Below are 288,358 nucleotides of genomic sequence, written 5' to 3' on the forward strand. Positions count from 1 at the left end.
TGTCTCTTTCTCGCTCACGATAGTTGAATCATGCCGTTTCACTGTGACGTCTAATCGTGTGTGTGTTAGTGTGCCGTGTGAAAATCAAATGTTGTGTGGGCAACCTATCTACACCTTTTTACGTATAATTATACTTAATGCCAGTGATAGGTATGTCATTTCAATCGATGTAATTTTTATATCCTTTGATTTTTAAAACCGGTGCCTTTTCGTCACATAATCCTTATAAAATTATATTATCTGTGACGTGTTGCATAAACTGCCTTTGACAGCATAAAACAAGTATTAAATAACAAATATGTACTTAACTATATATTTAATTTTTTTTCGTATATTTTTTAAAATATAGCCATAGATATATCTAAAAAGATAACAAATATACATATATACAGGGTGTAATCGTTAAGTGTGCACAGGCGATTATTCCGTAACTAATACAGATATCAAAAAACTTTAAACTGACATCGAAAGTACTTAACCTAATGAGTAAAATTGCCTGGAAGAAATGGCTTATAGCCATAAGGCCGCCCACTGTATGCCGATTGTATCTTTTATTTTGTGTCGTCTTAATCTTGTATTTCCTATACAGTGAAGAATAAATAAATAAAATAAATAAATAAAAAATAAAATGGCCATAATAAATTTTTAAAAATAAAACGAGAAATATCTAAAAAAATAGCTTTAAACCCTCCCATACATTTAGTATGAGATATGAACATCCCATGTACATTTAATATGAAAGATTTTAGCTTTTTCTTTCTTTTTTTGGTTTTCTGCTTTAATTACTTCGCAAATTTGAAGGGAAGTTCATTTAGAAACTGTAAATAGAGCTCCTCATTGTATTGCACAATGAGGACGTCACTTCGAAAATCTACTATGAATACAAAATGTATGGTTAATTGTAACATTTTTGGATATTTCTCGTTTTATTTTTTAAAATTTATTACGGCCATTTTACTCATTAGGTTAAGTACTTTCGATATCAGTTTAAAGTTTTTTGATATCTGCAATAGTTACGGAATAATCGCCTGTGCACACTTAACGATTACACCCTGTATACTTAAGATGGTAAAGCTCCCATTCAAGGAGGTATATATAAACAATTATATAAGATATTATTATATATTTATTTATGATTGTACATGTACGAATCTATTTGTATGTTTGTCTATGTAAATATAACTTATATATAAGCTAATTATATGAAAACAAGAACACCAAAATAGATGTAACATTTTTAGGTTAATTTTTTAAATTATAATATTTATAATATCTACTTATAAAAATAATTGTATAAATGTTTTTAGATGTAATAAACGTTCGGAATCATTGTATCAATCTGTTGTTTTATTTATACAACCTTTTACCTTTTTCTTATTATGTACTAGCAGTCCGCCCCGGCTTCGCCCGTGGTACATTTACGTTTTCTCTACGTAAGAACCATCCTCGTATTTCAAGGAATATAATAAAAAAAGAATTAACGAAAGTTCAGCCGTTCTCAAGTTATGCGCTTACCAACACATTTTGGGATTCATTTTTATATTATAAGATTACCTGGTAACTATAGTATTGCATATTATATCACTAGCGGTCCGCCCCGGCTTCGCCCGTGGTACCTACATGTTTAAACTATCCTATCTCTCAAGTTGGATAGAACTGCACATGGTGTGCGAATTTTATTAAAATCGGTTAAGTGGTTTAGGAGTCCATTGAGGACAAACATTGTGACACGAGATCTATATATATTATATGTACCTAATAAGATATGTGCTATTACTAAAACTACGAAAGTAAAACTGTAGATCTGTTTATCGCGCTATCACGCAAAAACTACTGAACCGATTTACCTAAATGGAATTTGCTAAACAGATACATAGAATTAGAAAGCCTAATAAAGGATACTAGCTTACCGCCCGCGGCTTCGCCCGCATTGTCTAAAATCTAATAAATTATATATGTACTAACATCTTCCTTTTCAATCACTCGTTCTATTAAAAAAAACGCATCAAAATCCGTTGCGTAGTTTTAAAGATTTAAGCATACATAGGGACATAGGGATAGAGAAAGCGACTTTGTTTTATACTATGTAGTGATAGGAAACCTGAAAACTACTTGGTCATTCAATTGTATCGTACCTACATTTGATTAGAAATCTACGACTAGCGGTCCGCCCCGGCTTCGCCCGTGGTACATATTTCGCAATAAAAGGTAGCCTATGTTCTTTCTCAGGGTCTAAAGATTGTCTGTGCCAAATTTCATCAAAATCGGTAGAGAGGATTAAGCGGGAAAGTGTAACAGACAGACAGACAGAGTTACTTTAGCATTTATAATATATAATCTATACATACAAATATTATAAAGAGGAAAGGTTTGATTTTTTGTTTGTTTGTTTGTATGAATTGAATAGGCTCCGAAACTACTTAGCAGATTTGAAAAATTCTTTCACTGTTGGAAAGCTTTTTTTTTTTTTTTTTTTTTATGTCAGAGCAAGCAAAGGAGCAGATGGGCCACCTGATGTTACCTAAGTGGTCACCACCGCCCATAAACACTCGTAACACTAGGAGTGTTACAGGTGCTTTGCCGTTCATCATCATTTCTGAGGGACATAGGCTAGGTTTTATCCCGGAAATCCCACGGGAACGGGAACTATGCGGGTTTTTTTTTGAAAACGCGGGCGAAGCCGCAGGCGGAATGCTAGTATAATAATATAGTAGGGATTATAGTACCTACCTAATCGATTTTTGACCGCCTCCTTGGTACAGTGGTTGACGCGTGAGCGTAGCACCGAGGGGTCCTGGGTTCGATTCCCGGTGGAGACGAAGAAAAAAAAAATGTCTCGGTCTGGTAGAACACAGAAGGCTGATCACCTACTTGTCCCTAAAGAAAATCGATCAGTGAAACAGATGTATAATGCATCTGCCCCTTACCCCACTAGGGGGCATGGGACTTTACACTTTTAATCGATTTTTAGCATGAAATAAGGAAAAACCATGATAAATTCATTAATCATTTTAGATTCTTAGAAATGTATCTAACTACCCGTGAACTATCCTTATATCAAGTACATACTAGCTTTCCGCCGGCGGCTCCGCCCGCGGTTTCAAAGAAAAACTCGCATAGTTTCCGTGAATTTCCCGGATTCCTATCCTATATTACTCGTGGATAATGTAGCTTTCGAATGGTGAAAGAATTTTTAAAATCAGTCCAGTAGTTTATGAGCCTATTCATTACAAACAAACAAACAAAGTTTTCCTCTTTATGATATTAGTGTAGATTAACTCATTTCTCATTTAATTGGAAAATATGCATATTCGTTTTTTTTTCCTGAAACAAATGAAGGATAGTTGAAATGTTTTATAACCACATTTATAACATAATAAGTACATATTTACTTCGTAAAGGCAACATTGTATCAAATATGATTATCTAATACTAGCTGTGCCCCGCGGTTTTACCCGCATTGCTCGGTTCCTGTTGGTCTTAGCGTGATGATATATTTATAGCCTATATCTTCCTCGATAAGTGGACTAACACCGAAATAATTTTTTAAATCGGACCAGTAGTTTCTGAGATTAGCGCATTCAAACAAACAAACTCTTCCGCTTTACACCAAAAAAAAAGTATTAGCATGGATTATTTAAAAAAATTACTAGCTTTGTAACTTTGCTCGTAATATTAAGGGCCGATTTTTCAATGCTTGGATCATGGACGTATAAAAAAAGACGGACGGTATATCGCCTAAACATTGAGTGAAGCCTAGTAATGGCGGCGAAACATCCATGTGTGTGTGCCATGTTGCCATGGCAACAGCTGTGTTGATGACAATGGCGGCTGTATTTTTTTCTATAAATTTTTCCGTAATAATTTTGTCATTAAAACATAAAAGGAATAACTTGCTTCCCAGTGGAATGTAATCCCTTGTGTTTTGTTATTTAAAATTGTACTGTTGCGACACCATTTACCACGCAAGACGGCATTTTAAATATTTTTTGTGAAACAGTGACGCAGTTAATCAGTCGGTAGTTCACGACGTAATGGCGGCCGACTAGCTTACTATGGTGAGAGTGTGTGCGTGTTTATTGTCTTTACACGATCGCTAGCTTACTATGGTGGCTTCACGTTGTTTGTTCGTAATACGGTGTCCGTCTTTTTTTATACGTCCATGGCTTGGATAAAACTTATCCGTCCAATAAAGTATTACACGATAATATTAAAATATCACGTAAACTGTCAAATACGGGCAATTAGAATACGTGTTTAAAATGGTAGTTTTATACATTATTCGACGAATAAATTTTATCCAAGGATTGAAAAATCAGCCCTAAAGAGAATAAGCAATAGAATTCCTCATAATATTAAAGAGTTTAGTGGTTCTAAATTTAAAACTTATATAAAAAATGTACTAAGTAGTTCAGAGAGCGTACTACAGTATTCAGGAATATATGGACGAAAAAAACCCATGGAGGGTTGTCGCGTAAAAACCACAGGACAGTTCTTTGGCTTATTATTATAATATATGATGTTACATAATATGTATTTTGTAAAATTAAATTGTAAAACTGACATGATTTAAAAGAGCAACTATGGAGTTTCTTGCCGGTTCTTCTCCGTAGATACTGCTTTCCGAATCGGTGGTAAATTTTGAAAATATATAATGACGTTTCAAAAGTGCTTCTATAAGAAGTCTAATTGAATCAATAAATGTTTGAGTTTGAGTTTGAGCTTTGTAATATTTCGGTAGTATTATAATTTTTTGAAGCTTTAAAAATGTCAGTAACATCTCTTGAAAGTCCTGTCTTTCCCAAGATTACAAACAGAAAAGGAGATAAACAGATAAAGAAATTAAAAAAGGAATCATGTATTTTAATTTTATTTATACCAAGATAATCGCAACACTAAGATCTCAACATATCAGTTTTATTTATCAAAACAATGCGCCACAGACTACATAATGTTATTGTACTATATTTAATCTGTGATCGATTTGCCAAGGCGGGAATCCCGTTCATTGTCATTTGAATGGTGAATGAATTGTCGATGGACGTTAAATTTGAATATTTTTAGGAAGGTTAGTATCGAGCGTTTAGCGTGAAAACATTCACTGTCTTACCACAAAAAGAACTTTAGACAGGGTTTTACTTTAAGCGCAGGTTCTCTTTAATCTGGTTTTGTCGTATTTCACATGGACAGCTATTAAAGTGACACATCACTGGTTTAAAGTTAGAATGGTTTTAAATAAAATTGTTTTGTGGTGAGACAGAGTTTGTGCATACATTTCATATCACGGTGCATTAACATCAAACGAGCGAATGGTCAATCTAACCTCACTACGTCAAATTATATTGTGTAACAGGCGTAGAGCATTCTTTCGTTGTTCTTAGTGCGTTCGAAACTATTTTATGCAATGTTATAATACTGAACAACACTGAATACGAGTGTTCGTTTACATTGAAAGATCACGAAAGAATGCTCTTGCTCTAGTTTTATGTTCGTTTGATGTAAATGCACTGTGATATGAAAACTAGTAAAAAATGTGCAGTATCTTGTATAAACTGCAAATAAAATGTATGTATTTGATGAATTTATGCAATAATTCTTCTCTTTTAGATTTTTCGGCGGTGCAGCGCTGCTCCAGGAATCAATCATATATCTACATACTAATTATAAGACGCGGCACGTAAGTCTAGCCGTGACCTTCAATGTTGTACGGCAAGTTCGCCTTTATTTCGTTCAAATAGATTCCGTCCACTTTAAGGTGAGCGCTAAACTTACGTGCATACCTTTTTTTATTTTTTTTTTTTACAGTACAATAGGGGAGCGCTTGGCCACGATCTCGCCTGATGGTAAGCTGAGATGTGGCCTAAGATGGAGCGCGCTGCCCTAGAATGTACCTGTTCACTCTCCTCTTGAAGACCTCCATATTGTACTCATCGGGGATCACAGATGCAGGAAGCATGCAAGCAAGCATATACCTAGTATAAAACAACGCTTTCTCGATTTAAATAAATATTTAAAGTACAATGTGTGTTTTATTTATTTACGTATTATGATGAAGACTTTGAAGTTGAGTAGTTTTTGTCTCTAAACCTATCCTACTAATATTATAAATGCGAAAGTTTGTGAGGATGGATATGTATGTGTATGTATATGTATGTTTGTAACTCTGTCACGCAAATACTACTGAACCGATTTCAATCAATTTTAACACACATATTATATATAGGGTAACTTGGATTAACACATAGGATAGGTTTTATCCCGAAAATCGAACGGAAACGGGAACTATGCGGGTTTTTCTTTGAAATTGCGGGTTTTTTTAGTGAAAATGCGTTTTTTTTTTGAAATGCGGGTTTTTCTTTGAAAGCCGCGGGCGGAAAGCTATAGTCATTTATAAAAAAACAAGAAATTAAGTTGTTATTTTAAATGAAATTATTTGTAACATTAGATACTTGAGATTTTATAAATGTCTGCGTTAGAACGTCTCGTTTGTAAAAATCCTTATAAAATTAAATTAAAAGGCGCTATATTTAGTGAAGAATAGCATTTATAGATTAAACAATAGCATTCATACTTTTTAACTTTCGATATTTATAACTAGGTTTCCGCCCGCGGCTTCGCCCGCGCAGTCAAAGAAAAACCCGCATAGTTCCCGATCCCGTGGGATTTCCGGGATTGCGTCATTTTCCCGGGATAAAAAGTAGCCTATGTCCTTTCTCGGGTATCAAAATATCTCCATACCAAATTTCATGAAAATCGGTTCATTAGTTCAGGCGTGATTGAGTAACAGACAGACAGACAGAGTTACTTTCGCATTTATAATATTAGTATGGATTATAAGTAGGTTCTAACTTCTTGCTCTTTACCGACTCAAGAGTCAGAACCTATGGTACCTATCTTGGTTTTAACCACATAACCTACCATTAAAAATTATAATCTATACTAATATCTATCATAAATTTAGCTGAAGAGTTTGTTTGTTTGATTGTTTGTTTGAACGAGCTAATCTTAGGAACTACTGGTCCGATTTGAAAAATTCTTTCGGTGTTAGATAGCTCATTTATCGTGGAAGGCTATAGGTAGGCTATATATTATCACGCTAAGACCAAGAGGTGCGGAGCAACCCGGGTGAAACCGCGGGGTGCAGCTAGTACACAGATACTAGTAATACAAGAAGGTACAAGTCATAGACGGAAAATTCATAACTTAACCATATAATAAAAATAATCATAATCTTAGGCAAGTACCTATAATGATCGGGAATGATTCCCAAAACTTCTTTTTCGTATAGAAATTATGTACTCGACGTTCATTTTTTTTCTACACTAATATTATAAAGAGGAAAACTTTGTTTGTTTGTTTGTTTGTTTGTTTGATTGTAATGAATAGGCTCATAAACTACTGGACCGATTTTAAAAATTCTTTCACCATTCGAAAGCTACATTATCCACGAGTAACATAGGCTAGGTTTTATCCCGGAAATCCCACGGGAACGGGAACTATGCGGGTTTTTCTTTGAAAACGCGGGCGAAGCCGCAGGCGGAAAGCTAGTTCTATAATATTCCTTGAAGTACGAGGATGGGTCTTGTGGAGAGAAAACGTAACCATGTACCACGGGCGAAGCCGGGGCAGACCGCTAGTTTATTATTTAACTCATAGTTCTAAAAATAAAGCTGATTACATTTTTCGCAAACATAAATTGCATCGTAACGTAGGTAAATAATATGTGATGCAAAGTATTTTTTTTCCAAAAAGGGCATTCACGAATTTATAATGTTTAACCCGCGACGGCCTTGGTTTTAAATAAATAAATTATATTTAACCTAAGTTCTTGAAAGTTGAATCTAATTTTAATTTTAATCTATTATTTTTAAAAATGCAATTTATACTATTAAGTACTAGCGGTCCGCCCCGGCTTCGCCCGTGGTACATATTTACGTTTTCTCTCTACATAAAAACCATCCTCGTACTTCAAGGAATATAATAAAAAAAGAATTATCGAAATCGGTTCAGCCGCTCTCGAGTTATGCGCTTACCAACACATTTTGCGATTCATTTTTATATATAAGATTACTAGGTAAGTACCTAACTATGCATAAAATAATAAAAAGAAACAAAAATCAGAGTACCTAGGATGAATCATGAAACTCAATAGAGGGGAATGTGATAAAAAATGAAAGGATTTAAATAAATTACGGTCGATCCGAATTCCGAGTTCGTTATATATAATTACTAGCCGCTCCGCGCGGTTTCACCCCCGTGGCTCCTCTCCTGTTGGTCGTAGCGTGATGATTTATAGCCTATAGCCTTCCTCGATAAATGAGCTATCTAACACCGAAAGAATTTTTCAAATCGGACCAGTAGTTCTCGAGATTAGCGCGTTCAAACAAACAAACAAACTCTTCAGCTTTATAATATTAGTATAGAATAGATTCTTCTCAGTAGAAACAGCTTTACGAGCTTGTAAATGGTAAACATATGTAATGACGATTCAAAAGTGCTTCTAGAAGAAGTCGAATTGAATAAATAAATGTTTGAGTTGGAATGAAATATGGGAATTAATTAAGTGATCTTATAAAAACCTTAAAAATATGCAAAATTTGTAAAAAATTACTTAGTTACTAAGAAAAATTTTATTTTTTATTTTTTTAGGAATTTAAAAATAAATTCATAATTCGAAATATGTGGATAAAAAGTTTATTTAATGGGGTAGTTATATTATTAATTCATCAATTTATTTAAAAATTACTTTTCTTGAACTGATTAAATTACATTCGAAGTCGCGCATGCTTCGTAGTTCGTACCTACATAGTATAAAACAAAGTCGCTTTCTTTTTCAGCGGATTTTGATGCGGTCTTTTTTAATAGACCGAGTGATTCAAGAGGAAGGTTTTAGTATATAATTTATTAGGTTTTAGACAAAGCGGGCGAAGCCGCGGGCGGTAAGCTAGTTAATTTATAAACTGATTCAGACATAAATTGTAAAAAATACTATTTTGTTATATGTATACGGTGTATACATGCATACATGCATTTTAAAAAGCGATTTTTTTTTAATATTACAAACAGACACTCCAATTTTATTATTGGTGTAGATTTTAAGCTTACCGCCCGCGGCATCGCCCGCGTAGTTAGAAGTAATTCTCATAAAATGACATACATATTTTATTTATTCTTGCAAATGGGAAAAAATAAAAGTCTTATCAATGATCAACAATATTTTATTTTCAATTTATTGAATATGTTGGATATTTCATCGAAGGTAGACAATTTCTGGTTTAAAATCTTCTAATGATGACCTAGTGTTGCCTGGCGGGTTTGCTCGCCGTCGACACCGCCTGGGATCTACCTAAAAAAAATATTATTTTTATTATATTAGGAAGACAATTTGAAGTTATAATATCAATAGAGTAGAGAAATTGGTAAAAATATGGATTCGAATCCCGCCTCGTAGTTGCATTTTTTATATTCTTTAAAATTTTCTCATATTATAACAAGCGACCCCGCGGGTTTTAAGTTGTATAGCAATGAAATGCTTAGAATTATAAGTACCTATATTAATATTTTGAAATAATTTAATGATGATCAAGCATTTGAACCTGCGTCATGCGACTAGTTACTTAATCGAATTTTTATTTTTCTAAATTTTCAAAATAATGTTTTTAATTTTGTCAATTCCCCATCAAAAAGCTAAACAAATCGTATGTCGATATCAAGCTAGTCTGATAAAATGTCGTTTGTTTATATTTCTTAACACTTAGACTACAGGCCCATGTTGAAAAAGTTGTGGGTCATTTGAACCACCAGGTGACCTATCTAGAACGATTATTCCGCAACGCCGTACAAAAATCATGGAGACAAGGGGAAAAAATCTCTACCTGTACTTTCGAATTCTCATCTGCACTCAGGTGGACAGCTTACAAGTGACGGCATAGTGCTGAATCTTATTATTTTATGCTCTTATATCGTTCTAGATAGGTCACCTGGTGGTTCAAATGATCAATAACTTTTTCAACATGGGCCTGTAGTCTAACTTACACTTATTAAAACTTTCGGCAAATCCCACATCATTAAAACTATAAGAAATGTTACATCAGAACGAACCGGACTACAAGTCAAGGACCATTTCATAATATTATAGCCCTTAAAAGTTAAATATCGTAATAATCTTTCCCAGTTTTTTTAAAACACTAGTTTATTTCAAAAAAGCGCGTGTGTGCACACATGTCAGAAGTGAAACTTTTTTGGCAAGATTCAAATATACCAAAATCGTATTACTCCAAGACGTGACGGTATTGCCATGATGCGACTTGAAATTTTACAACGCGCCTAAAGAAGTTTCACTGCAAAAACACATTTTTATTTAAAATCAAATATTTCTATAGCTCATGTGTTATTCTGAAGTCCTATATTCGTACTGTAAAGTTTCATCGAAATCCGTCCAGTAGTTTTTTATTGAAAGAGAAATAAATATACATTTACTTAGACAAATTTTCGCATTTACAATATTCTTATATATAAAAATGAATCGCAAAATGTGTTGGTAAGCGCATAACTCGAGAACGGCTGAACCGATTTGGATAATTCTTTTTTTACTATATTCCTTGAAGTACGAGGATGGTTTTTATGTAGAGAAAACGTAAATATATACCACGGGCGAAGCCGGGGCGGACCGCTAGTTAATAATAAAATCAGGTACATATTATAGAAATATCTGTGTCAAGTTCATGTATTATTCTGATGCATAAACTATATTACTGTAAAGTTTTATCCAAATACATCCAGTAGTTTTGCTCGAAAGAGTAACAAATAATATGTAACACACATCCTCACCACCTTTCGCATTTATAATATTCATTTTAATAAATTAAGTTTGCGCTTTGCTCATTTCATTTCACATCAAAAAATTATTAATTATAATAATATAGATTTACTAGGTTTCCGCCCGCGACTTCGTTCACGCGGAGTAGGTATATATTTTTGCATTTTGTGGATTTTCGAAGGAGTAGCCATATGAATTTTTTACATGCACGCACACACTATAATATTATCTCGTTAAAAAAATAACGTAGATACCTACCTACCTACCTAGATACCTACCTTTATTTCAGTTTTAAAGGCCTATCCGCATTTAATTATTTTTCTTGATGTCCCGGTTGGCCGGTTTCATATTTATTTTAATAAAATGTCGCCTTAAAGGTGAACTTAACATTGATCTATCAACATTTACAATTTTGTCAGAATCTGCTCAGTGGTTTTACGTAAATGATGTACATACAAACAGACAAGCACTAATGGCCATTAGATATTTTGGGGGCTTTAAAATAATAAATATTATCTATATTAATAAATCAGCATTTATTAGGTATTTCAAAAAATAAGAAAAGCTTTGGTTACTGTATGGATTATGATTGAAACTTTTTAATTTATTTATGCAAAATATACATAACTAAATTATTTTGTAAAAATTAACATATTTATAATGCAAGCGTGTACGTCACAGTTAGGTTGTTTTAGTATAATAATTTAAAAAAAAAATTAGTACTACTTACTACTTACTTACTGTTGTTGTTGTTGTTGTTGCCCGCATCTTCGCCTGCGTAGAAAAGATAAATTTTCATTGAACAAACTTTCATCCCCTATTTTATCCCCTTCGGGATAGAATTGATCAAAATCCTTTCTTAGCGGATGCCTATGTCATAACATCTACCTGCATGCCAAACAGCCCCATCCTACTGTGCATTGATAGATCACTATGTCAGTCCGTCAGTCACCTTTGAGTTTTATTTATTTAAGATTATTATATTGCTAGCTACCCCGCGGTTTTGTTGTTCCGCTGCTTTTGGTCTTAGCGTGATGATGAAGCCTATAGTCTTCCTCGATAAATGGTCTATATAACACTGAAAATATAATGTTTCAAAATGGATGTGTTCCTGAGATTAGCGCGTTCAAGCTAACAAAATCTTCAGTTTTATGATTTGAGCATAGATATATTATAATAGATACTATTCTAGACTAGCTTTTCGGCTGCAGCTTCGTCCGCGTAGTCAAAGGAAAACCCGCATAGTTCCCGTTCCCGTAGATAAAAACTATCCTATGTGTTAATCCAAGTTACCCTCTATGTGCGTGTCAAATTTCATGAAAATTGGTTGAGCAGTTTTTGCGTGAAGGAGTAACAAACACACACACACACATCCTCACAAACTTTCGCATTTATGATATTAGTAGATGCCGATTTCTGGATTATTCTATCGAACCTACATGAATAAACGAATTTAGTGATGTGATATTAATTGTGTTATTTCCTCACAATCAAACGAGCGAATGCTCATTCCAACCCCACTATGTCAAATTATTTCAGCGTAAACAGGCGTAGAGCATTCTTTCGTTGTTCTTAGTGCGTTCGAAAAGATTCTATGCAATGTTCTAATACTGCACAACACTGAATACGAGTTCTCGTTTACACTAAAAGATCACGAAAGAATGCTCTTGCTCTAGCTCTATGTTCGTTTGGTCCAAATGCACCGTTTACGAATTTCGCATTGTAGAATCTATTAGAGTTAAGTAATATTATGTATTATGTGGTATTTATGCTTTTTTTGCATTGGGGGATTTTTGGTCTTCGAGCGTGACATGTGTAATAAATACATATAACAGGTAAAACATGCGTTTTTATGTGTGAATTTACGCAAAAAAATCGCGATTAAAATGCGTTAAAAAGTAGAGCTTTAATAAAATTTTAATGCTACTAGCTTACCGCCCGCGGCTTCGCCCGCTTTGCCTAAAACCTAATCTATACTAATACATATTATAAAGCTGAAGAGATTGTTTGTTTGTTTGAACGCGCTAATCTCAGGAACTACTGGTCTGATTTGAAAAATTATTTCGGTGTTAGATAGCTCATTTATTGAGGAAGGCTATAGGCTCTATATCGTCACGCTACGATCGACAGGAGTGGAGCCACGGGGGTGAAACCGCGCGGAGCAGCTAGTAAATTATATGTATACTAAAAGTCTAAAACCTTCCTCTTGAATCACTCTATCTATTACAAAACCGCATCAAAATCCGTTGTGTAGTTTTATTGATAAGATATGATTTAAGCATACAAAGGGACATAGGGACAGAGAAAGCGACTTTGTTTTATACTATGTAGTGAAGTTGGTACTACTAGAGGCTACGTAATAACATATGAAAAGTTCGGTAAATTTATTTCATATCAGCTAGTACTGTCGAAATTATGCATTACTTTTAAATTATAAGTTATTTCCCACTACTGGGGCCTGGGACACGGGCCTCCTATGAGAGTACAGGCCATAATCGACCTCGCTGGCCAAGTGTGGGCAGATGTCACATGTCGTCGAACTTTTAATTTCGTGGGTTTTTGAGCAAATGTTTTCCTTAAAATCTTGAGGCAGTGGCGATATGGATTATTTGTAGATATACTGTATACATATGTATTATAAAATGTAAACAATTTTTGCATGCCATGTAGTTTGCACCTAAATTTTTATTGAAGTCGTGATCCGACATGAGTACAGCTTTTATAAATGATGTAAAAAAATATATTATTATGTTCAATTTCAACCGACTTCAAAAAAAGGAGATCCTCAAACTCACTATGCGAACTAATTTAGATTTTTTGAAGTGAAACTTTTTTAGGCGCGTTGAGTGTAAAATTTCAAGATCACGTCATGGAGTAAGGCGATGATTTTGGTATCTTTGAATCTTTCCAAAGAAATTTCACTTCTGACACGTGTGCTCGGCACACACGCTCTTTTATATTTCAAAGCTGGTGCCTTCCGTTGGCTCATTTCCACTCTATTTTTGACGATTTGAACGTGGTTTAGTTTTTTATTAAAATAATTAATTATGTATTCTAAAACATACCAAAGGTTTACGATCGTAGCTACAAGTAAATTGCGCGCGAAATCAGTCACATTATTGTGAAAAAGGCGGGAGCGTTCAGTTGACAAGTTACCGTTGTAGGAGTCACATGTGTCTTGTGTTGTGAAAAAGTTATGATATTTAGTTGTTTCGAGTAATTGAATAAAGGTAAGTTTTTAGTTCTGATTAGTGCAATTTTTGGTAATTATAAAATTAGGAAGTTTGTAGTACTAATTTGGAAATTTAGTGCTTTTTTAGTAATCTATACTAATATTATAAAGCTGAAGAGTTTGTTTGTTTGAACGCGCTTTAATCTGTAGAACTACTGGTCCGATTTGAGAAATTCTTTCGGTGTTAGATAGCCCATTTATCGAGAAAAGCTATACGCTTCACGCTAAGACCACCAGGAGTGGAGCACTGCCGGTAAAACCGCAGTGCACAGCTAGTTATTAATAAAAATAAGGTAAAAATAAAAATAAAATTAATTCTATGTAGAATTTGTCGTATAATAGTTAAGTAAGTTTTTAATTATGTATAATTTAGGATGATATTTAGTGTTTTTTTTTGGTAATAATAAAATTATTAAAATTAAAATAAAATTAATCTCTATCTATGTAGAGTTTAAAGTTTAAACTCTACGTGACATTTTGTCTGTACGTTATTATTTTTCTCTTGTGTATCTCAATTTTAATTATTATTTTTGTTATCAAAATTAAAAACAGTGATTAATTTAATTTTTTGTGAGAATATTAATTTAAATAAATATTATTTTGAGTATTTTCTAAGCAAAAATAATATACTTATTTTTGCGTTTTAGCTTGCGGTTGCGTTTTATTACCCCGCAAATAATAACTTCGACGCTATAGAATGTTTTGTAGTATTTTTAAGTAGTTTTTATTTTTATTAATTCTAATTAAATCTTATATATAAAAATGAATCGCAAAATGTGTTGGTAAGCGCATAACTCGAGAACGGCTGAACCGATTTCGATAATTCTTTTTTTATTATATTCCTTGAAGTACGAGGATGGTTCTTATGTAGAGAAAACGTAAACATGTACCACGGGCGAAGCCGGGGCGGACCGCTAGTTTATTATAAATTAAATGTTTTTATTGAAGGCAAAAATTATTTAAAACATGTTAAAGATGTATTAAGTAAATGTAATAAGTTAATTGATTTTCTATCGCGTACATCTTTGATCATCTAAGGCGTACATAATATGACGTATTAACTATATATTTTTTTAATATTTAGTTTTTCCTTTTTTGTTTGTTTCTGATGAAAATATTAGCAAATAGATTTAGGGGTTTTTAGTACAAAAGTGGCAATAATTATAATTTTGAAAGAGTTATTTTAAATAACTTATGAAAATGATATTTATTAATTGCTCTACCAAGCCTAATTATATTTTTAATGATAAATTGAAAATATAAAATATATTTAACAAAAATTAAACAAAATCGTAGGTAATAATAATATTAATTATATATATATAAGTATTTTATTCATTTGAAAATATAGATAAATATATCTTTAATCTATTTTTTTATTATTTATATCTTCAGGACAATCTTTCGGGATAGCGGTTTTTTTTTCACTAAATATGGGAAAACAATCCATTACTAATATGTAGACATCGGATTATATGCACTAACAAAATGCCAAAATATGCATGCAAATATGCACTAAAAAAGTCCGAAATATGCACTAAAAACGACTGATATGCCTAAAATATGCACAATACAAAATCAAAAAACCTTTATTATTTTATATATTTAAATCAAAGATTGTACAAATACAGTGAAATTTTCATGAAATTTAGTATAGTTTTTGTGCCAATATACAATTAGGCATTTTTACCTAATTTTTGAGCGCAAATTTGTGACGTTTGTCACCCGCGAGCCCAGTGTTGCCACCTTAGACCTTTCCGGGCTAAATCTAGCCCTTTTTTGGAATTCAACCCATGTTTTAAGTTTTAGGGTAATCTAGCCCTTTTTTGAATAGCTCAAAATTTACTTAAAATGGAGCCCATTTTGTAATTTTTCGCCATTTTACCATGCCAAAATAGGGTTTGTTTACTCGCTGAGCGTTCTGATTGGCTAATAAAGGTTAGTCGACCAATCAAAACTCCCGTTACTTAACGAAATATGCACTATTGGGGAAAAAGGCTAAAATATGCACTAACGCCGTAATTAGCGAGTTTTATGCATTTGCATATGCAAATATGCAAATGCATATAATCCGATGTCTACTAATATGTATTTATGACAGAATTAATTAATAGACTAGATTTCCGCCCGCGGTTTCGCCCGCGTACAAAGAAAACCCCGCATAGTTCTCTTTCCTGTGGGATTTCCGGGATAAAAAGTAGCCTATGTCTTATTCTGGGTCTTCACGAATGTTTGTCATTCTTTCACGTAAAAACTACTGATTAGAATAAAAATTTGGTATATAGGTAGGTGAAGACACTTTTTATCCTGGAAACCCCAAAGGAACGGGAACTATGCGGGTTTATCTTTGTCTACGCGGGCGAAGCCGCGGGCGGAAAGCTAGTCATCATCATCATCATCAATCATCATCATCAATCAATACATATAATAAAATTCTAGAAAAGTGGTGTCTGTACAATGAAAATATGTAAAAAAAAATTAGCAGGGGTTATTATTAAATCGATCCCAAACCCAAAACTGTAGTTAAAAAATTTTTTGTCTGTTTGTCTGTTTGTCTGTATGTTTGAACACGCTAATCTCAGAAACGGCTAATCCGATTTCGATGCGATTTTCACTAATATATTGTGGTAATCTTCATTTAACATTTAGTGTTTATTTCATGTCAATCGGTTCATAAATAAAAAAGTTATGACCATTTAAGTACTCACGGCGAACATTTGCTAAGGCATTCTATGGTACACATACAGTGTACGATAAAACGTAAGTTATCTGTTATACGCTACAGTTATGTCCAAGTGATCATATCGAAAGTCCCTAAGGATGGGGGGGTAAGCTGAGGAAGTAGGGGGAGGGGTATTTCTAGATAAATTTTATACATAAAATGTCCTTTAAATTATGTCGTATTATATTATATTTTTAACCCCCGATGCAAAAATATGGGTGATAAGTGTTTGACCGCTGTGTGTGTGTGTGTGTTTGTGCCACCGTAGCTCGCTAGCAGGTAATCCGAATTAGAAAGAAAGAAAGAAAGAAAGAAAGAAAGAAAATGCCTGGGAAATGCGTGGAAAATTCCCGGAAAATGCCAGGGAAATGTCCGGAAAATGCCTGGGCTACATCCGGAAAATCCCCGGGATATGCTCGGAAAATACCCGGAAAATGCCTGGGAAATTCCCGGAAAATGTCTGGAAAATCTCGGAAAATAACCAGAAAATGCCAGGGAAATGTCTGGAAAATATCCGGAAAATGCGTGGAAATGTCCGGAAAAAGCGTGGAAAATGCCTGGAAAATGCCCGGAAAATGCTCGGAAAATCCCCGGAAAATATCCGGAAAATGCGTGAAAATGTCCGGAAAAAGCGTGGAAAATGAATGCCACGTCAAATTTGCGAAGTAATTAAAGCAGAAAACCAAAAAAGAAAAAGAAAGCTAAAAATTTTCCATATTAAATGTATACGGGATATTCAAATTTCATACTTAATGTATGGGTTTAAAGATAATTTTTTTGATATTTCTCGATTTATTTTTAAAAATTTATCACGGCCATTAACTCATTAGGTTAAGTACTTTCGATATCAGTTTAAAGTTTTTTGTTATCTGTAATACTTACGGAAAAATCGCGTGTGCACACTTAACGATTACACCCTGTATATAGGTATAGTAAATGGATGAACCGATTTTGATTAAATATGTCTAATTATACTTTACACGTCATGCCCTTTCATTTCATATGTCACTTGAGTCAAAATTCACTTTTTTTATTATCTACCACTTTTATACCTTCTATATCAAATAAATGGATGAACCGATTTTGATAAAATTTGACTATTTTTTTTACTTTACTGTATAGGTATAAGTGGGAATGAAAGAAACGAATGTTGTCAAATATTGTGATAGTACCTACCTAAGTGATATATCAAATGAATGTGCATAACGGGTGAATTACAATTAGTAATGTTTTATCGAAATCGGTTCATCCGTTTATTACATATAGGGCACTTTAGGGGTGACAGTGGTTAGATAAATAAACCAAATGGAGCATCAAACGATAGGATATGACGTGTACATATAGGTACAATTAGATAATATTATTTACATCAAAATCGGTTCTGCCATTCACTAGGGATGGAAAGGGAAGGGTTGAAAGGCTGTGAAAAAAGAGGGGGACATGGGAGCGAGAGGATAGCCACACCCTGGAAATTTTGAACTCTTCTGTAACAAAGTTTTATAGCTCAGTTTAGTTTTAATTTTACTAACAGTTATTTTGTGTTATTATTTTTTTTATTTCTTAACTGTAAAATAATCTGTAAGTACTTATAATTTAGTTGTTTATGGTAGTACGTGTTTCAAGACGTGTTTACTCAATAATTGTGTGTTAAGTAGTAACTACTATGCAGTCACTATTCCACGCGGACGAAGTCGCGGGCACAGCTAGTATTGTAATATAATGGCCAAGTGCGTGACTGATGTCACATGTCGTCGAACTGCTCAGTTCGCGGTCATGACGGTTATATCACGATGTTTTCCTTCTGATTCGAGTTGTGGTCATGTGGATAATACGTAGATAATTTTTTTAATAAAAATTTCGTCGATTTAAAGGTATTGCAGGAAAATGTGACGGTTAATCTAAATCTACCTATTTAGGTTTTGGAACAAGAACTTTCGAAGTTTAATAAAAAGCTTTTACAAGTTCTTTTTACAACTTTTACCTTTTTTTTACTTTTACAAGAATCTTTTCAAATTTATTATTTCATTTCATTTCACTTTTTTATAGTTAATAAGTATAAGTACAGATGTTGTTACACTAATAATACACGTAAATAGGTATCCAATTAGTCCGGCTACTCACGTACCTGCCGCAATAAATAAAGGGGCAATATTGGAACAATCTCGGTTACACGGCGGTCGGAGCAATTTCAGTTGTTCTCTAAATTGCCCAGGCTCCTTAATTGTGATGTGTATAAGCAAATACACGGAGCCAATTTCAAAATTGCCCCTGCTGCAGGAAAGTGAGTAACCGGTTTTAATTGTGAATAATAAATAAACATACATAGGTATATTAGCAACACGTTTATCAATTATAAATATAACTACATTACGTCAAACAATATTTAATAGAAAATGTTTTCATCGATCATGATCATTATACAGGGTGTCCCTCTGTTGGTATACTAAGCTCAAAGGAGGTTATAGTTTTGCATACGCTGAGTACGTAAAAAATACTTATAAAATTCCAGACGCAGTTTTTTTTTCAAATACATAGATGAATTCTTAAAACTCTATATGTACACCCATAACAAGCTACCCGCCCAGCTTTGCTACCAGCACGTGACCTATCGTTTAAGATTATGTTTTCATAGACAAATGCTCAGTGAAGCGGTATATGCCGTCTGCGCGAAGCTGGAGAAGAAAACATGGATTTTCAGAAAAAAAATAACAACAATTTTTTTGATGTAATTTTGTTGTTTAAGTATTTTTTACGTGATCAGTGTATGCAAAACTACAAGTCCCTTCGCGCTTAGTATACCAATAGTGGGACACCCTGTATATATTAGATTCCTACCTATTATAATAAATATTAAGTAGTAGGTATTGCCCCGCGGCACCCCTCGTGGTTTACAAACTCAAACTCAAACATTTATTTATTCAACTAGACTTCATTTTTAAGTTTTTTTGAATCGTCAAAATACAGAAAAATAATAATTTACCACCGGTTCGGAACCGAAAAAAAGAATAATTAAAATCGACTCAAAAGTCGAAAGTTCTAAGTTCTAACAAAGCCAAAAAAATTACGTCGAATTGAAAAAGCTCTCCTTTTTTGAAGTCGTTTGAAAACATATTTTTGAAGTTTCTTTATAGGCGCGTTGAGAGTAAAATTTCAAGGTCGCGTCATGGCAATACCGTCACGTCATTGAGTAAGGCGACGATTTTGGTATCTTTGAATCTTGCCAAAGAATTTCACTTCTGACACGTGTGCACACACGCTCTTTTTTAGCAATCCATTATAACGTTTGCTGTCAGCTAATACATATATTCTAGTATTGATTAGATTCAAACCCACATCTCATTCGAGTTATAGTTACTAACCATTGCGCCAAAAGGGCAAAACAACAAATTGCCGTAAGTTTGCGAATTCAATGCATAATTTAAAAGTTCAATACCAACTTCAGTAGGGCACGGCTAACTAGTATGTTGTAATTTCTGTTTGTGTGTATAGTATAATTATGTATATAGCGAAGGTATGCAATTCGTTGCATTTCATATTTTAGCTTACAAATTACAATCGTAATAATTTTCGGATGTATCATAATTAAATAAATTTAGAAAGTGCTACTTTTTGAAACCGCGGGACGCAGCTATTTTTTAATATAATATAATTTATGATTAAGGCGTTACCCGGCAATTTCGACTATGTTCAAGCTCTATAAAGTCTGGTACAACATAAAGCACAATATCGAAAAAAATATATAAAATAGGATGGTCTTTGATCTTTAATTGCTCGCGAGGACTTTTTTCCAAAGTTAATAGATTTCTAGAAAAAAAAAAATGTGCCGTGGTCATCGATTTTTCCGCAAATACTCTATAAACTTCGTAACCTGCTGACTTAGAGTTCTGAAAATTTTATGTTTAATAAATTATCAGTTACACAACAGTCCCTGACGAGGATTTTTTGTTTCACTGATTAGTATCTTTTTAAATACAAAATGCGAGGAAAAAAGAAGGTGCAGGGGGAGAGGTTTGAGATCCGTCAAGTATCCTCAAGGTTATTAGCGCATGTAAAAGCCTTAAATAAAGCTTCACCCGCAACTTCCTTCTGCGCACGGTGAAACTTTGGAAAGATTTGCCACCTACGGTGTTCCCGAACAACTACGACATTAGGGCCTTCAAGAAAAGAGCTTATTGATTGTTCATAAAAAGCCGACAAAGCACTTCTAGTGTTACAAGTTTTTTTTGTGTGTGGTATCTCTCAATGTTAGCCAGAAGGGCTTCTACATTTTAACGCGGACGCGTGGGTGAACTGTAGGTTCACCCTGGTAGCGACATGCACAAGGGCGTCCCCCCTTGACGGGGATCTCGAACCTCGGCTTGGGCTGTCGCTTGAGTGGAGGCCGGAAGGGCCCTAGTCCACCTGCCCCTTTGCTTGCTCTGACATAAAAAAATAAAAATAAACTGTACTTTATATTTAATATATTACAAATTTATTTTCGGTATTTGAACTCTAAATACCTACTTACTATCAGCTTATAGTACTTAGTGCCCTTGCTTATTGCGAAGTTTTCCATACAAGCATCCGTATTTATGTTTGAATATTGTCATTTGTGAAAAACCTTCTCAAGATTTGCTCAGCAAATAGAGATATCACGACCTCTTAGTGCTAAACAAAATTTGATAACGGTTAACATCTTTAAGATAATATCATTAAAGATAACAGTATTATTTATTTATATCTACTTAATTAAATGCTTATTGTTTTAACACTGTGAATAATTTTTGAGACTAGTTTTTTCTCGTATTATGAAATATTATAATTTATAATCCTATACTAGATTTCCGCCCGCGGTTTTACCCGCGTTTTCAAAGAAAAATCCGCATAGTTCCCGTTCCTGTAGAATTTACGAGATAAAAATGTCTACGTCCTAATCTGGGTCTTCAGCTACCTACATACCTGTCATTAAATTTCATTGTAATCGGTTAAGTAGTTTTAACGTGATAGAATAATCCAGTAGGTATAGGACTAGCTGTACCCCGCAGTTTTACCCGCATTGCTCAGCTCCTATTGGTCTTAGCGTGATGATATAATACAAGCAGATAGCCAATAACCTTCCTGGATAAATGGAATATATAACAGTAAAATAATTTTAATTTTATTTTAAATTTTGGACTCTTGGTTCCTGAGATTAGCACCTTCAAGTAAACAAACAAACAAACTCTTCAGCTTTACAAAGTCGCTTCCTCTGCGAAATAGAGTCATTCTCGAGGAAGGTTTTAGTCATGTTTTAGTATATAATTTATTAGGTTTTATACAAAGCGGGTGAAGCCGCGGGCTGAAAGCTAGTATTAGTATGTATATAATATAATTACTGTAGTGTTGAATAAACTTGAATATGATATTTTTGGTTTTATTCAAATGCTTTATAACTATAAATTTATAAAGAATAGAAAAAAATCGATCACGAGGGCTCGAAACCGCATCCTTTCGCGCCATTCCGGGGCGGATGCCTGACCAACTTGGCCACTCGTGACCCGCGTTTCTATTCTTTATAAATTTAAAGTTGAATAAACTTTATTATTTAATAATCAAATGTTGTAACCATAGGTTGTAACATTGTTATTTTAATTGTCACTAAAACACCTGCAAATATTATACCGTCAAAATATATTTTCCCAAGCTAACAATTCTGAATTTTACGCTACGCTACATAACGTGGAAAATATATTAAAAAACAATGACATTTACGTAAATTCGATACGATCAGTAAAAAAATAATAATTTTGTGTGTAGACTAGTTAGTCGACATGGGTTTACGCGGGATAAAAAATATGGTTTATAGTCACTGTTTGAATCATAATACGAATTTTTTAAATTTGTGTGTGTCTGGTAGGTATAGATAACTTTTGCAGTGGAACTTCGCGCGTTTGATAATATACTAGCTTTCCGCCCGCGGCTTCGCCCGCTTTGCCAAAAACGTAATAAATTATATACTACCCCCTCCCTTTGAATCACTCTTAGCCTTACATGGAACGCCTCAGAGTGAGGTAACGCCGCATGAGTCATGTTTTTCGTGCGTGCAGCCGGCTCTATCGAATTATAAGACGTTGTCACGTCAAAAAACCGCATCAAAATCCGTTGCGTAGTTTTAAAGATTTAAGCATACATAGGGGCATAGGGACAGAGAAAGCGACTTTCTTTTATACTAGGTATGTAGTGATCATACGCTAAGACCTAGAATCGGAGCAATGCGTGTAAAACCGCGGGGCACGGCTAGTAATACATACTAACAATAATACTGCGCAAATATACAATACCTACATTTAAAATGTATTTGTATGAACAAATCCATTTAAACTTCATTATTAATTATTATTACTAGCTAAGTGTTAATTGTTATTACATAGTACATCTTGACAAAGATGGATGATACTTATAACTAGCATATAGCCCGTGGTTTTACTCGCATAGTACACGTTTCAATAAATAATAAAATAAATGTAAAGAACAATTACATATAATACTAGCGGTCCGCCCCGGCTTCGCCCGTGGTTTATATTTCGCAATAAAAGGTAGCCTATGTTCTTTCTCAGGGTCTAAAGATTATCAGTGCCAAATTTCATCAAAATCGGTCCAGTAGTTTATGCGTGAAAACCATACATACATACATACATACAAACCTTTCCTCTTTATAATCTTAAGTATAGAAGTATAGATTATAAACATATCCCAACAAAAACATAAATGTAAAAATTGGAGCCAAGTTCAACCGTCGACTTGCCGAAAAAAGAATTGAGATCTAAATGTGTGCCAAGTTCTGTAGACAGTCCAGAAATTTATTTACTAAGATGTATAAAATTCTTAGGTGAACTGAAAACTCAATTGTTTTATTTTCCCTTATAGAACAATGTTTATTCAAAATATGATTTTTTTTTTAATTTTAATAAAAGAATTATTTACACATAGCAAACAACTAATGACCTACTGAACCTCATAATTTAACCAGGCTAGTTTTTAGGTACTGTTTATCTATATAATATCTTCTCAAATTGCTGATATTGAACGTTATTATTTTAGAAACTTGTAAAAACTAGCCAAGTCAAATTATGAGGTTCAGTAGGTCATTAGTTGTTTGCTATGTGTAAATAATTCTCTTATTAAAATTAAAAAAAAAATCATATTTTGAATAAACATTGTTCTATAAGGGAAAATAAAACAATTGAGTTTTCAGTTCACCTAAGAATTTTATACATCTTAGTAAATAAATTTCTGGACTGTCTACAGAACTTGGCACACATTTAGATCTCAATTCTTTTTTCGGCAAGTCGACGGTTGAACTTGGCTCCAATTTTTACATTTATGTTTTTGTTGGGATATCATTACTTTTTGTACAGAAAATTACTTTGCAAATTTGATTTAATTTATGTATTTAATGCTTTTATAAACGATTTTTTTTATTTTTTCTTGCGTTTTCGCTGTATGGTTTTTTTAACATTATTTTCTATATTTTCCTGTACGTTTGAAATGTCAGCGCGCATTGCCCATTCATTATCTGCTTTTTTTCTAACTCGTTTTCTGCTTATGCTAAGTCTAGCTAAGTCAGGACGATACATCGTCCGCAAGCGATTGTACTCCACTATAGCGCTCTCTTGTGCTTTAATTTGACTGGGATCTAAATTAAGAATATGTACCCCATCTAGAGTTTTAACTCTAGATAGTGCAACATAAGCCTGCCCTTTGCAAAATACTGAACAGCCGATATCAAGAAGAGCACTGTCAAGACTAAGGCCTTGTGATTTGTGAATGGTAAGCATATGCTAAGCAAATAGGGAATTGTTCTCGGTGAACATATGCATTACTTAATATCTGGAACTTAGTCTACTTCTTTAAGCCGCGAGTGCCGCGTAACTAGGTACGCGGCGAGCGGCGAGTTCCATATTTAAAATTTAAAATGTGTGTAAATCAAAGCGCGTCAAAATCTATCCCATGGTCCGGGAGCCAGCAGCAGATTTTATGACCAAGTTCCTCTCAAGCGGTAATTAGTAAAATGCATCAAAGTATAGTATTATGAAGCCTCGTGAACGTCAGCTGGAGCTCGGTTGGGGGGAAGAGCGGTTGTAGCCTCCCGTATCAGCTGACGGTTTTTCCACCAAGATACAGCCAGCTGACATATATATTTATCCACAGTTACATATAAGCTATCATCAGGTAAATTTTTGTTTGAGAGGAAATAACGGAAAATAAATTTTTCTTTAAATTTAACTTTCATGTTCGAGACACCAGCTGACGTATAATACACTATGTTGTAACCAGCTGACTATTTTTTTTCGTTGAGATATTGGGTTAGCTACAATTTGACAAATTTTTAGCTGAGAGGAAATGAATGAATGAATGTATTTTTTTTCCTATGTGCGTGGGAGGCTCACCCCCCCAACCGAGCGCCAGCTGACGTTCACGAGGCTTTATAATACTATACTCTCATGCGTCTGACGAATTATCTCTTGAGAGGAAATAGTTAACCAAATTTGCACCTGGCTCCCTAACCACCAGGAGTTAAGAGAAACAAAGATGTTTTTTTGTGAATTATTTATTAAAAATCCACAAACATAAGCAATCAATAAACATTTATTAATTAGTAATAATATATTAATAATAATACACTAATTGTTAATAATTATATTGCATTAATTAATCTTACACACGTCAAGATGAAGAATAGGTATTAATTAACAATAAAAATATATTATTTAAAAACTTTTGTATAGGTAACTGTTCAGGCTATTGCCTAAGTTTAGTATCTAGATTCTTACTTGGTTACATCTACTATCTTTCAGTGCAAGTCCTATCAAAATCGGTCCAGCCGTTCCAGATAAAAAGGGCAAAGTTTGAAAAAAGCGTGTGTGCCGAGCACACGTGTCAGAAGTAAAACTTCTTTGGCAAGATGCAAAGATCGTCGTAGAAGAATCGTCGCCTTACTCCATGACGTGACGGAAGAAATCATGCAATCGAAGTAATCTGCCCTAGCGATACTAGCGCGAGTGAGTGTGATGTCAGAGGCGTATCGAATCCACAGATGTTTCGCGCTAAAATATGTAAACTTCAATAATCTATATCTCAGTCATTTATTGATGGATTTCAATTTTTTTTTCTGCCACTGATTAGTTTTGATCTATATTTTAACACTATTATGGTGAATATAATATTTTCTATTTTTATAAACTTTTCCATTTTTCCATACAAACAAAATTAATGTCATTGAAAAAAAAATTAAATACAGATAAATTCAGTATTTTCTGATTTTTTCCTTTGTACACTCACTATAACCTAGTTGATTACAAAATTTGAACTTTCTAGGTCATCTGGAAGTGGGTTAGGTTTTGTATATGTCTATAAGTCAGTCAGTCTTAAAAATTGCGATTTTTGGACATTAATATCTACGCAACTGTTTAATCTATATTTATGAAATTTAAGGTTCTTGTTTATCTCGAGGTCCTCTTGATATGTACCAAATTTGGTTTATTTAACTTAAATAGTTTTCGAGTTGTAAGGGGGTGAAAAGTGGCTCGAAATGGTTCGTGTAAATATACACACGGCCGCTGCTCGCCAGTTCTCTTCGTTTGAACTTGGCTTGACACGCTGCCGCGTGTCTAGATTTTTAACCATGAATAACAATTAAAATAATGCCATCTTTTTGTAGGTAACTAGCTAAGGTAACTAGGTACGAAGAACTAATACCGAAATAATTATTCAAGTTGGACCACTAGTTCCTGAGATTAGCGCGTTCAAACAAACAAACAAAGAAACAAACTCATCAGGTTTATAATATTAGTATAGATAGGTACAAAATAGATATAAGTATTGCTAATGAAATCATTAAGAAGATCGCGCGTAAAATTAGCAAAATTAGCTTGTCTGTACGTAATAAAAACATCTGACGCAGCCGGAGTAAAGAGAAAATATTGTTTTGTAAAAATCGGTCCAACTGTTAGAGTCCAGAGACTCCTTAATTCGAAATCCTCAGTGCCGAGGGTCTTGATCATTTAGGAGTTGTGATTTCCTAGTTATTAAGCTATTGCATAGCTTCTATCGCGGGCCTTGAGCGCGGGGCCGAATCCAGAAATTCCGTAACGAAAAAACCTCACGCTCCCCACTCCGACGGGCACGGAGGTGTGGCTTGAAGGCATAGCATGCAATTGCTTTACCGCGGCAGTCCCCGAGTGCCACACGTCTTTTTTACGCCATTTGTCTCGATCTTCTGCGATGTAGATAGCTTCAGGTACGGTAGTTTCTACGGTCGTTATAATTTGGTCCGACCAGTGCATTGGACTGGGGCCTCGGGGCCTTTTTCCTTCTACCCTGCCAGTGAGAACGAATTTCTCCAGGTTGTCTCCCCTCTTTCTTGCAGGCTGCTTTCAAGCAGGTGGAGGACAGTCTTTTGGTAATACCCAAGCTCCTTAGGAATTGATTTATTCGTTCTACATTCCAGAGGTTTAAGCTAGAACAATTAGACATATAGAAAACAAAATTAAAGTTACTAGGTACATTGGTATATGCTATATATTATGTACCGTGTATATGTATATCCGTTTGCAATAAGTAAAAAGCGGTTATTTTAATTTTTCAAGCAGACGCTCCAATTTCATATTTGGTAAGTATACAGGGTGTCCCACTGCTGGTATACTAAGCTCAAAGGAGGTTATAGTTTTGCATACGCTGAGTACGTAAAAAATACTTATAAAATTCCTGACGCAGTTTTTTTTCAAATAGATGACTTCTTAAAACTCTATGCGTACACCCATAACAATCAACCCGCTCCATTTTGCCACCAGCACTTGAGCTAGCGTTTAAGATCACTTTAAGATTATGTTTTCATAGACAAAATGCTCACATTAGCGAAGCGGTATACGCCGTCTGCGCGAAGCTAGAGAAGAAAACATGGATTTGCAGGAAAAATTTAGCAAAAAAATTTAGGCGTAATTTTGTTGTTTAAGTATTTTTTACGTGATCAGTGTATGCAAAACTACAAGTTTCTTCGCGCTTAGTATAGCAATAGTGGGACATCCTGTATATTTTTTTGATTTGAGTTAAACCCTGGTAAAGCCAGGTACACTTAGTATATAAATAAAACAGTGAAGAGGATATATTTTGTAATATATTTCAACCTTCACTTGCACATAAATATACTTGTGACATTGTCCACAGATGTTCCTCCGTGTTCGGACTACGAATTATTTTCTTTTATTTATAGGGGAAAAAACAGATAAATATAGATGAATGTCGATACATATTAGCAATATCTGTTGTTTTTTTTATAGGAAAAGCGTTGAATGTAATGATAATAATCTATAGTGTGTGCCCCGCGGTTTTACCCGCAATGCTCCGCTCCTGTTGGTTTTAGCGTGATGATTATATAATATAGCTTATAGCCTTCCTTGATAAATGGGCTATTGAACACCTAAATAATTTTTCAAATCGAACCAGTAGGTGCCAGTAGTTCCTGAGATTAGCGCGTTCAAACAAACAAACAACAAACTCTTCAGCTTTATCTTAATATGTATAATTAATCTCGTGTCACAATGTTTGTCCTCAATGGACTCCTAAACCACTTAACCGATTATAATAAAATTCGCACACCATGTGCAGTTCGATCCAACTTGAGAGATAGGATAGTTTAAACATGTAGATACCACGGGCGAAGCCGGGGCGGACCACTAGTATGTATATAGATGTATCCTGTTAACATATCGAAACAAGGAAATATAATAAATGAATAGAAATAAATGCGTAAATTATAGCTAACATGTGAAATACATACAGTTTTAATATTTGTTTATATTATTTTGTATTTGCGTATAGGCATTTGTAAATTAGCATGTATATATTATAATACTGTTAAGTGTGTACTGTTCTAGTCGCTGACCCTGGTTCCGGTATCTATACTAATATTATAAAGCTGAAGAGTTTGTTTGTTTGAACTCGCTTATCACAGGAACTACTGGTCCGATTCGGAAAATTATTTCGGTGTTAGATAGCCCATTTATCGAGGAAGGCTATACGCTATATATCATCACGCTAAGACCAACAGGAGCCGAGCAATGCGGGTAAAACCGCGGGGCACAGCTAGTCTAATAATAAATAAATAAATAAATAATAAATATTATAGGACATTATTACACAAATCGACCTAGTCCCAAAGTAAACTCAATTAAGGCTTGTGTTGTGGGTACTAGGCGACGATAAATATAATATTTAATAAATACATATATAGATAATAACACCCAGACCCAAGAACAAATAATTGAGTTCATCACACAAATATTTGCCCTGACCGGGGATCGAACCCGGGACCGTCGGCTCAGTAGGCAGTTACTTTACCACTGCGCCAACCGCGTCGTCAAATATAACAATATGATTAATGTCACGGCCATCTAGTATCCGTTTTACTCATCTCAGTAACGCATGTACGTATGTTTCCTTATTTACACAAACGAACATGCAAATTGTTGTAATAATTAACAGTTTCTGCGCACCTACGTTTCTCTAATGTTTATTTTGTATTTAGCGTTCATGGTTTAATTGCTAATGTAGGAATTTTTGTACACAGTAATCGATTTGCGATTTTAACAAGGTATTTAATGTGTATAATTTTGATAGGGAAGTAAATAAGTAAAGGTTATATAGAGTTACTAGGATTCCGCCCGCGGCTTCGCCCGCTTTGTCTAAAACCTAATAAACTCTATCTATTAAAAAACCGCATTAACATCCGTTGCGTAGTTTTAAAGATTTAAGCATACATAGGGACAGAGAAAGCGACTTTGTTTTATACTAAGTATGTAGTGATGTAGTGATAGGGGAAACTAAATACGTAATTGAAAAATACCAACAGTAGAATGTTCATGAATTGGATTTAGAGATTGAGAAGTTTATTGAGACTTATTACGTAACTTTATGCAAAGACGAAATACCTACTGGTTTGTATTTTACCTACAACTACTGGTTTTACCCGCAGTGCTCCTGTTGGTATCAGCGAGATGATATATGTATAGCCTATAAGCCTTCCTCGATAAATGGGCTAACTAACACCGAAAGAATTTTTCAAATCGGACCAGTAGTTCCCGAGATTAGCGCGTTCAAACAAACAAACTCTTCAGCTTTATAATATGTATTAGTATAGTTAATAAAATTCAAAAACTGTTACTGGGTTATTTTACTATAAGGTACGAAACAATATCTTTATCGGGTTATTAACTTGACAGATAAATGTAAACTTCATACTGTATTATACAGGGTGTCCCACTATTGGTATACTAAGCGCGAAGGGACTTGTAGTTTGGCATACACTGAACACGTAAAAAATACTTAAACAATAAAATTACGTCAAAAATTTTTGCTAAATTTTTCCTGAAAATCCATGTAATGTTTTCTTCTCTAGCTTCGCGCAGCCGGCATAATATACCGCTTCACTAATGTGAGCATTTTGTCTATGAAACATATTATATATCTTAAACGATAGCTCACGTGCTGGTGGCAAAGTTAGGCGGGCTGCTTGTTATGGGTGTACACATAGAGTTTTAAGAATTCATCTATTTGAAAAAAAATGCGTCTAGAATTTAATAAGTATCTTTTACGAACTCAGCGTATGTAAAACTATAACCTCCTTAGAGCTTAGTATACCAACAGTGGGACACCCTGTATATCTACGAAGTAGAATCATAACTTAGCTAATCTAAATCTAAATACAGCTCTAATGAAAATCCATACACTTTAGCCATAGTCAATAACCCTCCTTTTGTCAGTCGGTTAGCCTTGCATGCAATAATACATACGTCATATACTTTCGCACATGATCGCCAAATCGATTGGTAATAAAAACGATCAAATAAGAAATAGGTAACAAAATATTTGATCGTTATTTAAATTAGCAAGGATATACGAATATTGTTTAAATTTGATGAGCTGCATATTAAAGTAAACAGTATATCATTAAGAGCAAACAAAAGAGCCGTTTTTCATTGCATTGTGCCACTAGAGCAATATATTTTTTAATCCATACTTAATATTATAAATGCGAAAGTAACTCTGTCTGTCTGTCTGTTACTCAATCACGCCTTAACTACTGAACCAATTTGCATGAAATTTGGTATAGAGATATTTTGATACCCGAGAAAGGACATAGGATAGGTTTTATCCCGGAAATCCTACGGGAACGGGTTTTTCTTTGAAAACGCGGGCGAAGCCGCGGGCGGAAAGCTAGTATTAATCTATGGTAACTTTAGCCATGTTTCTACGTTTTCCTTTTTGTCATATCTTAATTATTAAATATCTTTCAAAACGTAAGAAATTGGACAGATTTTCCGTTATGTTCCGTCATCCATAAAACTAATTTTTGAACATTATATAAAAAAAGCAAAACGTAGGAACATAGCCTATAATTGTCTCTACTAAATTATGAAAAAAGTAATTAAATCGGTCCAGTATTGGAGGAGGAAACAGGGGACCACGGAACGTCGAATTTGCGTTATTTTCCTAGGTATTTTCAGCCCGAGCTGCAGATGCCCCTGTTGCGCTCTGCGGGGGAGTCCTGAGGCATAGCGCGACAGCAATAGAAAAGACGTGTGGCACTCGGGGACTGCCGCGGTAAAGCTATTGTATAAATGCATAGCATGCCTTCAAGCCACACCTCCGAGCCCGTCGGGGTGGGGAGCGTGAGGTTTTTTCGTTACGGAATTTCTAGATTCGGTCCCCGCGCTCAAGGCCCGCGATAGAAGCTATGCAATAGCTTAAAATAGCTTAGCTCTCACTCGATTTGTTGGCTCTTAACTATTAAAAAAACGGGAGGTTTATTCACTAAACTCTGACGTCATAATCTCAACCGTGCTTTGACTACAGGATTTGTCCACAAAAACCAACAAACAAAAGAGGTTTAACATAATGTCAACATAATCTAATTAATATGTACAGTACGACTGCAATTATAATTTCTCCGACATATTGTTACATCAGTGACCCTGAATAGTTACAAAATAATAATGAGCGGTCTGCATTACAATTCAATTATTCTTTGATTAGATGGGTAAGATCACTACATAGTATAAAACAAAGTCGCTTTCTCTGTCGCTATGTCCCTGTATTCTTAAATCTTTAAAATTACGCAACGGATTTTTGATGCGGTTTTTTAATAGATAGAGTGATTCAAGAGCAAGGTTTTATTATATCATTTATTACTATTAGGTTTTAGACAAATTAGTAATAAATATATGTAGTTCGAAAAATACCTTTTTATAACTCACTAGCTGTGCCCCGCGGTTCTACCCGCATTGTTCTGCTCCTATTGGTATTAGCGTGATGATATATTATCTACACTGGTCATCAAAAAAATCGACCCACCTGCATTTTTACGGAAAATTGCGGTTTTCTCACAAACTAAAGAAATAAATTGTTTGGAAACTGAACCGATTAATTAAACATGCATATTTACACGAATATAAACACATAAAATCATTAACATAATAAAAAAAAATGTCAATTTCGAATAAAGTTCAAAATCCTCAATTTTCAGCTTTTTCTTTATTTAATTTCAAATGCAGTTTATTTTGTAATCATGAAACTTATGATCACGTTTCCTTCGAATTTATACTCAGTACTTTCTCTTCTTTCTGGAATGATAGCCTACGTTCACCATTTTAAAGAAATAATCAAGATTTTGATGGTCTCTAGAGGAATTCGTTATCATTCTTCCCTCATGGCGGTTTCCAGGTCTCCTATTGTTGTAGGGGCTGAATTACGAGCTCTAAGCTTTATTTTTTAATTGTCCCACATGTGCTCTGTAGGTTTCAAATCAAGACTTTTTGCTAACCAGAGTGTAACTGTAATGCGGACCTCTTCTAAATACTGGATCACGATTCGCTCTACGTGTTTCCGAGCATTATCATGCATAGACTCAAAGTTTTTGCAGATACAGCCGGCATATTACACCACATGATAGTCCAAAACCTTGGTAATGTATTGAACAGCATTTAATGAGCATCTTTTTATCGTCAAGCTCCGTGCGTCTTGTCAAAGAAATGCCACTCTAGAACTTTACAGAGCCTCCATCATAATGGACCGTTTCTCCTACCTAGCACTGAACAAATCGTTCATCTGGTCATCGCATGACATAAAGACGTCTATCAGCACCATATAAAGTCATTTGCATCTTGTCACTCAAAAGTACTGACTCCCATTGGCCTATAGTCCAGTTTACGTGATTTCGAGTCAATTGAAGTCTGGTTTGTCGATGAGCTGTGGCTGATTGTGGCCATGTTTCTGGCTTGTGTGGTCTTAGGTTCTACTCCTTAAGTCTTCTTCTAACAGTTCTGTCATTTATACCCACCTCCTTATCTTCACGCAGGCGTCAATAGAGATCTACACCAGACAGATGTCGATTTTGTAGAGTTGATTTCATTATCTAGGGGTCGTCCCTTTGAGGTGCCGCCCTATTTCTTGCAGATCAATATTTTCATCGATACTGCCCAGTCTCTAGAAACCTTTGGTAAACTCATCGAACTGCAAAACAGCTCAGATTTTAGTTTTTAGCCACAGCAAGTTGACATAACCCCTGTTTTAGTAGAACCACAGTTTGGGCCCCCTCAGCTACAGTAGTATCCATTATTTTGAGACAAAATTTATCAAAACTACAGCATCAATTATTAAACTTAACGTTATGAATAAGAGATCCCGAAAAAAGTCATTTTTGAACTGGGAACACGGGCATAATTTGTCCCGCCGTAAACCGTCAAATCAACACTGTACAGTATTTCTGTATAAAAATTTGTTAAGAATCATTAAGTGCAGTAAATTTTACGACAAACATAATGATTAGCATGTTATCAGACCCTTACAACAAAATACAACAATATAAGACGACTTATTTGTGAAATAATCGATAAATAGCAAACATAGTGTAGGTGGGTCGATTTTTTTGATGACCAGTGTATATACCTAGCCTATGCTCTATAACCTTTCTCGATAAATGGGCTATCTATCTATCACCGAAATAATTTTTCAAATCGACCAATAATGCTTGAGATTAGCGCGTTCAAACAAACACACTCTTCAGTCTTATAATATTACTATATACTATAGATGAAATTATATTGTATTGTCACCGATCCTTGATAAGTGAACAGTTTTAATTAAATCTGTCCGTTTAAAGTGGGTCAAAATAGAGTCTAAAAGAGACGACAAACTTACAGGTGAAGCTAATAAAAGCGTGTTAATTATAAAAAAAAATATTCATTTGCATTTATGCAAATATACGTAAGTACAATATGTTGCAAAACTTAAATGCTTTTTAATATATTTGTAATAGGCTTTATTATCTTCAACTTTGCATATTGAGTAATAAATTATTATAATCAACAAGGTTTTATAATAAAAAAAACATATTTTAGGGGAATTTATTGTGAAATTGTTCAAGTAGGTATAGGATTACGAAATATTTGTCCATTTTTCACTAATTAAATGTAATTTGAATTTTGAATGTATTACGATTAGAACAAAGTTAATCGAAACTAAGTCTACAACTAGGTACCTATTTTGAACTATTTTTTTATGTTTTTCGAATGCGGTTATGATTTCTATAAATAACATTGAGAGAAAAATTACTTACTGTCGTTTTACTTCAAATCTAAACGAAACTCCCGATTTTTCGTAAAAATAAATATTATATTACATAATATTATTAACAACAACTTCAATCTTCAATTATGTAGGTACATTAATTAAATTTCGAATATAATTTGTGTTGCCATTAAAAAAAAAAGTTTATTTTTGTCTATGACATTTATCGTATGCTTAAATCTTTAAAACTACGCAACGGATTTTGATGCGGTTTTTTTAATAGATAGAGTGATTCAAGAGGAAGGTTTTAATATATAATTTATTAGGTTTTGGACAAAGCGGGCGAAGCCGCGGGAGGTAAGCTAGTAATTTTATAAATTTTTTGTTAATTTAAAAATGTTATTTTTTTATAAATTTCATTTATGCCTTGGTCCTAACAATAGGCACAGATAATAAAGTACCACCACAGGTACCACAGTCCAGCTGATATATCATAATAGCACAGATAATATTATACTAGTAATAGATAATAATAGCATTTTTATCATGCGGAAAATATTTCGTCACATAATAACACAATGATCAAACCATTTATGACAGCAAACAGATGTTTTGACACTTAGGTGTTGATGACGTCACGCACGTGATGCTAAAATTGTTGTTTTGGGGCTTGTCATACTTTAAGGATGTACCCACAGTATTACCATTATTTCCTACAGTAGTGCGACGAATGTACTTGTGCAGAGAAACGGAGGGGAACTGGCGGGGGTCGGGCGACGCGGGCCGCGTAAAGCAAACACGCTTAGTTCGCTTTACCTAGCGCGAAAGGATGACGCAGTCGTATTTTTTGTGTAATAATTTTATTATACATAGGTACTTACATATTCTATTATGGCGCGCACAAACTGTTCGGTTTACGGATGTAAATCTACATTGAAATCCCAGAAGGAAACAATATTTCAGAAAGATCTGTTGAATTAAAATCAAAGCTGTATATGTTGTCCTCATTATTTTCTAATCAGATTGTACATCCCAATGCGAATGCATTACTTAGTTAAATGTTATAATATACAATTAAGAACATCCAAAAATAAAGTGTCCACGTAAATAATATTTAGCAGTGCAATATCTGTAATTATATATTTATGAACAAATAATTACATCAGATATTTTAATAATCGCAATTATTTTGAATGTACATATGAATAAAGATTTTATCATAATAGTAATAATCACAATTGTTTTATTTCCCATTTGTTGCAACCCTAGCGTATTTTCGTGTGGCAGCGTAATTACCTACGCTGGCGGCGGCATCGCGCGACATCAAAGGCGATTCCTTACTGTAGGAAATAATGGTAATACTGTGGATGTACCTATGGAACATAGAAAGGATTGTGAAATTCTTTTTACTTTAATAATTAATAATATAGCCGAATTCATATCAATTAATAAACCCATAATAATAAGTAGTAGTAAATATTGTAGTTAAAAAAATTAAAAAATGTTGTATGGTTTTATGAAACCACGGTAAAAGTGAAACTGTTCGAACGGTTCCGAACACTGCTTTGTGTAGCGCATGTCGCGTGACGGTCGGCTGCCGAGTAGGTATACCTACTCGGCAGCCGCGATACAGCCGATTCACCGAGCCTTGATAAGTGTACAAAGTTTGAATTAAATCTGTCCGTTTAAAGCTTAAAGCACGGTATTAAATCGCGCCTAAATAATTCAAACATACAAGCGCAGTAGGTAATCAAGTAACAAAAAGCGAATCTCAATTTAATATTCCATAGATTTTTAATATTTATATTTTTTATAATACCCCATGAATGGAGTCTTTATCGTGAATGGCATTGCATAAAATAACTTTTTAATATCTCAAATTAACACGCGGTATAACAAAATTCGAAATTGGAATTTGGAATTCTGCCGCCGTATTATTGTAACTCTTTTTTTTATTATTACTTACGTTGTTTTAATAATAATATCCTTTTGTAATATAATGTAGTTAAATCAAAGAAAATAAAAAACACAGTGCATTATTGATGAGTGTGTGTTTTATAGAACGCTGAACGAATGAAATAATTTTAGTGTTTTTGTGTGTTTGTGGAAATAAAATGAAAATGAAAATATCATCTGCAGCGTGCTCCAGTATTGCAGATAAGATTTTATGTTTAACTGGTTAGTACATTACAATATATTTTTAATTACATAATATATATAAATCACATTTTAATAGTTTTGATTTAGTTTAGATTGTGCGAGTGCTTATCTGTTGTGCTAGTAAATTTTAAGACATATATAAATCCGAAGAAATATGGTGTTTTTTTACAATTACGCGTTCATTTTAATTATTTTACGATTTTCTCACTTATAATATCTCGCAATTTCTAATTTTACACACTTTTCATTCTAAGCATTTCATAGACGAAATAATGCTTGTCTTAAATTTTTTTATTTCTTATTTTATACATATTTTATGATTTAAACTAAAAAAATCAACAAAAACTATTAAAAAAAAGACGGGTTGCACTCCGGGAGTGCCGGCAGAAGTGAAAACTTGATTATTAACGTTCAGCATGTTTGATATTTTGGAATGGTATCCGTCTTACGCTTTGTCGATCAGGTCACGTGTCCTGACCGATTTTATACCCATTACAGAAAAAGTGCTCAACGCCGTTAAAGAAGTTTTCACTTCAAATAGCATTTAACGAAAGTGTTATACAATTAATAAACACACGCCGTTCGAACAAGGCTGTCCGCCTTGTGTCCGCCATTGTAATTCAGAGCACAGCTATTATTATGACATTGCTATTTGAATAATTGCAAAGTCTACACCTTATTTGGTGAGAATTTTAATATAGATTAGATATTGGGTTGCAAAAATGTTGGTGTATAATTTAGAATGGGAGTGATTGGTGTATTAAAATTTAAAACTTCGCTACATTGTATAAAACAGTCTCGTTCTCTGTCCCTATTGTGGTCCCTATGTACCTACCTATGCTTAAATCTTTGAATTAACGCAACGGATTTTGATGCAGTTTTTTTAACAGATAGAGTGATTCAAGAGGACGGTTTTAGTAAAGAATTTATTAGGTTTTAGTCAAAGCGGGCGAAGTCGCGAGCAGGAAGCTAGTTTTATTATAATTAGCTAGCTTTCCACCCGCGGCTTCGGTTGCGTAGTCAAGGAAAATCAACACAAGACTGAATTGTTTCACCCAATGATCAGATTATCAGACGATAATACCCATTAGGCAGTATATTATACGGTACTAGTGGTCCGCCCCGGCTTCGCCCGTGGTACATATTTCGCAATAAAAGGTAGCCTATGTTCTTTCTCGGGTATCATAATAAATCCATACCAAATTTCATGCAAATTGGTTCTGTAGTTTAGGCGTGATTGAGTAACAGACAGACAGACAGAGTTACTTTCGCATTTATAATATTAGTATGGATATTAGACGGTATTAGACGGTATTGGGACGGTATATTACCCAACCTTTAAATTTTTGTTGTTCCTGGAAGTTAAATATTTCTAATATAAGAAGGATAATAATAAGCATGTAAGTATAAAACATCACTAACACACTCATCAGCCAATCAGGATCCAGGGATATGACGACATACATTTTCCTGCATTTGATAAACAAGACTCAGTATTTAAGTTTACTTTAAAATTACTTACAATGCACTTAAATAGATACTGTTGATATAAGTTTAGTAAATGTTTGTTAAATGCTACCGTGACCTTGGATAAATGTTTAGGTTCTATCGGTTTTTTAATCGGTTCAGTAGTTCATGAGATCAGCGTATTCAAAGAAACAAACTCTTCAACTATAAACTTATGGAAAACAAAAAAATATTTATATCAAGTATTTTGCATAGGTTTGAACTAGGTAAGTACTGTATCGATTGAAATAGTAAACGTTAAAAAAATTATGATTATTTACGTTGTTCAAACTCTTTTTATTGAAGTCGGTTAAAAAATATTGCATAAAATAATCGATGACTCGCATTTTAATTATTAAGGCCAAGGTTGCATAATGCATTTCTTTTTATATACGTAAAAAGATTTGTGAACGAAATTATTATTTACTTAAAAACATCTGACGCTCTAAAAAAAGGGCGTGTGTTTCAAGCACACGTGTCAGAAGTGAAACTTCTTTGCAAGATTCAAAGATACCAAAATCGTAGCCTGACGTGACGGTATTGCCATGACGCGACCTTGAAATTTTACTCTCAACGCGCCTAAAGAAGTTTCACTTCAATAATAAAAAGAAGATATATAAATAATACATAAGTTATTTTTAAGACAGACTGGTAAATAGGTATAGTTTTTACTTTTTATCCTTGTTTTATCAATATAAATAGCGCATGGAATTTTAACTAGCAAACGCGCTCGTTTTTACGTGCTATTATGAAATAAAATATCACTATATTTTAAAGCTCTATGTACTCTATATCTACTAACTAATTTATCATATAGTTAAGTCCCATTAAAACCTGTTCAGTCGTTCCAAAGATATATTCCCATGGAAAAAAGGAGCCTATATCACTGTCTGGCCAAGCGCGGATCCAGGGGGGGGGTCACGGGGTCATGACCCCCCCCTGGGCTAGGTCCACGACCTAAGTGGACCACTAATTTAATATTAACTTTTTTAAATTAACAAATTAAAACTGTTCAATATGATGTTTTTATTGAATTTTGAGACATAAAAGTAATATAGAACAATGAAATCAATTACAAACGGTAACGGAAGAGAATATAACAAAAATTATAGAAAAAGTTTATTAGGGTCGACCTGTGGTCGTAATTAAAGGACAAAAAACAGGTTTTTCGATTTTTTAAAAAATCTATATCTGCGGATTAAAGTGTAATGGTAAAGTTGTATGTAATTAATTTTTTTTCTACAACTTTTGCTGTTACACTTTTCACACAAAACCTCAAATATCGAAACATCCCAGTTCGTGGATAAGACATAAAATAGCAAATTTTTTTTTTAATGAACAACAGAAAATACAGTCAAATTACAACAAAAAATCGGCCAAATGCGCGTCGGACTCGCGCACCGAGGACTCCGAGCAAACATATTTTTTCATTATGTTGTATCTTACAATTTTGTTTAAAGGATTTTTTTCTTTATCTGTGCTTGTAAGTGCTTAAGTCGTTGCTTTTAACCAAATTTCAAGACTGTGTTCACGGGAAGTATACCTTGTAGGTTTTGATTGATGATTCCCTTGCAAGTATAGTTGCAAATTACAGAATATGCGGCTCTAATTGCTTTTTCTTCAGATTGCGTTGACTTAGAATTTGAATTAAATAACAGATTTAAGTTATTATAGACCTGAGTTCTGATGTGAATATCAATTAAATACATGTATATTTTTATTTAATTTAATTAAATAATTAGGATTTTCGCAGTTATTACAACATCTGTGCTATAACACGATACTTTTAACTCAATTTCAAGACTGTGTTTACGGGACAGGGTATTGATTCCCTTGCTAATGTCGAAATCCTACGGTCTACGGTCCCTTGATGCTGTGAAAAATTCAAACGTTTTAGCCAACGCAATCAAAAGATGCAGCTGTAAATGCTGAAATTTTTCGCAAAATTCGACACTCCCTAAGAAATCAAAACCTACAGGGTAGTTCCCGAGTACACAGAGTCATGAAATTTAGTACAATCAAACGTCTTATAACGCAGACTAGCTTACCACCCGCTGCTTCGCCCGCTTTCTCTAAATCCTTATAAATTATATAACAACTATTCCCCTTGAATCACTCTATCTTTAAAAAAAACTGCATCGAAATTCGTTGCGTAGTTTTAAAGATTTAATCATACATAGGGACATATGCACAGAGACAACGACTTTGTTTACTAATTGCGAAAAGCATGAATCTTTCCTTAGATTATAATATAAAAAAATATTTTTAAAATTTTTAAAGTGAAACTTTTATTACATCGTCTCAAACTTTTTGGTCTGTGTAGCGCATGTCGCGTGTATCGCGGCTGCCGAGTAGGTATACCTACTCGGCAGCAGACCGTCACGCGACATGCGCTACACAAAGCATTGTTCGGAACCGTTCGAACAGTTTCACTTTTACCGTGGTTTCATAAAACCACACAACATTTTTTATTTAACTATAGTACAGATACAGGAATAATTGCAAAAAATATATTTTTTTCAAGTTTGTCACCCTGTCAAGACCCTTTTTCTCAGGAACGCGTGGAGGTATCAATCTGAAATTCATACCGAATACTCAAATCTACGGTTAAAGCTGTGAAAAAATCAAACTTATAAGCCAACGCAATCAAAAGATACAGACGTTTATGCTGTAAATTATCGCAAATTTCGACATTATCGCAAGGAAATCAAAATCTATAGGTATTGTACTACTTCCCGTGAACACAGAGTTCTGAAATTTGGTTAAAAGCAATGTCAGCACAGATGGAGGAAAAAATGCTAAAACATACATTTCATGCTTATCAACATTCGCAAGTGTTGCCAGGAATCAAAACCTAGAGGGTACTTCCCGTGAACACAGAATCTTGATATTTAATCTTTATTTAATAGAAACTTACGTCTTATTGCACAGATAAAGAAAAAATTGCAAAGAGCATAAATTTAATATTAAAACATATAAAAATGTTTGTACGGAACTCTTGGTTCGCGAATCCGACTCGCACTTGACCAATTTTTTTTTAAATCTACGTATCAATCAGTTATAATAATGTACTCTGTGGTATCAATTAAATTACCAAAATATAGCTTTTGAAAATTGCCCACGTCTATGTGACCCCCCCTGGCACTAAGGCTGGATCCGCCCTTGTGTCTGGCTTCCTGACTATTACTAGACACAAAACTCATACAATAAAATCGCTTCATTGTCACGTGGAAGAAGAACAAAGTTCATATTATATAACTAGCTGTGCCCCGCGGTTTTACCCGCATTGCTCCGCCCCTATAGTTCTTGGCGTTATGACATATTGCGATATGATAAAATGTCGATAAATAGGCTATCCGACACTGAAATAATTTCAAATAGGACCCGTAATTCCTGAGATTAGCTCATTAAACGCAACCAAACAGACAACTATTCAGCTTTATAATATACTAGCTTCCGCCCGCGACTCCGTCCGCGCGGAAAAATTAAGATTTATTTATTTCTACGTATTTTTCCGGGATAAAAAGAATCCTATTTTATGCCCAGGATAATAAGGTATAATTATACCAAGTTTCATCGAAATCGAACCGTTAGTTTTTACGTGATGCCTTCACATACAGACAGACAGACAGACAGACAAAAATTTTTTTAATCACATATTTGGGTTTGGTATCGATCCAGTAACACCCTCTGCTATTTATTTTTTACAATATTTTCAATGTACAGAATTGACCCTTCTACAGATTTATTATATGTATAGACTAGCAGAGTACATATACGTATATAATATACTGTAATATTATATACTCTAAGAATACTAGCTATCCGCCCGCGGCTTCGCCCACTTTGTCTGAAATTTAAGCATGTCAGTACATAGGGACGTAGGGACAGGGGAGTATAGTATGTAGTTAGATAATTGTAAAAATAATTGTAATTTCTTGAGAAACGAAAAAGTAATATCGAAATATTAATATTTGTACACCGTACTAGACCTTTTAAAGTCTTAACTTACCCAACATTATGTTGAGATCTTAAATACATCTAGATTTGTGCGAGGTCAAATGAAAGTAATAAGGGTCAAGTGTGTGTCGGTTGTAATGGTTCCGTAGAATTTGTAATTATTATTATTACAATTCGTAATCGATTTTTCTCAAGTAGACAGACTATATACTTATACAATATTTTTCAATGGATATTTCTTACAACTGTCGAGGGACATACTTTAAGTAATATTTAATAGCTTATTTGTCCATAAAAGGCCAAAGCATCTGTAACACTTCTAATGTTAATTTAAAATTATAAAGCATTTGAATACCATAAAACCAAAAATATCAATTTCAACTTCTAAAATGTTACAGTGTTACAGTTGTCTGTTACAGGTGTTTATGGGCGGTGGTGACCACTTAACATCAGATGGCCCACCTGGGGCCTTAGACAAAGTAACAATTAAAAAACGATAACGAAGTTAGAAAAGGCAAAAATGTATGGGATTGACATACGCCGCGTTAGATCACGTGGTCTATCTAATGTCAATCCCATACATTTTTCCTTTTCTAACTTCGTTATCGTTTTTTAATTGTTACTTTGTCTAAGGCAACTGCTCCTTTGCTTGCTCTGACATAAAAAAAATATATTTATCAACCAATAATATTATTTTTAGAGTTACTCGGCAAAATCTATATTTATTAATAATATAAAGCTGAAAAGTTTGTTTGTTTGCTTGCTAGAACGTGCTAATCTCCACCACGAGTCTGGTTAGAAAAATTGTTTCAGTATTAGACACTATACATATATCGACGAAGGCTATATTAATTACTAGAGGTCCGCCCCGGCTTCGCCCGTGGTACATATTTCGCAATAAAAGGTAGCCTATGTCCTTTCTCGGGTATCAAAATATCTCCATACCAAATTTCATGCAAATTGGTTCAGTAGTTTAGGCGTGATTGAGTAACAGACAGACAGACAGAGTTACTTTCGCATTTATAATATTAGTATACGTAGTATATTATTATTAGTCTGTGATATTAGTATGGATTATATCATCGCGCTAAGACCAACAGGAGCGGAGCAAAGCGGGTAAAACCGACGGACACAGCTAGTTGCAAAATATAAGGGGACCGTTCACCGTATGTCCGGCACTGAATTGCCTTTGTGCATTTGGGGCAATAATTCGACAAATTTTATACAATCTTCTCCCATTACATTTTTCTACTAGCTTTTCGCCCGCGTTTTCAAAGGAAAACCTGCATAGTTCCCGTTCCCGTAGGATTTCCGGGATAAAACCTATCCTATGTGTTAATCCAAGTTACCCTCTATATGTGTGCTAAATTTCATTATAATCGGTTCCGTAGTTTATACGTGAAAACCATACATACATACAAACCTTTCCTCTTTATAATATTAGTATAAAAGTATAGATAAATAAAAAATAACTCCTTATAACACTGGTTGTAGTTGATTTACAAACTCTTGGCACATAAATACGAAGTTTATTCCGCAACATGCAATTTACTGGAATATTTTGCGGTACTTCTACGCTTATTAAACTTATTAAGCTTTTTATTTGAAACTAATGTAAAACGATTCGAAGATTTTATTAAATTTCATATTATAACTATGCTATTAATATAAAAGTGCCACTTTAAGTGGAAGCACAGAATACATAATAGTAGCTAAACGCTACAGAACGGACACTCTCCGCCTCCCGCCAAAATTAAACTTACCTCACCCCCGCGCGATCAGACATAAAATGGGCCATATTTTTCTGCAAGGACGATACGCAACGAAGATTGACAACATTAATCAAATTGACTTAAAGTAATTTTATTATTTTGGATTTGTGATTATCGTTTTTCGTAGAAAATGGTTAGATATTGTGCTGTTTACGGATGTATTTCATCAGAAAAACGCGAAATTTTTTTTTACGCTAGTCACAAATGTGCCAACCACAAATGTGCTAACATATAAAAATTAAAACAGTAGGTTTTTTTATCATATTCCTTTAAGTAACATGTTTATCGATGACGAGTTTGAACAAATACCTAAGTAGGTACAAGTAGTTTATTAAGAACAAACTTTCCGAGGAATTCTAAGCAAATATAATAATATAAATATCATAAAGATATTACGCAACTGACATTACGTAATTATTTTAGCAGAAACCATTTCCACGTCTTACTGAAGCCAGAGACGAGACATGAGTGATTTTAAAGCGTTAGTATGAACAACCACAGAGAGAACGTTTAAAAAGCGCCAACGCCGGGTTTTAACGCAACGCTTTTTTAACTCTCGTGCGAATGAGGTCTAAAGCGTTAACACACACATTTGCAGTCTCTACGGTGTGACTGTCAAAACGATCATTTTGTATGGAGTGTCCGGGGTGTGGTGGAAGATAGTGAAGTTTAACATAAATAAAAATCTATACTAATGTTATAAAGGTGACGAGTTTGTTTGTTTGAACGCGCTGATATCGGGAACTACTGGACCAATTTGAAAAGTTTTTTCAGTGTTAGATGGCCCATTTATCGAGGAAGGTTATAGCTTATATACATAGAAATCTAAATAACATGACAATCATCACGCTAAGACCAACAGGAGCGGAGCACTGCGGGTAAAACCGCAGGGCACAGATACATAGTTACTTACTAGCGGTCCGCCCCGGCTTCGCCCGTGGTACATATTTACGTTTTCTCTACATAAGAACCATCCTCGTACTTCAAGGAATATAATAGAAAAAAATTATCGAAATCGGTTCAGCCGTTCACACGTGATGCCGTGACAACGCGAAACGGGTGCGGACCCGCCGCCTTTTTATAGCTCCCGCCCGCGCCGCGAAGCGCGTCGAACGCCTCAACTGATACACAAAAATAATCCTTATGGCATGTAATTCACGCGCGATGACTTATAGCGTATTTCATGTATAACTTTGGTGTTTCTACACCGATTTACATGATTCTTTTACTATAACCTGCCCAGGAGTATGAAGAATAATTGTGCCAAATTTCGTTAAAATCCGTCGTGTAGTTTTTGTTTCTATAACGAATATACAGACAGACAGACAGACAGACAGACAGACAGACAAAAATTTTACTGATTGCATTTTTGGCATCAGTAGCGATCCCTTATCACCCCTTCATAGTTTTTTTTAAATATATTTCATGTACAGAATTGGCCTCTCTACAGATTTATTATAAGTATAGATAAAGGCCTGCTCAAACGGCGGTATCCCCTACCGCCGTAGGTAGTGGTATCCCGATGGCACGCGATTAAATCTCTCACTTTATACGTAATCTATACTAATATCTACACTAATATTATAAAGAGGAAAACTTTGTTTGTTTGTTTGTTTGTTTGTTTGTTTGATTGTAATGAATAGGCTCATAAACTACTGGACCGATTTTAAAAATTCTTTCACCATTCGAAAGCTACATTATCCACGAGTAACATAGGCTAGGTTTTATCCCGGAGATCCCACGGGAACGGGAACTATGCGGGTTTTTCTTTGAAAACGCGGGCGAAGCCGCAGGCGGAAAGCTAGTATGTTATAAAGACTAATCGCGTACCTACGCGACCTGATCGGTTTGCTACCGTACTCGGTAGCAATGTAGTTCGAACAGGCCTTAAGGCGTTACCCGGCAATTTCGACTATGTTCAACCTCTATAAAGTCTGGTACAACATAAAGCACAATACCGAAAAAAATATATAAAATAGGATGGTCTTTGATCTTTAATTGCTCGCGAGGACTTTTTTCCAAAGTTAATAGATTTCTAGAAAAAAAATGTGCCGTGGTCATCGATTTTTCCGCAAATACTCTATAAACTTCGTAACCTGCTGACTTAGAGCTCTGAAAATTTTATGTTTAATAAATTATCAGTTACACAACAGTCCCTGACGAGGATTTTTTGTTTCACTGATTAGTATCTTTTTAAATACAAAATGCGAGGAAAAAAGAAGGTGCAGCGGGAGAGGTTTGAGATTCGTCAAGTATGGTCAAGGTTATTAGCGCATGTATAAGCCTTAATAACTTAAAACACGATTGAAATAATAATAATAATAATAATAAGGGCGTAGGGATGTGACGACCCCATCGCCCACGGTTGGAATATCTATTGTCTACGTGACAATAGATATTCCACCCGTGCAATCAGTCAACCCGCAGGACACCTTGTGGCGGGGTGTCGGGGAGTAGCGACCCCGCGGGAACCGAGTGCTCCCGGGGGAGGCCCCTGTCTTCATCTCCGGCTCGCCTTCACCGGCCGGTCGGAGTGAAGCCTGACGAGGACAGGACCCCCACCTCTGGCTTGCCTTAACCGGCCGGCCAGAGTGGAGTCGCGAGAGCTTTTAGCTCGAAGGGTGGATGCGAAGCGTAAGTGGCGAGTGGGCACGTGATGCTGGACCCTCAGGGAGCGCGTGATCGTAGTTTAAAGTCCAGGGACGCCTCTCCACCCTTAGCTGCTCACAATATGTTGCCCCCTTGTCGCACTATTGCAGCGACTTATTTCGGGGGCCCATACAGTGAGAGGGCGAGTCACCACCTGCCAACATATTTTTACTTTCTTTTAGTAGAAAGGCAGGTGCCATAGTTTCCCATAGTCCTCAGTACCAGTCCATTTAGCATCCCAATCCATAGCCCAATCATTAAATTTCCATACCCTGCAATAGTTCTACATCGGCCGCGGACTGCCCAGGGCTGTATCTCTATAGTGCAGTCATGGGCAGGCTGCGGCTGGTGTCCCACAACACATTAAAATTCTCGAAAGGGCCTCTGCGTGTTGGATCCGTGTCCCCACGTAAGCCTTCCAAAGATCCGGGTACTGTCCTTCTGGTGGTACCCGAGTATTATGGAAATGAGAAACATAATAATAATAATAAAAACATTTATTGACAACAAAACACACCACACAGATACAAAAAACAAACATATTTAAAAAAGAAAGCAAAAAACCAATAAAACTTAAAAACTAATAAAACTTACAGACTTAAAACAGCTACAAACTACAACTAATAAAACTTACAGACATAACAAATAAAATAAAATAATATAAAAAACCTTATAACTAAACTTAAAAAAATATATAACTAAAAACAACAACAAAGAACTGTGTGGTAATGTCCATCATCAAAAGGGACTACTCAGCTATAAGCTGTAGTGCCCCCATAGGAACACTACCAGCACTGATTTTCAGGAGCCCCTATCGGTTGCGACGGTTGGAGTTACAGCTTTAGATTTTTTTTTTTTTTTTTTTTAATAGATAATATTAATAGATAATATATAACTATATATGATGAAATAGTGATAAGTGTGATATATTATATTTATAAAATATTTGTACTTACTACTTATATAATATAAGAAATATATGTGTAATAAAAATATATGTATAGAAAAAAATAATAAATTAAGAATAATAAATAACTACATTAAGAAGTATGATATTATATACGAAGAGAATAGAGATACCCATACACATACAGCGGGACACACCAACGGCACTAAGGCTGGTACAGCGTATTTAATAAATGTTTTTTATATTTAAATCGAAAGTTTGTAATACTTTTTACTTCAGACAGGGGTGGTGGAAGGTTGTTCCAGCACTTAGTGGCGCTGTATGTGAAACCGCCTCTAAATGATGCAGTGTAGTGCATGGGTATTGATAGCTTTATGCTGGCAAATCTAGTTTTGTATTTTAGGTCGCTTCGTTGACCTAACCAGGCTAATTTTTTATATAGATATAATGGTATTTTTTTGTTCATTAAACCAAATACCAAAGTAGCAAAATGCAATTTCCTACGTCCATCCATATTTAAAATATTGGCGTCTTTAAGATAGGGACTGATGTGGCTTCTAGGTGGAACGTTCCAGCAATATCGTGCACAGGCATTCTGGACGCGTTGTATTGCTGTTCTAGTACGGCTAAGCAGTCTAGGGCCATATACAGTATCCGAAAAGTTAAATTTCGACAATACAAGAGAATCACATAGACGGATACGTAAATTTAAATTTATATATTTTCTTATTTTATACAAAATTTTTAACCTATAAAAAGAATTAGAAATGGTATTATTAATATGTTTTTCGAATCTCAAATTCTCGTCAAATAATAAGCCTAAATTCCTTGCCTCGTGTACACGCTCGATTAAATTATTATCAACTACTATTTTGGGATCAAATTGCTCAATCGCTTTTACCATCTTAGGGCTTCCTAGAAGCATAAATTTGGTTTTCGATAAATTTAAAAATAAAGAATTACCTACGGACCATGTAAATACACTATTTAAATCAGAATTAATTTGGTTTATGGCATTTTGTGTCTCATTAGGATAGCAAGATATGTACAGTTGCATATCGTCAGCGTACATCTGGTAATTGCAATGTTTTATGCGTGATACTACATCGGCACTGTACAGGATAAATAATAGAGGTCCCAATATTGATCCCTGGGGAACACCCCTCGATATACTTTTGCAGTCCGAAAAGCGTTTACTGCCATCTTCCTTTGCGACCGAAACCTTTTGAGTTCTACCACTGAGGTAACTGTTAAACCATTTCACAGCATTTGTACTTAATCCATAGTATGCTAGTTTTGACAGCAATAAATCGGTATTTATAGTATCAAATGCGCGAGTGTAATCGAGAAGCAAAAGAACCGTAGCCATTCCTCTATCTTGTGCTCCCAAAATGTCATCAACAACGTCCATCAATGCAGTTGAAGTGCTTCTGTGTTTTCGGAAACCAGACTGTCGGTCAGGAAGGATGTTATTTGACTCCAAGAACTCCATGAGCTGGTTGTGCACAATTTTTTCTAGGATTTTGGACATGCAGGGAAGTATACTGATGGGGCGTAGATCTTTGAAATCATCCGGGTTTTCTTTCTTTGGGATTGGGCATACTATGGCATGGCGCCATAGATCAGGAAAGATGTGTGTACGGATCGATGTATTAACGATGTGTGTTAGTATGGGCAATGTTTTTGAAATTGTAAGGAGAAGCATGTCAAGGGAGATGCCGTCAATACCAACCGCCTGGGATTTTAATTCGTTAATCGCCTTCAGTACCGTTGTCTCATTGACAGTCCGCAGTTCAAAAGTGCTATCACTGTAACGGTGAAACTCGTAGAATGAAAGAGTAGATAAAGATAGTTGATTAATCCCGGGAATATTAAGGAAGTGCGCGTTTATCTTATCAGGATCGCTTAAATGAGGTGATAGTAAGCCATCTTTTCTTGACGTCAGCTGAACTTGACTTTTAATGTTCTTCCACATCTCTCGAGGTCTTTTAATATTGGAATTTATAAAGGTATTAAAGTACGCGCTCTTTTCGGACTCTAGAGCAGTTTCAACGTATTTTTTTAACTCTTTATAATACTCCTTATGTGAATCAAGTTTAGTCTTGCGAGCTCTTATATGCGCTTCGTTGCGGCGTTTCATAATTAGCTTCATGTTATACGTTATCCACGGGTATTGTCTATCTTTGATAATTTGCGTTTTCATAGGTGCGTAAAAGTCGAATAATGATATTATATAATGTGTTAAAGTGGTCACCATGTCATTAACGTCACTCATACCTATTATATTGTCCCAGTTAATATTGTTTAAAGAATTTTTAAAAGCATCTGTATCTATATCTTTTAGTGGTCTGCACATAAATTTCCGCAGTTTAGGCTTATCTTTCTTTATATTTAAAACACAAGATATAAAAGCATGGCTGCTGAGTGTAACTATATAATCCACTTTTATTTGCGAGATAGAAGTATTTGCACAAATAACATCGATGAGAGTTTCGGAGTTAGAAGTAAAGTGAGTAGGCTCAGCTACGAGTTGCTTTAAACTATGCACACTTAGAAAGTTGTTAAATTTATTAGAATTGGGATGATTCCTATTTAGCAAATTAATATTAAAGTCACCCAATAAAACAATATGATCACTCCATAAAAGAGAGCCCAACGAGTCTGCCAAAGCACCAAAGAATATATCAGTATCCATCCAGGGAGGGCGATATGCCGTTCCGATTACCAACACCTTACCTCGGACCGTGACTTTAAGCCACATTTGTTCAACAGCTGACGCCGGATGGGTCAAAGTACGTACAGTTAGGCCACTCTTTATGTAAAAGCCAACCCCGCCACCACGGGAGCGGACACAGCTCGGGCGAGGCACGTGACGTAGCTTGTATCCAGGGACAGTCGGTGCGCGTCCTTCTTCCCCCGGACGCAGCCACGTCTCATTGATAGCCATTATATCGACACAGTGGTTTTCCATAGCAATAATAAATTCGTCGTGCTTGTTCCCTAGCGAGCCAGGATTGAGAAAACCAAGTTTTAATTTATTTTTGCAACAACCCATCATTTGTAAAGTGATAAATATAAATCATAACATAAAGAAAATAAACTATACACTATATAAAAAAATAATAACAGCAAATAACATGTAATACATATATTAAAATGAAAGTAAGTAAAACAGAAAAACCCAGCATCTAAGATTTCAATCAAATTATTAATTAATAACTCTAGTAGAAAATCAACAAAAATCATATGGAAGTAAAAGAAGTAAATACTTATTAAATTATACGATAATAGCAACAGATTATTATTAGGATAGTCCATTTTGATGCAGCTGCAATATTTAAATAACAGTGTTTGATAAGCAGACATTTTTACTATTAAATTACCACACAGTATCTTTGAGTGAAAAAATACACAGAATGATTTTAGTTGATAACACGATAAATTAACATTAAACAAAAAACTTTCAATTTGGTTTAGCTTCTTAGTGTTTTCAAAGATATAAATACAAATACAATTTAATATCCGCGAGAATACATGATTATAAACAAAAAATGTATAACTTAATATTGACAGGCGTATATCTATGATGAATTTATTAATGTGAATATTTTTTACATATACAATTAAATAAGATACGCAATGATCAAATATGTTTATGAGGAAAAAACCTTATCCAGGTCCTCCTGTGAGCGTATACTTATGAGCCTAGAGGTTTGATTTAGCCTAGCAAAAATTCGTCCTCCGCGCGTCCAAACAAATCGCCATTGCTTTGTGCGCCCTAATAGCTCGCGCGTTGCGTAAAACAAGTTACGGTTTGCATGAGTGAGGTGTTCATTAATATAAAATCTCCGCGGCTCCCCTCCCACCCCCGTGCCGCTGGTGTCTGCGCCGCGCCGCACGCGCGCCGCGTGCAGCAGCTCGTCGCGCAGATGTCGCCGCGTGAGGCGCACGACTATGGGCCGCGGCGGAAATGTGGGAAATATCGCTGTTATAACTGTAATTAATTTAATGATAATAAGCTGTTTTATGAATTGTACATGTTTTTTAAGATAAAAAAAAGAAAATTATGTTTTATATACATTTTCCCAGGCAGATGTCTACTTGAATGTATCATTTTTAAATAATAAGGTTCATAAAAAACAGTTAGATATAAAAAGATAAGCAACCGTACTTACTATGTAATTAATATCGTTGAGAGTTTATACATTCAACGTTATTTTTGTTGCATCTCATTTCGTATATTTATTAAATTGTGTATGTAATATAATATAAACCACATATAGGTACTAGACAATATTTCAAAAAATAAATAAAGAAAACAAGACTTTTGATGTATTTTGAATTATTAAGCTATTGCATAGCTTTTATCTCAGCGGCGATCAAATGTTAATATTCCGTAACGAAAAACCTAACATTCCAACCGGCACAGCGATGCGATGCTATGCAATAGCTTTACCGCGGCAGTCCTCGAGTGACACACGTATTTATTAAGCTATTGCATGGCTTCTATCGTGGGCCTTGAGCACGGGGTCCGAATACAGAAATTCCGTAACGAAAAAACCTCACGCTCCGCACTCCGACGTACACGTAGGTGTGGCTTGAAGGCAACCTATTAATATGCAATAGCTTTACCGCGGCAGTCCTCGAGTGACACACGTATTTTTTTTTAATTAAGTAATAATATTACTTCATCCTAAATTCTATTTTCACTTCTGGCCAAATTGACTTCGGAACCATTATTTTTTTCACTTTGTATCGCGATCGGTACTCATATTTTCTGCTATTGATATACAGTTTGGCCTTAAAGAAAATAAATAACTTGAATTTTGTTTAAGATAACATTACATTTTAAGGAACACTTGATTTTATTATAATTCAATTATTTTTTTCTATTTTTGACAGATAATTCAAAATGGTTGCCCGGCCGAGATCGCCCCACGGTGCGTTGATACCACAGTTCTACGCGGGACGATCACTTTTTATTACTGGAGCCACGGGGTTTATGGGGAAGGTGAGTGAGAATTTTAACGGATTTTAAACGCGATTTCTTAATTTGTCTCGAGGTTACGGGTAGAACGTAATACTTTAAAAAAATAGAGTGTGTGCCGAGCACACGTGACAGAAGTGAAACTTCTCTGGCAAGATTTGACAAAATCGTCGCCTTACTCGATGACTTGAGGATATGTATTGCAATGACGCGACCTACCTAGGACTTCACGGTTCCAAGTGTAAACAACACACACAATTTAATGTACCATCTAAAGTACATAGGTATTTATTATTTTAGTTTTATAGCATTCAAATGCTTTATAATTTATACAATATATAAATGTTTTAAAGAATAGTTCAACGATTCGATCACTCGCTAGCCCGCGTTTTACACCATAACGGTTGTTTAATAATCTCAATAGATGGCGTGGTGGCTTTTAGAACCGAAAGAGTAGAATAAATTCGATTGCTCTGGCGGGATCACAGGTGGCCGAAAGGTCAGGCGTTGCCCCGGTATGGCGAAAAACGCGGGTTCGATAGTTATCGAATTCTTTTATATTCCTTAAAATTTATAAGTACATATTATATTTATTATTATATCAAGCATACAATATTCTCGTTAATACATAGTTATAAAGATACTAGCGGTCCGCCCCGGCTTCGCCCGAGGTACCTACATGTTTAAACTATCCTATCTCTCAAGTTGGATCGAACTGCACATGGTGTGTGAATTTTATTATAATCGGTTAAGTGGTTTAGGAGTCCATTGAGGACAAACATTGTGACACGAGATTTATATATACATATTAAGATTAAGCACATACGTTTTTCAGCAAATTTTTAATTTACTGTTTTATAGGCATAGTTAGCATGTTTAGTTTCTTCTAATAAGAAAATCTAAATATATTATCTACATTCTACAGCTGCCAGACGACATAAAGTCTAGTCTAGACATTGCCAATGTTTATTTTAGTACTAATACGGAAGCTAATTTTCATTGACAGACTAATCGACTATGGCTGTAAAAAGGACAGATTGAAATATGTATATTCAAACATTGTGCACTTGTCAAATATCAGTGACAATAGAATAATTTCATGAGTTTATCTTTTTACACCTTATTTTACACACATTTTTACACGCTTTATATTAGCTTCACCTGTATGTTTGTAACCGACTTCTTTGGGCGCGATTTTGACCCACTTTAAACGGCCAGATTACGTTCAAACTTTGTAGATTTATTGAGGACCGATGACAATACACTAATTTGACAAAATTTTCTATTTTTTAGTTCGGTTTTCTATAAAAAGCGTGTTTTTTAGTTTTTTTAAACTATTATTATTATAGCGTGTTTTTTTAAACTATGTATATTGTATTTCTAGTTTATTTTTTTAACCTATTTTTATTTGTTACAGGTATTAATAGAGCGTCTATTATCTACCTGTCCAGATATAGGCACCCTATATTTACTAATGCGTCATAAAAAGGGGGTAACTCCGGAAAAAAGGCTTCAACAGTTAAAGCAGTCACAGGTAATAAATGTTTGTGAAGTGAAAACTTCTTTAGCGGCGTTGGGTATAAAATCTTAAACTCGCGTCAGGACACGTGACCTGATCGAAAAAGCGTAAGACGGATGTTTTTTTTTTTAGCGTAAGACGGATACCATTCCAAAATATCAAACATGCTCAACGTTAATAATCAAGTTTTCACTTCTGCCGGCACTCCCCCAGTGCAACCCGGCTTTTTTATATATTTGTAAATTAGATTTAATGAAAAATATGCCTAGATATACCTATAGAATTTCAAATCTGTACAGTAGTTCCGGAGATTAGCGTGTACAAACAAACAGACAGATTTTTTTTTTAATTTGTACTCTATTACTGTTTCTAAACCTGTAAAAAACTGTATCTAAATTATTATTTAGATACAGTTTTTTACTGTTTTATTATCCATACTAATATTATAAATGCGAAAGTAACTCTGTCTGTCTGTCTGTTACTCAATCACGCCTTAACTACTGAACCAATTTGCATGAAATTTGGTATAGAGATATTTTGATACCCGAGAAAGGATAGGTTTTATCCCGGAAATACCACGGGAACGGGAACTATGCGGGTTTTTCTTTGACTGCGCGGGCGATGCCGCGGGTGGAAAGCTAGTATACCTATAAAGATGAACCAAAAAATATACAATTGAACAGTAATTAAGCTTCTCTAGAACATTATATTTTAATAAAAAGATTTAAAATACATTTATACTAAAATGAATAAGGTAATTAAAATAAGCAGTTAGGATCTATCACAAAACAAAAAAAAAACATCAGTCAAGCCATTTGCACAAAAAAACATGGGAACTTTATATAAATAATAAATATAATAAGTAACTAATTACATATTATGATGAAGATTAATCTTAAGTAATTTTTACTAATAAAAAATATATTTTCTTTTGTGTTATAACATAATAATTTATCCTGTTTCTCAGGTCGATGACGCACATCTTCAAATTATTTTTTGTTATTTATTTGACGGTATTTTATGGTTTTTAAGGTTTATAAAATTCTTTATATTAATGTTTTTATGACGTAAAAAATGTGTAATCAACCAGCTTTAAATCAATTATTTTCATCCGACTTTAAAGAAAGAAGAAGGTTTTAAATTCGACTGCATTATTATGGGGTTTGTTGCCTCTTTCGACTGGATGAACCGATTTTGATGATTCTGTTTTGACGTGATAACGTTTTTAAAATCGTTTTAGTCGGGTGACATGTTCAGAAACTTGTGTCACACCAAAACCTCACGAGCGCGATCGCAGGTATAACGAGAGAGAGACGGACCGATCTCCCGTCTCATCTCGAGCGCTGCCACCAATAAGACGTTATCACGTAAACATCTCGATCGTAAACCTACTTTACAAACAACCAATTTTTTTTTATTTGAAAGCTTGTCCTGGTCTTCCGTTTGGTCCAATTTAAATTTCGTCAAGTTCTTTAAATAAGGCGATTGGGTTTATTGTTAAAAAATATTTGTATATTTTGGTATTACATATTTTATTTATGTCGTTCTTACCTTCCTGCTCCTTTATATTACAACTAGCTGTGCTCCGCGGTTTCACCCGTATTGCGCCGCTCCTGTTGGTCTTAGCGTGATTATATATTGCCTTCCTCGATAAATGGGCTATCTAACACCGAAATAATTTTTCAAATCGGACCAGTAGTTCCTGAGATTAGTGTGTTCAAACAAACAAACTCTTCAGCTTTATAATATTAAAAGTATAGATTGCAACACAGAAGGTTGTCTCGTTCTTAAATAATAATTTATCTGTGCTGGTAAAAATTATTTTTACAAAATATATAAAAAAAATGTTTTTTTTACAGGTATTCGATATACTTCGACAGACAAATCCAACACAATTGGATAAACTAAGTATCATACCTGGTGATGTTGCTCAACCGAATTTGGGGATTTCCCCGGAAAGTTTGCATTCGTTGCATGAGGTAAGGAAAAATTTAAATGAAAGTGTTTAAAACAGTTATTTAAATAAAATATGTAGTTGAATATTAACAAACAACATTCGGTTAACAATAAAAATAACCAAAAAGAAACATATTTATTATAGACTAGCTTACCACCCGCGGCTTCGCTCGCTTTGTCTAAAACCTAATAAATTATATACTAAAACCTTCCTCTTGAATCACTCTATATATTAAAAAAAACCGCATCAAAATCCGTTGCGTAGTTATAAAGATTTAAGCATACAAAGGGTTATAAGGACATAGGGACAGAGAAAGCGACTTTGTTTTATACTAATATATATATAAGTAGTGATGTGTTTAAATTTAATAAGAAATAATAAACATTTTACTAGTGGTAGGTCTGCTTTGAAACCAGAGGTTCTCAAACCTGCTTGTGTTCTAGACCAATTTCAAAAATTTTGTTTCGTGAAAGCCCAAACGTTATTTTTATATTTCTTTCTATACTGGTAAATTATTCAAAATTTTCGAAACCACAAAGCTTAATTTCATTAATGGAAAAAACTTTTGAAATTAAGAACGTATCGCAGCAGATAATAATTATTTATTCGTTTTTAAACTCAATTCAAGTGTATAGTGTACTTTTTCATATTATTTATTTATTCTAGGTGTCCGTAGTGTTCCATTCAGCGGCAACACTGAAATTTGACGAAGCGCTACACAAAGCGGTTGAACAAAATGTATTATCTGTAATACGGCTGATGGATATTTGTGATACTTTGCCGAATATTGAGGTGAGTGTTGCCAGTTTTTGGGAAAAGGGGAAAATTTTGGGAAATTTTTTCTGCTTTCCGAATCGGTGGTAAATGTTAAAAAATGTTATGACGATTCAAAAGTGCTTTTATAAGAAGTCTAATTGAATATATAAATGTTTGAGTTTGAAGTAGGATAAATGTAAAACTACTAAAACCATTTATTTAATAAAAATACTACGTAGAAAACTTCGTTGAATTTAGTCTGATTTTTAATAGATTTTTGTAATAAATTTGTCAATATTTAAAAGAAATGTTGCCAGATTCAAAATGTGTATTTGCCATGATGTATGAATTCAGGTCTGTTTTTAATAAAATTATAAAGTGTTGCCAGGTTTTAGTGTTGGCAGATGTTTCTTTATTTATTGAGATGTGATTGAGATATACAAGAATTATTAAACTTAATATATTATACATATTTACATATGCAAAATGCGTGCATCTTGTTAGTTTGGTGTCATCAATATTAATTATTCATATACTATGTTATATTATTTCACTAATATAATTAATTACCTTGACCATCTTATAATTTATAAATAATGGAATTTTACAGAATATTTGCATGACTATTATATTCCCTTATAGGGCTACCAAAATTTCATTTATTTAGTTAACTAGCTGTGCTGTGCGGTTTCACCCGCGTGGCTCGACTCCTGTTGTTCTTAGCGTGATGATATATAGCCTAGCCTTCCTCGATAAATGGGCTATCTAACAGTGAACTATTTTTCAAATCCGACCCGTTCCTGATATTCGCGCGTTCAAACAAACTCCTTAGCTTTATAATATTAGCACTTATATATTTTTCTATTAAACAGTGAAAGTCCAATTTCAATAAGTCCTTTTTATTATCACAGCCAAAGAAAATAACAGAATGATAAAAAAAAGGTTATTAATATATTACTACATCTTGAAAATAACAAAGCTCACTTGAGTCTTATTTATTTTGAATTCACAGACACACACTTGAATTTTATTTATATGTACATAGATAATAACACGAGTGTCACGATTTTGAATAAGAAGGACGGATAGAAGTACTTATTTATTTATCAATATTTGTGTATAGGGTAAATAACAGATCTATATTTATAAAGAATAGAAATAATTCGATCAAATGTGGCTGTTCGCTACCGTACTCGGATCGGTACGTGATTTTTGAAGTGAAACTTCTTTATCCGGGTTGGAAAAAAGTTTAGTGTAACATTTTTTCGTTACGCGTGACATTTTTCCGTTACGCGCCATCTTTTTCTTATCCCAAGCGTGATTCGACGTATTTCTGTAAAGTTGCATATAATAGTAAATAATTTTTTGAAAAATAAGGTCATAAAGAAGTTTCACTTCTTACGTGTGTACACTAGTACACGCACACATTTTTTTTAAAGCCAACTGTTTCGTGATTACACAGCCACTCCACCATTACAGGGTGTTCGCGCCACAGCCTTTATTAGACCATCTATTTATTCTACACATATAATAAAATCATAGGAAAGTCAAATCTGTGCATTGAATATTTTTTAAAAGAATACTTGAGGCGTGATCTTGAATAGATACCGAAGCCAAAAATGTAGATTTTAGAATTTTTTCTGTTGGTCTGTATGTATGTCCGGGCTAATCTCAAAAAGTACTGCATGGATTTACTTTAAATTTGGTACAGAGATAGCTTGAGACCTGAGAAAGGACATAAGATAGGATTTATCCCGGAAATCGGTATATATATCGAACTATGCGGGTTTTTCTTTGACAACGCGGGCGAAGCTGCGGGCGGAAAGCTAGTTATTAATATTATAGGACTGACGTAAATAAGATGTTATAATGTAGGTAATATAATTGAATATTTTACGTAGCTATAAATAATTCAGTAAAGGATGTCAATGTTATAAATATTAATTACTTAAATTAAGGATTATGTCTTGACAAAGTATTTGTATTGTTTATGTATTTATTATAAGCACACTAACACAAAATCTAAATGAACTGCTGCATATAACATTGCTGCATATAATACCTTGTAATGTAATTCATTGATACAACTTAGCAGTTAATATTATTTCCTACATACATACGTTTACCTTCGTATATCAGTACTTATTAATTGTAATACATACCTATTTAATATCTAATTTGATAGCATTCAAATACTTAATAAGATTAGAAAAAATACTTAATACGAGGCGAGATCCAAACCCGCGTCTTATTGTCAAACCGGGGCAACTGCAACGCGTAGACTCTCGTCCACCCGTGATCCCGTTAGAGTAATCGAATTTTTTCTACTCTTTCGGTTTTATGAAATAGAATATATAGGTAGAATAAATTCGATTGCTCTGGCGGGATCACGGGTGGCCGAGAGGTCAGGCGTTGCCCCGGTTTGGCAAAAAGACGCGGGTTCGACTCCTGCTCCGTGATTTTTTTCATTATTTAAAAAAATATTTTATAAATATATCGATTGTCTACATGACGATTATTTAATAATAAACAATCAATCAATCAATCGATTGTCCAGGTGTTGGTCCACGTATCAACCGCGTACAGTAACCCAGAGCACTCTTCGATAGAGGAGCGTGTGTACACTCCTCCGTCGCCTTTAAATAGATTGTTGGCACTCGTTGAAGCTGTTCCAGAGAATCTGATGCAGAATATTACTCCACAGTATGTATATTAGCTATATTTTTAGTTTTAGATTTAAATAATATTTTATAACATTCAAATGTTTAGAAATAATTGACGCAGATTCGAATTCCACCTGATTATTAACTTTTTTATCTTACTTTTATTAACTTATCTCAATTTTTTGGGTTCAGTCCGACAAGGAACCCTTATAAGATCGTTAAGTCCGTCCGTCCTAGTCTATCACAGCACAATATCTTCTACGTTTATTAGTTTTATAGCATTCAAATATTTGACCTTTTTAAGTAAGGTAAAAGACGTTCAAACCGCCTCCTTATTGATTTTTTATTTTCATTAAATTGTTACGTCTTATATTACGATATTACTTATTTAACTTGTACATTTATAAGTATACATTTTTTACTGATTATATATCTATTCGAAAGTGTGTTTATTTGTCCTTTTTTACGTCTGAAAATACAGAAAACAAATTCTAAAATCACTCCATTATCGACGTGAAAAAAAAGACACACAAACACACTTTTGCATTACATACACTATAGTTTACCCAATAATTTTTTATCATAAATAACCGAAGTAACAAAATGTTGTGACCAATATCGAAGTATACAGTTTTTATTTAATATAGATATTATACATACTATTATTATATATATAGTTATATATTTCTTTAAAATAAAGAAATTATTATTGAAATATATTTTTACAGGTACATACACCCAAAACCAAACACATACACGTTTACAAAAGCAATGGCTGAAGAAGCAGTTCGCAGTCGAACATCGAGGCAATATCCAGTTGCCATTTTTAGACCTACTATTGGTAAGATACCTATTTAATTATTTTATAAAATATTTGTACCTATTTGAAATAATCAGTATTTTCTTGTTTTTTATTTTACGAGATTTACGTTTTTTATAGTTTACTTTTAAAGCTTAGGTTCCAAAACTTTTAAAATATGTGAATCTAAATAAAAAATTGTACTAGCTTTTCGCCCGCGTCTTCGTCCGCGTTTTCAAAGGAAAACCCGCATAGTTCCCGTTCCCGTGGGCTTTCCGGGATAAAACCTATCCTATGTGTTAATCCAAGTTACCCTCTATATGTGTGCTAAATTTCATTATAATCGGTTCAATAGTTTATGCGTGAAAACCATACATACATACAAACTTTTCCTCTTTATAATATTAGTAATAGTATAGAGTATAGATAACATTTCCAGCACGAAACAAAACCCTGCGGCTCCTAAACTTTCTTTTTTTGCAACATTTGAATTTTTTTTGTAATTTTGTGCACGACTTAGAGCGTATACGCACTATGCGGGTAGCCGCATTGCGGGTAGCCGTCCGGCTGACCGCAAGCACAATTATGTACGTAATACTATTCATTTCTATGCGCACTGCGATGCGGCTACCGCAGACCGCACAGTGTGCATAGAAATGAATATTACGTACATAATTGTGCTTGCGGTCAGCCGGACGGCTACCCGCAATGCGGCTACCCGCATAGTGCGTATACGCTCTTAATGTTGCTTACATAAACTATTTTTTAAAAATATATTTATTATTGAGTGATGAACACAGAAAGTTTTTAATACATTCCTGCCAAATTAAAACAGTTCAATTGAATATTGATGAAGTAGAAAATTACAATTATAGCTCACTTATCTTTTTCCTTTAAACATATAATTAATTTTAATATGATAATGCCATCAATAATTATTTTAAATTACGTTCTAATTGGAATGCATACTTGATATTGTTTATTTTTAGGCATAATTAAGTTCCTACAGTATTTAACTACTGTCCAGTAGAAAACCGACGCGACAATAAAGATTTTTATTAGTAACTAACTGTATAATATTAAATCTTACTATAATATTATAAATGCGAAAGTTTGTGAGGATGTGTGTGTGTATGTTTGTTACTCTTTCACGCAAATTCTACTGAACCGATTACAATGAAATTTATCACACATATAGAGGGTAACTTGGATTAACACATAGGATAGCTTTTATCCCGGAAAACCCACGGGAATGGGATCTATGCGGGTTTTTCTTTGCAAACGCGGGCGAAGCCGCGTGCGGAAAGCTAGTAAATAATATTTGTATGTAACCAACATCTTTAGACTCGATTTTGACCCACTTTAAAGTTTAAACGGACAGATTTAATTCAAACTTTTTACTATTATCGAGGATTAGTGACGATACAATAATTTCATGAAAGCGTGTTTTTTAGTTTGAACCAATGGACATATTAGTTTTTGTCATTTCCCTAATTGAAATTTACCTAATTGATTGAAACTTATTTTCACCAGTTCAAGTTTCAATCATTCATAAATTATGTGTTAATTGTTTAATTGATCAATTCTTTAGTTTTTCATAATAAATCTTTATTATTTTAGTCATTTTCATTGTTGCCAATAGTAGGTATTTTTTTTCTGTTCCTTTGATCATATTCTGAATTCATTATTGTCATATCTCTGTTTTTTATTGTTATTTTTCGTTTCTTTTGATATGTTTGATACTTATTTCTTTTATAACTGTCGGCTTACGCATAACTTTTTGCATTTATTTATCAATTCTAGTGGTATCATCCCTCCGCCACCCATTCCCCGGGTGGGTAGAGAACTTCAACGGCCCCAGCGGGGTAGCCGCTGCGGCCGGCAAGGGGCTGTTACACGTGTTCCGAAGGGGCAACACGATGCGGGCAGATTTGTTGCCCGTTGATATAGCCATCGATACGTTGGTGGCTGTTGCTTGGGAAACTGCTATCGATAAGTGAGTATAGTGACACAAACACACACTCAAACTCAAAAAATTAAAAAAAAATATAAATACAATCAAATTTAGATTTCAACTCATACTCAAACTCAACTCAAACTCAATACATACCCAACACATACCCAACTCAAACTCAATACATACCCAACTCAACACATAAGTTATGAGTCAAGGCAGGGGCTGTTACACGTGTTCCGACGGGGCAACACGATGCGGGCAGATTTGTTGCCCGTTGATATAGCCATCGATACGTTGGTGGCTGTTGCTTGGGAAACTGCCGTTATATATTGAGTATAATGACACAAACACACACTCAAACTCAAAAAATTGAAAAAAAAATATACAATCAAATTAAAATTTAGATTTCAACTCAACTCAAACTCAAGCGCAAATTCAAATTAACACACAGATTAAAATTTACTTACTATATAACTCATACTTAAACCTAACTGAATTTAAACTCAACTGCAACTAAAACTCATGCTCTAAGTGACTGGAGTGTCTGTGAAGAAGACAATATGTTACGCCTGTAGGAATAACATATTGCCTGTAGGCGTAACATAATATTGCCTGTAGACGTAACATATTGCCTGTAGGCGTAACATAATATTGCCTGTAGGCGTAACATATTGCCTGTAGGCGTAACATATTGCCTGTAGGCGTAACATAATATTGCCTGTAGGCGTAACATATTGCCTGTAGGCGTAACATATTGCCTGTAGGCGTAACATAATATTGCCTGTAGGCGTAACATATTGCCTGTAAGCGTAATATAATATTGCCTGTAGGCGTAACATATTGCCTGTAGGCGTAACATAATATTGCCTGTAGGCGTAACATATTACCTGTAAGCGTAATATAATATTGCCTGTAGGCGTAACATATTGCCTGTAGGCGTAACATAATATTGCCTGTAGGCGTAACATATTACCTGTAAGCGTAATATAATATTGCCTGTAGGCGTAACATATTGCCTGTAGGCGTAACATATTGCCTTAACATATTGTCTTTTTCAATTTAAATTGAATTAAAGTTAGACAAAACAGTACAAAAATTCTCATAATTATACAAAAGATGAACAAACAATTTTTTCCACAGACCAAAATCAGTAAAAGTATACAACTGTAGTACATGCGAGAATCCAACAAGATGGTCTGATTTCGAGTTGTCTTTACGTCGCTATTTACCGAAATATCCACTTGATGCTGCTCTGTGGTATCCTTCCGGTGCTGGCGTTGAGAACAGGTAATTTATCTATAACTTTAGCGGTACCTGTATCGGTAGTTACCTCTATCTGTATCGAAAATATGTACCTGTATCTATATCAACACTTAAATCTATATCTGTATTTGTATCTGTATATGAATCTGTAACTGTATAATATGAATATCTAAACCCAACCAAATGGGCAGATTTCAATTTGTCTTTACGTCGCTATTTACTGAAATATCCACTTGATGTGGTATCCTTCTGGTGCTAGCGTTGAGAACAGGTAATTTATATGTATCTATATATTTACATGTATCTGTACCTATACCTGTACCTATATCTATATCCTATGTGTACCTACCTATATCTATATATGTATCAGTATCTGTATACTATATCTTAAACCAACCAGATGCTAATTTCGAGGTGTCTTTTCGTCGCTATTTACCCAAGTATCCATTTATGATTTAATGCTGTGACTGTATCAGTATCTATATCTCTAGCTGTGATTATATCTGTTTCTCTATCTATAATTTAATATTAATTTTTATTGTATTTTGATTTCAGATACATTCACAAATTTCTCGAATTCACTCTACAAACTATTCCATTACATTTAGCGGAATATATTCTCAACACTTTGGGAGTGAAAATGAGGTACCTAAGTTTTTTTAACATTATTTTTAATTTAAATTGATATTATTGACTGGCTTATGTCTTAAATGGCGTTTCATTCATGGCCTAGGCTCTTGATTAAACGCGATTTTATGAAGGGCCTGGATGATATCCAGCCGTATAGTTTAATAGGAAAACGGCAGGTCAGGTCAGGAAAAGTTAATTTTGAGATGCTTGAAAGAGCCTACTTAGGCTTTTAATGAAAATGAAAAAACCATGAAGTGAATTGTCTGCAGATTCAAAATATTTTTTTAATATTAAGTCACATTTAAATCTATTTTTTTAATCTTAATTCGAAATAGAAACACTAAGGGCCGATTTTTCAATGCTTGGATAAAACTTATCCGTCCAATAAAGTATTACACGATAATATTAAAATGTCACGTATACTGTCAAATACGGGCAATTAGAATCTTAGATTAGAATACATTTTTAAAATGGTAATTTTATACATTATTCGACGAATAAGTTTTAACCGAGGATTGAACAATCAGCCCTTAAAGTTTTAATTAATATTAAAAAGTTTAAAAAAAAAATGTTTTCTCAACAGAATAAGTCTAATAACAGCTGAACAGAAAATGCGCGCCATGAACGATGTTTTGACGTTTTTCGCGCTTCGTGAATGGCACTTTCGCACAGATAATGTAAAGAGATTGAGGAATAGACTAACGCCACAAGACAGAGAGATATATAATCTGGATCCACAGACTATAGAGTGAGTAAAGTATATATTTTATATTGGGTTATGATATTGGTATAGCTATTGCATAGCTTCTATCGCGGGCCTTGAGCGCGGGGACCGAATCGAGAAATGCAGTAACGAAAAACCTCACGCTCCCCACGGGGACGGGCGCGGAGGTGTGGCTTGAAGGCATAGCATGTAATAGCTTTACCGCGGCAGTCCCCGAGTGCCACACGTCTTTTCTATTTTATTGGGTTAAAATATTTTTATTGATTTGGGTATTATATTATGTATGTTGATGTAGGTACGGACTATAGAGAGTAATCGAATTTTTTATTGGTTAAATCTGAATTGATGAAATTTGATATATTTTATTTAGAATGAGTAATTTTTGAAATGAAACTTCTTTAGGCGCGTTGAGAGTAAAATTTCAAGGTCGCGTCATGGCAATACCGTCACGTCATGGATGCGACGATTTTGATATCTTTGAATCTTGGCAAGGAAGTTTCACTTCTGACACGTGTGCTTAACGCTCTTTTCAACAATATGTATGAATAATGTTTTACTTGTAATTTACTATTTTTCAGCTGGGATGAACAATACAAAAACTTTATAATAGGTACACGGAAATATTTATTAAAAGAACCAGATGAAAATATGCCAGAAGCTGCTCGCCATATGAACAGGTAAGCATAAAATATTATAAGTATAGGACCTAAAATGGAACCCTTAGGTACACCGTATAGATTTTAAAGTTAATTGTTTCATTTATAATTATATTTCTATAAAAATCAATATGAAATTGAGCTTAATATTGTATTTACATTGTACTTTGTTTTTATGATTCTAAAAATGCATAGATATATTAATAAATCTTTTACAAAATAAGTGGGTTAGGTACTCAAATGCCATAGGTAAATCTAAGTTTAATTTGAAAGGTTTAGTTAATTTTAATAAAATGTGATCTCTATTGTTTCTAATAAGTATTTATAAATATTTACTTTATTTAATTTTATTAATGATATAATGCTATAAAATAATAGTAAATGCATGAGTACATTGTGAAAGAATAGCTTAAATTCTTGACTTCAATCGCGAAAGAAGCCTACTTATCTTTGTTCCAAATTTCATCCAAATCTGATCGTCCGTTTATACTTGATAGAGTAACAAACATCTTATAAAAATATCATCGTATAAAACTTTCGCCATTTATATTCTACTAGCTGTGCTCTGCGGTTTTACCTGCAGTACTCCGCTCCTTTTGGTCTAAGCGAGATGATAGGTATATAGCTTTCCTCGATGAAGTTCCCGAGAGAGTTCCCGAGATTAGCACGTTCAAACAAACAAACAAACTCTTCAGCTTTATAATATTAGTATAGATTAATAATAATATAGATTAAATAATTGTTACAGATTATATTATCTTCACAAAGGAGTGATGGCATTTTCAATCGTATTATTCTTACGATTACTTCTACAAAATAAATTCATAAGGGAATTCGTGTACGCAACACTGCGACTATTGTTGTCTCTTTTCAACGACGCATACACTCATATAATGGGTGTTGAATGAAAGAGACAGATATAAGATATAAGTGTAAGACTTCAAAAAACTTTGTGACTATAAATTTCAAATAAAAAAATAAATACATATTGTTATAGCCTATCTAATCAAAACTGTAGGTTGTTAAAAATTTTCTAGTGAAGTTCAATTGTAAAGGTTATTTGGAACAAACAAACAAAAAATATTTCAATTTTTTGAAGCGAAACTTCTTTAGGCGCGTTGAGCGTAAAATTTCGTCGCGTCATGGTAATACCGTCACGTCATGGATGATGGAGTAAGTCGACGATTTTGGTATCTTTGAATCTGGCTATAGAAGTTTCACTTGTGACACGTGTGCTCGGCGTACATGCTCTTTAGATATTCTGTATAGATATTTTATATGGTAATGCTTGGGTAATGCATTATTAGAATATTGTGCCACAGATGATAAATTTTGTCGCAAAGCTTTTTGAAGAATATTTCTTGTCAAATTAAAATGCTCTTAAATTGGAAACAAGTGGGGGTGTAAATACAAATTTAAAGGTGATTTGTGTAAAAACTTGAGAATAGAAAATATATTTGTCTTAAACTATTATAATTATTAAGTGTAAAAATGTTGCTCAAATATAATCGCATTTTATGGCATATAGATTGTAAAAGGTGCGAAAGGTTATTTTATTGTATATTTTATAAGGTTAAATATATGTTTATTATTATTAAAATATTTTATTACTAATAATATGGGTACTGTACACGGGTGGAGTAAACGGTAGACCAGGGGTTCCCAACCTTTTTCAGCTCGCGGCGCAGTTTCATGTGAAGTTTTTTGTCACTCACCCAACCTAGCTATTTGAAAATAAAACGATATAAGTACCTACAATACAAGAATAGTAATAAACAAAAATTTAAAATATTAACTCAATTTCTTGTAAAAGAATTTAAAGAGAAATCAACAAGTGAGGCTTAAACAAAAGCAAAACACGTCGTAGCTTTAAAATCTTGTATGTCATTTGACGATGTTTCTTACCGATTCGAGCGCTCAAAAAAGGTACTCGCGAATATAAGCAAATCGACTCACAGCGCCCCTCTAACTTTCTACGGCGCACAATTTGGGAACCCCTGCGGTAGAGTGAACTAGAATACTACTATACCAGTTTTAGTCAATGAGGTATTATTACTACGTATAGAGAGGACACCACGAACAAAATCTGTGCAACAAGTGCGGCGGCGCGGGGCGGCTAGTGAGTCATACACTTTGTAGATATTCTGCCTCATAATATGTACTTATAAATTAAAACCAATCAATGTAACAAAAACAAAATGGAGACGATTGACTCTAACTCCTGTTACAAATAGTGTAGTAGCGATGTCCTCTCTAGTACGTAGTACTCAATGGTTTTAGTAAAAATTTTACTAATCCACTCCACCAATAGTGTCTACATTAGTATATTAAGTAGGATAGTTAGTACTCTACTGCTCTACTCTACCGTTTACTCTACTCGTGTACAGCGGCCATTAATTAAAAATGAACATGTAAAAATATCGAATAAGACGAGTAAATAATAATTGTGAAAGCTTTAATAAAAACGTTTTGTAAATTAAACTTGTGTTTTATTTATTACCTTTTCCTGGAATCCTTGAAATATATTGTTTATTTCAACTGCTTATTATTGGGTTATAAACTTATTGATGTCATAATTTTTATTACATCAGTATTTTAGATTGTTGATAAAAAAATATCTTAATTTTATGATATGTTTTGTTAAAATTAGTTCCTTTTACTTCGATATAATATTATAGTGTTATTATCTAAGGTGTTATTTAAAAATAATTAACATAAAATAAAATACATGTCCCTGTGTAATTCAGTATTCTCCTAGGTACTAGATATTTTTAGTAATAGAAGTTATCTTATTGCAACTCATATTCACAAATGACTCAATAATATTAAATCAAAAAGAAATGTATTAGATACCGCAATAATGACATAATGTTTAATCTGTGCTAAGTACCAACTGTCAAGTGTCAAATTACACATGTCATTGTCATTTCCACGGACTAATTTGCGTTGCGAACATTATCACAAAAAAAAATAGAATCAACATTCCAAATTCACAAACAATTAAAGGCCAAAGAGATACTGCGTCGCTTTAACTATACAATGTGAATTGGCTTACAAAATGTTCAACAAAGTGTTTCAACGCGCGCTCAAGTTCCGATTGAAGAAAAGTTATCCAACAAACATCTATGATTTGAATCGAGGTGCCGCGATAGCAGTACGCCGACCATACAGCGATGAAGTTAAAAAAGCGCAGGCTTCGAGCGTTGCGTCGCCTGGTCCTACGATATTCGACAAAATAATTTCAAAGGAAATCAAGGCAGATATTATATACGAGGATGATTTTTGTCTCGCGTTCAACGATGTAGCTCCGCAGGCGCCGATACATTTTTTGGTGATTCCGAAACGCAGAATACCCAGGCTGCAAGACTGTGAATCGACTGATAAAGAGGTATGTACGGTATTTTATGTTCTGTTTAGTTTCTATCACTTTGCTTTAAATATAACCTTACTTGATTTGGTAATGAAATACAGCTAAAATTGAAAAGAATCAAAATACTTAGATGTTTTCATTCTTTGATAATCGCACTAGTATTTACTTATAGTTTAGGATTTGGCGATACATTTAAGGTTATCTGAAATCTTATTTTCTTGTACTATCCACCTAATGATGAGCAATAACTTTGATACAGTTATAGCTATATTACTTAATATATTCCTATCAAAATTTATAATATTATTTCATTCTGTATTTATGTCATATTTATACTCAAATAGTATTAAATCATTTAACAGGAAACGGACTTAGACTTTTTAAATTTTTGTTATATACAAAGGCAAAGACTTCATCAAATGAACATAGAGCTAGAGAATTCATTTGCGATAATTTAGTGTAAACGAAAATTCGTATTCAGTGTGAAGTATTAGAGCTAGCGCGCACGAGCAACTTTGTCTCCGCAACTATTTTGTCTCTCCCATCAATTTGTATGGGGAGTTGCGTCGCTACGTGCGCGCACTTTCATACTAGCCCATGGGTGGAGAGACAAAATAGTTGCGGAGACAAAGTTGCTTGTGCGCGCTAGGCTTTAGAATCTTTTCAAACACACTAAGAACAAGGACAGAATGTTCTATATTCGCTAGTTATGCAAATTCACATTCACAAAATATACTTTTTACGCAAAACCTTTTCAATTAGCCAAACATTAAAAATTAGACCCAGTAAAAGTCAAGAATCAAGTCTCAAGAAAAATAGAAAATAATTAAAAATTATCTACTAATATGTGTTGACATGATATTCGCCTCAAAACATGTCTTATCTATAAAACAGAGATAATTTTGGAATGCTATCCTTGCGTTCATGTTTCGCTTATCACACATACCATATGATTTAGTCACGAGCATGTGACAATAATAATTATATAAATGCAAAATTTGCTTGTCTGTCTGTTAAATTTTGTGGCTAGTCTAAATATGAACACTGATTTGTATGCAATTTTTACTTAAATAGCAAAATTTCGATCAATAATAATTAACCCCTATCTCTTAATCTGTAAATAAAGAATGTTAATTTTTGCCTGTGGGTTTGTCTGCAGTTGTAAATGCAGGTTGTATATATAATATCACTAGCGGTCCGCCCCGGCTTCGCCCGTGGTACCTACATGTTTTAACTATCCTATCTCTCAAGTTGGATCGAACTGCACATGGTGTGCTAATTTTATTATAATCGGTTAAGTGGTTTAGGAGTCCATTGAGGACAAACATTGTGACACGAGATTTATATATTACTAGCGGTCCGCCCCGGCTTCGCCCGTGGTACATGAAAAATAGATGTTAGCCGATTCTCAGACTTACCCGATATGCACAGAAAATTTCATGAGAATCGGCCCACCCGTTTCGGAGGAGTATGCAGACTAACATTGTGACACGAGAATTTTATATACATATAAGATTATATTAAGATTACCTAATACTCCACACAAATATTATAAAGAATGATTTGATTTTCATTGAACCTGAAGCTGTATTTACTACCAGCTGCGCTTCGCGGTTTCACCCCCGTGGTCTTAGCGTTATGATATATAGCCTATAGCCTTCCTCTATTGATGGACTATCTAACACCGAAAGAATTTTTCAAATCGGACCAGTAGTTCCTGAAATTAGCATGTTCAAACAAACAAAATCTTCAGCTTTATAATATTAGTTAAGTTCAAAGCTTAAGTTATTCTGATAATTTAGATTTATCTCTAGTAGTAGTAATGCAAAAGTATGACAAGTTATGTATGGCTGCACAAATTTTTATCTGAGATAATAACAAAAATAAAATGCAGCCTTCACTCATACATAAAGTAATAACTACTATGATCTCTAATGAAATGATTTTCTCTTGTGTCCAAATATTTTGAAATTCCAGAGTGAATAAACAATTAAGTCTATATTACTTAATATTTCGCTCGTGTTAAATATTATATTTTCTTTCCGAAAAATCCATTTTCATACTTGAAGGAATATTAAAAACTAAATTAGCATTTCATTTTTCTACTATAGATTTACACTAATATTATAAAGAGGAAAACTTTGATTGTTTGATTGTAATGAATAGTCTCATAAACTACTGGACCGATTTTAAAAATTATTTCACCATTCGAAAGCTACATTATCCACGAGTAATATAGGCTATATTATATTATCTCGCTAAGACCAACAGGAGCGGAGCCACGCGGGTGAAACCGCGCGGCACAGCTAGTAACTTATAAGTCTACTAAAATCTCTATTCCATTCATTTCAGCTTCTCGGCCATCTCATGGTGGTAGCGAGATCGCTAGGCGCAGAACGAGCCCCCGCAGGCTGGCGTCTAGTTATAAACAACGGTAGACACGGAGCACAGTCTGTCTACCATCTACACTTGCATGTTCTCGGCGGCAGGCAAATGGGCTGGCCGCCGGGGTAATTACCGATTCGTGGATGGCAACACTAAGCTGTCAAAGTGACAGTTGAAAAAAAATTGAATCACTTTGTCTGTGGTAGCTGTCAAACTGTTTTTTTTTTCTAGTTAAAGCAATGAGTAAAGACTTTGTGCCAGTGTCAAGTTTAAAACTGAATTGACAATTGAAAAGCTGAAGTTTGTTTCGGGTAGTTTTAAAATTGTGAAAATTCTGATAAAAAATTCAACTTTGGGTTTGAGGGATGCCATAGACAAAGTAGTTCAGTCTTTTTTTTTGTAATGGCAAGTAAAATAGTTCAGTCTTGTTCATAACGTTGAAATAAAATTGAATCAGATAAATCTGTCATTTCGAATTGATAAATAAAGATTACTTTAAAAATAATCTGTATTCGGAATTTATTTCAGTGTTGCCAAATTTTAAAATTGCAAATTATAAAACGTAAAATTTTTTCGAGATATCGATTAAGAAGTAAATGTTTTACTGTATGCATAAAAAAATTAAAAATGTATTTTCATAAAAAAGTTAAAATGCAGTTTTGGCGCGAATTTTTTAACAATGATAAGGCTTTAGTAAATAAACTCTATGTTCATTGTAAAGATATTTTACAATTTGTCTGTTTGTTATCTGATAGTAACGAATCTTTTGATAAAAAGATTTGATTAACTATGTACATTTCTATTCTTATGTTCTATGTTTGACTTTTATCATTTCACTTAGTTTGTTTTCATCAAAATCCATTCAGCATTTTAAAGACAATATTACAGACAGTTTCAGACAAGTATTGATTTTGGTATGAAATTTATATTATTATGAAACCTAAAAATTAGTGATGTCCTAAAATATACAATTTTGTGTTTTTGAAGTATAGAAATAAAAAATACTTATCAAAATATTGTATATTTACTTTCTTAATCGATAATAAGAAAAAAATACTTCAATCAAAAATGAATTTAAATTCCATGTATTAAGTACGAATTTCGCTCAAACAATATCAAAGCAATACTAAAGATTTTAAATTGTGTCATATTTACGGCCATTTCTTAGTTTTAGTTTTAGATTTAAGTTTTTTCATATTATTATTAATTAATAAATTAGTTCTTAGTGCAATAATTCAGCCAAAGTAGTATTTAGATTTCCATCATTTTGTTGATTTTTCAATGTAATCCTTTATTTTAATAGATATTAGCATTTATAGATATTTTTTTTGGTATTAATGTTGAATATTAATGCATTGATCTAGTGCCTTATATATCTAACCAGAAAAATCTATATGTTACAGCCAAATAGCTTAATCAGCTGTTTAATTAAAAGCCTAGCCTCTTAATTAAACGCTCGAGTAAGCTACTTGGCATATACATTGCTGGCGATGTAACATGTTTTGTTAATAATTTCTTTAGAAAACAATCAATGTAATCGAAACATATTTCTTAAAACCAGGGATGTATTTATACTTTTAGAGGCCCTGGGGCCTTATTCATAAACGACTTTCTATATATAGGAAAACTTTGTATTTTGATATTTTTTTCTATTCTTTAAAAAAATTCTCATTTGTAAACTATTTGTATGGTATAAAACTAAATATCAAATTGAAAATTTCTTAAATTGTAATTGATTTTGATATTTTTGTTCAAAATTGAAAATATTTTACTAATTGAAATATCTGTGTTCGGATTAAGTAGATTTTTTATCTAAAATTTCAATTAGATAGTCGTTTGTGTAATGTTGTATTTGTATCAGAAAAATATGCCTTCAAATTCCATTTCTAAATAAAACGGACGTTTTTAAAAATGATCTGTAAGGTTTAAGAGCGTATACGCACTATGCGGGTAGCCGCATTGCGGGTAGCCGTCCGGCTGACCGCAAGCACAATTATGTACGTAATATTCATTTCTATGCGCACTGCGATGCGGCTACCGCAGACCGCACAGTGCGCATAGAAATGAATATTACGTACATAATTGTGCTTGCGGTCAGCCGGACGGCTACCCGCAATGCGGCTACCCGCATAATGCGTATACGCTCTAAGACTACCTAACCGTAATGTAAAACTAAAGAAATAACTACAGTTTGTGGACCGGCAGTGCATAAGTATGGGTTATTTTAACTAAATAAAAACCACGATTTTAGGAATAATTATAAATTCTGCCTCAGTTTAATAAACTCATTACTTTCTTATTTTGCAACATCTTTAAAAAGTACATAATATAGTATAACATAAATATTGCCTTATGTTTAACTAACAGGCCCTAAGTATTCTTTAAAGTTTAAACTTTAGGTGTTTTTCTTTAAAAATTTTGTCAAAAAGTAATTTTAAACAATTTCAAAATTAAAAAATCTCCTGATTTTTATTATACCATTTGATTTATATAAATTTTAGGTTATTGTTACTAAAGTAACGGGTAGAACTATCTATTTATTGTAAAGTTATAAAAAAGAAACAAAAACTGTGGGTCTGATAGTCAAAAACATGAAATTTTTATTAGAGTTGAATCTCAAAATACAATAGTCAAATCTAGTCACAGTGTAGTCATTATTTTAATGAATGTTACTAATAATTTATACACTTGTTATTTTTATTATTATTTCACATTTTATATAAAAAATCATTTTAAATTACAATAACTAACTATATCTTTTTTATAATAATCCAATAAAAAAAGCAGATAATTATTAGGAATATTCATTAAAATCAATAGAAATTATAAATTTTTCTGCTGACTCTACTTTTGCCACTGTTCGTCGCAAGCTGTGGTTTTTTCATATATGTAGTTAGTATAAATATGGAAAAAGTATTAAAAATAAAATTGAAACCTGTCTTAATATTCATGGCAATAGTTATGTAATATGTAATTTGTTAACATTTTTGTAACTTCAAGATAGTAGAAAAAAAATTGACTTATTAAAGCAAGCAAGCAGTTTAAAAATATTTATAAATGTAAATTTAAAAAAAATACCCGCATAAAAGACAGAAAATTTATTATATAAATCTAGTAATTTTTTAAATTAGTTTAGTTTAAGATTGGTTGTGGGCGTATACGGACGTGATTTGAATGTTTTTGTAAGAAAATGTAAAGAATCGCTTCGTAACTGTTTATCTGTTAAGAATTTAATGTAATGTTAAATTCTGTAACCAAAGGTATTTAATAAAATTGTTATTTGAGATTTGTGTTTTATTTTACTAATAAAATTGTACCTATCTATATCACATGTTTGGACCATCACCACCTCTTCGCCTAACTACCTATAACATCTCTTATTCTCCTAATAAACCATTTTTTTTAACCATTTATGTTGTTACTAGCTGTGCCCTGCGGTTTTAACCCGCATTGCTCCGCTCCTGTTGGTCTTAGCGTGATGATATATAGCCAAAAATCTCCCGCGATAAATGGGCTATCTAACACCGAAAGAATTTTTCGAATCGGACCAGTAGTTCCTGAGATGAGCGCGTTCAAACAAACAAACTCTTCAGCTTTGTAATATTAGTAAAGATATTAAAATTTATGACATTACATTTGAGCACATCTATTTATCTATTAAATGTGACGTTCACATGATGATTCGTTTTTCCTGAACATATTTAATATGGATTTGCTAAAAGCCTTCGTTATCATAAGCAGTTAAATTATATTTTAAAGATAAGTTCTATCATCCCTGAAAAATTCATAAAATATTATAACAGGTACGAGGTTAGTATAGAAATTAATATTATAAATAAAACAAAAACATTTTTTAAAACCATTTATTACCAATTTTAAGTAAACAACACAAACACTTTGAAAACTAACATTTACAATTTCATTGTAAGATTAATTACAATAAAATACCGAAAAGATGAATTAAGTAAACACTCGGTTACCTACTGATAATATAATACTATGTGTCAAAAAGGGCTGAAGGGCTCTAACTTCAGCTAAACAGTATACAAAAATTATGAGTTTATCATTGCACTTTTTCCCACTATTTGCCTAAATTCACAAAATTCTTTAGCTATAAAGATCATAATACCTATTCACACATTAACAACCATAATAATGTGGGGCAGCGTAAACCATGGGGGCAGTCGCACATGGAGGAGGGGGTAAAGCCATACAGGTAGGCGCTGGAGGCAAGGAAACACACGTAGGGGCAGCCGGAGGCAGGGAAACACAGGTAGGGGCAGGTGGGGGTAAGGAAACACATGTAGGAGCAGGTGGTAAAGACACGCAAGGCGTAGTTGGAGGCATAGACAAGTACATAGGCGCGGGGGCAGCTACGCAACTAGGGGCAGGGGGCAAAGACAGACAAGCAGGGGCCTTTCCACACGTTGGTACTGCATTTAACAACGGCGCTGCTGCAGCTAACGCCGATGACAAAACTGAAGGTAAAGCAGCTTCTAACAACGGTGGTAAAGAAGCAGCGATTGAAGCAGATAGTGTAGAGGATAGGAGTGGTGTGAGCGCCGGTAGTTCAGAGGCAAGTGAGGGGCAGGCTGGGGCACACGGAGGGAGTGGGGGCAATAGCAGTTCAACCGGTGGTGGTGACAGGCTGATTGGGGTTGGTGCTGGCCACAGGCATTGCGAGAATGCTTGCTGTGAAAGAAATTAATATATTACGTTACTTTTAATTTAAGATTATTAAATTAAATTAAGATTTAACATACCCGGATACTCAATATTTTGTGATTTTTAAAAAATATTTCGACAGGTAACTAACTAGAAACAATACTTATATTCTCTAACAAAACAATGTTGTGTGTTTATTTTATATACCTAAGTCCTAAAATCGAAGTTGATATGACCGAATTCTTAGTAGTTACAATGGTTATCATAATATGCACAGGTGACAGGATAAAGAAATAAAGTTTCGGTCTAGCGGGATAATAAAAGCTGATTTATAAAGATTTTTCCATCAGTGAACAGTTGAAAGTCGAAATGGCATCTGCCTCATACATATAACATAACCCATAGGGGGATTATCAAGCTATTTATACCAACATTGATTTAAAAGTTTTCACGATTTGAAAATATAGGATTTTATAGGTAATATATTTCTGTAGAATATTAACTAAAAGCAAATGCTGTTTAACTTACCTGCAACAAAGTAAAACACACAAGGGCAAATAAACTCATGTTGACTCATAATTCCACCTTCACACGGTGCCCTATATTGTAGTATTTATCAAAATTGTGAAATTTTAACACAATTACATAAGTTTATTACATATTATTTATTTTTGCGACATCGTTGTCACGTATTACGTGGTAGGCGCATGAGTTTTGAAATATTTAATCTAATAGTACGTGATTTTAGTGTTTTTATTCACTTTTTATATGGATTGTAAATTATTATGGCTACATGCGTTGTAGGTATATTATGTAGGTCATTAATGTGTGTGGGGCATTTAGAAATTTTGATTATCGGTTCCAAATGGTTGGTTACTTTAATTTTTTTCTCATTCCAAACTTTCTACTTAATAAAATGTCCTTAAGAAATCGGTTAGGCTGTTTTATAATTTAACTAGCTTTCCGCCTGCGGCTGCGTCCGCTTTGTCTAAAACCTAATTTTGTATATTCTTAAACATTCCTCTTGAATCACTCTATCTAATAAAAAAACCGCATCAAAATCGGTTGCGTAGTTTTAAAGATCAAAGCATACAAAGATAAAGGACAAGGATAAGGATATAGGGACTTTGTTTTATACTATGTAGTGATAATGTCGTTGTAATTAAATTATTAACGTTAAATTGTAAATATAGAAGTACATACATAATTAGTATTTCCTTATTATACAGTAAATAGAAACATGTAATGTTGAAAATAACAATCAGACAGATTTCATTTAAAGCGCGTCACACACGGTGAAGATACTATAATATGCAGCCATCCTGTTACAAATGACGCGAAATTTTGTGGGTCATTTGTAACAGGATGGCGGTTCTACAGGAGTCTTAGTACGCAATGACAAAAAGAAAAATGATGGTCCGAACGCTGATACCGGATGCGTTAAGATACTGTAATATAAAATATAACAGTATCTTAAGACAAAATATTATAGTATCTTCACCGTGTGTGACGCGCTTAAATGTTGCGTAGTCAAGTTTATCCTCACTCACAATAGGTGCTTTCTGCCAGTTGCAGTCTCATCAAATTCGGTTCAGCAGTTTTCATGATGACATCAGACATGATTATTGATTTGATTGATTTTGATACTTCAATTAAAAATGATATGAGTTCAAGGGACATGCATTAATTTTGTATTATGTAATAGGTTTTTTGTAAACATAAATATATTCAAATATAATAAGGATATAGGTAAGAAATAAAACAACAATAAACGGCATCCGTACAATATTTATTAACTAATTTATTTATAAATTATTATAACGACCGCTCGGGGATGGAGGATACACTTTGAGGATAGGAGGGTGATCCTAATTTGTATCTAGGAGATATCCTAAAGTTGTGCTATTATAGCCTTAATAAAAAATATTCCCTTGTATTCATCGTGCTTAATTAAGCTCAAGTATCATTGCTTTTATTAATTTTCTATACGTAGATTATATTTATATTAATGCTTATACAGGGTGTCCCACTATTGGTATACTAAGCGCGAAGGTACTTGTAGTTTTGCATACATTGATCACGTAAAAAATACTTAAACAACAAAATGACGTCAAAATTTTTTTGCTAAATTTTTCCTGAAAATCCATGTTTTCTTCTCTATCTTCGCGGAGCCGGCATATACCGCTTCTCTAATGTGACTGTGAGCATTTTGTCTATGAAAACATAATCTTAAACGATAGCTCACGTGCTGGTGGCAAAGTTGGGCGGGTTGCTTGTTATGGTTGTACACATAAGAGTTTAAAGAATTCATTTATTTGAAAAAAAAAGGCGTCTAAAATTTTATAAGTATTTTTTACGTACCCAGCGTATGCAAAACTATAACCTCCTTTGAGCTTAGTATACCAGCAGTGGGACACCCTGTACAAAAAATTAAGGCATTCAAAATTAGCTATTTCTATGCACCTAAGGCTGTTTTGCCATAGCCCGGCCAGTAGTCATATCTTAGGCTCGTATTAATAAACCGATCTCAGAATTGAGTATGCTCTTACGCAAAAATTTGAACAGCTACGCTATAAACAAAACTTGAGCTGTCACTTAAGTGAAGTCCCGTGTCCCCGTAGTAGGGTAAGAGGCAGATGCATTATGCATACATCTGTTTCACTGATCGATTTTCTTTAGGGAAAAGTAGGTGATCAGCCTTCTGTATCATACCAGACCGAGACATTTTTTTTTCTTCATCTCCACCGGGAATCCAACCCAGGACCTCTCGGATCTACGCTCACGCGTGCATCTATCAGGGGCCTTGAGCGTGGGCACCGAAATTCCGTAACGAAAAAAACTTCACGCTTCCCCCCCCCCCATGGGGACGGGCGCGGAGGTGTGGCTTGAAGGCATAGCATGCAATAGCTTTACCGCGGCAGTCCCCGAGTGCCACACGTCTTTTTTTGATATGTATTTATTAATCAGCAATGATTTCAAGGTGCTGAACTGAACTTGGGAGTGTATCAACTGATTTCGTACTTGAACGCGAGTATGTGTTCGATTTATTAATATGGGCCTATGCACCTAAGGCTGTTTTGCCATAACCCGGTCATTACTTAGAAATTAATTGTAAAGCGAATTTAAACAGCTTTAAATCCGTTAAAATATTACTCCTACACTAGATGATATTCATGTTCACTACATTGAGGCAGTTATCGTAGTCAATATTCAATAAAAAATTGTGTTTTATAATAATTTAGACATATTTTGTGATTCCTCTCATTCTAACTCATACCATTATTTAATAATTTTCTTTTAAATTCTTATTAATATACAATTTTTGGCGTTACTTAAACTGTTAGTATATAAATTAAATGATTTTATAAGTAAAACTTTGATTATATTATTTTGAAGTGAAACTTCTTTAAGCGCGTTGAGAGTAAAATTTCAAAGTCGTGTCATTGCAAAACCGTCACGTTAGTATCTTTGAATCTTGCCAAAGAAGTTTCACTTCTGACACGTGTGCTTGGCACACACGCAGTTTTTTTATAAGCATAACAGAATCTTGTAAAAATGAAAACCGCTTAATTGTGATTTAACTATATTTCTGGTATTTTTTTATATTTTACAAAAGTTACAAAATACTTATACACTAAATACTAACTCCATCCTGAAACCAATCATCCTATCCTCGAATACATCACTCCATCTTCAATATTTTTCTATCCTTTTCCAGTAAATATTTATTTAATTATTATTACAATCATTTTAATAGCAATTTGGAGTTAAAAGTTCAACTTATTCGAGTAAAAACAAGTCATAATAAATTTTGAGTGAAACTTCTATGAGAGTAAAATTTCAAGGAAAATTTCAAAAAGCACGGCGACGATTTTGGTATCTTAGAATCTCGCAACAAGTTTCACTTTTGACACTCGATCTTTTATATTTAATAGACGATATATTTTATAAATTTAAAATCATATATTACACGTTTCTTAAAATAAATAAACCCATCGCTTTTCTACATAATTTGCATTTTTAGAACTAAAATCGGGTTAAACAATCCCTCTACTATCATTAAACAATCCTCATCCTACATCCTGATTGCATCGTTCCATCCCCGATCCCATCATTCCATCCTCCTATCCTCATCCTTGCATCTTTCCATCCCCGATCCCATCCTCCCATCCTCATCCTCAATTCAACTTCTACGCGAGGTAAGAGTAAGTATCCAAGTTTCCAGGCGCCCTTTCCAAGTACTGTTTATCAATTAGGGCTTCGATACATTTCTTTATCATGGCGACTGAAGGGGCGAAGGACCCTCGGGCTTGAGACACGACTTCCTGTATGAGTTCCGTGTGGCGGAGTACCTGTTTAAAAAAAACATACATTTATAGAAATAAAACTGAGTTATGAAATGAGAGAAAGTTTTATCTTTTTAAAGTTAATAAATAAAAGAAGTTGGAATTGAGTAAAAATGACGAATCAGTTCAAATGTTTGAGTTTAAGCTGAAGAGTTTGTTTGAACGCGCTAATCTCAGGAACTACTGGTCCGATTTGAAAAATTCTTTCAGTGTTAGATAGCCCATTTATCGAGGAAGGCTACATATAATCACGTTACGACCAACAGGAGCGGAGCCGCGCGGATGAAACCGGGAAGCACAGCTAGTATATCATAAAATGTTATTTTTAAGCTATTGCATAGCTTCTATCGCGGGCCTTGAGCGCGGGGACCAAATTCCGTAACGAAAAACCTCACGCTCCCCACGGGGACGGGCACGGAGGTGTGGCTTGAAGGCATAGCATGCAATAGCTTTACCGCGGCAGTCCCCGAGTGTTTTAACAATAATTCTTTTAAATAAATACCTTTCTCTGCTTCATAATACGCACTACGGCTGCTTGTAAATACATTTTCCTGTCGTCGTCGCAGTGAGTCGACTCGCTCGAACCACTCGCGCCAGTGCCCGTGCCACCTGGATGAATGAATGAATAATTTGAATAAATTAATGAATGAATAATTTGAATAAATTAATGAATAACAGTTGAATGTTTATAAAAACTTAATTGTTATATTGGCTACATGTTTATAATATAATATTTTTATTATTATTAAATAGGATATAAAATATACTAATTGCCTAAAAGTATATGTCACAACTTACACGAATATTTTCTAGGAAGGAATCATCGTTCATGATTTTGATATTATGTTGTACTCTGTTCTACCCTCAACTTAGATCATTAAGTAATGGATAACACTCGCAGGCGTTTCCCCTTTTGCCGAGGTATAAGATTATTCGAATCGAAAAATCTTATGCTTTCATAAAAACTACTTGCGTAATCGATTACAAACACTCTGCGTATTCGTAAAACATCGAAAGGACGTCTGCGAGTGCTCCGCTAAAAATGCCGTTTTGCACTGTCAAGTCTTGCAGAAGCAATTCAACCATGTCAAATATTAAAAAAGATGGAATAACCTTTAATTTGTGTATATTTTTTTATTTTTTAACGTACATTTCTAATTAAATGCAATTTCTAATAATCGTCGATGTATCGTTTAGCGATATGATCAAGACAAATAATCGAGTCATGTTTCGAGAGAGAAAGAGACGAGACTATCATGGAAAGAAAATATACAAATTTAATCTTTATCTACTAAGAGATAAAGTTGAATTTAAAACGCGATAATGAACCGCATTCCTTACGAGACTATCTTTTAAAGAAATAAAAATTTAATCTTTATGATATAAGTTATAAAGTTGAATTTAGAACGCGATATTGAACCACACTCCCCACGAGACAACTTGGAATGAAATTCAAATTTAATCTTTATGAACTTAGGGATAGAGTTGAATTTAAAAACTCGTCGCTTAAAAGGTCGTAAATTTTTACGACTTTCGTGACACAAATTATTTTTGTGAATGTGTGATTGTGTTTCAATAGTGTGAGTTACCCTCCCCGCACCAAAATCAGCAGAAAGTTTAGTTAGATTATATTTTTTAATTTATTTTTTTAATTTATATTTGCCAGCGTACTCCATCCATTACTTAATGATCTAAGACCCTCAATAAATAAACAATAAGAAATAAATAAAAAATTATTGAGCTTAATATTAAATTTTACTCAACCGTTTTCAAGCAAATTCGATTAATTTGCACATTCACAAGTTAAACACACATATAAGCTAACATACACTTTTAAAACAGAAAAAATAGGATCACGAACTAAACTAAAAAAAAATTGCCTCGCAAAACTAACCTGAAAAAAATCTAATTTATATGCAAATCTAAATTAAAACATAAAAAATATAACAACCAACCTTGTGCAGGCGGCGCGGCAGCACACGTCAATCTAATCTTCGTGCGTTTACAACTGAACGTTAGATTCAACACAAGCTCCTCAGTTTCACTTATTTCACTAACTTCGCTGTTCGCTTCGGTGTTCGCTTCGCTCGCTTCGCTCGTATTTCGCGAGGATATCAGTCCAGCTTCGATTAGAGGCCGTACATGTCGAGTCCAAGCTTCGTCGCTTAGTTGTAAGGCTTCGCGTGCTTCGCGAGCTTTTAGTGTGTCGGTAGTTTCGAACATTAGCAGGAGTGCGCACTGTTGAAATTAATTTTTGTTATATTAATTATTATAGTTATTAAACCAAACACATTTTTATCACCGAAAATTGCTCTAAAGGTGTACGTGACCAAACCCCCCAAGAACACACTTTAGTAGTTCTAAAACTAACTTGGCCAACTGTTTTAGTGACCAAACCCCTCATAATACACAGTTAAATCACCGAAAATCGCTGTAAAAGTGACTTGGCTACCCTTTTGGTTACCGAACCCTGCCAAAAGTGTCCTAAACCTACTTGGCTACCAATTTAAGTGACCAAAATACATTTAAATCACCAAAAATCGCTCTAAAAATGACTTGGCCAAGTGTTTTAGTGACCAAACCCCCCAAGAACACACTTTAGTAGTTCTAAAACTAACTTGGCCAACTGTTTTAGCGACTTTAACACCCACCTGCGGCGTAGTAGCGTTGATATGATACAATCGTTGCGTATATCTCGTCCGCAGTTCACCCGTACACAAGTGATGTAACCAAGCCAACCGTCGTCCCGAGAACGAAGCGCGGTAGAACGTTTCGAACAAACGCGCGGGACGTTCGAGTTGGGGCGGTGGGGCCAAGGGGGCCATGGCCCCGCCAAGTGGCCAAGCGCCCGCTTGGAGCACCTAGAACAAAAAAAAACTTATAATTTTGTTATAAATTGTGTTGCCATGTTCCGAAAACTGTTTAAATGAGTCAATATTCGTTGCCATGTTCCCAAAACTGTGTAAATAAGTCAATATTCGTTGCCATGTTCCCGAAACTGTTTAAACTCAAACTCAAACTCAAACATTTATTTATTCAATTAGACTACTTTTAGTAGCACTTTCGAATCGTCATTACATAAGTATTTTTAACATTTACCACCGATTCGGAAAGCAGTATCTATGGAGAAGAACCGGCAAGAAACTCCATAGTTGCTCTTTTAAAATCATATTGTCAATATTACATAATCTGTAACTTAAATCTAACTACATAATATATCATAATATGCCAAAGAACTGTCCTGTGGTTCTTACGCGACAACCCTCCATGGATTTTCATCTTCCATATATTCCTTAATGCTATAATAGGCTCTCTGAACTAATATATTTTTTACATAAGTTTTAAATTTAGCACTACCAAACTCTTTAATATTAAGAGGAATTCTATTGTAAAAGCGTATACCTTGACCCATAAATGAATTTTTAACTTTAGCTAATCGGAAAAATGGCATTTCAATTCTATTTCTGTTCCTTGTGCCATAACAGTGTCTACCTCCTACTCTTGTGTGTACGTCGGCATTTTTGTGTACATGCAAAATATTATTAAATATATACTGTGATGGTACAGTAAGGATACCAGTATTCTTAAAGAGATCTCTTAGTGAGTCCCGAGCACGTAAATTATATATAGAGCGAATGGCTCTTTTCTGTAAGATAAATATAGTTTCTATATCTGCTGCCCTGCCCCATAGTAGAATTCCATAGGACATAATACTATGAAAGTAGCTGAAATAAACCAATCTAGCTGTATCTTCATCGGTGAGATGCCTTACCTTTCGGACTGCATATGCTGCTGAACTGAGCTTACCTGCAGCGGTGTTGACATGGGCTCCCCACTGTAGTTTCTCGTCCAATGTTAACCCAAGAAATACAGTCGATTCTGTAGGGTGTAATACCTCCCCGTTCAAGGTAATATTTCTGCTCAACTTTTTAACGTTAGGTAGTAAAAATTCAACACAAGTTGTTTTTTTGGCATTTAATAATAAATTATTAGCAGTAAACCAGTCGGATATGTGTAAAAGAGTACTGTTCACTTCGTCAACATTTGGGTCATGCCTATCCACATTGAATATTAATGAGGTATCATCTGCAAACAGAACTATTTCACACCTATCCTGTAAATAATAAGGTAGATCATTGATATATACCAAGAACAAGAAGGGTCCTAAAATAGATCCTTGTGGAACACCAATGTTAATTGACGCACCGCTAGAACGTTCTCCATTAACAACTACAGTTTGTATCCTATCATGCAGGTATGAGGCTATGAGGTTCTGAGCTTGTCCTTTAATCCCATAGTGATTAAGTTTACGCAATAATGTACAATGTTCAACGCAGTCAAATGCCTTGGAGAGGTCACAAAATATCCCCAAAGCATTTTTTGAGTTTTCCCATGCCTTATATATATGTGTTAGTAGTGCAACTCCAGCATCTGTGGTTGAGCGCCCCTTTGTGAAACCAAACTGTTTGGTGTGCAGCAAATTATTAGAAGCAAAGTGACTAGTCAATTGGTTTAATATTAACTTTTCGAATACCTTACTTAATGTTGGTAAAATCGAGATAGGTCTATAGTTGTTACAGTCTTCTTGATCGCCTTTCTTAAATAGAGGTATAACTTTAAATGAGTCAATATTCGTTGCCATGTTCCCAAAACTGTGTAAATAAGTCAATATTCATTGCCATGTTCCCGAAACTGTTTAAATGAGTCAATCTTTGTTGCCAAGTTAACTACCCTGTATAAATAACTTAATATCCATACTAATATTATAAATGCGAAAGTAACTCTGTCTGTCTGTCTGTTACTCAATCACGCCTTAACTACTTAACAAATTTGCAGGAAATTTGGTATAGAGATATTTTGATACCCGAGAAAGGACATAGGCTACTTTTTATCCCGGGAAATAGGATAGGTTTTATCCCGGAAATCCCACGGGAACTATACCTACGGGTTTTTCTTTGACTGCGCGGGCGAAGCTGCGGGTGGAAAGCTAGTTCCCAATATTTGCCATGTTCGCGAAACTTTTTACATAACTCATTATCGTTGCCAAGTTTACCCTGTTTAAATAAGTCAATATCTGTGCAAAGTTAACTATCCTGTTTAATATCCTGTTTAAAAAATCCTACAATTCGTAGCCAAGTTAACATTTCTTATCCAAGGTTTAAGATATATAAGAATACTAACTTACCGCCCGCGGCTTCGCCCGCTTTGTCTAAAACCTAATAAATTATATACCAAAACCTTCCTCTTGAATCACTTTATCTATTAAAAAAAACCGCATCAAAATCCGTTGCGTAGTTTTAAAGATTTAAGCGTACAAAGGGACATAGGGACAGAGAAAGCGACTTTGTTTTATACTATGTAGTGATGATACCGATTAACCGGTTTTTGAATCGACAAATATTACCTGTATAAAGAACCCGGTGTTCGTCGCCAAGTTGTTATCCCTCAAGTACTGTTGGAACTTGGCGTTCAAATCCGCTGAAACGGCAACGTCCGTGAACATTCTGTGCAATTTGTTCGTGAATTCGTAACCGCATGCCGCTTTCAGACGGTTTATCATCGCTTCTTCCTGTGAAATTAAATTTAATGAATTAATGAAAAATATACTTTAATAAGAAAGTGAAGTCCCATGTCCCCTAGTGGGGTAAGGGGCAGATGCATTATGCATCTGTTTCACTGATCGATTTTCTTTAGGGACAAGTAGGTGATCAGCCTTCTGCGTCCTGCCAGACCAAGACATCAATATACAAAAAACGATTTTTTTACAAAAAACGATATTTTCACAAAAAATCGAAAAATATACTTTTACTATATACAGGGTGTCCCACTATTGGTATACTAAGCGCGAAGGGCCTTGTAGTTATGCATACACTGATCACGTAAAAAATACTTAAACAACAAATTTATGTCAAAATTTTTTTGCTAAATTTTTCCTGAAAATCCATGTTTTCTTCTCTAGCTTCGCGCAGCCGGCATATACCGCTTCTCTAATGTGAGCATTTTGTCTATGAAAACATAATCTTAAACGATACCTGACATGCGGTGGCAAAGTTGGGCGGGTTCAGCGGCAGTCTGGAATTTTATTAGTATTTTTTACGTACTCAGCGTATGCAAAACTATAACCTCCTTTGAGCTTAGTATACCAACAGTGGGACACCCTGTATATAATATACTTTACCACATATTTACTGACCATTGAACCTACAAAAAGGCGATTTTTCACAACAAAAAAAAAAAGATGGTGGTGTAGCCTGTATGTATAGCCTGCGTTTTTGTAGTTTTTGACAAGAAACCGGTTTTCACTGCAACACCTCCCGCTACCCTTCCAGCTACTTTCCTACCTATTTACCGATCATTGTCGCAAAAAAAAACGATTTTTCACAAAAAATCGATATTTTCACAAAAAAACCGATTTTTTCAAAAAACCGATTTTTACCGATTCTCACCTGCTCCATACTCGCAGACAGCTGGTGTATCAGCCTACGTGCCAGCGCTCTTGCATAGTGCTTCTGGAACACGTCCTTATCGTCTATATATTTGAACACAACAATGGCGGCCGATAGTTTCTCGTCCGCGTCCCTCTCTGAGCCCTTGCGACGTAATAATGCGTCGCAGTATCGGGATAATAGTTCTGGGGCCCGGGCGCATGGTTCCCCTTCGGCACGGGAGTTTACTACTTCTGAACACGCCTGAAACAGACAAAAAAATATAGGGACATATTTAAATGTACATAATACGGTAGTTTTATAATTGACTAGCTTTCCACCAGCGGCATACATAAGTATTTACCTTCTCGATTTCGTGACTGTTTTAGATTTAGAAAATACTAAATATTTTCATTTATTTTTTGATAAAAATGTGAATGGCGCTTACGAATTTTAATTTTAAACACAAAATTTCATGAGAATCGGCCCAGCCGTTTTGGAGGAGTATGGTAACTAACGAATTTTATATATACGATTACCTTATCCAAAGCGCCGACGAACGCTTGCGCACCTCCAAACACTTCGGCGAACAATTTCTTATATTTACTGTGCAAAGACAGCATTGAATGCACAAAATGCGTGTGCGCCTGCGAAATAAAAAAAAATATTAATATATTTTTTAGTGAAACTTCTTTAGGCGCGTTGTGAGTAAAATTTCAAGGTCGCGTCATGGCAATACCGTCACGTCATGGGGTGAGGCGACGATTTTTGCACCTTTGAATCTAAAGAAGTTTCACTTCTGACACGTGTACTCGACACACATTGTATTCCTTATGTGTATATTATAAGTAACTTAAGTTATGTTCCGATGCTGGTAAAGCTAGTGCGTGTCTCTGGACCTGCGCGTACGCAGATTTTACGAGTTTTCTTCCCTTAAGCACACTTTAAGTGACTTTTAACTTAAGTTATACTTACATCGTCACTATATTCCGAATGGCAATACCGCCACGTCATGTATTAAGGCGACGATTTTGGTATCTTTGGATCTCACCAAAGAAGTTTTTTTTTCTTTATGTGTATAAGTAACTTAAGTTACAATTAAGTTATACTCACATCGTCCTTACTATGTTCCGAACCCAATAAAGCCAGGCCTTCTCTCGCGGCTTGCGCATGCGCAGCTTCTATGAGCGGTCATAATATAAGTGACTTTTAACTTAAGTCAGAGTTAAGTTATACTTACATCGTCCTTACTATATTCCAAAGCTAGTAAATTCATGTTTTCCATCGCGGCTTGCGCAGTTTCTATGAGTTTTTCATTGAAGTATACCTTAAGTGATCTAAGTTATTAAGTGATTTAAGTAACAATTAAGTTATACTCACATCATCCTTACTATGTTCCGAACCCAATAAAGCCAGGCCTTCTCTCGCGGCTTGCGCATGCGCAGCTTCTATGAGCGGTCTCAACGCATTCTGGCCGAGAGGCTTGAGCAAGGCATACATGCGTTTTAGGTCTTCGCGACGCTAAAATATAGGAAAAATATATTTAAATGACGTTCCTTTTGGTCGATATTATTCTATAAGATGAAAAAAAGAAATTAAAATAAATAAATATTATAAGACATTATTACACAAATCGACCTAGCCCCACAGTAAGCTCAATTAAGGCTTGTGTTGTGGGTACTAGGCGACGATAAATATTAAATATAATATTTAATAAATACATGTATAGATAACACCCAGACCCAAGAACAAATAATTGAGTTCATCACACAAATATTTGCCCTGACCGGAGATCGAACCCGGGACCGTCGGCTCAGTAGGCAGTTACTTTACCACTGCGCCAACCGCGTCGTCAAAAGCTTGAAAAATGTGAATAACTTTAATTCTATAGAAATAAATATTAATATTTCTGATAATATGTAAAATAGAATTGACGTGTAACATACAACTAGACTGACAATCGTTTAAAAACTGTCTGAAGCAAAACTGGCAGAGTTTTGAATTAAGCAGAGTTTTCTATTGAGCGATCCAATAGATATTGAACATTACTGCCAGGAAATAAGGTGTTAATTTCAATGAATGTTTCATACGATGCCGCTTAGATATTTTTTTGGCGGTCAATTATTGGGCGATTGTCAGTCTAGTTATTTTTAATACGTCAATGACATAAATATTGTCATTGACCCTGTTTGTGTACGACCACATAAGTATGCGACCTCACACGCTTGTTCGTAATGCACTCATCCCTAACTTGTCCCACATTGGCCTACGTTGGCCCAACATCGACCAACCCACATCACCATCCATCTTCACTAACGTCCTCCAACAGTTCCGTTCCCAATCAATCCCACACTTGCCCACATTTGCCGACATTGGCCCACATTGGCCCAACTCACCTCGCCAGCCATCGGCGAATCTTCACAAGCCTCTCTCAACAGTCTCTCCACTTCAGCATGTAAAGCCGGTAAATGTGCGGCGACACAAGCTTGTTCATAACAAGCTCGCACCGCTTCAGATGAAGATGAGTGTAAGTACTTATTGCCTAGTGCTATTTCGCGTTCCAGACCTGTACACGGACAAACATACATTATTTATTTAATGTAAAATGTAAAAACAATACCTTGGGTTACATTATTGCATTTTTGGTAAGGATCTCTAATTTTTTTGAAAATGCAATATAGTCTATGTTGCTCAGTGAAGATGCAGCTTTCTAATGGTGAAAGAATATTTGAAATCGATCCAGTAGTTTATGCGTGAAAACCATACATACATACATACATAAATATCAATTACAAACCTTTCCTCTTTATAATATTAGTATAAAAGTATAGAAGTATAGATAGTATAGACAACAAAACATAATTTACTGTGGTTCAATTTAGAAAAGGATCGACGCATCGCCATATTGTGACGTCATCACGTTGACGTTCCTATTCTTTCATGGATTGCATTGTATTTATTACTTTTTATTCAAAGCTTAAACTAGAACATTTATTCAACTAGACTTCGTTTAGAAGCGCTTTTGAATCGTCAAAATACAGAAAAATAATAATTAACCATTTATTACACAATGATATCAAGAAATTCATAATTTAAATTTTTGTCCGTCAAAAAAATTTTTTTTTACTGCTTGACAAAATTTGATGAGATTTTCACTTGAAGTTGATACTCACCATCAAGCACATACTTCATGAAGTGGGAAACATCGCCAGAGTTGAGCAATTCCGCGGCACGGCGCGAGTGATGAGCCGCGGCCGCTGACAGAAACGGTTCTACTACGAGCTGCTGGTAGAGCGAGAGGGGGGTACGCACGCGGAACGACTGAAAGAGATAGACTATGTTGTAGTAGTGACACCTCTTATGGAAGTATGAGGTCCTAGTACTTTGAGTGGCCCTTTATTAAAAAAAATGTGTGCGTGTACTAGTGTACACACGTAAGAAGTGAAACTTCTGTATGACCTTATTTTTTAAAAAATAATTTACTTTATGCAACTTTACAGAAATACGTCGAATCACGCGTGGTAGGGATAAGAAAAAGATGGCGCGTAACGGAAAAATGTCACGCGTAACGAAAAAATGTTACACTAATAAAAATAATAATAATAAAATGGTCTTTATTTGTTTCTCACAACATTAGAAAGGTTACAAAAACTTATTAATACTACACAATGTACAGTAGAAGATAAATTTTTTTCCAACCCCGATAAAGAAGTTTCACTTCAAAAAAATGTGTGCGTGTACTAGTATACACACGTAAGAAGTGAAACTTGTTTATGACGTTATTTTTCAAAAAATAATTTACTATATGCAACTATACAGAAATACGTCAATCACGCGTGGTAGGGATAAGGAAAAGATGGCGCCTATCGATAACGGAAAAATGTCACGCGTAACGAAAAAAGTTACACTAAATTTTTTTCCAACCCCGATAAAGAAGTTTACCTTCAATAGTCGTAATTTTTTCGCATCTTTCGTATTTTTTTATGGTAGGGTTTTAAGTCAAAGCTCTCAAATATGTCTTTATTAGAATTTTACGTCAATTTTAACGAGATAACGTTTTTAAAATCGTTTTAGTCGGGTGACATGTTCAGAAACTTGTGTCACACCAAAACCTCACGAGCGCGATCGCAGGTATAACGAGAGAGAGACGGACCGATCTCCCGTTTCATCTCGAGCGCTGCCACCAATAAGACGTTATCACGTAAACATCTCGATCGTAAACCTACTTTACAAACAACCAATTTTTTGATGGATTATAGTGTATCTTTCGCATTTTTTTTGCAATCTTTTGTGAGAAATAGTGTCTTTGCTGTGTTTTCGTATTTTATGTAATTTTTTTCGCAATTTTTTGTCACTTTACACGTACCTGCACATCCACAGTGCTCAACACAGCCGTGCGCAGGGTCCGCGCGTCCGTCGGTTCCGGGTTCGAGTCCCGCGCTGCACTCAATGCACCAACGATGCGTGACGTCAGAGCGTCAGCAAGCGGGCGGACGAGCGCACGCTCCCATATTACTAGACCGAGCTCGCCTACCTACGAAACAACGATAAAATAAGAAAAAAAACATAAAAATCATTATATGCTTAAGAAAAATAACTTGTTACTAGTCGAGTTGGACAAAAAATAAAAAAAAAATGAGAAAAGATCGATATCAATAAACATGAAAATTTTACAGAATAAACGAGTTACTAGAGTAAAAATAATTCTGTAAAGTAATTGTGTAAAAGTGTCGATCCACATATTATTTTAAATTGTATGAAAACAGAAAAACACATAGTCAATTTGTAGAAAAAAGAATCACATTATTTTATCGATAAAACCAAGGAATGAAAAAAATGACAATTGTTGTTTTATTTGTGAACAAATGTACTTAATACTACTGACGAATTATTTTAAAATTGATCGAGTAATTCTGTACTCAAATAATAAAAGAACAAAATCACATCTTTTCCCTTTTTAATTACTTCTACTACAACAAATAATTATTATTAACTAGCGGTCCGCCCCGGCTTCGCCCGTGGTACATATTTACGTTTTCTCTACATAAAAACCATCCTCGTACTTCAAGGAATATAATAAAAAAAAGAATTATCGAAATCACCGCTAAAAAGACCCCATTTGTCGTAGAACCTCGGTTTAAGAGTACTCCCCTTAGTATATCGCCGAAAATCGGAATCCTCGGAGTTGAAATCTCGAGTGACGTTCAATTCCGCAGTCATTTGGAAGCGAAGGCTAAATTAGCCTCGAAAAAGCTTGGTGTGCTCAGTAGATCGAGACAGTACTTCAAGCCGGCCCACCGACTTCAGCTGTACAAGGCTCAGGTGCGACCGCATATGGAGTACTGTTCTCATCTCTGGGCCGGAGCTCCACAGTACCAACTCCTTCCTCTTGACCGCATCCAACGTCGAGCAGCTCGAATTGTCGATGACCGTAGGCTTTCCGATAGGCTCGATCCTCTGTCAGTGCGAAGAGACGTTGCGTCTCTCTGTATACTGTACAGAATCTACTATGGGGAGTGCTCTGAGGAATTGTTCCATCTACTACCAGCCGCACAGTTCCACCACCGGACCACACGCCGTAAAAATCTGTTCCATCCGCACCATCTGGATGGTTGGCGCTCCACCACTGTCCGCTTCACCCGCAACTTCCTTCCGCGTACGGTGAAACTGTGGAACAATTTGCCACCTGCGGTGTTTCCGAACAACTACGACATTGGGGCCTTCAAGAAAAGAGCTTATTTGTCCATAAAAGGCCGGCAAAGCACCTGCAACACTTCTAGTGTTGCAAGTGTTTATGGGCGGTGGTGACCACTTACCATCAGGTGGCCCACCTGCCCCTTTGCTTGCTCTGACATAAAAAAAAAAAAAAAAAAAAAAAATCGGTTCAGCTGTTCTCGAGTTATGCGCTTACCAACACATTTTGCGATTCATTTTTATATACAGGGTGTCCCACTGTTGGTATACTAAGCCCAAAGGAGGTTATAGATTTGCATACGCTAAGTACGTAAAAAATACTTAAAAAATTCCAGACGCATTTTTTTTTCAAGTAGATGAATTCTTAAAACTCTATGTGTACACCCATAACAAGCAACCCGCCCAACTTTGTCACCAGCACATGAGCTATCGTTTAATATTATGTTTTCATAGACAAAATGCTCACATTAGAGAAGCGGTATATGCCGGCTGCGCGAAGCTAGAGAAGAAAACATGGATTTTCAGGAAAAATTTAGAAAAAAATTTTCGCGTTTAAGTATTTTTTACGTGATCAGTGTATGAAAAACTACAAGTCTCTTCGCGCTTAGTATACCAATAGTGTGACACCCTGTATAAGAAGATTGTATAGCAAATTATTAATTACCTCCAACTGTCTCGAATCATGTTCTGGACAACTGACTGTAGCCGCAGATCCGTAAATTATTTCTGCATCCGATACCTGAAATAATAAATAAATAAATAAATAAATATTAAAGGACATTATTACACAAATTAATAATAAATAAAATATAAATTAAATATTTTATTATCAAATATAACATTTATATGTAGCTAGCTTACCGCCCGCGGCTTCGCCCGCTTTGTCTAAAACCTAATAAATTATATGCTAAAACCTTCCTCTTGAATCAACTCTATCTATTAAAAAAACGCATCAAAATCCGTTGCGTAGTTTTAAAGATTTAAGATAGGGACAGAGAAAGCGACTTTGTTTTATACTATGTAGTGATTCATCAAAAATATTAAATAATATTTAATATGTTTTATGTTTCATTGCCAAAATTATTCATCAAAATCATCTGAAAAACACATATTTGATTATTTTTTTTTTAATATTTCAAAAACCCACCTGGAATGTTTTAAAACATTACCCTTTTTATCAAAGTCGGTTAAACACATATAAAAACACTAACCTTCTGCCTTTTAACGTGTTGTAGGTTAAGATATGAATATAGGCTATTTAGATATGCTACGCCTTGACTGTATTCCTTCCACGCGGCGACATATCTGAAAATACGAAAAAAATAATTATAAAATACTAGAGGTCCGCCCCGGCTTCGCCCATGGTACATATTTCGCAATAAAAGGTAGCCTATGTTCTTTCTCAGGGTCTAAAGATTGTCTGTGCCAAATTTCATCAAAATCGGTTGAGAGGTTTAAGCGGGAAAGCGTAACAGACAGACAGAGTTACTTTCGCATTTATAATGTTAGTAGGGATAAAAATTTTGAAATTAGACTGAATTCGCTTGATTCAATAGACATTAAAATAATAAGTAAAGTTTAAAAAATCTGAAAACCATAATTAAAAGACAGTTCTTTGGCATATCTATACTAATACTAGCGGTCCGCCCCGGCTTCGCCCGTGGTACATATTTACGTTTTCTCTACATAAAAACCATCCTCGTACTTCAAGAAATATAATAAAAAAAGAATTATCGAAATCGGTTCAGCCGTTCTCGAGTTATGCGCTTACCAACACATTTTGCGATTCATTTTTATATATAAGACTAGCGGTCCGCCCCGGCTTCGCCCGTGGTACATAATATTTACGTTTTCTCTACATAAGAACCATCCTTGTACTTCAAGGAATATAATAAAAAAAGAATTATCGAAATCGGTTCAGCCGTTCTCGAGTTATGCGCTTACCAACACATTTTGCGATTCATTTTTATATATAAGACTTGCGGTCCGCCCCGGCTTCGCCCGTGGTACATATTTACGTTTTCTCTACATAAGAACCATCCTCGTGCTTCAAGGAATATAATAAAAAAAGAATTATCGAAATCGGTTCAGCCGTTCTCAAGTTATGCGCTTACCAACACATTTTGGGATTCATTTTTATATTATAAGATATATAAGATTATAAGATTATAAAGCTGAAGAGTTTGTTTGTTTGTTTGAACGCGCTAATCTCAGGAACTACTGATCCAATTTGAAAAATTCTTTCGGTGTTAGATAGCCCATTTATCGAGGAAGGCTATAGGCTATATATCATCACGCTAAGACCAACAAGAGCGGAGTACTGCGGGTAAAACCGCAGGAGACAGCTAGTTATGATATATGCAGTCACATATTTTGTAAAATCAAACTGTAATACTGACATGATTCATAGTTTAAATCATCGAGTTTCTTGCCGGTTCTTCTCCATAGATACTGCTTTCCGAATCGGTGGTAAATGTTAAAAATATGTAATGACGATTCAAAAGTGCTTTTATAAGAAGTCTAATTGAATAAATAAATGTTTGTGAAACTTCTTTATCGGGGTTGGACAAAAATTTAGTGTAACATTTTTGCGTTACGCCGTACGCGTGACATTTTTGCGTTACGCCGTACGCGTGACATTTTTGCGTTACGCCATACTCGTGACATTTTTAAGGTCATAAAGAAGTTTCACTTCTTACGGGTGTACTCTAGTACACGCATACATTATTTTTGTTTAAATATTTGCACACCCAGATAGTGAGTAGAATGAATTAGCACTATAAAATTGTAATAACAACACATATATTTGTTTTGTAACTAGGTTTCCGCCCGCGGCTTCGCCCGCGCAGTCAAAGAAAAACCCGCATACTTCCCGTTCCCGTGGGATTTCCGGGATAAAAAGTGTTCTTTCTCAGGTATCAAAATATCTCCATACCAAATTTCATGAAAATCGGTTCAGTAGTTTAGGCGTGATTGAGTAACAGACGGACAGACAGAGTTACTTTCGCATTTATAATATTAGTATGGATTATCTGTGCCAAATTTCATCAAAATCGGTCCAGTAGTTGCGTGAAAACCATACATACATAATTACAAACCTTTCCTCTTTATAATATTAGTATAGATAAAACAACATACCTGGTAAGTAGACCGTCATTATAATCGCTGCTTTCCAAAGGCGATGTACCCTTTACCCTCTCGAGAAGACCAGACACATGTTCTTCGAGGAATTTTCTGAAAATAAATGTAGGATTTATAAGAATACTAGCTTTCCGCCCGCGGCTTCGCCCGCGTTTTCAACGAAAAACCCGCATAGTTCCCGTTCCCGTGGGAAATCCGGGATAAAACCTATCCTATGTGTTAATCCAAGTTACCCTCTATATGTGTGCTTAATTTCATTGTAATCGGTTCAGTAGTTTTTACGTGAAAGAGTAACAAACATCCATACAAACTTTCGCCTTTATAATATATGATCAAACGAACTTCAGAGTGAAGTTCGATCATTATTATATGAATCGCTTCATTCGAAGATATTATTTACTATGTAGTTCCCTTTTTCAATGCTAGCAACCACGCACGCCTTTAGATTTTTTTTTTTTTTTTTATATTGAGGGTATTACGACCTGACAAGTATTTGCTCGCTTTGAACGATATTCATTATTTTTAGAGTCTAATCTTACAAAACTTTGGGTTAGGGTGTGGTGGGTGTTAATATCTTCGAATGAAGCGATTCATATAATAATGATCGAACTTCACTCTGAAGTTCGTTTGATCATATATTATATTTCATCGCTTCATTCTTCAGATATTATTTACTATGTAGATGTTAAGAGATAAAAGTTTTGTAAGAACCATTTTGGGTGCAAGTTTAGAATAAAACGTAAACATCAATATTATTAATTTTGTATTATAAATTAACGAAAATATAATTAAATACTATTTCTGTAAAATCGATTATGCAAATTCGTTCTCATTAAATACATTAAGTTTATGCAAAGGTTTTGGAATGTTTTGTCCAACCAGCAGTTTTACGTATATTATACACCACTAGCAGAGGCAGCAGAAGTTGAAGCGTGTCTTGTGCTATGTGAATTAAATATTGAAATGTTGACACTACTTTTCGATAACACATTTTTGATCCAACAACTTATTGTTGGATCTTGATTGGCAGGTTTATTCGGTTTTGTAAAAGTAAGTAATAATCTATTTTCCTCATCCTTCCTAAAATGTTTTGTGACATAGATATAATCAGACAGTGCAGTAGCGGGGCAAATACTTATATTTTGTTTGAAATATGGAAGTTTAAGAAAAGGTTGATCTCTACCTGGAGCTGAAGTTTTTACGAGGTCTGTAATGAAAAATTTAGCAGGCAGTGATGCCTGAGAAATAAATATTATTAATATTTATAAGAGATAACGTCTGCACTCGCTGTGCTGTACACAGCGCTAATAAAATTACTAATTTTTTATTCAATTGTTCCAATTTTACGTTTCTATTAGGAAACCAGCTTAAGATATGGTTCAAAACTAATTGTGGGTCCCAAGAATAATTGTATTTAGGCATTCATCTGACCCGATATTATTTCCTAATATTAAAGATAGGCAGACGTGTGAGTTTAAAGTACCATACGAAACCCCTTTGTTAAACTCTTCTGTTATAAATGATATGACAGCCGCTACTGTACTCTCAAAATTGGAAAAATTCCAATTTAGACAAAACTGCCACCATAATTGATATGTTACGTTATAATATTGCTTCTTAGTGTTACTCGAAAGCGATGCCAACATTAGTTAGATAGCTTCCCATGGGATGTATCTCCGTAGGAAGGCTTCACGGAGAGCCTCGCTGCAGCCAGCGTTAGATGTGAGTGCAGTGGGCGCTGGACTGGGATGAGAATGCGTTAGATTCGTACCTATCTGTTTTCAAATATATAATTTTTGATGATATTTGCTCTCTGACGAGAGGGAACCATGGCTGCGAAGGCCACCACGGAGAAACTTGTATCCCACACGCTTCGTATCGACTTCGATATCGATTCAACTATTTTTTGTAAACATCTCAAAATAAAAGTAAATGGGGAAATGCGTAAAAATTTATATTATTCTAATTTATGGTGAATGCGTCGACACATGACGCATCAGGGTCGAGATGCCACGACACTTACTTTCTGCATTTAGTATTGTACCTAATGCTCTTCCAAATTTTTTGATATGTTTCATTGCACAAACTCCATTCGATATCCGGATTTATTCTTCTTGGCTGTGTCAGTGTCGACGTTATTTTTACTATTAATACCTATAAGACGCGAACCACCATATGTTTCGATGCTCGCATCATTGCCACAGTTACTTTGTTAGTTTGTTAAGGTGGAGAAATTGTATGCCACCCATTTTATTTATGTTACTAACTGCAGTTTTGTTATCAATTCGTAATAATATTGCACAATTAGAATAGGTGTTTGCGAATGTTTATAAATTTAAAAATGCAGCTCTAAATAATTTATGAGATAGATTTTTTCACATTCTTTCCATGAACCATGCACTCGTTTATTACTTATTGCAAAAAGACCCCAACCTGTCCTTGAGACATTTGAAAAAATACCTAATGTAAATTTTGGAGATTTCATAAAATTTGTTTTATATATTATGTTGTGACCACCAATTTAATTGTTATGTTGATTTAAAAATAAAGACACTAACGACACGAATTCTCGGATTGTGCAAATAGGTAATTTTGAAAATTTATTAATTAAAATATGTGCAATGCTATTACGTTTATCATCAGGCAAAGAAAGTTAGGTTACATGAATCATATATAACCCCAAGGAATTTACATTTTTGACTTGGAACCAATGAAGTTTTTTCAATAGTGATTACCAAGCCTAGACAAGATAATAGTTTTATTGTCTCTTTTAAATTATTTAGGCATTCAGTATAATTTTTACCTGTACATAAAATATCGTCGAGGTAAATGACAGACTTAGAACCTCGGCTTAAGAATGCTTCCTTCATTAATATACCTAGTAAACACTCTTAGCGCAATAGAAAGACCATAGGGCATAGCTTTAAACTCTTTAAGTTATGCTATTACCTTTGTTATTTATGAAAAATTTGTGAAATACCGGCTCAATTGGCATTAAAAGGTAAGCTTCTTTAAGGTCTATTGTAGCCCATGAAACATTTTCGGGAATAAGTTTCGACGCCGTCCTATGATCTTCCATTTTTAAAGTGACATTTTTAATATAAATTTATTAAGATTAAGTATGAATTTTTTACCGCCGTTTGATTTATGTGCTAAAAATATATTTGGGATATATTTGCCCTTTACTGGGTTACAAACATGAATATCTCCCAAGTCTATAAGGTTATTTATTGCCACAGGCATGTCAGCTTTATATTGCCCCGACCAAAATTAAGTACGCACTGAATTTTGAAAAACTTCATTAAAAAATGGTAAATCCACACCGTCTTTAACCCATTTAAGAACGGTTGTATTATTAGTAATTTTACGCCAACAATCGTAAAATAACGTAACTAAATCTTTATTGTTATTTTGGTGCACAATCTTAGCTCGAGCTGGTCATCTTTGGCTACGAAGAGGGGATTGGTCTTTGTATGTCCCTCTTGTAACCTCCTCGCCCCCCCCTGTTTGACTGAAAGCGAGAAGGTGTCTGCCAGTTTCCCTGGAAACTATTGCGAGATGTGTGTGCTGTATGAGCATGTGAACTATAAGGTTTTGGTGTAATAACCTTCGAAGCTTATATTTTATCCGATACATTGTCTCCAAACAATGTATTATCCCTTTCAGAATGATCGACAACTTGCAAAAAAGTTTTGTCTAAACAAGGCCTAGTAAACTTTTTTCTTGATTCCGTTTGTCGATGATGGAGGTCCGAGAATATGCGACATATACACTTATAAACTTATTGGCCTCCATCTTATATTTCTTACTACGAACTAAGAACTTGTTCTTACTACGTAAATAGGGGATTATTATTAACGCCTGTTATAACGTCCCCCAATTATTGCCAATGCAAATTAACCATTTTCTTATCCCAGAATTTACCGGATTCAGGGATCTGCAGCCTGAATCTCCGAAATTTACGTAGGAGCCTGGAGTAATACGCAATTTTCGGGAATCTAATAAGTTTTTAGAAAACTTTCTTAAGGATCGGCAACCATATTTTGGCGAGACTTTCGTGAATTTTTTCACCATATTCTGGAATCACATCATTAGCCTCGCCCAATGCTGCTAAGATATCAGGTTCTAAGTCGACAGGCTCCGATTGAGGGGCCGTGGTATCAACCGTTACTGGTTCATTTGCTTGAAGCGCAGCTGAATCCGTCGTAATGTACATAATTCCCGGCAAAGAATTTGTCGGTGGACCGTTTCTAGGATATCTGGATCCGGTAACAAAAAATTTTGTTATCGAGGGTACTTATAAAATTATGATTTAGGGTTATTTTATTTTTTAACATAAGTTGATATTCAACTAACAAACCATCGTGCTATTATCTCGAATAGCCTCCTGGTAAGCTGGTAATTATTAAACAAGTAATTACTAATTATATATGTACCAATAAAGATTTATAATTTTCCAATAAAAATACCATTGTGATATCATCGCGGATATCCTCCCGGCTTTTATTTTTATTTTTTATTCTATTAAAAATTTTCGATTTTAACCTTCGTGATGCTATCTCGAACATCCTCCCGGTATAAATATGTATATCAATACATTAATGATATTTAAGTATGTACTCGAAAGTAAAAAATTACATAACCTTTGTGATGCCATCGCGGACATCCTCCCGGCATAAATTGAATAATATGTAAATATTATTTCACTTCTAGAAGTCATGAACTATTAAATTACCTTTGTGATGCTATCTCGAACATCCTCCCGGTATAAATATGTATTTCAATACATTAATAATACTTAAGTATGTACTCTAAAGTAAAAATTTACATAACCTTTGTGATGCCATCGCGGACATCCTCCCGGCATAAATTGAATAATATGTAAATATTATTTCACTTCTAGAAGTCATGAACTATTAAATTACCTTTGTGATGCTATCTCGAACATCCTCCCGGTATAAATATGTATTTCAATACATTAATAATACTTAAGTATGTACTCTAAAGTAAAAAATTACATAACCTTTGTGATGCCATCGCGGACATCCTCCCGGCATAAAGTAATATGTAAATACATATTATTTCACTTCTAGAAATCATGAGCTATTAAATTGCCTTTGTGATGCCATCTCGGACAACCTCCCGGTATAAACGAAAAATATTTGAATATTTTTCAACGCTTTAATTTCGTAAGTTACAAGAAACTTTCATTCGTCGTATTACAGATCGAAATAAAGACACTTTAAAACTCCAAAGTAAGTACTTACTTGTGTCGTCTTCGGATTCCGAAGATGATATTATAGGTTTTATGTTTCTTTAACTTCCTAATCTTCATACTATAATCAATTTTCTCCTTCGAATTTCTCTTCAACATGACGAAACTTGCACTTATTTGAGACGTCCGTATGTTGCGGCGCACGAAAAAGGAATGAATATCGTTCAAAGCGAGCAAATACTTGTCAGGTCGTAATACCCTCAATATAAAAAAAAAAAAAAAATCTAAAGGCGTGCGTGGTTGCTAGCATTGAAAAAGGGAACTACATAGTAAATAATATCTGAAGAATGAAGCGATGAAATATAATATTAGTAGGATGATGATAGGAGATTGTTTTCTTAATTTCTTATACCTTAATAAACATACTATTTATGATAATATGAATCGATTGTTAACTTCTTATACATTTAACGAAGAAACGGCGTTAGGTGAAAAAAAATGGTAGTTTGTAAAGTAGGTTTACGATCGAGATGTTTACGTGATAACATAATGCAGTGGCAGCGCTCGAGATGAGACGGGAGATCGGTCCGTCTCTCTCTCGTTATACCTGCGATCGCGCTCGTGAGGTTTTGGTGTGACACAAGTTTCTGAACATGTCACCCGAATAAAACGATTTTTAAAACGTTATCACGTTAAAAACAAATTGCTAAAAAATATTAACTGTCATAAAAATACTAAAAAACACTTGTAAAACATTTGGAAATGTTTTCGTAGTTTTCATACATAGAATAATATTTTTTTTCGGAGGCAGTTTCGTTTCGTAGTACATATAAAATTTCATACATTTACAATGTTTGTCAATTTATAACATTGTTAAATTTATGAGGGTAGTTCTTTTTTTTTTATTGGTCATCGATAATTCCCGGTTTTAATCACCGCCCCAACGATTTTCAGCCAAATCAGTTAAGCCCTTCTTGACTAATAAATAGTGTAACTAACATGACTTTCTTTTATAAAAATGTATAGATAAGCTTATTTTTTTATAATTTCCTCACCTAGTCTCGTCATACAGTTTATCAGCCAACGGTTCGGGGTGCGCCACACAAAGCGCGTAAACGTCGGAGAAACGCGTGTTCCAAACCGCGCGTTCGACCGCCTGCAGTGCTACCACGCCTGCCACCTGTAAGTTACCAAAAACTTTATTTGACAAATTTTTATTTATTTTCTAGCTGTGCTCCGCGGTTTTACCCGCAGTTTCTTGCCGGTTCTTCTACATACTGATACTGCTTTCCGAATCGGTGGTAAATGTTAAAAATATGTATTGACGTTTCAAAAGTGCTTCTCGAAGAAGTCTAATTGAATAAATAAATGTTTGAGTCTGAGTTTGAGTTTAGTGCTGCGCTCCTGTTGGTCTTAGCGTGATGATATTATTATATAGCCTATAGCCTTCCTCGATAAATGGGCTATCTAACACCGAAAGAATTTTTCAAATCGGACCATCAGTTCCTGAGATTAGTGCGTTCAAACAAATCAATTTTTCAGCTTTATAATATTAGTATAGATTTGTCTATGCATAATGCATAATTACCTAGAATATTATATGTATTTAGATTGACCAAGTTTTCTAACAATAGATATGTATAAGATAGGTGGAAATAGGTCATACATCGAAATGCATTACATTTTAATTTGATAGTCTAAATTGTTGTCTATCACAAGCAATAATAATGTTATATTAATACTTAATACATACTATTATTATTAATAGGTTGTTAGCTATTTTGATTTGATTCTTGAAGGGTTGAAAAAAAATATTTTTATCTATACTAATATAAGCTGATGAGTTTGTTTGTTTGAACATGCTTATCTTGGGAACTACTGGTCCGATTTGAAAAATTCTTTCAGTGTTAGATAGCCCATTTATCGAGGAAGGCTATAGGCTATATATCATAACGCTAAGACCAACAGGAGCGGAGCCACGCGGGTGAAACCGCGCGGCACAGCTGCAAATACAAACTCATTCAAGTTTTGTCTCTTCTGTACTTGCTATTGTATGCTGTATTACATATTATACACATATTTATTTTTCTTTCTGTTCAATAAAAAAATTGGTAGTTAGTCTGTAAAGGCGGTTTACTGACAATAGTTGAACGTGACAACGTCCGATTATGCTTCTTTGTCGCTCGTTCCGCACTCTCGCTCGCACTTCAAGCATGGAACGCCTCAGAGCGAGGTAACGCCGCATGAGTCATGTTTTTTCGTGCGAGCACCCGGCTCTATCGAATTATAAGACGTTGTCACGTCAAAGAATGTTATGGAATAAAAACAGAATTGAAACTTACAGTTTCCTTCAGCTTGGCCCAGGTCTCCTGGAAGTTAACATAGCGTGGCTTCAGTGACATCATTGGATGTCCTATTCATGTACCTGGAAACATTATTATAATAGAATTCTTTATAAATAGTTAATTGATTTAATTTATTTGATACTAGTCGTTGAGCCCTGCAGTTTGACAGACTTTGCTTCACTCCTATTAGAGTGATGATGCCTACATGATACTATACTATGCCTTTAACCCTCCTTGATAAACAGGCTACCTAACAGTGAAAGAATTTTTCAAATCGGTCCCGTAGTTCCTGAGATTAGCATGTTCAAACAATAAATAACAATAAAATTGTTACACAATATTTTGTTTATGTTAAGTGAAATAATTGTATATTAAACTAGCAGTCCACCCTGGCTTCGCCTGTGGTGCATGTTTACGTTTTCTCTCCATAAGAACCATCCTTGTACTTCAAGGAATATTATAAAAAAAGAATTAATGAAATCCGTTCAGCCATTCTTGAAGTTTGCACTTACCAACACATTCAGGCAATTCATTTTTATTAGGTATCACAAACATAGTATAAAACAAAGTCGCTTTCTCTGTCCCTATGTCCCTTTGTATGATTAAATCTTTAAAACTACGCAACGGATTTTGATGCGGTTTTTTTAAATATATAGAGTAATTCAAGAGGTAGGTTTTAGTACCTATATAATTTATTAGGTTTTAGACAAAGCGGGCGAAGCCGCGGGCGCAAAGCTAGTATAGAATAACTCACACATGTTGCTAATACATACCTATGTGATTTGTTTTTTTTTTACGAAAACTAAATTGTAGTCTGTCTCAGGAATAATGTGTGCTGGAGAATATTTTTCAATAACAGTTGAGCACTTTTAAGGTCAATACACCACAAACATACAACCTACTTTCTATGAATAATAATTAGTGTTGTGGTAAATATAAAAATATACAGAAATATTTTATTAGATTCCTTAGCTATAGAAAAAATTCAGGTCAAGTAGATTGATCATATATTTGACTAAGAAGTCTATGTATCAAATGAATCTAGTTCAAAACCTGTCGAAAATTATAATATTTATTTAGGTATACTACTTTTGTGGGTTACATAGTTTTACATTTTTGATTTTTCATTTATTACTTTTAAACTTAAGAGAAAGTTGCGCATAATAAATGAACATCATTATTTCGGCGTATATATTCCTTTGTTAGTTAAAATTATTCTAATCTTTGTAATCGCTAAATAAAAACAAAGGGTTGGCTTTAGTTAACTGCCGCACGAATTTGTTGGAAATATTTATATTTTTAGATAGCTAGGTAATGTAAGATTGTAATTCCAAAATATTATCGTTAGGAAACTTGTAGTTTTTTAGTTATTAATTTTTAAAGTTAATAATTTTTTGTGCGAAAAAAGTGCATTTATCCGTTTTGTTGTGCAAAAAAGCGGAAAAGCGGACCAAGACGTTCCATTTCACTGTACTGTGACTTTACGCTGCGGCCGGCGAGTGCCAAAAGCGATTTTAGGGCGATTCCTACTCAAACAAAAAAAAATCTACGTAGGTAGGTTAAAAAACTATTAAACTTTTATTTTTAATATCCAAATAGGTAGCGAGGAGCGAAGCGACGAGCGTGTTAGGTTTACTCTTGAACTGCCGCACGAGCCGAGCGAGCGAAGCGAGCGTGCCGCGGCAGCGGCCGGCGAGTGCCAGAAGCGACTTTAGGGCGATTCCCACTCAAATAAAAAAAACTACGTAGGTTTTCACAACTTGTTTGTATTTTATTTATGTATCGTAAAATTTTTGTTACACCAATTCCATACATTTTGAGGTTAGAATAGGAAAATTGATTTTTCTCCAAAACTATTGGTTTCCTAACTTTCCCCTTTTGGTGGGAGGGTCCCCCCCTCCTCCCCCCCATCCCGCACCCACAAAAAACCTATAATACGTGCGGCAGTTCTCTAAAGAAACCCCAAAACAAACCCTTTCAGAATACCTATTGGAAAAATTACGTTCGCGCATATAACCTTAAATTTTTGAATAAAATGTAATTTACTGTTGTCAGCCGAATCAAATTTGTTATTTCAACAATTTAACGGGAACGGTATTCGGATATATTACGGGTGATCTCCAAATAATTGGCAAAGTGACAACGACGTTGTACAAATTACTCAGCAAAAAATACGCCATAAACGTAAAAATCGCCAATAAGATTTGTGATTTCACTTACCTATTGTTATTTACGAATAAGATCTCCTTCGATTTGTACAAAATTATATTCTATTATCTCATAAACAATCACTAGCGCACTAAAATAAAATCATCAATTCGTAATCCGTAAATGTTTGATTGCAGGCGAATCTGTTTGACATTTGCTTTTTTAATTGACAGATCAAATAAAATATAAGCGGTGTGGGTGTGGATACTTGAATTTTGGGTACAACTTTAGGCGACTTTAGGTAACTTTGGTGTTGAAACACCTTTGAAAATGCATTAAATAGGCTAATGACAAAAAAACTGTGATTTAAATATTTAATCTATTTATTAAATAATTTCTACTTTTAATTGAGATGATAAAAATGATTTACTTTATAATATAAAGATAGTAAATAAAAAAGTCGCACCAAGAGTATTTTTTGTGAACTGTGAAATCTTGTCTGCAATAAATATGAAGTTACTTAATTTCATAATTTCTAGTGAGTTTTAATTATTTTAACAACTTATTTTTGTATAATATTGTTATCTAAGTGCACGTTCTCACTATGTCGTAGCGATCAATCAATCGTTGGACGACTATCGTCTCTAGCTGTTTCCACTATTGACCATACGATTGCTTGTCGTCAAAATATTTTATCTATAGATCTTGTACCCATAGATGTAGGTGCTCCCATTGGATCGCGACAACATTTTATTGTTTCGTGGATTCGATTTGTCCTTTGCGAAAAAACGTGTTGCGACAAGATGATATTAAAAAAACTACACGATTATCTGTCGTTACGACAAAGTGGGAACGCGCCCTTTAGCATTTGGAAAACGGTAGATAGATTTTCTAAGACATGTTAATAAAACTGAGTATTAAAAAAAACAACCATAGTTCAATGAAGGGGATAAAATAAATAAACTTAAAAATTTATATTATATGTATATTTATTATTAATTACTACCTAAGTATTAAATTGTATGGTATATTGTATTACTCTTCCCCTTTCACTATAATTATATTATTGCACTACCCATTTATTTTATATTTATTCCTCTACTGTACCAAAGGTTGTCTGGAAGAAATCGCTCTAAAGCGATAAGACCGCCATTTGTACTTAGTTTAAGCTATCTTTAAGTGTTTGTGTTTCTTCTTTCTTATTCTCTTTAAGTGCAATAAAGGATTGATAAATAAAATAAATAAATAATAAACACAAAAATACTATAACACTTTATTTGTCAAACTATAATACATCTAGGTATTTATGCATCATTCCTAGCCATCTTACATACTAAATAAGTTATTAAATAATTACATAACATTTGAATCCGATAAATTGGTATTGATGGAACTGAAAAATTGCATTACCTACGTACATAATATTTGTTTTTAAAAATAGTTTGAATATCAAAAATTAAAAACAAGTTATGGTCTCATTCAAACTTAAAACTATTTTATATTTTTTTTACAATAAAGTATTTCTAAGCGTAAACTTTAAATATAACTTTATACAGATAATAAATTGAGTAAAAAAGAAATATATAAAGCAGCGTCTTGATCGTGTAGTGCGCAATTTTTAATCTGTAAGCAAAAAATAAAGAAATTAAGTACATAATAAAATTATTTTAAATGTGCAATTTTACTATCTAGCTTATCTAGGTACTAGTTAAAATTGTATATTCAGTCTGTGAAAAATTAGACAACTTTAGTTATAGACAAGGTCATAGAGCATGGTTTTTTCGTACGAACAGATTTTTCCCGCCATAACTATAATGTTTTATTTTTAGTTGTTTTGGTATTTATATAGCGACTAAAAATTGGTCAGATAACTTGATAAAAGCTTGTGTGATTGTATTCCAATTTTAACAATATTTTCGTACAAAACGTTTATGTATTTGTGTTAATTTCATGCTTATAATAATTATTTTGATCACAGTGCACTGTTGTGAAGTACGGCAGGGGACAGTCTGAAGGTAAGTATTTTCAGTTTTCATACACATAATAATTGAGTGATTTTAAATTTTAATGCAATGAAGGGCAATGCAACAGCTTATGTGCTAATATTGAGTTAAAATCATAGTTATAACATAACATACTGTCTACAATAAACAACTACATTATCTAATGAAATGATTTTCACTATAAACGGACAGATTTCATTCAAAATTCAATAATTTCATTAGTTTAAGCGTGTTTTTTTAGTTTAAAGTTTAAACTATAGAGAAAGTTTGTGAGGAAAGACGGATGGATGGGTGTTTTTTATAATAGGTAGGTACCAGACATGACTAGGTTTCTTTTTATCCCAGAATTCCCACAAGATCGGGAACTAGGTAGGTACCTATGCGGGATTTTCTTTAAAACGGCGGCGAAGTCGTGAGCGGTAATCTAGTTACCTATAATATAATTTACGTCAGAAAGAAAGAAAGAAAATACATTTATTATAATTTACGTCAATCATCAACTTACTGATTGTTTAATCTTCTCGCTCTGGGCAGAGTGGACAAGTCGTCCTTCAAGCAGATTTCTCTTGCCCCTAACATGTAATTCTTTAAGTAGTTCGGCCAGTTCATATTCTGTAAAATAATGACAATATTAATATTATCTAAACTTAATACATATTATAAAGAGGAAAAGTTTGTAATTATGGAATTATGTATGTATGTATTGTTTTCACGCATAAACCTCTTAACCGATTTTGATGAAATTTGGCACAGACAATGTTTAGACCCTGAGAAAGAACATAGGCTACCTTTTATTGCGAAATATGTACCACGGGCGAAGCCGGGGCGGACCGCTAGTTAATTAGTAATTATGTAAACATCATAGTTCGTGAAAACAAGAAAAGTAGTTACTTGTTAGGTGGGTTTTAATTTGCGTTTAAAAACGGTAGGTAAGTGTTTGTTTTTATACAATACAATACAAGTGAAAACGTAAACAAAGATTAAAAGTAGAACCAAGGAATTTCAATAATTTATTTAAAAATTTAAATTGAAGGTAGTTGAATATTTGCCTTGAATGAATAAACAACAGCTGGCTTGAAGTCAGTGATCTGTCATACCGGACGCAAGTACCAAAGAGAATACAAATACGACAGTACGTACGGACGGTTAGTCATAATTATATTTTTATCGGAAATAAACAGTTTATTTAGTTGTAGTTAGTAATGCAAAATTATTATATTTTGTTCTTATAACTTAATGAGCTGTCGAATCCTATACAATAACTTTAAAATGTGCGAGTGATATGTTTGTAAAGTACCAATCAATAATCATATAGCTTGATTTAGCGTTTGATGGAAAAACGCCCTAAAACGGGGAGTCGTATCGAATCACTTTTACCTACAGCTGTTGTTACATTTAACTTGTGAAATCTGTCGAATCCACAGAACGAATCCTAAAAAATATCGTACCTATAGCGATTGCGCCCTTACTAGCTCTCGGACGTGAATTATGTGTTTATTGAAGTGAAACTTCTTTATCGGGGTTGGAAAAAAGTTTAGTGTAACATTTTTTCGTTACGCGTGACATTTTTCGTTACGCGCCATCTTTTTCTTATCCCTACCACGCGTGATTCGACGTATTTCTGTAAAGTTACATATAGTAATTTATTTTAAAAAAAATAAGGTCATATGAAGTTTCACTTCTTACGTGTGTACACTAGTACACGCACACATTTTTTTCATTATAAGTTTAGTTTTTGAGCAGGTGTGTAAAATGACAGTACAATCTCACTTCATGGTCACGGTCATGTCTCTGCAACTCGACGTCAAGTGCCTATTTTCCTGGAAAATTTAACCCAGACCCACAATAATTTTAACCCATTGAGCCCCCAGCGGCCCGATCGGTCCACGACTGACGACACAATAGATTTTCTATTGTTTCTGTGATTCCGGGGGCTGAGTTATTAACACTTACATTTATATCCGTAAAGAATATTTCGTCATCTTCCTTAGATATCCTCTGTTTCAAAGATAGAAAGTATCCATTCTTGAAACACCATGTTCTATTCACGTAGTGTTCTAATACTTCAAGGCCGAATGCGATTCTCTTCTGTAGCTTTACTAGGCTAGAATATAAAGATTAGATATGAGAAAAAACAAAAATGTAACATAGAAGAGAATTAAAAAATATGAAAACCTATCTACTAATATTGTAAAGCTGAAGGGTTTGTTTGTTTGAACGAGCTAATCTCAGGAACTACTGGTCCGATTTGAAAAATTCTTTCGGTGTTAGATAGCCCATTCATCGAGGAAGGCTATAGGCTATATATCATCACGCTAAGACCAACAGGAGCGGAGCCACGTGGGTGAAACCGCGGAGCGAAGCTAGTTAATATATAAGATCGGTTAAGCTGCTTTTGAAAAGTTTGTTTACAAACACTGTGATACAAATAAAATTAAACATTTTTCCTATTTAACACGTTCACTGCGGCATGTCCAGTATCGGGCCATCAGCGACTACACCACAGTGCGGCGCCCAAAATCGCAGTTTTCACCGTGGTGCGGCGAGGTTTTTTATATGTTAATCAATGACTAGAAAAGAGACAAATATATTTTTGTGATCACAGTTTGAAGTAGGACTCAATTTCATTTAAAAATCGTATGGCAAAATATTGGACACACGCATAGAAAAGAAACCGTTTCTTTTGTGTGCGGCATGTCAAATATTTTGCCATGGACAAGCACCTCATGCCGCACTGTACTGCGAGCGCGCCGCGTGTCAATCTCGCATAGTGATGTACCAGGACCGCACGCGTCGTTATCAAATTTTTAAATGACAATGATACCTTAGAGGCTTTAGTTTTTTTACTTTCTTTTATTTCGTAGCATAAATGCAAAAATGTGATGACAGTTGTGAAAATAATATGAAACATTAAAACAAAAGTTACTGAACAAATTAAAACAAAAGTTACTGAACAATTTCCTGATAGTACTCTATCAAGTACCTTGTTTTATATGTGTTTTTTTTTTGTATCGACGATCTCGTTATCTGTTAAACAAACAGACTGAAATATACAAAATTGATTTATATCGATATCGATGTTTTATTTTACAGTGTTTCCCATCGCTATTACTGTAAACATGCCGTATCAACGCAGTGCGGGATGGCAAATAATTTTTCACAAAATCAGGGGTTTACATTTTCCCTCATATCTTTTAAACTATTGAGTCAAACTAAAAGCTATTTATGCGGTATATACAAGACTATATATACTATTATCCGAAAAAAAAATTTTTGAAATATCTTGAAATTTCATGAAATTATTAACCTTCAAAGTCAGTAGGTGCGATGTGATAAAAATGGCTCATGACGCACAGTGGTGAACTTGCCGATGTGAAGTATTGAAGACATGCCGCAACAACGGTAAGTTTGGCATTTTAGGTGCCGCAGTGAACGTGTTAAGTGAAAACTATTATGAAAATAACCATATAGATATAACAAAGCCTATAACTAAGAAACATCATTTTAACCTATTTTAACTGTCAGAAAAGATATCAGAAAACATCCATAAATTAAAGCTAATCGTTGTACTGGCTAAAAAATAATATAAATATATGGTATACTCACAAAGGTTTATGCCCTAGTACTCGAAGTATTAAATCAATAAACAACGCTGGTATGAAATGCGTGAAGAAAGATTCGATTTGGAATTGTATTTTCGAGTTCGTCGGTGATCCACCAGGGTACCATAGCATCACTGAGAATGGATATTCGTAGATTATTTTTTGACCTGTAGAACAAAATCATATTATTGTGGCTTCAAACTCAAACATTTATTTACTTAGGTCAATGACACTTTTTATAAAAGCACTTTTCAATCGTCATTACATTTTTTTACATTTACCACCGATTCGGAAAGCAGTATCTATGCAGAAGAACCGGCAAGAAACTCCATAGTTGCTCTTTTAAAATCATGTCAATATTATAATTTAATTTTACATAATATGTAACTTTTATCTAACTACATAATATGCCAAAGAACTGTCCTGTGGTTCTTACGCGACAACCCTCCATGGATTTTCATCTTCCATGTTCCTATATATTTATTAATCAACACTAAACTCAGCTGATAACGCAAGTGACAGCTCAAGTTTTGTTTATAGTATAGCGTAGCTGCTCAAATTTTTACGTAAGAGCTCAATTCTGAGATCGGTTTAGTAATACGGGCCTTGTGCCCTAGCTCTACATAAAGTCTGTATATCCCTTACCATATTCCAACGATTCTCCCCAAGTGAGCGGATCACAATCCGACCGAGTTATATTGCACACTACTATGTCCTTTTTCCTGAAATAAATTATAAATATATTTGTTAAAAGTACCCTTAATATCATCTGGTTTTCTTATAATTGGTTTGCTTTGTTAGTATGGGTTGTGTTCATAATTCAGGGTCTAATAATAATTAAATGAATGAATCAAATTTTTCTATGCGTTTATAGTGGTGGTGTTGATAACAATGAAAATGATGATGAAATGGAGCAACTACGGAGTTTCTTGCCGGTTCTTCTCCATGATACTGCTTTCTGAATCGGTGGTAAATGTTAAAACTGTTGTGAAAATTCAAAAGTGCTTCTAGAAGTCTAATTGAATAAATTAATTCATGATATTCCTGATGTTGATGAATATGCTGTTGCTAAACAATGAACATATTGTTGTCGACAATGAAGATGATAGAGTCTGGCCAGCCAAAGCTGAACCCAGTGTTTTTTGTAGCGGCCACACTATGGAATGTCATCATGGCGTTTCTGCGTAGTTAGTTGTCAGTTTTGTTGAAAACGCTTCAAATCATTTGCTTTAATAATGTTTAAATCCTGCTGTGTTGTGTTCATAGTGTACTTTTATACTATGATCACCTTTGTGAATATCAAAAGTATCAAAATGTTTTATTCCTACTAAAGCCGATGTTACCAGGTCCATCTTTTTTAAATTTGCCGCCCTTTACTGGGTTCAGCTTTGGCTGGCCAGACTCTATTGTTAATCAAGTTGTTGTTGCTGAAGATAAATATGTTGTTTTTGAGGATGATGATGAATATCGTTGTTAATGATAAACTATTGTTGAGGATGAATATGTTGATGATAACATTGTAATTGTATAACGCAAAAGATGCTCATGTGGTGATGAACCTTTTATAATAAACTAGCTGCGCTCCGCGCTTTTACCCGCATTGCTCCGCTTTTGTTGGTCTTAGCGAGATGATATATAGCCTATAGCCTCCCTCGATAAATGGACTATCTAACACCGAAAGAATTTTTCAAATCGGACCATTAGTTCCTGAGATTTGCGCGTTCTAACAAACAAACTCTTCAGCTTTATAATATTAGTATAGATAAAAATAATAATGAAGATATTGCTGTTGTTGATGATAAAGATATTGTCGTTAATCATGAAGGTGAAGATGTTATCCATACTAATATTATAAATGCGAAAGTAACTCTGTCTGTCTGTTACTCAATCACGCCTAAACTACTGAACCAATTTTCATGAAATTTGGTATGGAGATACTTTGATACCCGAGAGAGGACATAGGCTACTTTTTATCGCGGGAAAATGACGCAATCCCGGAAATCCCACGGGAACGCGAACTATGCGTTTTCCTTTGTTTGCGCGGGCGAAGCCGCGGGCGGAAACCTAGTAGATTATAACTTACTGTTCCAAGCCGTTTAAATACGCGAGAAGGATGCATGCGTTTATAGTGACGTCGACTGGGACGGTGTCCGCGCGCCTCGTGGTATCACAGTACATAGTTCGGATTACACCTGGAAAATAAATAAATAAATAAATAAATAAATATTATAGGACATTATTACACAAATCGACCTAGTCCCACAGTAAGCTCAATTAAGGCTTGTGTTGTGGGTACTAGGCGACGATAAATATAATATTTAATAAATACATATATAGATAATAACACCCAGACCCAAGAACAAATAATTGAGTTCATCACACACCTGGAAAATATTATATGTATAAAATAAAATTAGAAAACATGACTGTTATGTAATAAGGATCTACTTGACCACCACCTTTTAGATATCCCCATAAAAACTAGCTGTGTTTGTAGTCGTGAAGCGTATCAGACCTTTATCAGAAGAGAATTTCGAATTCATCTTAATCCCTACTAATATTATAAATGCGAAAGTAACTCTGTCTGTCTGTCTGTTACTCAATCACGCTTAAACTACTGAAACAATTTCCATGAAATTTAGTATGGATATATTTTGATACCCGAGAAAGGACATAGGCTACCTTTTATTGCGAAATATGAACCACGGGCGAAGCCGGGGCGGACCACTAGTACTATTATAAAGGCGAAAGTTTGTAAGTATGGATGTATGGATGTTTGTTACTCTTTCACGTAAAAACTACTGAACCGATTACAATGAAATTTAGCACACATATAGAGGGTAACTTGGATTAACACATAGGATAGGTTTTATCCCGGAAATCCCACGGGAACGGGAACTATGCGGGTTTTCCTTTGAAAGCGCGGGCGAAGCCGCGGGCGGAAATCTAGTAATCCATAATCTCATAGTGCATAAATGTCCCTGCAGTGGAAACCAATTTGGGTTGATGGTGATGATGATAAAGAAAAAGTATATGTTTTAACTAGCTGTTTAACCCGCATTGCTCCGCTCCTGTTGGTCTTAACGTGATGATTTTTAACACATACTAGCCTCCATAAAAAGCTATTAAGAAATAATTTGTTCAATTCGGACCAGTAGGTCATAAGAAACAATCTTAGTATCAGTTCTATAATATAAAAAAAGACGTGTGGCACTCGGGGACTGCCGCGGTAAAGCTATTGCATAGCATGCCTTCAAGCCACACCTCCGTGTCCATCGGAGATTTTTGAGCGTGAGGTTTTTTCGTTACGGAATTTCTGGATTCGGTCCCCGCGCTCAAGGCCCGCGATAGAAGCTATGCAATAGCTTAATAAATTACCTTTTCCTGCTCCTACAATAATGCCTGTAGGACCATTCAAGTTGTCAATCCATCCCGGAAAGGGTTCTTTTAACGATGCTGTCACTGTTGACAAATAAAGTTAATAAATAAATAAAAGTTGATAATTGTCTGGTTTGAAACCTACAAAGTTGTGAAATGATTGAAACATTGAAACAACAGAAACGAGCCCTATCCATACTAATTTATTTTTATTATTTTGGTTATGTATACCTAATATTTGCATTTTACGGAAATAACTTAAGGAACAAATATGACAAGCTTAATGTTTTGGAAGCATAATTGCCTATTTTTTACTTTTTAACCAGAGGCGGCTCGTGACAAAATTTTATGGGTGTACACTTGAAATAAAACACTCAAAATACATGGTGTAAAGCAGTACATTTATCAAATAAATTACTTATAAAGGAAATACAATAAACCACTTTTGGCGCTCTTTTTTTCTCGAGATAAACGTTTGATTTTGTCACGATAAAAGTGGTTTATCGCAGATAAAACCAAAACTAAAAGTAATTACACAAAATGCTCTGACAAATATCTTGCAAATGTTTTAATATAATTGTTTATGAAAAAAAAATCATAATAAGTATTACCATGTCAAGTAGAAAACGTAAAAGTGTGAAAATTAGAGCTAACTTGGTGATTTTTTTTTTATCGAGTAAATTTTAATATTTTATGTTTTTGATTAAACAGAATCGTTGAACATATCATCTAGTTTGATATATATTTTATTTTTTAGATTTGGTCTTGCATATTACACGTATCATCTAATAGAAGATTGGTTATTTTGCTTTATGCGCCCCCTTAATTAGAAAATTCCCGAATTTGCATTCGCGCGCGTGCATTGAAGTTGACTCGAGAGTCGAGTGTTTGTTTATAATATAGAGAGTGGCAACAGGCAACGTTGCGCGCAATCGCTGTCCTGTGTACGGGCGCCCAGGCGCGGCGGTAAAAACGAAACGGCAACGTTTGCGGGAGCGGCGCTCCGAATTTTGCTATTTTTCCATAGAAAATCTTCTGTTTCACGCGCGCAGGGCACTGGCAAACCCTCTCTTTCACTCCTATTGGATTTCGTATTAGGTAAATATTTAGTATAAATGTACTAAATATTTTTTCATTGGAGCGCAATCGTGAGCGCTCCGCTTCGCGCGTTACTGTATAATACAGTATTATTCAGGTGTATGGAATGATGGATATATTCATTGGTATTGACAGTAGTTTTTTACGATTACGATTGATTTTAAATAGTAATAATTAATATTAATAATGAAATTAAGGAGTATGATTTTATTATAATTATTTATGGGAGTTCACTGCACCAGCGCTCCTTAGGGCGAGCCGCCTCTGTTTTTAACAGATACAAAAAAATATATGGTTACAACCCGGTTACAATATCTGTGGACCTGGCTTCGATGACGTCACGTCGCGAACGCAACGAAATTGCTAACCGTAATGACGCGCCGCGGACGAGCGCGGGGAGGTAAAGGGGAACGGGAAGGGGCTCCGCATTCCAGCGAGGTCCACAGATATTGTAACCGAGTTGTACTTCATAAAATTTTACGGGAACTAATTTTGATTCTTTCCATTAATACATATTGTGGTAGGTACCTATATTTTAAGACGTTTAAGAAGAAGAAGTTAAAATACCTTTAATTTTTAATTTATTATTTTGTCTAAGTTATCAATTATTTCAACTATTTAATTATTTTGATACATACCGATAGAAGGCCTCGCCAGCACAATCGGGAACTTGCCATTGTAACCCGCAACCAGTTGTTCAGTTAAACATTTAGTGTAACCGTATGTATTTGGCTCTGGGTATATTAATCTGAAAATATAATTTTATATTTTAAACCCACTTTAAAAGGAGGGTTATATTCAACTATTTTTTAAAGATCAAAAAGAGAAGTATTTTTAATATTATACAGGGTGTAATCGTTAAGTGTGCACAGGCGATTTTTCCTTAAGTATTACAGATAACAAAAAACTTTAAACTGATATCGAAAGTACTTAACCTAATGAGTAAAATGGCCGTAATAAATTTTTTAAAATAAATCGAGAAATATCAAAAAAATTATCTTTAAACCCTCCCATACATTAAGTATGAAATATGAATATCCCGTATACATATTTTAATATGAAAGATTTTTAGCTTTCTTTTTCTTTTTTGGTTTTCTGCTTTAATTACTTCGCAAATTTGAAGTGGCATTTTCCACGCTTTTTCCGGACATTTTCACGCATTTTCCGGATATTTTCCGGGCATTTTCCGGGAATTTTCCACGCATTTCCCAGGCATTTACGGAAATTTCTCAGGCATTTTCCGGGAATTTTCCAGGCATTTTCCGGATATTTTTCCGGGAATTTTCCACGAATTTTCCGGACATTTCCGTGACATAGCCTGTAAATGTTTGGAAAATCCCCGGGAAATGCTCGGAAAATCCCCGGAAAATGTCTGGAAAATCCCCGGAAAATGCCAGGGAAATGTCCAAAAAATGTCTGGAAAACATCCGGAAAATCCCCGGGAAATGCTTGGAAAATCCCCGGAAAAATCCTGGGAAATTCCCGGAAAATGCCTGGGAAATGCTCGGAAAATGCGTGGAAATTTCCGAAAAATCCCTGGAAAATGCCAGGAAAATATCCGGAAAATGCGTGAAAATGTCCGGAAAATATCCGGAAAATGCCTGGAAAATCCCCGGAAAATGCCTGAGAAATGTCCGGAAAATGCATGGGAAATGCGTGGAAAATCCCCGGAAAATGCCAGGGAAATGTCCGGAAAATGTCTGGGGAAACATCCGGAAAATCCCCGGGAAATGCTCGGAAAATCCCCGGAAAATGCCTGGGAAATTCTCGGAAAATGTCTGGAAAATCCCGGAAAATGCCAGGGAAATGTCTGGAAAATGCGTGAAAATGTCCGGAAAATATCCGGAAAATGCCTGGAAAATCCCCGGAAAATGCCTGAGAAATGTCCGGAAAATGCATGGGAAAATGCGTGGAAATGTCCGGAAAAAGCCTGTAAAATGTCCGGAAAATGCTCGGAAAATCCCCAAAAAAATTTCCAGAAAATGCGTGAAAATGTCCGGAAAAAGCGTGGAAAATGCCACTTCAAATTTGCGAAGTAATTAAAGCAGAAAACCAAAAAAGAAAAAGAAAGCTAAAATCTTTCATATTAAATGTATACGGGATATTCATATTTCATACTTAATGTATGGGAGGGTTTAAAGATAATTTTTTTGATATTTCTCGATTTATTTTTAAAAATTTATTACGGCCATTTTACTCATTAGGTTAAGTACTTTCGATATCAGTTTAAAGTTTTTTGTTATCTGTAATACTTACGGAAAAATCGCCTGTGCACACTTAACGATTACACCCTGTATACGTATAATTAATTTTTGATTATCGCACTAGCTGCTTGTCCTGGTTTCATCCTGATTGACTAAGCAACAAAAAATATACCACATGTTACTCGGTAAAAATGGAGCTTCCTTAATAAATAATTAATAATGTTAAAAATAGGTTTCGTAGTTTCGGAGTAAAATCGAAAAAAAAAAAAACAAGAACATTAAATCTCTTTTCGCAGTCAGTCGCTCACTTAGTAATTCTGTTACCCCACATGTTACCCCAATTAATTATTTTTCATAACTAAAACTTTAAATTACAGACACTCGTTTAAATACCACCCCTTTGTTTTATACTATGTAGTGATAAGAAAACTCTGCCTACACGCACAGGCAGAGTTTTACACCGGGAAATTATTGAGCGTGATTGTGACTAGTTGTTTATTATTCATCAATGACTGGACTGTTATAATGTTATCTTCCAAATTACCTATATTATTATTTAATGTTTGAATTGTTAGTTAATTGAAACTAAACAAAAAAATATGTTTCTATGCTGCATATGATCTGAGAATCTTAGTACAAAAAAAATCATCCAAAAAACATTTGTATGAACTTACTTAGGCTGCATATGCATGAGTAGGTCATCATCCATCCACTTCATACATTCCATCAATTTGAGCGGATCGTGCTTGGCCGGATAGAGCTTTTCTTCCAAAATTTCTATATCAGATCGACAGTACGATGTCGATGTATGGAGGAACACCTAAAAACAAAAGTAAATCTATACATCTATACATCCATACTAATATTATAAATGCGAAAGTAACTCTGTCTGTCTGTCTGTTACTCAATCACGCCTAAACTACTGAACCAATTTGCATGAAAATTGGTATGGAGATATTTTGATAGCCGAGAAAGGACATAGGCTACTTTTTATCCCGGGAACATGACGCAATCCCGGAAATCCCACGGGAACGGGAACTATGCGGGTTTTTCTTTGACTGCGCGGGCGAAGCCACGGGCGAAAAGCTAGTATATTATAAAGCTGAAGAGTTTGTTTGTTTGAACGCGCTAATCTCAGCAAATACTGGTCCGATTTGAAAAATTCTTTCGGTGTTAGATAGCCCATTTATCGAGGAAGGCTATAGTCTATATATGATCACGCTAAGACCAACAGGAGCGGAGCAATGCGGGTGAAACCGCGGGGAACAGCTAGTTAAATATGTAATTAAAATATGTTACGAAAATTCTAGAAAAATGATAATTTTACTCGAAATATTTTGGGATTTATTTAATTTCGTTACTTGTAAAAAGGTAAAACGTCCGTATGATATAAAGTAATAAAAAGGATGGATTTTGTGACTTTATGCTGTGTATTTACGTTAGTTATGTCCTATATAGTTATTATTCTTTGGTTATGTGTAAATGTTTAGATCAATAAATATATAGTTTTTCTTTCTTTCTTTCTAAATATTATCGAGTATTTTCTGGGAATACCCAGATTAGAAGATTAGGGGAAGATTAGAAGCTTGAAATTTTGGGACCTTGCTTTTATGTGTTTAAGCTATGAAAATCGACTTAAAGTTCAGTTTTAAAGTGAATCTTCAAATCACGAGCTGCAGGAAATTTAAAATCAGTAAAATAATACCTCTAGTTTTTTCATCCCTTCAGCCAGCTGTAAGGTTCTCTGTGTTCCAGCTATATTTAGATTGACGGCATCTCGTATAAACGAATCAAATCTGAAAAAAAAAGTTACAATATATAGGTCTACCAGAAATAGAGAAAGCTGATCTCCTTAGCTCCCTCTTCGCCGCAAACTCGACTTTAGATGACATGGGGAACTCACCACCTATCATCCCACGGCTTGAGGGCTCTATGCCGGACATCCGATTTACTCAGAGTGCTGTGCGTAAGGCACTGTTCGCTCTAGATGTCCACAAGTCGAGTGGCCCCGACGGTATTCCTCCAATTGTGCTGAAGATGTGTGCACCAGAGTTGGCACCGGTCCTCGTGCGCCTTTTCCGGCACTCCTACTCCACATGCGTTTTCCCGAATTCATGGAAGAAAGCATTAGTGCATCCCATCCCGAAAAAGGGCGATCGCTCGGATCCGTCCAACTATCGACCCATAGCCATCACTTCCTTGCTCTCCAAGATAATGGAAACCGTTATCAATCGCCAGCTGTTGAATTATCTGGAGGAGCACCAGCTGATCAGTGACCGACAGTACGGTTTCCGTCGCGGTCGCTCAGCTGGTGATCTTCTCGTATATTTAACTCATCGATGGGCAACGGCGATCGAGAGCAAGGGTGAAGGCTTAGCAGTCAGCTTGGACATAGCGAAAGCCTTTGACCGGGTATGGCACAAAGCGCTTCTTGCGAAGCTTCCTTCCTATGGGCTTCCTGAGAAACTTTGCCAGTGGGTCGCCAGTTTCCTCACAGAGCGTAGCATGAGTGTCGTAGTCGACGGTTCCTGCTCTGATCCTAAGCTTGTGAATGCTGGTGTCCCACAAGGCTGTGTCTTGTCTCCCACTCTGTTCCTTCTGCATATCAATGATATGCTGCTCAACGGCAGCATTCATTGCTATGCAGATGACAGTACTGGTGATGCAGTATATACCGGCCGCAGCAATATTTCTCAGGAGCGCATCATCGAGTGCCGGAACAACCTCGTGTCTGAGATTGAAACTTCTTTACAAGAGGTTTCAGAATGGGGCCGACTAAACCTAGTCCAATTTAACCCCAAAAAGACACAGGTGTGCGCCTTTACCGCTAAAAAGCTCCCCTTCGTCATAGCTCCTACTTTTCAGGGTACTCCTCTCTCAGCCGCAGCCAGTATCGGAATCCTTGGTCTCGAAATCTCGAGTAACGTACAGTTTTCTTGTCACTTGGAAGGAAAAGCCAAGTTGGCTTCACAAAAACTTGGTGTGCTCTGTAGAGCGGGGCAGTATTTCACGTCGCACCATCGCCTCAAGTTATATAAGGCGCAAGTCAGGCCGCACATGGAATACTGCTCCCACATCTGGGCCGGGGCACCCCAACAATACCTCCTTCCATTTGACCGTATTCAAAGGAGAGCTGTACGACTTGTTAACGAGCCAAGTCTCACCGATCGGCTTGATACTTTGGCGCTGCGAAGAGATGTCGCTTCCTTATGCGTTCTCTATCGCATTTACTATGGGGAGTGCTCTGAAGAGTTGTTTGGAACATTACCCGCCGCTGAGTTCCATCACCGTACAGCACGACATCGTCAACAATACCACCCTCACCACCTTGACTGTTGGCAATCTACAACTGTGCGCTTTAAAAGATCTTTCTTCCCACGCACTACAGACATCTGGAACAAACTCCCTCATGCGGCTTTTCCAAACGGCTATGAACTGGGGACCTTCAAGAAAAGAGCATATTCCTACTTGAAAGGCCGGCAACATACTCACAATGTCTCTGACAATGTGCGTACATATGGGCGACGTGGAGCACTTACCACCAGGTGACGCGTCTGCTCTGTTGCCTCCTATTGCATAAAAAAAAAAAAAAAAAAAAAAAAAAAAAAAAAAAAAAATCTGATGGCATATTTATATTTTAAAAATAAAAGATTTTCATGTGGCAACTTTATTTGACAACTATCAAATTGGTTGTCAAATTATTGTGTTGATGATTAATTTTTAGGATTTTGTCTTCAAAATCTTCGAAATGTCGATAAAACCGCTGCGATCACAAGCAAGAGGTGTTGTTTACAATGTGTATAGAAAAACATTCGATGAAGAAGGGTCAAACACATCACAATTTTCAATTTTAAAGCGCGTGAAAGATTTTATTGCTAAGTTGGACTTACCCGTTTTGATACTTTAAATTAATAATGTTGTTTGTTGATTAAAATATAATTTTATGAAAACTTATTACAGGAGTTTCCATTCTTGGCTATTTGTCAAGTCCAAGGTGTACAAGTCAATTTTATAATGTGTTAATACTTACGAAAATAAACATGATTTTATTTTATTATTGTTTTATTTTATAAAAAATTATAAACAATCGTTAATTAATACATATAGTAAATAAGTTTTGATCTGGATTATCATTACATCCATTTTTTCACATGCCATAATGATATACATATATTCAAATATAGGTATGTGTAAATACATAATATTATGTATTACCTTTAGAAAAGTAATATGTTTAGTATACATGTATTAAGTACCTACATAATATTACGTGGATATCTCATTATTAAATACAGTATTATCATGTATTATCCACTTGTTTAATGTGACTCATTAGTCACATTAAACAAGTGGCGTCGTATTTTTTATTTTGTTCTCAATATCATTATATTGAGAACAAAATAAAAAATACGCAGTATCAAAATCGTTCAGTCCATTTTCCCTAGGGTTGCACACTCAAAATTTTGATTTCCCTAATTGCCATCAGATTCTGGTTTACCTATAATAATTATGTCGGCGCAACGACGTTATACCTACGACTACCGTCAAACTACTAAATAATTATAAGTAGCTAAAGTTTACTTTGATCTTTTTAAATAAATAGTTGATTAATGTAATGAAATAATTAAATTAACGAAATAATTAATGTTTGTTAAAAATGTTAAAAATTCATTGTAAAAATTCGAGTTACAACACTCAAACTAATTCTTGTGCGTCATGGTTTGCTATATATACCTACTGGCGGATTTTTCTAAATCGGATATATTTACAGAGTATTTCTATCCATTATTATAATCTATCGAACCATCATTGAATAATTCTGTGTATAGACATCACTAAGTGGGCGGGGCCTGTCCATGAAGTACAATATTACATTTTTTATTGGACAGAGTATAGTCGTATATGAGCTACCAACGTTGAGAAGAGAGAATTTTAGTATAGTTGGTTCTTTGATATACTGTTTCTCTTCCTATTTCGGTTAGAGTCCGGGATGTCTGGCTGGCCGCAGTGGTTGCGTTTATTAGTGCGCATCTTATTTGCACAGGAAAATATCCGTAATTTAAAGTCATTTATTAACGCGTAATTTCTAAAGTTTTGCCTTTAGATAGATCTATCAGACATCAATTTTTTATTGCAAGACGTTTTTTTCGTTGTTAAATAGGTGCCAGACGCAATTTTTTATCTCAAAATCATTAAAATGTTATCGAAATAAGTGAAATTCCATCAACATGAGTCCCCGTGAAGGATAAGTAATCACTATGTTACTTACAATATCTTATATATAAAATTCAATGTTAGTCTGCATACTCCTCCGAAACGGGTGGACCGATTCTCATGAAATTTTCTGTGCATATCGGGTAAGTCTGAGAATCGGCCAACATCTATTTTTCATATGTACCACGGGCGAAGCCGGGGCGGACCGCTAGTATGTATATAGTATTCATTTTACTATTTACAATTTTTTAGCAACAATCTACCATGGTGCCTCCTTTTCCCAACGAACCTCAAATAGCACGTTAATGTAAACTTGATAAAATCAAATATCATCAAATTCATATTAATACCCAAAAGTGTAATAAATATGAAACCATCTATTAAAAATACAAGTGATAACTGCGTTAAAAACAACCGACTTCAAACTTGCACTTGCAACATTTACAAATACAGACAAAAATGCTCATAAAATAAAAACTACTGGGCCTATCCGAATAAAATTTTTATGGGACCAATTCGACACCATCCCGCATCGAACAAAAAAAGAATCACGTAAATCGGTTCAGAAACCTCGGAGTAATCGGTGTACATACATAAAAAAAAACATACCGGCCGAATTGATAGCCTCCTCCTTTTTTTTGAAGTCGGTTAATTAGTTTACTAATTATTCAATATAAGTATTAAAAAATGATAATATAATAGTTATAAGTAATAAAGTTATTACTTAACTTTTAAGCTGACCCGTGTTGATGTAATTTCACTTATTTCGATGACATTTTAATTTTTTTTAATAAAAAATTGCGTATGGCACCTATTTAACAACGAAAAAAATGTCTTGCAATAAAACATTTATGTCTGATGGATCTATCTAAAGGCAAAAGATTAAAAATTACGCGTTAATAAATGACTTTCAATTACGGATATTTTCCTGTGCAGATAAGATGCGCACTAATAAACGCAACCACTACCGCCAGCCAGACAGCCCGCACTCTAACCGAAATAGCACGAGAAACAGTATATCAAAAACCCAACTATACTAAAATGACTTTTTTTAAAACGTTAGTAGCTCCCGTACGGTAGTCCGTAGGTTTTTTCATTACCAAGAGATTTTTTTAAGAACCGTAACATTATAAATGCATGAGTACGTACATAGAAATATACCTATGTTCTGATTTACAACAAAAAAATTCGAGTCATGGGGCATAAGTAACCGTATAGGCAGATTAAAAAAATATTTTAATTCATAATACAATTATTAATAACTAGCGGTCCACCCCGGCTTCGCCCGTGGTACATGTTTACGTTTTCTCTACATAAGAACCATCATCGTACTTCCAGGAATATAATAAAAAAAGAATTATAGAAATCGGTTCAGCCGTTCTCGAGTTATGCGCTTACCAACACATTTTGCGATTCATTTTTATATATAAGAAGATATAAGAAGATTACATAGGTATAATGCGTTTCTATTTCTTAGTATTGATGATTAATTATCTAGCTCAAATAATGTCTAGACTATTCCAATGCACTTAAAAGGCATGTACATTGTACATGTATAATAATATAATTTAATTTTAAGGGTGTCGGTAGAAAAACCTTTACCGGTACAGTGGTCATGTAAAAAATAGTAACAAGTAACAACGCAAAAAGTGCGGATACACGAAAATTATATACTCCGTTCAAAGTACAATTGTGTTAACAATAAGGTAACATACTTTATATTACTTAAAAATAAATTATGTTTTTTGTCATTTTTTGTCTACTCTATGTAATTTAAAATAAGAAAAATAATTATAACAAACACTACGGACTGTGTTTATCTTCTAAAAATTGAGATTTGATTGTTTTTTGTTTTTTTTTCAACCCTATACGTTACGCTCAAAGACAGAAAGCGCTAGTTGAGCGGAAAAAAGTTTTTGCGTTGCGTTAAAAATGGTGTGTTGAGGTCAAAGTAAAAGAAAACGGGCTAATGAAAACGCGCATGACGCGTTGTAGCAATGAGAAAAGCCCAACCATAGTGAATATTAATTGGTTTATGTCACACGATAGGCAAGATTTAATTATTATCTCCATAATTAGTATTTAGTACCATAGACATAAACAGTTAGACGCGTTTTATAAATACATATATTCATTGAAATTAGCACCTTATCTCATGGTAGTAATGTTCGAAGTCTATTGCATGGTGTACTTGAAAAGTCTGTCATACGTGTAGGTAGAGTTTTGCTTTGGACAATTTTTGAACGTGATTGTGGGTCTAATTGTTCATTGTACAATGCATTACAATGATCACAGATAATATAATACCACACATAACATAAAGCTATGTTAGCACTTTAGCAGTATGGTTAGCCACTCGCTTGTTAACAAACTCTGCCAAATACACGTGTAAGCAGAGTTTTGCTTTGGACAATTTTTGAACGTGTTTGTGAGTAGTATTTTTCGTATATTATAAGTATGCTCACAGATAATAATATAATACGGCTGTGCGGCTGAACCCGCGGGCATAATCAAGTATTTCTATAGCATATATTCATTCAAAATCCGTACATAACGTTAGATTTTTCGTGAAAATATCTAATCTATCACAAACATTTACATTTATAATATCGGTAGGATTACTAGTATAGTAGAGTAAGTATAGTAGAGCTTGTAGTAGAGTCATTTTAATAGGCAACATTTGACAGTTCAACAAAATTCAACAACGTAACCTAGTATAACGACGACATAGAAAAACATGATATTTCGTTTTGTTAGAACTGCACATTTCCTTAACTTTTTTCAATTACAATTATATACATATTTATAATAATAATGGCCGATACAAGTAATTTTAAGATTTGATTTTACTGATTAACCATTCCATAATAATCAATTTCTGATTTTTAAAGAACTGACGTCGCTACAATTTTGTGTCAATAAACCTTTTTTCTTTTTAAATACCAGAGACGTTACTCTAAAAATCGAAATCTGACATCTAGAATCGAATGAATTGATTACTTATTTACTTGTGAATAAAAATCATCAAAATTAATAATTATGCGTTGTGTTTTTTTAATTATGTATTATATACTTATTGCACGCCTCATAAGCGAAGCGTTGAGGTGGGTACTACTGTCACTTCGCGCAAAACATCTGATTTTTCAAACTTAAAATGTCTTTATGTATCATACATTGCACTTGTAAGATAATACATACACACACCTATTAAGAAAAAACACTATTTTTAACGTTCATGATATTTTTGATGTCATTTTTGTTATTTAAACTAGTTAAAAAACAGTTTAAAAAAGTTCTGTCTTGGACGTCCGTGTGTCTGTATGTGCGGATCCTTTTTCTTGTTAACACGATAGCGACCGAAATACTTTACTAATCGAGTCTTTTTTTTTCTCTTACGCTTGAGTATGCTCAGGAATAGAACCCTTTCATTTTTCAGGGTCTGATTCGATGTGGTTTAATTGTTATTAAATAAACAAAAATAATAATTAATAAATATTTATTAAAAAAAATTATGAGGCGTGCACTTTTGGATTTTCCAAATTATTTTATTTTGCACCTTAAATTTACGAAAGAAAGTATATTACTGGGACAGGGATTAATTCACTTTAATCGATGTTTTTAATCAGTTTACCTCTCTTCGAAGATAAAATTGATAGACGTCAAATGTTGCCTATTAAATTGACTCGACTATAGTAGCGTTTAGCTACTATCATGTATTATGTGACTATAGTAAGAACAAATACCTCACACTGGCCGCTACGTGAAACACAATTTGGCATTCCCTATGCAATTCTTCTCTATCGTGTGGTGAAATGCCCAGATCTTGAGATTCTATGTCACCGGCCACTGGACGTAACTTGTCGAACGCTTTTGGGGATACCTCTCGCAGTTTGTCGAAGACCTATAATGTTTTATTTGTTTATATTTGATTCAATACAACAACCAAAAAATAGTAGTATTTCATAAGTATATGAAAATTTTGGCTGGGCTATCGGTGGCTGTAGGTCAGGTCAGCACCGTAAGAAAGACGCATGTTCGAATCCATTCGAGTGATCGAATTTTCTCTATTCTTGAAAAATAATCAAGTTCGAATATTTATAAACACGGTTACAGTTACGAGTATAGAAAATATTGGCTAGAAGGGTTCTCTTTTAAAAAATAGCCTGTGTGATATATACAGGCTTTTTATTAAATAAGAAATTGTTAAAATTGGTTTAATAGTTTTGTTAAGTTTTGTTAATTTGCATACAAACTAAAGCATTAAATTCGGTTCTGTTAAATGCTCTAAAATTTATTGACATTTAACCCGATATAAATCTTGATCTAATTCCTATCGTGAGATATATAAAATAGTTATCATACCTTTCCATTGATATACTCCTGCAATCTACTATTGACGCTCAATCCCCTCTTCGGCCGCATTAGCAGGTATATGACCTTAACATCAGGACAGCACCTCAAAAGCTTCTCCACCAGCACTTTTCCCATAAACCCCGTTCCCCCCGTGACGAATACCGCCTTGCCAGCGTAGTAGTCCGCTACTCTGACTGACGCCATATCTGATAGAAAAATTACGAGGTAAGTGAGTAAAAATTACGAAGTAAGTGAGTAAAAATTACGAATTAAGTGAGTAATAATTACGATATTTCATGGGAAGAGAGTAAAAAATAGGAAATTTGATATTCTGTAAGATCTAAGGGTAAAGAAGTAAAAATTACGAGGCTTAATGGTAAGTAAGTGTAAGTAAGAAATTTGACGGTAAGTTGGTAAAATTACATGGTAAAGGGTAAGTGAGTAAAAAAGTTGATGTTTGTTGGTTGTCAGTTATTTATTTTGAAGTGAAACATCTTTAGGCGTTTTGAGAGTAAAATTTCAAGGTCGCGTCATTGCAATAGCGTCACCTCATGTAGTAAGGCGACGATTTTGGTATCTTTGAATTTTGCCAAAGAAGTTTCACTTCTGACATGCGTTTTTTTATATATATCCTTTATTCCACTCCAATTTTATATTTGGGAAGAAGGTAATATTACAGGGTAAGTTAGTTAAAATTAGAGGTTTGAGGGTAAGTAAGTTACTCATTTGTATATAAGTACATATGTAGTATTTATTTCAAACAGAAACTTTTACAACACGGACATATTAAGTAGCCTAGCTGCGTGACTTTCAGCTCGATCGGTCCAGTAATTAGGGCTGCGCGTTGATAGATAATTGTGTTTATTTATACATACTTGACCGCCTCCTTGGTACAGTGGTTGACGCGTGAGCGTAGAACCGAGGGGTCCTGGGTTCGATTCCCGGTGGAGACGAAGAAAAAAAAATGTCTCGGTCTGGCAGGACACAAAAGGCTGATCACCTACTTGTCCCTAAAGAAAATCGATCAGTGAAACAGATGTATGAATAATGCATATGCCCCTTACCCCACTAGGGGACACGGGACTTCACTTTTATACATACTAGGTACATACAGTGTTCAATGTAGGGGGAGTCCGGGAGACTTGAACCGCTTTTTACTAAAAACTCTATAAAATCTGATCAGTGACCTTGAGAGCTTTAAGATCTACACCATATGGAAGCCTTATTATCTAGCTAAGATTTAGTACTATTCTGAAAATAAAAATTGCAACCAGAACGTAGTAAACTAAGTTGTAATGAAAAATGAGTTTTGATTCAAGTCTCCCCAACCGGCGGGACACTTGCCCATCAGGTGCGGGACACTTGCCCATACCTTTTTAGAGAGGGGAAATGAAGCAAATAAAGCATATTATCCATTAGTTATGTATTATTTAGACACATTTAACAATAACTAGATTATCCATAATCATCTTCTAAACAATTTAGTGAAATAATTAACCAAATGTTTTCAGAACAACTCCTTAACATAACATTCGCTTCTTTTTATTAATTAAATGCTCGTTTTGAGGTATCTACTGCTATATAAATCTACCAAAACTAATTTAAAGACATTCATTCTTACAATTAATTAAGAATAGCTATCAGTCTCAAAGATTGCATATGCAAAATCAACATAGGTTTAGTAATTCAATTTGTTACTCGTTACATTTTATTGCAATTGTGACAAATTAACTCTTCTACGCCATTTTTAGTGAGGCCGACACATACCTCATGGATGTACCTACAACAAGAAACACAAAGACGCATATTATATCCAATATCTCATCAGACTGACAAACAAAGGAAAACCTAGACTCATCCCTATTTTCTTCCCAATCTTCGTCATTAGAACTTTTAAATTAAAGATTTCTTCTTCTGATTCTGTTTCACTCTCAGACTTCTTATATCTTCTTTTCTTCAATATTTGCCTCTTGTATGTTCCTTTCAATTTGGAGGAATTTGGCGTAATCGAATGCTAGTTTTGTCTTGCAAAGGCGTTAACTTTTGTTCACCTAACAGGTAATACCGTAAAGTGGTTCTGTCTATCCCATACGTGATTGCAATTTAACGAATAGATTTGCCACTCTTTATTTCTCTGACTGCGCTTTCCATCTCAGACTTAGTAAACGGTTTCCTGCGACGACTACCTTCCTTAGGCTTATTCTGAAATGGCATTTTCTTTCTGAAACAAAACAAAAGCTAACTTAATTGTACCTATACAAACTGCAAAGGGAGAGTTGAACCACTGTTTAAGTCTCCCGACTGCAGAATGGTTCAACTCTCCCGTACCCGACAGAAGGCCATATCTTGATTTTTTCCAACAAATCCACTATCAACTGGAGAACAACACTGAACATACGACAAAATATGATAATCTAGTAATGCAATAACGTAGGTGTTTGATACATACCGTCATAAATGCGTGCATAGCAATTAAAACAACAAATCCAAAAAAATTCACTCCGCGACGATGAAACCACTTTTTCGGAACTCACGTTCGAACGCGTCTGTTATCACTCAAAATTTTGAGTTGCTTGTGATTGGCGGGTTACGCGCGTTCATTTGTTTGCCACTTGGCGTAATTTGGCACCTAATTTAAAAAGTTATTGAAAGTGGTTCAACTCTCCCACCTGGGCAAGTCTCCCGGTTTCCCCCTAGGTACTAAAGTTTCCATAAAATATTTTAACCAAGTAAATAAATAAGTAGTTAGTACCAGTTTTGGCCTTTGGGCAAAAACATTACTTCAGAACAACAGATAAAGGAAAAAATCACGGAAACCGGCATGTAGTTTTTACTTAGCGTCAATCAAATACCGTATGTAAGACCCATATAACACACTACACAACAAAAAATAACACATTTATGATTCGTAAAAACACAAAAAAGCAATACATTTTTGAATATTACCAAGTTATAACGCAATCGTTTCCTTGCGATGATAATACATTATGGTAATTGGCTTATTAAATTACTTTTTTCAACGATTACACTAATAATTATGAATATATTCGTCATTATTTATTTTTTTTTTTCCTTCTTGGCAGCTCACTATTTTAATTGACATTCACTTATACATTCACCCAAGAAGCTTATATCTAATACACTATATTACACGTGTAGATATAAGCTTCTTGCATTCACCTTAAACCTTAAATGTGTCAAAAAAATCGCGGGAAAAGAAAAAAGTTCTTTTTTTTTCTTCAATTCATTTAAAGTGCCAGGTCGTAATGATAGTGCGGTTTTTTGTATTATGAATAATACTTTTACTATTTAATAGTTTGGGAAATATCCTAAAATAACGAAGTCGTGTAGACCACAGGTGTGTACTATCATAACAAAAATACTTATAATTGGACCGATTAATATAGAGTAAAAAAATACTAAATGCTTTATATCTGTATATTTATAAAATACTAGCGGTCCGCCCCGGCTTCGCCCGTGGTACATATTTACGTTTTCTCTACATAAGAACCATCCTCATTCCTCGTACTTCAAGGAATATAGTAAAAAAAGAATTATCGAAATCGGTCCACCCGTTCACACGTGATACCGTGACAACTGACAACGCGAAACGGGTTTCATTTTTAGGGTTCCGTAGCCAAAATGGCAAAAACGGAACCCTTATAGTTTCGTCATGTCCGTCTGTCCGTCTGTCCGTCTGTCACAGCCGATTTACTCGGAAACTATAAGTACTACAGTGATGAAATTTGATGGGAATATGTGTTGTATGAACCGCTACAAAAATATGACACTAAATAGTAAAAAAAAGAATTGGGGGTGGGGCCCCCCATACATGTAACTGAGGGATGAAATTTTTTTTTTCGATGTACATACCCGTGTGGGGTATCAATGGAAAGGTCTTTTAAAATGATATAAAGTTTTCTAAAAAACATTTTTCTTAAAGTGAACGGTTTTTGAGATATCAGCTCTCAAAGTCGTAAAAAGTATGTCCCCCCCCCTCTATTTTTATAACTACGGGGTATAAAATTCTAAAAAAAATAGAGGTGATGCATGCTAATTAACTCTTTCAACGATTTTTGGTTTGATCAAAGTATCTCTTATAGTTTTTGAGATAGGTTGATTTAACTGTAATTTATTATATTTGCTGCTACGGAACCCTTTGTGCGCGAGCCCGACTCGCACTTGGCCGGTTTTTTATATTATTGACTGCAGAACTAACTATGTGAAATCATTTCGCAGTCAAAGTCAAATTATTCAGTGGAATTAAATTCAAAGCTATTATTATAATTAGCGAAATAATTAACATTACAATTAAGTGTCGAAATGACAATAGTTGTCTAATTTTATGCAACTTTCAAGGTAATTGCTGCATTTTTAGGGTTCTGTAACGAAACCTATCCTATCCTACTTCTTCTTCTTCTTCTTCTTCTTTCTCAGCCCGGTTAACCCAAAGTTGAGTAGGTATAGGCCTCTTCATGGGCACGCCATTCTTTTCTGTTCTTCGCCACCCGCATCCATTTTCTTCCCAATAGGCCTTCACTATATCGTCAGCCCACCTAGCAGGCTGACGTCCAACATTATTATAAGGTATTTCTTCTATGGGTCTGTACAATTTATTGTCTGTTACCTGAAATAAATATAATAAAAAAAAAAAAATTTCTTCTCCCGGTCCAAGGACGCCATTCCAAGATTCTGTTGGTCCACCTATACTACTTAAATAAGTAGGTATAATATTATAAATGCGAAAGTTTGTGAGGATGGATGTGTATAATATGTGTGTTTGTTACTCTTTCACGCAAATACTACTGAGCCGATTAACAGGTTAACATTGATAAATTTTATTAAATACTTATGTCACAGTATTACCATCCTACAGTATGGCGACGAATGTACTTGTGCAGAGAAACGGAGGGGAACTGGCGGGGGGTCGGGCGACGCGGGCCGCTTAATGCAATCACGCTGAGTTTGCATTAACTATCGCGAAAGGACGACGCAGTCGTATTTTTTGTGTAATAATTTTATTATACAAAGGTACTTACATATTCTATTATGACGCGCAAAAACTGTTCCGTTTACGGATGTAAATCTACATTGAAATCCCAGAAGGAAACAATATTTCAGAAAGATTGTATTAATTGTATCTGTTGAATTAAAATCAAAGCTATGTATATGTTGTCCTCATTATTTTCTAATCAGATTGTACATCCCAATGCGAATGCATTACTTAGTTAAATGGTATAATATACAATTAAGAACATCCAAAAATAAAGTGTCCACGTAAATAATATTTAGCAGTGCAATATCTGTAATTATATATTTATGAACAAATAATTACATCAGATTTAATAATCGCAATTATTTTGAATGTACATATGAATAAATGATTTCATCATAATATTAATAATCAAAATTGTTTTATTTCCCATTTGTTGCAACCCTAGCGTATTTTCGTGTGGCAGCGTAAGTACCTACGCTGGCGGCGGCATCGCGCGACATCAAAGGCGATTCCTTACTGTAGGAAATAATATTGTAATACTGTGCTTATGTTATACTAGCTGTGACCCGCGGTTTACCCACATTGCTCAGCTTCTATTGGTCTTTCTCAGCTTCTATTATTTCTATTGGCCTGATAATATAATAGCCAAACAGCATTCCTCGATAAATGGGCTATTTAAACACACAGAATTTTTCAAATTGGACCAGTAGTTCCTGAGATTATAACCATCCATTTTTGACCCCTGGTTAACTGGACTTAATTTGTTGCAAATGACCTCTAGTATAACCCCTTTGAAGGATCATGTCGAATTTCCAGTCACCCTGTATAATGGGCTCTCTTCACAATGGGCAGTGTTGGGCGAGTAGAGCAATCAGTAATCTCGAATCACGATAGTGTAGACGTAGAGGGCATGTCTGTGCTCGGCAGTCATAGTAGAATGCAGATGTTTATTTATTGCAAAATAAATCATTTCATTTCATTTCATTGATTTTAAAGCAGTTTTACTAGATAGAGTGATTCAAGAGGAAGGTTTTAGTAGCGTTTAGCTACTATTATGTATTCTGTGGTTTTAGTATGTTTTTGACGTGACAACGTCTTATAATTCGATAGCGCCGGCTGCACGCACAAAAAAACATGACTCATGCGGCGTTACCTCGCTCTGAGGCGTTCCATGTAAGGCTTGAAGTGCAAGCGAGAGCGCGGAACGAGCGACAAAGAAGCACAATCGGACGTTGTCACGTTCAACCACACGTTCAACTATCGTCAGTAAACCGACTTTACAGACAACCAATTTTTTTATCAGGTCGGATTAATAAGTAAAGCCTAGAAAAAAAGGGCCAAGCACACGTTTTAGAAGTGAAACTTCTTTGGCAAGATTCAAAGATTACTTACTCAATAACGCATATTGCCATGATGCGACTAAAATTTTACTCTCAAGACGCCTCTAGATTCTAGAAGTTTCACTAATTCAAGAAATTAAAATCTAGAAGAAATCGGTTTTCAGAAATCGGCTTTAATTTCCCCAAATATTTAACTCTATTATTTTGAAACTTTTTCAATAAAGATTTTTCTATTTCTATTTCTATTTCTATCGGTAAAAAATAAAAATTGTCAACAATAATTACATATTCAATGTTTAGTTAATTAACAATGATTATAAATCAATTATCTATTGACGCATTTTAGGAATTTTAAAATATTACATTGCCATGACCTTTGTTCATGAATAGGCGTTAAGTAATTTAAATCAAAACTATTATTTGTACACCAAAATATAGAGACTGAATAAGTTTTATTTTATATTTATCGCTAAAGCAGCGATCTCTATCTATACTAATATTATAAAGCTGAAGAGTTTGTTTGTTTGAACGCGCTAATCTCGGGAACTACTGGTCCGATTTGAAAAATTATTTCGGTGTTAGATAGCTCATTTATCGAGGAAGGCTATAGGCTATATATCATTACGCTACGACCAACAGGAGTGGAGCCACGGGGGTGAAACCGCGCGGAGCAGCTAGTATTTTATAAAAAAAAACTAGCTGCTCTGCGCGGTTTCACCCCCGTGGCTCCAAAAAAACAACTTCGTCTGTTCTCAAATGAATTATATTTCATATTTTTTTAATTATTCATGGATGCTCGCTTCCTTCTAATGCGTAATCAAAAATTTTCCATTCCAACCAGTTTATGTCTATATCTTATGGATAACCCACAATCCTAACTTTTTTTTGTCATTTATTTTTTACGACAAATAATGGCTAATTTTCGAAGCGATTTTAACCAATACAGCATGAATCCTTAACCAATTAAATACCTTGAATACATTGTTCATTTAATATAGATCTATATGGCTCTTTACACCGTATGATTTAGGTGAATATTTTCGAAGATATTACAGTTTAAAAAATTGCGGGACGTAGCGTTTGCGGCGGCCGGCCGCGCTATGTTTTTACTTTTTATATACGACGTTCACAGTTTTTCTGTAGGTATTTAGTATCAGCATTGCACCTGTGATTACACCCGTGCGAAGCCGGGGCGGGTCGCTAGTTTGAAATAAAATAAAATAAATAAATATTTCAGGACAATTTTCACACACGGCACGATATCCCATACTAAGCTTTCGCTTGTGGTATGGAAACCAGATGGCTGATAAACATACATATATAAAATTTAAATAAATACTTATATAAATAATTAACACCCAGACACAGAGCAAACGTCTATGTTCATCACACAAATATTTGCCCGGGACCTCTGGCTTTGAAGGCAGGGCCACTACCAACTAAGCCAACGAATAACGAGTGGATGAAAATGATTTATATACATTTTGTGACGAATTATAGTAATAGTCCGGGATCCATCGCCCATTTTTGCAAGTGATTACTATCAAGCTAATTTTTCGTGAGTAGCTTTATTTTGATGAGATGCCCAATAATTTCATGTACGAAACTCTCGATTGTGGTAGCTTACAAAGGTAACAAGGATAAAAATTTTTGATTTGACGGTTCTCAAATATTTATTACACAATTTGTAGGACAATATGTCTGTTGAATTATATAAGTATTAAATAAGTGAAAATAAAAAAAATCAGCTGGTTAGTAATCATTTATGATGACTTCGTTATCGATACACATTGGAAAGGGGGACTCTTTGATCAAACCATAGATTTTGTAGGACAAATATTTTTTCGAATAATTTAGATAATTATCTTGAGATTGAACAAAAAAACAATCAGTTAGTAATTAATATTTGAGAACCATCAAATCAAAACATTTTATCCTTGTTTCCTCTGGTAGCTACCACAATCGAGAGTTTCGTACATGAAATTATTGGGCATCTCATCAAAATAAAGCTACTCACGAAAAATTAGCTTGATAGTAATCACTTGCAAAAATGGGCGATGGATCCTGAACTATAAATAATAGATAATATTATATTCTATTATGTTTTTGTTATAATAGTAACACCTACACTTTTATTTTGCATCAATCTATACTTACATTAAAAACATATAAGTACCTATTATTTATTTAATTTCGCTTTTAATAGCAATACATCCTTTCTCACAAATAATTTCGTGGCCTTATATTTGAAATAGGTTGAAATCTATAGAGGAGTGCACAATAATTCTAATATTGTGCATAAAAAAACGCACACACACTTCCAATTATTTGAATCACACACATACACAAATAAATAAAAATACACTGTTGTGGTAAGTCGAATTTCGTCTGAACTAGCACCGGTACCAGTAAATGAATCCACATGGTTTTCGAACTTAATAAAAATATAATATAAATTACCTGCTAAACACAATCACGTCCGTTAACCACAAACTACAGAACTACTATATTTTTTTTGATACAAAACCTCGTTAGATAATTGTAATATGTTTTATCTAGCGTTACCACCAGTATGTACGTACTGTATATAAGAAATGAGTGTTCCGCGTATAACCCTGCTCTTATATGGAAATCATTGTTTTTTGTATCTAAAATATATTTAAATAAATTATCTATTTTCGTGCTGATTTACGAATTCATGACACCCCTAATTTACTTTTCTAATAATACATATTAGAAAAGTAAATTATACATAGTTACATATGTTATACTTACTTTGAAGTTTTTAATTATATATCTGAATTATTGTTAGGAAAAAAACTTGCTTTCCGCCCGCGGCATCGCCCGCTTTGTCTAAAACCTAATAAATTATATAACCTTGCTCTTGAAACACATTATTTAATAAAAAACCGGATCAAAATCTGTCGCGTAGTTTTAAAGATTTAAGCATACAAAGGGACATAGGGACAGAGTAAGCGACTTTGTTGTATACTATGTAGTGATGACTGATGATGTTGTGTGATACGCAATCTGATAAAATATTTTCCTATAGACCATTCTAATTAATAGATATGACTAGCTGGAATTGGTGGCTTCACTCGTAAGGTAAGTATAAAACCACGTCTTGTAATTACAATTATTAATTAGTCTAAAAATATGTATAATAAAAGGTTTTTTGCCCAAAAAGGAGCCTAGGGCATATAATTGGCTCTAATTTATTTGTCTACCTAAAAAAATTTCTGAGATTAACGTGTTCAAGCAAACAAACAAAATTTTCAACTTTATCTATACTAATATTACTTACTAGCAATGCCCTGCGGTTTCACCCGCATAGATAGCGATATCGTTACAGTGAAAAGTCGGTCGGACTATAGGTTTAATTTTTAATCACATGAAAATCACCTTTACCCCGTCCCGCACTACGGCCTTTTTTTTTGTTTTAGTGGGGAAATCTTTCATAGATATGTTATGGTTATGTCGGATTCCTACCGACCAAAACCCCACTGTGATCCGTCAAGACGCATATTGGTAGAATTCCTCCGTGACCCCCGCACTACGGCCTGCTCGAACAGTATACCTACTATTTTCTGTAGATTGACACTTTTAAAAATTCGTTATATCTTTTGAATGGAATATCCAATTCTTTTCATTTAAAAAGTATTTTGCTGGTATTGAAACAGTCTATAAAATAATAAAAAGCGGCCAAGTGCGAGTCGGGCTCGCGCACAAAGGGTTCCGTAGCAGCAAATATAATAAATTACAGTTAAATCAACCTATCTCAAAAACTATAAGAGATACTTTGATCAAACCAAAAATCGTTGAAAGAGTTAATTAGCATGCATCACCTCTATTTTTTTTAGAATTTTATACCCCGTAGTTATAAAAATAGAGGGGGGGGGACATACTTTTTACGACTTTGAGAGCTGATATCTCAAAAACCGTTCACTTTAAGAAAAATGTTTTTTAGAAAACTTTATATCATTTTAAAAGACCTTTCCATTGATACCCCACACGGGTATGTACATCGAAAAAAAAAATTTCATCCCTCAGTTACATGTATGGGGGGCCCCACCCCCAATTCTTTTTTTTACTATTTAGTGTCATATTTTTGTAGCGGTTCATACAACACATATTCCCATCAAATTTCATCACTGTAGTACTTATAGTTTCCGAGTAAATCGGCTGTGACAGACGGACAGACGGACAGACGGACAGACGGACATGACGAAACTATAAGGGTTCCGTTTTTGCCATTTTGGCTACGGAACCCTAAAAACATCATTTAATGGGATAAGGATTAATATATGTGTATGGATAACATGGTTTGATTACTGTCGGCACTTCTATTTACTTTGAAAACGTAAAAAAGTTGTTGTAGTAACATAACTACTGAAGATGGACATATGGTATCGCGGACTTTCTTGTAGATATTGATCCATTCTATAATACCGTAGAACATTTTTTTGTTCTATCTTCAATAGATTCCGCAGCGCACGCGACGACAGAAGTTTTATTGAGGATTTTTTTACACCTTGGGTTACATTATTGCATTTTTGGTAAGGATCTCTAATTTTTTTGAAAATGCAATATAGCCTATGTTGCTCAGTAAAGATGCAGCTTTCTAATGGTGAAAGAATTTTTGAAATCGGTCCAGTAGTTTATGCGTGAAAATCATACATACATACATACTTACATACATACTTACAAACTTTTCCTCTTTATAATATTAGTATAGATAAAGAGGAAAGGTTTGTATGTATGTGTGTATGTATGGATTTCACCCATAAACTACTGGACCGATTTTGATGAAATTTGGCACAGATAATCTTTAGACCCTGAGAAAGAACATAGGCTACTTTTTATTGCGAAATATGTACCACGGGCGAAGCCGGGGCGGACCGCTAGTAAATTATAATATTTGTAATTTGTATGGATATCCTGGCCTTTTAGTTTACTAGGTAATACAATACTTACCTGATATCCATCTATGCTATCCTAATAGGTATATTATTTTTTCAATATCAACTATTATTAGTAAATAGGATAAGATAAGATTACATTCATAGTTTAAAAGATAACAATATACCTACCTATTAAAAGATAAATTAAAAGTTTTGCCTGTGTGCAAAAACAAGATTACCAATAAAAACAACAATTAGAAGATAATATATATAATAAATGGATACATATTATATCGATTGATAGATACATTTCTTTTATTTTAAAATTTATATAAAATACTTATCTATACTATAGGTACTTAATATTATAAAGCTGAAGAGTTTGTTTGAACGCGCTAATCTCAGGAACTACTGCCCCCCTAGTCAAGTGGCTTTCTGTTAGCGTAGCGTTCAATAGAGACTACGAATGTATGAGATTGACGAAAGCTGTAGATACGTTTATCTACAGCTTACGTCAATCTCATACATTCGTAGTCTATTCTATTGAACGCTACGCTAACAGAAAACCACTTGACTAGGGGGGCTGGTCCGAATTGAAAAATTATTTCAGTGTTAGGGTGCTTAAATTCCACCAATAATGTGCGAGGATGCGTGTTCGTAAATAACCAATAGTATCGCTTCAAACCCTAAACTCTTCAAACTAAATGAAGCGATGATTGGTTTTACAAACATATTCCTCTCTACAAATCCTCGCACATTATTTATGGTTAAGCACCCTTAAATTTCGGTGTTAGATAGCCCATTTATCCAGCCCCCCTAGACAAGTGGCTTTCTATTAGCGTAAAGTTCAATAGAATAAATTATGAATGTATGAGATTGACGTTTGATTACGACGACGACGATTGATTACGTCAATCTCATGACATTCATAATCTATTCTATTGAACTTTACGCTAATAGAAAGCCACTTGTCTATGGGGGCAGGCTACTATAGGCCGGTCACGGAAGAATTCTACCAATACCCGTGGCCCTCTCGTTGATGCGGCTTGACGGAACACAGTGGGGTTTTGGTCGGTAGGAATCCGACATAACCCACGGCCCCTCCCCCGGAGGCCGTGGGTATCTATGATATGGGTAGGATTTCCCCACTATTGAACTTTACGCTAATAGAAAGCCACTTTTCTAGGGGGGCAGATTAATTTAAATAAATATTTCAGGACAATTTTCAATTTCAATTTATAATCGACAAACAGACCTCGACACAAAAGACTAATTTAGAATATTTAAATAAGTGGATATGCTAAAATCTTTTTTCACGAATGACAATTTAAAATTTTCAAGATCGGCGAACGGCTTTTCGCGGATTTTATTATATAACTAGCGATCCGCCCCGGCTTCGCCCGTGGTACATAATATTTACGTTTTCTCTACATAAGAACCATCCTCGTACTTCAAGGAATATAATAAAAAAAGAATTATCGAAATCGGTTCAGCCGTTCTCGAGTTATGCGCTTACCAACACATTTTGCGATTCATTTTTATATATAAGATTATGTTCTTTTTTTTTGGTATATAACCCAGATTTTACACTAAAATAGAAAACTAAGACTATAATATGTATTATAAAACACTAGCCGCTCTTGATATTAATTCAAAAGAAAAAAAAACATGTTTCTTTAAATTGCAGTTGAACTTTGGCCATAATTCATAATTTTTTTCTCATAAAAAACCAAATTATACAATTTATTTTGATTTTTATGCCTTTTTGGAACCATCCAAGGTTGCTTTAGGAAATAATACACATATTTTTTTTAAAATTGAATTTGTGAATACCTATGTCGTGGCCATATCGTAGATTTGCTCATTTTATGAAATGATCGAGCATTTCATGAAATGGTTGAATGTCTATTGGCCACATCATGATGTGGTTTGAGCAGATCAATGATAAGAAATCGTTTCTCGATATGGCCAACTGAACGCGCGGTTTTTTCATGAAATAATCAAAATTATTTGATCATATCGTAAAATACATAGTTACATTAATTATTGGTAGAGGCGCTGCAAGCGCTGTGTTTATGTGATAAGACGGAGGCCGCTGGCGAAAATTTAATTATTCGCAGTTAAAAAATAATTCGTTTAATTACAATATGAAGAAAGTTTTTAGCAAAAGCAAGCAAAAGTTTTTAGCAAAGCAAAGAATTTACGACGAAGAGGTTTGTGTACTATGGAAAATGCGGATGCCTTATATTGAAGAAAAAATGCGTTTAAAATCCTATACATAAATATACATATTTATATATCCTACTATATTATAATAATTGTTTCTTTTTTAAAAAGCGATTCGCTTCTGGCACTCGCCGGCCGCTGCCGCGGCACGCTCGCTTTGCTCGATCGGCTCGTACATTGTTTATTAAAGTCTAACTTAACCTAACTGTTTTCTATTGCAAAAATCATTCGCTTCTGGCATTCGCCGGCCGCTGCCGCGGCACTAACTTAAATGACAATAAACAAGTTCTTAAAATATTCAGAATTTTTCAATGTTTTATGGACTTTCTATATTTTATACGATCTGGCCAAATGTGGATGACCAAATCGTGAAACGTTTACGATTTAACGATCTGATCAAACTGTGTTGGCCATTTCATGAAATGCGACCATTTCGTGAAATGATCAATCATTTCATGAAATAAGCAAATCTACGATATGGCCACGACAAATACACCATCAAATAAACGGAACGAAAATTATTAAAATAACGTTCGGAAATCCGAAAATAAGTACCTAAACATTTAAGAAGCATCGGCTTGATGTAATTACATATAGAATTTTAGTATACAGGGTGTACCAAAAAGTAGTGATGAACGGAAGCTGAGAGGTAGAGGACCTAGAGGGCTATCCGAATCACCCCCATGTATGTAATGCGATTTTTCGTATTTTCGGAGTTATGACGTTTTTTTTCAATTTTTCACATATCGCCGAGTACGGTGATATTTTCACTCATGCTGACGTCAATGATTGCGGAAGATGTTTGATTTTTTTTTTGTGTGCTAAGCTGAAAGATAGGCCAATTCAGTATGGTATCATTTACTATTGTTAGATCTTTAAATGGAATAAAAAAAAGAATTAAATGGCAAGAAAGATAAAATTACCCAGTATGTTCACCACTTCAAGGGCCCGTAAAAAAATAAAATCACATAAAAAGTTTTCCGTTTGACTTTTAAAAACTTGCTCTATCTATCAGATAGCTACCCTGAAAATTGCATTTTATTATTCAGAAGGCTTCAATCGAAAAATTTTAATCTAAATGTGGTAAGTGCAAAAATTGAATTAACATGATGATCATTAAAACCAATGAATAGGTGTTTATTTACCAAAAAAATTTAAAATAACCCCGCTGTTGCTCAATGCAAGTGCGACATCACCGTAAAAAGTTGTCTTTTAAATGTCTGAATGCCCTTTTATCATTTTTAATGGTTTCTTCTGCTACTATGAATTTCCGGGTTATTTCGTCCAAATTGTGGCATTCTCTCAAGTAGCCGAGGTCTTTTTAGTTTTCCCATTGAAACAAATCAATGGGGTTTAGGTCGAGGGACCGTAGAGGCCAGGCTTTAAGGCAGGCGTCACCGGCGCATGCGCAGGCTGCAACGACCAATCCATCTTTCAGGGTTTCTTTGCCCTTTAGCCTGGCCTGCACGGTCTCCGGACATAAACCCTATTGATTTTTTTCCGTGGGGATACTACAAACACGAGAGACTGCCACAATTTGGACGAAATAACCCGGAAATTCATAGTAGCAGAAGAAACCATTAAAAATGATAAAAGGGCATTCAGACATTTAAAAGACAACTTTTTACGGTGATGTCGCACTTGCATTGAGCAACAGCGGGGTTATTTTAAAAAATTCTGGTAAATAAACACCTATTCATTGGTTTTAATGATCATCACGTTAATTCAATTTTTGCACTTACCACATTTAGATTAAAATTTTTCTATTGAAGCCTTCTGAATAATAAAATGAAATTTTCAGGGTAGCTATCTGATAGAGAGAGCAAGTTTTTAAAAGTCAAACGGAAAACTTTTATAATGTGATTTTATTTTTTTACGGGCCCTTGAAGTGGTGAACATACTGGGTAATTTTATCTTTCTTGCCATTTAATTCTTTTTTTTATTCCATTCAAAGATCTAACGATAGTAAATGTTACCATACTGAATTGGCCTATCTTTCAGCTTAGCACACAAAAAAAATCAATCATCTTCCGCAATCATTGACGTCAGCATGAGTGAAAATATCATCGTACTCGGCGATAGGTGAAAAATTGAAAAAAAACGTCATAACTCCGAAAATACGAAAAATCGCATAACATACATGGGGGTGATTCGGATAGCCCTCTAGGTCCTCTACCTCTCAGCTTCCGTTCATCACTACTTTTTGGTACACCCTGTATATGTAAATTCATTTTGTTTATGATGATGATAATATTAATTTTGTTGCATTTGGTTCCGCCTATAAAAATGGGCCAATTAAAAAGGTGTCTTAGAAATTTAAAATTTTCATATAAGTAGGTAGTTAGGTACGCTTAAAAACCTATTCCATATTTTTATTTATTAGGTTAATTTTGGGTTAATTGATCCATACTAATATTATAAATTCGAAAGTAACTCTGTCTGTCTGTCTGTTACTCAATCACGCCTAAACTACTGAACCAATTTGCATGAAATTTGGTATGGAGATATTTTGATACCCGAGAAAGGACATAGGCTACCTTTTATTGCGAAATATGTACCACGGGCGAAGCCGGGGCGGACCTCTAGTAATTAATAATTATATGAAGTTGTGTATTATAAATTATAATTATCTATAGATAATGAAGAGATAATGCATAAATGTTAATATACAGCCTGTTTTAATTCAACGAAACGAAGGTCTTATAATGAAAATAATTGAAACGTGAAATTTTGGATACAGTATCTTTAATAAATATTAATAAAAAAAGTTAGAGCAGTGGTGGCTCAGTGGTGAGACCTCGGACTTCGAATCGATAAGCCCGGGGTTCGAGACCGGGCGAGCGCGCAGGAAATAAATTGATTTTTCAATTTATCTGCGCATGTTGTAACATCACCACTGCTCGAACGGTGAAGGAAAACATCGTGAGGAAACCGACATGTCGAAGAATCAAGAGTTCGACGATATGTGTCATCCGCCAACCCGCACTTGGCCAGCGTGGTGGATTATGGCCTGTACCCTCATAGGAGGCCCGTGTCTCATCAGTGGGAACATATATGGGCTGATGATGATGATGATGAATAAAAAAAAGTAAAAACCTTACATAATTTAATTCCATATTTTTGTCACTAGATGGCGTTGAATTAAATGATAATAAATAATAATAGCTTATTTTATATTTATTATATTGTTGCAAAAATGTTGAAAATCTATTTTTAGTTCACTGTACTACATACATCTATGTATAATTGCACAATTAACTTAATAAGGAAGATATTCAGTATTATCTTTCTTCTTATCTTATCTTATCTTATCTTATAATATATAAAATTCTCGTGTCACAATGTTAGTCTGCATACTCCTCCGAAACGGGTGGACCGATTCTCATGAAATTTTCTGTGCATATCGGGTAAGTCTGAGAATCGGCAAACATCTATTTTTCATATGTACCACGGGCGAAGCCGGGGCGGACCGCTAGTCTTATATATAAAATTCTCGTGTCACAATGTTAGTCTGCATACTCCTCCGAAACTGGTGGACCGATTCTCATGAAATTTTCTGTGCATATCGGGTAAGTCTGAGAATCGGCCAACATCTATTTTTCATATGTACTACGGGCGAAGCCGGGGCGGACCGCTAGTCTTATATATAAAATTCTCGTGTCACAATGTTAGTCTGCATACTCCTCCGAAACTGGTGGACCGATTCTCATGAAATTTTCTGTGCATATCGGGTAAGTCTGAGAATCGGCCAACATCTATTTATCATATGTACCACGGGCGAAGCTGGGGAGGACCGCTAGTCTATATATAAAAACCTCTTTAATTTAACTTTATTTAAAACTAGATTTCTTCTTATGTCATTAAAATCACAAAATATATTTCCCACAATGTAACGTCAATCATTATCAGAAATAATAATTTAAAAATCTTAATAATAAATAAAAACAGTTAAAATGAATAAAATAATACGTGTCCAAAAATTTATAATCTACATACATCTGTTGAAAAATATAATAAATCGAAAGATGTGAACTTATTTCGAAGGAAGTTTTTAAAAGTCACCCATTGCCTGTTCGATATGGATGGTACAGTATTGAGTAAGGGCGTATTCAGAAAGAAAGCTTGAAACTTATAAGCGCTTATCGGCGCTTGTCATGTTCATATATTTTCCTGCGCGGGTTGACAGCACTGACAGGAAAATATATGAACATGACAAGCGCCGATAAGCGCTTATAAGTTTCAAGCTTTCTTTCTGAATACGCCCTAAGAATTTATTTTAATTATTTTTTACTTTATTTATGACTAGCTGTACCCCGCGGTTTTACCCGCAGTGCTGCCGCTGTTGGTCTTAGCGTGATGATATAATATAGCCTATAAGCCTTCCTCGATAAATGGAGTATCCAAGAAGCTTATATCTAATACACTGGAGATTTCAGTATGAACATTAACTTGTAACATGAAAATATGACGTTGAATGACGCCTGTATGTTTTTTTATCCCTTTTACACCTAGGTAGTTAGTTAGGTGTGAAAGGGATAAAAAAACAGTGTATTTATCTCCAGTGTATTAGATATAAGCTTCTTGGGAGTATCTAACACCGAAATAATTTTTGAAATTGGACCAGTAGTTCCTGATATTAGCGCGTTCAAACGAACGAACGGACGAAGTCGGTTGACAAATACAAGTCAACCTATATTCATAAAGAATTTAAGATTGATTGACTATAAATGATTAAAATTATTATAATAATTATAGATTCCGAAGTAATTTACCATAAAATGATCAAGAAAATATGCGACAAATATAACAAGAAATATACAAAAGATTTACAAGTGAAGGTAATGAGAAATTAATTCATTGTAATATAATTAAAAGCCCCGGCTCCGCTTAGGTACGCTTTACGAATGAAAATTCTTTCAAAATCAGTTCATTAGTTGCAGAGATACGCACGCGTTTTCCGGGATAAAAACTATCATGTGTTAATCCAAATTTCCCTTTATGTGTGTGTCAAATTTAATGATAATCGGTTCAGCAGTTTTTGCGGTACGTGACGTGTAACAAACATCCTTACCTACATACATACCCCTGAACTTTCGTATTTATAATATTAAATATTAACTAGCTTTCCGCCCGCGGCTTCACCCGCGTTTTCAAAGAAAAACCCGCATAGATCCCGTTCCAGTGGGATTTCCGGGACAAAACATATCATATGTGTTAATCCAAGTTACCCTCTATATAAATGTACCTACTAAATTTCATTGTAATCGGTTCAGCAGTATTTGCGTGAAAGAGTAACAAACATACATACATAGGTACATCCATCCTCACAAACTTTCGCATTTATAATATTAGTAGGATAGGACTATGTAAATCATTACATAATATCTATACTAATAATATTAGAGGAAAGTCACCAAATATGGAATAGTATCCTAATATGGAATTCCTTCTTTTCTCTAATACTATAAGTATGAATCGCAACATTCGACCATCTTCTGTTTCATTTGGTGTACTAATTATCGTACTAACACCATCGAGTTAGTTGCGTGAACGGTTTCCGTGTGGTAGGGGTGTTTTGTTTTGTTGCCATGCAGAAATTTTTTAAGGTAAGTAATAAATGAGTATTTACCGGCTATTATGTTTGTTTACATAAGTGTTATACTATTTAGTATATCGGTATTATGTTTATTTCACCATCTTGTGATCTTTTGTCTTTAAAATATTGTGAATTGAAAAAATATTTAGAAGAGTTTGAACGAGTATAAAAATCCAAATATGGACAATCGTCGGTGTCTAATTATGGAATACTATAAACTTGCTATTATTTTTTTAAAAACTGTATGTAATGTTTGTTTTTAGAATGTCCGGTTCACAATCAACCTAACGAAAAATCTGGGATGAAGAAAAAACGGCACAATCTATAAAATTCGTCCGAGAAAAGAAAATGGGGTATTTGAAAGCGGCACAGGATCTCCAAGTCCCTAGGACAACTTTATTTCATCATTATATTTCTATTTATTCTTTCAAGAGAAACAAACAATCGAAGAAAAATAAGGATGATAGTGAAGAAGAAAGACTCTGAGGACTAGACGCTATCCAGTTTGATGAAGGTAGTGGAACATGATGAGTTGATAGACCAAGTGCCTTCTGACTCTGCAGATGCAGAATGTAACATACATGCATCAGCAGAGGATCAGGAGGTTCTGTTCAAGACTTTTTTCCATGGATTAAAGTGGAGAAAGTTGAATTAAATGCTTGATGTATGGGCTCTGAACACATTATGATGTGCTGGTCCAGATGGATCTGGATTTGTGACTTTTGCAAGTAATTACGTAACTTCTTCCATTTATCACAATATGTTACATTCATTTAATTGATCTCAAAGATATTCATTACATTTTTGTTATTGTTATGTTGATTTATGCTTATATTCCATATATGGGTACCTATTCCATATTTGGTTACTCATTTGGGATTTTGTTTTTTGTGTAAAATTTTAATTTGATTACTGATATATTTCGTTAAATGCTATTAATTATTACTTATAGATGTATGACTGACCAGTAAAAACAATAAACTGATTTAATTTATGCAAAGTTTTATTTTTATATCCCAAAAACAAAATGGTATTCCATATTTGGTTACTTTCCTCTATAAAGAGGAAAGGTTTGTATGTATGTAGTTATGTATGGTTTTCACGCATAAACTACTGGACCGATTTTGATGAAATTTGGCACATATAATCTTTAGACCCTGAGAAAGAACATAGGCTACCTTTTATTGCGAAATATGACCCACGGGCGAAGCCGGGGCGGACCGCTAGTATTTATATATATAGAAGGTTAGCAAAGGTTAACAAAGGAAACTAAAGGAATAAATAAAACTACAAAATGAGTTTCATCATTTATTGTCCATCATTTCCAGCTATACGGAGAGACGGACAAACAAATATGTGTGACTGTGGTCAAAGAACTTAAGCTGCCGATATCAGCTGACGAATTTGGCAATCAGTTGAACAACATGGCGCAGAAAATGTTGCCCAGTGCGCCATTGCTGCAAGGTAAATGTATTATTTACTTAAAAAAAGGGTATGTGCCGAGCACACGTGTCAGAAGTGAAACTTCTTTGGCAAGATTCAAAGATACCATAATCGTTCGACGTTTTCGTTGCCTAAAGCCATGGACCAATATAATCTCATATTGGACCATGCTAAAACTTAACAAATTGAAACTTCTCAATCGCTCTATCTATTTAAAAAAGGGCGTGTGTGCCCAGCACACGTGTCAGAAGTGAAATCTCTTTGGCAAGATTATTTCTTTCAAAAAAATTTACACTCAACGCGCCTAAAGAAGTTTCACTTCACTAAGCATACATAGGGACATACTTTGTTTTATACTATGTAATGATATAATAAATACTAGCGTTATGCCCGCGGCTTCGCTCGCTTTGTCTAAAACCTAATCAATAATATACTAAAACCGCATCAAAATCCGTTGCATAGTTTTAAAGATTTTAGCATAAGGGACATAGGGACAGAGAAAGCGACTTTGTTTTTGGGTTGTTGAGGAAGTGATTATGAGGAAGAGGAGGAGGAAGAGGAATTTTCACACAAAAATTTAGAGGATGCGGATGAGGAAGAGGATATTTTTTTGAGGAAGAGGATGCGGATGAGGAAGCGGAAGAGGAAGCGGATGAGGATGAGGATGATAGGAAATTATAGTCAAAATTAAAAAACAAAAACTTTTAAAATTAAAAATTAAAACAAAAGCCATTCTCCTGTCTCTACATATTGATGTTTAAGGTTAGGGGAGGTTAGCTCGCCCGATCGCGAATTTACAAAGCCTGTAAGTACTTATACTATTTGAGTCACGAGCAGAGGCGGCTCGTGACAAAATTTTATGGGTGTTCACTTGAAATAAAACACTGAAAATACATGGTGTAAAGCAGTACAGTTATCAAAAAAATTACTTATAAAGGAAATACATACGTCTTTCTTTTTGGTGTGCAAAAATATCTATAACTTAAAGCGACAAGACATTCGTAAATGTCTGTTGTTGCTTTCATCACAACCACATAACCACGGTGTTTTCACATAATATTGTTCGGATTTAAACACACGCGTATATGTTTTCGTTTATGTCGTACATTTTTGCGTAAGGTCAAGTTCAGGCCGTGGCAGTCCCTTAGCTTTCAATTCAAGCCAAATTTGTAACGTTTTAACACACTTTTTAATGAACGCCACAGTATAATTGTTCATTTTCACACTCACAAGTAATACTGATAACTACAGACTATTTCAACACGTATCTTATGATTTTAATTTGAAAATTCCCGAATTTGCATTCGCGCGCGTGCATTGAAGTTGACTCGAGAGTCGAGTATTTGTTTATAATATAGAGATTAGAGAGTGGCAACGTCGCAATCGCTGTCCTGTGTACGGGCGCCCAGGCGCGGCGGTAAAAACGAACCGGCAACGTTTGCGGGAGCGGCGCTCCGAATTTTGCTATTTTTCCATAGAAAATCTTCTGTTTCACGCGCAGGGCACTGGAAAACCCCTCTCTTTCACTCCTATTGGATTTCGTATTAGGAAATGTACTAAATATTTTTTCATTGGAGCGCAATCGTGAGCGCTCCGCTTCGCGCGTTACTGTATAATACAGTATTATACAGGTGTATGGAATGATGGAATGATATGGATATATTCATTGGTATTGACAGTAGTTTTTTACGATTACGATTGATTTTAAATAGTAATAATTAACATTAATAATGAAATTAAGGAGTAAGATTTTATTATAATTATTTATGGGAGTTCACTACACCAGCGCTCCTTAGGGCGAGCCGCCTCTGGTCACGAGCCGGACTCAGATGAGCTTTTGTTTATGCATATTACTCGAAAAAACCCACACAAAAAACCTAATCTATATCAGTGCCATAAGCGACATTAGGCGATTTCAACAAAAAAAAAAAACTAACTGGTAGATATTATTATGTAAGCTTAAAAAACTTGTTTGTTTTTTAATTTAAAATGACTTTTGACAAACATTATTTGGTAAAATATGTTTCTTCTGAGTATGAGAGAAAATGTTATATTATGTTTAGAGATAAGTCTTAGGCGCAGATATAAATATGGCGGTAAGACTCTACCCTTGTTCGTTAGTAGACTCCGACTCGTAACTCAAATACATATAGTTTAAATAGGCTTTGTAAATTCGCCGCCCGATCGGATCAGCATCCTCATAAATTTCCTCTAAATTTTGAGGAAGCGATAGCGGAAGAGGATTTTTTTATTTTCATTTTTGAGGATGCGGTAACGGTAGAGGAACCCAAAATATTGCGGAACTTCCGCATTATGAGGAAGCGGAAGAGGAATCCTCAACAACCCTAGTTTAAATAAATCCAAATAATATTTTCCGCATTAATTTTTTAAATAAAATAAATTTGGCTTATAATCCTACTTAATTAAAGACCATAAAGATAATAATATTATCCTTTATATGATTACATAAGTAATAATAAAACAATATTGTTATATATAATGGAATTCATTATTAATTCAACGGGTGTCTCGATTATTGTTGTTTATAAAACAAAGTTTGTTTTATACTATGTAGTGAAGTTATTATTGTCATTTTACTCATTAGGTAAAGGGCCTTCGCTATCAGTATAAAGTTTTTTTATATCTGCAATAGTTACGGAATAATCGCCTGTGCACACTTAACGATTACACCCTGTATAGGTGCTGAAAGACTCCTAGCCCATCTACATGATCACAAAATACCGATGGCCTTGGCGACCAACTCGACGGAACAAGCGGTGAGGTTACACGCTACAGCAAGACCCAAACTGTTTGGTTTATTCCATCATAAGGTTTGTTTTTAATATAGTAAATGATTTAAATTCGTAGTAACATGTATATTATACACTAGCTGCGCTTCGCGGTTTCACCCGCGTGGCACCGCTCATGTTGGTCTTAGCGTGATGATATATAGCCTATTGCCTTCCTCGATAAAGCTATCTAACACCGAAAGAATTTTTCAAATCGGACCAGTAGTTCCTGAGATTAGCGCGACAAACAATCAAACTCTTCAGCTTTATAATAACCTAACATGCGTATTTAAATATATGATAGTAATATTATTGCTTAAATTTTTAATGAATAGAAAAAATTCGTTCGCAATGTCTTCCGGAGTGACGCCTGACCATTTCTGTGCGCCTGACCAACTCGGCCACTCTTGATCCCGCCAGAGCAATCGAATTTATTCTACTCTTGTATATTGTGTGTATTTTTGAAATACAGTATATGCCATAATTAAAAAAATGTACCTTTTTAATAGACAGTAAATGCTAAAAAATTAAAATATTTTGGTTTGATAAAGGATTCGCTTGTAGCAGCTGCAGTGTCTTTTACATACCTACCTAGTTAGTTACCTAATTTATTTTCCGTACTTATTTGGAACTAGCAGTCCGCCCCGGCTTCGCCCGTGGTACATATTTACGTTTTCTCTACGTAAAAACCATCCTCGTACTTCAAGGAATATAATAAAAAAAGAATTATCGAAATCGGTTCAGCCGTTCTCGAGTTATGCGCTTACCAACACATTTTGCGATTCATTTTTATATATAAGAAAGAAGACTAGCGGTCCGCCCCGGCTTCGCCCGTGGTACATGTTTACGTTTTCTCTACATAAGAACCATCCTCGTACTTCAAGGAATATAATAAAAAAAGAATTATCGAAATCGGTTCAGCCGTTCTCGAGTTATGCGCTTACCAACACATTTTGCGATTCATTTTTATATATAAAAAGATAAAAGTTTTTGCGATAAATAGATTGAAGACTATGAATGAAGGAATATGTCGCAGGTTTTTCAATATTCATATAATTAGGTATTTGATAAAAATCTGGATTATGATGATATTGAGTTTAAAACGTGTCATCTTCCGGCTTTTCATCAAAAACCTAGTTACTTTAATGATAAATCTGAGACAAATATACCTACATTGTAAATGAAATATCTTGTAATTGTTAACGAGCTAAATGTATTTAATAATTTAAATAAATTTTGTCAGTGACATAATAAGTAAAATCTACAAAAACTACCCTTGTTTTACATTTTCATACATATTTTGCTTTATTTATGTATTTTACTCTTTTCTTTTCTTCCCTCAAGGTGAGCGTAACAGACCCACAAATAGTCCGGGGTAAACCACACCCGGATATCTATTTAGTCGCTGCAAATCGGTTCCCGGATAAGCCGAAACCTAAACAGGTGATAACTGATAAGTAATCAAGTCTTTTAGAAGTTAAAATAATTGTTCTCTTTATAATAAACTAGCTTTCCGCCCGCGGCTTCGCCCGCTTTGTCTTAAACATAATAAATTATATACTAAAACCTTCCTCTTGAATCACTCTATCTATTAAAAAAAACCGCATCAAAATCCGTTGCGTAGTTTTAAAGATTTAAGCATACATAGGGACATAGGGACAGAGAAAGCCACTTTGTTTTATACTATGTACTATGTAGTGATAGTGAAGTGGCTACACTCGCGTGGTTACCATGTAAAAACAGCCAAACTATAATCTCTTTAATATATTATTGATTTATTTTGAAGTGAAATTTATTTAGGCGCGTTGAGAGTAAAATTTCAAGGTCGCGTCATGGCAATACCATCACGTCATGGAGTAACGCGACGATTTTGGTACCTTTGAATCTTGCCAAAGAAGTTTCACTTCTGACACGTGTGCTCGGCACACACGAAACATATTTTTATTCATATGAAAAATCTTAATATAAATCTCGTGTCACAATGTTTGTCCTCAATGGACTAATAAACCACTTTACCGATTATAATAAAATTCGCACACCATGTGCAGTTCAATCCAACTTGAGAGATAGGATAGTTTAAACATGTAGGTACCACGGGCGAAGCCGGGGCGGACCACTAGTAAAATATAAATATGTATGTATTATCATAAATTATCATATTATTTCCAACAGTGTCTCGTATTCGAAGATTCAGCCATAGGTGTTTTAGCCGCGAAGGAAGCTGGGATGCAGGTTTGATTTTAAAACCTTTTTTTTAGTAGACATTAATTATAATTTTTTCTAGATTTCATCGACCTTCAGAATCAAAACTACTTATTGAATATGCTTTAAAAATTTCCTTTAAAAAAATCGATATGGGAAAGGGCCTATCTAGTTACTTACGTATTATCCCTTTTAAAATAGATATTTTATAGGATATCGCTCTTCAGCTAATTACCTAATAAATAACATACTAATGAAAAATGTTTATATTTCAGGTAGTAATGATACCGGACGCTCGTCTCGACCGCGAGCAAACCCGCCAGGCGACACTAGTTGTAAAATCTTTATTAGACTTTAAGCCAGAAATGTTTGGTCTTCCACCCTTCGATGAAACTCCAACACGATCTAGTTATCTTGAAAAATAATTAAAATTAAGTTATGATATTGTTATCACGACTTCGCTTCGCTTCGTAGCTTCGCTTCGCTTCTAACTTCGCTTCGCTTCGAACTTCGCTTCGCTTCGAACTTCGCTTCGTTTTCGGAATAGAGGGGTTTAAAGATATGTTAATGACATTAATATAGCAATCCCTAGTTTTAGAATATAATAGTTAAAAAAGAAAACTCTAAATAAATAATTTTTAAACATGTTGTATCATATCTTTGGAATTTTATTTATTTATTTATGTTTGTTTGCATTGGTGTATGTTTGGGAATAAACGTTATTTAATCATGTTTAGAATTTTATTTTAAACCCTTAAGAAGTAATCTGTAATTAAGTCTGTCAAGTGAAACCTGTCTCGACAGCTCCTCTACCCGCTGTGTCAATTTATCCAAGTCTGAAGGTTCAGAATGAGTTGGAGCAGAAGATGTGAAAACCTGTTTCGGGCTAATGACATCTGCTACCTTGTCAGCTAACTGCCAATTTATCCAGAGCAAGTTCCTGTTGCGATGCTAGAATAGCTTGTACCTGTTGAGGTAAGCGGCGCATCCATAATTGGCGCACAATGCCCTCATCTCATCATCACCCAGACGACGCGGTTGGCGCAGTGGTAAAGTAACTGCCTACTGAGCCGACGGTCCCGGGTTCGATCCCCGGTTAGGGCAAATATTTGTGTGATGAACTCAATTATTTGTTCTTGGGTCTGGGTGTTATTATCTATATATGTATTTATTAAATATTATATTTATCGTCGCCTAGTACCTACAACACAAGCCTTAATTGAGCTTACTGTGGGACTAGGTCGATTTGTGTAATAATGTCCTATAATATTTATTTATTTATTTTATTTTATTATCTGTGAGCGCAGTTCCGGCTAAGGAACGCAGATGTCGGAGGAATTGGGAGGGACGACGGTCACCCAGCTCCTCATCTGATATGAGCTGCCTCACTCGCTCTTCTTCTGACATGGATAGTCTTCTGATAAGTTCTCTTTTTACACGCTTTATATTAGCTTCACCTGTATGTTTGTAACCGACTTCTTTGGGCGCGATTTTGACCCACTTTAAACGGCCAGATTTCTTTCAAACTTTGTAGATTTATTGATGACCGATGACAATACACTAATTTGATAAAATTTTCTATTTTTTAGTTCGGTTTTCTATAAAAAGCGTGTTTTTTTAGTTTTTTTAAACTATTATTATTAATATTTCATACCGTTGGCCAACTGGCCAGCCTGGTAATTATGTCCTCCACTTCTTGGGCATACCTTTGGTCGAGGTGACCTACAAGGTAACTATATCTTGTGCTATCCGTCACTATACCAGCTACTTCAAATTGTGTTTCCACTGTAGCGAACCAGACCGCAGGCTTATGAGGCCAAAATGGTGGTATTTTAGCGGAAACTTTATAAATTTGAGACGTTTGAGTTCCCTGAGCAAGTTGTAACTGCAAAGCAGCATTATCAGTTTTAAGCTGCTCAATTTGAGCTTTCTCATCCGCCATGGTAACAGCCAGATAGACAGAGTGAAATTAGGAAATACTTAAAAATTGAAACCGTTGAATGAATGAATGAATGAATGAATGAATGAATGAATGAAAAATACTTTATTGCACACTTAATACAGGATTATAAACTAAGAACCATACAAGTAACAACATGTACAGAGGGCGGTCTTATCGCTGTAAGCGATTTCTGCCAGACAACCCGAAAATTTAGAAGGATTACATATTTTATGGTGGTGGTGCATTACAAACTTAAAATTTTGATTTGAACTAAAAGAAAATGAATGAGGGATGGGTGTAAATATAATCAATTATTTGTAAATATCAAAATACTACCTTAATGTAGTGCTTGTATAAAAACCTAAACAATATTAAAAACTAACATTCATATGCACAAACATCAAATAAAATTGAAAATAAGTTTTTCTATATTTCTAAATTAGCTGCAACAACTTGTGTATAAAATTTTACAATAAACAGTTAAAACATTACACATGCCACATAAGAACAATACAACAACACATATACTCATAGAATTTTTAAAACAAATAATGCACACAATATAATGTAAGTTTTAAAATTATAATAACAAGAAATTATGAAATAATAACAGTTAGTATACAAGCATGTTAACTCTAAATTTAACACAGGTAAGTCTTAACATATTATTATGAAACAAATATTTAACAATGTTCATTTGTTAACACATAAGATTTAAGAAAGAATATGCAATTAGTATCAAACAATGTTAGTTTATTGCACAACTAATTATTCTAAATGTTATAGGTATATGCAATTAATAGTCAATAATGGCAGTTAGATGTAAAATTTAAATTGTTATTTTAAAGTAAGAAGTATAGTAAGTATAATAGAATTAAAAGTCCAAACCCATAAGCTTCATGTATTAGTATGATATAAGTTGTCTCTCACTCATGCTAAGCACCACACAATAACACAACACAACACAACTTGAGACGTGCACCACGTAGGCAGGGGCCAGGACCCGGGACAAGCAGTGGCACCAGGCAGGCAGCAAGCAGGCAAGGCACGCTCAAATATGCGCAGCAATGTGTCGACAGCAGGTCGACAGTTAGCGACGCGGTAAAGATGTGAAGCAGGCATGCATCCCAGGTTGCAATTGCGTAGCGACAGATTCCGTAGACCACCTCTCGGGAGCTCATTAGTGCTCAACTAAAGATAATCCGTGTTTTCCAATTACAGCACTAGAGCGCATTATACGGCATAATGCTTAACGTTGAATGTTCCAACTACAGCAACGCTTCGCACAATCGAGCACTAGAAAAAGTAGTGCGCGTGAATTGATGCGTGCAATTGATTTATCGTAAGTAATTATTAATTGTTGGAAAAAAATTTAAAGCTTTCGTTTCATTGTAGTTTTTTCGAAATAATCAAAGTTAATTCAAATTGTGTTTAAAAAATAATAAAGTATGGATGCAGGTACAAACATTGAAAAAAATGTTAATTTGAAATAATCAAAATCCAAATTACTTAAAATAACCGTAAATAGTTTTCAACCAATTATTATGTATACCACTTTATTTACACATTAATGAGGTTATTGCTAACTCTATGAATATTTTTTTTTCAACACTGAACTTAGCGCAACCTGCTGGTGCGTTTCACGTTCCAATTAAGCATCAGCATAATTCGGCATTGTGCGGCACTGAGTCGCATTATGCTCTGTAATTGGAAAACAGCCATATAACGCCACACCATTATAATATCTTCATGGCTGATAGATTGAATTAACTTTTCACAATTATTTAATATTTCCTGGCTAGTAGCATAGGGTTTCGTTGGGCCAAATACCTCATCCCCGTTTTCCAATTACAGCACTAGAGCGCATTATGCGGCATAATGCTTATCGTTGAATGTTCCAACTACAGCAACGCTTCGCACAATCGAGCACTAGAAAAAGTAATGCGCGTGAATTGATGCGTGCAATCGATTTATCGTTAGTAATTATTAATTGTTGGAAAAAATTCTAAAGCTTTCGTTTCATTGTAGTTTTTTCGAAATAATCAAAGTTAATTCAAATTGGGTTAAAAAAATAAATATAAGTATGGATGAAGGTACAAAAATTGAAAAAAATGTTAATGAAAAAATCAAAATCCAAATTACTTAAAATAACCGTAAATATTTTTCAACCAATTATTATGTATACCAATTTATTTACACATTAATGAGGTTATTGCTAACTCTATGAATATTTTTTTTTCAACACTGAACTTGGCGCAACCTGCTGGTGCGTCTCACGTTCCAATTAAGCATCAGCATAATTCGGAATTGTGCGGCACTGAGTCGCATTATGCTTTGTAATTGGAAAACGGGGAAAATATGTCGTTCCATTTATATCTCCTTTTGTTATGCATATAAGCCCCGCAAGTTGATATTGCGATTGGCGGCCATCTTGGTGACGTAGTCGACGTCGACCCGTCAGTACCGTTTGCAAATTCAGCCCGCGCTAATTATCCTGTTTTATTGTTGAGTTATATTGTTGTCGGTTTTTTTAATACATAGAGTGATTCAATAGGAAGGTTTTAGTGTATAATTATTAGGTTTGAGACGAAGCGGGCGAAGCCGTGGGCGGTAAGCTAGTAATTTATAATTACATATCATTAATTAAAAAATATTTCCATATTTACACATCAACAACATAATTATTAGTTACGTACTTAAGGGTGTAATCATTGTTTTTTTTTATAAGCAGCATACAAAACTAGTTTTTTATGGTTCCGAAGTTTCTTAGAATAAACATATTTACTTTTTATTAAATTTTTTTTTTGCTATCTTTCCCCGTTTTCCAATTACAGCACTAGAGCGCATTATGCGGCATAATGCTTAACGTTGAATGTTCCAACTACAGCAACGCTTCGCACAATCGAGCACTAGAAAAAGTCCCCGTTTTCCAATTACAGAGCATAATGCGACTCAGTGCCGCACAATGCCGAATTATGCTTATGCTTAATTGGAACGTGAAACGCACCAGCAGGTTGCGCTAAGTTCAGTGTTGAAAAAAAAAATATTCATAGAGTTAGCAATAACCTCATTAATGTGTAAATAAAGTGGTATACATAATAATTGGTTGAAAAATATTTACGGTTATTTTAAGTAATTTGGATTTTGATTTTTTCATTAACATTTGTTTCAATGTTTGTACCTTCATCCATACTTATATTTATTTTTTTAACACAATTTGAATTAACTTTGATTATTACGAAAAAACTACAATGAAACGAAAGCTTTAAAATTTTTTCCAACAATTAATAATTACTAACGATAAATCGATTGCACGCATCAATTCACGCGCATTATAACTGATATAAAGTTTACTATACGCGACTATACGTTATCTACTGTATACTAATAAACCTCATGGTAAGCTTTTTAGTTCCGCTACGGCACACTAGGGGCGCTGTACGAAATTTCATACAAACCGCTTACTAGTTACTACAATAGCGAGTATCGTGTGCGTAAACTCATGTGTTGTGATAAGTTTGTTTTCAGTATTATATTTGTTAATGCAGGTAGAACGATTATTATTCATATTATCTTGAATGATCATTTGTGTTGTGTTTATACAGTATTTCATGGTGTTTTCTTTCAGCTGTGCAATTTTTTCTTGAGAAAGTTTTTGTTCTGTGCAAGTAGGTATGTACCTAGTTAAACATAATATTTTTCTTTATTTTTGGATAAGTGTTGTGTATAAAATGGTTGTTGAAACGCTTCAAAGGTGAGTGTCTTGATGTCAATAACTCAGCCCCCGGAATCACAGACACAATAGAAAATCTATTGTGTCGTGGTCCGATCGGGCCGCTCGGGGCTCAATGGGTTAAAACCAAGAAAACTATTATTCAACATTTGTTTTTTTAAAGGCGTTATATTTAATGTATTGCAGGATTTATTCAATTAATTAGAGTTAACTATTAAATTTTTCAAAAAGTCTATATTTTTTTCGTTTTGTCGCAATTTCATTTTTAGGTTATAACATTCTTCTGTAATGGCTGGTTCACACTTTGATTAGTGTGAGTGCAGGTGATTAGTGCGAGTGCAGGTGTGTAGTGCGAGTAGTGTCCAATTCAACTGCGAGTGCAGGTGATTAGTGCGAGTGCAGGACAATGGTGAAATTCGCGACGCTACACACTACGCTAAACACTAAACACTAAACACTCCTGTCCAGACGTGTTTAGGCAGGCACACTGCGAGTGAGGGGGAAGGGAGGGCGCGCGGGACGTGGCTACTCGCAGTCCACTCGCAAAAAAATAGAACACGCTTCTATTCACTTTACTACACAGCCTACTAAACACTCGCACTAAACAGTCGCTGTCCACACGTAGTACTACTCATCACCTGCACTCGCACTAATCAAAGTGTGAACCAGCCAGAAGTGCAAGTGTTTAGTAGGCTGTGTAGTAAAGTGAATAGAAGCGTGTTCTATTTTTTTGCGAGTGGACTGCGAGTAGCCACGTCCCGCGCGCCCTCCCTTCCCCCTCACTCGCAGTGTGCCTGCCTAAACACGTCTGGACAGGAGTGTTTAGTGTTTAGTGTTTAGCGTAGTATGTAGCGTCGCGAATTTCACCATTGACCTGCACTCCCACTAATCACCTGCACTCGCAGTTGAATTGGACACTACTCGCACTACACACCTGCACTCACACTAATCAAAGTGTGAACCAGCCATAAGGCTTATAATTTAATTAGACCGGGAGATATTGACACAAAATTTCGAGTCATTTGTAACAGGATGGCGGTTCTACAGGGGTCTTAGTACGCAATGACAAAAAGAAAAATGATGGTGTATACGCTGGTACCGGCGGCTTAGTTGCGTGAAACTTAAAGCCCGCCATACCCGTCCGCCACACCGGAAAAGTATGGCATGACACTACCGCCTACTTCTTTTTTATGGGCTATCGGTAAATTCTAAAATTTTTGTGTTACAAATCGTTTGAATTTCGCTATTTTTACGAAGAGTACGACTAACGCCCACGCGACTAAGCCGCCGGCCGGTACCAGCGTTCACACTATCATTTTTCTTTTTGTCATTGCGTACTAAGACCCCTGTAGAACCGCCATCCTGTTACAAATGACTCGAAATTTTGTGTCAATATCTCCCGGTCTAAATCTTGCGTTGACGTAAGTTGCGTTTTTAAGTTAAACTTGATATCACGAGCCTTCTTTAGGAGTTGTTTATTCGTTGGTGTGAGAGTGGTTTTTTTGTGTTTTCTCGCGTGTAATATGATGCCTCTGTTTGTCAGCTGGGACGAAGAGGTGTGGGGCATGGCGGAGGGCGTGGCGGCCGACGTGCGGGACGAGCCGCTGCTGCGCATGGCGGCCGGCGTGCTGCACGACTCGCTGCTGCGCGGCTCCGAGCAGTTCCAGCTGGAGCACGTGCACCCCGCCAGTATTTATTTATTTATTACACTTTATTGTAATACAATCATTAAATAATAGGAAACAATAAAAAGAAAATATGGTAATAGAAAGATGTAGTACAATCGGCGGCCTCATCACTAAGCAGTAATCTCTGCCAGGCAACCAAGTATGTGTGTGCGACACGAGACTCGTGCGCGGCCGGCGCGGCGCTGCTGCAACCACAGACATACATTAAGATAGACTACGCGAGTGTATGAACTTCCCTTGTCCAAACTAAGTATACAACACTTACTTGACGCTGGCCTACACTCAGTCCGCGCTTGCAGTTCGCCTAGGAAGGACGTGAAACTGAATAGAGTAAAATGCCGAATTGCGTAGTTATAAACAGTAGAAACTCCACGGCTGTGAGTGGTCGAGTTATCGGAGATGTTTCCTTCCACCGGTAATTAATTTTCTAATCAGAATATGCACTAGTAGTTCATGCCAGAAATAAAGGCCTAATACAAAAATATCGGTGTCAGGGCTTAGAATAATTATCTCTGCACTGTCTTCGTGTTTGACTGAATGAAAAATATGGCAGAAAATTCTTGAATCAGCCTCTGTGTGATTAGATTTGGCATAAACTTGAAAATATACTCGCCATCTTTGGATGCTCCCCCCACTCCCCCATGCAACTATTTCACTGTATCAACTATTGAATCGTAAACAATGGACTATTGTTAATTATTTAAAATAATAATTTAAAAAATATATTCATGAGTTTTCAATCTATAGTGGTTTAAAGTTAACTCAAAAATGGACCATTTTCGTAAATTTTCTAAAAAATCTTAGAGAAAGTGTAAGAAATGTTATAGTATGCTATATATTCGTGATCTACTCAATAAGCTCTTTCATTTGATACCCCACGCGGCATGTTTTGGAAATGTTTATTTTTTTCTTTGTATGCCATATTTAATTACCGGGGTGCGGGGAAGGGGACCACAAAACTGGTTGGCAACATCTGTCTATAGGATGTCTGGGATCTATACAATATATATCAGAAGTCAGATTTAGGTCCACTATTTATGCAAACGAACATCTCCTTGGATGTAGCGAAAGCCTTCGATCGGGTCTGGCACAGGGCACTTCTAGCGAAATTACCATCTTTCGGACTTCCTGCGAGGTTATGCGATTGGGTTGCCAGCTTCCTGGAAGAGAGGAGCATTAAGGTCGTTATCGACGGTTCTTGCTCTAAGCCTCTTCATGTGAATGCTGGTGTTCCACAAGGCTGCGTGCTATCTCCTACACTGTTTCTTCTGCATATCAATGATCTGTTACAAATCAGTAACATTCATTGCTATGCAGACGACAGTACGGGGGATGCTCTTTATCCCGGCCGTGCAAACACCTCAAAGGAAAGCCTCAATGAGAGTCGAAACAAACTTGTGTCTGAAGTCGAGTCTTCTCTCCAAGAAGTCTCGGATTGGGGTGAACTTAATCTTGTCGAGTTCAATCCCCTAAAGACACAGGTTTGCGCGTTCACCGCTAAAAAGACCCCATTTGTCGTAGAACCTCGGTTTAAGAGTACTCCCCTTAGTATATCGCCGAAAATCGGAATCCTCGGAGTTGAAATCTCGAGTGACGTTCAATTCCGCAGTCATTTGGAAGCGAAGGCTAAATTAGCCTCGAAAAAACTTGGTGTGCTCAGTAGATCGAGACAGTACTTCAAGCCGGCCCACCGACTTCAGCTGTACAAGGCTCAGGTGCGACCGCATATGGAGTACTGTTCTCATCGCTGGGCCGGAGCCCCACAGTATCAACTCCTTCCTCTTGACCGCATCCAACGTCGAGCAGCTCGAATTGTCGATGACCGTAGGCTTTCCGATAGGCTCGATCCTCTGTCAGTACGAAGAGACGTTGCGTCTCTTTGTATACTGTACAGAATCTACTATGGGGAGTGCTCTGAGGAATTGTTCCACCTATTACCAGCCGCACAGTTCCACCACCGGACCACACGCCGTAAAAACCAGTTCCATCCGCACCATCTGGATGGTTGGCGCTCCACCACTGTCCGCTTCACCCGCAACTTCCTTCCGCGTACGGTGAAACTGTGGAACGATTTGCCACCTGCGGTGTTCCCGAACAACTACGACATTGGGGCCTTCAAGAAAAGAGCTTATTTGTCCATAAAAGGCCGGCAAAGCACCTGTAACACTTCTAGTGTTACAAGTGTTTATGGGCGGTGGTGACCACTTAACATCAGGTGGCCCACCTGCCCCTTTGCTTGCTCTGTCATAAAAAAAAAAAGCCTGCTCTATTGTTAAATAGGTGCCATACGCAATTTTTTTTTCAAAATAATTAAAATGTCATCGAAGTAAGTGAAATTCCATCAACATGAGCCCCCTGAAGGATAAGTAATCACTGTGTTACTTATACTATATATAATATTCATTTTACTATTTACAATTTTTTTGCAACAATCTACCCCGACAACATTAAGAATAGCTTAACACAATTCAAAACAAAAACCAAAAAGATTTCTTCTCCGTTACAGATCCTTCAGCGATAACGACGAAAAAAGAAAAATCTGCTTTCGAAGATAAAGCTTCCACGAGCAGTGATTTTGCTAGTACCTCGACAACTAGTAGCAAGATTAAAAAAGGAAATAATAGTCAGACGACAAAAGAAAAAGCATCTACGCCATCAGAAGAGGCAACGCCCGATCTCTTACCTCCTGATAAAGATGAAATGCTGGTCAAAAAAATAATGCAAATATTAATCGAGAATAATTTCCATGAAACTATTCTAGCTCAAGAACTGACAAAGCTCATTGTCAATGTAAGACGGCTTGTCAGTTCTCGTATGGGTGACGATGGGCTCCTCAAAGATCCTATTGCAGCCGGTATCGCATCTGTACTGTTGCAAAACGATGCGGACTCAGGATATACTGTTCCCGATGAACAGATAGTTGAAGATACTGCGCCTATTCCTGTTGAAGATACTGCGCATATTCCTGTTGAAGATACTGTGCCTATTCCAGTTGAAGAACCTCAGTTATTAGAGAGAAGAAAACGTTCAAAGGAAATGATAGTTAACGTTGAAAGCGATTCTAGTGAACACACAGATGACGCCGAAAATATTTACGATGACAACGATGTCGAATGGACTTGTGAAAAACCGATTACGGAACCTCCCCCAGTCGTTCCGATTACTAAAAAGCAGATAATAAAAGAAAAAGTGATAGAGAAACAAAACGTTCCAGACAAGAAGGAAGAGAAGAAAGTTGAGGAGGAAAGAGTTCCATTGCACCCTTTGATTCTGTCGAACGATGATTTCATTAAGATTGTAGCGCACACGTATCAGAGAGGTAACTTGATGCTTTCTGATGACGCAGCCAAGATTGCGGCACAGTACAGCACTAACAAAGCGTGCAGTGAATACGAGGCAACCGGCGTCCCAATTGTTAGCGGACCATTATATGAAATTGCTATTGAGGTAGGATATCTCCATACATTTTTATTGTATTTATGAGTTCAACTTAATAATGTTACTATTAAAAATTTTTAAATGTAAATGATTTTATTGTTTTTCTCTCTGTTATATGATATCTTTCCTTTAAAAAATATCCATACCGACTATACAATAAATAATTTATTTTTCATTATTTTCAGAGCTTTGGATTGGAAACACTCAAGGGAGTGCACGAATCCACTAAAACGAAGTTTGACAAGCCACCACAGCCGTCAATAACTATAACGAACAAAAATAATGATGACGTACACGTGGCTGAGGCGGATGTCGAGAAGAAAGAGAAAAAGAAGAAATTTGTTGGACCAAAGTCTAGGAAGAGATTGGTTGAGCCCTCGCCATCCCCTCCACCACTCGTGGAAATAAATCAAGCGATCGTCCCCGAACCACTACCACAAAACGTGTTTCCTGTGGGAATGTGAGTTATAATATTTAATATTATAGTCTGTCCACTATAAGAATTGCTTTTTGACAGCTCGACGGGTGATACCAGAAGTGATGTCCAAAAGATTATCGATTGTGATACCATTTCAATCATAAATTCAAAATATTATCATAAATCGAATTAGGTACGTAAATAATAATTACAACGTAAACGTGTAATAGATATGTGATAATACTAATACATATCTATGCATTTTATGTTATAACTAAACTAAACTAATGTTTTATTATTTATTGGTTTCTATCTTACAATTTGGTTGTCTTTATGTTTAAATTAGGTATATAACTTATTAGAAGAGTTTTTCTGTATCGGATATATTTTACAGAGTATTTCTATCGATTATTATAATCTATCGACCCATCATTGAATAATTCTGTGTAGACATCACTAAGTGGGCGGGGCCTGTCCATGAAGTACAATAATTATTTGTATGACATTTTAACATAGACAATTCAATCCTTCATAGGCGTGGAGCTGTCAAAAAGCAAATAATATAATGGACAGAGCATAAGTCAGTTAACATGTGAGGACTACAAGAGCTAGCTGAACTTGAGTGACTCGCGCACACATTAACACAATCGACTTTTATCGTTTTTTAGTCCTCTTGACGGATTTCGTTTTATTTCCCATACTTAATATTTACAAAAATTTACCAAATTACAAATTTATCTGTTTTAAAGTAAGTAAAATGGATTCTAAAAATAATTTAACAACAAAAAAAAAACAATTCTGGCGGAAAAAAAATCAGTGAAACAAGCGACACATCCGTCTAGCAACAGGCCTCGGCCGGTACTGTCGGTGCACAGGCGTTCACACTTCACGCACACATGCGTACGTTTTTTGGTTTGGAAATAAGAATTTGCGATTAACACGAAATCTATTGATTGGATTAAAAAAATAAAACACTAATAATGGAGTATGTAATTGTACAATTATTTGCCAAAAAACAGAATCATTGCATGTAATTTAGTGTGGTTTTATCATCAAAAGATTTTTTCTAGAGGTACCTTTGTGATTTTTTTCTGTCGAGTAGTAGAGAGCTAACTGTATATCTCCTGAAGAATATCATATTATAAGAAAAACACACGAGCTAGGTAAAATATTAAGTTTGAATGTAATAAGAATGTACTGCGATTCTACACAGCTACCTAATTGATGTAGGTAGTTGATAACAAAACGCAGCAAGTCAGCGACTATTAGCAAAGTGAGGGTAGTTTGGTCGAACGTCGTATAAACAACGTCCGAGCCCCTAGGCACGATTCGTACGAATGCGCCACGAGTCAAAGGAACGCGTCAATTTATAGTATGCGACAGCTAAGCATGTTCGGACAGGAAACAGTGACAACTATATTGACAACTACTCATCCACAAAAATATTAAATCAAAAGTTACGTCTAACAATATATTTATCTGAGATTTTTTACTGCAGTTAATCCACAGAACAGTAAAAACAAATGGAAGTGCTATAATGTCATAATTAGTATGAAAACCAGTGTCGCCAAACCCACACATTTAAGCTGATAGTTATACAGTACACTACAAGTAAACTATGCCTTTGATTGAACAGCTTAATTTGAGTAAAAACTGACTTAGGTTATAAATTCAGCATTTCAATTTGTACCCTAACGCACGATGTTACGGTTTATTTTAGTATAACATCCCTAGGTATATTAGCTGTTTTGTTTCTCTTTGCTCAGAAATTACAAATTCGAAAACATTCAGCTATTCCATAACAGAGGGCGTTAGTTTTCGATAGATATAACTTTGAACCTCAACACATAGAGATAAGATTGAAATTTGTGCCACTCTGCATTAATGACATTAACCCTTAAATTGATTTCGTCAGTTTTAAAGGACATAGTATTTACACACATGCTGGCGCTGTTATAGCAGACCTAAGCTTTGCTAATCGGTATATTGGGAAGGTACTAGCTATGTCCTTCGCGTACATGTAGGTTTTTTTACCAAAGCGAAGTACAGTCGCGAATGGTGACCATTTGAAAATTGCAAAAAACGGATCTCTTGACTCTCCCGATAAAATTGATAATAACTGTAAGTATTTTGGCTATTTTGCTTATAATGTTATATTATTAGTTAGAATACGATTGTAAGTATAGTATTTTGACATAATTTTTACATATTTTACAATATTTGGAATACAAATCTTAGTTTATATACGATGTCCCATAAAACGGACGTTGACAACTTGGAGTATATACTAGGGTATTCTTCACATGTCCTATGTAACGGACGTTGCCAATAAGGCCCTCCATTTTCAACGTCATCATTTTGATATATTTTTCTCTATTTTTAATATGTTTTAGAGGAGCATGACTTGGCAATCAATAAAAAATTCCCTCCCTACCTCTGGCGGAAGCTGAAGAGTCTGGCGTTGAGTTGAGATGACGATTTTGAAGGAAATGTAGACCTACGGGAGTGATTTCACTATGATAACAGTGTCAATCATTTACCCCCAGCACCATACCTTCGGAATTATACGACATATTGATTTGAGACACAATGAAGACCCAAAAAGTCAGTATTTTTACCATCGACAAAATATTATTGCTGCAGAATTACAGCCATTACATGCGGTGCGAGATGAATCTTCCCTACTTCTCAGTAGTTCTTCAGCCACAGCATGATGTTACTACCAGAAATACCACCCAATGTTTGAAAATTTAAATAATAATACCTTACAAATTAAAAAACTGGCAGAAAATGGATATAATATATGCCAAAGAATCCAAAAAAAAGCGATTTAAATTTCCTGTTTGTTTTGGTACCTCAAGCATGGTATACGACTTCTTTGCATACGATGAAGCAAACACATTTCAATCTGTACAATATAAGGAATGGGAAGAGGACTTTCTTGGTGTATTAGATAAGTTCTCAGGCTATGTAATACTATTTATATTCCAATTCTTAGCATATTCTTAGGCTGTGATTTTTGGTAGTGTCGTTTTTTAAAATCCATTATTTTTAACGATATCGTTAAAGTTTTAACCAACATTTTAAGACAGATGTTTGAAAAGCTTATTCTAGATCGTCCATAATTATAATTTGATAATAATTTTGAATTACAGAGTTGAAAATGTGCATTGTATTCATGTACCACGGTTGCAGGAATAATGTGCAATGTCCGTTATATGTGACGGTTCGAACATGTACATATAATTGGCAATGTCCGTTTTATGTGACATAGTGAAAACAATAGAAAAAATTAAAATTTTTAATTTTTTTTTTCATTTTCCTCTTTTCTATCCTAATTCCAACACATCCTCCAAATTTGGACATTATAAACACAAGTTATCTAGGGGTGACAATTTAAGGGTTAACTTGATATTAACCTGATGCTATGCCCTAAGGGATATCAGCCTTGTTATCGATAATTCACAAATAAATATTTTTTTGTGCATTTTTTTTCTTTCTATTATATGCGTATAATTTAATATAATGTGTTACATTTTGGAGTATGTTTATTACTACTAAGTAAGTCTTTTAATATTATAATTATTAAATAAAAAACAGAATAGAATAGTACAAATCTATATTTACAAAATACAAACAGAAAATATGCATTATTTTAAATCTTAGAACAGCCGTAGGTTTGATGTATCGTTGGCCTTTGTAAGACTGCTTAGTGCTGTTCGGCATCCAGTTAACTCGTCACGTTGCATTTATCCATTTCTCTTTTAAATTAGCCACTTTGGGAAATCTATAAATAAATTGAAAAAATGAAAGCTAAGGAAAAATAAAATAAAATTTAATATTTATAATGTTTGTCTTTTCTAAAGTATCGATACTGTCGATATGCGCCACAAGCATCACTAAACCGACATTCGTTTGTTTATTGCAATAATATTCCAGAAAGTCTAGTTTGCTGTTCAATTTATACTAATTTCTTATGGATTAAGGTTCATTTTGACTAGATATTTGTATACAATTTTGACAAATTACGACAAGTGAAGTTATAACATAAAATATATGTAAAATAAATAAAAATAAGACTTACCGATGGTATGGAATACCTCCATTGCTGATATTATTTCGTCTGCTATCATTTTTGTACTCTAATACCGAACAACACGTCCTAATTAATGAATAAATATGGAAAAAAGGTTTGACAGCTGACAACCGACTTGAATATTTTTCTGTGCACAACTGAGAGCAAGTTAGGTGATCTTACCTTACAGGTGACACGTGGGCCCCGCCGACATCACACTTCTATTTATTTTTACTGTTCTGTGAGTTAATCATATACTTTCAACTTCAAGTATTATAAAACTCGCATTTAGCTCTTCTAGTCCCCTTAATAAGTTTGTCACATTTCACCTGGACCTACATTCCTTAGTTATGTTTTCAAATTCAAATTCAAATTCAAATATTTTTATTCATGAATATGGGTACAATTCAGATCTTATACAAACATAAGTCCCGCCATATCCTGCCTGTTAGGCATATGAAATTACAAATACATATTACAGCTAAACAAATAATAATTTTATCTTTAAAGTCCAAAATTATTTTAAATTTAAGTCAAATACATTAATAAAATAAATATACACTAATAAGTCAATAGTTATGTAACAATTATAAGCAAATCATTATTACACATCAGCAAGTGATTTATCATTAATATAGTCCTTAATACAGTAATAACATTTTTTTATTAAAAGGTCTTTTAATTTACATTTGAATTTAATTATACTTTCTATATCTATTATATATTTTATATCTATTATATAGGTTTTTAATATTAAGTGATTAATTAATTGACGCATCAGCTCCATAGTCGTTAATTTATAATTTTTCTGTCAAATAATGTTAAATTAAATTCTGCCTATCGACCAAAATATTAATATTCTAAAACTTTATGTAACAGGTTCAAAGACCCCGTAGAAGTCGCCAAATCTCAGCCACCACAGGTCGTGGAGGAATGTATTCTACCAGACGACGATGAAGAGGACGTCGTCATCATCTCTGTAGTTCACAGACCAGCCAGGATCCTAACTCCGCCAGCAAACAACGAGACAGAATCTCGAGCACTATCTCGAAACTTTATCGACAATACATTACCTAGCCAAACTCTCTCAACTGATACAATACCCAAACAAATTACCCCAAATTTTCCGACGCAGTCAAAAGCTCATAAACAGATCAAGCCAGTTACTAAAAAGCAGACAATAACACCACCTAAACAGATTACGCAAAATGTTGCAACGCCGTCGAAACCACCCCATATACAAATTACTCCAAATCTTGCAACACAGTCTACACCCACCAGTGTCCGAGTTCTAACGATCGACAAAGGTACACCGATCATTCCACAATCGACGGCACCAGCGGCAAATATAACATCACAAGTGACACCTGGAAATGAACAAATATGTCTCTCTGATAGCGACGATGAAATAGTGCCTTATCCAGTTGGAATTAACAATCCATCTAAAAGTTTAGAACCTGTCACTGTAACTCAACCTCCTCCGAAAAACGCAACGAAAAGTGCACCTATAATTGTACAGTCTGCTAGCTTTAAAGGCGGCACACCATTCGTTCTTTCAAATAAAGTCAAAAAGATGTTACATCCTAATAAAAAGTCTCATTTCATACCAGTAAACGGGGTTCCACAATGTCAGAGCAATAGCGAAGTAACCCCTCATGTCATCATTTCTCCTTCCACCCCGACTAAAGACAGCGTGTCCCACGACCAGTATACTAAAAAAGACAATTCCAAAAAATCAGGAAAAATCGAAGTGACAGCCACTGAAGTATTCTCTGCAAATGATTTAAAGAGTCTACCAACACAGACTGCAACTAATAAAATTGTAGCGAATGCCAATAATCAAATGATGAGCCAACCTAGTACTTCGAATATATATAGTAGAAATTCAAGCAAGCCAAACGTGGTTCCACAAGCTAATCATAGAAAGAGATCGTATAAAGAATTACCAAAGGTGCAAATTACGAAAACTGAAGCTAAACCCAACGTTATAAAAATATTGAAAGATGATTTGCCCAAGCCCAAAAGTGTCGCAAATACGAGCAGAGATCGCCCCGTGATGATATCCAACCCATCATCCACAATCCAGACAAAAGGTTCGCCTGCCCGTAAAAAATTATTGGTGATCTTAAAAAAAATTCAATATGACAATATTAATGAATCTAGTTCAAGTCCAAAAGTGATTAACGTGGAAAGAGAGGCGGGGAAGAAGTTAACGGCCAGCTCTTTTATTGATGTCGCGTGAGTTTTTTACATCTAACAAATCCACTTCATGTATTTTCCCCTTTTAAATGTATTTTAATTTTCAATTACAGAGATATCCCAGAGAGAAAGCCCAAAGTGGAAAACCGACCCGCGCCATACGTTGACAAATCGGCGAAGAAACAGAAAAGTAAGTAAATTTCAATTTCAATGCTTTTTGATAAAAATAAGGAAAATTATTGTATGATTAATCGATTGGGAAAATAAAACTAATATTAAAATGAATGCAAGGGGGTGTCACATGAATTAAATCAATTTGATATGTGTATGAAGTTTATTACGCATACTTACCTACTACCACACCCCGGACACTCCATACAAAATTACCGTTTTGACAGTCACGCTGTAGAGACTGCAAATGTGTGTGTTAACGCTTTATGGTTGGCACATTGTGACTAGCGTAAAAAAAATCGCGTTTTTCTGATGAAATACATCCGTAAACAACACAATATCTCTAACTACGAAAAACGATAATCACAAATCCAAAATAATAAAATTACTTTTAAGCGCGTCACACACGGTGAAGATACTATAATATTTTATGTTAAGATTCTCTAATATAAAATATTACAGTATCTTAAGGTATCCGGTATCATAACACTGACACAAAATTTCGGGTCATTTGTAACAGGATGGCGGTTCTACAGGGGTCTTAGTACGCAATGACAAAAAGAAAAATGATGGTCAGAACGCTGATACCGGATACCTTAAGATACTGTAATATTTTATATTAGAGAATCTTAACATAAAATATTATAGTAGGTATCTTCACCGTGTGTGACGCGCTTAAGTCAATTTTATTAATGTTGTCAATCTTCGTAATAAAATAAAAGAGAAATAATAAAGTAATAAAATAAAAGATCGGGTTTAGTGCTATTTCTTTAATTATAAATCAAACAATAATAATAATGTTTTAAAAATGTTAAATAAAAATAAGAAATAATTAATAATTTAAAATGATAATATAATAAATAATATTAATATTTTTTTTATTTAATTTTATCCATTCTACTATCAAAATCTTCAAAATCAATTTAGCGGTTCAGAAAATATATCGTAATATTACATACTTTACATTTACACTATATTACATTCGCATTCATAATATTAGAAAGTGTATCATACAAAACACACCACAAATTTATTTATAATACATTTTTAAAAGAGTTTTAATTTTAAAGTTAAATAAATAATATGTTTAAATATAGTTCTTCTTGTAAACTATCGAGTACAGCGTTGGTCAAGTCACATCACTACGATCACGCGGAGGCAGCGAGATGCGCGAGCGAGCCTGCGCGTGTCCGCCTCCCACTTCCCCTTCACCCCCGCGATGCTAGATTTATTTTCATAAAAATAAATACAACAATCGATTTACCGGTGAAATGTGATACTGGATTTCAATTTTGTGTATTTTCTAGTATTCACTTCGAGAGCACCAGCACTAAACCACGAGCGGCGGGAACGTCGTGTTCGTCGTCGTCGTCCCACGTGTGCCGTCTGTTCCTGGTTGTTCGCACGTTTTCATTTGTCTTATTTTACTGCATTGATTTCATAAACTTTACATCAGTGTTGTCCACTGAGAAGCTTTCAGATGTTGCAAGTTTATTAAGAGTCCATATCGATTTTAGAGTGATTTTGACTTGTTTCTGTAATTCTTTAGGAGCTCGTTTAACAAAACTAAATTAGTAACAATGTGTTATAATATCTTAAATTAAAGATTCATTCAATATCTAATATATTATGTTCGAGACAATTTATTGATATTCATTGTCCAGTTTGTTTAATAGCCAATAACCTGAGGCGTGTTTCAATTTTTTTCCATGCGGGACGTTCGTGTCTTTGTAGTTTACACGGAATTTAAAAGAAGAAGTTTTCTTATAAAATAATATACGACAGTAAAGACACTGAGACATCCTAAAATATGTTCGAGGCAATTTAAGTACTTTTATTCAAAAATTCAAAGAAAATCTAAGTTAAAATAGCCTTACTTTGATGAAATTTTATGTGTATTTGGCGTCGAATTTCTAAAACATACGACAGAGTAAAATAAAAAAATAAAAAATACACATTAAATGATAGATTTATGTTTAAAAATTTGCAATCAAAAAAATAGATATTCTATGATTTATGAAAGTAATGGAATAATTGGTATGAAGTTTATTACGCATACTTACCTACTACCACAAGTATATTATTATTAGTCTGTGCTACTACTTATACATATTTAGTAAATGTTGTTTCTTTTTTCAGAACTTCTGACGCTGGAGGACTTCAGTTTAGACGATTTTGATGATATATAGCGCAATTGGAATAGATGTAAAGAATATTATGATTATTATTTGAGTGTAACTTCTATCAATAAGATAATTCTTTTTTTGGAAGATGTTTTTTTTTTCAGTACAGTTTATGTTTCCTCATTTGTGATAAAAATATGCTAATAGTTTAAGGACAGGCGGCGTTCGCGCCAAAAAGTGTAAAGTAATTTAAGAAAAGGTATTGTCGTAGTTTTTAAGTGTTATAATAACTCTTACAGTAAGATTTTATGTTTATGTTTGTCTAAAAGAATCCTGTTTATTTTATATAAAGTTTATATATAAAAAAGAGAATTACAATTATTACTGTCGAACGAAAAATATTTAATTCTTTTGTCTACAATACTATTGTAATGCATGGAAATATTCGTGGTTTAATAAATGTATAACGATATAATTTTGTTTTTTATTTATAATCAAAATGGTGGGCTTGAATTGGTGTAACTATTTTATATACCTACTTTCGCATTTATAATATTAGGTGATATTAGTATGGATTTTTAACTATGTTGTGTTCTAACTTAAAAAAAATAAGAGAGGTACATTTATTTTCCCTATAAGTATAATTAGCTAGCAAATAGTTATTATTTTGTGGTATAACTCCATTATAAATCATATTTATATAGCCTTGACCACATTTTGCTAAATTTTTTTATGCGATAAACATAATATTATGAACGAATTTCTTCGAATTCGACCTTACATAGTATCTTGTATTATAAGGAAGAAATAATAAAAAACCAAAATATTGCTTTACTCTTTATTGGAACCAAACCCAGTTAAAAATCACATCTTTTTACATTAATGCTATTTAGGTACATATATGAGGAATATATTAATTTATATTTATACATATTTACATATTGTATATCTATTTAAAACTTTACCAACTAAATTGTGAATTTTTCAAACTCAAGGTGACAAATAAAACTAATTTTATTACACATAAATGAAAAGGCATACATAGGATTACACTTTATAAATGAGGAAATGCCGAAAATACATTCGTCTCTTTCCCTCGTATTGCAATTTATCATGCTATCTCATTTCTTTAAATGTACATGTACGAGTTGAAACTAAGAAAAAGCTATCCATCCTGTTTAGATATTCAAAATAAAAGCGAGACGAATATACTTTACATTTTATTTCTAAATTCACAATTTACGACATTCAGGCCCAATATCAATACTCTCTGATAAAGTTACTGATAAACTATTCAACACTTATTGACATATACTTTCTTACATTTGTCATGTTAACTAACAGATAGGCTAAACGTTACACATCCAAAAGTTGTGAAGTTACTAAACGTCAGTTTCTTATAAAAAAAACACACTCTTTTTCAGTACTAATACCAAGACTAATACAATGATAATATAAGGACTTTAATATTTCGTATTTTATGGCATTCAAATGCTTTTTAAATACAATTTTTTAAAGAATAGAAAAAATTCGATCACTCATCGGGATTCGAACTCGCGTCCTTCCGCGATACCAGGGCGACGCCTGACCAACTCGGCCACCCGTGATCCCGTCGCTCTGACGGATCGAATCGAATTTATTCTACTCTTTTCGGTTTTAATTTTCTTATATACGGAATTGACAAAAATAAAATCTTTAACAAGTACAATACAATATGAATATATATAAATAACAAAAAATATTTAGATTTAACAATAAAAAACGCGATGGCAAATCAAGATTTGGTGATGTATTAAAATAAATTCTTAACCAAATTATACGTGTGTAGTATTCTAATCTATAGCTATCTCTTTTTAACATACGGAAATACGGTTTGCTAGAGCGAGAAACAACTACTCCAATTTTTATTTGCACATTAGAAATTAATAGAAGCATGCTATCTTGCTCTAACAAATAACATTATAACGGGGAAAGATATACTAAAATACCGAAATATATTTAGTTATACATTTTAACGAGATATTTAAAATAATTGCTCAAAGATTTTCACATTTATACAGTCGTGGAGTGAATTTAAAAAATCAACTTAAACAATTATATTTAAAACATAACCATTTTTACATTCGGCAAGATAATTTATCAACTAATATATAATATTAAGCACCAAAGATAATTATTAATTACTTAGTTAGGGAGCTATATCTATTTAGTGCTTATTTACAGGTTTTTTTATATTAGTCTGCTTCTAAATACTTCTAAACGAACAACCATAGTTTTTTTTTTATGTCCTATTTTTAAACTTACAGAACATACACAAATTTAAGCCGTTTCGGAGGTATTGAAAGACACACATTCACAAAAATGTTATATTTATAGATTTCATAGCTAGAAACAGATGTGCACATTGAAAATGCTTTTAGCTCCCTAACTATAATTTTATTAAACATGAATGTTCCTATACTATATTTTACCATTTTTTCGTAGTATCGTAAAATGGGAGAAATAAAATTTCAAGGTCGCGTCATGGCAATATTGTCACGTCATGGAGTAAGGCGACGATTTTGGTATCTTTGAATTTTTCAAGGAAGTTTCACTTCTGACACACGCTCTTTTTTAATTATTATATCTGTTTTTTTTGCAAGAGAGAATCAAATTATTTTTGATAATAAAATCGATTTCTTCTCCCAAATAACAATGTTAAGAAATATGGTAAGACATAATATAGTTGATACAAATTTTAAGATTAAAAAGAACTAGGAGTAAGTTATTTATTATATGTACTAGCCCTAGGTTGGCCCCGGCTTCGCCCGTGGTACCTACATGTTTAAACTATATCCTATCTCTCAAGTTGGATCGAACTGCACATGGTGTGCGAATTTTATTATAATCGGTTAATTGGTTTAGGGGTCCATTGAGGACAAACATTGTGACACGAGATTTATATATATTAAGATTGAATTCGTATTTTTCTTATATATACAAAGATTTAAATTTTAATTATTTAGTTAATAGAAAAAAAAACTAAGATTCATACTGAAAGTTATTTTAATATCTTATATCTTCTTCTTCTTCTTATATATAAAAATGAATCGCAAAATGTGTTGGTAAGCGCATAACTCGAGAACGGCTGAACCGATTTCGATAACTCTTTTTTTATTATATTCCTTGAAGTACGAGGATGGTTCTTATGTAGAGAAAACGTAAACATGTACCACGGGCGAAGCCGGGGCGGACCGCTAGTACATATATAAAAATGAAACCCGTTTCGCGTTGTCACGGCATCACGCGTGAACGGGTGGACCGATTTTTTTAATTATATTTTTTGAAGAACGAAGATGGTTGTTATGTAGAGAAAACGTAAATATGTACCACGGGCGAAGCCGGGGCGAACCGCGAAAATTTCTGGAAATAGGATAAGAGGCATATTATGATATATTATGTAGTTAGATATTAGTTACTGTATATTATGTAAAATTAAATTATATATTGACATGATTTTAAAAGAGCAACTATGGAGTTTCTAGCCGGTTCTTCGCCATAGATACTGCATTCCGAATCGGTGGTAATTGTTAAAAATATGTAATGACGATGCAAAAGTGCTTCTAGAGGAAGTCTAATTGAATAAATAAATGTTTGAGGCAACGCGAAGTAAACGCGAGCGAAGCGAGAAAGCGAAATAGCTTATATAAGAAGGAAAAACTAACTCATACTTACTCCTAGTTCTGCCTTTATCAAAAATACTTAATTAATAATATCAATATTACATTTACACTAAAATTTAAACTTAAAATATACATTTATAACTATGAATTTTACATTTTTTCTGTTTTTGTGCAATCTCTTAGAGATTATAGGCACTTAGCATCCCCTAACTTCAATAAGACGCTCAAATATTCGTTCGAAAACGAATTTTTTTTTCGTTCAAAAATATTTTTTTTGAAGTGAAACTTCTTTAGGCGCGTTGAGAGTAAAATTTCGAAGTCGCGTCATGACAATACCGTCACGTCATAGAGTAAGGCAACGATTTTGGTATCTTTGAATCTTGCTAAAGAAGTTTCACTTCTGACACATGTGCTTGTTTAAACTCAAGGAAAGACCCAATTGCAGAAAGAAAATAGTATTTTTTATTTCTTTAATTTTCATTTGGTTAGGTACATACATATAATTTTTTTCTGTTTTAGTCATAATTTGTAAATAATGTTAAATTTTAATCCGTTAAAAACAATTTTAACAAAAAATAACGGTTAACTTTTAACATAACTTTTAATCCAATTTTTATAACAACTACTAACATTTTGTAGTATCGTCTTTTATAATCCCAGAACAAAAATAATTTAATACAAAACATCAGTTCGCACTGTTTTCTCTATGGCACTAATACGAGTTAGAAAGAGACCGCTATATGTGTTTTTCGTATTGTATTACTAGTATATAAAACAAAAAGCTAAACCTCCGAAAGCAAATGGAATGGTCAGAACTCGAATAAAAAAATCATCAGAATCGATTCACTCATTCGAAATTTCAGAAACAATAAACTAAAATAATATAGTTGAATTGAGAATTTTCTCATTTTTTTTAAGTCAGTCTGAAATATAGTCATCTCTTTCTAACATCCTTTCAGTTACATTAGTAAAAACAGTACAAACATGTGCACGGCAATGCCCTTTTTATAAAGTTTTTATCAAATAACAAGTAAAAAGGTATATAGGTTATTAGTGACACGTCGAAATATGGCTTATTATCCACTATTGACTTCAGTTGTCTCTTTCTCGCTCACGATAGTTGAATCATGCCATCTCACTGTGACGTCTAATCGTGTGTGCGTTAGTGTGCCGTGTTGGAAGATCGAATGTTATGTTTGTAACTTATCTGCACCTTTTTACTTGTAATATCATTGATTTTTATAACTTTAGTTACTGTGTTTTTTTTTAAACTTTTGAGAAAGATATACGCATTTTCATCTCTCGTTATTTCGTTTCTTTTGTAAAAAATATACATATAAATACTTAAAAATAATATACTATTAATAAATCTATTGCACATATATCAGTGATCTAAAGTTTATACATATTAATAGTAATATTTTGTTTGGACCTCGGTGTTGTTAGGTCAACATTTTTTAAATGCTTCTCCATTTCTTTTGAAACTCTAAAGTATTAAAAATTTACGTGATTCTTACATTATGCTCTTTGGGATAATTGAAATAAATTAAAATTAATATGTAGCTGGTGATTGTTGGTAAGCAGAGCTTGTATTTTACTGTGAAAAGTAGCTAAATGAGAAACATATATACATCTTTTTTTTTTTATAAGTACCTACATATCCCATGACTACATAGAATAAAACAAAGCTTTCTCTGTCCCTATGTCCCTTTGTATGCTTAAATCTTTAAAACTACGCAACGGATTTTGATGCGGTTTTTTTTAAATAGATAGAGTGATTCAAGAGGAACGTTGTAGTATATAATTTATTAGGTTTTAGACAAAGCGGGCGAAGCCGCGGGCGGTAAGCTAGTAAATTATATACTAAAACGTTCCTCTTGAATCAATAATATCTATTAAAAAAATTGTATCAAAATCCGTTGCGTAGTTTTAAAGATATATTGATTCAAGAGGAACATAGACATAGGGACAGAGGAAGCGACTTTGTTTTATGCTATGTAGTGATTAGGTTTAGGACAAAGCGGACGAAGTCGCGGGTGGTAAGCTAGTTTATGAATAAAAAATACTAACACCTGAAACTTCGGCATGCAGATAGCCATAATGATGTAGGCATCCGCTAAGAAAGCATTTTCATTTCTACCCCCAAGTGGATAGAATTTAAAATTTTTACCGTGAACGCGGTCAAAGCTGTGGGCAACAGCTAGTTTATGTATAAATTAGCATCAATATCAGCAAAAAGGTGTGCCACAGCTAGGCCACACCTTCAACTAATACTGATACCAATTAGAACTTGATTTTATTAAATGAAATGCGTTTAAAAAATCGAAATGTTAAATAAAAATCCGTACACTTCTAGAAGATGTGACCATTTTTTTTAAATAATTTCACAGAGGTTGGCATCTTTGATTTTATTTTTTACTAGCTTTCCACCCGCGGCTTCGCCCGCGCAGTTAAAGAAAAACCCGCATAGTTCCCGTTCCCGTGGGATTTCCGGGATAAAACCTATCCTATGTCCCGGGGTAAAAAGTAGCCTATGTCTCGGGTATCAAAATATCTCTATACTAAATTTCATGTTTATCAGTCTAAATTACACAGTACACGCTTTGCTTCTTTCCCATTTGATTTTAAACCATAAAAGGAGGCTTTAAAAAAGATAGATAAAGAAAAGATTAAGAAATATATCCAATAAGCGGAAATATTAGAAAGAGAGAGAACATTGTACTCTATCTCTTTCTTACTAACACAATAAATCATATTTAGCTACTTTTCTACTACATTTTTATTAACTGCGTATGCGCAAGAGACAATATTTGCGAAATACTCTCTCTCTTTCTAACCAAGGGAATAGCGATATGGCTATCCTGCTCTATTACAACTTTATATTTTAAACATAGCCTAAGGCTGAACGCAATAGAATATAGTAAGTATAATATACTCAATTTTTTGACGTGATAACGTTTTTAAAATCGTTTTAGTCGGGTGACATGTTCAGAAACTTGTGTCACACCAAAACCTCACGAGCGCGATCGCAGGTATAACGAGAGAGAGACGGACCGATCTCCCGTCTCATCTCGAGCGCTGCCACCAATAAGACGTTATCACGTAAACATCTCGATCGAAAACCTACTTTACAAACAACCAATTTTTTTATTTATTATGAAATTATTTGAATTGTCATGTATTAAAGTGTTTTTGAAAGTTTATTGGTCATGAGCACCTACTTTTTAATAATGGAATATACTTAGCTGTTATATACCAATACATACGGTTTATTTTAATATGATCTAACATATATGGTATTATAGCCCTTATGGTGAATGGCATAAGAGCGTTTTTTATAATCACTGTATAGTCAATTACGCTTAGCCTTCGATTAAATTTTATTTGTGATGTTTTTTTTGTATTTTTATTATTTTTTTTAGCCTTCATAACAACAGGACTTACATAAATCCCGGTAGAGGCAAGTTTTAAATAAAATATTAATTTTTCTCTTTTGAATTCAGTTCTTCCGATTAGATAAATACAGAAAAGTAATAACTTTTCCCAATAGATAAATACAGAAATACCTTTTTTAAATAACTTTTCCCGAAAAAGAAATAATATTTAGTCCTATCTTTATATATAAAAAGTATGTGTTGTCACTATGTTTGTCCGCGATGGACTCCAAAAATAATAAACAGTTTGATCTAACTTGAAAGATAGGATAGGTAAAGATTGTCTAATCTAAAAATGAACGCCCCTCCACTAAACTTAATTGTTTCAATGTGTGTGGACAAATAATTATTGAACCACTTTATATGTGTGCGCGCGTCGATTCTACTGCAAACTTTGACACTCGCGCACTGATTTGTCAACTAATCGGGCGATCAGTTCAGGTGCCTAGCATTGTATGGCGGGGAGAGTGCGCTATGTACGGAATGACACGTCCGTTCTGTCGTGCATCGCGTCATTTATGCACTAGTTGGCCAACTGGTCCTGTCGTTCGGGCATGGACGGGACTGGAGGACTGAACGACCAATGAGGCAGACCAATTTGTGTGTATTGCGTCTATACACGTACTTTGAATGTGAGCGTAAACACAGTGGAGGGGCGTTCATTTTTAGATTAGACAATCTATAACATCTCAGTTTATAGTCGTAAATATATTTTATTGCAAATATATGACAGTCACCATAATAGGACAACGTCTATCAGGTCAGCTAGCAAAATATACCTTTTGATGTAAAAATCACGTAAATTTTTAAAACTAACAATTTACAGATATCCTAGATACAAGTATTTCCCTTCGTCAAGTATCTTGTTCTGTGATGTATTTTTTTACATTTAAATCTTGATTTATTTCCGAATCCGAAATAAAACCGTTAAGTTTAACATTATCTGGATTTATATTTGTATCTAAACCATTAACAATATATTTTTTACTATTTGCAACATCTCCATTTACAAAACCATTTATTTTAATATTTTCCGAACAATTCCTAAATTCCTCTTTTTCCGATTTATTCTTATTTTTTTGTATATTTTTATTTTGTTTGAAATCATTATTGTTAACTCGCTTTTTATTTAAAACTTTTTTATTTAGTGACACAACTCCTCTTTTAACACCTTTTATTATAACTTTTGATTCTATATCTTCCTCTCTTTCCAAATTATGTATATTAAATTCTTTATCATTCAAATCCAATTTAGATATATCTATCTCGCTTCCACAAACAACACTCTCTATTTCAACATCATCATGCTGTCCTTGTTTTTCACCTACATCTTTACCGTCATCTTTTTCTTGTAAAACACCATTAGTATGTATATTTCCTTCTTCCTTAAGCCTTTTTTCTTCTAGAACATCATTTACATGTTTCTCATGTTCTTCTTTAAGCCTATTTTCTTCCTCTTCTTCCTTAAGTCTTTTTTCTTCTAGAACTTTCTTGTCTGCTATTTCTTTGCGTCTCTGCGCATTCCACCACGGCATGAACCTTTGGAACACGACTCTGGAACGGTGTTGAGGCTTTAGCACCCAGGATATCGCCATTTCGACGTCTGCAATTCTGTAATTTTTAAATTTTATGTCAGTTTTCTTAAATATAAAATGTTAGTAAAATAATAAGCTAGCTATATTTGGGTCACATTTGATACATTCTGCTCTTTACTAATATTATTAAAAGGAAAGATCGGTAATTGGCTCAAAAAGTACTGGACGGATTTGGATAAAACTTTACAATAATATATTATAGCTATAGAAATACTTGATTCGATCGCGATTCGTCGAGTGAAACCGTACATCACAGCTAGTATTTAAAATGGTTGCATAGATAAGAAGTTTTAAGTATCTTTAAGAACTAATATGCCTATTTTTAGCCTTTATAATAGAAAGAAAGATGGAAAGAAAGAAAGTATATTCAGCACCACACAAATGTTTAAAACAAGAAAATACAATCTATTAAATACTGATGGCTATTCAGTGTGGTGCAAAAAAGATTAGCTGCTTAGCATGTGCGTCAAGAGCTGATTTTCAGTAGCCCCTGATGATGATGATCTAAATAAAAAAAAATATTTTCATTCATTCCTTCATTTATACAACTATAATTTTTTATTTGTATATAATGTGGAAGGCGTCGGTCGTCTCTAGCACAGGTTTATACCTAGTTGAGGCGATTGTCGAGTTTGTATTATTTTATGTCACTGTATTGGTAGAGATAAACTACGATAACATGGCGCGCCCCTCCAAATTACTGTTTCAATGTGTGTAGTGACATCCTTACGAAGGAGTTTGTATGTTGTTGTACGTATTCGTCTTTAGTACTTTACGTCCAGATTTGTTGGTCAACTAATCATAAGTTGCCGAGCGCCCAAGACAACGCACGTGTCGTTTTCATAGAATACGTCAGTGCAGCGCCATTACTAATAATAATGAGCGATTAGAGCGTGACTAGTCGAGCAACAAATCCGTGAATTTGTTTTTGTTTGACGGCCGTCTCATTACGCACACATGCGTTGTGAATCTTGGTGGTGCATTGTAAATACTTTCACAAATACTTTCAAACGTTTTGAATTTTGGAGGGGCGCGCCATGTTATCGTAGTTTATCTCTACTCAATGATTTTTTTTTAAACTCACCGTCTCCTAAACCGTTCACGGTCAAGCGCGTGCCGCTCCCAGTGGCCCGCTCGCGCTTGCCGCGCGGCGAACGCCCACACTCGCATCACGTGGACCTTTGGAGGGTGTGGGGAGAAATGCACCTGGAATGTGGGAAAATAGACCTTGTTATGTGGATAATAGAGTTCATTTTTAATATATAGAGTTCATTTTAAATGATGATAGTTTTTAATTATATACTATTGAAAACAAAACATGAAAATAGACCTTGTTATGTGAGACATAGCGTACATTTTTAAGTGGTAATTAATAGTTATTATTGTTATGCATCTGGAATATAGAAAAAGACCTTGTTATGTAGGGATAGAGTTCATTTTTAAATGGCGACAGATAAACGTTTTTAATTTGTGAAAGAAGACCTTGTAATGTAGGTAATATTTTATTTATATTGATAAATAGTATTTAATGTTATCATGTATAACTGAATAGGGTAAAAAAGACCTTATAGTTGGGAGCATAGAGTTCATTTTCAGTTTTTTTTTAATATTGATAGTTTTTAATTCTACATATATATATGTAGTCGTATATAATGTTTAAACTTTATAGTTTACTAGCGGTCCGCCCCGGCTTCGCCCGTGGTACATATTTCGCAATAAAAGGTAGCCTATGTCCTTTCTCAGGGTCTAAAGATTATCTGTGCCAAATTTCATCAAAATCGGTCCAGTAGTTTATGCGTGAAAACCATACATACAAACCTTTCCTCTTTATAATTTATTTATTTATTTATTTATTTATAATACTTCATTGTACAAACATGAATGGACAAAGCAGAAAAAAAAGAACAAAATTACAAAGGCATCATTTGTACAAAAGGCGGCCTTATTGCTGAACAGTATAATATTAGTATAGATTGGCGCTTATTTTCTTTTGAGTAGAGCATAAAATAATTGCGATTAAATTGTTCCATCTGCAGTGCATAAGAACGGCTGTATTGACTCTTGTAATGTTTTGTTTATCTAATATATTTTATAATCACAAATCTCTTAATTTCTTACTAATAAGACTAAGTACATAAAAATTATGATTTTTAGCTTGTCCTTGAGACTTAAATAATTTATAATATATGACAACACCATTTTCTGATTATTTACAATCTATTTATTTACATAATATAAATGACTAATAGTGGTTTTTCCTATTCTCAGAAATATAATTAGTCAATCAAAGATTATTATCATTTTATGATATTATATTCCTGATATTAGCGCGTTCAATGAAACAAACTCTTCAGCTTCATAATATAAGTAAAGATAGATACCTTTATGTGCTTTATAGTTTACTAGGTTTCCGCCCGCGGCTTCGCCCGCGCAGTCAAAGAAAAACCCGCATAGTTCCCGTTCCCGTGGGATTTCCGGGATAAAACCTATCCTATGTCCCGGGGTAAAAAGTAGCCTATGTCCTTTCTCGGGTATCATAATATCTCTATACCAAATTTCATGCAAATTGGTTCAGTAGTTAAGGCGTGATTGAGTAACAGACAGACAGACAGAGTTACTTTCGCATTTATAATATTATAGTATGGATACTGTGCAGCCGTATGGGCAAAGAAATATTTATTTTTATAAATATTCAATAAAAAATATTGAAATACTGATAATACCTAATACTAGTTATTCCTACTGAAATCATCACCATCATCAGGGTGTGCATATTACACCAATTTCTTTTGAGGGTAAAAAAAAGCTCTCACAGGAAGCCCATGTCCCTGCAGTGGAAACGTATATGGGCTGATGATGATGATGAAATTCTTTGAATAAATAAAGTCTCCTACTATGCCCGTAGATTCATCCACACCTTCACAGAACTATGACGTCACGGAATCATTTTAAACTATTGCGCATCACGCAATCTTAACTGAGTCAGTGTGACGTCACGAGATGACCATCGTATCGTCGTGACTCAACGATCAACGACCTTAGAGGTTAATTTGAGAACTGTACATCTATACTCATAAATAAATGTTTGTTTGTTTGTTTCAACGCGCTAATCTCAGGAAAAATTATTTCGGTGTTAGATAGCCCATTTATCGAGGAAGGCTCTATATTATCTCGCTAAAGATACATGTTTTGTGGCCTCCTCGGGATTTCCTAGAGGCCCGTCAATTCTACGCTCACGTAAAAATCAAGGTACCTGCCTGCTAAAGATGCAGTAATTGCAAAATATATAAGTACACTAGCTTCCGCCCACGACTTTGTACGTGCATCCCCGTTTTTCCCCGTTCCCGCAAGAATTTCGGGAAATCCTTTCTTAGCGGATGCCTACGTCCTAACATCTACCTGCATGCCAAATTTCAGCCCGATACGTCCAGCGGTTTGGGCTGTGCGTTGATAGATCACTATATCAGTCACCTTTGAGTTTTATATATATAGATTTACAGCGTTTTGTTATGTATTGTTTTATATGGTACCCCCATTTTTTGGTTTTAATTTTATGACTTGCAGGAAGCTACCTTCCCATTTTTGGTTAGAAGTTCGTTTATATGCGCAATTTTTATTCAATTAACATGAAAGGTACATGCAATCAAACAAAAATGTTAATAATGCCATGCTAAACTCAAAACTCAAACTCAAAAATTTACAACAAGCACACGTGTCAGAAGTGAAACTTCTTTGGCAAGATTCAAAGATACCAAAATCGTCACCTTACTCCATGACGTGACCTTGAAATTTTATTCTCAACGCGCCTAAAGAATCCCTTCAATAAACAAAGTTTTTACTAAGTGACTTGCCTCTCTTCCGCAGAAAGCCATTAATTGCAAAGCCTCCAAAGTCCAAACCCTTGCACGATTGTCTTTCAAGTGCCGTTCTTTGTATTATAATATATGTATGTGTAAAATTAAACGTAGGTAACTACATTCAGAGACATTAATTGTGCTAATGTAGCGAGGGTCTTTAATTTCTGGCTACCCGCCAAGTGCGCTAAAATGGATTTTATATATGTATTTATATGTTAAATGATAAATGGAATCATTTCAATTTTCTTTACGTCTTTCTTTATTATATAATCGTATCCAATTAGTCTTTATGCGTCTATGCATAAAGCGCGTCACACACTGTGAAGATACTATAACATTTTATGTTAAGATTCTCTAATATAAAATATTACAGTATCTCAAGGTATCCGGTATCAGCGTTCTGACCATCATTTTTCTTTTTGTCATTGCGTAAAACCGCCATCCTGTTACAAATGACCCGAAACACTGACACAAACGAACCTACAAGGAAAAGCTTGTCTCACAAAACCCAAGGTCAGTTATCTTCTCTTCTTCTTCTTCTTATATATAAAAATGAATCACAAAATGTGTTGGTAAGCGCATAACTCAAGAACGGCTGAACCGATTTCTATAATTCTTTTTTTATTATATTCCTTGAAGTATGAGGTTGGTTCTTATGTAGAGAAAACGTAAACATGTACCACGGGCGAAGCCGGGGCGGACCGCTAGTATGATTATAAACATGCTATATAGTTGTTATATACCTATAGGAAGACATTTCGTCACACTGTCTGCATGGACAAATATGTTATGAAAGGTACTACAAAAATGTACCTTATCGTATATTAGCTTTTACAACATATACCTATATACGTGAGAAATTACAGTTTGTGGTTGTTTTGTAATGTATTTCTTGGTTTGGTATATTTTTATTATTAAAGTGAAACTTTTCGTCTCAAACTTTTTGGTCTGTGCAGCGCATGTCGCGTGTATCGCGGCTGCCGAGTAGCTATACCTACTCGGCAGCCGACCGTCACGCGACATGCGCTACACAAAGCAGTGTTCGGAACCGTTCGAACAGTTTCACTTTTACCGTGGTTTCATAAAACCACACAACATTTTTTATTATTTCTGTGTATTTTTGATATCATTTGACCGATAAGGGGAAACTATTTTTGGAGGATAATAATAAGATAGATAGATCTATTTGCAGATAGTAACGTATGTACTTACCTACATCTTCTTATATATAAAAATGAATCGCAAAATGTGTTGGTAAGCGCATAACTCGAGAACGGCTGAACCGATTTCGATAATTCTTTTTTTACTATATTCCTTGAAGTACGAGGATGGTTCTTATGTAGAGAAAACGTAAATATTATGTACCACGGGCGAAGCCGGGGCGGACCGCTAGTGTTAAATAAATTTGTTTTTGAACGACCTCACTAATTTCATTATTTGTTTTTTTTATGTTTTAAAGACCTATTACTTTGCAAGACTGTAAAATTCAGATAAACATTGCTTATTAAATAAGTAGGTATCTTAATTTTTAATACCTTCCGACTACCAGCTTTCTCTACTCGGCTTTCCCCGCGTATTCAAAGTAGGTAAATTCCCCAAGGAACAACTTGGGTAATTTACTTTGGCTACGCAATTTAACGTAGCCTATGCCTAAATAATGCAAAAAAGTCGCTCTGTTCGGATGTGAAAGGAAGACAAAGAAGCAAACAAACATTCGCAGAAACAATAATCAGGAAGTAAGCATATTAAACATAAGCCCCAAATACTCAGATTCTGAAAATCAACTAAACAAAACCATGACTAACCCATCGGGGTTTCGTCCAGGGTTAATATTTCGTCATATCCTTTTTTTTCCGGTGTGAACGTCAACCAGTAAACACCTGTCACTGTTGCTCTTAATTAAACAAAGAATACTTACGATCTTTTTCACGTAAATTAATTAACAAGTAATCTCAAGATTGTTATCATCGATCAGCGCGCGAAAAGAAATTATAGTGGACCTGTGAAGTGCATAATTATAAAATATTTCGCCAACTTCATCAACAACAAAGGTTAGAAATTCTGTCAATTAAGAAATCAAATTGTGAACATAGACAATTAGAGCTAACTTTGCCATCTCCAAACCAGTGTTGCGAACTCTAAACTAGTGTTGCCAACTTCAAATTAGTGTTGCCAACCCAAAAATATAAAAACCTAATATGGATAATATGGAGACATTCTTTGAACGCATGAAGATAGAAATGACTAAACAGACTGAAGACATAATTTCGAGAATGGATGAAAAGTTAGCCCCACTATCACGCGAAGTCGAAGATTTAAAGTTAGAAAACAAAGAACTGAAGGAAAAAATTACTATATTAGAAAAAAACCGAAGACATAACAATTTAATTTTATATGGACTAGAAGAATCTGAAGAATCTACTATGGAACTTTTGCAAGCGACAACAAAAAAAATTACCACTGATTTAAAGATTTCTTTGGATATAAAAGACATTAATGAAATACGTCGAATTGGTAAAAAAATAAACAGCAACGGTAGGGCCAGACCAGTACTTATATCACTCCTTAACAGTTGGAAAAAAGGAGAAATATTAAAAAATAAGAAGAAATTTAAAAACGCCTATGTCTCTGAAGATTACCCTAAGGAAGTTCAAATTAAAAGAAAAGAATTAAGAGAGAAAATGCTAGAAGAAAGAAAGAAGGGGAATTTTGCGGTGCTAGACTACGACAAATTAGTTATAAAAGAAAGACCACTAAATAACGAGAAACGTAAACGAGACTTATCAATAACACCTGAAACTTCGCAGCAACCACGGAAACAACATGCACCCTCTAAAAACTGCAGAGCAAACGCCTTTGATTTGATGAGGGGTAGAAGCAGCTCTCTCTCCTCCATAAACAAATCTAATGATCAGAGACAATGACATACACACATCAGCCACCGGAACGAGACAACAGCCAAACTTAAACGCAACAAAATAAATAAAGAAATATTCCCCAAGCCGATTGGTCCTCGAGGGGAATCAGACCACTACCCTCCACTGAAAATTTTTCTAACTAAACACAATGATTACAATACAGAAACGAAGACAAACAGTAAAAACACTATAAAAATTGGAACATACAATGTAAGATCCCTTTCATCCACCGAGAGATATCTCCAACTAATTTACGCACTTGAAAATATAGATTTTGATATACTAGGACTATCTGAAGTGAAAAGACTTGGTTGTAATATAGAAGAGTATCAAGATTATATTTTATGTTACATTGGCGAAACGAAAGGCCTTCATGGCGTTGGATTTCTGCTTAATAAAAAATATAAAGAAAATATACACAATTTCACTGGAATCTCCGAAAGAGTAGCTTTGTTACAGCTAAAGTTAGAACAGTTTACAATATCTATAATTCAGGCATATGCTCCTACGGAGACATCCAAGGAGGAAGAAGTCCAAACATTCTACAACGACATGGAGAAAGCACACCTTCTTGCTGGAGAGAATCTCATAGTAATGGGAGACTTTAACGCAAAAATCGGTCATCCTAAGCCAGAAGAAAGTCTGTGCATGGGAAGATATGGCTATGGGCAACGTAATAAAAGGGGACAACAACTAATAGATTATGCCATTGAACACCAACTATTCATCATGAACACATTCTTCAAGAAAAAAGCAAAGAGAAAATGGACATGGATGGCACCTAATCAAAAAGTTAAAAATGAAATCGATTTTATTATGACCAACCAACCCCATACGATCAGCAATATCGATGTTCTCAATCAAGTCAGCTTCTCTTCTGACCACAGATTATTAAGGGCAACAATTACCATGTGTCTAAAAACGAAAAGCAGGAGAAACTTCAAAAACATTATTAAAAGTCCTAAAACAGAAAACGAAATAGAATTATACAAAAACCGCCTGAGAGACAACCTAAAAGACACAAATATTAAACTTTCAGAAAATGTCCAAATATATTACGATTTATTGGAGAAACACATAAAAAGCAGCTTGTACAGTAACCCTATTCAAAAGAAACAAAATAGAATACTTACGGAACATACCCTACAACTAATTAAAAAACGCTCTGAATTAATACATACTAAAAATAAAACCAAACAACAGAAAAAAGAACTTACTCAACTATTTAAAACTACGAATAAATCAATCAAATTAGACTATAATAAACATAGAGAAGAAATTATATCAAGGAATCTAAATACATATAGAAGTGCTAAGAGAGCTTATAAAGAATTGACCCTACAAAAGAAATGGATACAGAAACTGCAATACCAAACATGCGAAACAAAGACAAGAAAAGACGTGATAGACCATGCGACAGAATTTTACAGAGAGCTATATAGCAAAAAGGAAAACGAGACAAAATACAAAAAATACAGTAGTGCGGACAACAATAAACACTCAATTGAACCAATAAGAGAAGAAGAAGTGTACTCACAAATAAAAAAGCTTAAGAACGAGAAGAGCCCTGGACCAGACGGGTTGACGAACGAATCTCTTAAATTAGGAGCCCCCATTTTACTTAAACACTTAACACAACTCTTCAATATGATACTTGACACTGAAACAGTACCGGAACAATGGTGTTCATCTGACATAATTTTGATATATAAAAAGGGGAATCCACTGGAAATAACTAACTATAGACCAATTAGCTTACTAGCGAGTATATATAAACTCTTTTCTTCTATCATACTAAAACGAATTTCTAAAAAAATTAACGACACACAACCAGTAGAACAGGCGGGCTTTTGTTCAGGTTTTAGTACAATCGACCATATCCATACTGTGGAACAACTAATTGAAAAATATGAAGAATATAATAAGCCTCTGTACATAGCCTGCATTGACTATAGTAAAGCTTTCGACAGTATTAGCCATAATTCAATTTGGAACGCACTAAAATCATCAAACGTGGATGATAAATACATAAATATTATAAAATGCATTTACTCCAACAGTACAAGTAAAGTAAAACTAGAAAAAAGAGGTGATCCTATTAGAATAGAAAGGGGAGTCAGACAAGGCGACCCTTTGTCGCCTAAACTTTTCATAGCCGTGTTGGAAAGCATATTTACTAACCTACAGTGGGCAAAATACGGCATTAGAGTTGACGGAAGATATCTGAATCATCTCAGGTTCGCAGATGACATCATCGTGTTCTCTGAAACGGCCAAACAACTAGAAGACATGCTGCGGGAGCTAGATCAAGAAAGTGGTAAAGTAGGCCTACTACTAAATAGAAGTAAAACTAAAATCCTTACCAATAGCTTTAAAACACCTATCATCATAAATGGAGGCAGTATAGAATATGTCAATAATTATATATATCTAGGAAAACAAATATCATTCAGTAGAACTAATAACGAAGAAGAGGTAGAGAGAAGAATAAATATTACATGGAAAAAGTTTTGGTCACATAAAGAAATACTCAAAGGAAACTATAGTATGAAGATAAAGAGAACTATAATGGATACCTGTATCTTACCTAGCCTACTATATGGATGCCAAACATGGACCTACACAAGCAAAATTAAGCAAAGAATAAGTACAACACAAAGGGCAATGGAAAGAAGTATCCTAAACATAAATATCAAAAACAAAATAACAAATGAAACAATACGACAAAAAACAAAAATTGTAGACGCACTAACACACGCGTTGAAGCTTAAGTGGCAATGGGCAGGTCACATCTCTCGTTATACCGACAAAAGGTGGACATGGCTAACGACCAAATGGAAAGGACCAGTATTGGGGAAAAGAAAAGTTGGACGTCCACTCAAAAGGTGGGCTGATGATGTTATAGAGATTGCGGGAAAGAATTGGATAAATAAGGGAATAGATAGAAACTTGTGGAAGAAAATGGAGGAGACCTTTACTCTAACGAGATCCATACCTCATTAAATAAGTAAATCATACTAACATTAACTAACTAGAATAACAACATACTAACAATACTAATAATCATTTGAAATGTAAATTTGAGAGATATGGAATAAATAAGGTTTTATTATTATTTATTATATCCTTAACTCGCTGTGCCCCGCGGTTGTACCCGCAGTGCTCCGCTCCTGTTGGTCTTAGCGTGATGGTATATAGCCTAAAGCCTTTCTCGATAAATGGGCTATCTGACACCGAAATAATTTTTCAAATTGGTCCAGCAGTTTCTGAGATTAGCGCGTTCAAACAAACAAACTCTTCAGCATTATAATATTAGTATAGATAGCTCCAAACACTCAGATGTGAAAATCAACCAAGCATGCAAACAAAAACATGACTAACCCATCGGGGTTTGTGCAGGGTTGTTTAGTATGTCGTCATATCCTTAATCAAATACTTTCATAATATTATTGAGTTCTTGCTATAGAAGATACGTGGCTATGTCTGACACATTGTTTATCATACATTTGCAATATTTACACAATATATTATTAAAATATAGAAAAAAAACTGTCTCAAGTATATGTTTTAGGACGGATGTTTGTTCTTTAACGCAAAAACAGCTGATTCGATCTGTATGAAATTTCGTACAGAGATAGATTAATAGTCTGATTTAGCACATAGGCTAGACTTTATTCGTCGTGTCAGTTTTTATTTATAAAAAATAACGGTAATTTACGCGAGTGCTACCTACTTCCTACACACTATTGACAAAATCATTTTTTTTTATTTTCATCACATAACAAGCAAATAGTGTTAGTTTATTTCAACCAACTGCAGCTAAGGAGTAAGAACCATCTCAATAGACAATAAACCGCACTCAAATCGGTTTATCTATGTGGACACTCTGCATCAAACAGACACAAAGAAACACACTGTACACAGAAGTACACTATGACCTATGTACTTATGTACTTATTAATTACTAGCTTCCGCCCGCGACTCCGTCCGCGCAGAAAAATTAAGATTTATTTTTTTTCTACGTATTTTTCCGGGATAAAAAGTATCCTATTTTATGCCCAGGATAATAAGGTATAATTATACCAAGTTTCATCGAAATCGAATCGTTAGTTTTTACGTGATGCCTTCACATACAGACAGACAGACAGAAAGACAGACACACAAAAAATTTTTTGATCACATATTTGGGTTTGGTATCGATCCAGTACACACGTAAGTAAGTAGTAGTAACACCCCCTGCTATTTGTTTTTTCAATATTTTCAATGTACAGAATTGACCCTTCTACAGATTTATTATATGTATAGATTATACTCATTTAAATAATGACTTTCACATTTTCTTTGAAAAAATTACGAAATATTTTGTAACACGAAATTCTGATAACACGCCTGATTAGATAAAGTAGATAGTGCAGTACCCCCTAAAATTATTACATCATAATAATTATTCTTTCAGTCAGAAACTGTCAGAACTGCTAGACAGCTTTCAAACAAAAAAAGTATCAATCAAGAATCAAGAACAATCGTCGAACTTCAAGGAATATTATTAAAGACATTCATTTCATTTCATTAAAAAAAAAGAATTAACGAAATCGGTTCAGCCGTTCTCGAGTTATGCGCTTACCAACACTTTTTGCGATTCACAACAAAGCCAATAACTCTAAGATCCTTTAGTTTCCTCTTTGTAATAATTAGGTCTTTGTTGATAAATCTTCTTATATATAAAAATGAATCGCAAAATGTGTTGGTAAGCGCATAACTCGAGAACGGCTGAACCGATTTCGATAATTCTTTTTTTAATATATTCCTTGAAGTACGAGGATGGTTCTTATGTAGAGAAAACGTAAACATGTACCACGGGCGAAGCCGGGGCGGACGGCTAGTATTAAATATAAATCGTGATTCAGTCTTAACAAAATAATGCTATCCTATGCTATTATAAATGCGAAAGTTTGTGAGGATGTGTGTGTGTTTGTTACTCTTTCACGCAAATACTACTGAACCGATTACAATGAAATTTAGCACACATATAGAGGGAAACCTGGATTAACACATAGGATAGGTTTTATCCCGGAAATCCCACGGGAACGGGAACTATGCGGGTTTTTCTTTGAAAACGCGGGCGAAGCCGCGGGCGGAAAACTAGTAATATTATATTTCTTTAAAATTCTTAAAACTATTTAATATATGTAATATAAAGCTTGTACACAAGCACAATTATCCAACTAGCCAACATAAAACCTGTATTAAATCCGGTTTTGAATGAATTAAAAATGTCACCTGTTCTAATTTTTGTTGCTAACTTGACTGTGGTTTAAGGATTATTACAGTAGAACGCCGATTATCCGAATTAATTGGGGCTGAGGCCGATTCGGATAATTAATCTATACTTAATATTATAAAGCTGAAGAGTTTGTTTGTTTGTTTGAACGCGTTAATCTCAAGAACTACTGGTCTGATTTGAAAAATTATTTCGGTGTTGGATAGCCCATTTATCGAGGAAGGCTCTATAGGCTAATCATCACGCTAAGACCAACAGGAGCGGAGCAATGCGGGTGAAACCACACGGCACAGCTAGTGTATAATCCATACTAATATTATAAATGCGAAAGTAACTCTGTCTGTCTGTCTGTTACTCAATCACGCCTAAACTACTGAACCAATTTTCATGAAATTTGGTATGGAGATATTTTGAAACCCGAGAAAGGACATAGGCTACTTTTTATCCCGGGAAAATGGCGCAATCCCGGAAATCCCACGGGAACGGGAACTATGCGGGTTTTTTTTGACTGAAGCCGCGGGCGGAAACCTAGTAATATAATAAAAATGAATCGCCTACGGGTCTTTCAAACATATAAGACACTTTAGGGAACTTTAAAGTGTAAAAACTCGTTCCATTTAATACCTATGTGAAGTTGGCAACTAACTGAATAAAAATGAGTGTTTCTCAATTCTATCCGATTGTACTAGGTTTGTACCGGATTGTACCGCTATTTATTTCGTTTGTACCCCAAAGGGGTGGGGAGAAACATAGGGTCGTAGTTATATGGCAACTAACTGAATAAAAATGAGTGTTTCTCAATTCTATCCGATTGTACTAGGTTTGTACCGGATTGTACCGCTTTTTATTTCGTTTGTACCCCAAAGAGGTGGGGAGAAACATAGGGTCGTAGTTATATAGTTCGCTGCTAACTGAATAAAAATGAGTGTTTCTCAATTCTATTCGATTGTACTAGGTTTGTACCGGATTGTACCGCTATTTATTTCGTTTGTACCCCAAAGGGGTGGGGAGAAACATAGGGTCGTAGTTATATAGTTCGCTGCTAACTGATTAAAAATGAATGTTTCTCAATTCTATTCGATTGTACTAGGTTTGTACCAGAACGTACCGCTTTTTATTTCGTTTGTACCCCAAAGAGGTGGGGAGAAACATAGGGTCGTAGTTATATAGTTCGCTGCTAACTGAATAAAAATGAGTGTTTCTCAATTCTATTCGATTGTACTAGGTTTGTACTGGATTGTACCGCTTTTTATTTCGTTTGTACCCCAAAGAGGTGGGGAGAAACAAAGGGTCGTAGTTATATAGTTCGCTGCTAACTGAATAAAAATGAGTGTTTCTCAATTCTATTCGATTGTACTAGGTTTGTACCGGATTGTACCGCTATTTTTTTCGTTTGTACCCCAAAGGGGTGGGGAGAAACATAGGGTCGTAGTTATATGGCAACTAACTGAATAAAAATGAGTGTTTCTCAATTCTATTCGATTGTACTAGGTTTGTAGCGGATTGTACCGCTTTTTATTTCGTTTGTACCCCAAAGAGGTGGGGAGAAACATAGGGTCGTAGTTATATCGTTCGCTGCTAACTGAATAAAAATGAGTGTTTCTCAATTCTATTCGATTGTACTAGGTTTGTACCAGAACGTACCTTCTTCACTGATGAAGATGCAGCTTTCTAAAGGTGAAAGAATTTTTGAAATCGGTCCAGTAGTTTATGCGTGAAAACCATACATACATACATACATACTTACATAATTACAAACTTTTCCTCTTTATAATATTAGTATAGATAGTATAGATAGGTACTTACATATTCTATTATGGCGCGGACAAACTGTTCCGTTTACGGATTAATCTACATTGAAATCCCAGAAGGAAACAATATTTCAGAAAGATTGTATTAATTGTATCTGTTGAATTAAAATCAAAGCTATATATAATATGTTGTCCTCATTATTTTCTAATCAGATTGTACATCCCAATGCGAATGCATTACTTAGTTAAACTTACTTAGTTAGCAGCGAACTATATAACTACGACCCTATGTTTCTCCCTACCTCTTTGGGGTACAAACGAAATAAAAAGCGGTACATTCCGGTACAAACCTAGTACAATCGAATAGAATTGAGAAACATTCATTTTTATTCAGTTTAACTACGACCCTATGTTTCTCCCCACCTCTTTGGGGTACAAACGAAATAAAAAGCGGTACGTTCTGGTACAAACCTAGTACAATCGAATAGAATTGAGAAACACTCATTTTTATTCAGTTAGCAGCGAGCTATATAACTACGACCCTATGTTTCTCCCCACCTCTTTGGGGTACAAACGAAATAAAAAGCGGTACGTTCTGGTACAAACCTAGTACAATCGAATAGAATTGAGAAACACTCATTTTTATTCAGTTAGTTGCCAACTTCACATAGGTCCATTTAATACATACGACAACGACCTTCCGCGCCGTAAGTTGTAAAGGTCGTACGATAATAATATCGTGATTGGAATTTATATTATCACTCTGTTGAGGTACTTCTAGAAATAATTGCAATAAACAATGAATTTATTATAAACTAGCTTACCGCCCGCGGCTTCGCCCGCTTTGTCTAAAACCTAATCCATACTAATATTATAAATGCGAAAGTAACTCTGTCTGTCTGTCTGTTACTCAATCACGCCTAAACTACTGAACCAATTTTCATGAAATTTGGTATGGAGATATGTATTTTGAAACCCGAGAAAGGACATAGGCTACTTTTTATCCCGGGAAAATGACGCAATCCCGGAAATCCCACGGGAACGGGAACTAAGCGGGTTTTTTTTAACTGAAGCCGCGGGCGGAAACCTAGTAATATAATAAAAATGAATCGCCTACGGGACTTTCAAACATATAAGACACTATAGGGAACTTTAAAGTGTAAAAACACGTTCCATTTAATACATACGACAACGACCTTCCACGCCGTAAGTTGTAAAGGTCGTACGATAATAATATCGTGATTGGAATTTATATTATCACTCTGTTGAGGACTGAGGTACTTCTAGAAATAATTGCAATAAACAATGAATTTATTATAAATTGTGTTTACTTATATATGTCACGGCTAAAGGTAGGTGAGAACATAAACTTAAGATTAGCCGGCTAAACTTAGGTTTATTTTCAACGAGGTGTTAATGTTAGTTTGTTCTATCTTTAGCCGGCTAAACTTAAGTGTAACCGCAGGCCCGTGGCTAAAAATGTCCGGGTGGGTAGATTTGGTTAGCGCCGGGCCGGTGGAGGGCTTGAGGGGCCCGCACAGTGCCAGAAAACACTCGCCCTGTTCCTTACATGTATTATAGTAACCAAATCTACCCACCCCGACTCAGGGCAGAAAGCTGGTGGCTAGGTTAGGTTAGGTTAGAACTCTTAAGGGCCCTTAGTAGGTGAAAACGAAAAAATGGACTGTTTTCTATGAGCTATAATTGAAAATATTGAAGTTTTTTCGCACTGAAATTTCTAATATGTATTACAGAACGTATGTGTGATGGGATGACTGTTTCCAAAACACGATTGGAAAAATTTTGCTCGATAAAAAAAAATCCTGAAGTTACCTCTAAAATATCATATAAATTCTCATTACAACTGTATTTTACGATAATAATTCGTATAAAATCACAAATACATAGGTATTTACCTTCTCGATTTCGTGACTGTTTTAGATTTAGAAAATACTAAATATTTTCATTCACTTTTTGATAAAAATGTGAATGGCGCTTACGATTTTCAGTTTCGAGCACGTTGATTCCATACTAAACGCGGACCCCCTCACCGCTTACCTCAGGCCCGAATAGCTGAATTTTCGCTGACCGCCTAACCCCCCTTAAGACCCGCACGAGCCGAGCGAGCGCAGCGAGCGTGCTGCGGCAGCAGCCGGCGAAGTGCCAGAAAACACTCGCCCTGTTCCTTACATGTATTAAAGTAACCAAATCTACCCACCCCGACATTTTTAGCCACGGGCCTGCGGTTACACTTAAGTTTAGCCGGCTAAAGATAGAACAAACTAACATTAACACCTCGTCGAAAATAAACCTAAGTTTAGCCGGCTAATCTTAAGTTTATGTTCTCACCTACCTTTAGCCGTAACATATACATACCACATTTATGTATTATCATAACAATTTTGCATCGATAAATGAATAATTGTTACTCCGAAAGTAATGAACAGAAATTAATGCGGTTTGCAGTCATATATTGTTTGAAGTATACATTCCAATTATTGGAATGTGGATAGCGACTTCATAACTATGACACGAATAAAGCAGAAAATTTAATATTAGCCTTCCGTATAATAGCTTAGCTTGGTCAAAATGTTAAAAAATTATAAACAGAAACCTTCCCCGAGAGCCACGCTATCCATTGAGGAAAACAGAATGAAAATCGGTGCAGTAGTTTTGGAGTTTATCGCGAACAGTCATACAGACGCGGCAGAGGACTTTGTTATGTAATCATTTATTTCTAGAGCAGTAGTAATAATATTGCAAACTGTTATTTTATTTAATGTTTGGTTTTCTATTTGGTAACATATAAACCGCGATGTGGTTGTTGTTTGATATTAATTTCAATATGTTTACATAATATTATATTTATTTCTAAACTATAACATTATAAAGAGGAAAAATATGTTGTTTCGTTTGTTTGTAACCATATCTATACTAATATTATAAAGAGGAAAGCTTTGTAATTTGTATGTATGGTTTTCACGCATAAACTACTGGACCGATTTTGATGAAATTTGGCACAGATAATCTTTAGACAGATTGCGAAATATGTACCACGGGCGAAGCCGGGGCGGGCCGCTAGTAAGACTATAAGTCATAACAACTCAACCAATTTTTTTTTATAATTTTACAATAGAATTGCGTGGACGGAGTCGGGTCTCACGGCTAGTAACTACATAATATCTAGATAGATAATAGAATAGAGATAACGAGTAATAAATGTTTATCAATGTAACACGCTAATTTTGATATCAATTTTATTATGACGTCAGAACTTTTTCTTTTAAATTTAGCGCCAACAAACTAATACAAATTTTCACCAATCTATACTAATATTATAAAGCTGAAGAGTTTGTTTGTTTGTTTGAACGCGCTAATCTCGGGAACTACTGGTCCGATTTGAAAAATTCTTTCGGTGTTAGATAGCTCATTTATCGAGGAAGGCTATAGGCTATATACCATCACGCTACGACCAACAGGAGCAGAGCAATGCGGGTGAAACCGCGGGGAACAGCTAGTCCTTGATAAGTGTATAAAGTTTGAATTAAATTGGTCCGTTTGAAGTGGGTCAAAATCGAGTCTAAAGGTAAGTACCTATACTTACACTTAACACGAGTTTAAAATAATAATAATAGTTAAAAAAAACTAAAAAACACGCTTTTAGTTCGGTTTTCTATAAAACGCGTGTTTTTTTATTTTTTTTTAACTATTATTTATTTTATCAAATTAGTGTATTGTCATCGGTCCTAAATAAATCTACAAAGTTTGAACGAAATCTGGCCGTTTAAAGTGGGTCAAAATCGCGCCCAAAGAAGTCGGTTACAAACATACAGGTGAAGCTAATATAAAGCGTGTAATAAACTTTATTATTATTTTAATTTGATCTAAGTACAACTACTAAGTCCTGAGATTAAATAGTTAAGGGCCGATTTTTCAATGCTTGGATAAAACTTATCCGTCCGATAAATTATTACACGATAATATTAAAATGTCACGTAAACTGTCAAATACGGGCAATTAGGATATGTTTTTAAAATGGTAGTTTTATACATTATTCGACGAATAAGTTTTATCCAAGCATTGAAAAATCGGCCCTAAAACAAATAAATTCAATAAAATTAGTGCATACTATCATAACATAATCTTATATATAAAAATGAATCGCAAAATGTGTTGGTAAGCGCATAACTCGAGAACGGCTGAACCGATTTCGATAATTCTTTTTTTATTATATTCTTTGAAGTACGAGGATGGTTTTTACGTAGAGAAAACGTAAATATGTACCACGGGCGAAGCCGGGGCGGACCGCTAGTATTTTATAATATCTATAATACTTAGTACTTTTAAATCATATCCTACTTAGGTAAAAATACATTCCATGTATATGATTATTTTTACATGCGCTAAGCCCCTTACAGATATTATTCTTTCTTCTATATATATAATTAGTGAAGATTATATACATAAATAGTAGCATTCTTATGACTTCAATGTCTGATCTAGAAAATATTGATCTACAAAGACATCTTATCATTTAGCGGTATCACTACATAGTATAAAACAAAGTCGCTTTCTCTGTCCCTATGTCCCTTTGTATGCTTAAATATTTAAAACTACGCAACGGATTTTGATGCGGTTTTTAAATAGATAGAGTGATTCAAGAGGAAGGTTTTAGTATATAATTTATTAGGTTTTAGACAAAGCGGGCGAAGCCGCGGGTGGTAAGCTAGTAAAAAATAGTAGACCTCTCAGACCTACCAAAAAATACTTTTTACTTGAAAGACATATTTTTTTATCAGTCAAGCCCTTGTAAAGGACTTCGTTTAGAAACACGGTTATTATTTTTTTATTTGAATACTAGTAGATAACCCCTACTTTGCCTGTGATACAAATATAGCCTAAAGCACTCAGAGATCAGAAAACCAATGATGAAAGAATTTTTGAAATTGATCCTGCAGTTCCTGAGATTAGAGTGTTCAAACAAACAAACTTTTCAGCTCCATATTATTAAGTATAGATGGAATATGTATTGTGTTCTTTATAAAGTTATAACAATGCGTTATTGTGTTTTAAACAATGCAATATTGTTTGTCATAGTTATCTGGTGACCTATAAAACATGTCCAAATACATCATATCAATATATTTAAATACTATAAAGAGGAAAAACTTTAATCAATTCTTATAATAAAAGATGAATAGTTTTTGTTTGAATGCGCCAAACTAAGGAACTGCAGGACTATGTTATTTTAAAAATTCTTCCATTGTAACATAGGTACATGATCCCTACCAAAATCGGCGCCCTACACGCGACGCGACGCGAACTTGAAATTTTACTCTCAACGCGCCTAAAGAAGTATCACTTCAAAATTGTTGGTAGTTCAAATACCTACACAGAATAATATGTGGTTTCCAAATCATGATGAATCTCTCTCTAATTTAAAATACCTATATAAATACCTAAGTTTTACGGAAATTCTTTTCAGACACGCCGTAAAACAATCAGTGTTAATAATCTCATCATGTTTTCAATACAAATAAACAGTTTCACAGTAATATAGTATTAATCCAGTCTGTAGGTATTAATGCTCTACAAAAGGTGGCGTAGAAAATGTTTTGAAACGATATAGTTTAGGTATGAAAGGTTAATAAAAATCCAAGTTTTCGACCTTGACGGACCCAGGCGTTAGCCGCCATCTTGAATTAAAGGTGCTCCAGCGTCTTCGATTTCTTCTGGTCATGACGACGAAATTTCATGGTTGGAAACTAAAAATACAGACAATGAAACAGAAAATTTCAGCGACGATAATGAAGAAGCCACCATTAACCAGCCCGGGCCATCAAAAAGAATTAAAAAATGATAGCTGTACAATTTTTAAACAAAATTAAAATTATATGATTTCTGTAAATATTATTATTTCCGTCGCTTGTAACTTTTTACCTTTAAGACTTACAGAATAATCATGTATGCAAAAAATGTAGGTAATTTTGTCTTCTTTGAACCCCTCATAGACACTTTTGTGATTTAGTAAACAATTGAGAAGTTATTTAAAATATACCTAATTTTAGCACCTTTAATTCAAGATGGCGGCTAGCGCCTGGGTCCGTCAAGGTCGAAAACTTGGATTTTTATTAACCTTTCATACCTAAACAATATTGTTTCAAAACATTTTCTACGCCACCTTTTGTAGAGCAGAGGCTTTTACATTTCCCCACAGACTGGACTATATTAACTACTATTTGTTTTAAAACAAAGGATTTTCCAGTCTATGTATGTAAATATTTCTTTGACACACTCTGTAGTGCTTCATTGCTCAAAAAAACCTTTTTACCCCTTCTACATAATAATTGAAATTCATTTTGTAAAAGCCTAGTTCATTATTGAATGTAGGTATGAGTTTAAAATTAAAATTACTTTTGTGTCAACAGGTCAGTATTTGAACGCATTTGACCTCAAGGATGGACAAACACATGAGTCAATGTATTAGTGTTACACATATAATGCTATCTCATTTCAATCAAAGAGAATGAAAGAGATGGATATACACATTGTTGTTTGAGAAATAAGAGGAAAGAAAGTCATATTATGATTATTTTATGTTTAAAATTGTGAAATATCTTTTTGTTTACTATAATTGAGTATGAAAAAAATTCCACTTAAATATGTATCATGAATTGTTATTGTTTTATTTCTTAGTAAGCATTCTGCTAACTGCTTATGCTTGTTTGTAAACAAAAATGTGATTAGATGCAAATAGTTTATAATCCAAACACATCATAAATTATTTGTAAACATTTTTTTTGAAGTGGAAACTTCTTTAGCGGCGTTGATCACTTTTTCTGTAATGAGTATAAATTTAAACTCGCGTCAGGACACGTGACCTGATCGAAAAAGCATAAGACGGATACCATTCCAAAATATCAAACATGATCAACGTTAATAATCAAGTTTTCACTTCTGCCGGCACTCCCGGAGTGCAACCCGTCTTTTTTATTCTAATTAAAATTGTTTGAAATCATTTTTCTTTAATTATTTCTTGAACATATTTAAACAATAAAATCTCTATCATGTTGTTTCATTTCCTTCCCACTAACAATCCCTACTAATAACTATTATAAATGCGAAAGTAACTCTGTCTGTCTGTCTGTTATGCTTTTCCGCTTAAACCGATTATGATGAAATTTGGCAAAGACAATCTTTAGACCCTGAGAAAGAACACAGGCTACCTTTTATTGCGAAATATGTACCACAGGCGAAGCCGGTACCATAATAAGTTAATCTCTACTAGATTATTCATTAATATATTGTTTTATTTTGTTCCCATAAAGTTGCCTTTTTTATAACCAGCACCTAAACTTTAAATACAATAAATAACTCACCTTTTTCGGTGGCAGTTTCCGCTTCTCCACCTTCCTCTGTTCATCGAGAAGCAATCCTGTATGTTCTGGCACACTCGCTTCATCAGGCACATCAGCCGCTTCCCCGATACGCACAGCACAATCAACCACATCAGCACTGTACAAAGTATCGTCCGTGAGATCACCAAAGGTCCGCGACAACGAATGATTCAACTTGCAAGTTGTTATTCCGTACCCCGAGTCTTCTTCTAAGTCGGAATCCGTGTCTGTGTCGTTCTCGTTGCCGAAAACATCGTTAGATGTGTAACAACTGTCCGGCGATTCTTCGAACACGATAAACGAGTCTTCAGATTCACATTCCGATGGTATTCTCTGCCGTTTGTCTGTGAACACGATTTGGAACGAATCGTCGCTATCCGCGGAGGAAGAATAGAATTTACCGGTCACTTCGTCAAAGCTGTTTTCTGGTATTGACGATTCTGAGTCCTTGCTGTTGTTAAGAATCTCGTTGCCAAATGAAATTTCGTTGGACACTTCTTTTATTGGTATCGGTGATGTTTTTGTATTGTTACTCTCTGTAATATCACTGTTACGTTTACATTTTGACTTTAGCAACTCCTTTATTTTGTTAATTTTGTCCTCACAAGACGATATCACTTGCTCTTTGTCTATGCTACTTGTGTTATCTGTTTTATCATTCTGTTCTTTCTCCTCTGGTAAATTAGTTACTATATCCATAGATTCATTCACATACATTTCAGTCTTCACATAAGGCGCATCAGTCTCAAACAAATCTTGTTCTTGATGTTTATAAGCTCCGTGGCACTCTATTAAAGTATCGTTGGGCAGATTAACAAAGTCTTCAGGACAGAAAGCATCCTCAAATGAGTCTGACACTGAGCCAGATTCAACGAAGACCCTCCTGGGCCTCCGTTTACGTGCTTGCTGCGGTTTCTTGTCCGTCAACAGCATACGCACCTGGTTCAACTTATCCTCACAATTACCAACTACATTTCTACTTGTAGTCATGCTTGTGTTCGAATTTGTTGTAGAATTGTTACAACCAAACTGCTCAACCTGTTCATTTTTATTTTGAACCTCCAACTTGGCAGCGTGCCAAGCGAGCGACGGCGACATCTGGCCCTCGTCTTCAAAATCGAAACAGTCGTAATATTGAGGCACTGGCGAGCTGCCTCTCTTTTGAAACATAGCAGTCATCACGTTGAAAACACCAGTAAAAAAATTCGTTATACCACTCAATGGTGTTTGCGACTCACTAGACTGCGGAGGTTTCTCCGCTTCGTATTCCTTTTCCTTTGTTTTGTCCATGCTAGATGCTGTTATCACAGAATCGGCAAGGTTTTTCCTTAACGGGTCCGAAATTAGATGCAATTTGTTTATGTTGTTGAGTAATAAAGTATCCGCGAATGCCTCGTTCATTGCTTTGGATTGAGCGTCCGTGGAATAGTTAGTTAAGGGGAAATTTATTGGCAATTCCAGTAGATTGCGCCTATTGCGCGAACCGAAGGCTGTTCTGTTATTCATTTTGTTGAAACTTATATTCATTTTACAGTTTAATGAGGATGCTAAGGCACGTTACACTTAAACAGTCATGTTCATATTGCACATACACACGTCTGAAAAAGGCTTGTGAATAAGTCTATAACACTTCAATCCAATGATAGACACTTCCTGAGAATAGCAAGGTCCTGAATCGTAAATCTTCACTCTGTCTGTGTTGTACGCTGTATCACCACAACTGACTGCGTTTCTCACTTCTGAATAACTTGAAAATTCGTTTACTTGCGTAAAATACTCGCTTTTTAGCTCCATTTTGATAAAATATCGAAATACACGTCTTTATAGTTCAGCCATTTTGATAAAAATAATACGCACTCATTGTCAACTTGACAGTTCTTAATAATTATCACAGATAACAGACGAGGGAAGAAATTATACAGATTAAAATAAATGTAATGAAATCGATTCGAATCGATTATCTTAGTGTTTTATAATTCGACCACGTTAAGAAATAAAAATAGAAAAAAAAAACAGCTGTTGATAACATAAATATGCTTTTTATCATAAAATTTGATCTACATCTGTTCTAAAATGCTCTTTGAAATGGATAATTTTACATTGAGTTCTTATGTTGCTCAAAATTATTTTATTCATTGTATTTTTTTCGATCTAATCATGTAAAATAGGTAGTCACTTTTAGAGAGTAAATATTAAATTTTAAGAATTTCGCACATTATTATTCTTATTTGTTTAGGCGTTCTTTTGAACCACGAGGCGACGTATCTTCATTGACGCACGTAAATCGATTATAACGATTATACAATAAAATCGATTTTAAACCATAGGCAATATTTTAACTTTTCTGATGCAATAAGGTAGGTACACAACATGAAATAATATTTGACCTTTGATACATTTTTTTATCTTGTACTAGCGGTCCGCCCCGGCTTCGCCCGTGGTACTTATTTACGTTTTCTCTACGTAAAAACCATCCTCGTATTTCAAGGAATATAATAAAAAAAGAATTATCGAAATCGGTTCAGCCGTTCTCGAGTTATGCGCTTACCAACACATTTTGCGATTCATTTTTATATATAAGATTATTTTAAAAGTATTTTAATGATAGTAAATAACAATAAACAAAAAATATACAATTGATAAATAATAGTATGTAAGTATTACCACAGTATTACCATCCTACAGTAGTGCGACGAATGTACTTGTGCAGAGAAACGGAGGGGAACTGGCGGGGGTCGGGCGACGCGGGCTGCGTAAAGCAATCACGCTGAGATTGCTTTACCTATCGCGAAAGGACGACGCAGTCGTATTTTTTGTGTAATAATTTTATTATACATAGGTACTTACATATTCTATTATGGCGCGCACAAACTGTTCCGTTTACGGATGTAAATTTACATTGAAATCCCAGAAGGAAACAATATTTCAGAAAGATTGTATTAATTTTATCTGTTGAATTAAAATCAAAGCTTTGTATAATATGTTGTCCTCATTATTTCCTAATCAGATTGTACATCCCAATGCGAATGCATTACTTAGTTAAATGTTATAATATACAATTAAGAACATCCAAAAATAAAGTGTCCACGTAAATAATATTTAGCAGTGCATCTGTAATTATATATTTATGAACAAATAATTACATCAGATTTAATAATCGCAATTATTTTGAATGTACATATGAATAAATGATTTCATCATAATATTAATAATCACAATTGTTTTATTTCCCATTTGTTGCAACCCTAGCGTATTTTCGTGTGGCAGCGTAAGTACCTACGCTGGCGGCGGCATCGCGCGACATCAAAGGCGATTCCTTACTGTAGGAAATAATATTGTAATACTGTGGTATTACATTAATCATAAATAAAGCGTATATATATTTTGGTTATCGTTAAGGTCTGTGGATAATGTGGTGGATAAGGTGGTCTTTACTATTATTTAGTGATTTTCTCGAGGGTACCTAATTTAAAAAACAATTTGAGACGTGGGTTTTTTTTAAATTTATCAGAAATTTAAATATCTTAATATAAGTCTAAATATATATTTTTATTTGCCCATGTTTTAAAGGAGTAAGATCTTTTTTTTAATGCAATAATAATGAAAAAGAAATAACATTTTTGAAAACATTCTTTTTGACAGTTGAAAAACATTTGTTCAAATGCATTATGTAATGTGGACGTTATGATACAAAATATTAAAATAATAAAAAAAATTGAAAAACTAGAAAAAGGTTAGTGAATATTTTTACATTGATAAAATAACTAAGTCTTAGTGTTGGCGGGAAGGTGCTAACTTTCCGCCAACTTTTAATATAAAGACGATCCTTGATCAGCCTACCTGACTGGTAGGATATTGACGTCGATGAATACAGAATACTTAATATTGTCGAATGTTTATTTAGTATAGTAATTGTAGCACATTCCTTTACATCTATACTTAAATAGCGTAATATCCGAAGAGTCTGTTTGTTTGAACGCAGGTATGTACCTACCTATGAACAACAAACAACATTTTTATTTAGTACTTACTCAAATTTCAACGGACCGAAGGACGATTTTTAAAAACACAAGATTTAATTTACACGTCTTTAATTAGTGCTTTCTACATTCAGAATGAATTAAAATAATACTTAAACTAATAAACTTATCTCTAAACAAAAATGCAGCGTTTGAAGAAATACAATACGTATGCATTAAGGCGATGCAGGGTGGCCATAGTTTGCTGCGTTAACAAATATGACATCGCTCGCATGTACTGCGGGTGGCCCCGATATAACTCCTCCATCCTCAGTTTCAAGAAAATCTGAAGGGTTTTCTTGAATACATATTTTTCTTAATTTAGACTTAATAACTATGACGATTACAATTATAATTACGATTAATACAAAAGTTATAATGTTAATCACTCCGACGGCACTATTCACTGTACTATTAAACTGGTTTTCACTATTTTCACTATTTTCAATTAAATGCCTAAGCATATTTATGTCAGTTAAATTTGCACCCTTCAGGTTAACAGGCTTCCTGTCGGTCTGGGAGTTCATCAAATTTGGTAATATAATTTTTGGTAAACTTGGGTATATAATATCATTTCCATTCGTTTCATATTTCTTTAGTGTTATATCTCCGATTTTCACGTAGCAGCCAATCTCGTCTAACGCCAATAAATAAGTACTACGAAGAAATTCTTGGGTTACCTCATTTTCACAGACCTTAGTAAGTACTGTTTCCACATTTACGTAAAGTATCCATCTATTTGGTAGAACATTGTCGATTTTCACGTCATCTATGGAAATGGGAATCTGCTGACAACTGGAAACATTTGTGGATAGCCGCAGAAGATCGGTTAAACAATCATCTTTATATAATGTTGATGTCAGTATTTCCGGGCATAGGAACCGGTCTTCATCAATTTCTTTGCATGGTTGTGAAAGTGGCATCGTTTTCAACCCCTTCACAAGGACATATGGGTATTTGGGAAGGATAAGGGAAGTCTGACCTTTTTCTTTGTTAAATATAGGTAAAGGTATTATTTTAAAATATGAGTAAATATGATCAGTAATTAATGGAATAGTCATTACGAATTTTATTTGACTTTGTTTTACATATGTTTGTACTTCTATTAATTGTTCGATTTTAAGAACATTATCTAAATTTACTGGAAATGGTAACTTAGAGCTAGTTTCAATATTTTTTAATAAAAGCAATAATTTCTTCGTATCTACAACGGATTGGTGTAAAAGTTTAATTTTACTAAAAGCTACAGCAGTTTCAATTTCACTTAATCTAACGTAAAAAGACATAAAATTATGTAAAAATGCAGAATATGTATGTATAATTTCATTAGTCCTTTGATGTAAATTTGTGTCATTTAAAAGCGAATCAATTACATTTAGCTTATTCTGGATTGCAATGAAATTGTTATTAGATATTTCAGCAACATTTAATAACGAACCCACCATCTCAGTAACGATCGTCATCTTATGTATTATAGAGTCTTGTTTGTCTTTAATTTTTCAATAGTGTTTTCAAATTGTATAGCATCTTCGTTGTCGAGGTTACCGGTGATAATTTTTATAACTGAACCAAGTGGATTTAATAAACCACGTTTAGATCTAGAAGATGGAATTAATTGTTCAAATTTATCAATAGTATAATTCATATGATAATCTGTTTGTAATTCGGTTGTAGTAAAATCGGAACCTAACGCTTTTACATCAATACAACTATGAACCTGATTTCTAAATGATAGATAACTATTTATATTAAATTCTAAATCGTCATATATTAACTTTAAATCTAACACCTTAATAACTCTCCATGTGTCATTGCTGACGACTGCATAGCCTTCACGGAGGGGTAGTATTCCGGGATTCCGTTTAATCTGGTGCAGTTGAAGGCCCTGGTTTTGGATCACATGGATCGTCAGAAGCAGTAACCTGCGGAGGACGCTTAATGTATTTAATTGGAACTTTAGTCTCACGATTGTGTGTCGTTACTGGCACAATATTTCTATGGATTGGTCCCGTGACTATCGCTTTCTGATATGTAGGCCTATCTTTAGCACGTCTCGTGTTAAATCCTTTAATGTAAACTGAATCTCCTATGTCTATGTTAAAATCATTTTCACCGCCATGCTTATCCTTAATAACCTGTTTCTTATGAATAATTTTGTCTGTAAGATATTTGTATAAGAATTTTGTGCGTTTGTGGTGATATTTTACAAATTGTTGAGTTAATTGTTTATTAAAATCTACAGCTAGATCTAGAATCAGTATGCCTTCCGTATCAAGATCGCGAGCTGAATGAACCGTATCTATATTTTCGCTATTATTGTTAGACGCAGTCAAGGTGCTGCTTTCCATGGTTATTGTACTACTATCAGGTGACGGAATCGAATATGGGGACCTCAGGCGTTTATTTTTAGTGATAGGCACTGTTCGGTCTGAATCTGACGAAAATGTAATCGGCGTCAAGGGTCGGTCACATTTTCCCGCCTGATCGTTACTAACTTTTATTATTTCATCGGTTAAGTGTTTTTGAAGATTTCGCTCCTTTTCATCTACATTAACTTTCATTGACACGTCGACTATTGCTGCTGGCATACGAACGCTTTCACGAAAAGTCTGAAAATCTAATATAGCGTCACCGTTCTGAAGGTTAGTTGGAATTGATACTCTAGTTTCTGATCGAGGCTCTAAGGTGATTCTTAACGGAGGGTTATATAATATAATCGGTATTTTGGCGTTAAATGTTTCTAAAACTTGGTGCTTCATATCGATATTTGCATCTAGTTTCTTAAGTAAATCAGATCCGATTAATCCATCATACTTACTGTCTACATTGTATACATAAAATTTGTGGGGTAGTGTGCTTCTAAAAGTTTTTAATAACGGAATAACTATAACCTCATCATGAGTGCTTTGCGCATGGGTACTAACAACTGTAAATTGTTCATACTGTTTACGGTCTCTAAAATATTCTTCTACTTTGGCTGGACTTATAAAGGAACGACTGCTTCCTGTATCTATGAGAAACTTTGCTTTTATTTCGGGAACTATAATATGTGGTAATTTTAAGATGCTGTTACAATAATTTAAATTTATTATTTCACTGTCTTCGGAGGCAGGTAACGGAACATTTTCGTTCTTGTCATTAGAATTGCTTTCAGTTACTTCCGGATCGGTATACTCGTATAACTCGTTCACGGCGTCTTCTTTATAATCTAAGGGTGAGTTATCGTAATTTTCATAATTTGGTTCATCGCAGTAATATATGTTATGAGTTACGTTTTGCCTCATAGGTGCCGTACGCATTGATACATCGCTATTTAAGCCGGGGTTCGGTGCCTGGGCATGTTGTATGCCAAATTTAAAACGAGGTTGGGCTGTTTGTTGATTTGGGATTCCAAATTTATAACCGGAATTTTGAAAAGGTCGCAATTGGTGGTTATTATTAGATTGTGTGCCAAATTTATAGCCTTGGGCTTGTGGTGTTTGCCTTAACTGTTGAATAAAATTTGGTCGAGGTTGTTGTATCAAATCTGGTTGGGATTGTTGTGCGAAATTAGGTCTATTACCAATTGGTTGTTGAGGGCTACCGTATTTAAAGTTTTGATTTAAAGGCATTGTAATAAAATTAGGTTTGAATGAATTTTGAAAAGTGTTTTGGGTTATAGGTTTTGGCTTACTAGTCTTTGCATTATATTGTTGTATAAAATTTACTTCTTCCGTAACTACGCTAAGTGCATTTTCTAAGTTTTTACAACCCCTTAATCTAACAATCCGGATCATGTCCTCCGGGAGGTTATACAGAAAAACATTTAACGCAGTATTATTGTATATGATCATTTTCGCGGCTTTGACCCCTTCATCCGTGAAGCGGTTCACCTTTGAAAATAGGGAACTTTTTACGTTTTGTATTCTGTGGCAAAACTGTATGTAACTTTCACCTTGTTTTATTTTTAACCCTTCTAACTCTAATGCTATACACTCTTCCGATCGCGGGTCTCCGAAATGTTGGGTAAGTATTTCTTTCAATTCAGTCCATGAAGTTATATTTTGGTAATCACTAAGCAGTGAAGCTGCCTTACCGATAAGCCTGCTCGTTATGGCATGGTATACATATAAGTTTTGTGCGTTACTACTCGCATCTTGGAATGACCTTATAATATATTCACTTTTATTGATAAATAGGTTTAACAGTTTTTCATCCCCATCAAATTTGGGAATGATACATAATATCTCTCTAGGTATGAGTTTAATCTCTTCCATTTTGCGTAGTTTTATCGATTAAAACACGAAATTAATGAAAGTAACACATAAAATCACTAACTAATAACTAACAATTAAAATTAAACACTAAAAATTACGACTTATCACGATAATTGTAATGAACAAAATCAAATAAACGTAATGATTAGGCCGACTATTTTGGGTCGGGGATTTCGTGAAAACAGGGAATGTGAAAAACAGGAGTGAAGAGGTCTACTCACAGTCTGCTCGCTCCCATGTCCTTCACTTATGATCCTGAATGCTCGTCCTTGCAGTCTCAGTACGCGTTTCACTGCAGCGATTCAGTTTTACGCGTACGCGTCGCGGGAGTTATTTTTTTGTTCGAGGATACTCGTCCGCACCGCACTATCACAGATCCTTAATTATGGCTTTACTGATAGCTCGGCAGCAGGATATTATCGAGTATCCTACCGGCTGCGCCACTCAAATTTCGACGGACCGAAGGACGATTTTTAAAAACACAAGATTTAATTTACACGTCTTTAATCAGTGCTTTCTACATTCAGAATGAATTAAAATAATACTTAAACTAATAAACTTATCTCTAAACAAAAATGCAGCGTTTGAAGAAATACAATACGTATGCATTAAGGCGATGCAGGGTGGCCATAGTTTGCTGCGTTAACAAATATGACATCGCTCGCATGTACTGCGGGTGGCCCCGATATAACTACTTATCTTCATAAATGTTTACGTAACTAATACATATTTGAATAATTAATTGTTACGGATTTCAGAATATAATCGAATGAATTAATGAACAAAGAAGCGTTTTGTACAGCATACTGATTCAATTTACGGAAAAATGGCTGATAAGAAAAAGTAAGATTGTTTTGTTACACTAGAAATTATCCTTTAGTAATCTGTAAATTAGTTTTTATCCTAAACATTGTATTGGCTTCATAGACAAAGCCACAGACCGCAGTCAGACATAATAATTTTATCATAATTTTATAAAAAATGTAATAAAGTTTTTAACGACCTCAAAAAAAGAGGTTTCTTCATTCCATTGCATATTTTCGATTTATCTACTTAACTGTAATTTTATTACTAAAATTTAGTAACGGCAATTTTGCAGGTATACATATTTGGCAATTTTGCAGGTAAGTATACATATTTGGCATACTTAAAAATACACAACAGATAGATACCTAGACATACATAATAGATAAGAAAAAACTATTTTGTAATAATAAGTGAAAATTTAAATTAGTAATAATTTAGTTGTAATTTTAATTACAACCAAATATGTATATTATGTATACCTGCAAAATTGCCGTTTTTATTTATAAAAAAAAAATGTTGTGTGGTTTTATGAAACCACGGTAAAAGTGAAACTTAGGCACAAAATTATCGTATTTGTACGATAATTATCGTACGGTTCCGAACACTGCTTTATACCTACTCGGCAGCCGACCGTCACGCGACATGCGCTACACAGACCAAAAAGTTTTGAGACGATGTAATAAAAGTTTCACTTTAAAAACTTTACACAGAGCTGGAGGAGATGCTCCCGAAAAGAAGAAAGAAGAAAAGCCAAAAGGAAAGGGAAAGGAGGAGATTCCTGAGCCGGAGGAGATACCTAAAACTCCCTCTCAAATAGCTAGAGAGTAAGATTATTTGTATTTTTACTAATTTATTGTCGCTTTTTCTGTCCCTATGTATGCTTTAATCTTTAAAACTACGCAACGGATATTGATGCGGTTTTTTTAATACATACTACATAGATAGTGATTCAAGAGAAAGGTTTTAGTATATAATTTATTAGGTACTAGCGGTCCGCCCCGGCTTCGCCCGTGGTACATATTTACGTTTTCTCTACATAAGAACCATCCTCGTACTTCAAGGAATATAATAAAAAAAGAATTATCGAAATCGGTTCAGCCGTTCTCGAGTTATGCGCTTACCAACACATTTTGCGATTCATTTTTATATATAAGAATTAGACAAAACGGGCGAAGCCGCGGGCGGAAAGCTAGTCGTAAAAAGTACATCATTTTTCGGCACATATTTGTCCTGACTTTATCGCTATACCTATTCCACGAAATAATCGTATCGAATGCTACCGTTAGATTGTAAAAATCCTTAAATTTTAATCTAGCTCGCGAGTTTGTAAACTGACGAAAATTTTTGTCCTGTAGGCTGTAGCAGTAACTTGTACTTGTGTAATTTAACGCATTATTTTTCGTTAGAATGTGAATATATTTATAGCTAGCAGTAATGAAATAAGCTAAGAATTTACTGTAAAAATAAAAAAATAAAAAATGGATGTCGGTTAGGTGTGTCGACCCAGCCCAATCTCAAGTTATATTGTGTATTTTAACTACATATAATTATGTTATTATTACAAAAAAATTAAATGTTCCCAGGGAAGCGGAATACAGAGCGTATTTACGCAAACAGAGGTTCAAAAGAAAATGGCCGGAAATCACAAAAGTAAAAATTCATACTCGACCCTGGAGACCACCGCCACCGCCGCAGAAATTACCTAGAGTTGTTAGTTGTTTTTGAAATTCTTACTAATATTTAAAAAAAATATATAAGAAAGGTTGCAAGAAGTGTGTATATAGATGATTGTTTATTAGTCGTTACTCTTTCACGCGAATCACTGAAAGGATTTTGATAGTAATTAGTCGTAATGTAGCTTATGCGCCAGAAGTCAGAACAACATAATATTAAAATAAGGTATAGAAATTAGATATCCTTACTTTTGCTCTTTTGGGTGAAACTGCGCGGCACTAGTAATATGTTATGGGGTTCGTGTAATGATTGATTTAGTTCTTTAAATAACAAGCAGATTGTAAATATGAATAAAAAAAATAGTACATTGTAGCCATCGAAATCGAATTAATCGTCCTGTCTTTCCTGAACAATAAAAAAAAAAGGTATAAAAAATATGATTTCCATTTAGATGATAGATCTACCCGAGATCGAAACGCGCAAATGGATACCGCCATACTTGCGCCGGCGCAGGCGCAGGCCGAAACGGTTGCGTATACCACCTGAGGAAATAACGCAACCGTTTGAGTACGAATGCGGAAAGTTGAAGAAGGTCTGGTGGTTAATTATCAATCAATCAATCATCAATCAATCAATCATCAATCAATCAATCATCAATCAATCAATCACATAAAATTATTTTTAATGGATTTTTCATCGCCTTAATTATGATCATCTATTTTTTATTTATTATTCGTCATTGTCGAAGTACTGTCATTACGATCGTCAAATTTTTTATCAATAGATTTAGTTTTCATATCAACTGTAACCGTATTTACTACATATTTTAAATCTATATATTATATACTAGCGGTCTGCCCCGGCTTCGCCCGTGGTACATATGAAAAATAGATGTTGGCCGATTCTCAGACTTACCCGATATGCACAGAAAATTTCATGAGAATCGGTCCACCCGTTTCGGAGGAGTATGCAGACTAACATTGTGAAACGAGAATTTTATATATAAGACTAGCGGCCCGCCCCGGCTTCGCCCGTGGTACATATGAAAAATAGATGTTGGCCGATTCTCAGACTTACCCGATATGCACAGAAAATTTCATGAGAATCGGTCCACCCGTTTCGGAGGAGTATGCAGACTAACATTGTGACACGAGAATTTTATATATAAGATATAATCTTATAATTATTTATCCTTAGATTTAATATTCCCACTATCATCTATAACCATTTCTACTAGATATTTTTAATCATCATCATCATTTTTAGCGTGATTAACTCATTTTTGCTTCTGCACATTAGTGCAGCAGCAGAAAAGGTATTAACCTTTCATAATTCTAAGACAGTTTCTTTCTACCTGCTCAATTTAATTTTCACCATATTTTGTTTCCTGCATCCTACTAATATTATAAATGCGAAAGTTTGTGAGGATGCGTGTGTGTGTGTGTGTGTGTGAGTGTTTGTAACTCTCACGCAAATACTTCTGAACCTATTACAATGAAATTTAGCACACACATAGAGGGTAACTTGGATTAACACATAGGATAGGTTTCATCCTGGAAATCCCACGGGAACGGGAACCATGCGGGTTTTTCTTTCAAAACGCGGGCGCGGCCGCGGGCGGAAAGCTAGTATATAATATTTCATCATCGTCATCAGCATATATCTGTAAATTAATTGTCACATTTTTCATTTCACTTTTTTAGCTAGATATCTATTAAAAGTAAAATAGATAGATAGATATCTATTAAAAGTAAAATAATGATAATTTATAGATCTGGCATAACTTCTCGCAAATTGAGAAGAACAAGATGATGTTACAAGGCAGCATTGGTTGTAATTCGAAAAAATATTCGTCAACTGCTTGTGGTATGAGTTTTTTTAATTAAATTTACTCCAGACTATCTTTTATTATGTTTATTTTATTTTTATAGCTGCTTTGGATAAAAAATAAAATAAAAATGTGTGCGTGTACTAATGTACACACGTAAGAAGTGAAACTTCTTCATGGCCTTATTTTTCAAAAATAATATTTTACTATATGCAACTTTACAGAAATACGTCGAATCACGCGTGGTAGGGATAAGAAAAAGATGGCGCGTAACGGGAAAATGTCACGCATAACGAAAAAATGTTACACTAAATTTTTTCCAACCCCGATAAAGAAGTTTCACTTCAATAAAAAAAAATATCTTTTAAACTTGTTGTCTACAATAATTATACAAGTTGACAATTATTCTTATTAGCCCATTGACCACCGTAAGCCCCGATCGGGGCGCGACACAATAGATTTTCTATTGTGTCTGTGATTCCGAGGACTGATGGATTAATATACAAGTAAACAAACAATTTCAGGATCACAAACAGCATGTATAGCTGTTATATGTAGGGCTCTATTAGAAGAGAAGACACCAGCAGATCTGATAAGACGAGATGTAGACGAATTAATTGAAGGGGGGGATAGATATTATAAACAGTGCATGCTGGCTATGAAGTGTTATAAGGGTAAGTTTTTTGTTTTATTCTAAGTTTTTTTGCAAAAAATGTTTTCAATGGAAGTTTTGGTGGTGTAATAATGTTTTTTGAAATATATGAGGATGCAAATACGCTGTACTAGAACACACTCTGAGTATTATAGTTGAAAAAAAAATTTGAAGTGTCCCTGTAAACAATTTATTGACGCGTTTTACTTGCACTAGTAATTATTATTTGGTTACATCTTAACATAATAGTGACGCGTGAAAAATATTATTCCTCGCATCTTACTTGGACTTGTTAATATTTACTCGTCACCAGAAATATATTGTAATTCTGTAAATTTCTGAATATGTTATTTATTAGCTAATTCATTTTTTATTAAAATGCAAGAAGCTTATATCTAATACACTGGAGATTAACTACCTAACTACCTAGGTGTGAAAGGGATAAAAAACATACAGGCGTCATTCAACGTCAAATTTTCTTGTTACACGTTAATGTTCATACTGAAATCTCCAGTGTATTAGATATAAGCTTCTTGTTAAAATGTATCATTTCTATACATTTCTATCTTGTAAGTTAACTATCTATGATCTATGTCATTTTGAGCAATTAATTTATTTTTATTTCATTACTAGATTTCCGCCCGCGGCTTCGCCTGCGTTTTCAAAGGAAAACCCGCATAGTTCCCGTTCCCGTGGGATTTCCGGGATAAAACCTATCCTATGTGTTAATCCAAGTTACCCTCTATATGTGTGCTAAATTTCATTGTAATCGGTTCAGTAGTTTTTACGTGAAAGAGTAACAAACATCCATACATCCATACATCCATACATCCTAACAAACTTTCGCCTTTATAATAGTATTAAGATGACCGTAGAAATGAATAGCCAATAATATAACCAAACATAAACTTATCAGGTAAACCGCAATTACAATTAAATCAACTGCTCACATCATTTTACTTCCACGATAACAAATACACTGTGAAAATGGTTGAAGTTGAGAGAGGCTTGCTGGCTAAGCACCCGGATAATATACAGGCTGAGCCGGATTTGATGGCGTTAGTATGAAATGATAGATTTAGTAATGTGTAGAAGATATGTTAAGATTGGAAGATACTAAGTTTTACAACTTTACATTTCAAAATTTTGTTCAAATACAAAGCTTTCCCTTTTTGGCGTACCTCAAGGTAGTATTCCGTATAAGGTCCGCCTTTATTTCTATTATACATCGATGATATAAATGATATAGTAGGCAAATTAGTACGTAAATAGTGCACTATGATATTTTTAGAGCCGGTATGACGACTTATTGATAAAGTCACTAAGCTTATTAATTTATATGTGACATTTAATTTCATACATAATACATATTTATAACTTGAACTGACAGATAAATAACTTAAACAGAGTTTAAGCTTTAGCTATATCTTTTACATGATACCTATATATAATTTATACAAATAGTTCTTTCATTTTGAAGTGAAACTTCTTAAGGCGCATTCAGAGTAAAATTTCAAGGTCACGTCATGGTAAACCGTCATATCATGGAGTAAAGCGACGATGTTTTTTCTTTGAATCTTGCCAAAGAAGTTTCACTTCTGACACGTGTGCTCGGACACACTATTTCATAATTACCAAAAAACTAACTCCAACACAGGTTAATGGAGAAACGCGTAGGTCAAACGTACATGATGATACTAACCGCGGGGGATAAACACTTTCTGATCTGGGGTCACCCGCCACCCCCGGAGGCGGGGAGTCAAGTTAAAACTGTTTGTTATATATTCGACCCCCACATGTTGAATAATGTTGGACAGCCTGATAAGCTGTGAGTATGGATAAATAAATAAATAAATAATAAATAAAAATCATTTATTGAGTAACAATACATTGACATAAATTATACAAACTCGACTACGAAATAAAAAGATAAATAATTTGGAAAATCCAAAAGTGCACACCTCATAATTTTTTTTTAATAAATATTTATTAATTATTATTTTTGTTTATTTAATAACAATTAAACCACATCGAATCAGACCCTGAAAAATGAAAGGGTTCTATTCCTGAGCATACTCAAGCGTAAGAGAAAAAAAAAGACTCGATTAGTAAAGTATTTCGGTCGCTATCGTGTTAACAAGAAAAAGGATCCGCACATACAGACACACGGACGTCCAAGACAGAACTTTTTTAAACTGTTTTTTAACTTGTTTAAATAACAAAAATGACATCAAAAATATCATGAACGTTAAAAATAGTGTTTTTTCTTAATATGTGTGTGTATGTATTATCTTACAAGTGCAATGTATGATACATAAAGACATTTTAAGTTTGAAAAATCAGATGTTTTGCGCGAAGTGACAGTAGTACCCACCTCAACGCTTCGCTTATGAGGCGTGCAATAGTACTATATAAATATTGGCAATAATGATAATTATCAATTTGACTGACCGGTTGGCTTGGTTGGTAATGGCCCTGCCTTCCAAGCCTGAGATCGTAGGTTCGATTCCCACCTGGGGCAAATATTTGTGTGATGAACACAGATGTTTGCTCTGTGTCTGGTTGTTAATTATCTATATAGGTATTTATTTCAAATTATATGTATATTTATCAGCCATCTGGTTTCCATAACTATATACATAAATATATTTTACTGTATTATTGTTTAATTGAACAAATTGCCAATAAGGATTACAACATTTTATTCTTTAAAATAAATCATTTATATGGATTTTAAAGAATCAACAGTTTTTTCTCTTAAATTATGTTTAAGATTCGGCGCCGGTGCGTTTTTACGATACGCCGGTATTACCTCATTTGTGCTGGACTTTCTCGGTAACTATGGTGATTTGGACGCAGCGAAAAAGGGTACACCAAAACCGGCCATTGCTTTGACTAATATTGAGGTAATTTATGAAAATGATAATGTTTTGTGTTATAAAAATATTGTAATTGAAGTAGGAGATGTAAGAATTGTAAGATATATGATGATGATAGGAAAGTGGATAATCTTAGTAGAAGTCGTAATAAAAGTTGTGACTTAGGGCCGATTTTTCAATGCTTGGATAAAACTTATCCGTCCAATAAAGTATTACACGATAATGTTAAAATGACACGTAAACTGTCAAATACGGGCAATTAGAATACGTTTTTAAAATGGTGGTTTTATACATTATTCGACGAATAAGTTTTATCCAAGCATTGAAAAATCGGCCCTTAGTAATGATTATTGAAAAATATACAATTAATGTGTATTTGGTTTATAATACCATTGTTTAGCAAGATGAGCCTTTGGAATGTTTTTGATGTATTTTTCATTACGTACAAAGTAATCAATGCTGAACAATTTTAAATACCTATTTATTAGACTTGAAAAATAAATTTATTTCATAGAATCAAATTTCAAATGTGTTTCTTTCTCAATGCTTCATAATGATTATAAAGATAGAATTCATAAATTAAACAATCGTGTAATTAATTAAATAGTTGCGGAACCGAGGCAAAACTAATGTTTCGATCGTAGAGCGCTCTCTAATGCTTCGCATTATGAGTCGTGCAATTATGTATTCAACCTAAGTTATAATTTTTATGATAATAATCTTAACATTATATGTAAAAATTTACCAGGTGGTCCAAAAAGAACCGCTTATTCGAGAACCAGATTATGAGCTCGATCTGAAAGCACTAAGAATACATTGCAGAAGTGAATGGGATAGCATTAATATCAATGCGCTTATTGATAAGAAGATTAAAGAGGTAAGTACGTTGATAGACAAAAAAATAAATAAAATTTAAATTAATAAAAACACAAAAGCTCGGTAAATAATTAATATAAAGGTGTAGGAAGGGTGGAGGCTATAATTTTGTAGCCATCAATTCAATGCAATTAAATTTAATTTAATGCTTTCATTGCTTCTATTGTTAGTAATTTTTTATTTACCAACTTCAAAAAAGGAGGAAGTTTGTTACCTGGGTAGCTTTCGAATTTGGCTTATTCGATTTTGATTTTATCACTTACTAGCTCGATTGACTTAAGGATGAATTTTTAAACTACCCATAGCTCTTGAATTTAAAAAACGGTCATAATTTATTTAATTATGTACGTATATATTCCATGTTTTTTCGTTATGGTATTTCATGTATAAAATAATCATTCGTCATCTTCTAGTTCATAGTATTTCGTGCGTTTTGAAATTTTGTAATGCTTCTAATTAAGATGTTATTAAAGTGAAACTTTTATTACATCGTCTCAAACTTTTTGGTCTGTGTAGCGCATGTCGCGTGTATCGCGGCTGCCGAGTAGGTATACCTACTCGGCAGCCGACCGTCACGCGACATGCGCTACACAAAGCAGTGTTCGGAACCGTTCGAACAGTTTCACTTTTACCGTGGTTTCATAAAACCACACAAAATTTTTAATTATTGTGTAGGGTAAATATCCGCAATGTTCCTTGAGCGCAGTGAGTCTGGCCACATCTCGCGCTACGTCAAGACGGAAGGTTCGAGAATTTTACCAGAAACAACCGAAAGAGGTGAGATTTTGATATTTTGATAGGTGTAGGTAAAATACCTATATATTTTTGTAATTTGTTGAGTTTGAAGTTAACGAAATGGGGTATTGAAGAAAAATCTATTGAAATTGAAATAAAATAGATTGAGATATTTGAATTATACCTATTGCCTTTGAAATTTCGACGAAGAAAAATAGTTGAGAGGACTCTTAAAATCATTATGAACTTTATTTTTTTTCTCGTGATGCATTTCATGCATGATGATCGACTTTTTTATTTCCCAGAAAATCGGTCGGTCATTTGAAATCCATACTAATATTATAAATGCGAAAGTTACTCTGTCTGTCTGTCTGTTACTCAATCACGCCTAAACTATACTGAACCAATTTTCAAGAAATTTGGTATGGAGATATTTTGATACCCGAGAAAGGTCATCTTTTTATGCCGGGAAAATGATGCAATCCCGGAAATCCCACGGGAACGGGAACTATGCGGGTTTTTCTTTGACTGCGCGGGCGAAGCCGCGGGCGGAAACCTAGTTCACAATATGTAGCTCCGAAGAAAGCTCACGGTCTTTTCAAAGTGTATTTATATAGACCTCTAGTACTAATATAAGTGGTATTATTGACAGTGGTATTATATATTTGACTGACCGGTTGGCTTAGGGGGTAGTGACCCCGCCTTCCAGAGGTCGTGGGTTGAATTCCCACCCAGGGCAAATATTGTGATGAATATAGATGTTTGCTCTGTGTATGTGGGTGTTGAATATCTAAAATTATATGTGTATGTTTATCAGCCATCTGGTTTCCATAACACAAGCGAAAGCTTAGTATGGGATCAGATCGTGCCGTGTGTGAAAATTGTCCTGAAATATTTATTTATTGACGTGATAACGTTTTTAAAATCGTTTTAGTCGGGTGACATGTTCAGAAACTTGTGTTGTTGTTGTGACCAAAACCTCACGAGCGCGATCGCATGTATAACGAGAGAGAGACGGACCGATCTCCCGTCTCATCTCGAGCGCTGCCACCAATAAGACGTTATCACGTAAACATCTCGATCGTAAACCTACTTTACAAACAACCAATTTTTTTATTTATTTAAACATACCTCTAGTATTAATATAAGTGGTATTAATTAGAATTAGAATACTCTTTACAGTCACTCGACTCTTTATTTAATATATGGTGCTGACAGAATAACAGCGTTACAGCCTCAGCTGTAATATTTATGCTGAGTCAGTAATCCCTTTCCCTGAGGTGATACAGATATAATATAATATTATTACGTCTACATGTAATGTTATACTTTTTTTTTTTAGTTATAAGTGTTGTCTGTAATTTAATGTACTGTATCATTTTTTGGGAATAAATGTGTTTCTATTCTATTCTATTCTATTCTAATACCACAGCCACCCCCACAACTGCCGCTACCACCGGAAAAGCCACCACCCGCTCCAACTATGGAGCAGTTGATGCAATTGCGTGGGGAAGACTTTTTCTTGTACTGTCCGAAAACGGATGGTCATGCTTATGGCAGGTTTGTAGATTTATTTTGGGTTAATAAGTAGCTTCTTGTAATTTACAAGAAAGATTGAGGGCCAATTTTTCAATCCTTGGTTAAAATTTATCCGTCCAATAAAGTATTACACGAACATTTTAAAATGTCACCTGTAAACTGTCATAGATGGACAATTGGAATACATTTTTGAAATGGTAGTTTCATACGTTATTCGATGAATAAGTTTTAACCAAGGGTTGAAAAATCAGCCCTTAAGAAAGCAAATATTATAAAAAAGCTATCTGCATAAATCTTAGGTATATCTGGTTTAAAAATAAAGAAAAACAATGTGTTCTGCGATAAAATACCACATCATTTTAATATGTAATAAACATTTACTGGATGAATAGAATAAAATGCATAGATATAATAAAAAGGCACTAGAAGTCGTAAGATCACGTGACTTTGTCACCGCTCAGGTGACTCTCACGCCACCAGTGCGTTCGTCGCTGTTCAGTTGCTCTCGAGACGTGCGTGTGTAAACATGGTGTGTTGCAGGCTGCAGCATTTCCCATCAATTCGAATTCGTTTGGAGGACAGAATTTTAATATTTTGATGTCATGTTAACTTGTTTAAGTGTAAAATGACATTAAAATTCGCAATTGTTTAATTTGTAATCTGTTATAATGCTATTAATTTTTGATTATGTAAAATTTTCGTAGTGTTGTTTTTACCTTAATGTTTTTTAGGTGCTGTCCAAAAAAATAATGTTTATTTAATTCCCCAGAGACGACATGATACCCCGTCCCAAATCGGAGACGGTACTCCATAGTCCAGTAGAAATAGCCGATCAGAATTATCACTCGCAGTATCAACAAATTGACGTTGAAAAGTGGATTCTTAGAGGCACTCGGCATATGGCTAGTTACAGGTGAAATTCTATACTAATATTATAAAGCTGAAGAGTTTGTTTAAACGCGCTTATCTCAGGAACTACTGGTCCGATTTGAAAAATTCTTTCGGTGCTAGATAGCCCATTTATAGAGGAAGGCTATAGACTATATATTATCACGCTAAGGTCGACAGGAACGGAGCAATGCGGGTGAAACCGCGGAGCACAGCTAGCTGGTTTATATTGTAATTTAAAAAAAAGACGAAAAAATGCTTAGTCATACAAAATACTAACAAAGCAAGATATTGATGATTATAAAACATCATTAAACAAAGAGAAAAATAACTAATGTTACAAAAGTTTCATAAAACATGATGTTGATGATGAAACATCTGCAAATAACAAAAAAGTAACTAAAAATGACAATGTTTCCATTTGTTTTTGAACCAAACGTTCAAAAACAAAGTATGATGATTGTAGGGACACACATATGCAATTCCCTGATTAAAGCTTTTTGTATATGGGGCATTTCACGCCAAGCGGACACAGATTTCAGGGTCAGGTTTCAGATTTCGGTTATATTTTAGTATGTTACACCTGTATATATCCTCGGTATGTATACGAAAAACTTTTGCATTTAGAAGCTTAGTTTTCAAAATACAGGTCTTTGAAGATGTCAGTAAGCGCGAGGTATGGGGGACTTTGAATATAATAATCAGTTCAAGAAAAGTAATTTTTAAATAAATTGATGACTGAATAATATACCCCATGAAATAAACTTTTTATGCTCATATTTCGAATTTTGAATTTATATTTAAATTCCTTAGAAAAATAAAAATATATTTTTCTTTGTCATTTTTTACAAACTTTGCGTATTTTTAATTTTTTTAAAGATCATTAAATAAATAGCTTATATTATGTTTAAACTTCATGCAAAGTTCTAGAGTGGTCATCGCAGGACTTTAGAATCTACATGTATTATAATGTCGAAGCGCGGCAATATCCCCATACTAGCGCTTAGTTGGTTAGCGCACCGTACTGCAGTATTTATCTCATTATAGTTAGTTAATAACATCGTTTCAGGTTTTAATAAGATTTTATAATGGTAAATAACAAGCAAGAAAATATTACTTAAGTTTTCTTAAAAAAAAAATATTCAGTAAAGTAATATGACATTTTTACGACTTTGAATACGTATATCTCGTCAATTATTTATTTTAGCATAAAACTTATTTATAAACTTCTAATCAATTTTTAAAGACCTATCTGTTGACACTTCATTTAATTCAAATTTCTAGAATTTATTTTTTGTCCCCGTTTCTTTGAATATTTCAGTGCGTCGCGCTAGGCGCTAGTATGGGGATATTGCCGCGCTTCGACATTATAATACATGTAGCTTCTAAACTTCTGCGATGACCACTCTAGAACTTTGCATGAAGTTTAAGCATAATATAAGCTATTTATTTAATGATCTTTAAAAAAAATAAAAATACGCAAAATTTGTAAAAAATGACAAAGAAAAATATTTTTTTATTTTTCTAAGGAATTTTAATATAAATTCGAAATTCGAAATATGAGCATAAAAAGTTTATTTCATGGGGTATATTATTCAGTCATCAATTTATTTAAAAATTACTTTTCTTGAACTGATAATTACATTCAAAGTCCCCCATACCTCGCGCTTACTGACATCTTCAAAGACCTGTATTTTGAAAACTAAGCTTCTAAATGCAAAAATTTTTCGTATACATACCGAGGATATATACAGGTGTAACATACTAAAATATAACCGAAATCTGAAACCTGACCCTGAAATCTGTGTCCGCTTGGCGTGAAATGCCCCATATGTATGTGTCCACATTGTTTCCCCGACGCTTTTTACATTTATTAAAATTATTAGAGTCAGTAGTGCATAACAGTAAGCTTAAGCAACACGTATTATAAAGAGTATTAAAAGTGATTTAAGAAAGAGGCTTTATTATTTGGAGACCTTGGGGGCAGAAGCATTAATAATGATGATAAAACACCAAAAAAATAACCAAACACGATACTATGATAGTAAAACACCAAAAAATGAGCAAAAAATAACAATAACACGCACACAAAGGTACAAAAGCCTAACTAAAAATGATGTTGATGATGATAAAACACCAAAAAATAACAAAACTCGATACTATGATAGTAAAGTAAATCAATGATGAAAAAATAAGCAAAAAATAACAAAAAACACGCACCCAAAGGTACCAAACGTTCAAAACGTACACGGGCGTGTCGTGTTGTGTGGCCGCGCTCGGCATGCTGAGGCGGCTCCGGGCGCGCGCATGGAACGACGATGTGCTCGATGAGACGCTCGATGTGGGATATAACTTCTTTAGAGTGAGCTTTTTGATTTTAATGGTAAAAGAGTTAATAGTATGGTTAAAGAATTAACAGTATTTATACTAGTTGAAATATAGAGTGAACAATTTGGTGATTTTAATCGTAATATGTAATGTAAAAGAGTTAATAGAGTAGAAGTTAAAAAATTAATAGTACATGATATGCTAGTTGAAACAAAGAGTGAGCAATTTGGACTTTGGTGATTTTAATTGTAAAATTGTAGGTAAAAGTTTTAATAGTATGGTTAAAGAATTAATAGTATACCTAATAGATGAAACGGTTGGATAGAATTTGTTTAGAGTGAGCAATTTGGTCGATTTTAATTGTAAAATTGTATGTAAAAGAGTTAATAGTATGGTTAAAGAATTAATATTTCATAATATGTTATAGTCAAATCCCGAAACACAATCTCTTCGCGGAAGGACTGGTTTATCTTAGGTTTGGCAAAAGCCATCGGGGAATCCTCGAAATTTACATTTTAATTTCACCATTTGACTGAAGTCAGCAGCAGCCTCGGGCGTAGGCGAACTCAGCATAGGCATCGCACGAGCATAACTCAGCTAGACAACGACTGACGAAAATTGTTTAGTAAAAGACCGAGATATTACATATATTTGGGCTTTGACAAAGTCATTATGCCAGACCTGAGGTTTGACCAGTCAACCTAGGAGTGCCCGAGCTTCGGGGTTTGACAATAACACACATTGAAACGGTAAATGTTGGATATCATTTATTTAGAGTGAACAATTTGTTGATTTTAATGTGGGTAGAAGATAGTTTAGAAATAACACACGATTTTAAGAGCCAGCGCGCACGAGCAACTTTGTCTCCGCAACTATTTTGTCTCTCCCATCAATTTGTATGGGGAGTTGCGTCGCTACGTGCGCGCACTTTCATACTAGCCCATAGTTGGGAGAGACAAAATAGTTGCGGAGACAAAATAGTTGCGGAGACAAAATAGTTGCGGAGACAAAGTTGCTCGTGCGCGCACTGTCTAATTGGATTGGTTGTCTATGACATAGACATAGACTCTATGTTATGTTGATGATCATTGTAGGATTTTAGATGTTGATGGGTTCGTACATGATGATTTAAAAAGGAAATAATAATTAATGCTTGTCATACTGTAGTACAGAGGGGTGATAATAATTATTATTGTGCGACATAAGAACTTGTACTAATGAATGTATGATTTTTTTTCTAGGTCTAGTGTAGTTTTAATTTATTTCAATTGTAATGCTTTTGCTTGTCATGTAATTAATAGGGTTAATGTTTCTCATTTGAATCATTCACACAAATTAGTTAGAATAAATTTTCTGAATGAACGATATCGACGCTTAAAGATTTATTTTGACATCTTGGTCTTTTAATATTTGATATTATAAATTTTTTCTCGTTAAATACGAAATGAATAATCAATATTTCCTTATTTGAAAGGAATCACTATTAGAAAGAAGTGGACCAATCAGAAGACTCGTTCTCGGTGAACTTAAAGAGACATTCAGGATAAGGGACTATGAATACAGTCATACTGTAAGTGATTATAATAAATCTAATAACGTCTTTATTTAGTAGTCATAAAAAATATGTTAATTTTAAAATAGAAGTAGGTGAAGATTTTGAATTTAAAGATAAAAAGATAAATAGTGGAGTTTTGATAGAAATTTAAGATAATTTGATTGTCGAGAAGTTCTTCTATCTATACTAATATTATAAAGAGGAAAGGTTTGTATGTATGTATGTATGTATGGTTTTCACGCATAAACTACTGGACCGATTTTGATGAAATTTGGCACAGATAATCTTTAGACCCTGAGAAAGAACATAGGCTACCTTTTATTGCGAAATATGTACCACGGGCGAAGCCGGGGCGGACCGCTAGTCTATACTAATATTATAAAGAGGAAAGGTTTGTATTTATGTATGTATGGTTTTCACGCATAAACTACTGGACCGATTCTGATGAAATTTGGCACAGACAATCTTTAGACCCTGAGAAAGAACAAACGCTACCTATTTATTGCGAAATATGTACCACGGGCGAAGCCGGGGCGGACCGCTAGTAGTCTAATAAAGGAGTAGAAATTTGTAATAAATTATTCGTTAATGTGGAGGTTTGAGGTAAAGTTGTATGAGGCAAATTAATTATTAACACACATATGAAGAATAATGAATAAGAATTTTTTCTAAAGTCTAAGATATTTCTACATATATGTCTAGGATCGAGGTATAGCTGTGTGGGGTAAATTAATATCTACTGACCCGAAGGTGTTTGATCTCTGCCGAGGTTTGGAGAGTTTCTTTAAGGAATGCGATACGGGAATATTGCAGGTGTGTTACAACTATGAAGTTTTTAAAAGATTTTTTTTATTCATAATTCTTTATTCATAATTCTTTATTTACGTTAAACATGGTATTTTTAGATGTTACATTTTTACTTATAGTAGGTACAACATGTTTAGCCGTCATTAAAAAACAGCATGCAAATTTTATAATTTTATATAAAACAATGGGTCCAATTAAATTATCAAATGTTAATGTTGTCTATGATAATACTGAAATCAAAGAGATTAAATTATGATTCAAAGATGCATTGAAAAGAAATATTATTAAATGAATTACTTTGTCAAAAACGCTCGAAACACAAAACACAAAAATGTAAATCTTTTCTAGTGTTAAATATTTTCTAGTGTTTGATTCTACGCGAGTATTATACATTTAGAAATTAAAGATTTTTTAACGGATTTTAAACGCGATTTATTCATTATATTCTTTTCCCGACGTTTTGAACACTTTCCAGCGAGCGTGGTCACGGGGAGTTGTTCGAAACGTCGGGAAAATAATATCTATACTAATATTATAAAGCTGAAGAATTTGTTTGTTTGAACGCGCTAATCTCAGAAACTACTGGTCCGATTTGAAAAATTCTTTCGGTGTTAGATAGTCCATTTATCGAGTAAGGTTGGGCTTATATCATCACCCTAAGACCAACAGGAGAGGAGCAATGCGTTTAAAATCCGTTAAAAGTCTTTAATTTCTAAACAATAATTTCTGTTTAATTTTGTTATTGATTTTTAAACTTGTCACTTATTGTAGGTTCCTGGGGAAATTGAAGTGTCAGTGTGGAACGAAGGTGGCAAGTATTATGTGTACCATCCGTGGCCAGCCGACAGATATGGTTATAAGGTATTTAGTTTTAATATTATATCTGTTCGGTTTTACATAACCATCTGCCTTTGTCTGTTTCGCTTTACTTCTCTATATTTACTGCTACTTTTATTTTTTGATATTTTTAACAGACTTCAAAAAAAGGAGGAGGTTCTCAATTCGGCCGGTATATTTTTTTATTTTATAACTTTCATTTCATTTTGTCTTCTTCTTGTGGTAAATTTTGATTATATTTTGTTATTGTCTGTTGTGCTGTCCCTGATAAATGTTTCTACATTTATGTTTTCTTTAAATGCACTAACATATCATCCAGTTGGGTCTCCAAGATCGCAAAGCGTGTGTCCTCTACTTTTCCCGTATATTCCGCCTTTTACGAACACTTTATTCCACAAAGTTATAATGATTTAGGGATAATCCCTTATATAATCAGTTTTTTTTCTGTAAAACTATAAATATTTGTTAATATAACCACTAAATCATCCAGGTAGGGCTCCAAGACGGCGGCAAAGCGTGTGTCCTCTATTTTTCCCGCGTTTCCCGCCTCTGCGAACACTTTTTGGACAGTGTGGCCGATCTCAAGCGGAAGCCGTTCAGCATCTCTGACGTCACGGTTCACGAGCGACCGGATATGCCGGAGCCTGTTAATAAAATGAAACGTTAGTGACGTCATTGTTCATTTTAGAAATTGTGTTGTTGTTGAAAGTATGCATAAACACATCATGCAACAGCACATTGCTAAAATGTGACAGTAGTGCGATGTTAAAATAATCTTATAAATACATGAAAAATAGCATTTACATAATAAAATCTTTCATCAACAGCGGTGGCACCCAACAAGTGGGTGATCAAGGGCCGTTTCCACGAAGCGGACGCTCGTTTCCCCGAAGAGCATAGAGGCAAGCAAGCAACGCCAGCGTCCATAGCCGCTATAGCTATGGCGCATGTTATAGAACCGCCCGCTTGGACAGCCGATGATGTAGATGAGGTGCGTGACAAACATGACACGTTACAAACATGACACGTTACTAATTTGGCCCTTTACTAATTTGTGACGTTACAAACATGACAAGTTAAAAAATGGCACGTTACAAACATGACACGTTACAAAAATGACACGTTACAAACCTGACACGTTACAAACCTGACACGTTACAAACATGGCACGTTACAAAAATGGCACGTTACAAAAATGACACGTTACAAACATGGCACGTTACACACTTGGTACGTTAGAAAACATGGCACGTGATAAACATGGCACGTTACATACATGGCACGTGACAAACATGGCACATTACAAACATGACACGTTACAAACATGACTATATGTAATATGTGATCAGTTACAAACATATTGTAATCAATGCTCTCGTCAATGTTCATTAAAATTTTTAAAATATAACAACACAACAATTGACGAAAATATACCCAAGTTCATATTTTTTTCCCAGACACTAATACGCGGCGATATTCTATACCAAAACACGATGGAACACCTCGAAAAGATGGGCATTAGCCTCGAAACGGCTAAACCGGACGAGGAGGCTGGGGAGGAAGAGGATAATGCTCCCAGTGGTACTCTAGCGGCGATAGATGTTATGAGCAGGTTCAAGATATCGGAGTATGATTGTATTGAAACGGAAGTACTCGATAGTGTATACAGTGGTTAGTGAAATATCAGGGACTTTATTCGTAAGATAGTTGAATGGGGGGAAAAGTATCCATGGATTAAGTTTTCTACGAAAAAGTTTGGGTTGAAATAGTCTTCGAATCAAATGAACATATTTTTCAAGGATAGACATTTTTTGAACATTTGGTTTTATGGCATTCAAATGCTTTATAATGCCCCGGAATGGCGGAAGACGCGGGTTCAAATCCCGCCTCATGATCGATTTTTTTCAATTCTTTTAAAAAATATATTTACAAAATTTGACTAGCAGGCCGTTGTGCAGGAAACATAACAAACTTCATCTTTATATCGGTCAATTAAGGAAAGCTGGCATGTTCACAGTACTCACACTTATGCAATTTCACTTACAGTATGTTCAAAAATAAATGCGACTCTAGTTTCATTTTAGACTTGAATTGTAAAATGGTGCGTTGTAGATAAATATATGCAAATATAATTATGTACTTATGAAAGCTCTCATAATTTACCTATAAAATTATAATTTAAAAGTAAATCAATTGATGAAGTTAATTATTTATTCTAATAATAATCAATTGGATAAAAGTATTAATAATCATTCAATTATCAAATAATAATTAAATTTCAGGTCATAAAAACAATACAAATAACACGTGCGCTTACTCCCAACACACGGATGGTTGTTTTGATAATGATTTAAATAACGGGCGTTTTTTTAATAATGTGATAACTCTGATTATTAATTAGTAATTTGATTTTTGAAAAAAAAAATGCCGATTTTAGTCAAAATTTATATTTTTCTAACAAGATCGTTATCATCCAAATTTCCACCTTGGTGAGAAAAATTGACATTTCTAATGAAAATGAACAAAAAATTAAATGATTTTATTAAATACTGTAAAATAGTCTATAATTCTTCCATTTACTGTATCACAAAATTCTTCATAAATTTTTAGATATTCGTACTACACCAATTACATCACCCTGTATTTATAAACAATTGCAAAATATGACACATACATAGGCCGGGAGATACTGACACAAAATTTCGGGTCATTTGTAACAGAATGGCGGTTCTACAGAGGTCTTATTACGCAATGACTAAAAGAAAAATGATGGTCAGAACTCAGAACGCTGGTACCGGCGGACTAGTCGCGTGGGCGTTAGTCGAACTCGTCGGATAAATAGCGAAAGTCAAACGATTTGTAACACAAAAATTTTAGAATTCACCGATAGCCCATAAAAAAGATGTAGGCGGTAGTGTCATGCCATACTTTTCCGGTGTAACTTACAGCCATACCGACGCGATGCGTTGATTAAAAAAAAAAACAATTCAAACATTTGTACCAGGCTAACTTTTGCACAGGTAATCATCATCGTGCAGACATTTACGAAAATCGCCATGCCATACTTTTTGGACGATTCCAAATGGCCACCATACCGCCGAAAATCTGCAAAAAAAAAATTTTTTCGCCAAACAATTTGTACCAGTATTGCATTTGGATTTTTGGAGAGTATTTGATAAAATGTGACCATTATTATATTTGCCATACTTCTAGTAGGGGGAAAAAGTGCTGCCATACTTGAAAATTAATATATTCGTCACGTTTCAAAAATACGACTGTACAATACGTAAAATAATTTTTTACAGTATGGGATCATTATATTCTGTTTGTTTGTATACAATTCTACCTAGAAAAAAATATCGCAGATTGCAAACATGGGGCGGATGATTGTAAGACTTAAGCCAAGACGTAAAAAAAAAATGGAAAGAATTGGCGATTTGTACCAGTACGGCATTTTTGGAAAGTATATGATGCAACGTGACCATTATTATATTTGCCATACTTTTAATAGAGGGAAAAATTAGTGCCATACTGCTACAAATCGTTCAAACTACGAATAAAATCTTACAATAAGAAAAAAATCTTATACACATTCGCCACCTCCCACAGGTATGGCATTATCACACTTCTATTTATAATCATTCAGGAGTTGTTGAAAAAAAAATGTAGGGTGGTACAAAAAAAAAATTCAAAAATTATATGGTATGGTGACCATTTGGAATCGTCCGAAAAGTATGGCATGGCGATTTTAGTAAATGGCTGCACGACGATGGTTACCTGTGCAAAAGTGAGCCCGGTACAAATGGTTGAATTGTTTTTTTTAAATCAACGCATTCACGTCGGTAAGGCGGACTGTAAGTCACATCGTAAAAGTATGGCATGACACTACCGCCTACATCTTTTTTAAGGGCTATCGGTAAATTCTAAAATTTTTGTGTTACAAATCGTTGGACTTTCGCTATTTATCCGACGAGTGTGACTAACGCCCACGTGACTAGTCCGCCGGTACCAGCGTTCTGACCATCATTTTTCTTTTTGTCATTGCGTACTAAGACCCCTCTAGACCGCCATCCTGTTACAAATGACCCGAAATTTTGTGTCAGTATCTCCCGGCCTAACATGTGCAATTTGTAAATGTGTTGACGTTCCAGCTCTTCTTAATATACCTGTAATATGAGTTAAGATTGTACGTGTGCCTCAGTAGTTGTTTAAAATATTAATAAATAAATTAACATATAAAAATATAAAATCACCAGGAGAACTGAACCCAGAAGCGGGTTCAGGCACTATATCCCTAAAGGACTCGCTCAAACGACTCTTTAAGGAACATACACACGCGGTAGTGACTGCACGTGGCGGGTCCACGGCGATATGGAGACATGAAGATAGTTTTTATTTGTTCGATCCGCATGGCTGTGACGATAATGGTGAGGTTTTGTGTGTTTTGTAACGAATTTTGTATGTTATTGTTGTTTTCAAAAATTGAAAAGAGGCTATCTATAGTGTTAGACGTATCTTTTGATTTAATATTTTTGTGGATGAATAGTGGTCAATGTAGTTGTCATAAATATGTCTAAAAATGCTTAGCTGTCGAATACATGTCTAATGTATGTCTCGTGGCGCATTCGTACGAATCGTGCCTACGGGCTCGGACGTTGTTTATACGACGTTTGACGCAACTACCCTCACTTTGCTTATAGTCGTTCACTTGCTGCGATTGGTTATCAACTACCTACATCAATTAGGTAGAGATAAACTACGATAACATGGCGCGCCCCTCCAAATTACTGTTTCAATGTGTGTAGTGACATCCTTACGAAGGAGTTTGTATGTAGTTGTACGTATTCGTCTTTAGTACTTTACGTCCAGATTTGTTGGTCAACTAATCATAATTTGCCGAGCGCCCAAGACAACGCACGTGTCGTTTTCATAGAATACGTCAGTGCAGCGCCATTACTAATAATAATGAGTGATTAGAGCGTGACTAGTCGAGCAACAAATCCGTGGATTTGTTTTTGTTTGACGGCCGTCTCATTACGCATACATGCGTTGTGAATCTTGGTGGTGCATTGTAAATACTTTCACAAATACTTTCAAACGTTTTGAATTTTGGAGGAGCGTGCCATGTTATCGTAGTTTATCTCTAGCTGTGTAGAATCGCAGTACATTCTTATTACATTAAAACTAATATTAAACTTTGCCTCCTTGTAATTTTTTATAGTAGTATAACTTAGCATGCATAGTATACAAATCGTCATTGCTTTTGTTCATTGCTACAACGTGTCGTGGTTTAATAGCATATCATGTACATGGCAGAGATAAGACCGCCTTTTGTGCTTTTATTTATTGTACAATTCTAATATGTACTAGTTTTATTGTACAATGAAGTTTAAATAAATAAATATAAAATTTCGCAGTGCTATCTTTTATGATTGTCACAACGCGACCTTAGAGCTTTCATTAAAGCTATTTCATGAATTTCACGATATTTTACTGTGACTACGACGCGTAATGCTTAATGATTAGTTTATTTATTCGAGCGCAAACACCTACTATTTGTCATTTTACTGACAGATGAGCTAATCATAACATACTATAATTGTGTTGTGCTCAACTATGTCTTTTTATATATTTACTTTTGTTTTTATTATTTTGGTGCACAATAAAGTATGTTTGTTTGTATAAATAGTGAAACTAACTATTATTAAAGTGAGTACTAATAAAATATAATATACAGGCTATCCATCCGACGAGCCACGCGCTGCAGCTTGTTTGATTCGCGTCAAGGGTACTACCAATGACCTAGCGAATGTGATTCTCGGCAACTTATCACCAGGGAATGATGATAGCTTCAATATATCACCCGTATCGGTGATGGCGAGCAAGTTAAACGCTGAACTTGGCGCTCCAGAGACGAAATTGGAGGTTAATGAACGTAGTTTTAGGATGATCGTTCGTTTAACTATAGTTAGATGATTTTTGAAGTGAAAACTTGTTTAGCGGCGTTGAGCACTTTTTCTGTAATGGGTATAAAATGTTAAACTCGCGTCAGGACACGTGACCTGATCGAAAAAGCGTAAGACGGATGGAGAGAACTCAACGTTAATAATCAAGTTTTCACTTCTGCCGGCACTCCCCCAGTGCAACCCGTCTTTTTTAAATAGACTGTCAATTACGAAGATTTAAAATTCAATTTATTTCACTTTTCACAGAGTAAAGCCTTCCAGTGGATATCAAAAGGAACAGCGGCTATCATGATGGGACCACGTGGTGAGAATACCGCTCTTGGGAAATTGGCTGAGAAGGCAGGAATTGGAGTGAGTGTAAATTTGAATTTGAATTGAATTTAACTTACCCTCTTCATTAATTTTGTTATTTTAGAGCTTTTAGTTTAGTTTAGTTTATAGACATAATATTATGATCAATATTGGGAGAAGCCTCTGGCTCCTGAGACGTTCGGGAGCCGTGGGATTCTTTTTTTTTACCTATGTAATTATGTCAATAAAGAATTTTATTATTATTATTATATTAATCAACATTTTCAATTATGTACACAAATGTAGAAGTATTTTTTAAATGATTTTATTCGACAGTTATGTGTTTTTAAATGATGGCATGAGCCACAGAAGCTTCAACTATTTGTTCATCCTTTTTAGGATTTTTACAAATTTGACATTATCAAGAATGAAATCTCTATAGCTATAATAAAATTAAAGCAAATTTCTTTCGCTTAGTTTTTTTTGGAATGAAACAGTTGTGTAATTTTAATAAATTGTGCAAAATAGGTAATTCATTTTCTCAATTTCACTATGCGCTCGATCAATGAAGTATAATAAAAAAAATGTGTGCGTGTACTATAGTCCTTTTCACCTAGGATGATTCCTGTGACACTTCATCATGTTCCAAATTACGTATTTTATGTTTAAAAAGTCAAAATAATTTTAGTGCATAATATTTTTATTTTATGGCGGCATTATTACCAAAAATATATAAATGAAACATCGTAAGCTTATAAATAAAAAACAGTATTGTTTAGTTTAATATAATGAAAAATAAAATAAAATAACACAAAAATATAATACCTACGCAATTCGTGTACATGAAATGGATCGTTGAAAAATCATAGAGTTGGAAAATCATATAATCGGCGCCCATCTTGTGATCGTTTGTCAATCGAGTCAATCGTCTGTACGAGTGCGTCAGCCTTGTATACAAGTTGCATTTTTATATTGATACTTTACGTGGTATTCTGTTATTGTTACTAATTGTTATTGTTGACTTTTTGTTGCTGTTGTTTGCTAAGTTTCCTTAGTTAATTGTTGGCGAAATGCCGAAAAAACTAATTTTGGTACTTTATTCAAATCAATTTCATTTCCATATAGAATATTATCGATTATCGGAAACAATTGATACGATTTCAGTAACCGACATCTCTATACGTGTCAAAAATCGATGTGTCACAGAAATCATCTTAGGTGGAAAGGACTATAGTGTACACACGTAAGAAGTGGAACTTCTTTATGACCTTATTTTTAAAAAAATAATTTACTATATGCAACTTTACAGAAATACGTCAAATCACGCGTGGTAGGGATAAGAAAAAGATGGCGCGTAACGGAAAAAAGTGACGCGCAACGAAAAAATGTTACACTAAATTTTTTTCCAACCCCGATAAAGAAGTTTCACTTCAATAAATTCCATTTCCTTTACTAAGGAACGCTTTCTTCTCGAAAAACAATTAAAATAATCCAAAAAGGCGACATCCATTTCTTTTAAATTATTACGGAACATTTTATACTCGCAAATGAATTAAAAACAATTTTCCACATTTAGAAGTGAAACTTCTTTATCGGTGTTGGAAAAAAATTTTGTGTAAAATTTTTTCGTTACGCGTGACATTTTTCCGTTACGCGCCATCTTTTTCTTATCCCTACCACGCGTGATTCGACGTATTTCTGTAAAGTTGCATATGGTAAATTATTTTTTGATAAATAAGGTCATAAAGAAGTTTCACTTCTTACGTGTGTACACTAGTACACGCACACATTTTTTTCCATTAGGAAGAAGACATGGCCGGTCGTACTCTAGCCCTACCGTGTGCGGCTGCATTTGCTGCGGCCACTGAGTCGGTGCCACCGCCGCATATGCACCAGGATCATATGTATAACTTTCTTGGTGAGTATGTATGTTTGTTGAAAACGGAAGTCAACATTAAGTTAATGTTAAACACAGTAACTAAATTAAAGTTAAATCGAATTAGGTGTGATAGGTTTTATGAAACGATTAATAATGTAAATTAATTAATATAAATTAGGGATCTTTTAAAAAAAATAGTATATGAAGTGTCAGATACATAGTCAATCAGTATGTATGATATTTAGTTTTTTATAGCATTCACATGTTCTAGAAATATACATTTTTAAATTTAAAGAATAGAAAAAAAACTCATTATGGGGGATACGAACCTGCGTCTTTTGCCATAAAATATGTTTTCAAGATTTGTGTTGTTTGTGAGTCTATTTTATTTTTGGATAATTAAAACAGATGCTGGCGTCGACTATTATCTTAACCACGTGAAGAAAACCGGTAAAAAGGAAATATTACCAGAAGATTTAACTGAGAAATTTGAAATGGGGGCTAACACGTTTTCGATTGAACTCGGGGATGCTATCAGGTTGCCGTTGCGACTGCCCGATGAGCCACAAGGCGTATGTGAATGATTTTATATTTTTATGACTTAATTATATATTTTAAGAAATTTTCTTTTGTGGATGGAGCACGGATGAATTTAACTACCTTTACCAAAGTATGCGTCTGTAGTCAATATAGAAGTTGGTGTATTAAATAATTAAATGATTGAATTAAAATATTTGGTCTGAACTAACCAATATTATAATATGTATGTATTTTACGACGCTATATAGTATAGTTACTTTCAAACTTAATTTTACCTCAAAATATCGAAATGGGAGTTAACACGTTTTCGATTGAACTCGGGGATGCTATCAATTGCCGTTGCGGTTAATAAATTAAATTTGTAAGTAATTTTATTGAAGTGGAAGGATGAATCGTTTGAATATTTAGTAATATATTTTCATAGGTTAAAAACTTTGTCGATTTACGAACTGTTAAGTTTACCATTATACTATAGTTTCATTAGAGAATTTTTTAATTTAAAACCTTTAAAATAGGAGGGCGGTGAAGAAGAAGCCGCTGAAAAGGAGACTGGAGAAGAATTGGAAGAAGAAGAAAAGGAAGAGCCTATGAAACGTAAGATCATATTGCTGAATTTATAAAACTCTTACAACGGACTTTAAAAGAATATTCGATAACTAATTGAAAAGATTTTTTAATAAATGGTCTATTTGAGAAAACACACCACATCGGAAGCACAGTAATAAGTTACAAAACAATAATTGAACCGATTTCATTCAAAATATTAACTGCATCATTATTTCCAACAAAAATGATCGCTTTGCTATTGGCATTTTAAAATATACTTGTAATAAAAATTATTGCTATAGCCAAAAAACGATTTCATCCAGAAATAAAAGACGCCCTATTCAAAATGTGGTATGACGAAACGAAACCCACATCTGTATCGCTCCTCGTCGGTGACTACCACCAGATGGGAGTGTGGATGAGATCTGGTGGTAAAGTGGTGGCGTTTGACCCAGCGCCCACTTTGAATAAGGGCATGTTGACCAGACAGAGGATTACCAAGGGTAAGTGACGAAAAAAGTTCGAAAAGTTAGCAAAAAGATCGAAAAAATAGCAAAAATGTGAAAATTTTGAAACTTTCAAAAAGTATTTAAGTATTATCACCAAGAATTACAATTCTACTTTAACTAGAAAAACAATTCGGTAAAGTATATTGGTGGTGGTGACAATGCTATAAACATAATAATACAAGTCGGTCTATCATAATTAAATCCATTCTCTTTAGATCAACAACATTCAAATCATCAAAAAAAAAACATTTTAGCAAAGAAGGAGTCACCTTCAAAATAGTACAAAATAAATTAAATAAATAATAGTTCAGTTCTTAAATTCTTCAAAAAAATCACATTCTTGTACTAAAATTGACTAATATTGATGATGATGATGATAATAACAAAGTAAATACATCACCAGGTGATGAAATAAGACTACAACGTATCAAAGACGAGATGGCTGGTGAAGGTGGTGATGGGGCTGAGGAAGAGGAAGAAGAAGCTGGGGGAGGTTTGTTGTTTGTTAATAATCCATACTAATATTATAAATGCGAAAGTAACTCTGTCTGTCTGTCTGTTACTCAATCACGCCTAAACTACTGAACCAATTTTCATGAAATTTGGTATGGAGATATTTTGATACCCGAGAAAGGACATATAGGCTACTCTTTATCCCGGGAAAATGACGCAATCCCGGAAATCCCACGGGAACGGCAACTATGCGGGTTCTTCTTTGACTGCGCGGGCGAAGCCGCGGGCGGAAACCTAGTAAGAAATATATGTGTAAAACTAGCGGTCCGCCCCAGCTTCGCTTGTTTTTTATCTCAATAAGACAAATTTTTACTGGACAATTTTTTTATTTATTGTTAACTTGAAATCGGTTTAGTATCTGAGTACCTACCTAATTGCTTGTGATTTAAATTATTATAATATTATGTATTTTCTTTATTTCAAATATGAGTTATTTCTGTATTCCTTTTATTATTTCTATTTAACAGAGGGTGAAGAAAAACCTGAGCCGGAGCCTGAGTTTGTTCCGCCAGAGTCTTGTCCAGCTTTGATGGTGTTTGCGAGCCCTGGAGAATTTATTGATAAACTCAGTTTGTATTTTTTAATTATTATAGTTGTTTCTATAGGTAATTGAAAAAAAAAAATAACCATATTTCAGAAGAAATCCTTTAAATATTGAATATTCCGTCCAAACTTTTTATATTATTTCTTTCTAATTCTTTTAAATGTCACAGTAATTTCGTTTCCGCCAAACAATTTCGTTTCGGACCTATTCGGTAATATTTATTTATCCACCTGCCTAGTACCTACTCAGTATTTTGTTTGGTTATAAAAATATCTAACATTATTACTATAGTAGAGCCATTTTAATAGGCAACATTTGACAGTTCAACAAAATTCAACAACGTAACCTAGTAACGACGACATAGAATAACATGATATTTCGTTTTGTTAGAACTGCACATTTGCTTAACTTTTTTCAATTACGACTACATAATATTTATAATAATAATGACCGATACAAGTAATTTTAAGGTTTCATTTTACTGATAAACCATTCTAAACATAATAAACAATTTCTGAATTGAAGAACTGACGTCACTACAATTTTGTGCCAATAAACCTTTTTTCTTTTTAAATACCAGAGACGTTACTCTAAAAATCGAAATCTGACATCTAGAATCGAATGCATTGATAAAAAAATAAAAATCATCATAAATTAATAAATTCGATTGACAAATGTTTCAAATCCGTATCGATTAATTCACTTTAATCGATGTTTTTAAGCAGGTTACCTCTCTTCGAAGATAAAATTGATAGACGTCAAATGTTGCCTATTAAATTGGCTCGACAATAACTACCAGTATACTTTCAGCATTACAAGGCGGTCTAGACAAGAAGCAATGCCTAGCTCCATATAAGTTATACCCCGTAAAAATTACCAACGAATTAACATCTGTACTAAAGGAGAGGAAACAACCGGCGGCTCCAAAGGGAGAAGACGAAGGAGCAGATGAGGAGGGTGAGTAAACAAGTGATAACTGCGTTAAAAACAACCGACTTCAAACTTGCACTTGCAACATTTACAAATACAGACAAAAATGCTCATAAAATAAAAACTACTGGGCCTATCCGAATAAAATTTTTATGGGACCAATTCGACACCATCCCGCATCGAACAAAAAAAGAATCACGTAAATCGGTTCAGAAACCTCGGAGTAATCGGTGTACATACATACAAAAAAAAACATACCGGCCGAATTGATAACCTCCTTTTTTTTTTTGAAGTCGGTTAAAAAATAAAAAATAAAATTGGTTGTCTGTAAAGTCCGACTTTACATTTACATCGGTTTACTGACCATAGTTGAACGTGACAACGTCCTATTGTGCTTCTTTGTCGCTCGTTCCGCGCTCTCGCTCGCACTTCAAGCCTTACATGGAACGCCTCAGAGCGAGGTAACGCCGCATGAGTCATGTTTTTTCGTGCGTGCAGCCGGCTCTATCGAATTGTCACGTAAAAAAAAATTGCGTGTGTACACGTGTAAGAAGTGAAACTTCTTTGGCAAGATTCAAAGTTACCGAAATCATCGCCTTACTCCATGACGTGACGGTATTATCATGACACGACCTTGAAATTTCACCGTCAACGCGCTTAAGAAGTTTCACTTCTGACACGTGTGCTCGGCACACTATTTTTCTCTGTGTGGCATGCAATTGACACATTATAATTAATATTTCTTTCTGTCTAACAGAGGGCGAAGTTTTAATAGACCCGTTAGAAGACGCAGCTATAGGCAAATATTTCACGCGTCTCGGTCGAGCCGTTGCGTCGGTTCGTGGAAGAGTGGCTCAAAACGAGAATTACTTTTTGGACCAGCCTAATAGGGATAATCAGGTAATGTATGGTTGATACGAAATAGTGGAATTAGTGAAGTAATTAAATATTAGAGATGTTTTAATAAAATTATAGAAGTGAAGTCCCATGTCCCCTAGTGGGGTAAGGGGCAGATGTATTATACATCTGTTTCACTGATCGATTTTCTTTAGGGACAAGTAGGTGATCAGCTTTCTGTGTCCTGCCAGACCAAGACATTTTTTTTCTTCTTCGTCTCCACCGGGAATCGAACCCAGGACCCCTAGGTGCTACGCTCACGCGTCAACCACTGTACCAAGGAGGCGGTCAATATAATAAAATTATAGTTATGAATAAATGTACTGTGCATAATATTATCATGAAATTATGAACCCGAAAAAATGTAGTGAGTGAGTTATTGTGCAGATTCAGAACTATTTTTCGACTATTCGAAAAGGAATTACAGATATTTATTGAAAATACAGGTTTTTTTGACCAACTTAGGTTGTAGAAGATGAGTAGATGAGTGCTAGCGTGTGAGTGAGTAAGATAGTGAGTTTGTGAGTTATTTCGAGCGTCTGTGTGTGAGTTTGTGAGTGAGTCATTTGTTGAGATTGTTAGGAAGATAATTCATTTGTGAGTAATTTGAGTGAGATTGTTAGGGAGATATTTAATGTGTGAGTTTGTTAATACGTGAGTTTGTGAGTGAGTGTGTAGGTTAAGAGTAAGTTGTATGATGTGTTTACTAACATATTTTTATTATATACTAGCGGTCCGCCCCGGCTTCGCCCGTGGTACATATTTCGCAATAAAAGTTAGCCTATGTTCTTTCTCAGGGTCTAAAGATTATTTGTGCCAAATTTCATCAAAATCGGTCCAGTAGTTTATGCGTGAAAACCATACATACATACAAACCTTTCCTCTTTATAATATTAGTATAGATAGGAGGTAGCCAACGTGGCAATGGGTATAGTAGTGGAACATATAGAACCATACGTATACTGGAAGGCACCAGTTTTAGACAGTCTGTTGAAGTATGGAGATATATTTTATAGTATGTCAGTATCATACTACCTACTTAGATTGTAGGAGATGAATAGATAAATGCTAGTGTGTGAGTGAGTTAGGTAGTAAGATAGGGAGTATGTGAGTTATTTAGAGCATTCGTGAGCGAGTGTGTGTTAGTTGTTGAGTGAGTTTGTTAGTAAGTTAACTAATCTGTGCGTGAGTGTGTGAGTGAGTTTGTTAGTATGTTAGTAGAACGTTTATTTTACTTACCTATAATTATCGTAAACAGGACGTAGCCAATGCGGCAATGGGTATAGTAGTGGAACATATAGAACCATACGTATACTGGAAGGCACCAGTTTTAGACAGTCTGTTAAAGTATGGAGACAGACTCTATAGTATGTCTTTGCCGAGAGCAAGTAACCCGCCGAAGTTGAGGCCTAGCGAATTGGTGCCCAATTTCCATGTGACCACTTTTAATGTAAGTATTTCTGTTTTTACCTGTGAAAAAAAAGAAAAAAAAGAGCGCGTGTGCCGAGCACACGTGTCAGAAGTGAAACTTCGTTGGTAAGATTAAAAGGTACCAAAATCGTGGCCTTATTTCATGACGTGACGGTATTGCTATGACGCGTCCTTGAAATTTTACTCTCAACGCGCCTAAAGAAGTTTCACTTCAAAACTATTTTTTTATTTGTATGCTAGATATCAATGCACTATTATTGGTTTTTATTATCATCTTTACTGATGGTTAGGGAGCCAGGTGCAAATTTGGTTAACTATTTCCTCTCAAGAGATAATTCGTCAGACGCATGAGAGTATAGTATTATAAAGCCTCGTGAACGTCAGCTGGCGCTCGGTTGGGGGGGTGAGCGGTTGTAGCCTCCCACGCACATAGGAAAAAAAATACATTCATTCATTCATTTCCTCTCAGCTAAAAATTTGTCAAATTGTAGCTAACCCAATATCTCAACGAAAAAAAATAGTCAGCTGGTTACAACATGGTGTATTATACGTCAGCTGGTGTCTCGAACATGAAAGTTAAATTTAAAGAAAAATTTATTTTCCGTTATTTCCTCTCAAACAAAAATTTACCTGATGATAGCTTATATGTAACTGTGGATAAATATATATGTCAGCTGGCTGTATCTTAGTGGAAAAACCGTCAGCTGACACGGGAGGCTACAACCGCTCACCCCCCCAACCGAGCTCCAGCTGACGTTCACGAGGCTTTATAATACTATACTCTCATGCGTCTGACGAATTATCTCTTGAGAGGAACTTGGTCATAAAATCTGCTGCTGGCTCCCGGACCATGATATTATTTATGCGAAAGTTTGTCTGTTTGTTTATTTATCTTTCCTTCACGCAACAATGGAGAGATTTTACGACATAATTATACATTTGCTTGCGCATTTTAATTCACACTAACACTAACACACTCCCACTCACAATCACAGCCACACACACTCACAATCATAGCCTCACACTCACTCACTCACACTCACACTCACTATTTGTATTTTTATTTATGCAATTGTTAATATTATCTATTCGAACAGGTAAAAATGGATGTGGATAGCGACGTAGTGACCGGTGATATAAAGGCGGGAGACTCTGGGCCGGTGCTCGGTTTGAAGAAGGGTATCAATCGGTTCTTTGAGAGTGTGAGTTTTGTTGTTTTTATAATTTATTTGTGTATTTGGCCACGTTATATGTCATAAATGTTTGAGTCACACATACTAAATAAAAATTACAAATAAATTGAACACTTACATAATAATGATTATTTTAACTAAGCCCTTGTCCTTAATTATATCCATGCCCACAGATTTCATTTGAGTTCGTTAGTTTCTTTTCAGTCATGACATTAAAACACTATTATGACTATACTTTTAGAATAAGCAAGGTATACTTTGCTGCAAAGACTATTGTGTCGCTATTTGGCGGGCAGCAGACGATAAATCATACTGTCTTTGGGAGCCCCACGCTGTAGGGCCCCGGGGCCTTATCTCTTATACACATAAACATATTATATAGCATTATAATAATATTTTACTAAGAACACACTTTTCATATGAAATTTTGGTTGATGTGTGAACTTTTTAAAGACAAACAGACACTACACGTGACAGGACAATAACTTAAAAAGTTTTATTTCGCTCACAATTTAGATTTTAATAAAAAAATTCTTATGTCGTCAATTATTTTAGAATAAACACGGAGTTCTCTGCTGTAAAGACTATTGCGTTGCCATTTGGCGGGCAGCCGATGACAAATCGTACTGTTTGTGGGAGCCCCATGCTATAGGGCCCCGGGGCCTTATCTCACCAGGTGGGGCGTGTGGCCTCATTGCATATTCCACTGTGGAACTCGTCTCTTAAAACATACACATAAATATAATATTATATATACAAGAACATAATATGTATTAGTCATTTAAGCTTATGAGTTTCTTTTCAGTCTTGAAATTAATTTACTATTCTGATAATATTTTTAGAACAAGCATGGAATTCTTTGCTGCAAAGACTATTGTGTCGCTATTTGGCGGGCAGCCGATGACAAATCATACTGCCTTTGGGAGCCCCATGCTGTAGGGCCCCGGGGCCTTATCTCACCCGGTGGGGCCTGTGGTCTTATTGCATATTCCACTGTGGAACTATTGGCTGACACGTTTGCTAGTAATATCGGCAAGTTGGCCAGGCCGGGGTCTAATAAGTGAGTTGTTTGTGTGTATGTTTGTAGGGTAGTTTAATATTTTTGATTAGGTAAGGGGGAATCGAAATTTAGCTTATTGTGTTTTTTTTTTTAATTTGTTGTATCATTATATAGCCATAGTTTTGATTTTGTGCGAGTTAAATTTGGAATATGTATTTAATTATTATTAAATTATGGGTCCGAATGCTATAGCACTAATGTGTAATGATTTTAGAATGAGTTGATTTCGCGATCGCTTTGCTCACGTTCGCGTTGCTTGTTTTTAACTCCCTATTTTTGTAATGTACGTGTATGCGATAAAAAAATTATTCCAAATTTATTTTTTTATCAACAGATATTCGATATCATCCGTCAAAGTGTTCTGGGAGTTATCCAAAGCGCCCGGTCCGGTGACACCTCAAGGGACGGTCCCAGATGAAGGATATGAATGGAAGGTAAGAATATTTTTTCTAACAAACATATTTTTATTTTCGATTGCATTTTCTGCGTATTCATTTGAACCATTTGCTTGTTTTGTATTCAGCCATTTTAAAATAAAACAATGTACCTTCGAACACTCAAGAATGTGTTTAATAAACCTACCTACCAGTAAAAGAAAAAAAATAGGATTAATCGAATGAAATTGCGTTCTTTCAAAAAAATTATATTATTCTCTAGTTCATCTAAGTATCCATATACAATTTTTTTGTTTCTTAATTAAGGTGCTGACTGCATACGTGGAAACAGCTAGAGGGAGGACAATCTTGCGTGGCACTCGACCACCAGACTTGGTCAAGTTAGTATTTTTCATTCACTATCATAATCATTAATAATAATAATTATTAAGCCTTTTTATTTCCCATCAAATTACAGCATTATGATTAAAACTAAGTCTGGAGAACTACTCATTCCTCCTGAACAGGAACCCCCGTCTGGGTAAAGGCCTCCTCCAACCCAAATCATAATCATTATCATCTTAATACTATTATAAAGGCAAAAGTTTGTAAGTATGGATGTTTGTTACTCTTTCACGTAAAAACTACTAAACCGATTACAATGAAATTTAGCACACATATAGAGGGTAACTTGGATTAACACATAGGATAGGTTTTATCCCGGAAATCCCACGGGAACGGGAACTATGCGGGTTTTCCTTTGAAAACGCGGGCGAAACCGCGGGAAATCTAGTCCTAAATTCTTTTTGTTCACATTCGACTAAGTAGCATTTTTGTATTTACAGTGCACTAAGATAGGTATTTTTGCGGTAAATTGACTTGCCTGATGCAAATCACTGTAGCTCTGCTTTCCGAATCGGTGGTAAATGTTAAAAATATGTAATGACGATTCAAAAGTGCTTCTAGAAAGTCTAATTGAATAAATAAATGTTTGAATTTGAAATAACACAAATTAGATTGATTTCATTAATCGTAATTACGTCAAATTCAAACTCAAACATTTATTTATTCAATTAGACTTCTAGAAGCACTTTTGAATCGTCACAACATATTTTTTTACATTTATCGTATCGTCATTTAAATAACTCCACTAATTAGTGAAAATATGAATACCAGATTCACCCGCGACGCCCTCCTCCAATCATCATGCGGGGCTATAGTGAGTGCGTGTATGTCCCACATTCGCCGTCCACACCTCTGGACCAGACGGACCGTGGACGAGATAATGGCGGTCGCGTGTCAGCTGTTCACCGCCTCGTTGGGTTCGCTTGGTTATGAGTTTAGACCTGGTGAAGATGTATTACTGCCCTTACAGGTAATTTGGAAATAAGGGGTTTGAAATCAAGTTGTGAATCTGATTCGAAAAATAGGTAAATTGTTTATTGAAACAACACAAAAACACATAGAATATCCAGCAAGATTTAAATAATATGAAAAGTCGAATCTTTTATAAAATAATGTACGGAATGGGGTAAAAAAATATGTGTAGGAAAAGAGAATAATAGCAAAAAATATAACAATGTATTTAGGTTCCCAATCGAACGACTATTTTACAGTTTTTCCTTATAATTTGGTAAGACTTAAGTTAATAATTAAAAAAATACCGGCCAAATTGATAACCTCCTCCTTTTTTTTTGAAGTCGGTTAAAAATGATTGTAGGTACTGAAACGATTCGTGCTTGGCGTCAACTACGTGAGATATGATTTGCAACAAGTGTTCACTGGGAAATTGGAACAGAAGGAACCAACTGAGATGACTGTAAGGTATAGTATTTAGCTTCTTGATAAATTTTGTTTCATATAATTAATTTTTAACAGTAGTGTGAATGACGTTAAAAAGTAAACATGAAATGAAATGAAAAATGAAAAACAATATTGATTTCATACATACAGTTTTTCAAAGACAGAAATTGAAAAATAATTAACTATAACTAACGAAATTAATATTCATTTTAATGCATTTTTTTTTTAAATTATGCAAAAAGGTGCGATAAAATCACATATTTAAATATAATACTTCCTACAGATCAGTTTAAACAGTTTATATTTAAGACCAAAACATTAGAAAAATACGTTGGTACTAACAATATCATAACAATATCACCACCAGGTGCGCGTTAGAGCGGTTTTTCGAATCCCACACCCACGGGATCCTCTGGTCGGTGCCCCACGCGGTGGCTGTATGGCGAGTTGCTGGGGCCCCGTCGTATTACATGATGGAGCCCCACGCTTGTGGCCCCACTGGGTTGAGGGTTGATGCACAGGTTATATAGACGATTTTATTGATGATAAGGTGCCTAGATAATGTAATAGTTAGGAATGTCTGTGGAAACTGTTATTATTTTGAGATAATGTGATAGTTGAAATGTCTTGCTGAGATGGCTGAACAAATGAAAAAAAAGTGTGTGCGTGTAACCTTTACGCGCGATTGAAGTAAAACGCACATGTCAATATAACCTTGTTATTGAATATTATAAAATGTCGCAATTGTCAGAAAATTTATTTTTAATTTACTTATTTTAAAAGTAATAAATAAACAAGTATATTTAGAGATTTAAAAAAAATTTTGCAATTTAAAATAATGTTTTTAAAACTGTTGAATTTTTCATTCACTTTGCTATTCACAATTGATCCGTTTGAAAATTTGAAAATAAATAATCCTAATTGATTATGATATTTGCCACTAGCTGGCGTATAAGTCAAGAAGCGTGTAGTATAATATGACATATACTTACAACCAATCAGAATTATTATTTTTAAATGGCGGAAACTACACAGCGTTACTTCCGTCAGAAAAAAAATCTGAGTTACTCCCTAGTCGCGCCTAAAGAAGTTTTACTTCAACAATATATTATTTTAAGTTGACATTAAAAAACAGCAATGTCATATAATATGTATGCGAGGTGGCTGTGTAGCAAGTTGCTGGGGCCCCGTCGTATTACATGATGGAGCCCCACGCGTGTGGCCCCACTGGGTTAAGGGTTGATGCTCAGGTGATTTAAGTTGTCTAGATGATTACGCTGTCTCTAACTCAAATATTTTTTATTCAATTAGACTACTTTTAGGGCCGATTTTTCAATGCTTCGATAAAACTTATTCGTCGAATAATGTATAAAACTACCATTTTAAAAACGTATTCTACTAATTGCCTGTATTTGACAGTTTATGTGACATTTTAATATTATCGTGTAATACTTTATTGGACGGATAAGTTTTATCCAAGCATTGAAAAATCGGCCCTTAGAAGCATTATGGAATCGTCAATACATATTTTTAACATTTACCACTGATCCAGAAAGCAGGATCTATGGAGAAGAATCGGCAAGAAACTCCATTTAGATCTCTGTCTAGACTCTAGATGATATTGTTGTTGAGAATGGTCGGGAATGTATGTAGAAATTGTTGAAAATGATGGTTGAAATGTCGTTTAGAGATGACTGGACGAATGAATAAATATTTAATTTGTTTATTCTAGTATTTATATTTCAATAAAGTGATATTTTCGATTAATTTGTTTTTATGATAGTGTGTTGGACGGGTATAGGCATAAATGAAACGCACAGCTTAGCTATCAACAGTTTATTTAAATATTTAAATCTTGGTCCGGGAGCCAGCAGCAGATTTTATGACCAAGTTCCTCTCAAGCGGTAATTAGTAAAATGCATCAAAGTATAGTATTATGAAGCCTCGTGAACGTCAGCTGGAGCTCGGTTGGGGGGAAGAGCGGTTGTAGCCTCCCGTATCAGCTGACGGTTTTTCCACCAAGATACACCCAGCTGACATATATATTTATCCACAGTTACATATAAGGTATCATCAGGTAAATTTTTGTTTGAGAGGAAATAACGGAAAATAAATTTTTCTTTAAATTTAACTTTCATGTTCGAGACACCAGCTGACGTATAATACACCATGTTGTAACCAGCTGACTATTTTTTTTCGTTGAGATATTGGGTTAGCTACAATTTGACAAATTTTTAGCTGAGAGGAAATGAATGAATGAATGTATTTTTTTTCCTATGTGCGTGGGAGGCACCCCCCCAACCGAGCGCCAGCTGACGTTCACGAGGCTTTATAATACTATACTCTCATGCGTCTGACGAATTATCTCTTGAGAGGGAATAGTTAACCAAATTTGCACCTGGCTCCCTAACCATCTGTATAACACATACATATCAATCACTTATGCATCTATTGTTTCTGGATGATATAGTTATCTGGCTGATGTTGTTGCCTCGATGCCGTCTTGACGATTTTGTTGTTGGATTATATGATTTAAATTTTCATATTTTTTAGGACGATGGCGCTGCCTGCGTTCTGACTTTTACATCAGCGAAGTTAATGGCTTTCGCGTAAGTAATCATTTTTTTTTTGTATCTCTATTAGTTATTCCCGTTTAAAATTTTTGTGAAAACTTCTTTAGCGGCGTTGAGCACTTTTTCTGTAATGGGTATAAAATCTTAAACTCGCGTCAGGACACGTGGCCTGATCGAAAAAGCGTAAGACGGATGGATATCAAACATGCTCAACGATAATAATCAAGTTTTCACTTCTGCCGGCACTCCCCCAGTGCAACCCGGCTTTTTTTTTAATTCTTTGTCGTTTCAAAATTACCACAATTATTGTTTTTAAAACGTCCAATTTCATGCATTTGTATATCAAAATAACGAATAACTAAGTTTTTGTGTCTTTTACTTATCTTTTGTAATTTAAATTAAAGAATAAGTAAATATTTATTAAATCAAAATTATTTTTAACCAGCTACCTCCAAAATATACCAGTCGTAGAGCGACCAAAGCACGACTTTCAGCTATACGCTATGGCGATAACAGTACAACCGATTAAGAAGCTAGGTGGCGTTGAACCGCCGTTGGTTCGAGCGCCACCTGGTGTTAGACTCGTACCGGCTACTAGTAAGGTAAGAAATTATTAAAGAAAGGTCAAATTAAAATGTAATAAATTACATTAATAATTAAATAAATATTTCAGGACAATTTTCACACACGGCACGATCTGATCCCATACTAAGCTTTCGCTTGTGTTAGGCCCTTCGCTCATGGAGCTACTCAAAAATGACTGAACTAATCAGTAATTACGATTACAAACCAGTTACAAATTGTATCTCGCATACAACGCTACTCAAGTTATAAGGTTTCAGTCACTTGTCAATGTTTGCTCGTTCATTTTTATCATAAAAAACAGAGAAATTCGGGAAACCAGTAGCGTGGAGACCGACACGACGCGTCGCGCGTGATTTGTTGCTAACGCGTTACTCACCAGTTAGTAACTAGTCGCGTCGTGTGCGAATCTCCATAGAACATGTATGGGCTGTGACGCTCAGGCAACTCGTTAGTAATTTGAGTTTGTGACTAGTTCTTTTTGAGTAGCTCCATGAGCGAAGGGCCTTATGGTAACCAGATGACTGATAAACATACATATATAATTTTAAATAAATACATGCATAGATATTTAACAGCCAGACACAGAACATCTATGTTAATCACACATATTTGCCCCGGGTGGGAATCGAACCCAAGAAGTGAAAGAAAACACTTCTTTGTATTGTATTGAAAAATGTATAGTTTATATTTTGACGTGACAACGTCTTATAATTCGATAGCGCCGGCTGCACGCACGAAAAAACATGACTCATGCGGCGTTACCTCGCTCTGAGGCGTTCCATGTAAGGCTTGAAGTGCAAGCGAGAGCGCGGAACGAGCGACAAAGAAGCACAATCGGACGTTGTCACGTTCAACTATCGTCAGTAAACCGACTTTACAGACAACCAATTTCTTTTATTTGATCTATTTTTTATTTAGATTTTTTTAGGTTTGGCTTACCGAGTTTGCCATCTTTAGCATTTACTATAGTTTGATCACATTTCGATTTATCAGCAAAAATAAAAGCTTACACAATAAAATAATATTAAATTAAAAATCCCACTCAGGTGGACATTCGTGGCAGTAAGCGTCGTGCGTCAGAAAGAGACAGAAAACATCCGCCAGGCAGCGCCACTTGTGTGGACGCACAACGAGCTTCGGAGAAGCGGGATAAGGAGGAGGGGAAGTTGAAGGGTAAGTTGGGAGGGGGAGGGGGGTGACGTCATTTGCTTGTGACGTGACGGGTTTGTGACGTCATACAAGTTTGTGTCGTCTTAGCGTGATTTGGAAATGAATACATAGTCATTTTCACACATTGTCCTGGATTACCCGGTCCAATCTAGGGCAATTAGGAGGACAGAGACAGATAATTAGTAGCGATTTATGTGTATAACAATTCCTAGAAATTATCTCCAATCCTGCAAGAAAATATAATATGTATTTTTAAATAATGACAGAATAAAATAGCTTACAATATACATTAAAAAGTGTATTTATCTTCTCTTATATATAAAAATGAATCGCAAAATGTGTTGGTAAGCGCATAACTCGAGAACGGCTGAACCGATTTCGATAATTCTTTTTTTATTATATTCCTTGAAGTACGAGGATGGTTCTTATGTAGAGAAAACGTAAACATGTACCACGGGCGAAGCCGGGGCGGACCGCTAGTGTTCAATAAAAATTTACAACATCATAAGGTGATCATGTACTTATAACTGTTTCGGAAGTCAGTTTCAACAAAATCAGAGTAGATATTACTACTAAATTATTATAATAATGAAAAGAAAATGAAAATTATTTATAGATATAGAAGAATGCAACGATGAAGAATAAGAATAAGAATATCTTTATTGAAAAAGTAAAATAATACATTTAAAATTTGGGGAAACTAAAGCCTGTGTTAGTTGGAAACTGTGTTACAGGCTTTAGAATCCCTTCACAATTTTTGTAGATTGCCTTTTTCAACTTAAAATATAATTAAATTACAATTTAATCAAAGAAAGAAAAAGATTGCATGCATGAATGTTTGTGTGTGTGTGTGTGTGTGTGTGTGTGTTTGTGTGTGTATGTGTGTAATAAAATAATATTTTTTATTAAATATACGACCGTAATAGATTCTCTGTGGCTTCGTAATCTAACTTGTTAAGAATAATTAATAGTTCTTTTTTAAATTTATGATTCGAATATTTTTTAACTACTTTTACGTTATTACCAAATAAGCCATTATATATCTTAGGAGTAAAGAACTCTGAACTTCTACTACCGAACGCAGTATTAAACGTTGGAACAGGAACCCGCTCCAATCGTTTGTCACATTGTGAGAGTGTCGGTACAATGTATCGATGAAATTTGCAAAGGCAGCGATATAAAAACATTTTTCTCACTGTTAGCACATTACACTGTTGATATAGATCAGTTGTAGGGTGCCTGAACGGTAAACGATACATGACCTTAAGTATGGCGCGTTGTGAACGTTCCAATTGTATAAGGTTGCATTTAGGTGCACTGCCCCAGATGGTTAAGCAGTAGGTTATGATACTCTCACATAAAGATTTATATGTTAAAGTGAGTATATCAGGGCTGGCCACTTCCCTTAGATTTTTAAAAACATGCATCAATTTTCTAGATCTAGTGGAGACTTCAGTTATGTGTGGGCCCCAGGTAAGTCGGTCATCCAATATGACTCCTAAATATTTAATCGTTTTAACACGTTCTAAGGTGGCACATGAACAACACGCGGGGAGGCTCACTTCTCTGTTACATGGGTAAGTATGTAATTGAATTTTGAATGACTCTTTCGGGCATGTACGAGCTGTAATATCAAAGCAAACGTATTTGGTCTTCATGGTGTTTAGGGTAAGTAGGCTATCTTCTAACCAGGCTGTCACCTTACTCATTTCTGTTTCAGCAATTTGACGTACTGCACTCCAAGAAGGACCACGAAATAAAAGAACAGTATCGTCCGCGAACATGGTTATGTCGGTTTTATTTAAACGAAGATTACATAGTTCGTTCACGTAGACGATAAACAGCGATGGACCGAGGGTACTACCCTGCGGTATTCCGTACAAACATGAAGCGTTGCTGCTAAAGTGGCCATTTACCCTTACCCTCTGAGTTCTGCCTGACAGATAAGATCTGAACCATTCAAGAGGCATTCCCCTTACTCCCATATTTTGCATACGTGACAAAAGTATGGGAATAGAAACGGTGTCAAATGCCTTTTGAAGGTCCAGAAATACACCCATGCACTTTTCATTGTTGTCCAGGTAAGATCGTATTTTCGATGTTAAGCTGTAGACTGCATCCTCTGTAGACTTACCGATCCTGAACCCATATTGCAGTGAACTGAGCATCTTAAATCTAGTTAAGTATTTTATCAATCTATTGTTTACGATTTTTTCAATTATTTTAGAAAATGTTGATATAAGCGAAATTGGTCTATAGTTACAGGCTAAACTTTTGTCGCCAGATTTAAAAATAGGAGATACTATGGCTTTTTTAAAGGGGTCTGGAAAAACGGCACTTTCAAAACTAAGATTAATTAAATATGTAATAGGTTCAATGATTAGATTTTGGATTTCTTTTAGCAAATTTGTAGATATATTGTCCCAACCTGGAGCACAGGAAGATTTTAAACTATTTATTACACTTTGAACCTCATTGCAGTTTGTCGGTAAAAGTAGGAATGAATTAGGAGGGGCGTCTACAGAGGAAGCTTTTTTAGCCAAACAATCCTCAGTGCATCCCAACATATTAAGTGTATTGTTTGCCAAATCGCTACCTATAGAAGTAAAATATCTGTTCACTTCGTTCAGCGAGTCAGTAGTAGATGTATTTATTTTTAAGAGCTTATCAGGTATTGGTGCGGTTTTATTTATGTTGCATACGTCCTTTATTATATTCCAAGTATTTTTAATATTTCCTGCATTCTGTCTAAATTGGTTTTGATAATACTGTTTCTTAGCTGTTTTTATTATATAATTACATGTGTTACGATATCTTTGGAAATAATCTTTAAATTCTATGTCATTAGGTTTAGCTTTGCATCGTTTTTGTAATTTGTTTCTTTTTCTAATAGACCTCAAAAGTCCTAGGGTGATCCAGGGTTTAAGACATTTCTTTCTATTGGGTACGACACAGGTTATGCTATTATTTTGGATAATTGTCTGCAATTTAGATATAAAATATACAGCGGCTTCGTTAGTATCTGTTATTTGAAAGTATTCATTCCAATCTACCTTGGACAGTTGCTCCTTTATCATGTTATAATTTAACCTATTTTTTGAAATTGTGGAAGCTTTTTTTGAGATATTGCTGTCATTTATTATTAAAAGAATGGGCGAGTGGTCAGTCAATTGTTCGAAAATAGCAGTTTGCCATTTTAGCGGCGATTTAATCATAACATGATCAATACATGTCTTGTCTCTTGTGGGTTTGTCAATTCCTTGTAGTAACCCATAAAATGCCATTAAACTTAAATAATAAGCACCATGTGTTGTTATATCACCGGAAAGAATATTTATGTTTATGTCACCTGTAAATATAATAGTTTTAGATTTTGTATTCTTTAATATGTTATCCAGTGAGTCTATGTATTTAGTAGGATTGGAAAAGCAAGGTGGTCTATACGAGCATATCAAGGTACAAGTATCATGCAAAGCCAAAACCAAACAATTTCCTTCTTCAATATCTGGTTCTGTTGCCGTTGCCGATATACCCTTTCGTACGTATACTACAATACCGTCATTTTTATTGAGAAATCGTTTTGTTGAAAATACTTGATAATTATTAAGAGACGGTGGAGGTTTATTGTTGTCTAGCCAACATTCAGTCAAAACCATTACATCTATACGCACATTGAGCATTTCGACAAATACAAGAAATCTGTCTAAGTTATGATTTACACTTCGTATGTTTACTGTAACCATAGTAAAAGAATTAGTGTTTATCATTACTTTCTGTGATAAGTTGTTAGGATTATTTATGATAATACATGACGGGGTGTGTAAGTTGTCCAAATCGCTTTGTATATTATTATTTATTTGTCTATCGAATGGTGTAACTACAAGAATAAAATGCCGACCTTAAATTTGTAAAGCAACAATAAACACTTCAATAGTATTTTATTCAGTTGAAAAGTATACTTAAATAGATATATAATTAAAGAGTGTATATATATAATATTATTATTATTACTATTTTGTAACAGAAACCGAATTAAAACTTTGTTTGGTAGCAAGCATGTGGATGTAATAATCATTAAAAAGTATGATGTGATGTTGTGGTGTCTCATGAGATTTGAATAAATTTGAATATAATATTTTAAATTAAAAATACACAAGGTTTTATCCCGACTGCTACATGAAATTATCATTATCACAATAAAAACAAAGGCTGTGAAACTGACCCAAATGTAACATAATAATATCTCAACAACCAAGCTACAATAGAAACATTCTACATTATTATTTAGACGATTTCTGACAGTAATAACATAATTACATAATAATTCTACCAAACAATAATCAGTAAAAGTTAAAAGTTTACATAAAATGAAAGACAAAATGTAACATAATATCTTAACAACAGCTAAAGCACAATAAAAACATTCTGTATTATTATTTAGAAGATAACTGACAATAAGAACATAATTACATAATAATACTACTAAACCATAATCAGTATAATTATTTAAAAGTTTACATAAAAAGAAAAACAAAATGTAACGTAATATCTTAACAACTAAAGCACAATAAAAACATTCTGTATTATTATTTAAAAGATTTCTGACAGTAAAAACATGATAACATAAAATTCCTGTCAAAAAACAATCAGCATAAGTTATAAGTTTCCATAGGATAACATTAGAAAAAAATACATTTATAATCACATTGGAATTGGTAAATTCAATATTACAGCTTAGAACAATATTACTTTTTAACCGTATATAATTTATTAAGTGATAGATAACGTATTCGCATAAAGAATGCAAGTTGTATTTATATCTCAAACGACATCCGACCGAAAAATTTGATCTATATCTTTTTCAGTTTGAATGCAATACGACTTTGTATTACTGTCGCGACGGGCATATATACGGCCACCTCGTGTCCAAGTGTAACGCCAATTCATCATTGAGCCCTTTTGGCGCACCAAATAAAAAAGTTTGCGATTATAACGAGTTAAGTGTTCATTAATGTAAAAACGGCGGGGCTCCCCGCTGAGGTTAGTACCGGAGGTGTCGGCCCCGCGGTGTACACGTGCGGCCCGTAGTAAATCATCTCGTAGTGATCGTCGCGATAAGCGTAATACGACGGGGCGCGGGCGGGTGGGGCTATTAGAAGTATTGGATAAAACATCCTCTCGAGTACGACGCGTCCCAATTCGCTGCGCACTGACAATGTCGCGTTCCTCCAAAGTAACGCCGATTTTACGTGCGAGTGTCATAGAAACGTGTATGAGATTTTCACCACCCTGTTCTGGAAGACCTGTTATTTCTAGATCATTGAGTAGGTTAGCCTGTTCGGCTTCATTGGTGCGTCTTTCGAGCTGCGCAACCGTTTCAAGCAAGGTGTTATAGTTTTCGGTGTGGTTTTGCAATGTTTCCATCCGATCTTCTACACTTGAAATTCGGTTCTCTGCCTCATCGAGCCTTTTATTAATTTGTAAAATCGCGGAGGACAATTGTGACATATCGCGACGAAAATTGGATAATTCTGAACGCAAAAGTTTAATTTCTTGCATCAGCGATGATGTGTTTTGGTGTGTATCAGCGTCCATAAAAAGATCATCATCCTGAGAGCATAAAGTGTCGGCAGGTTTTGTAAGTGTTACTTTACAATTATTACAGTGCCATTTCGGATTAAGTCGCGATTTAGGACTCAAACACTGTTTATGATATACAATACCGCATTTATTGCATTTGACGCCATCTGTTGCCGCGTAGAACTTTCCGCAAGTAGTACACTTATTAGCCATTATTGATCTCTTTCACTGATAGTTACGTTGCAGTCCGTTAGATGGTAGTGATATAATGCTAAATTCTTAGTTAATTGTATTTTATTAGTTATTGTAAAACTATATCCCCAGATGATTATGAACGTTTTTTTGAAACTATAAGGAATATAATAAACTCGGCGTTAGTTTGCTTTGGGAAAGTTCAATCAAAACAAACAAATAGTTGCGGGCGTAACGGCTTGTCAAAATCAGCTGAACGAACAGATGATTTGAAAATACACTTACGAAGCACAATTCACTGCACACATTTAGTAATTAACTCAGTATACTTCAGTCGGTACCAAGTAACACCAAATTCGGCACTTTAATTAACTTGTTATATGTCCAAAATATAAATTTTCCAAATAAGTAAACACAGAGACGTACTGTCACGGTCTGTCGGAAATAAGGAAAAAAAAAAAAAAAAAAAAAAAAAAAAAGAATGAATACCAATGAAGATAGTTCAAATAATATTATTTTTTGAACTAGTTAAACATATTTTAAATCCGCAGGCCAAAGGAACACGAGTGGTTGGTTGGTGCTCAACGACGGAACTCAATTCTTGTCCGCTCAACACTCTATGAGCTGTAAGAAATTCCCCTACGCGTCTAGGGGCAATCAGGTGGGTCCTAGGGGCAAATTTTATTATGAATGTAGGGGCAAATGTTATGAATAATTGAATAATTTGTGAAAAAATAGGTAACGTTGATGTAAATAAAAAAGACAAGAAAATTTTTATTTATTTGTACCTTAAAATTTAAATATGTATAGGATGAATTTGATGATCAAATTAAAATAAACTACCAATCAATAATTTTCCGCAATGTTATTATAGAAAATTCTTTATAAATGTTTAGATGTTTGATAACCGTAACTCTTAGCTTGTTGGCTTTGTCTCTTGCGTTGTCATGGCAACAGTCTTACGCAATTACAGTCTACGCAATTTGTAGGACAATATTGCTGTTGAATTATATAAGTATTAAATAAGTGAAAATAAAAAAATCAGCTGGTTAGTAATCATTTATGATGACTTCGTTATCGATACACATTGGAAAGGGGGACTCTTTGATCAAACCATAGATTTTGTAGGACAAATATTTTTTCGAATAATTTAGATAATTATCTTGAGATTGAACAAAAAAAAACATTCAGTTAGTAATTAATATTTGAGAACCATCAAATCAAAATATTTTATCCTTGTTTCCTCTGGTAGCTACCACAATCGAGAGTTTTGTACATGAAATTATTGGGCATCTCATCAAAATAAAGCTACTCACGAAAAATTAGCTTGATAGTAATCACTTGCAAAAATGGGCGATGTATCCCGGACTATAACTGGCCCCTGTGCGTTGCCATAGCAATCGTCTGAAACTTTAATAAGATCGTTTCTCAGTCATCTATCACAAGTGTGTTTGTTATCTGATTATAGGGTTATAATGATTCTTATCTAGATGACTTTGTCATATAATGCGTTGCCATGGCAACAGTCTAAATGGCTATTATCTTGTTGACTTTGCCCTTCCGTTGCCATGGCAACAGTCTAACTGGCCCTTATGACAGGCGCTCGCCATGTCTGTGATGGCGGTGGCCATGTCGCGCGCGGAGGACGTGTGCCGCTGGTGCTCCTCCACGCTCGACCAGATACTCTACAGCGGCGATCAGCTGTACCAGGATAGCTATCTGCACTTTAGACCGCGCTCGAAGATTTTGAATATTGAACAGGTATGGTGAAAATGCATTTTTAGGTCATTTATTGTGATAAAGTTGTTCTGGATATGTTAAACTAGCTTTTCTGTCTTTATGATTGACTGGAGAAGTTAGCTTTTAATGTTTTTCATACAAAAATTAAATATTGGTTAAAAAAGTCGATGTCGAAAGTGTTGAATAAATAAATGTTTCAGTTTGAGATGTGCTCAATATGCAGAAAATATTATTATTGTACTTGATAATGAGTATAACGAGACGGTATTTTAGTTTGAATTAAATAAAATTTAAAAAGCTAGAGTCAATTTGTATGTTTACAATTTCAGCTTACTCATATTAATTGATGGTAGCCACACAGAATTATCATTGTCGTATTTGTAGAATTTGTGAAGTATGATTTGTAAAATTGGCTAAAACGTCTCTCCTAGGTTCTTCGTAAATTCTACACACCTGGAAATTGTGTGTGTCGAGTCGTCGTGTACAGAGCAAGGCAGAAGGGAATTGTCGATGACGATCTCATAGATCAGGTATTATTTATACAGTACATCCAACATATGAGTTACAAAAAAAATGTGTGCGTGTACTAGTGTACACACGTAGGAAGTGAAACTTCTTTATGACCTTATTTTTCAATAAATAATTTACAGCAATATTAACAATCACGCGTGGTAGGGATAAGAAAAAGATGGCGCGTAACGGAAAAATGTCACGCATAACGAAAAAATGTTACACTAAATTTTTTTCCAACCCCGATAAAGAAGTTTCACTTCAAAATTCGTTCCTTAACAAATGTTTGCCATGGAAGTACCATGCACTATGAGCCACTATGCATGGTGCATGGGCTTGCTTGGGGCAACAAATATGTTTGAACTCTTTATGAGAATTAGATGATGGTTGATATTTTTTTTTTAATTTTCTAGAGTCATTTCGTGATCGGAGTTTCTATTCTTTAATCATCTGAATGCTATAAAACTAAATGTCAAGGATAATGATTGTTTTTGAAGGTATCGGAATTCTTCCGCGAGGAGCGTTCCGGTGTTCTAGTGGCGGGGAATGGTGATTTTGCTGTCGCCCTGTTTAGGACACCTAGAGGTAAATTAGAGTAAATAGTAGTGAAAATATGTAGTTATTAATTTCAGAAAGAAAAAGACGAAGAATGTAGAACGAAGAAAAATAACGCATTGACGTAAAATAAACAACTAGACTCGCAGGCACAAAAAATGTCCAATGAAAAACTCTGCCTACGCGTTTATTAGGCATAGTTTTTAGACTTTGAACATTACTGCCATGAAATAAGGTGTTCATTTGTATGAATGTGTTTTAGTAGGCGACCCTTCGTTGTTTAGACGTCAATTAGACGAAGACCAAAAGTGTTGAAAGAAGTTAGGCGGGTACATGTAGAAATTTGAACGGGATGGAAAGAAAAAAACATGAAAGTGTGAAAAAAAAGTGAATGCAAATACTCATTTTTTTTAATTATTTCGTTTATTTCAGGTAACTTGAGGTCCATATGAAATAAATACCTTCAAACTTAACTTAAATACTATTTACTAAAACAAAATGTTTATTAAATAATTATTTTACTTCGAAGTTGTTTTATTTTGTTCTCCCATTAACATTGATTATATTCTCCTCGCTCGCTGCAAAGTGTGCGGAACGTCGGGAAAATAATATAATGAATTAATCGCGTTTAAAATCCGTTAAAATATTTAATTTTTAAATGTATAAGTAATACTCGCGTAAAATCAAACACTAGAAAATACTAAAATTGATTATTCAAAAAGGTTACTACATGTTCGACCCGGCGGACAGAGATCGCTATGGGAGGGCCGTAGCGCCGCCGTGTACGGGCCGCGCAAGGGCTTGCTTCTCGCAGTATCCCAATGTAAATGGTTTTAGCAGCTCTATATAGATAGTGTGACAAATGTTGAGGAGCAATGTGTGTGTTGTTTAGCAGCTCTATATTGATATTTAATTAATTTCGTATTTGGCAGCTTTTATAGATTGTAATGTCGTTTGAATTTAGTAGCCCTAAATAGATACATTGTGACAAATAATGTGTAACAACTCCATATAGATACTGAATTACTTTCATATAAGTTTAGCAACTCTATATAGGTAAATTGTGAATAGCAGCTCTATGTAGATACTGAATTACTTTCTTGTGTCCTTAACAGCTCTATATAGATTTTAACGTCGTTTGAGTTTAGTAGTTCTTTATAGATACAGAATTGAAAATGTGTTTGTTGAAAGTAATTTATTAAATAGAAGAATGGAATGTTTTATATTTTATATTAATAACTAAATATGATCAGGTAAAAACATTGTGTGAGAAACTGGGACCCAACATACCACCAGTTTTGAAAATCAAGAGTGATGACAACGACTCGAAAGAGGTACATTTTCTTTCTTTTAGGGCCGATTTTTCAATGCTTGGATAAAACTTATCCGTCCAATAAAGTATTACGCGATAATATTAAAATGTCATGTAAACTGTCAAATACGGGCAATTAGAATACGTTTTTAAAATGGTAGTTTTATACATTGTTCGACGAATAAGTTTTAACCAAGGATTGAAAAATCAGCCCTTAATAAAATTACATAGGTACAGTTCGATTCAAACTTAATGGCGGTTCGGAAGTTAGGTGCAGGTGCGAATGCGGGTTAGGATCTATGCGCACAGGTCCCTTAGCGTACCGCTAATGCCTAATACCTAAAATAGGCATGACGAAAGATTTTCAAAACCTCTTCCATAATGTGTGTATACGTTTACTAAACAAGAAAAACCCTATATTTCGCTAATATACTTAAATTTAACGAAGATAAAAGCTATTTTTTCAAAAAATATTTATTAACTGTGCCAAAACAGCTCACAGGTGTCATGGCGTAGGCGTGACGTCACTATTACGTAAATATGTAATTATCTGTATGCATAGCGAAGCAAAATTAAACAAATATTTAATTATTAAGTATTATAGAATCTAATTTCAAAGTTTATAAGTGGTGTGCAGTATTGCAATGTGAATCTACATAAAAATAATACCCAAAAAAGTGTTAAAGAGAAAATAATATGAAATGATTGTATAAATTGGACGGAGAGAAACCCGAACCACATATTCGTGAATTCGCAATTATCTATATTTCTGTTCTGAGTCGATAAAGCATACGTTAAAAAATAGAAAATAAATAAAAATGCGTTCCCGTTCCCGTTCCCGTTCCAGCCTTTTAAGACGTCCACTGCAGGACATAGGCCTCCCCCAAAGATTTCCATAACGACCGATCACCAGCGGCTCCCCGCCACTTTGATCAGGTCGTTTGTCCACCTCGAAAAATGAAAAATGCGTATTCTCAACATATTCATAACAACAAAATATACCTGACGCGAAGCTGTTTACATAGACGTGACGTCACGCGTGTTTCAGTCAAGATGGCCGACTGCAGAATTTCAATGTTTTATTTTATTGATAATCTCATTAATCTTAATGTTTTTACTGTTTCTAAGTGACTATTTTTAATTTATTTATTATAAATTTTCCCTAAAAAACACTAATTCGATCATTTATGGATACTGTCGTCATGCCTAATTGCACATCGGATCGTACGATGTTCCGAGCCGCCATTAAGTTTGAATCGTGCTGTACATTAAATAAAATGGCACACAGTGACCTAAAATATTTTAGCTCGGAATTTTATTTACATATTTTGCTTTTGAAGTGAAACTTCATTAGGCGCGGTGAGAGTAAAATTTCAAGGTCGCCTCATTGCAATACCGTCACGTCATGGAGTGAGGCGACGATTTTGTTATCATTGAATCTTGCCAAAGAAGTTTCACTTCTGACACGTGTGCTCGGCACACACGTTCTTTTTTTAAATTTATATTTAAAAATAATATTTATTTATTTTATATAACTAAGAATTAATTTCAAGTAAAAATATTTTAGGTAAAGGTGCTAGCGGACAAATCGAAAGAAGACGCCAATGACGATTCGAAAGAAGAAAAAGAGGTAATAATAATAATATTTTAATATTATATCAAACTTTGCATAATATTGAAAAGTATAGATAAACGTGATCTCAATTTATAATATTAATTTTTTGGTCCTGAATTCAGAATACACGTCATGTGACGCAGTTTGTCAGATTGATCAGTAAAATTAAGAACCTAAAAAACTGCGTCACATGACATGTATTCTGAATTTAGTATCTGAAAACTCGAATATTTGTCGGTAAATGTGAAATCGTTGCACAGATCTGTTCCTGTGTATAAGATTCTGAATTAAGTTTCTGAATTGAGTTTCTGAATTAAGTTTTTGAATTCAGATTCTGAATTAAATTATGAATTCAGATTCTGAATTTAGCCAGCCTAAGCTTAACTAGTCTATAAACTTAATCTCAAAGATGTAAATAATATAAAAATATAGAAATCTAAATTGATTATATTTGTTTTAATTGATGTACTTATACAAATTTCAGGTACACTTCGAAGAGCCAGCACATTTTGCTATATACGGAATGGATGTCACAAGCCTACGTAGATTGAATCAGCATGAAAGATAAATAAATAATAAAAAAAATCGAAAAAATATATAATTTTGTATAACTGCCATCTAGCGGATATTTTTTGAACTAAATCAGTTTTATACATATGTAGTACTTTTGTAATTTTCCAATAGATGGCGCTATTTTTAATTTTTTTGCCGCGCAATTGTAACGTTGAATTGTCAAAGTCCACATTTGTAATAGTGAAATTCTTGTAATAAATATTGTAAACTGTTTTTGTGTGTTTTATTTTTATTAACATTGTTTTTGGAGAGATATAACCTAACAGTGATAATATTAATGATTGGCAGTTTTTTTATTCTCAATATTAATTATTAATTTAGAAGAAATTACTCAAAATTGCTACACCGATTTTGGAAATAATATTATATAAGTTAATTCTATATAATAAATTATAAATAAAATTATATAATAATAACTAGTTATAGTTGATAATGGGTAATAGATGTTAAAATTTGATTTTCTTAGGCCCGATTTTTCAATGCTCGGACACACCCCGGACACTCCATACAAAATGATCGTTTTGACAGTCACACTGTAGAGACTGCAAATGTGTTTGTTAATGCTTTATGGTTGGCACATTTGTGACTAGCGTAAAAAAAATTCGCGTTTTTCTGATGAAATACATCCGTAAACAGCACAATATCTAACCATTTTCTACGAAAAACGATAATCACAAATCTAAAATAATAAAATTACTTTAAGTCAATTTGATTAATGTTGTCAATCTTCGTTGCGTATCGTCCTTGCAGAAAAATATGGCCCATTTTATGTCTGATCGCGCGGGGGTGAGGTAAGTTTAATTTTGGCGGGAGGCGGAGAGTGTCCGTTCTGTAGCGTTTAGCTACTATTATGTATTCTGTGGCTCGGATAAAACTTATTCGTCGAATAATGTATAAAACTACCATTTTAAAAACGTATTCTGATTGCTCGTATTTGACAGTTTACGTGACATTTTAATATTATCGTGTAATACTTTATTGGACGGATAAGTTTTATCCAAGCATTGAAAAATCGGCCCTTATACAAAATTAGAAAATTACAATAAGCATAATTAATTACATTTCTGTTCGAACCGAGTTTGAAAATAAGTAAATAACATAGGTATGTCAGCATATTTCAGTGGAGCATTTCTCAGTTGTTTCCATATACATTTTACTGGTTTTAAAGCTAGATGGCGCTGTGTGCTATGCTTTTGTAAAATCATCCACGTCAAAGTAAAATATCATAAACTAGCGGTCCGCCCCGGCTTCGCCCGTAGTACATATTTCGCAATAAAAGGTAGCACTAGCCTATGTTCTTTCTCAGGGTCTAAAGATTATCTGTGCCAAATTTCATCAAAATCGGTCCAGTAGTTAATGCGTGAAAACCATACATACATACATACAAACCTTTCCTCTTTATAATATTAGTATAGATAAATATTGTACTGCCGGTGTCCTCTACTAAACGAATGTGGATGAAACTTTAGAGTAATATAGGTTATCACAGTAATACATGAGATAGGGAAATAAATAAATTTGCCAGCAGCTTCGTCCGCACGTGAAACCGATCTGACAGCTAGCACCTACTTATTATAAAGTTTCAGAATAATCGGTCTAGCCGTTTTCGAATTATTAACCATTTTTAAATGATTATTTTTCATTCTTAACCCTTTATTAAAATCTGCAGTTATATAAAATACAAAATTGAAGAAATAAGTTCTATAAAAACTGACTTCTTTCACTTCAAATATCTTCCGATTATACCTATTTAGAAATACCCGAATAAATTCCAAAGCCCATTTCTCTCTCATTCAACATTCGCACCTGCTTTATAAAAACTATGAATGACACAGTTGCATTTATCTAGTGATAAATGATGGTAACATTACTTGCAATTCCTACCGTTTATAATTAAATAAATTATTTGATTTCGATTCACATCGTATTTAGCTTGTGTAGAAAGAAATGTTTGATGGTATACTTTAAAAAGCTTGAAACTTTTAATTTAAAAGTTTAAAACTAGTAAAATGAATATTATGCTCTATACCTATCTAATGTCGACCAGAACGCATTACGCATTTTGAATTGATAAATCATCAATTCAAAATGCGTAGTTATGTCTTCAAATTTCAGTCAAAATGTCCGGGGATCGACTTCGACACGAGTTGAGCGTGCAAAATAATTCGTAGTATAGGTTTTACTGTTCACTATAATATTATTAAACATTTAAAATTAACATTCTAATCTATATTAGATACAAAATAATGTTCACAATATACCATTGTTCCAACTAACCTAAGAATCGGTGATTAGCAGGTTTGATATCAAGGTATTCTGTATTAGGTACCTACTTGACGAAGACAAAAAATAAATTGGAGGCAGATCACCAAATTGTGAAGAAAATCGATTAGTGCAACAGATGTGAAATGCATCTGCCCCATACCCCACTAGGGGACACGGTCCAGCATTCTATATTTATTAGCAATTTATATCTATATCTTAATCTTAATATCACTACATAGTATAAAACAAAGTCGCTTTCCCTGTCCCTATGTCCCTATGTCCCTTTGTACGCTTAAATCTTTGAAACTACGCAACGGATTTTGATGCGGTTTTTTTTTAATAGATAGAGTGATTCAAGAGGAAGGTTTATATGTATAATAAGATCCATTAAGTAGTGGAGAAGTACTGTTATTTTTGAGGTTTCTAATGTGATGTCGTAAAAAATTACATTTATTCCGCTTACATTGCAAACGCAGGCTGAACCCTACGAGTTTTATCAAAATAATGTACTAAGTATTATACACATTGAAAAGGTCTACAGAAAAGTCCGCGATGGTATATGTCTATCTCTTATGGATAACCCACAATAACTTTTTTTTGTCATTTACTTTTTACGACAAATAATGGCTAATTTTCGAAGCGATTTTAACCAATACAGCATTAATCCTTAACCAATTAAATACCATGGATACATTGTTCATTTAATATAGATCTATATGGCCCTTTACACCGTATGATTTAAGTGAATATTTTCGAAGATATTACAGATTTAAAAATTGCAGGACGTAGCGTTTGCGGCCGCCCGGCTATGTATTTTATACCCGTGCGATGCCGGAGGCCGGAGCGGGCCGCTATATTTTTATACCTATACAACGTTCACAATTTTTCTGTAGTGTATTGCACGCCTCATAAGCGAAGCGTTGAGGTGGGTACTACTGTCACTTCGCGCAAAACATCTGATTTTTCAAACTTAAAATGTCTTTATGTATCATACATTGCACTTGTAAGATAATACATACACACACATATTAAGAAAAAACACTATTTTAACGTTCATGATATTTTTGATGTCATTTTTGTTATTTAAACTAGTTAAAAAACAGTTTAAAAAAGTTCTGTCTTGGACGTCCGTGTGTCTGTATGTGCGGATCCTTTTTCTTGTTAACACGATAGCGACCGAAATACTTTACTAATCGAGACTTTTTTTTTCTCTTACGCTTGAGTATGCTCAGGAATAGAACCCTTTCATTTTTCAGGGTCTGATTCGATGTGGTATAATTGTTATTAAATAAACAAAAATAATAATTAATAAATATTTATTTAAAAAAAATTATGAGGCGTGCACTTTTGGATTTTCCAAATTATTTACTATTTAGTATCAGCATTGCACCCGTGCGAAGCCGGGGCGGGTCGCTAGTACTATTATAAAGGCGAAAGTTTGTAAGTATGGATGTATGGATGTATGTTTGTTACTCTTTCACGTAAAAACTACTGAACCGATTACAATGAAATTTAGCACACATATAGAGGGTAACTTGGATTAACACATAGGATAGGTTTTATCCCGGAAATCCCACGGGAATGGAAACTATGCGGGTTTTCCTTTGAAAACGCAGGTGAAGCCGCGGGCGGAAATCTAGTCTATTAATAAAATTTCATCTCTATCTAATAAGGAATTCGGGCACAATAGCGTGTTGCATAGTATTATGTACTCATAGTACATAAATAGTACGTAGTAGGTACTATGAGTTTCTAGGAGTGCTCCTATCACAAATTAGTTTAAGACTTATAGTAGGTAAAAGAAATAAATAATTTAAATATTTTAGTTTTAGTATTTTTCATACCAACAACTACATGCAATCATAGACAAAACAATTAAACACCAAAAATCCAATCTATCTTTTATCTTTCGCCGTATCTTTTTCTATCCTTCGCTAAATACCGTTGACAGAAGTCAGAACATGTCAGCAAGGGGAGAACTTGACGTATGGACAAGTTGAGACAACATTATAATTAGCGGGACCACACGAGTGGTTCGGTCTTTGAGATATGCTATATAATATAACTAGCTATCTGCCCCGGCTTCGCCCGTGGTACCTACATGTTTAAACTATCCTATCTCTCAAGTTGGATCGAACTACACATGGTGTGCGAATTTTATTATAATCGGTTAAGTGGTTTAGGAGTCCATTGAGGACAAACATTGTGACACGAGATTTATATATATATTAAGACTAGCTGCGCTCCGCAGTTTTGCCCGTATTGCTCCGCTTATGTAGTAATTAATTACTACAAAAAAATCTATTAAATACTAATAAAGAAAACTCTTTCCATTTAAGTTCTGTTTATTGTCTACTATTGATCACAAAAACTACTTAATCGATTTATGGCAAAATCTAGACATGCGGTAGCTTGACAAGCCAAGTTCAATCCAAGAGATACTTATTACCAAAATTTTGCTGCGTTGTGCGGTGTAGGTACCTACATTGTCATTTATAGTGTGTGCTCAGGTTTCATCTAAAAATCTGCTGGACCGATTTCAATATTCAGTAGGTAGCACATAATCGACGCAGCTAAAGAGCAGGCATTATGAACTAGAATAAAAGTTTTTCAGAACATAAAGATACTTATAGATCACTACATAAACATAGTATAAAACAAAGTCGCTTTCTCTGTCCCTATGTCCCTTTGTATGCTTAAATCTTTTAAACTACGCAACGGATTTGGATGCGGTTTTTTTAATAGATAGAGTGATTCAAGAGGAAGGTTGTATATAATTTATTGGGTTTTAGACAAAGCGGGCGAAGCTGCGGGCGGTAAGCTAGTAGTCTATAAGAGCCTATAAACATAATATACATAATCAAGACCACACAATAATATAATAATACCTATTAAAGTATGTAACTAAATAACATTGAAATATCCTGCAAAACGTCCGCTCCGCGCATGCGCTACCGCCGGCCATTTTGTTTTCCCGAATTTTTAATTACGCGCTTTTTGCAGCAAACCGCCATCGGCCGTCTGCTTTTTAGCGTTCTAAGAATTAAATTAACTAAATTTAATTTGATACATTTAAAGCGCTTTTGATTTATTAAAAAAAATAATTGTCAAAATGCCGGCGCCTTTGATGTTTTGAGTTACATTGTAGGATCCATGTCCGAATGTAACATATCAAATTACAATGAAATTGATGTTTAATATCGGCATGCGGTGTTTTCCGGAACGCGTGCTTTTATGGGACTAGCGACGCGATCTGGCTTTACTCAGTAAATGAATGGGAATTTTATTGCCACAAAAGTATATTATGAACTTACTTCTATAGTATAAAAATAAATCTCAAAATGTGTTGGTAAGCGTAACTCGAAGAACGTCTGAACCGATTTCGTTATTTTTTTTTATAATATTCCTTAAAGTACGAGGATGGTTCTTATGGAGAGAAAACGTAAACATGTACCACGTGCGAAGCCGGGGCGGACCGCTAGTATATTAGTAAGCTGAAGAGATTGTTTGTTTCTTTTTACGCGCTAATCTCAGGAATCACAGGTCCGATTTAAAAAATTATTTCAGTGTTAGTTAGTCTATATCGAACAATATGGGTAAAACCGCCGGGTACAACTAGTACACAATACATGCTTTGTGACCTCGTCTTGTGCATGTATAAAAAAAATCAAAATGGCCGATCAATGCACTTCATAAATCCACAGTAACCTGTGTTATAGATTTTCCTGGACTTAGTTCGTCATGGTAGAGGTAATTAAATGAAGGACATTAAAACTTGTAGTGTTGTGCTTGGTGTTATCGATAATTCTTTTATCGTAAACTTTACTAAGGCAGATTCATTCCCTACTTTCCTTACTATAAAACCTAATTGTAAGCAATTAATTCTTTGGGTCTTAAATAAACTAATCCTAAATTGAATAAAATGTTGTTAAATATTGAAAGCTTCGCTGCAAAAATATTTTTGGCAAAAAAAAAATATATGGTTATTTTTATGTGTCCCATGAAACATATATACTAGCAGATCAAAAATTTTCTAAAATGTATAAAAATGCATAATATAGAAAGTAAATTAGAGACTAAATCATATTTACAAAAAATATGTCGCAGACACTGCAAAACATTGAATAATATAAATTACATCATTGTTCTTTTGATCATTGATTTCATTATTTATTTAATCATAAAACTAAAATGTAAAATATATTTTCATCGTATTTATCGACATCCGAACATCACAGCCCATAACTAAACGACTAACATAGCTTAGCAGCGCATTGTTTTGTGCACATAAAATTAAGTTCAAACTTCAAGTTCCCTACAGTATCGGTTTACCTAATTATTGGATATTTCATTTAAAAATCATTTATTTTTCATTTCAACTAATAATTTTATATTTAGGGATAAGAAATATTAATACTATTTAATTTATTGAGATAACTGTAGGATATGTGAAAAATCGCTGCGCTTTTTGAGTCACCTTTCATCTTTCTATAGCAATGAATTTTATTTAATTTTGTCCAGCTAATCTATGCTAATATTATAAAGCTGAAGAGTTTGTTTGAACGCGCTAATCTCGGGAACTACTGGTCCGATTTGAATAATTATTTCAGTGATAGATAGCTCATTTATCGAGGAAGGCTATAGGCTTATCATCACGATAAGACCAACAGGAGCGGAGCGAAGCGGGTGAAATCGCGGGGAACAGCTAGTTAAATATATTACTAGCCGCTCCGCGCGGTTTCACCCCCGTGGCTCCTCTCCTGTTGGTCATAGCGTGATGGTATATAGCCTATAGCCTTCCTCGATAAATGAGCTATCTAACACCGAAAGAATTTTTCAAATCGGACCAGTAGTTCCCGAGATTATATGTATAATGTAATGTATTAAAGATATAACATCAATAAGTGAGTTAAATTGAAGAAGCTTTCAAGAATTTAGAGGTGGAGTTATAAACAATTTTTGGTTAAATATGATCCCTGAAATAAGTCGATGTAAGTCGAATTTAACATCGATTAAAAGTGTAAATTATAGTTGTACATAACTATTTTGCAAAGCTCCAAAATGTCGCTATAATATCTTAATTCATAGAAATCTATTCAGTCATTAGAAAAGGACAACGTTACGCATAAATTCACTGTCTCTTTTTTATTGATAATATTATAGCGTAAATTTTATATAGCTTTCCGCCCGCGGCTTCGCCCGCTTTGCCTAAAACCTAATAAATGATATACTAAAACCTTCCTCTTGAATCACTCTATCTATTACAAAAAACCGCATCAAAATCCGTTGCGTATCCGGGACATAGGGACATAGGGACAGAAAAAGCGACTTTGTTTTATACTATGTTGTCATGTATTATTAATAGCACCCAAATGAGAAACGAATAACAAAACAATTACTAATACTGACTGCTTAGACTGACTCTATAATGTAGAGATATCTCTATGTCAAAATTTATCCAGACCAGATTAGCCGTTTTGTGTATGATTTATATCCATCAATTCATGATTCACAAGCTTTCGTATTTTTATCAACAAAGTTTTTGATGACTAATATTTAAAATGGAATTCCCCGAATTTTTTCAACAGTCACGGTTAGTATAGAAGTTCTACTCACAAAAAGTGTTGCTATTTCCTGCGTATACAATGACAAAATGTTGCCATTCATAGGTTTGGTATAAGGCTAGCAACCCTTAGCAATAGCTATGCGAAGCTATGAATTTTATAGAATACGGTCTATTAAAAATTACATTGGAAGTTTAATACTGAAATTGGTGAACATATTTGTTTGAAAAAAAAAATAGTTTATACTATAAAATATAAATCGTCTTATTAATGTTTATGAACAATTAGCTTTCCGCCCGCTGCTTCACCCATGTTGTGTACCTAATCCTTGCCAAATAATTAAGTAAAACCTTGCTCTTGAATAACTCTATCTATTAAAAAAACCGCTTCATAATAATTCGTTGCGTAGTTAAAACAGATAGGAGAGAGACTTTGTTTTATATATATAGTGCTTATTCATTTCCATAAAAGAGTGCACAATTTATTTCTCTCTGGGCGTCTTACTTACGCTATGATCTACGATTGTAAAACAGCAGATAATATTAAACTAAACTGGTAAAACTAAATTCATATTCGAGTAAAATTAAAGGTTTTTAATTTTATAACAATGTTTGGTTCATAAAAATCTGTTCTCAAGTTATAAATAGTGTAACTCGATACATTGCTTGTTTAAGTTAACAACAGTTAAGTAATACTTTGTTGCACTTAGCATGTTTTCATGTATAATATTTTAAAGAGGTAAAGATTATATTTTTGTATTTTTTATTAACTACAGGGCCGATTTAATTCCAAACCGAAATAATTTCTAAGTACAATAGATTATACCTATTTTTTAACTCTGGTTCGAACCAGGCGCAAATGCATATATGTATTATGTACGCACGCATGTATATTATACGCATATGCTATAAGAAAAACAACACATTTTTTTATATTATAGCATTCACTAGTTAACCATCCTAATCAGTAACAGTGATTTATCGATAACATGACAGGCCAGCCCTTTTGACATTGTTTACTTTGAAATACCGATTCCAACCCTAAGGAATTAGGGATGTACAATAGATCAAACGAGCTTGACGGTTTTTGATATCGAGAAATGAAAGTATTTTGGTTGTTCATTAAAAAAAGTCCTTCTGAATTATTATTATATGAATTAGTTTTATGTATTTTGATTAAATAATGAGTTCACATTTTGTTTTAATGTGTAATTTTATTGAATCTGTAAGGATAGACTTATATACATATGTTTTTTAATAGATATTATAGTGATTCAAGAGGAAGGTTTTAGTTTATCTATACTAATACTAATAATATTATAAAGAGGAAAAGTTTGTAATTATGTATGTATGTATGGTTTTCACGCATAAACTACTGGACCAATTTTGATGAAATTTGACACAGATAATCTTAAGACCCTGAGAAAGAACATAGGCTACCTTTTATTGCGAAATATGTACCACGGTCGAAGCCGGGGCGGACCGCTAGTAGTATCATCACTATCACTACATAGTATAAAACAAAGTCGCTTTCCCTGTCCCTATGTCCCTATGTCCCTATGTCCCTTTGTACGCTTAAATCTTTGAAACTACGCAATGGATTTTGATGCGGTTTTTTTTAATAGATAGAGTGATTCAAGAGGAAGGTTTATATGTATAATAAGATCCATTAAGTAGTGGAGAAGTACATACTGTTATTTTTGGGGGTTCTAATGTGATGTCGTAAAAAATTACATTTATTCCGCTTACATTGCAAACGCAGGCTGAACCCTACGAGTTTTATCAAAATAATGTACTAAGTATTATACACATTGAAAAGGTCTACAGAAAAGTCCGCGATGGCATATGTCTATCTCTTATGGATAACCCACAATAACTTTTTTTTGTCATTTACTTTTTACGACAAATAATGGCTAATTTTCGAAGCGATTTTAACCAATACAGCATTAATCCTTAACCAATTAAATACCATGGATACATTGTTCATTTAATATAGATCTATATGGCCCTTTACACCGTATGATTTAAGTGAATATTTTCGAAGATATTACAGATTTAAAAATTGCGGGACGTAGCGTTTGCGGCCGCCCGGCTATGTAGGTATTTTATACCCGTGCGATGCCGGAGCGGGCCGCTATATTTTTATACTTTTATACCTATACAACGTTCACAATTTTTCTGTAGTGTATTTAGTATCAGCATTGCACCCGTGCGAAGCCGGGGCGGGTCGCTAGTATAAAAATAAAGCCGCTTTCCGTCGTGTGTGTCTGTATGCTTAGATCTTTGAAATTACACGAAAGATTTTGATGAAAGATTAAGTGATTCAAAAGGAAGATTCTAGTATATCGTTTATAAGGTTTTGGACAAAACGGGCAAAGCCGCGAGCAGAAAGCAAGTTTGTTATACCTACATATAATGTAACGTCTGGTGTAGATTTGAAAATAAAACTCTTTTCCAAAGGGTCAAACTCTGGTGTACAATTCATTAAATAAATAATAATTAAATAATATTTTAGAAAAAAAAAACAGTCACACACTAATTGCCACTTTATTTTTTATTTATAAAATATCTTTGGCTCACATGCCCACATATATTATAAGGAAGAAAAAAATAATAATCTCATGTATTTAAAAACCTATTTTGACAGCAACGGCTGTAACATTTGAAGACTCGTTCATTTTTGTTTTTTTTTTTTTCAAAATGGCCGCCTCATTTGCGCGGTATTGTTACGCGCCAACGCTTGAGTGTATACGAGTGAAACGGACATATTAAAATAATTCACAACACAACGGACCGATTTTTAAGTTCCTTTGTGTATATTCTGTATATCTGGATAAGGTCGTAAACTATTATTTTTAAATGCTATTTCATTGAGCAGATCTAATTTTGCCAAAAAAATGAATTAATAACAAAAAAGTAATTTTACAATACCTGCCAACGTAAACTACCATAAATATGGATGAATATCTTGAAGTAAATGATGTATTATATCATTAAAACGACTCTTTCTAAACGCCTGCACCTGGTTTAATGCTCTAAGCCCGTGCACAACATTGGAAAATTCTTTATACCTATCTGTTTTTATTGTTACGAGGAAGAATTGAACAAGAAGAAAAGAAAACAGTAATTTTCAATGCGACCGTTATAACGATATATATATAGTATAGTAACTTAACAAATATAACATAAGGCTCTACTTTGAAAGCATTCCGATTAAAAGGACAGATTTCATAAGTATGTATTAATAATTTACTATTACATAATAAAATAGCGATGTATATTTGTAAGTACAACGATTTTCTGTATATTACTAGTTTTCATGCATATTATTTAATAAATATCTCGATTCCCCTGTCCGTTTTACTCCTAAGCTCGCTATATTTATTTAGGACTGCTCATAATTATGATATTGTATGACACACGGTGGCGCGGCGTGGAGCTACACCAGCCTTATGTAACCTATTTAAATACACTATTTAGCCGCTTGCCCGAGTTTTAAACCGACTTATATTTTACTAGCTGTATCCCGCGGTTTCACCCGCGTGGCTCCGGGTCCTGTTGGTCTTAGCGTGATGATAATATATTTTAGCCTTCCTCGATGAATGGGCTATCACCGAAATATTTTTTCAAATGACCAGTATTTCCTGAGATTAGCGCGTTCAAACAAACAAACTCTTCAGCTTTATAATATTAGTATAGATAATGTGAGAGAATAAATGAAATAGAAATACATACATTGCATTATTTAATTTAAAAATCAGTCAGTTTTATAATTTACTAGCTTTCCGTCCACAAATTATGATATTATACTAAATAAAACCTTCCTCTTGAACGACTCTATGTCTCTATCTATTATTAAATATCACCGCCAAAATTCGTTGCGTATTTTAAAGACCTAGAGGGAAGTTACTTTGTTATATACTATACTAGCTTTCTGCCCGCGGCTTTGCCCGCTTTGTCTTAAACCCAATAAACTAGATACATATATACTAAAACCTTCCTCTTGAATCACTCTATCTGTTAAAAAACCGCAACAAAATCTGTTGCGTAGTTTTAAAGATTTAAGCATACATAGGGACCGAGAAAGCGACTTTGTATTATAAATTATAATGATGAATAAACTATTAAAGTATGGATTTCAATTGACATTTTTATTTTTTATATTACTCTATATGTATATGAAAATTGATTTCATTGAAATTCGTTCAACTATTTAGAATGTGATCGACACGTTTCACTTTAGTATAAATTGGAAGCTCCCAACCATAACAATATTCGTTTAAAAACGAATTCGTTCATCACATGACTAATTTTATTATCTGTTGAAAAAAAAACCTACATCTGCCATAATCTTGACGTATTATTTGGGCTCAAATGCCGCGTTTTTTTAATTCGAATTAGGAGCTCTGTTTACGGAGAATCTCATTCTAGGTCGGATTTTGGCGGTCTTTTGTTTGACGTATACAAACTTTTCGGGCCACAGATTATACAATAGCTTTTATTGTCTATGACATAGAGTTATATTTCGTTTGACGTTTTCGTTTAGGAATGCGAAGCGTTGCGTTCCATTGTACCCGCTAATCCATAGAGAATAGATTTTTTTGGCGGCAAAATTCTTATTTCTTATGTATTTTGAATTGCACGTAACCTAATACGCATGGATTCATTGAATGTTTTTTTTTTTTTTAATTTTGCTAAAAGCGAGTGAAAGATTTATTATCTATTGTAAAATGTGTCAAGGTGAAATATTTTTTTTTGTGATGGATTATTTTCGGATGTTAACAATTATGTATTATTGAATAGAGGTTTTAACACCCGACACGAACGTTGTCGTGGTTGTCACTGTTATTTTTTTTATAATTCACAACGGAAAATATACAATAGCAGGAGTACAAAAATAAGAATTATCTACAATACATTGGTCAATTTGTGAATCTGTAAAAGCTATATTCAATCTATTTTTGGTATAGATATAGTAAAGCCTCCGCTCCTGTTGGTTTTAGCGTGATGATATAATATAATAGCCTATAACCTTCCTCGATAAATGGGCTATCGAACACCGAAACAATTTTTCAAATCGGACTGGTAGTTCCTTATATTAGCGCGTTCAAACAAACAAACTATTCAGCAGTACTACAGGTCTTCCACAGACCTATTTCAGACACTAGTACTTCACAACGAAAATGCTACATACTTACATATTTAGTTCGTCTGTAATAGTTTTAAGTTGTGAAGGCAAATAAATGAACTTTTTATTTTATTTATTTATTTATTTATTTAGCTTTATAATATTAGTATAGATTATTCTAGATAATAATTCAATGCCTAAATACTGTCTATGACATGATGATGACCTTCCCAGATTTTCGTACTGAGGAAAAATACTGTAGCGATCTTGTATGTTATTCACAAAGGATTTTTCTAAGCTCTAGGTATATGACATGAATTCAGGGTAATTTAGTAATTTATTAATAAAATAGTTAATCTTTACTAAACCTAAGTAGTTAATCTTTTATTTTTAATTTCTCGTCATAAAAAGTCTTGCCACAAAATTCCTTTATCAATTTTAGCCAATTATCTGGGTTTCGACTCAGGCGCAAGAAAATAAAATAATAATCATATTAATATGATTAAACAGCTATGCTATCCTTTTCAACAAATAGACAAACTGATGCCAGGATACCGTGAATTACTAGAAACAGTGTGTCGTTTTATTTGTTCTTCATATTAGTATATTTGTTTTGTGTATTTGACGACAAATGTCGCGGCGCGGCATTAGTTCAAATATTAGATTGGGATCTTTTTGGTGAGATTAGATGTTGTGGTTTAGTATTATATAAGGTTATATTGTATATTTAAAAGTAAGTTTATGCTTGTAATTGTGATAAAATAATTACATTAATAAAGTTTCCATTCCCTATTTCATTTTAATCAGTAGTGTAGTTTTATTTTCACGAAAAAATAGTATATAATATAAAAAAGTCCACTATTTCTCATTTTACAAACGATAATATAATATCTGCAAAATTCTGTTAATACATTTTCTATTTATATAAAAATTCATCCAAATAGGGAATACTCATTTAACATACAGACTTGAAGCAAACATTTAACATACACATGATTTTATATTCGCTTAGGTACATAATATTCGTATTGGTAAATAAAAATAGTTTATTTAGATGGAATGTACTATGTTTGTTACTCTTTCACCCAAAAACCGATAGCATCTGTATAAAATTTTGTACAGAGATAGAATATTATAGTCTGGATTAGCACATATACTTCAAATTCAAAATTTATTTTTCACAAATTTTTACAAACTTTTTAAAATGTAAATCAAATTTACATTTTATCACATTATCTGGAGTCAACCAGTGACTTAACTTTAATATAGCACATAGGTATTATTAGGTAACTTAGCGAATAAAGCCGCATACTTGAACTATTTTTAAAACATATTAATGTAAAATATAACAATTTTGCCAGTCAATAGTGACAGACAGACATACGGTTGAGATAAACATAAGTTACTTATGCTCGCGCACTAAGTAAGGGATCCTGACCGATTAAGTTATGGTCAAGCGTGATACTTAGGTATGTAAGATGGTTCCGTAGCTACAGAAGTTTAATAACAATAGTGTACCTGAGTACAAGCAAATGGGAAGATAAGTTTTATATAGGTGCTTTAATAAACTTAATCTATACATCTATACAAATATTATAAAGAGGAAAGGTTTGATTTTTTGTTTGTTTGTTTGTTTGTATGAATTGAATAGGCTCCGAAACTACTTGGCAGATTTGAAAAATTCTTTCACTGTTGGAAAGCTACATCATTTCTGAGTGACATAGGCTAGGTTTTATCCCGGAAATCCCACGGGAACGGGAACTATGCGGGTTTTTTTTTGAAAACGCGGGCGAAGCCGCAGGCGGAAAGCTAGTAAACTATATAATAAACTTAAACAATAATTACTTAACGTTTAAAAATTTAAAATCGTTTAAACACCTTTAATCTATTTGTTTTATTTTTACGTTAATTAATACTTTTGCCATATATATAGTTTGTAGTATATAAATAGTTATTTATTCATGTTACATGGTTCTCGACAAACACAAAAAAAATCAAATCCCTGTGCCATCTTTCATGAAATGAAATAAACGTTGTTTAAGAACTAAATTTGTTCTTTATAAACAAATACGAATACGCATAAAAACACTTCCAAAGGAACCCAAACCGTTGTCACCATGGCTCAGTTTTAATGGTAGGTATTTCAAGTAAAAAATCCTTTATGAATCATGAGCCTTATCACTGTGTTTAAACCTTTCGATAAATAGAGTAAAGTGCGGTCAAAGATTATGTACTTTACAGATGTGTCAAGGATGTAAAAAAAAGTACTTTGAATAAATTGATACTTTAAGAAGAATGTTTTTTTGTCGATTGCATATTTATTTATTTAAATTTTAACGCTTTCGCTTTGTTGCTCTAAAAAGTACTGTTTCATAAAATAGGAGTTTTCATTATTAAAGGTGTACATATTTAAACAAACAGCGGTTTTATTAGCTAGCAATTACTTCCAGACAACCCTATCAAATTTCGAAGTGTCTAGTCGTCCGCTAAACGGATGAATAAAATAAATTAGTCGTCCGATTACCGGATGAATAAAATAATTTAATCGTCCGATTACCGGATGAATAAAATAATTTAATCGTCCGATTATTCGGATTACAAGATAACCTTTTAACACTAAAGCTAGTTGGGTTGGACTGAAGCAAAGGGGGCGCAGGACTTAGAAAATTTTTGATGGAGTTGGTGTCATTATAACACCTATTTATTATTGTTTTATCGTAAAGATTACGCTAATATAAGCATTAAGCATGTTTTAAAGGAACAACTTTTCTCTAAAATCAAAAATGGCCGAGATATTAGCCCTCAATTCGTTAGGTTAGGTTTAGGTTAGGTTAGGTTAGGTTTCTTAAAAAAAAACTACACAGAAATAGAAGCCCCGCTTCGCGGGGCTCCGTCGACGCGCAAAAAAAAAATCAAATACCTACGTGTGCCCTCCTCCCCCCTCTCCTCCCCCCACAAAAAACCTATAATACGTGCGGCAGTTCTCTAAAGAAACCCCGATAACCTAACTATATACATAGATAAATAGATGTTATCGGACGATTAAATTATTTTATTCATCCGGTAATCGGACGACTAATTTATTTTATTCATCCGTTTAGCGGACGACTAGCTCTGTCCATCAAATTTATTTGCATCTGCTTGTGTAGTTTACTACATTTATGTGCAAAAAGTGTTTTCATGATATTGAAGATTACGAATTGAAAGAAAGAAGAAAGAAAAGACATTTAATTCAACACACAAATAAAGACTTAAAAATAAAAATAAAATAGAAATTAAATATAAAAACAGAGTGAAATTGCGTTATAAAACATTAACATTAATTAGGTGTGATTCTGTGTGCTTAAGAGGTGCAGCACTGATTTTCAGTGGTTCCCATGTTCCCAAATGACGCCTATAGTGGCAGAAAATGAAAAATACTAAAAATGAATTATTACTAAAATAAAAAGAATGATCGTAGAACAACTAACGAAAGACACAACAGCATAATTATTTAAGACAATATTAAAATTAATATTTAATCGACACTCATATAACAGGCAGAGAAGGCACTATTTCTTCCCAGAACAAAATTTAACGCATCTGGAATAATAATCTTTGCTATTTACATATACCGGGGGGTCCTTACAAGACGCGGTACCTGATAACTTAGTTAAGTGCTATAAGAAATATGTTACATGCATTTTTTTATTTAGCCCAAATACTTCTCTGCAAAATATATTTCAAATGTCAAATGTTTGTAAATCACAAAGAGTCTTAACTCGCGGACAAGTCCACGGATAAAATTTAGTAGCTTATGTGTTATTCTGTTTCTTATTTATATTTATATTTTCACGTTGATAATGAAATAATCATCTATTACATAATATTTTACTCTCTCTCTCTCCCAAACACCTAAATTTATGTATTACCAATTTTGCTAAATATATAAAAGATCACGCCATACATAGAAGTGTCGAATTTAACTGCGAAATTATTTAAATTACTTAAATTCAATACACAAATCAAGTTAATGTGATCGGGTCTCAAGGCAAGTTTGGTTAGAAGATGTTTATGCGAGAGGTATCTATTTTTAAATGACGTTCCCAAAAACGAAGGAGGATATCAATTTTTCACGTTTTATCAACAGATACATAAATCTATAAAGATAATATCCCGTCTTAATACCTAAAAAATAGATGAATATGTAACCTAGTCAAATAAAAAAAAATATTTACCATAATATACCTAGGACATATATCAATATCGCAATAGGTATAATTTTAGTTAGGTGGTTTAGGCATGCAAAACCAAAAACTACTTTTTCTATGCATTTGTAATCTAATTTTTCAAATTCTCGATTCACAGAGTTTGAATTTAAACTCCTGCAAAATTAATCGACCAATTCTCATGAAATTTTGTGTGTAGGTATATGGGGTAGGCCTGCGTTACGGCACAGAATAATAACTAGTAGCTAGCTAATCGCTTAACATCAATTAATATTTCTCGCCCTAAATGATAAGAGTAAGGCAAAACAACTTTTTCCAGGACGACTAGTGATTTAAAAATATCGAAGTATATAATATCTATCTGGTAAGTAAATTAAAACATACACTACCTAAATAAAATAAATTCATTAGTTTCATGTTGCATATCACCATCCATATTTGAAAGCCAAAATATATTGGCTTCATAATAAAAAAATACCAACTCGGTGGGTCCACAGCCATAACTTTGTCAAATTATCGCCAAACTGCGTAAAAATATGTCTAAATCTATTTAAGAAAAATAATATTTATGAGCGCAACTGGTCGTATGCAAATAGCATTTTTTGATAGATCCGTGACCATTGAGAAGTTTATTAGTCATGCATGTAAGTTATGTTATTTTGGCTAATATCAATGATATAATGGGACTGTGGAGTATTGAGATTTATTGAAGTGAAACTTCTTTATCGGGGTTGGAAAAAAATTGAGTGTAACATTTTTTCGTTACGCGTGACATTTTTCCGTTAATCAGATGTTTCGTAAAAACTAGCCTATGCCACTCTATAGAAACAAAAATCATATCAAAAATCGATCTTTTGCGACGTGAAAGACAAACACACAATCGCATCACTACATAGTATAAAACAAAGTCGCTTTTTCTCTCCCTACACTGAGAAAATTTTGCTTTAGCAAAGTACCAATTTAGCTCGGTTAAAAATTATTCTGCTGCATTCAATCAAGACATATTTAAAATGTGCATTAAAGCTTTGCTAGTATTATACAAGCAAGTATTGCTAAATATTCTTAGCTATTATTAAAAAAGTACTTATTTATTTCAAAATTAACGACTCGGTCAATATTACCTTTACCGAATTAGGTTCAAAATAGACAAGCTTACGTTATTATTTAATGATAAGTAAGTTATTTATTTTTAGACATAATATTATTTGGCTAAAATTAAATCACTTGCTATGAAGCATATAACCGTGTTTCTTACTTAAAAACAAACAAGTAACTTATCTATTGGTACATAAGCATAGCTCGGCAATTAACAATGGAGCGAATACTATTTTTGACCGAGTAACTTGATAAAAATTAAACAAGGAATTGGCTGCGTAGCCTGCAACGTCGGCCATTTCTATCAAATCATAGTCGAGTGACGAACGTGTCTGTTGAAGCGCCGCCTCAGCACCTACAAGGCAGATTCAAATTTACATTAAAAACAATAATTTTTCATCATCAATTTGAATTTTAATCAAACTATTATAGAAGAGCAAGATGCAGAAGACAAACTATTATGGCTCAAAAACTCCTCTGAGCCATGGACAGCCGTAGAACTAAAGTGGCAAGAAACTACAGAGACGAGGCTAATTGCTGCAAAAGAGCTCCAATACCTCAATACAATGAATATGCGGATCTTAAAAAACCCAAAGGATATCTTCTGGTGAGTTAAGTTTTTTAGAATTTTTTGTCTGCTTTAGTTTAATTACTTTTGTATACTTACTTACGTTTTTTTTTTATTTGTTTACAGCTAGAAAAAGATATGAAAAGCAAAGGACAATACACCGAAATCACTGAAAGCTTCCCCACAGTCAAACCAAAAATAAATTTGAAAAAGTAAGTTACTTCTGATCAAGCATCATATTGTCATATACCTATTACTTTAATATGTAAATTACATAAGGTAGGTACGATATAGTTCCGATATGATATCTGCATATCTACACATCAAATTTGTAACGAGGTTCAACCAGAATATTTTATAATAGAAAACGAACAATATGTAAAGAGCTTATTGTACTTAAATTTTTTTTTGGTGCAAAAAATGTTTAAGTTTTAGCATTTATGAAGACGAATGTGAATTATGTTTCAATGAGAATAAATTCAAATGTTTAAAAAAATGACGGATTTACTTGTTGGGTTGTAATAAAATTACATATTAGATCAAAAAGATTAAGTACTTATTCTCCTAGCTTATTCTATGGTTTTTGCCTAAACTTTTGACTTATCAAATACATTTATAAGTACAATAATTAAGGTGTATTAACTTGCTTACATTACCATAATGGTTGTTTGTTTTTATGTAAACAAACCTAAACCACTTTCATTAGAGAACAAACACCAACATCGCGAAATAAAATCAGCTGTTCCGTAGATTTTGGCAGAGTAGATAATTCCACTTTTGTACTTATATTATGAAACAGCTGATATTTCTTTTACGATGTTGGATTTGGTCCTATACCTAATTAAAGTTGTTCAGGTTTAGTCTGAGTCATTCCTTAAAAGTTTGCTCATGATTTATATTTCACCCTGTTATTGTGAAAATTAAAACACAGAACTCCAGTATCGTTTCTTGACATTGTGAATTGTGTACTATTTTTAAAAGTAGTAGTATTTAAGTGTAAGTAGTAGATATGTTACTTGAAATGATTGTATCGTGTACTGAATAAAGCTAATTTCATTAATTTGCATAATTTTATTTCAGTTTCTTCTAAGTTTTTGGTGTGTCGGCAAAATTAGTGTTGTTTTCCTACATGAACGTTTCATTGGCTTTTTTTCCGACATGCCAAAATGTTTCCCACTGCATTAATAATGGTACAAATGACAACATATCGAACTATATAAATATTTTCAGTATGAGCTGACTTCACATTGTATACAGGGTGTAACAGAAAGGGGGTACACATCTAAGAAGGGCGTGATGTACTGATGAAACTGAACAGTACATCACGTCCTGTTCGGATGTGTATATCCCCTTACACCTTGTATAGGTTTTACGAACATTCACAGGTCAGCTTATACTGAAAATATATAGCTTAATATGTGTCGTTTGAATTATTACTTGCAACAAAGTATTTTAGCTATGGTTACCTAATAAACCCGCCTAAGAATTCAAAGTAACTTGGCTAAATATACCAATCTTAATTGACTAGAAAGAACAGAGTATATTTAGTTATAGTTACCCAATGAACACGATTGACAGTACCCAGTAACTTGGCTACGTATACAAATTTTAATTGAGTAGAAGTAACAAAGTAGATTGGCTGTCCCTACCCAATAAATATGATTAACATTACTGTGTTACTTAGCTAGTTTTACAAAACAACATATTTGAAATCACTGAATTACTTTGCTAAAAACAACAGAGCACGTTGGGTATTGTTAACAGAGTAACACGGTTGACTATAGTAAATAGGTTTGTTAAGTTTATTGAGTGAATAGGTTAAAAGCAACAAACCCTTAATACGTATTTTTTGACCACCTTAGTGGGCTTATATTACCAACATACGTTAACAAAGTTGACTTGTATAATTTTAGCAACAAACTTTGCAGGCTCCCTCCGAAGCAAGTTACTCGGTTGTAAATAGCTGCAACTTGATTATTTATAGCCGTTACGTTTTCTCAGTGTATGTTCTTTTGTATGCTTAAATCTTTAAAACTACGCAACGGATTTTGATGCGGTTTTCTTCATAGATAGAGTGATTCAAGAGGAAGGTTTTAGTATATAATTTATTAGTTTTTAGACAAAGCGGGCGAAGCCGCCGGCGGAAAGCTAGTCTATAATATAAAGATGCTACTTGATCTAGGAATCGAACCTAGAATCCCACGATATACTAATTACCACTGAGCCATGGAGTTTATCAATTATTCAATTAAAGTGACGTAAATTAAAATCATGTGATGTACAAACAGATATATTGTAATCGTTATAATTAATGGTTTTACAAATTAAACCAAATTGCTTTTTCATTATCGACAAGGTAAGGTGGCTTCACACAACACTATTTACTAACGTAGCGTTTTTTCAAAGCTTTAGTTTTTTTTAATGCACGCTTGTTTTATTTATTGTTATACTAGCGGTCCGCCCCGGCTTCGCCCGTGGTACATATGAAAAATAGATGTTGGCCGATTCTCAGACTTACCCGATAAGCTCAGAAAATTTCATGAGAATCGGTCCACCCGTTTCGGAGGAGTATGCAGACTAACATTGTGACACGAGAATTTTATATATAAGAAGATTAATTTGTACTTTCAAATTAATTATATTAATACACTCAAACTAAAAAATCAATGGATATAATGTTCTAATACTACATTTACACGCAAAATTTTTCACATCTTTATCCTACTAATATTATAAATGCAAAAGTTTGTGAGGATGAATGCATGTTTGTTACTCTTTCACGCAAATGCTACTGAACCGATTACAATGAAATTTGGTATGTAGGTAGCTGAAGACCCAGAATAAGACATACGCTACTTTTTATCCCAGAAGTCCCATAGGGACGGGAACTGTGCGGGTTTTTCTTTGATAATGCGGGCGAAGCCGCGGGCGAAAATTTAGTTTATTTCAATAATGAATAAATAGTACTAAACAGTTTTATATTTCGTTCTCACCAATTTCAATATCAAAGATTATAGCAATAGCATGTTATAACAACTATTTGTCTTGTTATGAATAAAAAATGGTCGCCTGTTTGTTTCACAGCCAATCGTGATTTTTGTTCTCATCGAAACTCAGTAACACTACTGTGTTAATTACTTTAACTATGGCATGATGTTGTAGTGGTTAGCACTTGCTAGAGGTCCCAGGTTCGATAATGGTAAGTTTTTTTTTAGATATAATGATGTTATATAATCTATACTTACACTTATTACGTATTATTATTTATTTAATATTGTAAATAGCTGAAGAGTTTGTTTGTTTGAATGCGCTAATCTCAGGAACTACTGGTCCAATTTGAATAATTCTTTCGGCGTTAGATAGCTCACTTATCGAGGAAGGCTATAGGCTATATATCATCATGCTAAGACCAACAGAAGCGGAGCCACGCGGATGAAACCACGGGGCGCATCTAGTAATAAATAAATTAGTTTAGTAGAAAAACGTCGCGGTCCGTTACACGTGTGAAGAGCCTTTACATCATTTAAATAAATAATACAGATACGCGATAAAAATGCAAATGTTACGTATTAGACAAATTATTGGTCGCAGGCAAAGGAAGAGCTTATAGATAAAATAAAATTTATTATAGGCATCAGTAAAATCTTTCTTATATATAAAATTCTCGTGTCACAATGTTAGTCTGCATACTCCTCCGAAACGGGTGGACCGATTCTCATGAAATTTTCTGTGCATATCGGGTAAGTCTGAGAATCGGCCAACATCTATTTTTCATATGTACCACGGGCGAAGCCGGGGCGGGCCGCTAGTCTTATATATAAAATTCTCGTGTCACAATGTTAGTCTGCATACTCCTCCGAAACGGGTGCACCGATTCTCATGAAATTTTCTGTGCATATCGGGTAAGTCTGAGAATCGGCCAACATCTATTTTTCATATGTACCACGGGCGAAGCCGGGGCGGACCGCTAGTATTCTTATAATATACTAGCCCGCGGTTTTACCCGCATTGCTCTGCTCCTGTTGGTCTTAGCGTGATGATATATAGCCTATATATATGTCTTCCTAGATAAATGGGCCATTTAACACTGAAAGAATTTTTCAAATCGGATCAGTAGTCCCTGAGATTAGCGCGTTCAAACAAACAAACTCTTCAGCTTTATAATCTTTATATATAAAAATGAATCGCAAAATGTGTTGGTAAGCGCATAACTCGAGAACGGCTGAACCGATTTCGATAATTCTTTTTTTATTATATTCCTTGAAGTACGAGGATGGTTCTTATGTAGAGAAAACGTAAACATGTACCACGGGCGAAGCCGGGGCGGACCGCTAGTATTAGTATAGATTTGAGATTGTTTTTGAGTTATAGATGTCGTGTGAAGGTATTTTAACCATCTTGTTGGTGTCATGTAATTCCGTCTGATGAAAAAATGATAGTATTTAAAAATTATTAGGTACTAGCTTCCGCCCGCGACTCCGTCCGCGCGGAAAAATTAAGATTTATTTTTTTTCTACGTATTTTTCCGGGATAAAAAGTACCCTATTTTATGCCCAGGATAATAAGGTATAATTATACCAAGTTTCATCGAAATCGAACCGTTAGTTTTCACGTGATGCCTTCACATACAGACAGACAGCCAAAAAATTTTTTTATCACATATTTGGGTTTGGTATCGATCCAGTAACATCCCCTACTATTTATTTTTTCAATATTTTCAATGTACAGAATTGACCCTTCTACAGATTTATTATGTGTATAGATTTGTTTTAGTTTTTTTATAACTTTATAATCCAGTTATGGTGACATAATTTGTATTTACTAGCTTACAGGCAATGCGAAAAATAAGTAGTTTATATTATATTTTCGTCCACAATCTATCTAATTTTCAAACCTCATCAAGATTTGGGTTTTCCTTTGAAAATGTAGGTAAATTTTATGTAGGTAAATATAAAGCTTCGTTCTCCATTCTATATGTCACATACTACTTTAAACAACATAAAAGTCAAAATCACTTTACAAGAATAAAAACAAGCAATGCCGCGCGTATCACATAGTATGATTATATTCGCATCACCAATTTGACAGCATAGCGTGACTTTTGACGACTCCATCTTATTTTTGTTTGAATATTTCGTGTGATATATTTTTTATTGATAAATATCGCTGGTAAAAAATTAAAAGGTGAGTTGTTTTTGTTTATTTGTCTTTAATGTTAAATGTTTATTTTAAAAAAGCTTTATATTATGACTAGATTTCCGCCCGCGGCTTCGCCCGCGTTTTCAAAGGAAAACCCGCATAGTCCCCGTTCCCGTGGGATTTCCGGGATAAAACCTATCCTATGTGTTATTATGATGTATAAGCTATATTGTGGTAAAGTATCATTCAAATCCATTCAGTAGTTTTTACGTGAAAGAGTAACAAACATCCATACAAACTTTCGCATTTATAATATTAATAGGATATAAAAGATATAGTGTAGGTTTTCGTGGAATTATATTCAAGGTGGTAAATGGTAATACTGTGTTATGACGATTCAAACGTGCTTCTAGAAGAAGTGTAATTGAATATATATACATTTTTTAGTTTTAATACATCTTTTTTCATACATCCAAGTAAGAAGGATTACTTACTAATAAAACAATAATACTTTTTTAAGGGCCGATTTTTCAATCCTTGGTTAAAACTTATTCGTCGAATAATGTATAAAACCACCATTTTAAAAACGTATTCTAATTGCCCGTATTTGACAGTTTACGTGACATTTTAATATTATCGTGTAATACTTTATTGGACGGATAAGTTTTATTCAAGCATTGAAAAATCGGCCCTAAGTAAAATTAGCTATATTCGTTAGCTCGAAATAAAAATAAAATAAAAAGAAGTAAGTACAATTATATACTGCTTTGAAATAACGTAGTTTTTGATGGAAACACAATTTTTAAAGCTTTTTAAATTGTAAATGGTTTTTATATAGGTTTAATAGATATTGATATCTAATAATTCAATGAATAATTTCATTCCCTCTGTAACAAAATCAGGGATGGAACTCATTTTATTTATAAACTAGCTTATCGCCCGCGGCTTCGCCCGCTTTGTCTAAAACCTAATAAATTATATACTAAAACCTTCCTCTACAATCACTCTATCTATTAACAAAAACCGCATCAGAATCCGTTGCGTAGTTTTAAAGATTTAAGCATACAAAGGGACATAGGGACAGAGAAAGCGACTTTGTTTTATACTATGTAGTGGTACAGCTGTAATAGCCTAGTTAACTTTAGTTTCGCATTAAAGTAGGCTCACAGTTAACAGTATAAAGAAGGCTCTATCTATTTATTATTTTATACAAGAAAAATATCTGTCATTCTACATTGCTACAGCGGAAAAAGAACCTTTAAAACTATGATATAGGTTTCAGTTTTGTATAAAATATAATCGTTCAAGCTTTTTAGACCCCCGTTTCGTAAGTATAAAAGAACGGAGGGGGGTCGTCTTTAATTGGACTAGTTATAGCAAGGTCGTAGAGAATTGAACGGAAAAGGGAATTTCACAGGTGGTTAACGGTTTTTTTTAAGTAGGTGTTTTTTTGTATGATCGTTTTGGTTGGTTTGGAATTAGATATTGAACCAATCACTTTAATGTGGTATTTCATATAAATATAACAGTAGTTTTTGAAGGTAGTATACATCGCTAAGTCGCTGTCTGTACGACCCTGTGTATGCTTATATCTTCAAAACTGCGTGATGGATTTTGTTGTTTGTTTTACATAGAAAGAGTGGTTCAAGAAGATTGTTTTAGTATGTAGTAGTTGTGAAAAATATGAATTATTAATGTAATATTGAGTACATATTGATATGATTTTAAAAGAGCAACTATGGAGAATCTGTTCGTCTCCATAGACACTATCAGACGCGCCAAAACACCACATCATTTCAAGTCACTTGTAAAAGAGCACTTTTTCTCCAGTATTTAGTTTCCTTTTTTA

At 34.3% G+C, this 288,358-nt stretch overlaps 7 protein-coding genes, 1 long non-coding RNA gene and 1 pseudogene across 8 annotated transcripts; 5 read left to right on the top strand and 4 right to left on the bottom strand.

Annotated features, from left to right (window-relative positions):
• The first annotated feature begins 13,948 nt into the window (after positions 1–13,948).
• Positions 13,949–66,177, top strand: LOC149895667 (putative fatty acyl-CoA reductase CG5065). Its single transcript, XM_090118479.1, has 13 exons — positions 13,949–14,049; positions 52,213–52,321; positions 53,715–53,831; positions 55,676–55,795; positions 56,440–56,565; positions 59,087–59,232; positions 59,921–60,033; positions 61,795–61,987; positions 63,089–63,235; positions 63,767–63,856; positions 64,425–64,589; positions 65,144–65,242; positions 65,970–66,177. The coding sequence occupies exons 2-13, from the start codon at positions 52,223–52,225 to the stop codon at positions 66,127–66,129; spliced, it is 1,575 nt and encodes a 524-aa protein (XP_089974605.1). The 5' UTR covers positions 13,949–14,049; positions 52,213–52,222; the 3' UTR covers positions 66,130–66,177.
• Positions 66,178–68,173: 1,996 nt separating this feature from the next.
• LOC149895668 (adenosine 5'-monophosphoramidase HINT1-like) lies at positions 68,174–71,926 on the top strand. The gene is made up of 2 exons (XM_090118595.1): positions 68,174–68,609; positions 70,944–71,926. The coding sequence occupies exons 1-2, from the start codon at positions 68,280–68,282 to the stop codon at positions 71,103–71,105; spliced, it is 492 nt and encodes a 163-aa protein (XP_089974721.1). The 5' UTR covers positions 68,174–68,279; the 3' UTR covers positions 71,106–71,926.
• Positions 71,927–74,930: 3,004 nt separating this feature from the next.
• Positions 74,931–77,261, bottom strand: LOC149895669 (uncharacterized; annotated as a pseudogene).
• A 150-nt stretch (positions 77,262–77,411) lies between these two features.
• Positions 77,412–105,184, bottom strand: Cul2 (cullin 2). The gene is made up of 17 exons (XM_090118631.1): positions 105,028–105,184; positions 102,805–102,887; positions 101,518–101,642; positions 95,245–95,340; positions 93,318–93,411; positions 92,771–92,845; positions 90,779–90,946; positions 89,586–89,733; positions 88,809–88,978; positions 87,793–87,933; positions 86,952–87,059; positions 86,434–86,676; positions 85,392–85,556; positions 82,639–82,848; positions 81,943–82,225; positions 80,490–80,596; positions 77,412–79,993 (listed from the first exon to the last, which is right to left on the bottom strand). Exons 2-17 carry the CDS (start codon positions 102,865–102,867, stop codon positions 79,832–79,834), a joined length of 2,358 nt encoding a protein of 785 aa, XP_089974757.1. The 5' UTR covers positions 102,868–102,887; positions 105,028–105,184; the 3' UTR covers positions 77,412–79,831.
• Positions 105,185–106,214: 1,030 nt separating this feature from the next.
• LOC149895671 (putative fatty acyl-CoA reductase CG5065) lies at positions 106,215–135,710 on the bottom strand. The gene is made up of 13 exons (XM_090118495.1): positions 135,604–135,710; positions 126,817–127,013; positions 126,198–126,355; positions 118,946–119,036; positions 117,915–118,060; positions 115,675–115,784; positions 113,939–114,022; positions 112,644–112,752; positions 111,206–111,282; positions 110,565–110,727; positions 108,912–109,062; positions 107,464–107,570; positions 106,215–106,578 (listed from the first exon to the last, which is right to left on the bottom strand). The coding sequence occupies exons 2-13, from the start codon at positions 127,009–127,011 to the stop codon at positions 106,479–106,481; spliced, it is 1,491 nt and encodes a 496-aa protein (XP_089974621.1). The 5' UTR covers positions 127,012–127,013; positions 135,604–135,710; the 3' UTR covers positions 106,215–106,478.
• A 9,323-nt stretch (positions 135,711–145,033) lies between these two features.
• On the top strand, positions 145,034–153,028 carry LOC149895672 (putative pseudouridine-5'-phosphatase). Its single transcript, XM_090118496.1, has 6 exons — positions 145,034–145,108; positions 147,195–147,330; positions 150,010–150,140; positions 151,443–151,541; positions 152,271–152,330; positions 152,576–153,028. The coding sequence occupies exons 1-6, from the start codon at positions 145,049–145,051 to the stop codon at positions 152,723–152,725; spliced, it is 636 nt and encodes a 211-aa protein (XP_089974622.1). The 5' UTR covers positions 145,034–145,048; the 3' UTR covers positions 152,726–153,028.
• A 26,884-nt stretch (positions 153,029–179,912) lies between these two features.
• On the bottom strand, positions 179,913–203,828 carry PPP1R15 (Protein phosphatase 1 regulatory subunit 15). Its single transcript, XM_090118692.1, has 3 exons — positions 201,965–203,828; positions 181,863–181,984; positions 179,913–180,794 (listed from the first exon to the last, which is right to left on the bottom strand). The coding sequence occupies exons 1-3, from the start codon at positions 203,507–203,509 to the stop codon at positions 180,038–180,040; spliced, it is 2,424 nt and encodes an 807-aa protein (XP_089974818.1). The 5' UTR covers positions 203,510–203,828; the 3' UTR covers positions 179,913–180,037.
• Positions 203,829–211,083: 7,255 nt separating this feature from the next.
• On the top strand, positions 211,084–262,705 carry LOC149895674 (uncharacterized). Its single transcript, XM_090118451.1, has 50 exons — positions 211,084–211,100; positions 211,775–211,888; positions 212,648–212,774; positions 213,190–213,330; positions 214,511–214,604; positions 215,091–215,240; positions 216,135–216,276; positions 216,876–217,046; positions 217,992–218,124; positions 218,846–218,974; positions 219,649–219,750; positions 221,141–221,268; positions 222,017–222,160; positions 224,362–224,497; positions 225,938–226,033; positions 226,721–226,831; positions 227,597–227,686; positions 228,153–228,324; positions 228,490–228,653; positions 229,120–229,333; positions 231,919–232,089; positions 233,400–233,587; positions 233,875–233,979; positions 235,723–235,837; positions 236,207–236,370; positions 236,854–236,932; positions 237,208–237,387; positions 237,797–237,886; positions 238,374–238,475; positions 239,261–239,407; positions 240,138–240,280; positions 241,536–241,727; positions 242,806–242,910; positions 243,744–243,961; positions 244,296–244,395; positions 244,663–244,736; positions 245,512–245,710; positions 246,056–246,159; positions 246,506–246,659; positions 248,692–248,747; positions 249,157–249,313; positions 250,343–250,469; positions 256,790–256,899; positions 257,838–257,999; positions 258,410–258,508; positions 258,986–259,073; positions 259,766–259,866; positions 260,297–260,377; positions 261,923–261,985; positions 262,455–262,705. The coding sequence occupies exons 1-50, from the start codon at positions 211,084–211,086 to the stop codon at positions 262,536–262,538; spliced, it is 6,333 nt and encodes a 2,110-aa protein (XP_089974577.1). The 3' UTR covers positions 262,539–262,705.
• Positions 262,706–281,114: 18,409 nt separating this feature from the next.
• LOC149895675 (uncharacterized) lies at positions 281,115–281,932 on the top strand. Its single transcript, XR_016458416.1, has 2 exons — positions 281,115–281,409; positions 281,497–281,932. It is a non-coding gene; the product is annotated as an uncharacterized LOC149895675 (long non-coding RNA).
• The last annotated feature ends 6,426 nt before the right edge of the window (positions 281,933–288,358 follow it).

Source organism: Colias eurytheme, chromosome 30 (genome assembly GCF_061535395.1).
Source record: "Colias eurytheme isolate Ceu_HAF_F1 chromosome 30, ilColEury1 Martin Lab GWU primary, whole genome shotgun sequence".
NCBI classification, from domain to species: domain Eukaryota; kingdom Metazoa; phylum Arthropoda; class Insecta; order Lepidoptera; family Pieridae; genus Colias; species Colias eurytheme.

Excerpts from the sequence above, each read along its gene's own strand:
- LOC149895667 (XM_090118479.1), top strand. The coding sequence starts at position 52,223 with ATGGTTGCCCGGCCGAGATCGCCCCACGGTGCGTTGATACCACAGTTC. Across the intron at positions 59,233-59,920 it reads ATGCAGAATATTACTCCACA|GTACATACACCCAAAACCAA; the intron begins GTATGTATATTA and ends ATATTTTTACAG. Across the intron at positions 63,236-63,766 it reads GGTGCTGGCGTTGAGAACAG|ATACATTCACAAATTTCTCG; the intron begins GTAATTTATCTA and ends TTTTGATTTCAG.
- LOC149895668 (XM_090118595.1), top strand. The coding sequence starts at position 68,280 with ATGTTCAACAAAGTGTTTCAACGCGCGCTCAAGTTCCGATTGAAGAAA. Across the intron at positions 68,610-70,943 it reads GTGAATCGACTGATAAAGAG|CTTCTCGGCCATCTCATGGT; the intron begins GTATGTACGGTA and ends CATTCATTTCAG.
- Cul2 (XM_090118631.1), bottom strand. The coding sequence starts at position 102,867 with ATGATGTCACTGAAGCCACGCTATGTTAACTTCCAGGAGACCTGGGCC. Across the intron at positions 88,979-89,585 it reads CATGAAGTATGTGCTTGATG|GTCTGGAACGCGAAATAGCA; the intron begins GTGAGTATCAAC and ends GTCCGTGTACAG. Across the intron at positions 82,226-82,638 it reads TCAACGCTACTACGCCGCAG|TGCGCACTCCTGCTAATGTT; the intron begins GTGGGTGTTAAA and ends TAATTTCAACAG.
- LOC149895671 (XM_090118495.1), bottom strand. The coding sequence starts at position 127,011 with ATGGCGTCAGTCAGAGTAGCGGACTACTACGCTGGCAAGGCGGTATTC. Across the intron at positions 118,061-118,945 it reads AAGGGATGAAAAAACTAGAG|GTGTTCCTCCATACATCGAC; the intron begins GTATTATTTTAC and ends TTTTGTTTTTAG. Across the intron at positions 107,571-108,911 it reads TATTCTTTACGGATATAAAT|AATATGAACTGGCCGAACTA; the intron begins GTAAGTGTTAAT and ends ATTATTTTACAG.
- LOC149895672 (XM_090118496.1), top strand. The coding sequence starts at position 145,049 with ATGATCAAGAAAATATGCGACAAATATAACAAGAAATATACAAAAGAT. Across the intron at positions 145,109-147,194 it reads CAAAAGATTTACAAGTGAAG|CTATACGGAGAGACGGACAA; the intron begins GTAATGAGAAAT and ends CATCATTTCCAG. Across the intron at positions 151,542-152,270 it reads ATAAGCCGAAACCTAAACAG|TGTCTCGTATTCGAAGATTC; the intron begins GTGATAACTGAT and ends TATTTCCAACAG.
- PPP1R15 (XM_090118692.1), bottom strand. The coding sequence starts at position 203,509 with ATGAATATAAGTTTCAACAAAATGAATAACAGAACAGCCTTCGGTTCG. Across the intron at positions 181,985-201,964 it reads GGAAACTGCCACCGAAAAAG|GTGCATTTCTCCCCACACCC; the intron begins GTGAGTTATTTA and ends CCCACATTCCAG. Across the intron at positions 180,795-181,862 it reads CGTGAACGGTTTAGGAGACG|AATTGCAGACGTCGAAATGG; the intron begins GTGAGTTTAAAA and ends TAAAAATTACAG.
- LOC149895674 (XM_090118451.1), top strand. Across the intron at positions 232,090-233,399 it reads GCATGGCTGTGACGATAATG|GCTATCCATCCGACGAGCCA; the intron begins GTGAGGTTTTGT and ends TATAATATACAG. Across the intron at positions 245,711-246,055 it reads ATGTATTACTGCCCTTACAG|GTACTGAAACGATTCGTGCT; the intron begins GTAATTTGGAAA and ends AAATGATTGTAG.